At 41.9% G+C, this 288,358-nt stretch overlaps 5 protein-coding genes and 1 non-coding gene across 11 annotated transcripts; 1 reads left to right on the top strand and 5 right to left on the bottom strand.

The window, feature by feature from the left end:
* Positions 1–54,913: 54,913 nt before the first annotated feature.
* SWAP70 (switching B cell complex subunit SWAP70) lies at positions 54,914–99,012 on the bottom strand. The gene is made up of 12 exons (XM_048485641.1): positions 98,814–99,012; positions 91,838–91,978; positions 87,614–87,787; positions 85,266–85,493; positions 79,756–79,902; positions 77,527–77,635; positions 74,040–74,221; positions 69,518–69,625; positions 66,649–66,815; positions 65,187–65,385; positions 57,678–57,774; positions 54,914–56,709 (listed from the first exon to the last, which is right to left on the bottom strand). The coding sequence occupies exons 1-12, from the start codon at positions 98,910–98,912 to the stop codon at positions 56,597–56,599; spliced, it is 1,764 nt and encodes a 587-aa protein (XP_048341598.1). The 5' UTR covers positions 98,913–99,012; the 3' UTR covers positions 54,914–56,596.
* Positions 99,013–115,557: 16,545 nt separating this feature from the next.
* WEE1 (WEE1 G2 checkpoint kinase) lies at positions 115,558–150,786 on the bottom strand. Its single transcript, XM_048485227.1, has 11 exons — positions 150,031–150,786; positions 144,414–144,622; positions 126,989–127,055; positions 126,691–126,863; positions 125,606–125,727; positions 119,714–119,860; positions 119,225–119,320; positions 119,055–119,140; positions 118,772–118,942; positions 118,540–118,685; positions 115,558–116,738 (listed from the first exon to the last, which is right to left on the bottom strand). The coding sequence occupies exons 1-11, from the start codon at positions 150,568–150,570 to the stop codon at positions 116,591–116,593; spliced, it is 1,905 nt and encodes a 634-aa protein (XP_048341184.1). The 5' UTR covers positions 150,571–150,786; the 3' UTR covers positions 115,558–116,590.
* Positions 150,787–157,279: 6,493 nt separating this feature from the next.
* On the bottom strand, positions 157,280–203,781 carry ZNF143 (zinc finger protein 143). 4 transcript variants are annotated; one of them, XM_048485586.1, is made up of 16 exons: positions 203,665–203,781; positions 193,758–193,876; positions 191,699–191,791; positions 189,077–189,160; positions 188,538–188,624; positions 186,346–186,542; positions 182,859–182,933; positions 179,270–179,389; positions 175,600–175,675; positions 174,090–174,215; positions 169,755–169,934; positions 165,085–165,312; positions 163,608–163,756; positions 162,813–162,974; positions 159,540–159,686; positions 157,280–158,040 (listed from the first exon to the last, which is right to left on the bottom strand). In XM_048485586.1, the coding sequence occupies exons 2-16, from the start codon at positions 193,867–193,869 to the stop codon at positions 157,957–157,959; spliced, it is 1,920 nt and encodes a 639-aa protein (XP_048341543.1). In that variant the 5' UTR covers positions 193,870–193,876; positions 203,665–203,781; the 3' UTR covers positions 157,280–157,956. The 4 variants fall into 4 exon arrangements, with proteins under 4 accessions (XP_048341543.1, XP_048341544.1, XP_048341546.1 ...); XM_048485587.1 differs by having other exon boundaries at positions 188,538–188,618; XM_048485589.1 differs by lacking the exons at positions 189,077–189,160; positions 191,699–191,791; positions 193,758–193,876; positions 203,665–203,781 and adding an exon at positions 188,833–188,879 and having other exon boundaries at positions 188,538–188,618.
* A 6,151-nt stretch (positions 203,782–209,932) lies between these two features.
* IPO7 (importin 7) lies at positions 209,933–254,343 on the bottom strand. Of its 3 annotated transcripts, none has more exons than XM_048484037.1 (25): positions 254,071–254,343; positions 244,871–244,952; positions 242,020–242,173; positions 240,680–240,838; positions 238,617–238,773; positions 238,390–238,479; positions 237,465–237,559; positions 237,279–237,363; positions 236,114–236,248; positions 233,377–233,476; positions 231,495–231,571; positions 230,780–230,896; positions 229,015–229,104; positions 227,840–228,005; positions 226,241–226,401; positions 224,856–224,984; positions 221,991–222,057; positions 221,761–221,886; positions 221,496–221,593; positions 217,533–217,628; positions 215,624–215,844; positions 215,221–215,426; positions 214,484–214,690; positions 213,737–213,853; positions 209,933–211,867 (listed from the first exon to the last, which is right to left on the bottom strand). In XM_048484037.1, exons 1-25 carry the CDS (start codon positions 254,152–254,154, stop codon positions 211,770–211,772), a joined length of 3,117 nt encoding a protein of 1,038 aa, XP_048339994.1. In that variant the 5' UTR covers positions 254,155–254,343; the 3' UTR covers positions 209,933–211,769. The 3 variants fall into 3 exon arrangements, with proteins under 3 accessions (XP_048339994.1, XP_048339996.1, XP_048339997.1); XM_048484039.1 differs by having other exon boundaries at positions 214,484–214,687; XM_048484040.1 differs by having other exon boundaries at positions 244,875–244,952; positions 254,071–254,086.
* On the bottom strand, positions 228,126–228,307 carry LOC125427614. The gene has a single exon (XR_007243731.1). It is a non-coding gene; the product is annotated as a small nucleolar RNA SNORA23 (small nucleolar RNA).
* Positions 254,344–265,745: 11,402 nt separating the features above from the next.
* TMEM41B (transmembrane protein 41B) lies at positions 265,746–277,613 on the top strand. Its single transcript, XM_048484805.1, has 7 exons — positions 265,746–265,975; positions 269,710–269,827; positions 270,889–271,017; positions 272,877–272,970; positions 274,064–274,168; positions 275,004–275,142; positions 277,007–277,613. The coding sequence occupies exons 1-7, from the start codon at positions 265,861–265,863 to the stop codon at positions 277,174–277,176; spliced, it is 870 nt and encodes a 289-aa protein (XP_048340762.1). The 5' UTR covers positions 265,746–265,860; the 3' UTR covers positions 277,177–277,613.
* Positions 277,614–288,358: the final 10,745 nt, after the last annotated feature.

Raw genomic sequence — 288,358 nt, 5'->3', positions numbered from 1 at the left:
CAATTCATAGTATTAGATTGTTATACTGCTCCTCCCCTCTTGGGCTCAGGGTGGTTTCCAACATAATACACATAAATACAAAACAATTATAAACATCTACTATATAATAAAATACTTTAAAAACTGTTAATCCATATACTAAAACCAGATGGCAAAGTTTCCATTATATTGAGCCACTTAAAGAAGGAACAGACAAAACAACCTTCTTGCTTCAAAACAGAGGGTCGCTGGACGAGGGGCTGAAATCTTTCTCCCAAAATATCAGAACTTGGGAGAGCTCAGGACAAAAGAAAACACCACCCACAGTGGAACTTGCTGATACTGGATGCATGCTATGTAAGATGGCCTCAAAAGGAGGTTAGAAAGTTATTTATAGCCATAATGGCTCCCAACTGGGATATAATACATCTCTAAATGACTGTTATCAGGACACAGCAGGCAGTGATTTTGATCAGACTGCTGGCTATTATTCTACAGCAGCCACTCTATGAAAGCTACTGTAGCACAGTGGTTAGTGTTTTGGACTATGATCTGGAAGAACCAAGTTCAAATCTCCACTCTGCCATGGAAGGTCAGTAGGTAACCTTTGGTTCAATTACACATGTTCATTCTAACGTGCTTCACAGGGCTGTTGTGAGGGGAAAATGGAGGAGAGCAGAATGATGTAAGCTGCTTTGGGTCCCTATTGTGGCATAAGCAAGGTACATAAATGTAACTTAAGTTGTAGAAAAGATAAAAATTTGAGTGACTGGTGGGAAAGAGAAAAGAAAGCATGGAAAGGTTGCAAGGAGAAGAAAAGAATAGTATGGGGAGTAGGATATAGGGTTAAATGTGGTGCTCCCTCTGCCAAGCCTTTCAAGTTCCCTGCTGCACAACTGTGTTTAGCCCAGTGGCCAGCACCACACAGGCTTTTCCTAGGGAGTGGATACTGGGGGAGGTAATGAGGGAAAGTTGAAGACAGGTGGGCAGATAAAGGTAGGTTTGCTAGCAGACAGGAAGGAAAGAAGAAAGCAGGAAAAGAGGAGAGGCGGGGGGGAGTGGTCAGAGAAGGGAAAGCTTCTGCTTCTCAATATATTTAATTCTCAACATGCTTCATCTGTGCATATTTATATCCATAGACTGGGCCATGGTCAGACAGAACAGATTTTTTGACTAATCTGAGAAAAGCTCCAGTTTGCAGAAAAATCTGAAATGTAAAGTAAGAAAAGCAAAGATTGGGAGGTATAACCTCTCAATATATTAAATGTAGCACTGTAGGCTTTAGAAATGGATATACTTAAGTCAATCTTCAGGTCTTGGTTCCTGTCAGCAAACAGTTGGGGGAGGAGAAAGGGCCCTTTTCAGGGTTGTTTTGGCCATCGAAGGTTGACTCATCAAGCCCAGTCATGGCAGCAACCACAAGCCCTCTCACATACACTCAGCCTATCACCCGCACAGGGTTATTGTGAAGATAAAAATGGAGGAGAGAAGAAAGTGTTTTTGCCCTTTAGAGTAGAAAAATTTGCACACAGCACTTATAGCAGCAGGGCAGCCCTTCGCCGCAGCATTTCTATGGTGAACCCACTTGGTGTTGGATTGTAGATGGATGCCTAGATATTTGAAAGCTTTAACCTGTTCGACGGGAACTCCATGTATAGTCCGTCTGTGTATTTTGTATTTGTTGGAGAAAACCATGATTTTGGTTTTCATGGTGTTTATATTTAATCTATTATTTATGCAATAATCCGCACATTCTGATATTAAGCAATTAAGACCAGCTCTAGTTCTTGAGAGTAGGATTGCATCATCAGCATACAACAAGATGGGAATGGCAATATTGCCTACCAAGGGGCTGGAGGAGTTCAATGCTTTTAAAGCGGGATCCAAATAATTCAAGAACAGGTTAAATAGTGTAGGGGCAAGTATACAGCCTTGTTTTACACCGGTTGTAATTGTGGTATTGGGTGTAAGCTCACTTGCCAATAGGTTTTATGGTGTAGTAATCTTATCAGGATGAGTAATCTTTTTTCTATACCCAGGATTTCAAGTTTTTGCCATAGCCTATTCCTATCCACTGAATCGAATGCTCCCTTGAAATCAAGGAAGGCAATATACAGTTTGGAGTGACCTTTCCTTATATATTTATGGAATAATAGGTCAAGGAGTAAGCATACAATTTTCCCGCTACAGATAGCAGACTGATTGGCCTATAATTTGATGGTAAATTGGGGTCACCCTTTTTATAAATTGGTACAATAACAGCATTGATCCAGGTCCCTGGCATTTAACCTGTATCATTAATCTCAGTAAAGAGTTTGGCTAGTATAGGTGCCCACCAGCCAACAAACTCCTTGAATAAATCTGGAGGTAGCTGATCAGGGCCTGCAGACTTGTTGGGCTTCAGTTGTTTAATTATGTCCTTTATTTCTGCTTCTGTGACTGCAGGTCAATAAGGTTCATTGATCAAGTAGTCCATACCTGGAGGTGAAATGTCTGAAGAGACGCCCTTAAAATATTGGGTGAAATAATCAAACCATTGCCTTGGGCGCACTGTATTAGATAGGGGGGCACAACCATTTGTTCTTTTGGTTACTATCTGCCAAAATTTCCTGGTGTTCTTTTCACTTGCTGCATGTATAAGGGCGTTCCATTCAGATTGAACCGTCTTTAAATAATTTTGTTGGAAGCGATGAGTTAGTGCAGATTTTAAGTTGTAGTATTCTAAAGGAAGATTGGGACCATTAGTTGTAGTATAATTCAAATAAATAGTTCTTAATTGGATCTTAATTCTTCGGCAATGATGTAAGATGCGTCAGGTCCACTTTGTGGAGAAAGAGTATACAAGAAACAATAAATATAGTTGAAGGGGGGGCAGATAAAAGATAGGTTGGCTAGCAGATGTAAGAGATGAAGTTAAGAAAGGTAAAGACATGAAAGAGGAAATGGTGTGGGGAAGAGGATACAGGGGAAAGCGAGAACCCCCTGCAAGTCCTTGTGAGCTTCTTAGAAGTATCTGGTTGGCTAGCGCGTGAACAGAGTGTTGAACTTGCTGGTTCTTGGTCTGATCCAGCATGGCTTTTCTTATGTTCTTAACTTTCCCAGAAAACAACTGGGCCCAGTTTACCCTGCATCACACAAATGGGCCAGAGTTTTCCTGGGACAGGCTGCCAGTAGACAGAAAAGCTGTTATTTGGGAGTGTTGGTTGGTTGGAGGTAGATTGGTTGGTTGGTTGGAGGGTGGGAAGAAGAAAAAGAAGCAGGAAAAGGAGAGAGGCTGAGGGAGCTGCCAGAGAAGGGAAGGAAGAAATCCTGGGAGAGAGGAAAATGAGATGCCCCCCAAGTCCTTGCAGGTTCCCCACTTGTCTTTATATATTAATCTTGCACCCGAGTATGACAATAGACAAAGAGTTTTTAAAGAAATTAGTACATTCTGTTTTCTTCTTCCAAGTAGTGCTGCCAACTGGAATAAAACATCCTGTCTCTCTGTGGAAATGGGCAGTTGAAGTTTTTCATGCAATGGGGTAAATAACATTGTCTAGTAAATAATATCCTACTAAGCCTCTATTAAAGAGTTAGGAAGTTTTGTCCAGTGGTGTAGCACCCCCGGGGGGGGGACGCAACACCATGGGTGGAGCAGCAGCAGAGGCATGGCCGGGCTGTTGTGGGGGAGGGGAGGGGCGGGCAACATGGCACAGGGTGCGCGTGCATCCCAGGCACAACCTTTTTTTTCCTGTTGTTGAAATACCAGCAAAGCAACACTTGACTTTCTGTTTGACTATATAAACTGGGTAAAGACTTTTTGTCACTTATCTAGTTTTTGTTTATGAATTAATATTGAATTTTTAAAAAATATACAGATAAGACCAATATCTGTCCACCAAGTTCCAAAATGTTGTAAAGATTTCTTTCCAGGTAATACATCTTCCAGTTCTATGTTAATGGATCAAAAAAAATTTTAAAAATTGAATTGTTTGTACTGGGCAAAAACAGCTATAACGACTGTTCTCAAAAGATCACTTTTCTGTCTGAATTGGTTCTTTCATACAGCACAATTCTAAATGTATTTATTCAAATATTTCCAAATTGTACATCATAAACCTAGAGAAAGAATTGAGCCATGTGTCTGCACAGCACTAGGCATTTTGAGGCTGCAAAGTAAATATTAAGTAGCTGAATGATACATGGAGACTCAGGTTTTCCTCAGGACACTAAAGTCCAGTACACTGCTCCTTTCAGCTCCAAGGCTGAGAGATGCCGTCTGCGTTGATGTCACACAAAGTAGTTTGATGTTCCCCAGCCTAAGCTTTATTTAAGCAGTTAATCATAATAATTTTTTCCTCCTCTGTTTGTTTAGTCACAGGATGTTTAGGATTCTTGAGGAGGGGTTTTTTGGCCTATTTTGCAGCTGCTCTTATTGTTTGCCTGCATTTCTGTCTTGTCATAACTGTTGAGGCATTTCACAACAAACTGAAGATCAAACACTGCAATAGAGATTAAAACATGGCAAAACAACGAGAGACAAATCACAATAACCCAGACAGATTTCTGGGATTGGGAGTCCTCTCCTGACCTTTCTGTGCAACTGCATCGCCTATCTGTCTCAATAAAAACATGCATCAAAATGGACTTTCAGCATTGAGCTGGGTTGGAAATCTGCTTCATTACTAACTATGTAAAAACCGGGGATCTGGAGCAGAGGTGCAGCTAGGAAAAATTGAGCCCGGGCAAAATCTGAGTTTTGTCCCCCCCCCCCCCCCCCGGCATAGGCAACCGTCCTTCCCCACCACAACCAAATTATTTTTTTTGCACCAGGAGATTTCAAGAGGGCCGGGGAGGGGCTGGGAGAGCTTGCTGTGCCCATGAATCCTGTGGTTGATGGGGTGGGCTGGGCTGGGCTGGGCTGGGCTGGGCTGGGCTGGGAGAGCTGACACTGGATCCTGTGATCCATGGGCAGAGGAGACTGGAGCACCCCTCCCTCTCTGAGAAGGACCCTCTCAGAGAGAGGGGCACTCCAGCTTTGGCATTTGTTTGGGGTTTTTTGAGCCGAGAAAGGGTCCCTTTCTTGACTTTTTTTTTTGTAATCTATGCCGAGGCTGGAGTGCTGGAGGCATCTGCTAGGGGAGGGAAGGCTCCTGCAGGCCCGGCTGGCCTGTTTGGGTGGCGGGGGGAGGGAAGGCTGCTGCCGGGCCCCTGCAAGCCTGTCTGGCCTCTTTGGGTGTCGGGGAGGAAGAAGGCTCCTGCCGGGCCCAGGCTGTGCCCCCACCCCCACGCCACACATACCTGGCACAGGGTGGTCTCAGACAGACTGCAGGGCCGGGCCTCTTTACCTCCTTGTCCCAGCCCGGCACCGACAAACGCTGCTTCAGCTGACGGTGCCAGCTGGAGCAGTCTGTTGGGGCAGGGAAGGGCCTGGCCGAGCAGGGAAGAGGGAGGAGTTTGGGGGGATTTTGCACCTCCATGTGACTTAACAGGGGGCACCTGGGACAATTATCCCCAAATGTCCCCATTATCGCTTTGCCGCTGATCTGAAGGGCAGAAGTGGGAAGGGAGACCATTCTTCTCCTCACTGCTTCTCCGCTTCTCTGCACAGTCCTTACTCACCCCTTTTCTCATAGCCATGACAAGTACAGATTTGAAAAGCTGATCTAGAGAAACATGGTGGGGGGAAAGCATGGGCAGGGAGAAAGCATAAGTACCTCTCCTCTCCAGATTATTCCCTCCCCAACACTTTTCAGTAGTTCAGAAGGCAGGCCCAGGACTCTTAAATATGAACAGTTGTATGTTACCTTACAGGTAATATTTCAACTGCCTTGGACTGGCCACTTTCAACTACATGGCCAACATCAATGTTACTCTAACAGGTCCATCTGAAGCAGACTTATATCCTTTTAAACCCGCTGATTTCAATGGACTTAGAAGGGTGTAATTCTGCTTAGGATAGTGCTGTAAATGTGGTCCAGGCCAACTTTAAAAGCATCAGCAAGAAAACAACACTAACAAAGCGGGGCCAGGGAGAGGAGAGCACAGAGTACACCATGAGCCACATTCAGATCCCAGTGTCTGAAGCCTGATGTCTGATAAGCATAGGATCTTTGATTCAGCATGAAGGCACATTGTAGCGCAAAACGCAGGGGACAGTTACTAATGCAAGAGTCTCCAGTGAATGTGCCATGTATGTGAATATTAGCAATCACAGCTTGTTCCTAAAGTTCCTAATAGCCTTAATAGCCCTACTGTTATTCAAGCCACAGATGAGAACTAAAATGTTTGAGACATATTTTAGAGAGAGTGCATGTGGTTAGTCAGTTTAATCATGTTTTTCTTTTAAAAATGCAAGGATGTCTAAGAATTAATTTCATATCAGCATATTTAATGTCTAATAAGCATGCATTCTTAATTTTAAAAAGAACAAAGCATTTGAAGCAAGAGGCAGTTCTGACCCCTATGGCAACTCTACTATAGAGAATTTCACCTCTGGTGTACAGGGAAGAAGCTACCTTCTAATTATCATGCGACTTAACAGCTCTGGAAAATGAGCATAAATTAAACTGAAGAGTACAAAAGCTAAAGGTAACAATAAATTTAAACAGAAAAAAATAAATTATACAAACAAAGATTAGATCTTTTAAATTTCATTTCTCCTCACACAAGCCAAAGTTATGGAAATGCATTTGTATTTAATATGTACGTATATATATTTTAAACAATCAAGAAATAGTCAGCCTTCTATTCTAGATCATTCTTATACTTCGGCACCAAAGCCAATAAGAAAATGATATTGCCTTACTGTATAAAGCTTTCCTTGAATCAAAAGAAATCAATTCATTCTCCTCTCTCTCTCTCTCTCTCTCTCTCTCTCTCTCTCTCTCTCTCTCTCTCTCTTTCTCTTTCTCCATCAGGACGGACATGCACATGACAAAAGCCTGAAAGTGTCTCAACTTTGTGTATCATGCTGGTAATTCATACTGCATAAATATGTAGATTTTAAAAATGTGTACAAATTCATAAAGAAAAAGGCAGCTGTGGATTACTTCAGAAACTACAAAAGGTCAAAGTCATAAATCTTTTTGCAGTCATCAATAGGTGGCAGTGTTGCTTTTCTATTTGTAGATTACAGTTCGATGGTGGAGCAGGTATCATCATACAATTATTAATTGACTAAGGTGATATTTTTATATAACATAGAATCATAGAATCAAAGAGTTGGAAGAGACCTCAGGGGTCATCAAATCCAACCCCATGCCATGCAGGAACACACAATCAAAGCACTCCAAACATATGTTCAACAAGAATTTTTCCCATGTGATTTTTATCCGCCAACAAGTTCAATTTTAAAGTTACAATGGAGAATCCATGTTGAATCTGCTCTGTCTGCTCCTATATTCCAGTATTCCAATAATCCTACAATGATGACCTGCATTTAACAGGCTAGTAGATTTTGTTGTGTTCAGCTTGCCAAAGGAAGGTTTGGATGAAAACAAAATATTTTTACTAGAGAAGAAAAAATAAGTTGATTGGCTTTAGCAGTGGTTCTTGTGTATTTTTTATTTATTGCCTGTGGCAACTCACCATAACCTGAAAAAATCTTTTCAAAATGGGATAAATCAGGATGCATATAAATCATTACCTAAATATGGTTTGGAATCATATTTAAACAAAACTAATTCAAGATGCACTATGATTATATTTGAAACGTTTTATCTTTCCCACCGAAAAGCTTGGCCGTTTTCCACTGTCCAACTTCCTCCTCAGTGCCTGGTGTGCCACTTTTTTGGGTCCCTCATTCCACTCTTTTCCCACTTGCCCCTTCATTCTTGTCTTGGGGGGGGTTGTTGTTTTGGGTGAATCAGTGAAGCCTTGATTAAATGGATCTAGAGAGCATCAAAGCAATGAATCAACAAAGCATTGTTTTAACAAATAAGCAAAAGAAAAAATTAACATCACAGTGGTCATGAGATGTTTGGAAGAAGTGAGTGGACAACAGTTCTGGAAACTGTTCTTGAAACTTGAAACTGTTCTTGAAACTGTTCTGGAAATATTCTAAGTTACTTGCGCAGAAAAGATTACTGCTGTCTATGGTAGAACCTTTGCCATTGTTATTTTCCACCACTGCTCCTGCCCTTTAAGAATTCCTCTGCCCCCATTGCAGCTGAAACTGTGTGTTCTCTTCTGCTGAAGTGGCCAGTGGTTCTAAAAGCGGGTGGATGCATCTTAGTCTGGTGTTTCAACTAAGACTATTCCACCTTGAGTGACTCTGGTAGGAGTTTCGACTCTTGACAGAGTCTAATGCTCCTTATGGCATTTCTCTCAGCTTTGCTGGCACAAACTGCTCTCACTATGTTATGGTCTGCATTCAAGACATAAAACAACAAAAATACAAGAACAACAATTAAACATTCGTCAGGAAGGAGGGATCACTAAGGGAATGTCAAATGAAACAAAAGTCTCAACCTGCTGGCTGAAAATGGCAACAGAAAGGGATAGGCAAATGATCCCTCTAAGCCAGTGGTGGCGAACCTTTGGCACTCCAGATGTTATGGACTACAATTCCCATCAGCCTCTGCCAGCATGGCCAATTGGCCATGCTGGCAGGAACTGATGGGAATTGTAGTCCATAACATCTGGAGTGCCAAAGGTTCGCCACCACAGCTCTAAGCTAAGGCTTAGCTAAGGAGTTCCAGAGTTTTAGTGCCATGACCAAGAAATCCCTCTACCAGATTGCTACCCACCTAATCTCAGAAGGTGGAGGCACCCAAAGCAGGGCCTCTGAAGATTACCATAGTGAAAGTGGGAAAGTTCATAAGGGAGCAGGTGGTACTTCAGAAAAGTTTGTCCAAAATCATAGACAACATTTGAGTATCAAATGCATTAAAATAAATGCTAATTTTGTTTTAATGGGCATGAATTTAAAAATGAGCAACATGCATTAACATTCATATCTCTTCATTATTCTGGTGCTCAGCTGTCAGTTTATAAACTGTGGACATTAGAGGAAGGTAAGAAGAGGAAATAATTGTTTGAAATGGTGAATTTTTCCCATCTTCCCCAACTAAATGTGCTAAATGTCAAGATAGTGGCTGCTGCTGGACAAGACAGGCTGGACACCAACACTAGCATACAATCTCTTTCTCCATTCTCATTGATGATAATGTCATGCAGCCTTGAAAGTAGGCATTCATCAAGAGTGTCCAAGGAACACAGGGGAAGCAGAAAGTTACTCCGTCAGCTGACCTTGGCCAGTCTGGTTCGGGCTAGATGACAGAAGAAGCCCAGAAATGAGCACATTTTAGTGAGTCCTGGTGTCTAGCCTAGTTTATTTCTGTTGCTGTTTCTCAGATCATCATAAGGAGGAAAAACAAACCTATTTTTAAATACCCATGTGAATAAGTAAGGTAAGGCCTAGTGTATGCGTGCACATGTGCACGCAGGCTTTATCTTTCCAAACATTTGTCACTGTCTGCTACAGCAATATACAAGGTCGTGCCCTGTCTTCGTTTGCTCCTCTGTGAGGATCACTCATTATCCCACTTATCCTTCAAAAAAGAGGACTTGTACTATAAATCATTCAGCAGAGCTATGACATGATATTAGGAAAGCAGTAAATGCCAATCAAATGATGTTGCTAAGCACATGCATGCCGCCCTAAGCATGTTTACTCAAAACTCAACAGGAATTGCTCTCAACTATGATTTTAATTTCCAAGCCAAAGTAGGAGGAGATGTATCTCTCACACCTACATCCTAACATTTAGAATTACGGCACCAAAGTTCTTGTTCTATTCTGAAAATTTCTGAAAATTTTAATTTCCATTGGGGGGGGTGTGGAAAAATTGAAATGCATACAATATATGAGCTATCAAACCTGAGCTAATTTTATTAATTTATAAATATAGAATGCATAATTTAAAACTTACATAGCATACAAAATTGCAATGTTTGATATATTTATGGAATGAAAAGTTCTAAATGCTTTCAATTTTCATTTTTCAATAGTAACAGAAATATATAAGAAAAACAGTAAGAGAAAAACAGTAAGAACAATAGATAAGAAAGTGGATTTTTTCTTAAAAGTGTTCTAAACAATGGAGAGCCAATATGTTTATATCAACAATATTTTTTAAAATCTCAGTCATTTTCTAATGAGCAAGCTATATTAATTTAAAAGTTTATATATATATATAATTAGTTTCTGAATATATTTCTTTCAAAATATATATCATTATATCAAATTATCATCTTTTTACTCATTTTAATTGTTCATACAATTTCTTCCTCTTTTCTTTTTTTAAAACCCATTTTATTTTTTATTTATTCACAATTCAATTTATATCCCGTCCTTCCCCTCAGGGCTCAGGGCAGCAAACAACGAGCGACAAAACAACTAAACCAACAACAAATAATAAAACAACTGTAACAATAATGCAATAGCAGCCAGCAATAACTACATCAGATGGCGAAGATTGCAAAAACCCAACCCCTTCCGTACCCACAGGAGGCCAGAGGGTAACATGGGATCAGATACAGCAGTCAGGGCTGGCCAGATGGGAATGCCTGGTGGAATAGCTCCATCTTGCAGGCCCTGCAGAAATTTTGTAAATCCCGCAGGGCCCTGATCTTCCAACAGAGCTGATTCCACCAGGTAGAGACTATTTATTGCTACTTCCAATATATTAAATAGCATAGTCGGGGGGTGGGGGGGGTTGCAATAGCACTCTCTTCATTGTGTAATCTGTGAGGGGGGGAGCAAAGGCAAAGAGCCCTGTCACTGCTGCTTTGCGAGGCAAGATGTTTTAAAAGAAAAAGCAGCAGCACTCTCCTTGCTGGGTTGCGGGGGTGGGAGCAGTGGCATAGCTAGGAGGCACGGGAGAGCTGGAGTCTGAGTGCCACTTCCTATGGACACTATTTGAGGCAGCACCCTCCCCTTGCAACTGCACTCCAGTCCAGAACTCCCTGTGGCGTTTGGGGAAGGGGTGCAGTTGAATGCTGGCAAGCAGGACTTGCCCCACCCCCAGTCTCCCTGGTGGATAGCTTCTGGGCTCAGTCTGAGCCCTGCCTGGCTTGGATCCAGTTCTATGGTGCAGGCTGGCTGAGGCCAGGATCAAATGAGCCCTTGCCACTTCAACCACCACATGAAGATGGGGGTGGGGTGAGCTGTGCTCACTGGAGTTCAACTGTGCCCTTGCCCTGAACTTCACGGGGAGTTCTGGATCGGGACACAGTTGTGAGGGGTGTGGCATCCAGGGTGAGTCCCAGGTACTGTTTTAAGAAGCTACACCCCTGGGCAGGAGAGGAGGGTCCAAGGTTAAGAGCTTGTAGAGAGCCAGCAAAGGCATCCTTATTACTCAATTCCTGTGCTCCATTTACATGGTTCTCTTGAAATGATCCTGGACTGTGGGACAAAGTCAAGATGTACTTTATTGCCTTCTCAGCATCGTATTTAATAGAGCAGGGCTTCAGTGCAGTCACCCAGCTTCTTTCCAGGCAGAGAAACAGGCTGAAAATTACTGAATGTGGTGATATAAGAATTCTTCTTAGTGCCTGATGTTAAGAAACTGATATCCCTGCACCAAACACATCCATTCCATTAAAACTGTGGAGACGTAACGAGTGAGATGCAAACATACCTGTACATATCGCTAAAAACAGCTAATTAAATTGGTTTACTTTTACTAGGTCATGTTTTATTTATAAAATATGTGTGTGTTCAAATAGAAGTTGTTTTGAATTTGCAGTAGACCTAATACCAAGAAAGAGGTGTGTGTTCATATGAATGTCGAGGGACACTAGAGATGTGGCCTAGAAGCCAGGGGGGCGGCAGCCCAAAAATGTTTCAGAAACACTGGTTCTGAAGGGGAAGGGAGGGGAAGAGAATATCTGGGCCTTTAAGGCTGTTCATGGGTGGAGTTAAGAGAAGAAGCAAAAAGAGAAACAGGTTGAGAATTCAGCAAGCAGCTGCAAGGCAGGCACTTGGCTGCCTCCTCACTTGTAAACAGAGAAATGCGAGTAGAACCCTCTGCAAGCTCACTGTGCAGAAAACAGTCCCAGGTAAGCATTCTCTGCATAATCGGCCATACAGGTTTTTTTCTGAAGCTTTGATGCAGTTTCTGCCCCATCTGATCCTTTTTCTCCCCGCAGCATGGCAGGGCAATAAGCTAATTTTTACCCAACTGATGAATATATATGTTACAATGGTTTGAGGAAGAGATGAAAAGGTCAACCACAAGTCAGGTTAGAAGGACAATGGAGGGTGTGCTGTTGAGGAGCAATGAAAGCTGTGCATGCTCTCCTCATGAGGATAAAGTATCCTTCTAGGTGCAGAAATGCATCTTGGATTGAAGAGCTATATGTCTACGGTGTGCCCACCTTGTCTTTGAAAGCATTATACTTATTCAAAAAGAAAAAATATTTTAGGAGGTTTTTTCAGTACCCCTCCCCCTTCCAATTTTTAATTGAGAAAAATAAAAAAAATCAGAAAAAAACTTCGGGGGAAATTCTAGTTTACATCTCTTCACATCCTGAGTTCTAAGTAATTTGATGTGTTCATCATGTTTACCTGAGTACCTGATAAGCAAGTTTCCACTAGTAATCCCCATGGTTTCTGTTCCCCTTAGTCACTGATTTGCTGGGTTCCCTGTGAAATTTCATTACGGTATTTCTCTTTTCACTAGGGCTTTTTCCCCCAAAAAAGGTTTTAGGTTAGCATCAATAAAAGTGATTATAAGTATAGTATTGTAATTTACAGTATAGCATCATCACAATTTTACTAAATTAATTTAAATCTCACTTCAGAGTAGTTTACAGAGCAATTCTCAGCAAAGTTACACCCTTCTAAGTCTGTTGACTTCAAAAGATATAGAAGGAGGTGACACTGTTTAGGACTCCACCGTAATGAGAGGTTGCAATTTTATCATGCTATTTTACCAAGGATAAACATCTTTAAACAAAGTATTTAAGTATGCAGATATGATGAACACCTGAGAGTGAATAGAACCAGGTCAAGTGAGGCTTTTAAGTTTCCTCCTTTTCCTCCTGTTTTTCCAGTACCAATTCAATTTGATCATCAAGGTAGTAAATGGATAGAGGCAGAAGAGACAATGTATATCACTTTATGCAGACAGAAATTTATCAGACCAAGGAAGACCGACCTACACTTGGGATGGCTGAGGAGCACTTTAGGGGGCCTGTGGCACTGTCTGGGGTTGCCACTTGCTATGGTTGATGTGGCCCCAGTCAGGACCTGCCCTGAACCACTTTTGGTATCCCTGACATCCTAGGCAATTTGTGTGCCTAATGGACAAACCAGTGTTTCCTACATATGTTCGCTGCCACCTTAAAATTCATAGTTGGAATCATAAAACAGGATGGCTTAGTTAGAGTGACAGAATGGTCAGTGTGTGTGAGTGGTCCTGACATAACAGGTGATCCTTTACATAAACCAGTTTTTTTCTCTTAAACAGAGTTCATTTAGAGGTATAACAGTGTAATGGTTTCAGTAAAGTTCATAAGCTTAATGATTTCAGATAGGTACAGTTCTTCCTTCTCTAAAGTTCCTTAAATAGACTTAACAAAGACTTTTTTCACTTGCCTAGGTTATTAACTTCTACTTAAGAACACAATTTTCTCACACTCTCCATAGCACTCTCTTTCTACATATATGCTGAACTCAAACTCTCCACAAACCAGTCTACTCTACCCACTAGAGTAAAACTAACATCCAATCATAACATACTTCAATCACTCATTCAGCCCCACTTTTTCTTACTCTAGGTGCCTACATTTTAATCCACAGAAACATACACAATAATACCCCCCATTAAAACACAGAAATAACACACAAGTATTGACATAGAAACAATCAAGGCATGTTTTCCTACCTGAAGTCCCAGAGGTAATTAGTAAGGTAGGGGCAAGAAAAGTAGCTTGTACCATCTAATACTTGTTCCATCAGGCAAAACCAGATCCCAGAATATATAACACGCCTGGCCAATCCAGAGGCTTCATACTACCAACTGCAGGGACTGATACTGCAAACTCTTGTTGCCCTTTGTTCCTCAAAGGAAGTTTTGGGAACTCAGCCCACATAGTCTGAGGTACCAGATTTAGGCTTAGATTCCCAATTCAAGCCCCAAAATCCCTGTTATCTCCCATATAAGAACCTGCAATAAAGTAGTAGACTTGCACCATCAAATTAATCAGGCATTGTATTTGTCCTCTTGAGTTGAGATAGTAATGGAGAAACTTATTTTTTGTGTATGAAGTTGCTGTTCAAGATACAGAGCCAGAGCCAGAAAAATGTTAACAATTGTGTTGATGAGAATAAGAAAAGAGCAAAATGAACAAGCCTTAGGAGATGATACACAGTTTGCTTGAAATCCAGATCCTGGGAATTTCATCCCAAACAATTACTGGAAGATACATGTTGTTCATTACTAGTGATGTCACCTATTCATGGGGGCGTCAAAGGCTTTTCTGCACACGCATTTTCCTTGCATATGTGTTCGATTGCTTAGGGAGGGTTTCTGTTCCATGTAAATTTTACTCCCTCTACTGGTCAATTTGATATTAGATTGCTTTATGTCCAGCATATCTCCCTGCAGTATATGCCAGACATAAAGAATGGAATATCAAATTTACCACTATAGGAAGCAAAACACATGTAAAACAGAACACACACACAAAACAGGAACACATAAACAACAAAAATGAAACTGTGGAAAAGCCCTAAGTAACAGACACTTGTGACACAACATTCAGCAGGCATCCTCTTGGATGGCTTTCTAGTTGACAGATTTTCTATCAGACTACTGCTATTTGAATGCTGGAAAAATGCAATATCTGCATCATGGAAGTTTAAACTTCATAAGAAACATGAGGATCCTGCTCTACAGTTATGCAACTATTGCATATTAAAAGTCTTGAAAAGTTTTTCAAATATGATGCAAAAAGTTGAGGAAAATGACATTTTAGCAATTCCCTCTTCCTCACAACTTTCAGCTTCTGGGGTTCCATTAATTCCTTGGAGTTGCTAGGGGAACAAGATAGTATTTAATATCCTCACTAGGCCTGAACAAAAAAAAATCTGTAAAATTTGGATTTGGGTTTTTCATGGTTCCAATTTTTTCAGAAATCCCAAAACTCCAAATGTCTGATTTCAAATATCAAAATTTAAATACCAATTACATTGAGTGGTGCCTGAGGGACCGCCTCTCCCCATATTGCCCCGGTAGGCCCCTCCACTCCTCGGAGGAGGACCTACTCGTGATCCCTGACCCTTTTCAGCCCTGGCCCCTACCTGGTGGAACAGGCTCCCTAGGGAGATCAGGGCCCTGCGGGACTTACAGAGTTTCCACAGGGCCTGCAAGATGGACCTGTTCCGCCAGGCGTTTGGCCAGCCTGGTTAAAAACACATCTACCGTGTCATCTGGCCTCCTGTGGGCACAAGGGGGGGAGGGGGGTAGCCAGACGCCATCCACATTTTTAAATGGGTTCTGTTTTTATGTAATTGGAATTTAAATTATGTTTTAATGTATGTTTTAACCTGTTGTGAACCACCCTGAGCCCTCAGGGGGAGGGCGGTATATAAAACTAATAATAAATAAATAAATAAACCCCCAAAAATCCAGATCTCTTTAATCCTATGGGGAATATTTTGCATTTTTGAAGTTTTCCACCTGTAGGGGGCTTGTTTTTCAAGGTAGAGGCACCAAACTTTCAGAGTAGCTTTGAGAGACTCTCCTGATGAGACCGTCCAAGTTTGGTGAGATTTGGTCCAAGGGATGCACATCTCTCATTGGCCCTTTCTGCATGGGTGAGCAAGTGGAGGTGCACCGACATAGTTGAAGTCAGTGCACCCCCGGGGCCATTCGCATGCCCAGCAGCCCACAGGGCCACCTTCGCACGGGGCCCACCCAGTGGTGGGATTCAAATTATTTAACAACTAATTGTATACAAGCACCATTTTAACAACCGGTTCTGCCGAAGTTGTGCAAACCTGCTGAATCCCACCACTGGGCCCGCTGCTTTTTTCCTGCTCTTACTTCCTCTCAGCTGCCATCGCTGTGGAGAGGCCAGGGAACACGCCCCATGTTTTCCCTTTATAGGGAGAATTTACACTCAGAAGATTAATGGCAGAATTCACATCAAATATCTCAGTCTCAGCTCCTCCCTTCCTGCCTCCAGCCTGTAATCTTCTTCTTAAGTACAATTCCATGTATGACTTTCCCTTTGCATGTATGAAGAAGTGAGCTGTGACTCATGAAAGTTCATATTGAAATAAATATTGTTAGACTTCAAGGTGCCACTGGATGTTTGTTTTATTTTGCTATGAGAGACCAACTGGGTTATTCCTTTGCAATTTTTTCTGTTTACTGTCTGGGATTATCATAGTTGCTGCAAATAGATTCAGCATATTCAGAAGGGCCAATCCCACAAGCAGCGAGATATCACTGGCAGACCCAAAGGTATCAGGTGACAAATGCACGCATGCCATCAGATCTCAGGGCCTATTCAAGGCGCAGAGCCCAATACAGATGCCTCATCCAATTACCATCATTTTAGAACATCTGACCAGCTTAGGAAAAAGGAATTTATTCACTTGCTGAATGTGGTTTTAGATTCAATATACTGTTCATGTTGATCCTCTCAATGTTCTTTTTCCTTTTTGAAATGCCTGTATTGGAACAGCCCATTTTGAAAGTCAAAAAGAGTTGGAATTTGTTCTTGGATTCTTCAGAAGTAGCTGCTCAAGAGAGCAATTGTGAAGCATTCTCTCTTGTCAGGCACAGCATGCACAACGTCCAGAGTGCTCCCAAGGTCAGCAAAATTGTTCTCAGGTTGAAGTGGAAAGCTTTTGCATAGCAACTTATTGCATCACCACAGGGCTCATTCATCCAACTGCACATTCCAATATACGGGGCAGCTGCCAGGTGATACACATAGGGGCCTGGGAGTTTTAATGAGTCTTGCTTCATTTATCATAAACAATCCCATGACAACTTTTCACGAAGCCAAATTGTGCACATCTATATATTCCAGCTCATACTGGATTTGGGGCATGTCAGTAGGTCCTGTTTTGGAGAGGCAGTTTGACAGTCTGGCTTCAGTATTAAAAAGCAGTTGGCACTAAACTGCTGGATAGCTGCAAGAATATTTATATATCAGTTGGCCATACAGTAAGCTTTAGGAAGAGTAATAATGCTAGAAGACACTATGCAGACTGAAAGCTATGCCAAAAGCCATCTTTTGCTTCCCCTAATCCGATCAATAAGTTAATGATTCCAGCATGAATTTGCAATATTAAACTTCATTCCAGTTTATTATTCATGAACTCATCCAGTTCATTCCATACATGTTTTAACATTAATTTGAGTGTGTACCTGGGTCACTTTTAAGCAATGCTATTATTACCAGAAGACATTGTAGAGTGTGTGTCTTGTATCTTAATCACTTCACTAGCCAATATTTAGCCATTTGTTTCCAGAGGCGAATCTAGGCAAACTGGAGACCGGGGACAAAACCTGAGCTTGGCACCCCCCCACCCCTGCTCCGGCCCGGCATAGGTGGCCACCCTCCTTCATGACGACCAAACAATGATTTTTTGCACCAGCTCACAAAACACCCCCCACCGCCAACAAAACATACATGGCTCTCTCCCCACTACTTTCCTAATTGCGTCCTCACACCAACCCTGCCCCAGAAGGCAGTGCGGCAGCCTCCCAAAAATCGGGACAATTGAAATAACCCGCGGGACGCAAGACAAATTGTTTGAAGGTGGGACTGTCCCACCAAAAGCGGGACATCTGGCTAGCCTGAGAAACAGCTCCAAACCAGTGCAAGGGGAATTAACTTTTAAGCATGTAAATCTCTCACAAGTCACCCCCCATCTGAAGGTTTACCAAACAAACGTCAGAATCATCTTCAGTTCTGCTGCTGCTGGGCTTCCTGCCGGCGCCTGGCTGCCACGGAGAAGGCTTCTGAGTAATGCCACACTTAATTTAAGGTGAATAAGGCATGCTGGATCAGAGGGATGGGAGGCAGAGCTCCCCAGTCCTGCTCCTGGGAGCCCAGTGGGATTTCTCCCCCGCCCCCTGGACACTCCTGGCCACCATACGGAGTGGGCGGGGCTACGACAGGCACTGGGAGCAGTCGGCTGCTTCAGTGCCTGCTTGCTAGGGCTTGCTCAATCACTCGCTGTGTCAGAGGATGTTTTGGCGCCCCCCACGTGACCTCAATTGATGCGCCCGGGGACAAGGGGTACCCCATGTCCCTAGGCAAGTACGCCAGTGTTTGTTTCTCCATCTCACTGTTCATTATTAAACTAGTTATTTCCCCTTGCCTAGAAATACAGTCAGAAGGTGGGAAATAGCTTTTAAGTAAAATAGATTAAACCACATACTATCTCACATTGAGAATCAGACAAGTTGAGAAACAACGAGAAGCATCAGCATCAACCACCCACTACCATCCCAGGGTAGGGCCCCGATGGAGAGGATATGGGTTTGTGTACGCTGTCCTCCACCCAGTAGCATCCAGCAGCTTCTTGACATGAACAAAGCTGAAGTATGTATATGTGTCCCACAACCTCAACTTAGGAAGGACATGAGTAAATGTCACCTGTGCATCCTTAGTATGCTGAATATTCACAAAGCTGTCATTTTCAGTTCCAGAGTTAGGGTTCCCAGCTCCAAGTTGGGAAATACCTGGAGATTTGGGGGTGGAGTCTGAGGAGGGGAGGGTTTGGGGGGGGAGACTGCAATACTGTCCACTTTCCAAAGTGGCCATTTTCTCCAGAGATCGGTTGTAATAGTGGGAGATCTCCAGCCTGCACTTGGTTACTCCCCTACCAGTGGTTACTCAGTATTTGTTACTTATTTCATATGTGGATCTTCTACAGTACAGTGTCTCTCAAAGATCTGTGCTGCCCCATGCAAGTTAGTGTCAGGATGATGTTGGTGTGTGAACTGTCCTTTATTTTCTCCAGCCTGTCAGCCCTGGCTCTCTGCCTGGCCTGGGGATTTCTGCATTCATGTTATCTCTGCTTGACTGTGTGAAACTATGCCTTGATGATTTTCATGTGGCGGGAAGGAGGTTTGCTACTGTGTTAAAACTAATATCAAAGTTCTGAGGCTCTCAGAACTCGCATTGCCTGTATTCGACTATGACTGCCAGTACAATAAAGAACTGAGAACGGTTACTTTTGCCTGGACTTTGCTAGTTCGTTACAGTTAGTAACAAAAGAGCCAGCATCTATGTAGTGATGATAAGTAAAGAAGATGAAGCTTTGCCTTTAAGATGTGGAATTGTGGGAAGTGTAGTTTAAGGAACACGTGGGTAGCCTTTAACACAGGATTGGTTAATTGAGCCCACCTTTTTTCAGTTTATGACAGTTGAGGCAAAGAGAGCCTGTTCTGACAGAGAGTATGGACAAGGGTTCATTCTCTTTTTTCACAGAATAGAGCAGAATAAAAGTAGAGCAGCAAATTGGGCTATACATTCACCTCAAATAAGATAAGAAAGTTTGAGAACGGTATACGATGTAAGTTAATGTGAAATTACATGACTGTGGTTTGCAATTCTCAATAAACCTTGGATCAATGTAAAGGATGTGTGGTAACACTGCTTTGCTTTGCTTTGCTTAACTGTGACACTGACACCACAAGGAGAAGACACGGGACTGGTCTTCTTTGAATGGCTGTATACCCCCAATTGTGCCAACACCAAAACTGAGGAAGGAGTACATGAGTGTGGTGCCACCTGCCATGTACCAAGCATGTAAGAGGAATTCCATATTCCTCTGATCATATTCATCACCAGCATAATTCAAAACATGTATGTTCCAATTGTAGCCATGCATGTTTTGTGTTCGGTGAAGTTAATTATTTAAGTTATTGATTATCTGTATCTCCATGCATTGTTGAATAATATAGCTAATAAATATATTAAAAAAATAAGGTCTCAGTTACAAAAACAGCAGGTAATGGTGTGTCAAAAGCAGCATAATATACAGTAACAAGGTTGAAAAACTCATGGGGAAAATCCCACCTCCCCCTTGCCCCTGCTCACCTTCCAGCCCAGCTGCTGCAGCATTCTGCCACTGTCGCAAATGGACCTGGAGTGACTCCTGGATGCCACTGCCCTCAGCAGCCCTGCCAGCAGCTCCCAAGGTCTGCCTCCAGTGCAGGTGGGTCCAGAATAGCTCCCAGGTACAACCCCGAAGACAGGACTGCCAGCTGCCCCATGGTCTACTGCCCCCATATTTTATTTTGGGGAGAATTTTTTTTTTTAGTTTTGAGAGTTTTCTGCAAACTTGTGGAGTACCACAAATTTGAAGAAATATCTCTTTGGGGTACATATGCCCACTATCTTAGGTATCTGCTGATAGAGGGCACCCTTGGAAATTAGATATATAGATGGTATAGGAGTATGATAATGCCATAAAATAGAGCAGTACATTCTACAAAATGCTATATACAAAAGCAGTATAAAAGTTATCTAGCCTCAGAATATCTTTTTTTTTCTATTAACCATAATGCATACAAACTGTTATTTGTGAACTCTATGCATGCTATATCTTTAAAGATTATACTGCAAAACATACCCAGATACATATGCACAACATAAGTCCAAAATTTTTAATCAGCAAGAGTAATGCTAGCAGATTGAGTTCAACATATCAATAGCTTGGACAAATAAAATGTTTTCACTTGATGTCTGAAGGATATTGGGTTAGGGATATGCATATTTTTGTGTGGAAGGTGTTTCACAATTGAAACACTGCCACTGGAAAAATACTGCCTCTGATAACCATCACCTAACTTCAGAAGGGGGGAGCTGACAGAGCAGGACTGAGTGTGTCAATTTAATCAACAGGTAGGTCATTCGTACAAAAGTTGGCCCATCATGTACCCCACAGAAGCCACTGGAAGCTTTGCACACTAGAAGCAGAATACAATATAGCAGAGTAAAACATTGACAGGATACAGATCTGGAATGTTTTAATACCATTTTGTAGTTCTGCTGAAAAATAAGATCTCTTTTGAGACATTTTATAGAATATCTGTTAAGATGGCGCCCAGAGCACACCGGTAGTTTGGAGCTCCAGTAGTTAGTATATTTTTAGGACCTAGAAGGGGTTAGGAGTGTGTTTTTTCACTATTTTTGAGAACTTAGACAGTTCTGAGAACTTATTTTTGAGAACATTTCCAATCCAATTACCCAATAACTAACCAACACTAGCAAGACAATATCTAACCTAGCCTAGCAACTGACATAACTATAACCACACCAACAGCAAAACCACTATATTACTAAGCTATCCAATAATTAACTAATCTAGTGTACAAGACTAACAATGGGGAGACATTATACCAGTAGGGAACAGAACTAACTATCTACCAAACTAACTTACTCTAATTCCCCAACAAAATTTCCCTATAAAGTCTGAGCTTGGAACCTAACAGTTCAGTTCAATGGGGCAGCCAGGGCAAGTTCATACTCACAGTGCCCAGCTCTCACACAGCCAGAACTCCTACTACTGGTGCTAGCGTTCTTCTGTCGACCTATATGACAGAGTCTGTGTTTGCAGTGATGTCAGAAATGAAAATGATGGTGATGGTGACAGCAAGCAAGCAGGCACCAGTTCTCCTGTGCCAGGGTCTAAGATCAAACCAGTCCAACGGCCAGTCCAATGGCCACCAGAGGTGTTGATACAGTCACCATTGTTTGAAGTACCCGAATCGAGCCACCCAGACACTGCTCTGTAGAAAACGGGCAGAGACCTCTGCCACTGGTCTCCACCCCTCATCAGTCAAGGGACGCCATTCCTATCTCTCAAGAGCCCCTGCCACTGATTCTCGTCTCTCTCGATGCAACCCCCAATACCTGGGTTGCAGACACATCCAGAGGGGAATGATAGGGTACAGTCAGGTACATCCTTCTGCAGGCCTTCCACTGTCACCACTTGTATACACCTAGGAGCTGCAACAGGCTCTGGGATAGTCCTAGCCTCTGATGCCCCTGTTGTGTTAAAATGCTCAGTCAGCTGACGATAGGAGGCTCCTGCCACCAGACTCCCCATTGGGGGTCAGGGGGTCTCTGCCACCACCACCCTGATGAAGATCTCCTTCCGTAGCAGACAGCCCCCAGTTCTCGTTGGCTTCCGGTTGCCGTTGTTGCCTTGGTCTGGTTGCCATTGTCGCCTCACTGAGGTCGCCGAGGTCTCCACATGTCCAGGGGGCTCCTGCCACCAACTCCCTCCGGAGGGAAGTGAGGTGTCTTAGAAAATGACCAGCTGGCTTGGGACTACTCGGCTCCGCTTGCACCAACGTCGCGCACAAACCATCGGACCTGAACCACAGAAAACATCATCGTTGGACGGGCCCACATGCAGCTGCCAGTGCTGTCTGCCAGCTGCCCCAATTAACTGCACACAGAATTAGTACGATAATGGATAATGAATAAATTCAACATTACCATTCCTCAGATTTCTAAAAATTTAGAAGAATTAATTAAAATTAAATTAATGTAAAACCACCAGAGCCTCCACAACAGGCAGTTGCTTCCAGATGCCGTCTTATTTTGTTAATAATATCTTATTTTGTTATTAGTACCTTTCTCATCTGGACTGGGTTAATAATGGATCAGCTTACTCTGGGTCTGAGGTCATCTGATGAGTTTGCATAAACAGCGTTGTTCTCCTGAGCTGAGAGGTGCCTCTGAGATTCTTGGAATAATCAGGTGTAGGGGGTCAGTGGCAGAGGCCCCCCAGCAACACCCGACTGAGACCCCCCAGACAACAACCGGCTGGGTGGGCCAGAGTGGTGATGTTGGTTTGCAAGCAGCGCCAGCAGCCCACTAGCAATGAGAATGCCGAGGCAGGGTGCTTTCGTTTCGATGCCGGAGGCTCCCAGACAGTGAAAATACAATGTGCAATACAATGTGAAATACAATGGCATACAATGTGCAATACAACGGCATACAATGTGCAAGGGACTCTTACTTGGCAGCCAAGGCTTGGCGGCAGCAGTGGAAACCTGTGGCAGGGGTCTCCATACAACACTCAAGAGTCTCCATCTCGGCAGCTGAGGCTGGGCGTGCCCAGCAGATGCATAGCAGCGGTGGCGGCTCCCTGATGAAACACTGAAACTGACTGTCCACAGAGTTGGTGGACATTGTTCTTTAGTTAGTTCCTAGGGTTTTTATAATGGGAGGTTAGTATGGAATTTTTAGTTGGATTGTATTGAATTTTTCTCCCATTATGATATTAGTATTTGGGTTGTTTTAGGTAATGTTTAGTACATCAGGTAGTGAATTTGTTTTACCGTATTTTGCATACGGTATACGAGTGATGAGATGCTGTTTTAGATTAGTTATTAGTTTTAGTTTACTATATTGACACTGCATTGAATTACATAGATGTTTAGTTCTAGGTCATATTTTGTAATTTGCTTATAGAAAATCACCATCTGAGTTTATTCACATTGTTAATTATGATGTTATATCTACTGTTGTTGTTGTTTGATGTTATATATAATCTGTTATTATGTTATGCTGCTATATCGTTATTATGGTGTTATATTATGATATTATATTGCTATTATGAAATGTTATTATTTTGATTATATCCTGATTACTGATGTTTTGATATTTGAAATATTGTTTATTGTTGCTGTTGCTTGATATTGTGATTATTGCTGCTGTTATGTTTATTGATGTTGTATCATGTTGTTGTACACCAGCCTGAGCCTTTCGGGGGAGGGCAGTATATAAATTAAATTACCATTCCCAATTACCATTTTAGTCATGTGAAAAAACATATGGCATGGGATATACAAATCGAGACTGTCAAACACCACTTATGGTATTTGAGGAAGGGATTATACATAGAGAAAGATAGCACCATTGATCAGTAGGATACCCCATACCAATTGCCACAGTCAGTTTTCCCTTGATTTCTAAAATATATGTTCTCATCGAATTACTATTGAAGCAGTATTGAATGCTGTTGTTGCATCAGTTGATTTCTCTCCAAGGACTGTCCAGAAGAACTTACTCTTTCAACTCTTTTGTAATCAGCATTGTCAGTGCACACTGCTATGTTGGCTGGTAATGTAAAGGCTGAGATTGTTTTTAAAATGCTTGCAGTGAGAAACCTGGGAATGCAGAAACAATGAATTAAATTACCAATTGTTAAATAAGTTCAGTGGCATTTCTACATCAAATGTGACCTTATGAGGTTATTCCATGATTACTTTAATTATAACTGTTAGGTCTTGGTCTCAGAGAGCCAAACGTTTTGAGACCCATGGCTGTCAACACTATGGATTAGCATGTTGAAAGAAAAGCGATGCCATGGCTTGAAGTCATACTATTTCTCAGCCAGAACACCGCTTCCCTCATTTTATGTTGCTTTCTTGGAATCTCCTCAAGCTGTTTGTTTTGCATTATCCTGCACGATGTGCAGCATAAATGAAAGAACTTGTTTGTGACTATCTGAGTATTCCAAGAATCAGAACTATCAGTCATTCCAGTCATTTGTCCCTAAATGACTTTTATTTACCTTTCTTTTGCGTATAAGAATTAATGGATGCAAAGAAATTATTCACGTCACTTGGCATTTCACCTTTGCACACATTTTTTGGTATTGTTTAGATGCTACTTGCTACTTAATTATAATTTAGGCTTAATTATATAAAATCTAGAAGTTGAGCAGGGTGAATATTTGCTGGAAGTTAATTATTTTGCCTTGGGCCCTTATTTTCGATTAAGTACCTGACAATGATCTCAGCATTTTACTAAGCATACAACAATGCTGAAAAATAACTTAGTTGATTGTAACTATAGAATCAACACTAGTTGATTTCCTCCCAGCCACTGCCTGCGTTGCACTGGCGGCTGGGGCTTTGGACTTACACCATCTATTAAACCCAATGGAGGCTTTCCAGTAGTGGAAAGGCTTATTTGCATTTTTAGCCTCCCCATGCTGCTGGAAAGCCCCTTTGGGAGTGGAGGGCCACTGCGAGTAGCAGAGAGCTGGACTAGATGGACTTTGGTCTGATCCAGCTGGCTTGTTCTTATGTTCTTATGTTCTTATGAGGACCAGTATGGCCACAGTGGCATCTCCAGGCACCCCGCCATTTGGATGGGGCTGGCCGTCGCATATATAATACAAATATACATATTAAAAACAAAGTATTGGGAAATTTCCTAAGATCTGCTCATCCATGTTACAGATCAGAAATACTGAAGGCCAGTTTACATGCCTCCTAGGCCCATATGAGCCCAATTTGTCCAAGGGCCTCTATTAGTTGCCCTTCTGGAAAAAAACTTATGTTCATCTATCATAACATGTAAATTTCTTGATGAAGCAACCAGCAGCTCCCCAAGGAAAATAATAATAATAGGGGGGAATTCCAGCATCCTGTTGTCCCTACCCAAACTGGGCCCATGCAGGTTTGGGGGCCATAGAATTCTGGAACAAGACTTTAAAATGTAATTTGGCCCTGAGGCTATTTACTTCAAAAAGGTAATCCACAGCAGAGAACTCAAAATACAGGCAGAATAGCAGATCCTTCAAGAAAATGGGCCAAATCACAAGGCACATAATTCTATAACAAACTCAAAATATACATAGGCATATGCACATATGCAGTCTCTCAGCCTTCCTATGACCCGCTAGCTGACTTTTCTGTTGGCTGCTCTGGTAGAAGGCTTTGTCTTATATTCAGGGGTATACTGCCCTAGGGACATGGGGACATGGGGACATGTCCCTGGGTGCACACCTTTTGGTCATGTGAGGGGGCACCAGGCATCCCCCACATGACCAAACAGAGAGCGCCCCAGCCGCATGCCACCAAGCCCTGCCCCCCCTCCCCGCTGCCCGACTTTTGAAAGCCAGAGCTTTTGAAAGCCAACTTTTGAATGCACAGAGGCTGGGGGTGGGGCTCGGGCAGCCTGCACAGAGGTTGAAGCATGGCCCTGTCCTCCCCAAGCCCTGCCCCCCAGGCTCCATGCTTTCAAAAGCCAGGCCATATGGAGGCTGGGGGTGGGGCTAAGGGTGGGGCCATGCCCCCTAGCCCCTCCCCAGGTGGGGGGCACCTGGATTAGGAGTTGTCTCCGGGCACCATTTACCTCTGATACGCCTCTTCTTATATTCCAGCAACAGACTTTGGCACTTCTTATCAGTAGGGTAGGCAGCAAGCTTGGTCGCAGGACAGGCTGTCAGCCACACCATCCAGGATGGATTTGTTATCCAGGATGGAGATGCAGTCTCTCAATAATGTGGGGAATATTAGCTTAGAGCAGACTGCATATTAATGTTGTGAGAGGCTGGGTAAGGAATCTTTAATACCAGTGTATACAAAGATCAGCTCTTAGAAGAAAATCCACAGAGAAGGATATAATGCAAATTTGACAGTCTTTATTGTTGGGATAAGGAGTTTACAGTCACTTGGTTCAATGTAGCAAATGTGCACACAGAGTTCCTAAGTTATAGATAAGTTGGAAAATAGATTTGGAATAGAAAGGGGTATGTGATATATAGGTAATACGACCTGAAGAAGATCCAAGGTTCAGAGCCAAACAGTTCCAGGGGGCAACACCTTGGACACAGTGACAAAGACTGAAAGGGTCAATGGCATTGAGCAATTGACCCTTTGAGGAATAGGATATCTATAGGGTGAAGGACTATCTCTGGGTATGGAAGGACTACCTTTGGGGAATGTCAGGACAACCTCTGGGAGGTGTCTGGATGGATTGTTGAGAAACTATAGAGTGCATTGTAAGGCGGTCAGAATAAGTTAGTTACAGAAGGGAATATCTGGGTTAAAATAATCAGGGGAGGCAATGACATCAGGAGTCTTCTTGTTGCTGAAAATGAGTATCCAGTATTGTGTTGAGGACATATCCTTGCTTGCTGTTCAGCTAAAAATGTTGCTGATATAGCAAGCAGGCTGAGAGCGTGAAAATGGGAAAACAATTATTTTAGGTAGACCTGGCTATTGCCAGAGAATGGGCTTCCCATCTCTGCAATGCCAACATCACCCTTTTAGGCTGGCATGAGAGCAGAGTTACCTGTGAGTAAGCCCTTCCCCCCACATTATGCCAGGGCACTATTGTAACAGAGTGGGGTGGGGGGAGAAAGCAGTGGGGTACAGGGGCATACCACGGGGACATATGGGGGCTAATGTCCCCTAGCGATGACCATTTGGTCACATGCAGGCAGAAAATCACCCCCACACCCTTTCTCCTCCCCCCCCCATGGAGGTCAGTGAAACCGGGGAGGGCTGGAAGTCCAGCAGCACCGACAGGAAGGAGATGGGCAAGGGGTGCAGCCGCCAGATGCCTGCCTCCATCACCCGGCCCTTCCCTGGCCCCCTAGCCCCAAGAGAGGAGAGGTGAGTCTGCTGTCTTGGGGGCTGGGGGCAGCAGCAACAGTGATGAGAGCAGCCCCACCCCAAGCGCGGTTCTGCTGCAAGGGTCAGCCATAGGCAGTGTGTGCCTCCAGACATAGCCAGCCAAGCAAGAAGAAGCCTAGCCAGCCGTTTGAATGCCTGGCGTGCAGACAGTCAGAGATGGGCAGGCTCCCGGTCCAGCACCAGCAGGCCACGCAGCCATCTCTCTCACTGCCTCATCGCCAGGGGCCCAGCCAGAGAGTGAGGTAGGGGGTGTCAGACCAGCAGGTTTCTTGCCCCAAGAGGGTGGGAGGCAGGCGCTGGATCCCACCAACACCACCACCCTGCATGTGCTCTGAGCCAACCCTTCAGAGGAATTGCTTGTCCTGGGCTGTGGGCTGTTTGACCAAGGGGATGCCAGAAGCGTCTGGTTTCTCTGCTCCGGGGCTTGGCCCGAAGGGCTGATGATGGCTGTGGGGTCTGGCGGGAGCCACTGCATCAATGTCGCTCAGACCCAGTGGGAGAGGAGGCGTTGCTGGGCAGCCCAGGAGCTGGTGGGAAGCGAACAACAGTACCTGGAGCAACTGGAGCTGGTGGCCACCATGAGCAACTGGCCGCCGCCACTGTGCTAGGGCTAGGCCAGGGGGAGGCCCTTAGGTGGGAGGGCTTCGAGGGACGAGTTGCAGGTCTCCCACAGGACCTCCTGCTGGGACATTTGATTCCCCCAGCTTGCAGAGTAAGTGACACCTGGGAGCTACTGCTCTGCAAGTCCCCAGAAGCCCAGCCGGTGAAGCAATATGCTACCCCAAGCCTCCCCTTTCAACCTTCCTGTCACCTCAACCCACTCTGTTCCATCCTCCTCCACCCCAATCCTCACTTTGTCAGCCTTCCTATACCCCAAGCCACTCCCTCCCCCCTCCCCCTTCCTACCCCAAGGCACACCTCTCCCATCCTCAAGACACAGAGCTGGAACCAGGTAAGTGGCACGCCACCAGCAAGGGTGGGGTAGGGACTACTACAACCCCAGTAAAGCCCACTGCGTGGGGAGATTCTTCCTCTCCGACCCTTTGCTAGTGCCCATTGCATCTTCGCCACAATGGGCTTTGCTGCTAGTACAGTAATAATTCCAGAAAAGTAGGCTATTCCAGAATAGGTTTGTAAATAATTTTGGATGGATTGCGAGAGGTTTTTTTAATTGCAATCTTAGTTCTTTGCTTTAAGACTGGATTAAGAAATGAATGCTTGCAGTATATTATGGTAAATGTAGATATTCAACATATTTCCACCAAAGAAGGGAATATGGAAACGCAGCATTTTATAACTAGCTTGACGAGGCATTAGGGAATGCTCATCTTCAGATCTCTATACATTCTTGTAAAATTCACTTGGACCATTCTATGCTCCATCTTTTTGCCATGAGAATTGTTGCAGTGTTCCCCTACCTAATGTAAAAGAACATTCCTCAGACATAGTGTCATACCTTGTAGTTATGGTAAATAGTTTCTAAGAAAAACGTTTGTAGGTGAGGACTGAAGACATCCCAGACAATCTTTTCAAAGGTAAACCTTTTGGAGACTGTCATATTTCAGACACAGTGCTGAAAAGTGTGGAATTGAATTAATGAAATTGGATTCTGAACTTTATCTAAAGTTCATTTTGGGATGACTGCTAGACAGAAAAACTATCTTGGCTTTCTAGTAGTACAGCTGTGAGGAAAACTACACTATTCATCAGAATATAGTTTGTTCAAGAAAGCCATTCCAAGTCCTAATCAATTAAGATGAAGTCTTACTGGACAGTATTCAGACAGACTTTTCATGAAAACTAAACCCACAAGTCTCAGTGGACAAATGGCAAGATAAGCTTAGTTTACACTGGAATGTTGGCATTTATAATGTGAAGATTTCTTGACAAAGGATAGAATCTTTAGAACAACAAAAGAAACGTCTCCTTTTAGGCAGCAAGTGCACAGCAGCTAATTTAAGGCATAAAACCAGAATTGTATTAAGATGAGGTGCTCATCTTTAATATCTTTAATCGCTGTTTTTAATTGATATTTATGATAATTATGTTTTAATGATTTTATGTACACTGTTTGTGTTGTTCACCGCCCAGAGCCCTCTGGGGATGGGGCGGTATATCAAGTCGAAAAAATAAACAAACAAACAAACAAACAAACAGCAGTGTTATCTGTATTGTAGCAGCAGGTCAGCTACCAAGTGTTTCTGGGTTTGGTCAGTAAACTCACACCGTTTTAAAATGCAAAATAAAGCTTTGTGAAGAAAATTAGAAAAATGTTTAAAAATCAAAAACGAATACAGCTTGGCAATCACAGGATACACACACACACACACACACACACACACACACACACACACAAACCCCTATCTACTTAATGAAGGCCTTCACAGCATAGTTATTCCCTAGGGATTTTAGTGAATTTCTTTAGTGTTAGTGGATTTCTGCAGAAAGGGCCAGAATCTCTCATTAATCCTTGCAACAGAGATAGAAGGCAAGTCAGTATATAGCCAGTTCAGACAACAATTCAGTATAAAATGTATGAGAGGAGTAATGTAATGAGAGGCCTCCTTCAAGCTCCTTCAGGTACAGGGCAGAATAAAAATATATAGAAATAAATAAATGAATGAAGTCTCTGAGGACCACTATACATTCTGCAGAATTTGTACACAAAGGGTACCTAATTGTGCAGACACAGCTATATATCTAGGCTCTATTCTGAAAATGCAAACAATCCATAGAGTTTGGGTGCAGTAAAACTGGAATGCACAATCCTAATGGCCCACCTTCTCTGATTTGATTTTACACTAAATGGTTAGCCAAACCAGCTATGATTATTTCTAATGAGTGGAGGATACAGCTTGCTTAACATTTAGAGACATTTCAGCTCATACACTTGGCCACTATACCAACTTCAAGTTTTGCCATCTGTGGCGGAACAAGCTTGCTTTGACTGGCAGGCCCTATTCTGCTCCCAAGCCTCTCCCAGGGGTTGCCAACTTTTCCTGGGGAGGGCTAGCTTTCTCTCTGGGTAAACCGCTGCCACCACCTGACCGTTTGAGGAACTGCCCACTCGGGAAGGCCAGGATTCCCCAACTTCCTTTCCAACCATGAGGCCTTGCCTCAGTTTCCCTTGGTTCCCCTCTCTTGAGTTCCACAGGGCAGATTGGAGATACCGAAGGAAAAGCTGCTCGCCAGCCTTCCTTTCCCCTACTATTTAGATAGCGTATTCTAGACGGTGGTGCATTCGTAGTACAGAAAACTGTTTTCCACATCTAAGGTTTAAAGCAGTGGCGTAGTGGTTAAGAGCAGGTGTACTAGAATCTGGAGGAACCGGGTTTGATTCCCCGCTCTGCTGCCTGAACTGTGGAGGTTTATCTGGGGAATTCAGATTAGCCTGTACACTCCAACACACACCAGCTGGGTGACCTTGGGCTACCCTGTTTCCCCGAAAATAAGACATCCCCTGAAAATAAGACATAGTAGAGGTTTTGCTGAAGTGCTAAATATAAAGCATCCCCCGAAAGTAAGACGCAGCAAAGTTTTTGTTTGGAAGCATGTCCGTTGAACAGAACGCCAGAGCATGCAGCTGTGGAGCGGAAAAATAAAACATCCCCTGAAAATAAGACATAGCGCATCTTTGGGAGCAAAAATTAATATACGACACTGTCTTATTTTCCGGGAAACACGGTAGTTACAGTTCTTCTGAGCTCTTTCAGCCTCATCTACCTCACAGGGTGTTTGTTGTGAGGGGGAAGGGAAAGGAGTTTGTAAGCCCCTTTGAGTCTCCTATAGGAGAGAAAGGGGGATATAAATCCAACTCTTCTTTTTCAAAAGTATTTATTAAAAATAAAATGGTTACAAGTATATTTTAGCACTGCAGCAGATTGAGCAAAAGTTTCCAAAACAAAGGAGATGTAAATACAAATCCCCTGTCCCTCTCGCTAAACATACCCTAGCAGTTGTTGAGAATAGGGTAGGCCCTTAAAGCTTAGAAGGTTGCAATTCTCAAAGAGTTCTCATTACCTGGCAGGCTGAGTGAGCTCCCTGGATAAGCACATGGTTCAAAAATGGCTGCTCTCTGCACAGCCCCGGCAAGAGGTCTGCTCCCTTCAGTGACCCAGCAGAAAGAGAAAGAGAAGAGACCTCACCCCTCTCTTCCCAGAGTTTTATCAGATCCCAGATCCCACCCATTTTTGACCTGGTCAGGTTGGGTCAAGATATCTTTTCCCCCTAGGTCAGGTAGCTCTTCCTGATGTCCCCTTGGCATTGTTTAACTCCTCCAAATCTGTGATACCTGATGGGAGAAAGGGAGGAGGAAAAAGGGGGGAAGGAGCCATTTCTCCACAACATTGTTAGCCAAACCAGCTATGGTTATTTCTAATGAACACAGGAGACAGTTTGCTTAACATCTAGAAACTTTTCAGCTCATACACTTGGCCACTATACCAACTGCAAGTGTTTTGCCATCCATCCGACAACAATCTAAGCCTGAAGCAAAGATGTTCATGTTCAGTTTATTTCAATACATGCTCACCTCAGAAAACATTAATAAAAACAATAAAACCTGCTCTGCACAAAACCAACAAAAAGATTTAAATGTGCCATTATAATCCTACATTCAAAATTCCTGCACACATTTCAAAATTAAAGGGGTCAGTTATTCAAAGACTCAACCACCTCCTGTTGTACTGTGCATGTCATTATATAAAATTTTGTTACACTACGAGTGAAAAGAATTTTGAAAGAAGGAGGGAAGTGTAGAATTGTTGTGATCAACTGTCTCAATCTTTCCCTTTAACAGGGAAAAACCCTACAGCCTGGCAAGAAAACTCAGTAGGTACAGCTCAGAGGTGTAATATTCCCCTTCTCTTCAGGCAGGGCAATGAACAGGAAATGCTATGGAAATGTGATTCACCACAGCACATTCTATTTGTGCTGTCATGATAAATAACTTACGTTTGTTTGCTGAACCTACTAGAATTAAATTATAAACTTTGTTATGAAAAATCCCAAAGTTAAGGCATGACTGTTCTTTTTAATTCATTTTTAATAGTTCCCACCATTCCATGATTCTGTTCTTTTATTTTCACACGCTCTCAAAATTTCTGTACTTCACTTCAAAGCTTAATGTTTCCAGTCTCCTAAAATTCCTGAGCATTAAGAAACATGTAATATATTACATCGATTATTTACAAACACATAATATGGGTCATGTAAGGATGTTGATAGAATCATTCATGTATAAGGTTGCCAACGCTGGTTTGGGAAATTCTGGAAATGTGGGGGTAAAGACATGAGAAGGGGGGAGTTTGGGGAAGGGAAGGACCTCAATGGAGTCTAATGCCATATAGTTCACCCTCCCAAGCATCAAATTTCTCCAGGGAAACTGATCATTGTAGCCTGGAAATCTGTTGTAATTCTGGGATATCACCAGGTTCCACCCAGAAGTTAGCTACCATAGCCACAGATTCATTTGGTGGCCTTAGGCATGCCTCCATCTCTCAACTCACGTCCCCTTGCAGTATGGAGTAATAATACTAGCTTGTGGTTTTAAGCAGTTCTTTATTTGGAAAGAAGAATAAAGATATCAGTACCCATATATAAGGTTGCATTGATTTCTACCAAATAGAACTTGTGAGAGACCCAGGTAGAACTGCTGGTTCTCAGTACTGGTAAGTACCAGGGGATACCACCCACAGGGCGGGGGAGAACTGTCCCCAGGCACACCAGCAGGGGGAGCAAAATCACCCCAACCACCCTTCGCCCCCACGCTGATCCAGCTCAAAAGAGATGGGTCATGCAGGGGAGGTGCATAAAGACAGGCACCCATCCAAGCCGCCTCCTTTCACTCCCCAGGCCTTCAGGGCTGAGGTGCAGCTTGGACAGGCACCACGGCAGCAGGCTGCATCCTGGGCCATCTGCCATGGCACCCTGCCCTCCACCTCCCTGCAGACTGCCCCAAGCCCCTCCCTCGAGTGCGGGGGGCAGGAGTGGGTGGGAGGCACCTTGTCCTCAGGCACCATTTCCCCCCAATATGCCTCTGGTGAGTACCACCACAAAAAGTCCTGGTTTTAAGGATTTCAACAAGATAATGCATGCAAGGTTTTCTGAACCCTGGGAATTATGTACATACATACAAAAATGATATGCACTAAATAGATCAGAAACATGAATATCAGATGTGTGCTCCAGAATAAAGCTAAATGCCAGAATAAATCTAGTTAGCCTTAAGATGCCACTGGACTTTTGTTTAAAGCAATTGTTATGATTATTATAAAATAAGATTTTTTTTCAGGTTTTGCAGAAAACAGGAGAAAACTTTTTAATACAATTATTGTAGAAGCAATTTTAAATACTGGTCTGATGAAACAAGCACTGTGGACCTTAATTTTCTCAGAGAGGTGGGTATTTAATAGAATGTAAACAGGATAGAAAAAGGAATATTGCAATTGGCAGCAGAATTCAGATTTTTTTTCTTTAACCTACCAATTATTCAGATTTCACCTTACTAGTAAGAAGTCAACTGTAAAGTCTGCAAGGTAAAAACATAGCATACCCCATGGACAGAATGTGGAATTATAAATGCTGTTAGAGGATCTGGGTTTAAGAAGCTGTAGTTAGCTTTCTGTCAGCGCTGCCATTGGAAAGGCTCATTTTCTGAGATTTATCTTTATTTTGGAGAGTAAGGAGATGAAGGAGAAAATTTGGTGGTGAAGGGAGGTGGAAGAGAAATCGGATTCTTTTTCCTAAAGCTCACTGGCTGCAGTCCATTAAGAATTTACTTTTTTCGTTTATGCTACACATAGTCCTAGATGGATTCAATTTATCTTATGAATTTCACTGGGTCATGTAACTGTAGCAGTACTGAATTCCAAACATTTTAAAGGAAATTATTATTGACATTTTCTGTTGACCCTTGAGAGTGGGGAAACAAATCTAGTTCACCGAATAAGACTCAGCTGCTCATGTGGAGGAGCAGGTAATCCAACCTGATTCTCCAGATTAGAGTCCATCTGTTCACTGGTGTACCCTATAGAACAGGAAGGTTACTGAATGTATAGACCTCTGAAGTATACTGCTTAGGGATGCCAGTTTTAGGTTGAGATACCCCTGACGATTTGGGGGTGGAGCCTGGGGAGTTAATCCAGCAAAGCAGAATGCCATAGAGTGCCCCCTCCAAAGCAGCCATTTTCTTCAGGGGAACTGTTTTCTGTGGTCTGGAGTTGCAGGAGTTCCCCAGGCACTACCTGGAGGTTGGCAACCCTATCAATGTATTTCTGTCCATCTCCTAAATACAGTACAATTCTAAAACAAGTTACACTCCATTGGACTTGGAAGGGCGAAACTGTTTAAAGCTGCACTGCTAATTTCTAATATCCTATTGTAGACAATTTAATGCAACTATCTAAAGCCAGTTTTTATAAGTCATGAGAGGGCAGTGCAAGGCAGTATTTATTTGTTTACATTGGAAAGCTCTTGTTCCTTTTAATTTAAGAGGCCAATTGTGGTTCCAAGTTCTGGGAGATGTTTGTTAAAAAAAATTGGTTGTTCTTGCAAGATGTAGCAATTCTTCATGTCTTTATGCAGATTAGACAATACTTTCTCCCTATAGTAGTTCTACTCAGAATCAATTCAGCACAAATACTTGAAAGTCAAGCTGCTTAGTGCTACCAGCCATGAATAAACAATAATTGAACTGAGTTCATGAACTGGTTCTGATGGGTTTTCCGGGCTGTGTGGCTGTGGTCTGGTAGATCTTGTTCCTAACGTTTCGCCGGCATCTGTGGCTGGCATCTTCAGAGGTGTATCACAGAGGGAAGTGCATCCCTCTATGAAGGGTTTTCCTAGAATTACAACTGACAATGGGATAACTCCAACTCTGAAAACAAAGGCCCCTTCCGCACACGCAAAATAATGCGTTTTCAAACCACTTTCACAACTGTTTGCAAGTGGATTTTGCTATTCTGCACAGCTTCAAAGAGCACTGAAAGCAGTTTGAAAGTGCATTATTCTGCATGTGCGGAATGAGTCAAAGATAATGATGGACTGATTAAACATAGTTTAGGATAAGAACACACTTTTGGATTTAGAGGGCTGATTGTTTTCACCATTTCTTTTTATTCTTGCTCCGTCTAATGCTTGAACAGACCATGCATACTCTTTTCATTTTTGTTTATTAAATGTTTTTAATGTTAATTGTTTGAAGCCTAATCTTTGTAAACACAGGGCTTTTTCGCACACAAGGTTTGCTCTGGAATTAATGCAATCCGCATTGACATCCTGACCTTTTTGTTTCAGTTTTGTCGCTCGACATCATTCACACATCACTCAGTTGATATGGATCTTCTTCTTGCTCCAGAACCCCCTGTGGTTTGCATTGCCGTGGAATGCAATACAAACGGAAGTCCTGATTGGCTGCTGTGCCGTCCCTGGGCATGTTGTTTGTATGTGCTCACACTGTGATGTGGCAATGAGATGATGACACTCCACTCTTCCTATTGGCTACCCTGTCCTACTCGGCCAGGCCCTCCCCTCCCCTTCCCCTTTGACTTAACGTTTCTGGCGTCAGCCGAAGCTGAGCCCATCGCAGCCGCCGCTCTGCCCGCACTTCCATTGCCTCCTGCAGCTTCCATGGGCCCGCTCCCTCCTACAGCGGCCACCACGCCCAGGGCTCCTATGGTGCCCGCTGCTGCCCCAGCTGCCGCCGCTGCCAGGGCTCCATTTTCTCGTCCCCGCTGCTGTTGGCGCGCTTGTTCTTCTTGCCCTTGTCACTCTTCTGGTTCGGCATCGCCAAGGGAGGAGGAGGAAGAGTGGATCTCAGCAGGAAGCTGGTGGCGGCTGTTGCTACTTTCCCTGCTGCTGCTCCCACCAGCACCATGGTGGCTTAGTGCAGCCCCATTGTTAGGCGGCGGCAGAGCAGCGAGCAAGCTGGGCTCTGCCTCTCCCCCTCCAGCCCAGCCGCATACACCCCACCGCCGCCAGGCCGCGGGAAAGAGCGCCAGCCCAGGGAAGGAAAGGCGTGTCTCGCTTGTTTTGATTCCGCTTCTCACCCCACTAGCCCCAAAGTGTGGCTGACCGCTGATGCTGAAAAGACAGAAGAGTAAATCCCCCCCCCACTTTCCCCAAAGTGTGGCTGAGTTATTGAGCTCTGGAGCTCTCTGTTATTGTACACATTTTAGATTTCATCACCAGATAAGTTGATGAGCAGAGCAATCTTATGCATGACCGACCGCCATGAACTGGGGGAGGCAAGTGAGATGGAAAAAAAATTTAAAAATCTGCATCCGCATCAGCAATTGCCTGGCACCTTCTGATTGGCTGGGAGAAATTGCATCACCGCGGGGGCGTGATTCTTAAAAGTTGCTCATTCGCGTTGCGTTTTGCACATAGGCACTGGAATGTGGAGGGAATCCATTTTATCCCAGAAAGTTGCACAAGCATCGAGCGACAGGAAAAATCTGAGGTAAAGGCTCAAATGGGCGACAGATGGGGGGTCGGGACACATTTCGGCTTAAGTGTGTGCAAAAAATGTGTGAAACAGCAACGACCTCACATGTTAGATCTGCAACAAACAGTGTGTGCGAAAAAGCCCACATGTCACCTATTTAGTCCCACTTTCCAAAGAGCAATAAAGGGGAGGGGCAGCAGATAAGCTCACCATCCCATGAGCATGATAGCGTGAAAGAGCGAAAGTACAATAGATGGTCCCTGTGCTGGGTACTGTGAGTGAAGCAGGAGATATGGCAAGTCACAAAGCCTTTAAATGGCAGTGCACATTCAGAGCACTAGAGTATCTTCCAACAGAAGATACTCTTTCAGCTTTGTTGGTAGGAACAGTTATTACCCAGAGACAAACTGGTATACTCCAGAAGTAAGAGAAAGGGGACACACTGCCAGCTGGAAACATAGGATGGCTGCGGGGCTTTTCTAAGCTTCCAGTATCTAAATGAATGAAATTTGACAGTCTGTTCCTCCACACAGTCATCTGCTTTGAGCAAACAGTATTTGTATTCAGTACATTGAGGGAGCAGTCATTTATATGGAGCAAGATCCATTTGTAGAGCATGGCTTTTCCATTTTCCTCCCGCTGCAGCGTACTGAATTTTCATACATTCTATTCCTGGGCATCAAGAGACCCTTAGGACTCTAAGAACAACAAACATTTTTTTAGTTTGTAGCAGGAAGGGGGGGGGTGGTATTCATCAAAATCTGCCATCACCACCTTTATGAAGATGGAAGCGCCCTCAAGTCATTGCATTAATTAATTTATTGCATCCTTGGATACAAGCCCGTAACGCCTGCCAGCATTTCTGTCCTCATGTATTCAAGGAACTGAGCCAGCCTTCTCTTCTAGAAAATCTGCAATTAACTTGCAGAGCATCACATTTTTTTGTTTGCTGCAGTTCCATTTGGAAGGAGAATTATAGACTGAGGAAATCTAATTTCAAATTCCAAGAAGCTACATAAACCAAGGTATATACAGCAAAAGCTGCAAAAATGAACAAACCTGTTCAAAGAAGTCACATTTTTAGAAGTCACATGCTTATTTTTACCATGTTTTGATGTACAAACAGCATATGATAATGTTTTAAAAAGGCTTTCCTTTTATGTTGCAGCTTAGAACTCTGACAAGCTGCTCTAAGTATCTAGAATGTGTATCACGCCTGCCTGACATACCAGGCTGTTCGTAAACTTCTCCACTGCTGGTTTAAGGCGAAAGATTTTGTTCCAGGAAACTGAACAAGGGAAGAGTTTTTTCAGCTGGGAACTGGCTAACAAAGTGGCCAACGAGCTTCCAGTTGGCAGAAGCAGTTTATGGATTTGGACGCTACTGCTGTTACTTTGGGACCAATATTGTGGTTAATTTAAAATTGCAAGTCCTTGATTTGAACCCCTACAATACCCAACAGGATATGTAGAAGTAATCAGACTTTTGCAAAGTCACTATAAGTGTCTGGTGCTCTTTCCTCAAGAGGAAATTGACCATGGAAAAGCTTCATTGAGCTTTCTTTCTCACAGGGAAAGAGCAGTGCAAAAATAATTATGGGTGAAGTAGACCTTCACATCTTTAGAGAAAAGCCATTGCTTTCACATCCTGCATGTGAGCTCCCAAAGGCACCTGGTGGGCCACTGCGAGTAGCAGAATGCTGGACTAGATGGACTCTGGTCTGATCCAGCAGGCTAGTTCTTATGTTCTTATGTTCTTAACAGTCTCAGCCCTCCACACTGTGGGTCAAGCCCTCATGGCATTTTTAAGTCACTTTAAAGTGGCATTGGCATCCTTAGGTAGCCAGGAGAACAGTATCACATCTACTTTGGCCCTTAGATCACCTTGCTGTATTGTTTCTACTGGAGTTCCTAGTAGATTTCATCCAACATGAAAATTTTCAGATTCCAAAAGCTCAAGCTTATCTTCCACTTCCTTTTAACCTCATAACAGAATCCCTCCTGCCCAGTAAGGGGAAGGACGGCAAACAGTTCAGCAGTAAAACACCACCAGGAAGATTGAACAACTGGAGCATAACATTGGGAGTGCAATATAGGGAGACATTATGCAGCCCAGGAATTTGGAAATATAACATTATCCACTCTTCAGTTCTCCTTGTACACTCTGGATGAAGGAACTTTAATTATAGTCTGAGAAGCAGTGATAAACACTATATCTATGGTTAATTTTTTTAAATCTTGCACCTGCTTTGCAGATATTGAAGAACTTTGGAATTTATAAATCAAGAAAGAAAAATAGGAAAACCTGGGCATACTATGCATTCTTTTTATTAAAAACTGGAAAAATGTGAATAGATGTTCATTGTTATGGTAAAGTGCAGCTGGTAATGTTCTGATTAGATTGGATTCCATTACCATGCAGGTACGAAAATTCAGTTTCTGTTCTAGACAGGTTCGGCTTGGATCGGAGTCTAAACCTGTTCAGTCTCATATCTGCAAGTCACTTTTTGATCATCTCTTTTACACGCCAAGAAAGAAGCAATTTTGCCATCTTAAGCCCTGCATGACACATTTGATGAATACAGAGATGTATTCATTTGAGTACAATCAGTAAATTTAATTTGAGTACAATCAGTTAACTAGAGCTTTGTTGGGCCTTCCCTTCATAAACATTAATCTTTTTTTCAAATATCTTTAAAAGAGTGATATGTTTAATTCATGAGATTATCCTGCTGTAAATAAAGCCTGTTTTATTAATAATTACTTCACTGTCATGATTTAGATTTAAGCAGCTGCTCTTCATTAATTGTCTTGGACCCTAAATCCTGAAGCACTTGATTTGTGTGATGTAATGGCATAAAAAGTTGGCTCCCACCTAGCTATCCACCCATAAAGTCTAAATATGGAACATGGCAGATCTCAGCAGATTCCAGAGACAGGCTGTGCTTAAGACGTGCTCCAGTCTTAAGTCCCACTTGATTGTACCAAACAACAAAAACATGCACGGGGACGCAGGGGGCGGCAAGCACAAAAATAATAAATATGACTCAGATGCACATGTTAGCTATATAAGCATTTCATATTGGCTGTTGTTTCATGGCACCAACAGGAAGCCAAGGCAAATAAAAATTGTTTTGAGTAAATATTACATTCCTAGAGCATGAATAAGCAATCTCTTAAAGCCAGTGTATTGCTAATGGGAATAAGAAATCTGATTCAAAAGAAGAAAGAAATAGCCAAATCATCCCTCTCCTTGCAGACAAGTCTACAGCCAGAGCTGTTGGTTTCGACTCTTCCATGGGTGTGTTGATCCTGAGCAGCTTTGAGCAAGGAACAATAGGAATGGAAGAAAAATAGTGGTTACATTTCAAGTAGAATCTGCCTTTTGTTTTCCTGAATGGGACAGCAAGTAGTATTATGTAAGAAGGTCGAAATTTTTGTACCAGTCATGCAAACATCTGCACAATCTGTTGTGAATTCTCACAAGCAAACCTCTGCTCAACCACCACAGCATTCTTTGATAAGCTATGTTCAGCATTTTATACCAGCAGGCACAGGTCAATGAAATGGTTTCTCTAATCTGCATGCAATTGTTTCAAAATCTAACAGACATCTGCAACCAACATTTGCCCTGGTGAAGGGCTATGAACAATTCCCCATCCCCACCAAGGTGACTTAAAGAAAATCTATTCTCCCCATTGTATTGTCGAAGGCTTTCACGGCCAGATTCAACTGGTTGTGGTGGTTTTTCCGGGCTGTGTGGCCATGGTCTGGTGGATCTTGTTCCTAACATTTCGCCTGCATCTGTGACTGGCATCTTCAGAGGTGTATCACAGAGAGAAATCTGTGATACACCTCTGAAGATGCCAGCCGCAGATGCAGGCGAAACGTTAGGAACAAGATCCACCAGACCACAGCCACACAGCCCAGAAAACCCACCGCAACCAGTATTCTCCCTACAATTTCTCTTTTTTTGGCCTTATTTCTCCCCTCACACCCTTTTTAGCATCTCGGTTACAGTTTATTTTGACAGTCGTTCTCACATAGTGCAGGGCAAGTAGGTAGCCTCCATCATGCATCTGATAGAATTTTTGACCAAGGCACTCTGCAAGGATCTCTGATCACACACAGAAATACAGCATTGCACATACCTGTAACTATAGTTAACCAGGTTTCTGTGCCTGCACACAGTGGGACTGCACTTGTGCAGGCCAGCGTTGGAATGACTAAAAAGAATTTTGTTTAATTATCCCTTTAAGGAGCATTCACTCCCCCTACCCTACTCATCAAGGTGGGAACTTTCCTGCCTAAATGGTCACGTGTGGGGAGGGGGAGAAGTGCCTCTCCAGTTCTTCTATCACTACCATGGCTGGAGACACATCAACAGAGAGCATGCAGTGCAGTATTCTGTTAGTAGCCCATGGTAGGAGGGAGCGATATGTGCCTGCCCAGAAACCCACTCCATGAACTACAGTCACAGACTTCATGGGTATTCTGTGCACATTGAGAGAACAGCAATCACCTTGGAGGTGGACATGAGGCTGTCTATTTGAATAATCCCTGCAACATTGTTCTCCCCACAGCAGCATCCCAACATGCGTCAACACCATCTGAGTAATGTTTGATGAAGGTTATCAGGGAGGACCATGTGGCTGTTCTGCAGATCTCCAGAATACCAACATTGGAACGTCACATGGCCAGTGTGACCTGTGCCCTCGTAAAATGGGCCTGGAGGGTGAGAGGGTACAAGACTTTGGCAGTTTGGTATGCTGTAGTTATCGCCTTTGTAACCCATTTAGAGAGAGTCTGTGATGACACCTTATGCCCTTTGCAGGCACCAGAGAAGCAAATAAAAAGATTATTGTCTTTGAAGAAGTATGCTGTACGATTGATGCAGAACAACAATGCCCTATGTAAGTCCAAGGAATGAAATGCCCTCTCAGCTGGAGTCAAGGGAGACTGGGCAAAAAAAACAGGTAATGTGATGCCCTGACTCATATGAAAGGTGGAAATGACTTTAGAGGGGTGTTCAATGCTAGGCCGAAGCACCACTTCGCCAGTATGAAATTTTGTGAAGCCTGTATATCCAAACCCACATAGTCAATGTAATGACCACCAGGAAAGCCTTCTTATAGGACAGAAGGGCCAAATCACACTTTGCTATAGGCTCAAACGGTTTCTTCAAGAGCCATGTCAACACTAACATCAAGCTCCACGGGGGGGGGGGTGTAAGCTGTTTGATGGGGGGTGGAGGTTCTGGAGACCTTTGAGCAATCTCTTTGCAAAGGGGTGAGAAAAAATGGATGATGAGCCAACCCCAGCGTGGAATGCAAATATTGCTGACAAATGAATTTTAATAGATGCAGTCCAGAGTCATTTAGATAGAGTAGGTATTCAAAACCTGTCAATGTTCCCATCTCTGGAGCAATTTGCTTATTTTGTGCCAACGCCACAAACCTGTTTCACTTGTAGAAGAGTCCCTCGTGAACTGTTTCCATGAGGCCAGTAACACCTCCTTCATCCTTAGAGGCCATTTATTCAGTAAAGAATGAGCCAGGCTGTTGGCCAGAATGGGGAAAGTCATGGTGACACAGATATCCCACTTTCAGGAGGTTGTGGGCTGGTGGGAAGGTATAGGTTACCCTTTTCGATATTATTCGAAGAACAGGAAACCATGGACGTCTGCTCCAGAACAGGGCGACTAAAATGCATGTGTCTACTATCACTACTATCTTGCTCAGGAGAGCAAAGGGTGGGAACATGTACCGAAATGTTCCACATGAATTGGAAGGCATTCCCTAGTGATCCTCTGCCTACACACACTCAGGAACTGTAGTTCGGGCACTTGATATTCTATCTTGAAGTGAACAGATCTGCTTCTGGCTGGTCCCACAATCTGAATAGATCTGTTAGATAAGATGGATTTAGGGACCAGTCTTTCTGGAGAGCTATGTCTCTCCTTAGAGAGTTTGCCATTATGTTGTGCCAGCCCACAATGTGGATTGCTGACAGTGAAACATGGTGACAGTTAGCCCAGTGCCAAATTCATGATGCCTCTTTGTATAGATGCATTCAGACCCTTCCACCCTGCTTGTTTATGTAGTATTTGGTGGTTATATTGCCTGTCATAATCAGGATGCTCTTTCTGACCAACATATCTGCAGGTGAAACAAAATCACACCTTAATGCTCTTAACTGTAAAAGGCTGATATGACAGAACCTCTCAGAAGGTGGCCATAGCCGATGAGACTGAACTTCAAAAGGGAGGCATCTGGATATCGAATTCCATGACCCCCGTAGGGACCCCTTGCAATAAATTTTCCAGGGATTCCCATCAGGATAGAGATTTAATCACTGACTGAAGAATGGAGAGTCCCTTGTGGAGTTGGTCTAACTAAGAATAATGTGCCCACATGAATCAGTTCTGCAATGTGCCCACATGAATCAGCCCCACCTACCTCCCAGGGTGTTTGTTGTGAGGGGGGAAGGGCAAGGAGATTGTCAGCCCCTTTGAGTCTCCTGCAGGAGAGAAAGGGGGGATATAAATCCAAAAAAAATGGCTGCAGGAAGACCCTGGCATCAGCAACCCCTGAAGTGACTGATGCCCAGTAATTTTTGAATGAAGAGACTAAAAGCAGTTGACCTTAAACTTATGAGCCATGACCTGTGATGATGTAATGAAGCCGAAGGGATACTGTGAGGACCAAGCTCAGGCAAAACAAGCACAGCTCCATGGGGGACCAAGACTTGCTATGAAGACTAGCCAGATCAGTGGCAAGTGCTTGATGGTGAGAAACTCAGAAGCCTAACCATCAATGGCAACATATATTGACACCAAGTAGTGATTGGTTGTGAAGCCGTCCGACTTGGTGCAGACATTCTCAAGGACAACCAGGTGCGCTGGAAGGTGATCTGGACTAGGATCCTGGGAGACTCAGGTCTGAATTCCTAATTCTACCAGGGAAGCTTGCTGGGTGGCCTTGACCCAGTCCCATGCTCTCAACTTAACCTACCACATAGGGTGGTGGCGGTGGTTGTGAGAAAATGGAGGAATGATGTTCCAAACTGCTTCAAGTCCCAATAAAGGCAAGCTATAAATAAATTAATTAATGCATCATTTGTACAAACCTGAGAAAAAGTCACCACAAATTAGAGTAGACATTACTGAGCTTAGGTGGTGTCTAGAGATCTCCCATAACTCAAACAATCTCCAGGTAACAGAGATCAGTTGCCCTGGAGAAACTGGCTATTTTGGGGGTAGACTCTATGGCATTTTGTTGCTGTAACCACCATGCCATCATCATCATCATCATCATCATCATCATCATCATCATCATCATCATCTATTAGATTTCATAGACTGCCTCATCCCCAAAGGGCTCTAGGTGGTTCACAATACAATAAAGACCAATAAATTACTTAAAAAACAACTAAAAACATTTAAAGTTCAGTATGCAGCATCAGTTCCAATAATAACAGTATAACCCATATTGGTGGCACCCAGTCTTAAGGCCGGTCTTAAGGCTGGGAGGGGCTGGCAGCACCCAAAGATGAAACCAGTGTGGGCACTGCCAGAGATGACAAACCATGGCAGGGCCTCACAAGGGGGCAGCCAATCCACGGCCAGCCTCACCAAAAGCCAATGGGATTAGTTAACTCAGTAGCAAAGTTACAATGGGAGCTTAAGCCTCTCTGCATGAATGGGTGGGTGATTTTGACCAATTCGGCTTGAGGGCTTCCTGAACCTCAGCATGTCAGAATTCCAAATATGCGTGCAGGCTCAAAAAGGCTGGAAACCCCTGGCCTACTGTATTGCTATTGGAAAACAGATTATTGTATTTCCTGTGATGCCATTATCCCCAAAGGACTTGTGGACCAGAAATATTTCAGAAATGAGCTGAACAATAAATTTCCAAAAGCAAGGTAAGGGTGGGAAACCCCACATATTTTTATAAACTGATAGAAGAACTACGATTTTCTAGTAGGAAGAAAGATGAACTTGATGTCTAAGGGATGCAAGTGTCTGTTAGAAGATTTTTTGTTAGAGGGTTGTGACTATATAGAATGGAATTCTACACATTTTGCTGAATTCCCATGAGCATAATGGTCAATAAGGATTTCCTAGCCAGTAAACAGATGCCGTCAAGGGAAACGTGATGGAGGTCATGACCATACTTTATCTCTCTTTGAATCAAGGGAAGATGGATTTTCTGTATTTTAAAGACTGCCAACAAGCCATTTCTGATAGAAGAATTGAAAAGTAGTCTCTCCTTTTTTGTAATTCATTCTATGGCTGTAATATGAGAAAATGTTATCAAATAAAGTGTTAGAATAGCTGGCTAAACTCTCAGCAACCCTTTTGTTAGAGAACAATTGGTGAAAAATGACTGCTAGTATTGAATAATATATACACTTGAAAATATCTTTGTTTAAAAGTTTGCTGTATTTGGATTAAGGGGTGCACTACCTCTCCAAACTGAGTCTAACATAATGTATGGAAATATGGAGTTGCGAATACTTCTGAAACCATGGACTCAAGCTATACACGGAGGACTGTTTTAGACCGTGCAATGGCTGGAATTTTTCTTTTTACTTGTTGAGAGGTTATTTGTGTTGTCTGGTTATAATTTTTGCTGCAAAAACACTTACTTGTTTTAAAAAGCCATTTTAATAGAAAATGAGAGAACATTTTGCAAAACATTGCATATGAAGCCATTCTAACTGACGTGAGTACCAGACATAACAGTTAATGTGCTCCATCCCCCCCACTATCTGGTAATACCTGTCATCTTTCACATTTTAAGAAAAAGTAACTAGTAGCCAACATTAGTTTCCTTGACCACCCAGTCATGTGATGCTCTCCTTTCTCCGCCCCTACATTTTCTATAATTTTTCTGAATCCTGCTTGGTCAAAATTTCTACAGATTATTTTTAGTTGCTAAACACATTAAAAAGTTTTGTAAAGTACCATTTAAAAGTTTTAAAAATTAATTTTCAACAATAATAATACAAACAATACCATCAAGAAACAAAACATTGTTTACATGAAATTCTATGCCAATAAAGGCTTGCTAATAAAAGGTGGAAACTTGCTAACATTTTTCCACTATTACTGTTTATATGTATTAAAATTTTGATACATTCACAAGTTTAGGAAACTTTTTTTACGCTTCATTTTGATCATCTAACAGCATATATGGCAAAAGACCACAGTCACATACAAAGGAAATAATCTGTTACATTTGCTTTCCTTCAAAACTTTTAGTGGATGGCGTCTGCCATCTAGTGGCCAAAGACTGCATTCTATTATGAAGGCTGTGAGCCTAAGATACCAAGGTGAAATTTCCAAGGAAGTGTGTTTACAATGGGGCTAAAAAAACCAAAGACAGTTTAAATACAACAATAAATGTTCACCAGTTTCCCTTCAGTATCACTTCTGGATAGAAGTGAAGGCCTGAGGGGAAAAACCCCCAACAACATTCAGTGGAGGAGGTTTTTGTTTTTTTCCCACAAGACTTTTTCAATTTTTCTGATGGAAGATTTCTGCACCTGAGAAGAGCATGCATAGCTTTCATTGCTTCACAATAATTGCATGGTCTCTGTTCTTCTGATCTGATTTGTGGTTGACCTTTTCATCTCTTCCTCAAACCACTGTGACACAGATACCCATAAGTTGAGTAAAAATTAGCTCTTTATCCTACCTTGCTGGAGGAGATATACAAGGCAGAGAGCTCCTTGCTTGTGAATGCTCTAACACAATAATTTGCATGGAACATTCACCACAATCACTAGAAGCTATCCTGCACCATCAACCTGGCAAGACTGAAAAACTGGCAAACTAGAAGCAACGTCAGCACAAGGAAGGAACAATGGGCAGAGGTAGCAGATGGGTATTAAGACTGGTGGCCCAGGGCAGCAGAACTGTAGGAAGAATGATCTGTCATGATAGTTAAAGTGTCCATATCCTATCCAGCATGAGTCAGCATGAGACTGAGCTGACAAACCGGTTCTTACCTGTTCCAAGTGACCTTTAACATGATTGGTTGAGTCTTGTATAAAAGCACTTGTATGATACTGGTTCAGTGTTCCTTTGGGAAACAGGTGTTAGGCGAAGCACTTTGATTGTCTGCTGAATATTCTTCGTTGTATATAGTTACTTGTACATAGAGCAACTGAATGATAAAAGCCTTCTTATGAATGACAAAGCTGTGTGGAGTTTACTTCGTGAAGGTGGGAGTGTTGCTGTACAAGACCACTAGTTCTACTCTAAGTAGCCCCGCTCAAATTCTGCTATCATGATCCCCACCATGGCAGAATTTTCTCTTGCGGGGCTCTGAACTTGAAAGACCTCATCAAACTCAACTATAATCCATTAAAGATCTATCAGTTCCAAAAAGACAAAATTACCAACTAAAAAAAGCACATTTCTACAAAGCACTCGGATGTTTAGAAAAAAACTTTAGATAACACTTAGAAAACTCTTATTTATAACTAGCGGGCCCGGCCACACGTTGTTGTGACAATTGTCCTTCTCATCACAGTTCACAACCCACACAGATGTCCATGCAGGTCCAATGATCCCCAGCATAGCCTTTTGGGGTGGTCAAATAGAATCCCTCTTTCCCTTTTCAATGCACATTGTTATATGGTGCTGTCTTGTTTTTTTAGTATAAGGTAACCCTTTCCATTCCACAACGGAACTGTCCAGAGTGTGAATCCCACTGTCCATGAGGCTAGTTGACACGCACAGTCCTGGCTTGGGTAAGGCAGAACTGGGGCAAGCAGGCTATTCCAGTCAGGCAGCAGAGGCAGGGTGGTGAGGCGCTCAGATCGAGGCCAGCTCCCTGGGTTCTTAAAGGGCCACGTGCAAAAGAAGCGGAGCTGGTAGTGTTGGTTTGCCCCTACCCTGCAGATTTTCTTAGAAGAAAAAGGCAAACTCCAGCTCACTTTTAGTAAAAGAGAGCTGTGGCGAATGTGGGTGAGGAAGTGGGTAAGTGGTGGTTGGATGTGAGGGAGGGCAGATTGAGGTGTGCGCGGATGAGCTGGATGTGTATTGTGTGGTAGCAGTGGGTGAGGCACAGAGAGTGAAAGTTACCAGCATGTGAGGGGGGGGGACCCCACCTGACATCTCACATGGCAAAGTGTGTATGTGTTTCACTTCCACTCGTATTACCTAACAGTATTACCTATTTACTATTTTCACTGCTCATCTCTGCCCATCTGCGCGAACATTCTAAGCCCTCATACCAACCCCTCAGGCCACAGACGTGCTGCACGAACATTCTAAGGGTAACAGTTAAACACAGCCAGCTTCATGGCCTGGTGCGCCAGGAAAAAGACGTTTCACCTGGCTCAGGTATGGACTTTCGGCGATTTGAAGGTCCAATTACCTGCCCACAACAGGGAGGAACATCCTGTGAAAATTTGGGGGCGATCCGTCCAGCAGCTTCTGAGGGAGACCATCAGGGACAAACACACGTTTAGATTTTTATATATATAGATACAGCGAAAGAATCAAGCTTGATGAATGCTTAACCTGAAAACAGGTTAATCAACTTTGTTCACTTTGTTAGTTCTAACATCAGCAAGGCACACACACAAACACACAGCAGAAAAAATCACTGCAAAATAAAAAAAAATCTACAGTAGCTTAAATGTTCAGGGATGACATGACCAACAAAAACACTCCTTATAAAGAAAAAAATTACTAAACAATAGTACTTAATATAACTGCCTTCTTTAGTATGTACCTCTATAATGCAACAATTATATTACAGGATACATTAAACCCTAGGCAGGCCTTTAAATCCACGGCAGGCCTATGACTATATGTATCCTGTTGGTTTGGGGTCTTCTATCTCCTCTGCCAAGTGGCTGACTTGCCTGGTGAGCTCATCTAGTACACTCCTGTGTGCACAAAGTCCTCCTTCTTTACCATTCATATTGTAATTAACAATTTCAGATACATTCACTTTAATATGAAGTAGATCTCTTTTCTTTATAACTAACATAAATAGAGTAAACTCTATTTACAATTTGACATACACTACTGATGACTTTTCTGTTAAACTGTCAAACACCTAAAATACAGTAGGTGACTGGAGAACATCTAATTAAGGAAGGAGAGAGAAATGCTGAAATACCTGAAATATAATCAGAATGTGGTTATAAATAGTCCTACAGGTTTCAAGCAACCAAATAGATAATTGTATACATAGACATCACATGGATGGTCAATATAGAAAACAAGTAGATTACATACTTGGAAAGAGAAGATGGAGAAACTCTATTCTCTCTGCTAAAACAAGACCAGGAGCTGACAGTGGCACAGACCACGGACTGTTAATATTGAGACTAAAGCTGAAAAAACACACCAGAACATTCAGTGCTAGAATAAAATATAAGCAACATTCCTGAAGACTTTAAAGCCCATATAAAGAACAGATTTGCATTACTAAGTTCAAGAGAATGAAAACCAAAAGAACTATGGTTTGAAAGTAGAAATATTATTTAGGAAGAATATGCAAAGACTATTCCTGTAGCCAAAAGAAATAAAAAACCTTGATAGATGACAGAGGAACTTTTAAAATTGTTTAAGATAAATGAAAAGCAAAAGTAAAAGGTGAGAGAAACAGAATCAAAAGTCTAAATTCAGCATTACAGGGATTCACATGCAGAGACAAAGAGAACTATTATAATAACCAGTGTAAAGAAACAGAAGAGAACAACAACAAAAGAAAGAACAAGAGATTTGTTCCACAAAATCCAAGAAATCAAAGGGAAATTTAAAGCACAGTTATGCATGATGAAAAGTCAACATGGGAATACACTGATTGAACAGGATAAAGAAAAGGTGGGAACAAAATAAAGAAAATGTGAGAACTACAAAGAAGAAATGAAAGTATGACCTTCTTCCAAAAATAATCTTTTGAAGAAGAATCTGCATTTAGAAAGCTGATTGAGAGCAATTGGGAAAGTGAGAGCAATTGGGAGTAACAAATTACCAGGAGCAGATGGGATATCTATAGAGTTATTCCAAGCCACAGAAAGAATTCATCAAATTCTTGACAAAAATACACCCAAAAATATGGAAAATAAAACAATGACCAGACCAGTAATGGTCTATTTACATTCCATTCCTCAAAAAAGAAAAAAGATCCCAAGACTACAGCAACTATTGCCAGGAAAGGGATTGCCAGGAAAGGGATTTGGGCGTCTTAATTGATAGTTCCATGGGAATGTCAACTCAATGTATGGCAGCTGTGAAAAAGGCAAACTCTATGCTGGGGATAATCAGGAAAGGAATTGATAATAAAACTGCAAAGATTGTCATGCCCTTATATAAAGCCGTGGTGCGACCACACTTGGAGTACTGTGTTCAGTTCTGGTCACCACATCTCAAAAAGGATATTGAAGAGATAGAAAAAGTGCAGAGAAGGGCAACGAGGATGATTGAGGGACTGGAGCACCTTCCTTATGAGGAAAGGCTGCAGCGTTTGGGACTCTTTAGTTTGGAGAGGAGACGTCTGAGGGGGGATATGATTGAAGTCTTTAAAATTATGCATGGGGTAGAAAATGTTGACAGAGAGAAATTTTTCTCTCTTTCTCACAATACTAGAACCAGGGGCATTCATTGAAAATGCTGGGGGGAAGAATTAGGACTAATAAAAGGAAACACTTCTTCACGCAACGTGTGATTGGTGTTTGGAATATGCTGCCACAGAAGGTGGTGATGGCCACTAACCTGGATAGCTTTAAAAGGGGCTTGGACAGATTTATGGAGGAGAAGTCAATTTATGGCTACCAATCTTGATCCTCTTTGATCTGAGATTGCAAATGCCTTAACAGTCCAGGTGCTCGGGAGCAACAGCCGCAGAAGGCCATTGCTTTCACATCCTACATGTGAACTCCCAAAGGCACCTGGTGGGCCACTGCGAGTAGCAGAGAGCTGGACTAGATGGACTCTGGTCTGATCCAGCTGGCTTGTTCTTATGTTCTTATGTTCTTATATTGGACCATCGCATCAATTTCTCATGTGAATAAAGTGGTGCTCAAAATCTTACAACAAAGACCGACATATGGAATGAGAAATGCCTGATGTTCAAGCTGGATTCAGCAAAGGAACAGGCAGTAGAGATCATATTGCAAATTTACATTACTTACTGGAACATCTGAGAGAATTACAGAAGAAAATCAGCTTGGGTTTATATCACTATGTGGCTCATGAAAAGCTATGGCTGGTTTTAAAGGAAGTGGGTGTGCCACAGTGGGTGTGCCACAGAATCTGATTGTTTTGATGCACAACCTGGACAAGAGGCTATTGTTAAGACAGAATATAGAGAAACAATTGGCAATGATGTTAAGTAAGGATGTATTTTATCTCCCTATCTCTTCAATCTGTATGCAGAACATATAAGAAAAACTGGATTAGATTTAGATGAAGGTAGAATGAAAATTGAGGGGGGGATCATTAATAGTTTGAGATATGTTGAAGATACTACATTATTGGCAGAAAATAGCAAAGACTTGAAAGAACTACTGCTGAAAGTTAAATAAGAAAGTGCCTACAGAGGACTACAACTGAACATCAAGAAGACAAAAGTAATGACCACTGGAGAATTGCTTAACGTTAAGGCAGACAATAAGATAACTGAAATTGTTCAAGACTTTCTATTCCTTGACTCCATTTTCAATCAAGAGAGACTGCAAGCAATAAATCAGAAGGATATTGAAACTGAGAAGGGCAGCCATTAAGAAGCTAGAAAAGATTCTTCAGTTTAAGGAGACCAAGATTAAGTTAATTCATGCCATAGTATTCACTATTACTATGTATGGGTATGAAAGTTGGGCAATGATAGGATGTGATGTTGGAAGAGAGTGTTAATCATGGATCATCAAAAAGGAAAAATAATTATAGAAGTCTTGGTTATTTGTCTTGTTGTTCCAACAAGCCACATTCCAAGATAAAAGTTTTAAGGGCTGGAGGAAAAAATTACCAGACTTCTGGCATCAGTCCAGCTTCACAACCAGGTCAAAGGAACCATTCACATCACAGAATACACAGTAGTTGGCATCCTTATTTGTCATCTGTTTAGTCTGGCTCGGTGTGGCTGACAAAAAGCTAGTTGACAAATCACAGACAGGAGCTTGAGGAGTTAGCAGAACCTCTGCTGCTCCATTGTCAACTACCAGGGATTCTTCTGCTTCCCTAAGTTCTTGAGCCCAAGGTTTATGGCCGTGAGATCCTATGAGACTGCAGTGGGTTTCCCATAAAGCTCGGGGGTCCAATTCAAGTCCCCTGCATCTGGTGGGATAATCAATGTGGAAGGTTGAGGTCTTGTGGGTTGGAGACGATGGAGGATTTCTCAGGCAGGGTCATATTCAAGGTGTCAGGGAATACGTCCAAAGCTGAGGTGGAGTTCTTAGTAGGTATTACTTCGGGAGAAGGTGTCTGGACATTGGGCAGAGCCTGATCAGACAAGGGATTGTCTCTAGATATCAGAAGGACTTCTATGAGCTGGCCCACACTGCTCAGAATTTTTTCCTGTTCCTCATAAGATAACAGTAAAAAGGAGTTTTTCATATTATCTTCAAGAACCTCACAATCTCCAAGATAAATGATCTTGGGATCTTTATTAACATTTTTGGCACTCCTACAGTTATGGTGGACCCCCCGATCCCCCCCCACCCCCGGCCTCCATGCAGGCCAGCTTTTGAATGACAATTTTTGAAAGCTGGCCTGCATGGAGAAGTCTAATGATTCCAAAACAAAGGACTATGGACTTTTGAAAATATTTGGGACTGCTTTGTTGATGTCATAGCATTGACTTTGATAGTACTGAAAGCAATGTATAATTGTTTTCTCAGCTGGCACATAGTTTGTACGTACAGTTTATATGTGAAATGAAATTTGCATTGTTTGTTTGTGAAGTGGAATTTGTATTGTTTTTATTACTGCAGCACGCCTTATTTTTATAAACTGCATCATCTTTTGTGTAGCTGGATTATAGGGTTTTTTTCCGTTTAAGATACTACAGTTGCTAGCCTCTAAAACTCATGGTCTTGTTTACTTCCTCAAATCTAGCCTACCTCGTGATTTCTCATGAGGACTTCACTACAATGTAATCACAACATTCAGTCTGCAAATCTTTGAATCATGATTTTTCACCGCAGAGTGGACAGTTTTAGCAAAGATTTGTCTCATCTCCCACCAAATGGCTTATGGTGCATCTATACTAGGAGATAATAAAGTTGACTTAATAATACTGGTCTACCTGCCTAAAACAGTGTGTATGTGTGTGTATCCATGAACATGTAGATCAAACAGGAGGACACAACTAGACCTGAGCAAGAGTATATCACAACAGAAAAGTATTTCATTGCTGTATGAGATCCCAGAACCACACCTATGAACCTGTTTTATATGGAGTCATCTTCACACTGCAGGAGTTCCCCCAGGTCCCATGCCAAGGTCTTTCCCATTGCAGGTTCCTAGAATGCTTTCATTGAAAATGCCAGGAGTTTAATTTGGGACCTTATAAAATGTAAAGCAATATGCTCTGTCTGACCTACTATGAACAGACACAGATGCCATTGATAAACTAACTAGGAAAACAAAAAAAGAGATAAGCATTCTACTTCTTGAAGGTATTAATATACAAAAATGAAAGGTTGAATCTGCTAAAGTGAATTCTGATTTACAGAAGGTTATTCTGGCATAAGCAGTTACTTTAGGGTGGACTTGTTTTATTTTGCTGCTATGAACTAACACAGCTACTAATCTGGAATTAAGAGGAGGCATTGAGAAGCAATGCAAGAAACACTAGAACTGCCTCCTGAACTGCAGCTTTCAAGTTTTACATATTCCAAAGAAATGTAATGTAATTAAACATGCTCCAATGTTGCTAAACTAGGAGCTTTATCAGTAGAGTTCATTTGCACCTCATATGAGTGTGTGTTACATCCAATTTTACTACGGAAAAGGAAACCAATCAGTAAAAGCCGTATTAAAAAATTTTCAAGCAAAGTTGTTGCCTAAAATCCTCTACGGCATCCCAATTTGGATAAGCGATTTCCAACGCGATGTTGAACAAATCCAAGCATATATTCTGAGAAGGATTTGGGGAGTCCCGAATAGTGTCACCTATCCAACTTTATGTCTCGAAGTTGGCCTCCCATATGTGGAAACAGAAGCTTGGATTGCCACTATAAAGTATTGGCTGAAAATACATTTTAGATCACTTGCAGGTGATATAAACTCAAACCTTTTTAAAGACAACTTTCAATTCTACTGATTTAAAGCCATCGAGAACAAAATCAGAACCATAGGATTTGATTTGGACAATGTCGAGACTGATAGTGAACTGCATATTTTCAATCAGATCCGCGAAAGACTGAGGGATCTGGAACATCATTGTTTCTATCCAACAAAGGCGGCTGTATGCTCTCCTCGCTCCCTCAGAATACAACCAAGTTACAGAGCAAGAGCTAAATATCTCTCATCTCTGCTATCCATTAACCAACGTCGTGCATTCATGCTAGCACGCCTCAACATTTTTCCATCAGCGGAAACCTCAGGGAGATACCTCCAGATCCCTAAACACCAGAGACCATGCCATTGCGGTTGTGGATCTATAGAAACCATAACATATCCTTCTTGAATGCTGTCTTCACAGTAACCTGCGCATGATTTTAATTCATCCTTTGTTGCTTCCAAGACTTGAGTACTCCAAGTTCCAGACCACTTGTTTTCTGCTAAGTGACTGTAATCCATCGATCACCTTGGCAGTGGCTAAATTCTTGGAAAGCATTTTAAACACCCGTATTTAAATGTTTTAACAGTTTTCTCTTTTAAATGGAAACATACTAATAATTTATATGCCATTAAAGGTTAAAATTGAAATTGAGTGTGGGTTACATACAATTATTTGTGCAAGTTGATTTTATGTATCAACAGAATATGTGATATCTTATAACACAGGGAGGAAAAAACATGCCTACAATACATTTGTATTTGAAGAAGTCACCTTTGTACTTAATAACACTCTCCACTCACACTCAAAATGAGATGAGACAAGATCACAGACTATTTTTTATTGATTAATAGACACTCTAATAAAATAAAAACAGAACACACGAAAATGTGCATCACAGTCATGTGTTTATATTGGTCCAAAATACTGTGGTAGTTAACAAGAATATTAAACAAATTTAACCTACAGCTTAACACTACACATTGGACTGGTATGTTTGGACATAAAATATCTCATCTTTTTCCTTGTTATTTGCCACTGAAATAAAACAATGTAGTATTGATAGCTCAAGTCAGGTGAGAAATATGAGTATATGCATAACTTTAAAAAGAAAAGTTTAATAACTGCAAGATTGAGATGCTCATTTTTCTAGCCACTGATATTTTAACAAAAACTTTTAAATTAGTATTAAAAAATGGCATGGAAGATATGCTTGTAGTTGGTGCTATTTTCTGTATTTTTTTCTTATTTGAGAAGCCCAAAATTATGGGTTACAATTCAGCCAGAACAGCCCTTATTAATTTCGAGGCAACTTGCATGACGGTCTTGTACTTACCCTTGTGAAATGCTAGAAGAAAACCAACTGGCAGCAATGGCTTGATTCCATCTACAATTTCCAGAACTTCATGACAGTTTTTTAAGACTGTAAAGTTTTAGACCAGTGATATTAATGGCCAAATTTGGGAGGTGGCTGAATCCACCTGTGGAAGCAGCACAAGCCCACACCAGCAGATTTACCTTTCGAGGGGCACTTTCCCCAGCAGAGGGGCAAACACGTTAGCAGATGGATGCCACGGTCTTCCAGGATGCCTGGATGTGGTGCTGGGTGCCATGTCAGTGCTCCTGCACTGCCACCAAACCCAACAGCATAGCAGGGGCGTGCCCAAGGGTGGAGCCAAAGTTAGTCACCCTCTATCCCAAATTCGTGGCCAGTTATGGCAGAACTAGGGGCTTGGACTTATACCACTCTTTTGGTGGTGTAAATCTATTAAGCTCTATGAAGGGCTTTCCCTAGTGTGTATTGATTTTTATGCCTCCCTGCACCACCAAAAAGCCTTCTGGTGGTAGAGTGGCAGTGCAGCAGTGGTGATGTCCCAAGCCGCCTGGGGATCTGGATGGGGCTGTAAGGCTTAGCACTCAGAAATACTGCTCTATATCAAAATGTCATGAATCTAAAATAGTTGACATTTATCTGCAAAATATTTTAGTGAGTATTTAGCTAGATTATTCATACTGTAAGGGAGTCCTGTGTGCTAGGTTAGCAAGGAGCAGTTACTCAGCAAGTGACAGCAATATTTTATATATTTCTTATCACAGAGAGCTTTAAAGCAAATTGCTTGGTTAAAGTACTACAAGTTTCCAGTTAAACGGATCAGGTGGTAGGTGATATGAAAGACCCTGACCTGAGAGCCACAGCCAATCTGTGTAGATGATACTGACCTTGACGGGCCAATGGTGGGATTCAGTGAAAGGCAGCCCCATGCGTCGACATTTGGTGACTGAAACAGAAAATCCAAATTCGCCCATAGCTGCCACTATCAACACTTCAGTTTTCTGCCAGTCCAATTATTTGAATGTACAGATTACAAACATTATAACAGGAATATTACATTTAACTTATGTTTTGTAGTTGGATCCCGTCTTCTTGACAGAACCATTAAACTAATGTGCATTTAAAAAAAACTGGTTTAGATTACTTTGTCTTCCTCACAAAGTATTTCAGCCTTCTTCATTGGTCAGGAGAGCTCCTTTTCCCCTTCCAGCTCTTCTCTCTTTGCTCAAGTTCTGCTTCAGTGAAGGCTGCTGGGCCCCAGTTTGTGATCAAGTGAGGATTCTTGGAACCTAAAAGATATTGTAATTTAAATACATTTGTCCCAAACTACCTCTACTGTGACTAGCTGAAGCTGATGGATGGGATGAGCATCCCATTAAAAACAATGAGAGCCAATACAATAGCTGTATTTGGATGTACATCAGATTTACAGCCAAGGGTTTTTCAAGAGCACCCAGTGAGTCTTCACGGGAAGTGGGCTTTGAATCCAAGGCTTCAGGATCCATGTCAATCGTTAAAGAGCAGTGCAAAAATAAGCTCAGGAGTAAAGCTCTACTGCAGTCAAGCATAAAATATTAAAATGACTTCAACTATGTAATATTTATACAATGACTAATATATAAAAAGGTGGTCAATGTATGTGGCCTTATTAGCCACAAATCATCATTACCATGACATACAGGTCCAAGTCTTCTATGTGCAGACTATTCTCACAATAATTTTTAGTGTGCTTCTGTTCCATTACTAACTGGATGTTTGAAGTTAGAGGTAAACAGTTTTCCCACTAATCTCAGCTTTGTTTAAGAAATGCCCAAACATTCTCTGTACAGGCACAATATTTGCTGAAACATAGTGACAATTTCTTCAGCCATGGGCAGTGATCCAAAAAGAAATGGAGCAATTATCAAAGAATCATTAAACTTCCTTCCCTGCATTCCATTGCTCAGATTGGGGACTGACTGTGGAGTCTGTACTGAAACTTCCATCCTATGAAGTCATAATAACAACTTATGAGGAATCTGCCATGCAACAACTAAAATATCAACTGGTGCTGTTTGCAGTACAATCCCCTATCTATTAAGGGCTTATTTTAATACTGTTTACCAGACTGTAGTATTTCCCAATTCAATAACAGGAGGCATAAATCAGACTGACTCAGTAAGAATTTAGTCTTCTTGGAACCCTCAAAACATAACTGTAGATAAAAAACAGTGGCATCTGTATCAGTTCACAAATGGAGATGTTGCTTGCTTCCTACCTGGTTCAATTAATCGAATTAATCCCTCGTGATGAGCTACTTTATCTTTCCAGCTCTTGGTATTGTTTGCCGCCAACTCTAGCTTCTTTTTTACTCCCTAAAACAAGATTCAGAGACTTTAAAAGATGGAAACAAATTATAAAGAATTCTGTTAGGGCTAAGGGCAAAAAATCTGTCTTGCGAATCACGATCTCAAGAGCACTTTCATGTCAACTACAGTGGGGATAAAGGCCATGTTGATTTCTGGAACCATCACCTTGTAGCATCCAGTCCAGGTCAACATTTGACATGCTTTACAAATTGGATGGGATGAATTCTGTGCATGCTGCCAGATCGATGGAATAGTTTCACTGCAAGCTGGTCAACTGTGGAGTAAGCTGGTTACATTGGAATTACTCTAACAAGCCAGATTTATCTTTGCAGATGAACTTCCATCTGAATTTCCAAGTCTGAAGCAGATTCCACAAGGGCCAAAACAGTGATGTGAAAACAGTGTTAAAGGGTTTGAAACGGTGTAAAAAGGTTTAAGACCGCTTTCACACTGCTGTTTTTGGCCCACGCGGAATCCGCTTATTCTCAACCACTGGGTTATACTGGCTTTAATTCTAACTAATCTCTGTCTGCAGAATAAATTTGAAACAGTGAAAACAAGAACTGTAATTAGGAACAGACATGTATATTTATGTTTTGCAAAGGCCTCTACAAATAGTGGCCCTTTCTGCATAAATTTTTAAAATGTTTTGAGGCAGGAAATGAAATGTTTCCTCCATGGGGTTCTGCATTGTTTTTACCTCCAAAGGTTTTATTTCCAGCCTCAAAACATGGTAAATGAATCCCTTTTTAAAATGATTCTCTAGTGGAACTAGGTTTGGTGATTCCGAATCAGTCAAAAACCTGAAAAAAACAGCATTCGGGTTTGGGGGGGTTTATGCAGCCCTGAATACAAGCCACAACAAAGAAACTGAGCTGAATATGTAGAAAATCCAATAAGCCAAATATCTATTTGGCTTATCAGATTTCAGCCATTTAAAGTTTAAAGGGAGTCTTTCATAGTGGTTAGCTGCTTGGAGTTCATTTAAACCGACTTGAAAAAACCAGAGAATCCCTCCTAAGAACCTCCTTTCACCCTACTAGCCTTTGCTTGGTGTCTGTTTGGCGTTCTGATAAGATCTTGCGGGGGGAGGTGCTTAAAGCCCAGCAATGTTGCTGAAGTTTGCTGCAGTATTCTTCTCTCCTTCCCTGGCATCTGCTGCACTCTGTGTGCTGTTTCCAGGAAAATGAACGGGAGAGCTCTCTGGAGATCCACTCCCAGTTCCAGCCAATGAGTGTCATGCATTTCTGCATTTTTAGTGACAAGGGGGGGGGGAGCTAACTGTGGCCAATGAAGTGTGAGCACTGAACATAATTGCCAACACTGCTTCAAGGCCAATCTGGTAAAGTTTTTATTTCTTGGGATATTTTCAAACTCCTGGATTTTCGGTGCCTAACTGGCCCAACAATATAAAATTTACAGTGCTGGTAACTAACTAGTTCATTCTGTTCCAGACTGATCTAGAGTGATAGTTCAAGGGACTTCTTTCTATATGGTCTTTGGAGAACCTGCCTTTTGGGTTACCACCAGCCCTGCAGAGGAGACCTGCCTGGAGAAGATATCAAAGGGCATGACTGACCAAGTTTAATTTTTAAAAAATATTTGATTTTTTAACATTTTTCTTGCTGTTGTTTTACTTGTTTTAGCTTGTGATTGGTGGTGGGTTGGGGGCGAGGGCTGAGTGTTTAGGCCCAAAGTTTGATTGACCAAGTTTAATTTTTAAAAAATATTGCAGTTTTTAAAAAGTTTTATTGATGTTCTTTGTTCCTCATTGTGCTTTTTGGTGGGGGGGGGAGCGTTAAGGCCTTAGGCTAAGCCTACATATGCCTAGTTTGACCTATTTTTATTTAAAAGTTAGCTTAAGGTGGGGAACTGCTTGTTTTTCTTTGTTTTTGTTAAATCTCTTCCCATTGGGTGTTTTTGCAAGGTTTTTGCTTATGTTCTTATTTTGTTTTGCTGTTTAAAGATTTCTGATTAAGGTTTCCCACAGTTGTATTCCCTCCTTGGGCCTTTTTCCCTGGTATTTCTGCACTTGTTGGTTTTGTGGTGGTTCCTTGCAGATTTCTAATTAAGTCTTGCCAGTTAGTACAGATCTAATATTTGAATTTTGTTCCCAAAACTGTTTGGTGGTTTCCCCTCCTGCTAGTTCTGTGTTTACTGGTTTTTTGTTTAGTTTTCTGGCTGATGTTGTTGGGACTGGGTGAGCCTATGGTTCTCCCCACATTAGTTTATAGCTTTTTTGAGAGGGGTTGTTTCTCTGATGAGAAACATGGAGTAGCATTGTTGTGATCATACTTCTGGGTTGTCTATATACGAGCCACAGTTTTCCCAATTGTTAGATTAAATTAGAGGCTAGTTGTAAAGGGATTGATAGGGTTTGTTAGTGTCATTTAATGCAGTGCTGTAGGAGTTCAGTTTCCTTCTTAACAGGATATTAGCAGGTTCAAATAAGAGTGAAGGTTCTGGGTTTGCAAATAGTTAAATAGTGTAAAAGTAACCTTTTTGGATTCAGCCCCACTGGTGGGCTGTCTTAGACATTCGCTACTTAGGCCTCAGGGTTTTTAAAGCAGCTCCTTCCAGGTTCCTTTGGAATTTGGGGCAGCTTTGAGTACTTCCATGGTAAGACTTACTTAGACTACATTTTAGCTACTTTCCCCTGTTCTAACAGTTTTCCCCTCCATTTGAAACAGTGAGAGGTGGGGGAGGGGACTTGCTGTTGTTGTTGTTGTTGTTGTTGTTATTGTTGTTGTTGTTGTTGTTGTTGTTGTTTATTGGGTTTATAGACCGCCCTCCCCTGGAGGGCTCAGGGCGGTGAACAGTATATAAATAGAGCACAATATCAGGTTAAAATCCAGTAAGTATCAATTAATACAGGCTCTAATAAAAATAAACCCTACCCTATTAAAATGCAGCATTATTAAAATTAATGCCCAGTTAGGTCTGTGCTGGGGATTTAATGGGGAGAGAGGGCTCTGGTGGGGGTCTTGCTCTGGGTAGGAGCACCAGATTTGTCACAGGGCTGCTGGTGACTCTCCTCAGAGGAACCAACCAACTTTGCTAAAGTTTGGTTGGGTAGGCAATGCTGTGGGCACCCCAGTGAAGGAAAACTTGGTTGGGTCTCAACCCATTCAAACTTTAGCAAGGTTGGTTGGTTCCTGTGAAGAGAGTCACCAGCAACCCTGCTGCAAATCTGGTCCCCCTACCTGAAGCAAGATCCCCACCAGAGCCCCCAATAAAATCTTTAGCACAGTGCAATTTGAAGCACAACAGCAAGACCCATGTAAGTTTAGATAGTTACTGAAGAGCCTGCCAGATTCTTCAACCTTGACGTGGCTCCATTGTAGCCAATATGGAATTTCTGGGGGTGACTGTAGAGGGTCATTTTTAAGGTGGAGGCCCCAAACTTACAGGGTGGCTTTGGAAAATTCTCCTGATGAGAGCACACAATTTTGGGATTTTTTAATTCAGGGGGCAATGGGGGGGCTACCCCTTTGAGGACCCATAACACCGGTCCCCCTGAACCAAATTTCACTAAACCTGGGTGTTCTAACCAGGAGGGTCAAGCTGTCTTGAAAGTTTAGTGCCTCTACCTTAAAAACTGTCATCCCTGCAAACAAACCCAAAAATCCCACAATGGCTGCAATGGAGCCAAGTCAGTTCAATAGGAGAATCTGGGGAAACTCTGGGGATGTCTGTAGAGTTTACATTTTTCAAAATAGAGGCACCAAACTTACAGGGTGACTTCAGGGGCTCTGCTGATAAGAGCACCAAGGTTTGGTTCAGGATGTCCAATTTTATGAACCCCCAAAGTAGTAGCTCCCATCTCTCATTAAAAACCATTGGAAGCAATGGGAGATGGGGCACCCCTTTTTGGGTTCCATAAAATTGGACCCCCTGAACCAAACCTCACCAACCTTGGGTGGTCTCATCAGGAGAGTCTCCTGAAGCCACCCTGCAAGTTTGGTGCCATTATCTTGAAAAATGCACCCTCTACAGGTGGAAAATCAAAAAACACCCAAAAGTTCTCCCTAGGGTTAAACAAACCCAATTTTTTCAGGTTTCCTGAATCAGATATGTGGGGGGGGGGGGGGGGTTCCAATAATTTTAAACCCAAAAAAATCCAAATTCAAATTTTACCATTTTTTTCACTTTTTGCTCAAGCCTAGTTGAAACTTTGAAAACTTCTTCAGTTGCTGTGCAATCTATTTACTGTATTTCCCACGTTTCTCTGTGTCCCTTAATTTCCTCCTGTACGCCATTTTCTGAGCTCACTCAGTTCCCCCTCATCTGTTTATTTGTAGCATTTCACTGTTTGTTCCTTTATTGAGGGGGGAATCTTCACAGAATTGAGTATGCGAGTATAATAGATTGCAGCACGAAACTGAAGCACTAATGCATTGATTCAACACAGAACTCAAAAAAGGGGGGGAAATCACATTATGGCGGCCTGGAATCACTTCAAGGGGTGAGTGCAGACATACATCATCATTAAGATGGAGATTGAAAACATTTTACAAATGTTTTAGGGGATTTGTGTAGAAAGGGCCATTGACATACAGTTCAAAGTTCAATGAAACCTTTAATGGCATAAGTAAACTTAATCTCTTACAGTACTAGAACCAGTTAGGCTTGCAAGGCAATAATATCACATAAAAATTTGGCCACAGGTTCCAACTTGTCCTTGGACTCACCATTTAAGAGAAATACAATTCTTTTTTTCATCCAATAAGTTCTCAGTCCCTTCCACCAATGGGCATAGATATATATTTCTAGAGAAATTATATAGGGGGCAATATAACAGGACATGCAAAACCAATTCTTCACAGCGAGTTACACAACTACATATCCTTTTCTTATGTGGAATTCCTATGTGTCTCTCCTGTCTAAGGGTGGATAGTAAAACATCACATCTAGCCAAGGTCAGGGCCCTCCGCCATTTATTCTTAGTCAATCTGTACAGATACACAGTGATGGTTAATTTCGCAAATGGAATATTCAAATAGAGAGTTTGAACAAAAATTATTGGCCTCCTTCAGCAAGATCAAGAATTCCTCCTTTATAAATTTACATCTCTCAAAGAAACCAGAACCTTGATAACAGTCCCGGAAGTCTGGGGATCTCAGCAGAGACGTAGCTAGACCACAGTGAACCTGGTGCACACTCTGGTTTTTGCACCCGCCCCTTCCCCGCGCCGCCGCCCCCTTCCAGCAACCTGAAAAAAGCAGCATTCGGGTTTTGGTGGTTTTATTCGGCACTGAATACAAGCCACAACAAAGAAACTGAGCTGAATATGTAGAAAATCCAATAAGCCAAATATCTATTTGGCTTATCAGATTTCAGCCATTTAAAGTTTAAAGGGAGTCTTTCATAGTGGTTAGCCGCTTGGAGTTCATTTAAACCGACTTGAAAAAAGTTTTTCAAACCAGAGAATCCCTCCCAAGAACCTCCTTTCACCCTACTAGCCTTTGCTTGGTGTCTGTTCGGCTTTCTGATAAGGTCTTGCGGGGGGAGGTGCTGAAAGCCCAGCAATGTTGCTGAAGCTTGCTGTAGTATTCTTCTCTCCTTCCCTGGCATCTGCTGCACTCTGTGTGCTGTTTCCAGGAAAATGAACGGGAGAGCTCTCTGGAGATTCACTCCCAGTTCCAGCCAATGAGTGTCATGCATTTCTGCACCTTTAGTGACGAGAGGGGGGAGAAAGCTAACTGTGGCCAATGAAGTCCCGGAAGTCTGGGGATCTCAGCAGAGGCGTAGCTAGACCAGAGTGCGCCCTGTACACACTCTGGCTTTTGCGCCCCCTGCATCCCCCACGGTGCCCCCCCGTGCACCCCACCCCTCTTAATTTTAGGAAAGGAGCCAGTCGGAGAAGAAGGCCGGAAGCCTGCCTACGTTGTCTGGGCCTGGTGGGAACTACATTTCAGGCCCAAGCAATGCAGGCAGGCTTCCGGCCTGCTCCATTCCTAAAAGTAAGTGGGGTGGTGCGCTGCAGGGGGGGTGCCGCGGGGGGATTTTTCTGACCCCCACGTGACTAGAAATCGTGTACCCGGTGCGTCACGCACCCCCCCGCCCCCTGGTGGCTTCACCGCTGGATCTCAGAGAGTCCTCAGTGTGAGATCCCTAATTTTTTTGGGAAATGTCCTCAAATATATAGAGCATATCCTCGGATGACTCAACATCAAAGGCCCCTACTTTTCAGCTCCATCAGTTCGTGGGAGTACAACATACCTCCTAATTTAATTTCCAATGAAGTTGACCCAGTGGGTCTAGGCATGTACATGTTACTGACTCTGGGATCTCTTACCTGGGGAGAATCAAGGGTCTTGCCTAGACACAATGCTATATAGAGGGGTAGATGATCATTCAGATAGTGGTACTGTATCCTAAAATCCTTGATCCAAGTTAGACAATTGGAGGTTATAAGGGCATAATCTATTTCGCTGCTTCCTCTTTGGGAGACAAAGGTATATTGTCCTGAATGCTCAAATTTGCAGAGACCATTGAGAATCACCAAATTAAAGCAATTAATTTTTTCCCTGCGGAGTTAATTTTGCTGTTGTTAGATCTACATGGAGTTGAAAAATACAAAGGTAACGTTTCAATATCGAATCCTATAGATTTAAGAATATCCTGTTCATTCTTTCCAATTCCAGCATTAAAAACACCAGCAATTAAAATCTCTGTTCTCGGTTACAGGGATCCCAATTTCTCATAATAATTAATTAATCTATTGTCGAAGGGTTTCACGGAATCACTGGGGTATTGTGAGGTTTCCAGGCTGTATGGCTGTGTTCCTTCTAAGTAATGTATACTGCTATATACAGTCTTCCTGTCTGCACTTTGAATGTACTCTTGATTTTTGTATTTGTATTTCAAAAATGTCCGGCAATGCTCTAGAACCTATTTTTAAATGCCAAATAAAGGTTGTTGTTGTTGTTGTTGTTGTTGTTGTTGGCTGTGTTCCAGTAGCATTTTCTCCTGATGTTTCACCTGCATCTGTGGCTGGCATCTTCAGAGGATCCTCTGAAGATGTCAGCCACAGATGCAGACAAAACATCAGGAGAAAATGCTACTGGAACACAGCCATACAGCCCAGAAACCTCACAACACCCCAATTAATTAATCGATACCACTGCATTTGAATTGTCTCCATATCCTCACTGGGTGAAACATATACATTAATTATTATGAATTTAGAAGGAATTCCCTCAATCAAAATGGCCTGAGCCGATTTAGAACAGACAGGCAACTCCGTTAGCTGAATTTTCAGCTCATTTTTAACTAAAATAGCTTGATATCTTCCCATGGGAATCATACAGTTCAAACTGCCCCATTAACAGCTCTTATGTACCTTTAATTTAAACCTGTACAATGCAATAGATTCTGAAAACAAATTGATATATAGTAATCTTATACCATCTCACCTCATATTGTTCGAGAGCTTGTTTCCTTTCCAGTTCCAGTTGTTCTAACTGTTGCATAGCAACTTGAAGAGCATGTTCCTTGATCATTCTCTGGTTTTCCAGTTCCTGTTTCTCCGCTTCAGTCATCTGAATAGTCTGCTGCTGTTCTAAGTGCCATTTCTCCAATTCTGCTCTCTTGGCTGATTCCTCCTCCAACAGTCTAAAAAGAGTTTATCATTTGTGAGCTGCACACCTTACAAAGTATGTTGTTCATGCAATGGACTCATACAATTGAAACTGAGTCTCCAGTTTGACAAGTAGTCAAGAAACGGATAAAGTTCAGTGGGTAGGTTTTCTGCTTTCAGACTCAAAGCATAGATGGTACCAATATGCTGGACTTGTACCAGGGCCACAACAGGTAAGATGATGGGAGTTCCATAATTGGAATTTCTAGGTCCGTTTGTTTTTTGATGCAGTTATTAGGCACACAGGAGTTCAGTTCTGGGACTTCTGCACACATTATGGCATATTTGAAGCCAATCCCAATGTAGTTTTCCTGATAGAAAGCCACTATTTGCCTTACTGGAAACTCACAAATAGAAGGGGCAAATAATAGCTCCCTAGAGTCATTTCAAATAAGGAAAACAACAGATAAGAGTCAACTCCCCTCCATTGTGTTACCTCAATCACAACTAGGCCCCCTTCCACCTAGTAACTGCATAATAAAAATACCTGGAAGCTCTGACCACAGAACTCATCTGGTTTGGCCCTCAAAGTCCAGACTAACAATTTATTTGGGTCTTTTTTGCTTTCGCCTTTTTTATGTAGCGGGAATTACTTGCTTAACCCAACTGTTTCACTAAAAATGTTGCTTAGTGATTGGTAGACAACTGGCTGAATAGAATTTGCTACCCAGCTACTTATGCTGTAGAATATTAGAAAAAACTGACAAATATTCTGTTACAAGTACACAAAGATGTGTGGGGATGATATTCAGGTTGTTTGATGTTTTGCAATTCCACACCTCTTCAAACTTTCCATTCCATTAGATAAAGAAGACCTTTCACTCAGTACTTATTAACCTAAGATGGGCAGCCCAATCCAAGAAGGGGAAGTGATAGAGTGACAGCCAGGCAATCAGCTGCTCGGGAGCCAAGAGCGACTCTGTAGTGCTGAAGGGGGGTGTTCCTGGGCTGAAAGACCTTTGGAAACTGACTAACATCAGCTCACCCCGGCAACATTCCCCTCCATGCGGATATGGCTATTTGTGGTGGTGGCCAGTCACCACAGAAGCTAGTTTCCAGGTTTGGGTGCTGCAGCAATTGGCTGCGAAGGTAACTTCAGCATCAGTGTCTGTGCCAGTTTGCATGGCGCTAGTGGCATGGACGCCAGCATAACCTTTCCACCAATTCCAAATGCAGCTTCAGCCTCCTCCCCTTCAGATTGCCCAGTGAGTCCTATGGCCACACAGCTTTATACTGACCTGGCTTGAAGTCTCCTGACAGTCTCCTCATCTTGACGTGCTTGTTTCTCTTCCTCCAAAGCTTCTTGTAGCTGATTATACATTTGTTCAAGTTCCCGGACTCTCTGTAAATACTGTTCCAGCTCAGATGACTTCTGGGCAACTTGTTCCTCCATTTTCTGTCTTACCTAGAAATATGAAGTGAAAGTATGCTTCATCATCCTTCAGTTCCAATGATGGCATTCATCTTTTCATGAAAAAAAGAAAGTTCTTCCCTCTGTCAGTCAAGTCCTCTATCCAGACTGAACAAATGTCTGAACCTGACTTGTTGTCATATTTGCATGTGCAATTTATCCTGTTTTGCATGGAAGAAGTGAACCTCATTTTATCCAGATATCTGCATTCAGACGTCATGACAAACTGCATTTGGACTGAAGCCTTTAGAAATCAGGGAATCTTCCAATGGCCTCTAAGCATGAGAGGAAGAGGGAGATAGCACATCAGTAGAAGCCAAATCATGCCTGCAGAAGCAACAGTTTGCTAATGACACATCTGACAGGAGCCATGAGATTGCAACTTTTTTTTTGTCAATACCTACAAAATTGCTAAAGCCTGATGCTAACAGCAATTGGAGTCCCAGTGATTAATAAAACTTCAGATAACTGAAAAGCACATGCCTATTTTAAGTCATTTTAGTTCTAGAGTGGTATTAAGGGGGAAAAAACAAAATGTTAAAAATGGTGTTTCCTTCTAGCAGTAAGCACTAGTTTTTGTTAGACTGTAAATGTAACTCAGGTGTTTACCTTATGGACATTTAAGTAAAAGTCAGAGGATCAAGCAACTAAAAAGTATTTTAACATCAAATGTCATCACATTACCCCCTTTAATAGATTCAGGCTCATTCCGCACAGCATATTCATAATGAGTTGCAATCGGTATAAATGAGCTCGTTTCCTAAATGGAAAAAGAATTCATTTATAACGACTGCAACTCATTATAAATATGCTGTGTGGACTCCACATAAGAGTTGCTTCTGTTAAACTCCTATCTTCTCTCCTCCTATATTTCCTACACTTGCCTGTCCTCTTCAAACATCAGTTCTTTATATTGCTACTTCTATCTTCCAACAGTATGTCTTGTTCATCTGATGTTACTCTCCTTCTTGGTCCCTCCATTTTGCACAAGTTAACTGTGGCTCTATTCTACAGCATTGTTTGGAAGCAGTCGCTGGTTGGTTGAAGTAGAGCAGGTTAAAGTTGAATCCATCTAAGACAGAGATCCTTTGAGTGGATCATGGGGGGGATTGAGGATTTGTTAATCTCCAAGAAAGACAAATATACAGTCCAGCTAACACAATGGAAAAGCAAATTGGGTGGCCAATCACCCAAAAATTACACCAGAAACTGTATATATAATAGCAAGGTCTGTAATATGCTTATCAATACGTACAAATATCCATACAATTATATCTTCAAACCAACACCAGCATACAACATTGCATAAATGCAATTTGCAAATTGCAAAATAACTGGCACAACAACCTTGTGGAGTATAGAAATAGGCTATTTTATTTATTTATTTATTTATTTATTTATTTATTTATTTATTTATTTATTTATATGCACATTTATGCAATGTTGTATGCTGGTGTTGGTTTGAAGATATAATTGTATAGATATTTGTATGTATTGATAAGCATATTACAGACCTTGCTATTATATATACAGTTTCTAGTGTAATTTTTGGGTGATTGGCTGCCCAATTTGCTTTTCCATTGGGATTGAGGGTTTCCAGCTGCCCATGCTGGAAGGGGTCACTTTACCACCAACTCTCTTGGCGCAGAGCCTGGGGGTCCACCTGGACTCATCTCTCTCCATGGAGACCCAGGTGGCCCATGTTACCTAGGTAGCTTTCTTCCATCTGCACCCAGCTTGGCGGCTGGCCCCTTATCTCTCCCAAGATGACCTGGTCACTGTGATCCATGCAATGATTACCTCCAGGTTAGACTATTGTAACTCGCTTTACGTGGGCCTTCCCTTGCAGCTGATCCAGAAATTAAAGCTGGTCCAGCATGCAGCGGCACGTCTCCTCGCAGGTGGCTCTTATAGGGATCATATTTCCCCTGTTCTGCATCAGCTGCACTGGCTCCCTCTCAGTGGAGTTCCGGATCACCTTCAAGGTGCTGGTTAGGACCTTTAAGGCCCTTCGCGGCCTGGGGCCCTCATAACTCAGGGACCATCTTTCTCCATATGTCCTGCATAGGCCTCTGCAATCAGCAGAGGCAAATCTACTGGTGATCCCTGGCCCCTCTGTGGTGCAAGTGGCCTCCACCCAGGCCAGAGCCTTCTCCGCCCTGGCCCCTGCCTGGTGGAATACTCTTCCTCCAGCTATTAGGGCCCTGCGGGACCTTGAGCAGTTCCACAGGGCCTGCAAAACGGAGTTGTTCCACTGGGCCTTTGGGGTGGCCAGTCGCTGATTGCCTCCCATTCTTCCATCTGCCCACGCTATTTTTCCCAGTACTATCATCGGCTGCCTAATGCTGTGCCCCGTCCTCTCCCAAGGGGGGTGGTTTCTCAGCTGCCAATTAACGTTGCTGAGGTTTTATGTAATTCAAGTTGTTTAAATTGTTGGATTTTATTATGTTTTATTCATTGTACACCACCCAGAGCCCTTCAGGGGTGGGTGGTTTATTAAATTTAATAAATAAATACTGCCCCTTTCCGTGTCCTCTTTCTTAACACCTCCTGCCCCACTGCTCCTTATCACCAGAATAGCATTTTAAATCTGGTCCCCCCAGGGTACCTTCTGTAACCTAATATGATTTAGTGAAAGATTTGAATCTGCAGTCTGAGAGTCAATTGGCTGCTGTTTGTCCCTCAGAGACCTTTACCATTTTCTCTCTTTCCAGCTCAAGACTGAATCGATCCTGCAATTCCATTTGAGTCTTTAGACGCTTCTTCTCCTCTTCTGAAGCTCGAGCTGCTGCTTCTTCAAGTTGCTGTGCAAGGGGAGAAAGAGTATAGTCAATATATTCCATGAACTCATTTATATATACAGTTATAGAGCTGGGAGGCCCCCCTGAAATGTTTGGGTGGGCCTGGCCCAGGGGGGGGTCAGTGGCAGAGACCCCCAAACAATGATTAAATGACCGGACTCGAATGGAGACACAGACCTCTGGGAGTTGGCGGCAGCAACAACAACGGAGGTGAGAGGGCTGGGGCAGGGTGCTCTTGCTTAACGCCAGAGGCCCCCGGCGGGCAGTTATGTTATGATTACTGATGCTTCTGTTGTTATAATGCTATGTTTAAAATGCTATGTTCATTGTTGTTTAGAATATGTTATAATGTTATGTTTTTTGATGGTTGTTATTTAATGTTATGATCATTGATACAGTCATTTTGCAGCTGTTGTTCACCACCCTGAGCCCTTCAGGGGAGAGCGGTATACAAATTTAATAAACCAAACCATTTAAAAAGCTATTTGAAGATGGGCTGAAATAATTCTTAGGTACTAGGACTAGGACTTGTAAAGTTTGAAAAGACTGAAAGGTCATGTAGTCTAGCATTGTGCAAAATCCTCTATACTCCAACACTACTTGCAGATTTACCTATGTCAACTAGATTACAGTGCCTAACATACACTATTTATTAACAGCTGAAAAGCAGGACATATGATTAGTTTGTGGCATAATTCATGTGTTTAAAGAAAGTGAATAACAGTATAAGCACCATGTGCAGCCCACAAAACAAAAAAAAACAGGGCCATTGTCACAGTTTCATGCCACGGGGCTCACACATAGCATATATGGAAAAGTCACTGGTAAGCTTTAATTCTACTTCTCCTCTGATCATTCTACTTCTTAATTCTACTTCTCCTCTGATAATTTATCCCTAAAATGCTAAAACTAGAAATACAGGAGGTGGTATCTGTTGAACAACATTGCCCTATGAATACTAGTGCACCCCCCATCCCCATAATTCTCCCAGACTGCTGAATAATCTAGTATAGTTAGAGGGGCAGGAGGGGCAGAAAGAACTCATTATAGTTATCATGGAACTTACATGTACTAATGCTGAAATAGCATTTCTTAAGATTGCACAAAAATGTATAAATAAATAATTTTAACAACTCAATTGGCCATTTGAATTAAGGCCCAGAAATGCTCAATACTTAACTGTTTAAATTAAACTCTCCCAATTGTGAAAGCTCCCACCATTTTGTGGATCCTGATTGGGTGAAAAGGCAGCATAAAAATATTTTCAATAAATAAATAAAATCAATTAGGTAAACTTCTGTGGACCCAGTGGGGTGGCTGCCACAGGCTTTTGCTGCCAGCTGCTGCTGCATCCTATCCCCGCAACAACTGTCTGCGTGCTTACCCTGCAATGACCACTCCTCACACCACAGGAGGTGCAGAAGGGTCCAGTCAGTGATGGCTTTAGATATTTTGCTGCCTGAAACAGAGCACAAAAAAGCACCCCCACTTTGATTCCTATTCTCTATGGATGTTCACAGCCATGACAGTCATATCACACCTGGGGTTTTTTTGCGAGGCGGGGGGAGTACTCTTTCTCTTTATCCTTCTTTGCTTGCCTATTAACAAAGATATTAGTCATTGAACAGGGATAATTTATTTAAAAAGACAGCCAACCTTGGTAAATAGAAACCAGCATTTTGGATCATCTCCCCCAACAAATGAGAATGGTCAAAATTAAGTTGAAAGGAAGAAAGAAGGATTAAATATTTTGTTTGTTCTTACAATTTACTGGGGAAACACACTGCCACACGATATTGTGATGGCCACTAGTTTAAATGTCTTTTAAAAAATCAAATTAATGGAAAATAGATCCATAAATTGTCCTTGATTTAAAAAAAGTGCTAGTAACTATATTGGCCAATTTACTGTAATGGCAGGTTTACTATATTGAAACAGTTTACTGGTCATTCACTGGCTGACTGTAGTAGCATCTCACCTCACAGCTACCTGCCAAAAAAAAGCCTTTTAAAATTATCGCAGAGTGATATTATGAAGTGCTAAAGCAGTTCCTAGTATGTTCCCAGATGGCAAAAGAGACAATATAAAGGCATCCAACTCTGAACACAACTGTGCAGCCAGCACAAGCAGCATGCAAGGATCGATCCCAAGTTAGCAAGCACAGCACAGTGCAAGGAGAAACAGTTTACTGGACTTGTCATTCACTGGCTGACTGTAGTAGACTCTCACCTTACAGCTACCTGCCTCAAGCTGCAGACCTGTGGGGATGGAGAAGAAGAATTGTATATTGTATTCTGGATCCAACATCCTAATTATGCCATTGCTGGTAGAATGTTTTTTGGAACTTGTGAAATGCTACCACATTGCTTTGGATCTGTTCTCATAATCTGCATGCATATTAGCTACTGATAGTTTATGTTCCTTCTCAGAAACTTCATACCCTCTTGCCTGCCAATAGAAATCTTCACTTTTATGTATTTAATTGCTATCCTCTCCTCCTTCCAAGGAGCTCAAAGCAGTACATATCATTGTCCTCTACTTCAGTTTCTCCTTACAACAGCCCTGTGAGGTAGATAAGGTTAAGCGAGAAACAGTAACTGGTCACTCAGTGAGCTGCATAGCCAAAGAGGACTTTAGGTTTGCTGTGATCTCTGTCCTAACCACTATACCATCTGGCTCTCTTTTACTAAGAACCTGATTTAGATGTGGGATGGTGGGCAGAGAAATAGAGATTTGTTTGTTCCCTTCAGTTGCTACCTTTCGCCAGTGGAGTAAAGACTCTATTGTTTCATTTGCCATTCCCTCAGTGACCCCTTTTTCCTGCCCAATTAGTCATTCCGAAAAGCTCAGAGTAAGCACATAAAAGAAAATGATAGTAATGGGAATATATTTCCAGAGTTTTTAACTACATGAGTAGATCCTGTGGGGGTGGATGAGGGATGTGCTAACGTAGGGAATGGTCCACAGCTGGCAATGTAGAGTGGCTCTGTTGGGTAGTGGGGAGAGCTGTGACCACAGTCACAGTCACAACAGTTGTGGAATCAAGAGCATTAAGTCTTGACAGGGTCAGCAGCAAGTTCAAGTTTGGAGTGCCAGACTTTCATGCTCTTCATGGGTGAGGAGTCCCATATCTGGCCTGCACCTCCATTAACGAGCCCACTTGCAAAATAAGAGTGCCTTTGGATGTGACATCTCTCCATTCCCTAAAGTCTAAAAGTCAGAGCTCTTTCAGTGACAGCTCCAGCTCTCTGGAATGCTCTTTCAGATAGGGTGAGGAAGTCAGATCTTTCTTTATCATGTCATAAGGGGTGCAGGAGACTTCTAACCTAGCTTTTAATGGGACTGTTGAATGCCCCATGCTGAGTTGTTCCTGTGGGCTGATGTGGTTGCTGTGTTGAGTTTCACTGTGATTGTACTGAGCATCATATTGTTGGTTTGACTGTAAACTTGTAAGCGGCACTGAGCCTAACCTGGATAACCCAGAATAGCTTGATCTCATCAGATCTCAGAAACCAAGCAAGGTTGGCTCTGCTTAGTAGTCGTATAAGAGACCTCCGAGGAATACCAAAGTCATGACATGGAGGCCATGAGATGCTAAGAACCTGAGATCTTCTCCCAGATATGCAAAATCCACTTTGACTGAATTGTGTGCTTGGCAGCATCAAGGAAACATCCCAACAAGGTAAGCAATAGTCAGGTGAGTGAAACAGCTGCTCAACACTTTTGCATGGCAGATCTCCCCAGTCTGGGCTTCATTATAGCTGCAGAACAGCTTTATTCTGGGCTAGAGGTCTTATTTTTTAAAATGGATGTTTGTGTGTTTGTGAAAGAAAGGCATTATCCACCAGGAATGTCTCTTGTGAAAGGAGAACTGTGCAAGACCACTGATGATCTGTGGCAACACAGGAACGGAAAACCCACATTGTTTCAAAACAATTCACATTATCAGTACACAGGCTTATTATGGCATAATGCGAAGGATTATAAGACCTGTATTCATTCATTCATTCATTCATTCATTCATTCATTCATTCATTCATTCATTCATTTATGGCCACTCAGGGTCCCGAAGGTGGCCTACATGTCAAACATTAAAAACAACATTCAAAATACACACACACAAACATTTAAAACAATTAAAACAATTAAATAAAACTTAATATAAACAAATAAAAACACACATACAGGGAGAGAGGGGTAATACAAGTTAATGCAGGAATGCTAAGCAAATCAAAAAAGTCTTCACTCACTGGTGGAATAACAGAGAGAGACAAACATGCCTCTCTTGGGAAGGAATTCCAAAGGTCTGGCAGTTACATCAGAACAAGACTATACTTTACAAGAGTTGTGAAAAAGATATTATACCTCAAAGTACAATTTACACCAAACAATGATCTGGGCCATTTCTGGCACCTACCTTTCTGACAGTTTCCAGTTCTTTCTGTTTGTTTTCATTTGCCACTTGGAGTTCTCTCATTTGCCTCTCTAGTTCCTCTTGCTCAGCCTGCAGTTTCTGGCGCAATGCTTTCCGTTTCTGGCGAGCCTCTTTGTGAAGTGGAGGTTTACCTAATCTTAGCAGATTTACAGTTGTCTGAATGGCTGTTTGTTAGAAATAAGAAGACACCATAATAAGAACAAATGTAAAGAACAAGCCTACAATAATCTTTCTGACTACACAAACCTCTTTAACCATAATTGTTAAAACAGAATTTTATGCCTGGAAGGTGCCACTCTAATTCCTTGAAATGAGACGTAGTTCACTTGATTAAGGGGCTTTCCGCACTACAGAAGGGAGCTAAGGTCGACTCGGTTCCCTTCAGTGGGGGGCGATTCCAGGCTGTCCGCACAGCAACTTACTTGGCCCCCTGGAACCGAGCTAAGTGGGCGGGATCATCTTGGTGCCTGTTTCGCTCCTCGATCGTGATTGGAGCTTGTGTTACCATGGGAAACAGGAGCGTTCTTTTTTTTACAGTTTTTACAGTTTACAGTTACATGCCCGCCACGACTCTCCTGTTCTGCACATGCCACAAAAGCCGCGCCTGATTGGTTGAACGGATGAGGTGTCGTTTCGATGCATCAGCACTTCGAAGCTTCGAAGCGGTATCGACCTTGTTCCAGCAGAAAGGTGCAGTTCATAACTGCAACAGGGATGTCAGTGCAGAAAGCCCCCAAAACAGATTTTGTCGTTATTCCATGTCCGTTTTCTAGTCAGTGGTATTCAGAATAACATTATGTTGTTGTGAAGCCCAGACACATGGTCATACTACAGTAAAAGCCAACCTGCCAATAAAGGCTTTATAGTTACAGAACACATACACTTTGGCCTGGCCATGCATTACATTTAGAACAGATGGCTGTCTGCCTGCCACCTTCCTCCCACTCTCTTATTTGAAGACATTTTCTCTTCACGTACAGAACTGTGAGAAAAAACTCACACATAGATTAAAATCTGGTAGGATTAGAAATGCAGACAAAAGGATGGCAGGCTAAGGGAAATCATCCTGGGATAGCCCTGGTAGGTGTCCCAGGACAATGGAGAACTCCCCACGGCTCCTGTGTGAAATTTGGGTCAGTCCCGGCCCAGCCCTGAAAATGGTGTAAAACGGTTTAAAACGGTGTAAAAGGGTTTACACCGTTTTCACACCATTTTCACACCGCTGTTTTTGGACCATGCAGAATCTGCCTTAGTTTCTCTAACACTTACTTTTGACCAGTTTTGACAAGTTAAAATGAAAAACAGTAAACACACATGTGTCTGGCAGTCTACCAGTGCTATTTGACATCATTCCTCATTTTAGATCTGAAGCCTGTAATTGTCCAAATTTGAATGATAAAAGTCTGCCCTTGTTACTAAAAACATACTTTTCTGGTAAGCAAAAATACTCAACTACAAATGGATATAATTATAGTGAAGTAGTTTTTGTACCACGAAAGCTAGATGCTAGTTTATTTCCACACTTTACAGTTTTCACTGTGAATGAATGAGAGAGAATGCCAAAGTGAAATACTTGTCAGGTTGTAATTATTAATGTTTGCTACTTTTGTACTTTCTATTTATATTAAAAACTGACCTCTTATTGAATGATATAAGTGATGAATTAAGAGAAAATTGGCAGTATTGGTAATGCTCCACAGAGATGTCTCATACTTGCCAGACCACCAATGAACTTATTAAGTCTGCTGTTGAGCCATATGGCCAGAACAATTCATAAAAACTATTTTACAGTTGCAGAGCTCACTGCATAACAGAATGTTGTACAAAGATCAGTGTCATGGGCTGGCTATCAAGGAAATCTAAAATCCCATTAAAAAACCCTTCCACACCGCATCAGAAAAATGGCCCATCTATTCAGTTTTTGCACATAGGACAAGAAGGGTTAGTCATGGAGCATTGGCTTTGCATGCAGAAGATCCCAGGATCCATTCCCGGAAAAAAGGATAACGAACAGGTTATATGAAAACAACAGGTATACACATATGAATCTGTGGAAATACATAATGAACCTTTCCCCGAAATGCACAGCTGGATCCTCCATATTTTTTAGAAAATTAATTAAAAACATTTGGTTTCTAAACAAGACTTCTGTTTGAGCACTGTCTTTGAATTTAGGGTAGTTGTGGTTTGGAGGTTTGTTTCATCTCTCCTCGGTTGTGATGTGATTATGCTGGGGATGTTTGCGACCTTTTACTTTTATCTTGTCTCTTGCTGTTGTTATGGATGCTTTTGTATGATTTTATGTGAGCTTGACTTTATTGATTCCTATTATATTTTTTATTATAAGACTCTTCATGGACTTTGCACCAAAAGGTAGGATATATTAACAAGCAAATAATTTGATACTGAATTTTTGTGCTCCAGTCCAAATTGATTTGTAATTTAAAAAAATTAAGGACATGCTGAACATGAAGTTGCATTCTACAAGAAACCTAGATTATTAGTCACAGATGGAGCCTTCTAGTCATACATTTATTTTAAAACATTTGCCTAGTAATGATTTCCATGGGGAGGAAAGTCAGAGAAGAAACTGGTGCATACTATTGTAATTTACCAATTAACTCTCATTCATTTTGAGAAAATGACTATGTAGAAATAAAACCAAGATCATATTAAAAAGTATACATATAGACTTGAAACAGGGTTTTTTCTTTTAATTGTTATTGTTGATGATGATCTGAACATTATTGCTTCTAATATTTCAGAACTACCAAATGTTATTGCTTTTTTACAAACATGCATGTGATGGCATTCACATTATAGTTCCAAAGTATTACATATTTTAGGAATGGTCTTAACCATGCAATAATACTAATAAGGTTGCATTTATCCAGAGAAACAAAAATGTGTCCCTACTAGCACCAGCAGTAGGGAAGGTGGGACTAGATGAAAACAAGATCCACATATAACCATACTTCCTGTTTACTGATGTTCCTGCTCATTTCTCTTTGCTCCACGTAACATTTACAAAATATGTAGTTTGCCGGTGATCATAATGACACACAAACACACACGCACAGCTCAGAATCCCCCCACCCTTTCTGAGCAGTCATGCTGTAATGGCACAGCACAGCTGAGCTGCAGAAGCACCTTTTAAACAGGGTGGAGGCGAATGCAGCTGCAAGCTATCCCATGACATTCTGAAAGCAGAGCTTAGCTCCACACATGCCCTCTCCTAAAGGACACTCTACCCACATCCATTCTTCAGTTCCCCCTTTGAATGTGGTCAGAATGAATTTGTTTTTGATCTGGTTTAAAATAAAAAGCCACAGAAAGCCCACAAGTCATACTCTAAATGAGCACAAGCTTATGTGGATGTTCCCTTTAAACATGGAGGCTACCTCTCTCCATGCAGGAAAAAAAATCCCTGTGTGGAAGCAGCTTCATAGAGTGAAACTTATAACCTTACCTTGAATCCACTCCTGTTTTTTCTTCTTATCAGAAGCACTAATCTCAAAACATTTATCTAAACTTTTTATAAGGAAGAGACATTTCTTTCCATCCTTGTCAGGCAAGGCCTAAAAAAAAAAACCAGTTTCCTATTAGAAACATTTATTCACGTTTTCTCCAGAACATCCCTGTGATCTGGAGATCTGTTGTAGTTCTGGGAAAACTCCAGACCCTACCTGAAGGGTAGCAGCTTTAGTAATACTACTTGTTTATTGCTGAGATACTCAGAATCTTTGATTCATAAACTGAAAGGGATTATACATCTGCTCAAGACAACAGCATAACCAGAATGGAGTGACAAGGGCATCTGCACCAGGCACTACCTAGACCAGGGGTCGGCAACCTTTACCACCCAAAGAGCCATTTGGATCCGTTTTCCATGGCCCCGAAGATCTACTGAGCCGGTTTGGCCCCTCCACTCACCTTTCCTTCCAGCACTGGGAGGCGGTGCCACCGGACAGGGAAACCCCCTCTGCCCGACGGAGCAAGCAGCCAACTGCTCCATGGGGCAGAGGGGGGATGGCAGCTGCAGCCTGCCCGGTGCTGCCACCTCTCATGCTGTGGGAGGCATGGGCGCTGGTCAGGGAAACCCCCTCTGCCTGATAGAGCAGGCAGCCTGCTCTGTGGGGCAGAGCGGGGGATGGCATCTGGGGCCTGCCTGGTGCCGCTGCCTCTCGCGCTGCAGGAGGCAGGGGCGCCCGGCAGGGAAACCCCCTCTGCCCGCCTGCTCCATGGGGCAGACAGGGGAAGGTGGCTGCTGCCTGCCCAGTGCCACTGCCTCTTGCACTATGGGAGGCAGCGGCGCCGGGCAGGGAAACCCCCTCTGCTTGACCAAGCAGGCACCCGCCTGCTCCGTGGGACAGAGGGGAATGGTGGCTGCAGGGATGGCAGAGGGGGGATGGCAGCTGCTCTGGAGGGACGTGCCCACAGTACCCTTCAATCTCCAGGGGTTGGAGGGCAGCTTGGGCATGTCCCTCCAGCCCTTCAGAACAGTGCTGGAAGGAGAGGTGAGTGGAAGGGACTCAAAAAGAAGCGCCTTCACACACAGAGCCGCCTCTGGTTCAGCCCCTTCACTCACCTTTCCTTCCAACGCTGCTCTCCGACCTCCAGGCCACGTGGAGCCGCAGTATAAGGCTGAAAGAGCCGCATGCGGCTCTGGAGCCGCAGGTTGCAGACCCCTGACCTAGACAGAGATGAAAACTGGGTTCCAAAAGGCCATAATACATTTACAGGTATGTTTTCTTTTACTTTCGAATGGCTTCTTTTCGTTTGGAATACTTAATAAATGGTTTCAAATGACATATATGAACTTGATGGGAAATTTATTGAGGGCAATAATCAGAGTCATTGGCATTTTTGTACTTTTTTCACAATCAGCAGGCTAATATGGCAAAGTGCTGGGCAGGGAGGTAAAAAACGGAGGCAAGCAGACTCTAGCAACTTACTGCTTACTGAACAATAGAAATGAGGTTGGTAAGAACTTGGAATTTTAGCAGCAGTGCCTTTAAAGAGTTACACACTATTCTCAACTCACCTGTCTTATACACATATAAAATGAATGTAATCACTCAGAAAGAAAATATCATTGTGAATGTATGGGAGTAGGGGGAGCAGAAAGAAATTAGGAGCCTCCATTGAGCATAAAAAAATAACTAATTTTATCTTATGGATTCTCTCTAGATTAATATTTTCATCAATATAGCATGTAACAAACTTCTTTTTTTCTGTACAGGAAGCTTTCCCCCTCAGCAGTGATAACCATACCATTTCAGTGTTTTTGGTTCCTATTACTGTGAACTTATTGCAAAAGTGATTTTATAGAAATGTTATGCAATGCAAAAATCCAGCTTTTCATATACTGCTCACCCGTTCTATCTAAAGCATTTTTTTCAAGCACTGGAATAATAATGTGCACACAAGATATCATGGATGGAAAAAAATTCTCATTGCTTTATGCTATGAATTCCACTTGAATTATCAGAGCAGCCTGCATAAACAAGATCTACATCCTCACTGAATACATATGTGGCTTTATATTATAATATATGAACAGAATGTTCTCGATGAAGATTAAAAGTCAGGAGTAGTCCTATAGATTGAAACAAATGTTCTTTTAATGAGTTTTCCTGTTATCTGTCCTTTGGAAAAACATTTCAGTTATTGCTTCAGAGTTTTACTGTTGTTTTACCTCTACACTACAGCTGTCATCCAGTACAATGTCTCCTCTTTTGTCCTTTAAATCTTCACTCACATAGTATGAAATAACTTTGGGTTTTAGCACAAACCAACGCTCTGTCCAGTTTTTCCTTCTGTGGCCCTTTTTCCACATATAGCCCTGTGAAATATAAAATTATTCAATTGAAGGCCTTTCCATTTCCATTTATATTAACATTGGAATTCCTGGCTTACAGTTAGAAGGACAATTCCAAACACAGTTAATGGAAGTGTTTCAGTGCATTTCAATGAACAGGGTTCAGGCTCTTTGACATCTTTATGAGTGTTAAGAAATATAGATTTTTCTTCCCAAGGCGGGGAAGAAGTTTTACAATTACCTGGGCCTGTATATTGCAAGCAATTTGGAAATGATAAAATGACAAAACACTACTGAGAACAATAACCTTGTTGAAGAAAACAATATATATAATGAAAGTTAAAACTTATTATAATTATATTTATTAAATTTCTATGCTGCTCTCCTTCAGTTCATATCATTCTCAAAATAAAGCTACAAATCAATTAAGTTATACTTTCCTTAAGTTATTATAATCACATAATTCTACAGTCAACTAGCATCCACTGGAAAAAAAGTACAACAGCTCTGTGGGCATAATCTGCATAGGAACATCCAACACTCAACACTTCTCATTTTAAATTTTTGAAACAAACTGAAAGCACAATAGAAGATCACAAGGTGGAAGAGAAGACATGCAAAAGCGCATGCAAAAACTGGATGAACATTCTTTTGTTCCCGTAAGTTTCAAATTTGCTGTTGAGCAAAAGAATTGCATGTCTGGGCCAATTCACTTATTCTGGCGATCAACGGGTCACTGCAAGTAAACTCACACTTGACCCACTCAACTCACTTCTGTTTTCAGGTGTGTTTAAAGGCACACAGACCGAGGATATGTTATGATCTAGCCGTCCAACACTTCACTGGAAGAGGAAACAGACATCTATTATTCGAAAATCAATCAGTGCTTTATAAAGCAGTGGCTTTATTTTGCAGGAAGCTTGACTTCAATCTTCCAACTAAACATGTAGTTTATTGCAGCGTAAGAAGTCCTGAAAATGTTCACTGAAGAAAACTGCTTTTATTTAGGGAAGCATTTGATTAATTTATTTTTGATTAAGTAATTTTTCTATTTATCACCTGTCTCACATCTTGATTTTAAATTGTGTTTTAATGTATCTTTAGGTTTATTATTTTGTTTACACTGAATTCTGTAAAACAGAAAGATGACAAATAAATGTTTTAAATAAATAAACTGCTATTGAAAGGTAGGATAGAAATTGAGGAATTCTGCTTTAGGCACAGACTATCTCTTATCTTTAGGGAGTAGAATTTGGTTATCCACGGGATTCTGTCCAACACTGCAATTCTACAGAATACTAGGTGAGCCTCTCTCATGAGAATTAATCAAAGGGCATTTCATCTCGATGACACACCAACTAAAGTTCCCACTGGAAATGCCCACACATCATCTGATAATGAATGGTTAACTGTGCATCAAGGCTTAACAATTCTGATCACACTACAGTTAACCGCTGCTTAAACAAGCTCTCTCGCATGAGCACCTGAGCCTGAGAAGACTTTTGCTTCCTCTTTTATCTGCCACAGGGGTGAATATTAAAATCTGTTTCCTCCAGATGTAATTGAATGGCTGCAGACTTTAAGAAGCACTGCACACTGTAGAATTTATTTGTCACCCAGTAAGAGTCATAGGAAATTCTGCAGAACTTGCCGGTTGCCTAATTTTTTTAAATCATTCCATATATCAAAGGCAGTTAAAAGTAAACTTTTTATTGTGAAACAATAATCTGCAAAATAAAAGGGTTGGGGTTTTTCTGTACATATATGACCTAGGGATTACGACAGAAGAAACAGGGACAAATGGCAGGAAAGAAGAGTCTTTCAATTCATATTTAATTTCATGATTCTCTTTTAAAAGTACTACTCATTTGGCTAGACAGCCAGCAAAGGAACAAAATTGCTGTGACGTTTTCCCTTGCCCAAAGTAAGACTGGCAACCTAACAAGGGCTCACACAGGACTGCAATACCAAGTGATGATGCATGTGTGAAAGCCAGAGAGAGCAAACATTGTTTTCAGATAGTGATCTTGCATTATTCAACATAATTTCCAGCAAAATAACTATTTTTTTCCTCACAAACATTCTCATATTGCACAAAAAAGTACCAAATACTAAGTGATGAAAAAGAGACAGTTTCGGCAAATGAGTCCTCTGTCAGTAAATACTGCACATATCTGCAATCCAGAAGTAAAATCTATGGTAGCTAGATAGAAGACTCACTGTTTGAAATTAGCTCTCCAGCTTCTTGACCCACATTAGGACTGCCCATAATTTTCCCAATTCCAACATCACAGCAAACTGTAATGCAATGAGAAAATACAGAAAGGAACTGATACGCAACTAGAACGAAATTGTACCTTGACTTGGACTGGAATGCACCATGTACTGGATCACTACAGCAGTGAACTGCAGTGACACAGTAATGAACAAAAAGATCTCACAGGATGGGAAGGTTTTGGCTTCAACCTTCCATACTAGTCCAAGAGGACAATTTCAAAGTTGTAATTAATTGAGGTAGGAGAAAACAATCCCTAGGAAGAATATATACTAAGTGGGTGTGCTGTGATTATATATAAACATAAACTATATTGGCTGCCCTCTATTAACATTTTTCTTAATCAAGTATTTCAATTTAATTACTTCTGTTGAGATACTACACTGTTGAGATACTTACACAGCATGCAGCATACAAAATTAACATAGCATGCTTCAGTTTTGTTTACTAAGTATAAATCAAAATACAAATCCATTAGGACATCAGAAAGGTTTTTCAACTCATTTTTAAAAGAAAAACTGTATATCTGCAGGTTGCAGAATTATTCTTATCCGAACAGACAGATGGATGATGCATTCTTGGAACACATGACCAAATTTTCAGAAAGGAAAAATGTAGTAGTCATGGGAGATTTCAATTATCCTGATATTTGTTGGGAGTCAAACTCTTCCATGACAATCAGGTCCAACAAATTTCTCACTTGCCTTGCAGACAACTTCATGGTCCAAAAGGTGGAAGAAGCAACAAGGGGAACGGCTATTTCAGATCTGCTCCTATCCAATAATGATGACCTGATGAGTGGAGTGGAAGTGGTAGGTTCCTTAGGTGGCAGTGATCATGTTCTCCTGGAGTTTGCTATACAGTGGAAAGGGGATGCTAAGCATAGCCATACACGCATTCTAGATTTTAAGAAAGCAGATTTCAGTAAGCTTAGGAATCTATTGGGTGCGATCTCGAGATCAAAAACACTAAAAGAGAAGGGAGTGCATGATGGCTGGGAGTTTCTTAAAAGTGAGAACTTGAGGGCACAATTTCAAACAGTTCCAATGAGGAGGAAAAATAGGAGGTGTCTAAGGAACCCAGGGTGGCTGTCTAAAGAACTTCCAACTGAGCTAAGATTTTAAAAGGACATGTACAAGAAATGGAAAAGGGGGGAAATCACCAAAGAGGAATTCAAACAAATAACCAGGATGTGTAGAGAGAAAGTCAGAAAAGCTAAAGCTCATAATGAGCTGAGGCTTACCAGAGAGATTAAAAACAACAAAAAAGGCTTTTGGGGGTATGTTCGTAGCAAAAGGAAGAAAAATGATAGGATAGAGTCACTGCAAGGAGAAGATGGCAAAATGCTAACGAGATGGAGAAAAGGCAGAACTACTCAATACCTTCTTTGCCTCAGACTTTTCTCAAAAAGGAGATGGTGCTCATGAAAATGAAAACCATCCTGTCAGCCTGACATCAATACCAGGGAAGATTCTGGAGCAGATCATTAGACAGACTGTCTGCCAGCACTTAGAAGGGAATATTGTGATCACAAAAAGTCAGCATGGGTTTCTCAAAAACAAGTCATGCCAGACTAATCTTATCACTTTTTTGATAGAGTGACAAGCTTGATAAATGGAGGGAATGCTGTGTAGCATACCTTGATTTTAGTAAAACTTTTGACAAGGTGCCCCATAATATTCTTGCAAGTATGCTAGTGAAATGTGGACTAGACAATGCAACTGTTAGATGGATTTCTAATTGGTTGACTGACCAAACTCAAAAGGCGCTCATCAATGGCTCATCTTCCTCCTGGAGAGAAGTGACTAGTGGGGTTCCACAGGTTCTATCCTGGGCCCAGTGCTATTCAATATTTTTATCAACGACTTGGATGATGGAATAGAGGGCATGTTAATCACATTTGCAGATGATACCAAATTAGGAGGGGTAGCTAATACCCTACAGTAGGGGTAGATAATATCCTAGAGTCGGAATTCAAAATGACCTGGAAAGATTAGAGAGCTGGGTCAAAACAAACAAAATGAACTTCAACAGAGATAAATGTAAGATACTACACTTAGGCAGAAAAAAAATGAAATGCACAGATATAGGATGGGTGAAACCTGGCTTGACAACATTACATGTGAAAGGGATCTGGGAGTCTTAGTAGACCACAAACTGAACATGTCAGCAGTGTGATGCAGCAGCCAAGAAAGCCAATGTGATTTTGGCTGTATCAACAGGAGGATACTGTCAAGATCGAGGGATGTAATTGTGCCTCTCTATTCTGCATTGGTTAGACCTCACATAGAATAGTATGTACAGTTCTGGGCACCACAATTCAAGAAGGATATTGACAACCTGGACCGGGTGCAGAGGAGGGCAACCAAAATGGTAAAAGGTCTGGAATCCATGCCCTACAAGGAGAGACTTAGGGAGCTGGGTAAGGTGAAGAGAAGTTTAAGAGGTGACATGATAGCCATGTTTAGATATTTGAAGGGATGTCATGTTGGTGAGGGAGCAAGCTTGTTTTCTGCTGCTCCAGAGACTAGGACCAGGAGTAATAGGTTCAAGATGAAGGAAAGGAAATTCCACCTAAACATCAGGAAAAACATCCTGACAGTAAGGGCTGTTCAACAGTGGAATGCACGATGTCGAAGTGTGGTGGAGTAGCCTTCTTTGGAAGTTTTGATACTTACTGGGAGGAGTTGGTACTTATTGGGAGGAGTTATGAGTACCACTGGAGGTTTCTCATCCTTCCCCTAGCCTCTGCTGTGCACCTTCAGGGTCAGATGGGGCTGGGTCCACCCTAAGGCCTCCTTTACCTAGTCCCTCCTCTCTCCCCTCCCTATCTCTCCCTTCCTCCAGTCTCTAGTGGCCACCTGCTGCTCTGACTGATAGGCTCCAGCTCTGCCTCCTGCTCCCTGGCATTACTCTGCTGGCATCCCAGCTCCTGAAATTGTATAGTTTCACTGCCATTCCGGGGCTGGTCATGGTATATCTATGCTGTGCTGTTGCTGTGCAGTCCCCGGCTCCCTACCCTGATTGTACTCTCTGGGTAAACAAAACAGATAAGACACAGTTCAAAGCATAAATAACTACATTTACGTTAGTATTTTCAACAGTCATGTACCTGTTTCAATATATCTAATATAAGTTCATTGAAGACTTCATTAATTGCCATAGATACTGTTTGTCTATCCATCCCTTTACTAAACCGACCACTTCCAATGAGCTCAATCAATTCCCAGGCAGAAAGGCCTTCCCGACTGGCATCCAGGCTGATCTTGTAATTTTCAAACTGCTCTTGGTGCCACCCTGATCCCATAGCTTCTGCAAGCTTCTTAAGCAGGTATTCAATCTAAATGGAGAAAGATAACATGCACATTAGGGTCTAAATGGAGAAAGATAACATGCACCATCAGGTTCTTCATCTATTAGGATTCTTATAAAATATCCAAATATATTGTTGAAGGCTTTCACGGCTGGATTCAACTGGTTGTGGTGGGTTTTCCGGGCTGTGTGGCTGTGGTCTGGTAGATCTTGTTCCTAATGTTTCACCTGCATCTGTGGCTGGCATCTTCAGAGGTGTATCACAGAGAAAAGTCTGTTTCACACTGTGTCTAGTGAGAAGGGAAAGTTTAGTGCGGTATATTGTCCACGTCCCAGGGTGGGGAATCAATCAGTAAGTATTTGGGTGGAACTTGCTATGCAAAGGTGTGGTTGATAGTATTGTATTGCGGGTGGAGTTATCAGTCCATTTTTTAAGTACTGGGAGCCAAGCTTTGTTAATTTTCAGAGTCTCTTCTTTCTTGTTGAAGTTGTCTTGGTGTTTGTGAATTTCAATGGCCTCCCTGTGTAGTCTGACATAGTAACCTTCCGAATTGTCCAGAATTTCAGTGTTCTCAAATAAAATGTTATGTCCAGTTTTGTTTAACACATGTTCTGCAACTGCAGATTTTTCAGGATGGTTAAGCTGACAATGTCTTCTGTGCTCCTTAATACGAGTCTAAATGCTGAATTTTGCGGTTCCTCAGTAGACCTTTGGTTTGATTCAGCAAGCTGTTTATGCATTTATTTTTAAAGCAATGATGCATGTCCTAATCCTCATTTCTACAGAGGTATTTAAAAATACAATTCAGATATTCTACTTCTTCTTTAAGTATGCCACTAAATTATTAAAGGGCATGAGAAGAAACAACACAGCAGTTTTCTAGGGTTGAGGGGAAGGCATTCTGTGAATACCCTGAAATATTTTTCATTCAGGACTCAGTGTGTACTGAAAACAAATCCTTGGGCTAAGTCCTAATACAATATTGGCACAAACTTGAGTATGTAGTTGTGAAGGTTGACAGTAGTAGAGAGGGATTCTAAAAGGGTAGCCGTGTTAGTCTGTTGTGACAAAACCAAAAACAATCTTGTGCCACCATAAAAAATAATATCACCATCTGAGGACTCAGCTAACATGCCTCCTCTCATATGACTGACTTTTCCTATCTCCTCAATATTCCTTCCTGAATAAGCATCTTGTCAATGTTGTGAGTTGTTTTCCCTTTGGGGTGAGTAGAAATATTTAAACTATTTTTTTCAGTTCAGTACTTTTTTGAAAGAGACCAATGCCTCACTTTTTTCAGTGGGGCTTATTGCCAAGTCACGTGTGTCTAATCTGTATTTAACTGATAATGCAACTCACAGTATTGAGGCTAGGCCCCTTGGCTGGGGAGTCTTCCTAATTCTTTTTTGTTTTTGTTTGTTGTTTTTTGGCACTGCATCCCACTGCAATCTGCACAGCATAAACCATAACTTAAGTAAAATCTGTTCTTTAACAATCCTGTCCCCTTTTCTTTACAATTATTATTCTACAATTCATGGTATCAGGAAGCCAAATTATCTGTTTTGTTATGATAATGGGTTTCAATCAGAATCATATTGGAAGGCCCAGTTGGAATCTTTGCCTTGGGGCCAATGGTGGCTTTTGCTGCCCTAACTGAATTTGAAATATTTACACCTCTTACTGTGCAATCCTAAGAACACTTACCTGGAGGTAAACCTCTCTGAACAGAATCATGAGTATACCTGCTTTGAATTGCTCTCTTTATCCGGGAGATTCCTTCAAATGCACTTTTTCTTTTTGTATTATAGCTCAGTTGGTAAACTATTGTTTTAAACCACAATCCACCTTGAATTTATTAGTAGAAATGTAGTGTGAATAAATAACCTTTTTGAGTTGAAGCCAACAGCAGTTCCTGTTATCCAATTTCTAAAACATTAAGCCACACAAAGTTTAGCTAGAGATTGCTTAATGTACTAGTCACTGGATCACTGCCTTGTCAAAAAGCTGCAAGTGCCAGCACCACAGCCCCATGGCTCATGAGGATTACTTCCACAGCCAACTTTAAAAAAAAAGATAGGAAAAATAAAACAATTCTAGACAGACCTGGAAGAAGGATCTTTGGATGCTCAACTCCCCCAACAGCTTACCTCTTCAGGTAAAATAGCAAGTGGATATTTGTCCTCTGATAGGAAATTGAAGATGACCCACACTTTAAAAGCATCATCGTCATTGAGAAGCAAATTGCTCTTTGGGAGATTCTTCTTGGCACACAGAGTCCAACACATTTTATTAAATTCAACTTTATCAAAGTTTCCTTGAACCTACGAAAAGAAAATAATTTCAGCAGCTAAAAGATACATCATACAATATACTGGTAAAAGCAGAAAGAACCTATCTGCAGAAAGATTTCACACAAAACCTAAAGCTAAACAGCAAGTTAACAGGCCTTCCTAGAGAGAATGTTCCAAATTGTAGCTCCAGCATAGAAAAGGTCCTATACCTATGCCACTCTTCTTCCTGTCCTGCCATGAATAGTAATTGCTGTTTTGTGAGCACCTGAGTGACCTCACAACAATCTTTCGACTCTTAAAATGCAACCAGAACTTTCAGATTGCAAAAAGGAAGTAACAAACAATGCATGTTGTTTGTTTAGTATTGTCAGTTTAGCATTGCTCTGTGTTTAACACAATTGTCCTGAAGAGAGAAAGTACCTCCGAAAGTATCATGCACAGCCCTCCCTAATGTCCTTATTCCTGCAGGAGACTGGCCCTTTAAGGAAGTGTAAAAAGCAAGTTGTGCAAAGTTGCTGATATGGCCATGGAAGGGCTACATCCCACACTGGTATCCCGAGGTGTTTCCAGTGCCAGGCTGTATTCATTTCTGGAAAGTCTCTAACTTAGTCTTGTACATGATCCTTCAAACAATAATAAAAGTACGAGCTTTTAAAACATTTTTTAGTTAGGACACCTTATTTTTCATTAAGGGGATCAGCAATACAAAATCTGTGCTTCAATAAAGGAGACATTTGCAACTTCTTGCTTCCTTGGCCAAATTGCCAGCCTGGGCACGTTTTCACGCTCTCTCCGTTCAACAATGTAGACTTTGTGGTAGGGCAACTCACCCGCTCTCTCTATGCTAGATAAATAATTCATTTGCAATCAGGAGCACAAGAGGAACAATTTCAAAAGCTTGACCAGTTTGGTCGATGAGATTTACATAGGAAAAATGAAGCAGGTTAAGAGATTTCCTGTTGAGCCAACAGCTCATTGTTTTCTTGCACAGAATGTCATTATTACTCATAAGAAAACAACTGGTGCCCTTTTCACAAATTACTCCCAGTCTGAAAATAAAACAATGCACTGAACACAGCCAGGAAAAATTTATAATCTTCAACCAAAGCCAGCAGCGAGAAAGATATTTGTGAGATCTGGTAAAATGTTACTTGAATTTGCTACACAAATTGCCACTTTTCAGTGTTTGAAAGATACTGACCCTATCCACTCAATACAATGAAAAACAATTAAGACATAACCCACAAAAGGATTAATCCTAAAATTACTGGTATGGAAGCAGTCCCATTAACAAAAATCGTTTTCACCCAAGTGCCCAATGCACCAAGCAACTAACTTACAGAAAGAGATTTGTGCACACAGATCATGGGGGAGGAGCATACATAAGGTGCAATTCAGCCGATTTGCACCAGTTCGGCAGAACCAGTAGCTAACCGACTAGAATCCCACCACCCCAGGCTGGCTGCAGATCAAGCAGCATGGCGTGGCCTGCCAGGTTGGCCTGTGGGAGCTCCAGCAGGCCTCCCCCAAAGGCCACACCGCCGGCCCAGATGCATGCGGCCTGATCTGTGACCACCTGCTCAAAGGCTTGATCTGCAGCTGCCAGCGCACAGTTGCAGATTAGGCCCTTGAGCCGGTGGCCACAGATCATGCTGCACGCCAGCAGCCACAGATCAGACCTCTAAGCAGCCCGGCTGGAGCCCGCCCAGGCCTCCCAACCCGAGGTGCAAGAGCCCACAGCTGCCACCTTCCCTCGCCTCCCCCCCCTCCGCCCAACTTCGGAAATGGGGGGCACAGCAGCCAGGTAAGTGGGCGGTGAGGGAGTTCGTGGCAGGAGGGCGAACTGGTGGTTGAAGTTTTTAAATCCCACCACTGAGCATACATAGCTCAGTAAAGGAGAAAGTGCCTTCCAAAGGTCTCAGGTATATCCTTAACTTCTCTGGTTAATAAGAGAGCATTGTTAGCTAGGCTGGGAAATATTTTCATCTGAGACTTGAAAAGAAAAGTTGACAGGAACAGAGCATAGCTTGGTAGTGGAGTATATTACTTGTATACAGAATGTCCCAGGATTGCTCCCTGGCAAGCACTATTTTTTCACTAGAGGCTTTCAGGCAGCAGAGTAGAAAACACTGAAGTAAATGGATCAATAAGAAGGTGGCAACCCACAGAACCTCTGTCTTTGCTGGATTCAGTTTCAATCTGCTTGCTTTCAACCAACCAGCAACAGCCTCCAAACACTGCTGGAGAGCCTCGGGGGCTGAGTGCAGTTGGCCTGATATTGTAAGGACAAGCTGGGTGTCATCAGCATATTGATGACACCGCAGCCCAAAACTCCGTACCAATTCGGCCAGGGGGTGTATACAGATGTTAAAAAGCATCTGGGACACAACCACCCCCTGCGGCACCCCACATAACATGGGATGTCACCTGGAACTCTCCGCCCTCCCCAACATCATCCTAATGGTAGTAGCCGCCTTCCCCTGCTCCAAACGCCCGCCGCAGACATCCTCCGCTCGGCTGTGGTTCACAACAGATAACCACCAAGCCCTTTCAATCCCACTGCCCTGCCACAGGACAAAAGGTACGTCAACAGTCTCATTGCCCCTTATCACTTAAAAAACCCCAAAAAGGGTAGCAATAAACATTCTACTACCATTAGGTTCAGAAATCACTGGAGTTCTAGCTTAACGTTGTGCTCCAGGTGATTCACGACAGCTAGAAATCAGTTCAAGCAACATTGATAAAATTAAATGAACCATGCACACCTCATCTTCTAAAACCTTCTAAAGCTGCAGTCAAGTGTAATAATGTTACAAACAAGGAAGATCGCCTTTGTTGGGTTTTCCCCCTCATAAACCTTAGGTTATCTAAGAAAAATAACATTCAGTGTCAGTAAATGGTAACTAATCCACCTTAGTTATCAAGCTGTGTTGTGCATGTGGGGAAGATTTGTAGAAAGGTATTAATTTTCTTTTAAGTATCAAATTAGTAATTGCAGCTCTCTTCCATCAGACCACAAGATCAGAACAGCCTGCTGTGTCTTTTTTTCAATAGGCTTACAATATATTTACGGGCAAGATTCCAGCTAGAATTTTCACCTGTTCAAGGGAGAGGGTAATTTTCAACAGTCCCTTTCTCCTGTGGAACATGTCTGACCTCCCCTGAGACTGTTCCTGGAAATCCCCCATCCCCCAGAGCTACATTTCTGAGCACACTTCAGGATGCAGCAAGAGGAGGAGGCAAGGAATGCATGGTTCTGCAGGTGGAAATCCTTGCATCCATTTTAAGGACTCCTTTGCACACTGAAGAACAACATGTTAATGAATATCTTCTCGTACACCACCACCATGCCTGACCCATCAGTGAAGTCAAAATATGCATTCTATAATTCAGTTCAAGAAACAACTGTCTCTGCAACAAAGACAACAGCTTCAAAAGAAATAGCAGCCTAAACTTGGGCTGCATGCTCCATTCTTCCCCCTCCTCCCAACAGCCCTGGGTTGACCATTAAGCAAAATAAGCAAATGTTGAAGGCCTCAAGTAAAGAGAACCCCACTGAGTTTTTTTCTCCTTGTCTCTGCTAAGTATTGAAGCAGGTTTATTATATCAGATTAATTTTGAGGATGTGACCAAAGACTTTGCAATTAAAAAATCGAGGAGAAAACTTTTAGTAGTTTAAATAAAGTTATAAGTAAGCAACAGTAAACATTATTTTGCATCTTTGATTTTTGTAAATTCAAATGCTATGTATCTTCAAGGCAAGAAAGCAATGGAATAATAGATGTTTTGTTTCACACAAATAATGAGACATACATATTTGACAACAATTATAAAACAATAACTTAAATAATAACAATTAAAACATTCAAAAAAAACCTGATGGTAGTTTCAAGTCATTTACCCACCTAAATTCCAATTCTACCCGATCTTATAGGTCTTAATTTGGACAGGCCAAGGGGTACCATATTTTTTTCAGTGCTTAGGGCCTCTACAGGTCTCAACCTAGCCCTGCTTTCCAGACACAGCCTACAATTGCCATATCAGTTTAACTAACCACAGCATATATATGGAAATGTGTACCTTTTCCAAGATGAATCTGTTTAAATACGGCATATAGCCCTGATTGGAAACAGGCCCTTCATCATCATCCCTAAAATGCTCTTCCAAGGCTATTGGGTCATGCGGAACATTCAGTAAGGTACACAAGTTATGAGAAAGCACCTAAAAAATTGAGAGACAACAAGTCAATGAGAATGCAACATTTAGTAAAATCATGAATATATTATCCTAACCAATAAATGGCTAAGTGATGGAAATGTTGCGACAATGAACCTCCCACCAATGGGCGACATTCCACCACCTCCCCTGCCTGCCTTCCCATGATCCAACCCAGCCAGTGGAGCAGTGGCGCTGTGACCCAACCCAGCCCGGCCAAGTCCTCCCACCTCCCACCCCAAACACCTGCCCAGCCGAGCAGCACCACAGGTACCATTTAAAAAAAAATAGTTGGACCATTTTATTCCCCTCGATCCAGGATTTTCAAAGATCACTAAACTAGCAATCTAATTCTTTTGCACATTCCCAGGTTGGAGGCACTCCCACGCAAACACAACAGGCAGGAGACACTTTTTCCCCCTCCCTTCTACCCATTTACTTTAAGTTTTGTGCCATCCACTTTCAGGGAGAATCCACCTGTCTGCCATTCTACACAGGTCACCCAGCAGGGTTTTAGGCAGATTCTCTTGAAGGTCCGACAGGGTGCAAAGACCCCCAAGCACATTTTCTTCCTGGGGCAGCGAGTATGACCAATCTACAGTCACAGGTTCATTATTATCTTTTTTTTCTCTTGTGCATTGCACATCCCCAGCTACTCAGGTGCAGTTGGTCGTATTGTAGGATGATCAGCATGGCCGCGGGGTTCATTTCTATATGTTTGTGCAGCTACGCATTTCTATATGTTCTATATGTTTCATTTCTATATGTTTGTGCAGCTACGGGGAAGAATTAGGACTAATAAAAGGAAACACTTCTTCACGCAACGTGTGATTGGTGTTTGGAATATGCTGCCACAGGAGGTGGTGATGGCCACTAACCTGGATAGCTTTAAAAGGGGCTTGGACAGATTTATGGAGGAGAAGTCAATCTATGGCTACCAATCTTGATCCTCCTTGATCTCAGATTGCAAATGCCTTAGCAGACCAGGTGCTCAGGAGCAGCAGCAGCAGCAGGCCATTGCTTTCACATCCTGCATGTGAGCTCCCAAAGGCACCTGGTGGGCCACTGCGAGTAGCAGAATGCTGGACTAGATGGACTCTGGTCTGATGCAGCAGGCTAGTTCTTATGTTCTTATGTACGCATGTATTGCAGGAAAAAAATTTTTTAAAGAAACATCTCTGTGCAAAGGCACAAAAACAACCTGAATTGTTTCCATGGGCTCCAATCGCTGCCTGAATGGCATGCATGTGAACAGGAAAAAGGAAAATGGATTCCTTTATAACGACTGCAACCCATTATACATTTGCTGTGCAGAATCCACCACAGTTGATTTCAGAATTAACGAACTTGCCTTGACCTATGAGGGCTTTAGGGAAAGACTGACAAGTAAAATGGACAAAGTTCAGGTCAGATGCCAATTTACTGAAATGATGCCATTTATATCAAGGTTACCAAGAGCTAAAATCCAAGTCATACAAGCTTGCAGACTCCAACTAGTTTGCAAATTAAGGTATATTTTGCTAAACCTGAGCTACTATAATAAACACATCTGAAAGTGTCAACATTTCCTAGGAAATTAGGCAACGTGCAGGTGTGGAAAAGAATAAAAAATTAGGAAAGGAATTGATAACAAAACTGCAAAGATTGTCATGCCCTTATATAAAACAGTGGTACGACCGCACTTGGGAGTACTGTGTTCAGTTCTGGTCGCCACATCTCAAAAAGGATATCGAAGAGATAGAAAAAGTGCAGAGAAGGGCAACGAGGATGATTGAGGGATTGGAGCACCTTCCTTATGAGGAGAGGCTGCAGCGTTTAGGACTCTAGTTTGGAGAGGAGACGTCTGAGGGGGGATATGATTGAAGTCTATAAAATTATGCATGGGGTAGAAAATGTTGACAGAGAGAAATTCTTCTCTCTTTCTCACAATACTAGGACCAGGGGGCATACATTGAAAATGCTGGGGGGAAGAATACGGACTAATAAAAGGAAACATTTTTTCACGCAACGTGTGATTGGTGTTTGGAATATGCTGCCACAGGAGGTGGTGATGGCCACTAACCTGGATAGCTTCAAAAAAGACTTGGACAGATTTATGGAGGAGAAGTCAATCTATGGCTACCAATTTTGATCCTCCTTGATCTGAGATTGCAAATGCCTTAACAGACCAGGTGCTCAGGAGCAACAGCCGAAGAAGGCCATTGCTTTCACATCCTGCATGTGAGATCCCAAAGGCACCTGGTGGGCCACTGCGAGTAGCAGAGTGCTGGACTAGATGGACTCTGGTCTGATCCAGCTGGCTTGTTCTTATGTTCTTAATACAATGATCAAAATCGGCTTCTCAGCAATACTGGATATATTGAGTAGAAGAGAAAATTGTAGGAAGATAGCTGACAATGTGAAACAACTAAACTGCGTGTATTTTCTTCTGTCGCTGCAGGTATTTATATTCTGGGAGTGGCCAGGGAGTTGTTTCAGCAGGAGAGGGAATTGTAGGAAGATGGCTAGTATTGCCAGGCCTCCACCCACAACTTCCAGGGCATAGGGAAGTTAGGGTCTGACCCAAAACTAATGTTACTTCTAGATAATACTCTAGAAATACCCTCCAAAATGCTACAGTAAAACCCATAGAGATGTGAGGGAATTCCTAGAGGATAACCAAAAGTCACATCACTTCTGGGGCTGACATCACACTCCATTTTCTCCTGCTACAAACATCAGAAGTGGGAACACAAGCATGGCTGCAGGGGATTGCCAACTGGAAGTGTGTTCTTTGTAAGCTTAGAAGGTAACTGCTAGCTTTAAACAGCAGGGCTGGATGTTTGTCTTCTCTCCAGCTGCAGTTATTTATAGGTTGGACATGGTCAGGGGAAGAAGCCCTTCGGCACAAGAATAAGGGCTCCTTGTCCATGGATTATATCCCTTGGATTTGACCAGTCAGACTGACCTAGTGGACATCAGCCCAGGATGTCTTGTCTACCTTTGGGGGGGGGGGCTACTTTGATGAGCACTGATTTTTTAAAAAGTAATTAATCTAGGCATTAAAAGGCTTCTTGTAGTATGGAACTACTCTCAAACCCGAAGAAGCTTTTTACTAGTTGCTATCATTCTTCTAGCATTCACACAGTTCAGTATAAAAAGTATTTGTGGGCACATTTAACAAATCCAACTTTGTGTCAGAACCAGTCGTCTGCCTGCATGGTAAACTCAGCTAAAGTGTGCCAAGCTGCAAACTGCTTCAATAACTACTGAAACCAGAGCATTCTGACTTCCCAGTGAAACACCTCCCTCCAAAGACTACTCTCTGATCCCACAGGGAGGTCATCTCAATACATCAGTGTTCATCTCTCTAAAAGGACTTTCTGAGGCTTCACTGTATTGCAACAGGGGCACATGGACAAGGTGTAACCACAAAATTCCAACTGTGGGAAGCAAATAGCACAAAACCTTTATTTCATCCCCTCAGTTCTGTAATCTTTAGTCAAGGAATCTTATAAAACATAAAATTTCATTTTCAAGTATTTCATTCGCTCCAAGTGACACTTGAACTATTGTCATAATGACAAATCCCATATGAAAATGATGCATTGAAAGACCTATAGCCTAAAAAGAACTCTGCTTGCATATCAGATTCATCAACTTCCCAACACTGGCCAACTCCCTCCTCTTTGTCTGGAAAGCGTCACTGCATCAGCTTTAATAATCTTTTGTACAAACTACATGATTCATCTTTGCAGCTCTGGTTTTGACTTTAACATCTGCACAAAACTGAGGTATAATGTTTCTGCGGGTGCCTCCCTCCCCCAGTTTTTTCATTATGTTAAAATGTTGATCCCCTTGCTTATACAAGTTGCTAAGGTGGGATGCTGAAATGTAAGGGGAGCAGCAAGACTGTTTTTGAAAGTACCACCACTCAACACAAAGAGGTCAGAAAGAAGCTAAAGATTATTATGGCGCATCTGAACGTTTTCCATGTTACCTTCTACTGATAGTCCTCCAAGAAGGGGCACACTGATCTGTCACTGTTTCATTCCAAAAGTGGAATTCTCTCCCTCCCCCCACAAAAAAACCCCTTGCAACTCCTTAGAGAAAGTGGTCTCTCAACATGCCTAATCCTACCAGTATTTAGTATGCCTCATCTGTGAAGAAGTGTAGAAGATTTTGAAACCTTGACATACAACAGAAATGTTTAAAAAGAAAAAGAAATAAACATGTCTCTGCAGGGTAGGTATAAAGCCTATAATAAGCAAATTATAACCACATCCAGAAAAAGATACACTGTAATTTTGCTGCACTGAAATAAAAAGTAAGTGCAGTAGAAAAACAATACCTAACACAATATTTATTTTAAAGGTACTATTAAAAACTTAACTCCAGAGCTACCCAGTGTAACCTTCACCAAGAAACCCCTTAGCTCTCTGAAACTCCCTAAAAGTAAATAAACTGCAGGCTTTTTTCTTTAAGGGCTGTCACTGTTAAAAACAGGGGGAAGACTGGCACTACAGCAGCAAAAGTGCCTCCTACTCATCATGGCTTTGACCATTAAGCATGCAGAGAAAAGAGGAAGCTATTCCACAAGTCACACCATAATGCCCACATGTCTGTCTCTGCAAAAAGGCTAGATGCTTTTGGTGAAAGGACAAATTGTACACTGCACTGTTGATGAGACAGGAGGGAGAAAAAGATGGCAAAAATCATTTCAGAGAAACACAGGGCGCAGGAAGTGTAACTGCTCGGAATCACTCTTTGCTTCCACTGCAGAATCCTCAGCTTCTGTCATCCAAGTCTAAGTTTTTAAGTCAGGATTAAAGTTTGCCACCACAAATCATAGCAAGTTCTAGCAAGAAGCATGATCAAGTAAATCAAAAGAACAATGAGTAGGATGGGGAAACACAAGACTTTCACAAAGAAAAATCCCTAAGCCATCATGTTCTCTCTTGCCTATCTCCAGCAGAACTAGCAGCCATGCTCTTATTAAAAGGGATAATTCAGAAGTACTGCTTTGAACTATTAATGGAGCTCACAGTTCTGCCAACAACAGCACAGACTACAGTTGCCCAAGTGAGCAATATACAATGTTCCACTGTCTAAAGCATCTCACAGGTGTACAGTCCTATTCAGAAGTGTTTTTAAGGCCAAAAGAGTTTCAGGGAGCATGTCCTAATTTGCTAATCAAAGTGCCACAAACTGTGTGTAAGTTGTGTTCAGAACACTCCTCAGAGTATGTGCAAGAAAAAGAATGCAGTCCCTTGACTACTGCTCTTGTTTACGCTCCAGTACAAGAGCAATATAGAATCTCTGTCTCCCTTTGGCAGAATTTACACTCAGCTGGAATAGAGCCAGTTCTTTTATCAGAGTGCTTGAATGTTGTAGACCACTAGAGTAGAATGAAAGCGCTAGTCATGACAAACAATCAGGAGGTGGCACAACTCATGCGATTGTTTATGGTGCAAAAGATGAATTCTGCTTTCTTAGATATGAAATATAAAAATGGCAGAATTGTTGCAGGTAAATTTATGAATTAATTAGTTGCGTTATAATTGTGCACGCCACCTCAGCCATAGCCTAGGATAGCCCAGACTACATGTTGTACATCTACAGAATAGAAAGGAACCAACCCTCACAAGTAAGCAATTGATTCATCAACTTTGAAAAGACATGACAGCAGAATCCTATATCCAACTCTGGACTAGTTTTGACACTGCATTCTTGGAGGTGGCATGGAAAATGTGCATTGCATTGGGTGAGATGGGCACACAGCAAAAAAATAATAATAATCACATGACTGTGCCATTCCATAGAATTCACAGCCATTTGCAATCAACAAACCAGTTGGGTGCTTCATTAAAAAAAAGTATCAAAATAAATGTACACTCTTTTATCAATTATTTTAAAATCTTTAAGGACCCATCCAAACAGAGACTGAGACAGGGTAACTTTAACAGCCCCACTCAAAAATAATAAGTGAGCCAATTTTCCCTTAACAGTTTTTTCCCTTGGAGTTTGCTAACCTGAGAAACATAGGCTGTATAACTCATCAGCTCACACACAGTACTGTGAGCTGAGAAAAGAGGTATTATTTTACTGAGCCTGTGAATTTTGTTTGATGGACCTGCCTTCTTAGATCCATAGCACTTCTGTGCCTAAAGAACCTGCTGTTTGAAAACACAGAGCGCAATTCTAAACAGAGTTACTTCTAAGCGTACTGAAGTCAACAGTTTTCTAAGGGTGTAGCTCTGTTTAAGGGCTGCACGGTCAGCACAGAAATCCCCTTTCTCTGTTACTGTGTGACCAAGGAACTGCTACGGTCCATTCCCCAGAAGCCTCCTTGAAATAATAAAAAACCGATTCTCTGCGTCCGGGCCCGGGAAGCAGGAAACAGTCAAGATCTAGTTTCACAGAAAGTCATCAGGGGGCGCTTTATAAAATCACAGGGCAAAACCCGGCTCCTCCTCCCTTGAGTCCAAAGACAATCCAGACTTCCTCCCGCTTCTCGTTCAGGCAAAGAAAAACGGTATAAACTGGATTTCTCTGAGCTGGAGAGGACGGTGGGAAAAGTAGTCAGAGCTTCACTACAACTCTTGAAGACACAAAGCCCTCGGTCCGGGTCAGGCACGCTTGCTCCACGGGGAACTCTGCCTCCCGCATGCCCCTTCAATCCTTCCTCCTCTTGCTCCCAGGCGCGTTCTGGCTGGAAGAAGTTTCCGCGAGCGCTCCTCGAGAAAGGGGAAGTGCCTCCACCAGGAGGGAGAAAGAGGCTGCCATTCCGGGGGTGGGGGGCGAGAGGAGGGGGGAGTCCTTTTGCCGGGGGTCCCACCCGAGGGAGCGCTGCCGTACTTGCCTTGAGCTGGGATTTGGAAACTTTGCCACTCTTGTCCACGTCGAGGGCGGTGAAGGCGTGCCAGATGGGCTTGAGCAGCTCTTCCTTCAGGCTCCCCATGACCCGCCAGCGGCAGCTCCGACGCGCTCCCACCCGCCGCCTGGCGCTTCAACCTCAGCCTTCCCCGGAGGTGGCGGCGACAACTGCTGTGGTGACTAAGGCCACGGCCTCTCCAGGGCAGGCCACGCCCAGCAGCCAACCACTGCACTCCGGGGCCGGGCTCCCAGAGGAAGCTGCCGCCCCGCAGCCTCTAGGCTCCCAAATCCTTCTCCTGAACTATTCGGGGTGGCTCAGCCCGCGTTGAAAGGAACGGGTTATCAGCCTAAGGGTGGCATCTGAAGAGAAGGACTGGACGAAAATCTGGAGCGGTGATGCTAAGAAAGCAAGGACAGAGATAATCTCTCTTCCCATTCCTGAGCAAATAAGTTGTGTTGATTTCGGCGAGTTAAATCCTAATGACTGTGCTTAGAATTGTAGCCTGAATTTTGCTGAGGGCGTCAACATCTGGATAGGAACTCAATTTGCCTCTGCAGTCCAGACAGGGAGGTGGTCTTTTGTCTTTCCCATTTTAACAGCAAACTCAGCACATGATGGAGCTACCTTTGAGTCTCGACATTGGTCTGTCAAGATCGCTGTTGTCTACTCTGACATGCAGTGGCTCTCTGGGGGTCTCAGCAATTGAGGTTTTTCATATCACTTGATCCTATAAAATGGGGACTGAATCTGAGACTTTCTCATGCAAACTGGGTGAGCCAGGACCCTTCCACAGAGGTGCAGAAGCATCCCCTTGATAAGATCTTAAAGTCTGTACACTTAAAATGGCGCTACATCAAAATCATATAAGCAGCTTGCGCTGCTAAAACCTTTGGGCTGTACATAATGCTGTGGCTATAACGAACTGCCGGTTTTGATCAATGAAATAAATACTGGACTAAAGGTTGCTTTCACACATGCTGAATAATGCATTTTTAGTGTACTTAGCAGCTAGGTTTCACTGTGTGAAACAGCAAAATCCACTTGCAGACAATCATTAAAGGGCATTGAAGAGTGTTAAGTGAACTACTCAGCACATGTGAAAGCATACCACTGCCACTGGGAAATTGTCCACTGGGAAACAGCAACTTTCTCCAGGCGGCAGCAATACATTGTTTTGAGTGGTCCAAGGTTTATTTCAGCTTCAGACCCCCAGACCTTATTATTCCCCTGTAGATTTCAGCATTTTAACTTCTGTGTTTATTAATATGGGAGCAACAAAGCTTTGGACTAGCCCAAAGGCAGTATCAAATCTGGTACAAAGCTTACCGGTATTTTGAAGTACAAAGTCCTTAGTTCCTTGTCTGTGGTGACTGGAATGTGGAAGGGACAAAAACTGTTAGATTCTATATTCACACATGCATTGCACGTCAACGTCCATTACAGTGGATATGGCCAAAATCATCAGGTCCAAAATTTAGGCTAGGCATATGATATCGTCTGGTTGTGAGGCTGAGCAGCCTGGATTAATTTTCCCAATTTCTCCTCTGTAAGAAAAACTTTTCCCTGGGAAGAGACAATCATTGCTCCTAAATGGATAATGTTCTGGATCGGGATCAGGTGACTTAGAGGAATTTACTAAAAATTATGAAGATGGAGAGCCTTTTCTAGAGCCCGTTATGTACATTCCCTGGATGAAGATCCTATCAGAAGGTTGTTCAAGTAGGAATATGCATGGCACCTTAAGTTCAAAGAGATGCCATCAACACAATCACAACCTTGTAAACACCTGGGAAGAGGAGATCGCTATAGGACAAGTGACAAGGCTGGTAGTTCAAATGTTTGCAGGTAAAGAAATTGGAAGCAGGGTGTACAGGAACATGCAGGTGTGCTTTCCTAAAGTCAGTTTAGGTGGAAAAATTGCCTCGGTGGAGAGCCTCTAGACTGTATCTGAGAAGTTCCACTTGAAATTTGTGTTTGATGAGCATCTTGTTAAGAGATTTCAGATTCAGGATTTCTCTCCATTCAACCAGTTACATCAGCACCAGGAAAAGGATGGAATACACTCCTTTGAAAAGCTGATCCTGTGGCACTTGTTCTATGACTCCAATTTGTAAGAGATGTGCTATGGCCTGAAATATCAGGGAATGCTGCTGAGATTCCTGTATCTGTAGAAGGACTAAACCTGAAGGGCAGATGGTTTGCAACGTATATCTTGTAATCGTATTGAATAATTTCCCTGACCCATGTGTCCTGTGAAGATGGACTCCAAACACTGCTGAATAACTGAAGTCAACCACCTATTATATAGTGAGAGCTGGACTTTGTCGAACTGACGATTGTATGTTCTGGGCTGAACTGAAGATGCTGGTTGGGTCTTGTGCCTATCCCAATTATAGCCTGCTGTTTCTGTTGTCTCTATTGTTCCTTCTCCTGAAAGAGGAGCCAAAGAGACAAAAGGAACCGTGATCTTGTCAGGCCGAAGACTGACGGTTAGGAGGTGGTGGACATTTGCAAGGGGACTGAAAGGCTTCTCTGCAGGTGTCCGGTTATCAGGCTCCTGCTGTGTATGTCCTTGGAGCCAGAGGCTTTAATAGCTAGGGTGGAGGCTTCGTGAGACTTCTTCAATGCTGCTTCATTTTTTCTAAAGCATCTCAATCCTTAGACAACACAGCCCCAGAATGTAAAGCAGGCTCTAGTCTAGGGCATCAACAGAAGGAACTTTTAAATCCTCCATAACAGAATCAGGAGTCGGATTTGTTTTTTAACTTGCAGTAAGCAAGCGGTTGCCTTAACCAGGCACACAGCGTTCCACTTTCATAGACTCCTCAAAATGATCCAGGAAGAGGCAGACAGATGAAACAGATATCAGTTTCTTGCTCATCTAGATTGAAAGAGGCCAAGGGTTTAAATTGATCTACAGAATCCTGTTTATAGTTGAGAGCTTGAATGACTTTAAGTAAAAGTCTGGTAAACTTTTGCTTAGAATAATTTAGTGGAAGTTTCAGGGGTAGACATGTTCTTCCCTAAACATTCACCTTGTTTGTCAGAGGCTATCAGCTCAAGTTTTCATGACCAAGCATCACTCCTCATTTTGCTCTGTAGATGGTGGTGGCCTCATGCTTTTTGGGCTCATCGTGGTTGCCCTGAGAGATGGTGGATTCAAAAGCCCCATGAGAGTGGGCCCTTCCCTCAGACACTGCCCTGGGCTTTGGCAGGAATCAGAGGAATCACCAAATGATTAGACAGGGATTTCACCACTTTCTCTGTGCCTGAGAGAGGCTTTTCAATGTACAGGAAGTCTCCCGAGAAGGCAAGGTATCTGAATGAAAGGTGTGTTGGTAGCTATGACACCTATTTCCTTTTCCTTTGGAAACTGCCTGCTTCTAAGTAGAATATTGCCAAGGAACAAAGTCCTGAGACCAGCGGGTGCTGCTGCAGCACACCTCATTGCAGTCAGAAGGGCCTGCAGCCCATGGAGCCTCCTTTGGCCATGCTGGCCAGGAGAGGGAGGAGTCAGATTTTTCTGTAGATTTGGATTTTCCTCTTGATTTTCAGAATCTTGAATAACACCTGAGCTGACAGTGTTGCATGGATTTGACTATCCACATGAAGCCTGGTTGTTTGATACTGAGGCAACTGTATGAAAAACTATTAATCATGTGGAAGAAGAGAAAAAATAATTCTATTTGTCATAATAAGTTTTGTCAATGCCATTAAGTTCACTGCAGTGCAAACTAGTTAATATCAAAATCAAGAAAATTAAATAGCCTCAATTAGGTATTTTTCTATTTTCACCAGCAGATGTTGCTGTTGCCTTTTGAATGAATCTGTACCCAGTTTCCACTGAAAGATCTAAGTACAATGGTAAATTCATGCACCACTTTTTCCCTGGACCTTATTTGTAGTAGAATGTTCTGCAGAGTGCTAGTGCCTGCCTTGATTCCCCTCCCCATTTGAATGAAAATGAAAAATAAAAAAATCACCCTTACCACTTTCTAGGAGACTGAGGATTAGACCAGGGAGAGGGATACAAAGTTTTGTTTCATTTTTTCCCCACTTTCCCTCCATCACTATAGAGCTCTTACTTTCCTTTTTCTAGCATCTGCTATTTTGTGTCAGCTTCAGGAGCCTCCATGCGGCCACCGCCAGTTGCAGAATATTCCCAGAAGTCTCCTCTGCTTGCAGCTCATCCAATGGCCATTTCACTGAAAAAGTTGATGAATAAAGCTGGTTTTTCCTTGTGATCCTGTGCATGTGTCTTTTCCCTTTTTGTTTTGAGAAAAGTGCCTTAATAGCTATGACAACACCATCTAAGAATCGCAGCTGTTTGGAGGGAAGGTCTACCTTCCATTAAAAAGCAATTAATAGACCATCTACCCATTAATTTCAGGTACAGATAGACCAGTCCAGAGAGCAGGTCTACCCACAATGGAAAGTAACGGGTAGACCTGGCTGTACCCATTGCTTCTTAATGGGAGATATATATGCCCCGTGCATGGCTGCCGTTCTTAGATGGTGTTGCCATAGCTACAAAGACACCTTCCTCAAAACAAAAAAACGGGAAAAACAACAGTCAAAATATGGTACTTTCGCTTCTGCCACACCACAACCGACCGCACTTAGATCTTTTGATGGAAAAGGGTATAGAATACAAGATTTTAAAAACCTTTTAAAAAACCCAAACACTACAGAAGAAAATCAAAACCCAGGAAAAATTTGTAAGTACTAACCAAACAGATCCCACGTCCAAACACACAATGCCAGGTAGCTGAAGGTACTTTTGCCAGCCCAAGGCTGCAAATCAATCCAAAACGCTGGTGCCAGCAAAACCCAGGCGTACTGGTTCAGATACCTTCATTTTCCCCAAGGCAGGCCTCAGAAAAGTGAGAGGGGGTTCCATGTACACTGTGATCCTCCTCTGTCTGCAGATTAACTATGATAAATCCAAAAATTATATTTATAAAATACCCAAAGCAACAAATTACCGCCTGGAAAATTGGGGCATACCTGATATGTACACATATATAGTTCACAGTGTTTTAAGCCATATATAAGCATAAGCATAAGCATTTTATTGTCATTGTGCACGCACAACGAAATTTACAGCAGCATTCCTCGATGCACACAATTTCAGACTCATACATCATCATCCTCCACCCATCCCTACACAGCCCCAAATACATCAATATGAAGCAGCGGAGTTTAGCATAGCCACAGCTTAGAGTAGAAGCTGTCTCTAAACCTCTTTGTCCTAGTTCTGAGGGCCCTGTATCGTCTGCCAGATGGTAGCAGTTTAAAAAGAGAGTGCTGCTGGATGAGACGGGTCCACTCAACAGAATATTTTGGGCTTTATTTAGGCTTTCCCGGGCATTATAGATTTCTTCCAAGGAGGGGAGAGGGCAGCCGATAATCCCTTTGTGCAGTGGTGATCACCCTTTGGAGCCGCTTCTTCCTATCTCGGCCATACTGTGCAACTCGGAGGAACCATACACACAGATGCAGTAGGAATTTAGGACACTCTCTATAGCACAGCCGGGTAAAAGGACACCATTGTGGAGTTTTCCATCCAGTTGCTGCTCTTGTGTCCTTAAAAGTCTCAGATAGTACAGTCTTTGCTGGGCTTTCTCTTAACCATCATGACAGTCTGTACTCCCCAGGTCAAATCCTCTTTAATCATAACGCCCAGAAATTTAAAACTAGCCACCCGCCTCCACTTCTGATCTCCATTTATAGTCAAGGGGCTTTGAATTTCCTGAGCTATTCCTTCTATAGTCCACTAATGAGCTCCTTTTGTTCTTGTTAGTGTGTTAAGAACCAAGGTTATTTTCCCTGCACCATGAGAGCAAGTCGGGTCCACTTCATTCCGATAGGCAGACTCATCCCTCCAGAGATGAGCCCCCACCACCGTTGTGTCAAATCCAGCAAAATTTGATAATGGTGTTGGCCTATGATAGACAGGGAGTACAACTCTCATATGTATAAAGGGTGAACAGTAAAGGACTCAACTAACACACAGCCCTGTGTATGCGTTCCCATATTTAGAGTAAGAACTTCGAGGGAAACCCACGATTTCCCAGTCTAACCTTCTGGGAACGTCCAGACAAGAAGTCCCTAATCCACAAACAGATTGAATGTGAGAGTCCAAGGTCCACAAGTTTTGTTCCACCAGTCTTTGTGGCGAGATTGTATTAAATGCGGAACTAAAGTCCGCGAAAAGTTAGCATTCGCGACATAATTCCCCTGCTGTTCCAGACATGCGTCAAAGCTGTGTGGAGTGCTAATGGCAATGGCATCCATCCTCACAGATCTATTAGTCCGGATATCTGCGAATCTGATGTTTATCAAATGTATCTGGAAGGCAAGAACTAATATGCCTATGGACCAGTTTTTTCAAAACACTCTCATGATGATGGGGTGGAGTGCCACTTTGGTCTATAATCCTGAAGATTGTCAGCAGGGAAATCTCTTTGGTAGTGGAACAATGGTGGAAGCTTTCCAAACAAGATGGAATGGGTGGACTGGGATAAAGATCGCATTAAAAGCATCCCAGTAAAAAATAACCAGCCAGTTGGTTAGCCAGCATCTCCTTTAACTACCCGGACCGGGAATACCATCCGTCCAGCAGCCTTCCTCCTTTGGATTCACAGCCCTCAAAATCTTGCCTCACCTCATGTTTCCTCCACAGTGAGGTGTGAGCTGCAATCACCCTAGTGGCTGTGTGTCATCTCCCTCTCTGATAGACCTGTTTCAAAGCCGGGCAAAAGTGATTTAGCTCCTCTGCCAGAGAAGAAGAATCCCCATCTACAGGAGATGTCATTGGTTGGTTTATGATTGGTAATTTGTTGAATCCCCCCTGCCACACCTGCCTCTCATGTTGTTATTATTAAAATAATTCTCTCAATTTTTTTTTTCTCTCTTATAACTCATCTTGGCTTGTCGAATGCCTCTCTTGAGACCCTGGCTCTCGCCAAGACTATACTTTGCCTCATCACCAGATCTTTGAAAGCAATATTCCTGTCATGCAAAGAAGTCAGCTGAACCTCCCTTTGTCATCCAGGGTTTATGGTTGGAGTAAATCGGGATGTGCTTATCCCACAGTAAGAGTGTCTGTGCAGTAGGGTGATATAACTCCAGAACAGCAGTGAGTATAACTCCTCCAGATCTGGGTGGGTAGAAAACATCACCAATTTCAGTTGTCTCAAAACAATCTTGAAGAGTAGCTTTAGAGGCATCAACTCAGGCCAAGGATTTTACAGTCTCTTTTATTACAGGCAACACCACGGGCCTCCCCAAGTGGGAATATATGCTGGTGCCAGAAAACAGTGGATACAAAATGGTCTGACTGACCCTAAGTGTGGTAATTGTATCACCTTTGTAGGCATCCTTAATGTTGGTATACACTTTATCCAATGTATTGGATCCCTCTAGTGGGGCACCCTAACATGCTGGTAGAGCTTCTTAGGGAGCACCTCGTTTTTTAAATTAGTATGATTAAAGTCTCCTCCTCCTATAATGAGCACAGCATCAGGGATGCTTTTTTCTGCTGGTTTTCAAACAATGTTATACAGAGAGCCTCAAAGCTATGGCAGCATTAGCATTCAGGTGGAATGTATACCGCAATGATGATAACCACACTAAACTCCCGTGGCAGATATATGGGTCTGCATCTAATAGTCATCATAATTTCTTTCCAATTCCCTTGAGCAGTGACCCCTGTGATGCTTGCATTTCTAGTGCAACCAGCTCTTATTCACATAGAGGCTTAAACCCCCCTCCTTTCTTAAGCTTCCCAGAATCTCTTTATACTGCTTCTGTCCCTGTCAGGAAAGAAGTGAAACCAGAGTAGTTCAACCGTCGCGATCGGGAATTCCAGTGAGTGAAGCTTCAGGTTTCTGTAATTAATAAAACACAGCTGTTCCTTGCACTTAAACCTGCTCTTCACAGTCTGTAGCCCTTAATTCATCCATTTTGTTGATAAGAAGATCGCGTGCATTAGTAAGAAAAATGCTTGGAAGTGCAGACTTGAAACTACACCTTCCCCATCTTAGGTAAAAACACCCTAATGCCCGCACCCTCTCTCTCCTCCTTCTATCCCGCCTTCGTCTCAACTCTTCTACCAGGGAATTGTAATCCCAGGGTTCCCTCCTGGGTCCTAGCTGCCTCTGCCGGGTATATGTGTGAGAGACATATAGAAATCTCTCCAGTGAATAGCTATATTTTCCTACATTTCAGTCCAATTTGTATTAAGACTTGCCGACTATAAAAACTTCTTGCTCCACGTAGCATGTTTAAGAAGCACAAAAACACAGCACAAAAACACAAAACACAAAACATCCACACTACATCAAGGGAAAGCAACCAGCCGCCGCAGTTTCCCGCGCAGCCATCCCTTCCTGGGGACCGGGAAGCTAAAACCTAATTTCAAGAAAATATATATAGCAGCCTGCACAAAAGGGTGGAGCATGTTATATAAAATCATCTTAGCTAACATCCCTGCAGAGGCTTGGAATTGAAGTTGCTGAAAATCAGGTAAACACAAGGAATGTGAAGGGGTGCCAAGGAGCAGCCTGACACTAGCTCTAAGTTGAAAGGAACGGGGCCTCTCAGTAGAGATTAGCTAGCAAGATGTTCACAAAATAGATAAGAGTTAGCAGAAGACTTGATTGCTATAGAAACTGTGTGTACATGAGGTGTTTTTTTAGACTCCAAGTTACATTAAAAAAAAAAATATGAGATGGAAAGGTGTGGTAAGAGGTGGGATAAGATGACCAGGTCTGTACGTTTACTTGACTCAATCCAATGAGCAAGAAATGGGGAGGTATGTTTTTGTAACTATAAATTATGTTACACAAGCAACAGCCCTTTGAACTCCCTCCCTCCCTGTTGCTGGACAGAGGAGAGTTCCCTTCTTCTGCACCAGAATTGAAACAATAAACTCCTGAACACTGGAAGAAGCTTTGGTGGATGGTTATTTATGTGAGTAAACCAGGACAGAGTTTTAGCTCTTGAACACAGGGCTCTGGCCCTCATTACTCTAACAATTGGTGGCCGATGCAGACGGGAATTAATCTTGATCTAGCTCTGGTTTGGACAGTCTCTGTGAGCCCTTGCTCACCTTTTAGGCCCGGTCAGGGCACTGTTCATTCTGCAGCTCCAGCATTGGGATTCGAAGAGCTTCGACAACTTTTTAGGAGCTTTCACATTCTTCGAGGTGCTCAGGACTTTTAGCAGAGTATTCCTGAAATAGGGGAATATCCTGAGAGGTAACAGTTAAGAGCAAAAGGATTCCTACAGGGGATCTTCCCTGGAGTAGGTCCCTGAAAAACAGGGACAAGTTGGTGACAAGAGTTGGTGAGTAGTGGTTATTGAAATACACTAAGCACAGGAGGGAATAGGGAGGAGGAAATGACGTTTTCTCAGATGGTCAAAGACAGGGGCATGGCCCCTCAGACCCCCCCCCCTTAAGAAAACCCCCTTGGGGCAGGTAGAATAAAGGGAGGAAAGGGTACGCTCTTTCAGAGGTTCTAGATGGAGAGGTATAGTGGTAAAGATACCCCGGAGACCTACAGGTCCACCCCCCTGGCAATGAGGTTGAGGTCAGTGGGACCAAGATGACCTGTGTTTTAAAGTATGTTGGCTAGCCCAAGAGTATAAAAAAGATTTCATTGTATTTAAAGAAGTTTTCTTTTTGTGAGTTTAGCTAATTTCCTAGAGCTCTTTTTTATTTCCAAGAAAATATTGTTGATAAAAAAAGAATTCTAAAACAGGCTGTTTAAAAGGTAAAAAGGAAAAAGGAAAAAGAAAAAATGCTTTTTTAGAGCAAAGTATTTTCTTTTAAAACAGGAGAGGGAGGAAAATCCTGCCTCAGTGGTTCGATCATGTTTGTGTGTGTGAGAGAGAGAGGCTTTTTAGCAATGCAGGGGACTGAAAGAGCTGGGGGGACCTACAGCTGCCCCTCATACAAGAGAGATGTTAAAGTTTCTGTTTAGTTACAGAGACTAGAGGCATGGAGAAGCAAAGAGTTTTAAGTTAAAGAATGTAGAAAATGAGAGAAGGGAGAAGGAGGGAGAAGGGAGAGAAGGTTGCCACTTACTTAGAAACAACCTCCGTCTGCCTCGAGAAGGAAACTTTCAGGAGTATAAAATAAGCAGAAAGGAGGGGGGGAAACAGGAGAATGATGTTTAAAGATGAATTTATGATGGCAGGTGTTAAATAAGAAAAGTAAATTAAAAATAGTGGGATGGACATTTATAAAAAACATAAATTGTAAAAAAAGGATAACATGAGGTTGGTCCTCAATTCTCTTAATTACAGAGGGGCAAAATGGGAGAGGAGAGCTAAAATATTGCAACATTAATAGTAGGAGAGAAGCAGATGCGTTTTTTGAGGTAATTAAAGCATGTTTGGAGTAAGTTAAAGTAGCTGGGATGGGAAAAGGGGGCTGAGTTAGTCAGTTTCCTTAATTAAAATGACATGTTTCAGTAATGCACCAAAATATGAATGTTAGTAGTTTTAAGAAAGTTAAAAAAAAATGAACTTAGTGTTTTTAAAGATAATGTAGCTTTGTACCCAGTTTCCAAAGACCCCAAAAATTCCAGGCAGAAGTTTTAGTATCAAGAACCAGTTTTTAACAGCTGCAAGAGAAACCAGGGGAAACTGGGGCACATGTTTGCACTTTTTAAAATTTAAAATTTCAGATTTGAAGTGAAGAGTAGAGGCCTCCAGGGAACAAACTGCCAGTATTTCCTGACAGGCCAGTTGTCTGTTTCCAAATTGTTCAGGGGAGGGAAAAGAGGTGTATTGAATTACGTAAGATGAGATGGCAGGCTACATGCACAAGAGAAAAAAAGGAGAGATAAAGAATTAACCCTTTTCTAACTGTGAGATGCCAACTCCCACTTAGCAAAGGGGGAGAAAGGCAATGAAAATAATTAAGAGATTAGAGCACTTTCCTTATGAGGAAAGGCTGCAGTGTTTGGGATTCTTTAGTTTAGAGAAGAGACGTCGGGGGGGGGGGGATATGATTAAAGTTTATAAAATTATGCGTGGAGAAAATGTTGACAGAGAGAAATTTCTCTCTCTTTCTTATGGTACTAAAAGAAGGGGGGATTAGGATTAATAAAAAGAAACATTTATTTACGCAATGTGTGATTAGTGTTTAGAATATGCTGGCACAAAGGAGGTGGGGATGGCCACTAGCCTGGATAGCTTTAAAAGGGGTTTGGACTTAGATTTATGGAGGAGGGAAAGCCGAGACTATAAGCTATAATCTTGAGTCCTCCTTGATTTTAGAGTTAGCAAACTGCCCAGGAAATTTATAGTATACTCATTTTACTTAAAATATAGAGGCTATGTTACTGGAGACAAACCGATTTGAAGTATTTAAAAGCACAGACTTATTATTTATTTAAAGAGAAATGAGAATGTAAAATATCCATACAGATTCAAAATATTCACATGGGGTTATTCAAACCCAACTAGGAAATTATGGGAAGGAAAGGGTCTTTTGAATACAAGGGGAAATCTTTGGCAATACCTGAATACAGTTAGTGGAAAAAGTTCTAAAAGCTTTAGAACTCCCAGGCCAAGTATCAGTGCTACATGTCAAAAGGACATCAAACAGGTAGCTCTGAAATTTTGGCTGACCAAGTAGAAAGAAAAAAAAAATATTTGAGACACTTAATAGCACGAAGGAGGGTGACTGTTTTTAAATGGGTTTTCTAGAGTAATAAAGGGAAAAGGCACAATGAGTTTGCAGTAGTGAATGGGGAAACAAGTAAAATTTTAGAGGCAAGGAGACTGCCTAATACCTGGTCAGCCCAAATTCGCGAGCTTTATGCATTGAATCAAGCATTACAAAATTTAAAATACCAGGATGGAATGTTTGTGGGGTTTCATACTTTTTGAAAAAGAAGGGAAAAAGGATTCTAGGATAGAAGGGGAAAGGGAAGTTGCTCTAGAATCAGGGGTGTGGTTTATGGGAGATGATCATAAGTGGGTTGGTAGAGCAGTAGCCTGTTTGGTGCTGCATGGGGTAAGCCACAGGGGTATTAGTGTGTTAGAAAACAATAAATGTTTTTGATAAAGTTTTATAATGAGAGATAGGGTAGATAATTGTGTAAAAATTGTAAAATTTGTAAGGGGAGAAAGGGTTTGTGTTTTTGTAAAATGTATTAAATATATATATAGTTGTCGAAGGCTTTCACGGCCGGAATCACTTGGGTGCTGTGTGGTTTCCGGGCTGTATGGCCGTGTTCTAGCAGCATTCTCTCCTGACGTTTCGCCTGCATCTGTGGCTGGCATCTTCAGAGGATCCTCTGAAGATGCCAGCCACAGATGCAGGCTAAACGCCATCAGGAAAAATACTACCATTCTGGCTCCTTAACTCCAAACCACAGAGCACCCAAATATATATAGTTATTTAAAAGTAATATAGGGGGAAAGGTCAAGGGGTATGTAATTATAGGAAATATATATAAAGAAAAGTTTGGGAAAAGTAGAAATTGGAACATGAGTAAATATAGTCAAGCGAATTCTGGCCAAGTTAAAGAAAAGTCTGTCTTAAATAAAAATCCTTTTTTAGTTTATTTAGAGCTCAAACATAACCATGGGATTATATTTTTTTTGTTTTAAGAAGTGATGTGCAGCATTTTGTATGGAATGTCATTTTATCACATGAGGGTAATTTTTGAAATCAATGATTGTTATTATTAGGAATGTGCTGCTGGTCTGGCCTTTGTTTCTGTTTGTTTCGACTGAAGTGACTTGGAGTCAAAGTTCATAAGTTCTTGCCTGGAGACTGAGGCCTGTTGAAGCACTGAAAAAAAAAAGTCCTTAGAACCAAAGTGGGGCCAGGCCTTATTAGAAGTGCTATTGACGACAGAGTATCAGTAAGGACAAGGAAACGCGGATAGGTATTATATACGGGACAAAGCTTCATTGCCTCTTGAGCCTGAACTGCTGTTATGCATCCAGACCAGCTGTTTAAACTGACTTTGAGAAGAAAGCCAGACAACAAAACTGAACTTAAATTTTAATATTTAACTTCAGGACATTGACAGTTGAAAACTATAAGAAGACAATCCTGTTGGATACTAGAGAAGAAATTACAGAACTTTGCTTTTTAATTTAAAACCCCCTTTGACTTCCTTATGGACTTGATTTGAAAAATGAAGGACTTTTGTGTAGAAATGGGAGAGATAGGAGTTTTTAGATAGTGGGGAGGGTGCACTGGTGTTATCATTATTATGGAAAGGAGAGAAAAGAAGCTTCTAGCTTCTGAGACTAATAGAATTTCTAGGTGCTGATTGGGTAGAGATATCAGGACTAGAGGCCTACAGTACTCTAATTGGTGAAACAATATTGTAATTAATTCTTTTGATATAAGTGGTGTCATATAGTACATGCATTATATTAGTGGTGTGGGGGTTACCTTTTTCCGGTGTAGGCAGGATGTTACAATAATGAGTTCCATAAAGTAGTAAAGTTAATGTTATTAGTGGCAAATGTTTTAAAATATTAGGTATGCTCTAGAGAGCCTTTTTCTGCTTGAGAGATGGGTTGGGTGGCTTACTAACTGAATTTTTTATCTGTAGTTGAAAAATGTCTTGATGTTTATTTTAATGGTGACATAGTAATGGGTTATTATATGTATTTGTATGCAATGTTTATCACTTTTGGGCAGTTGTGCACATGCTACACATGACAAGGTTCAGTGGCTCTAGTTACAAAAAAAAAGCACACTTATTTTAGAAAAGCACCAAGTCAATGCAGAGAAAAATAATACAATTATGTAAATGCAAGTTTTAGTGGCTTAAAACAGTATGAAAAAGGAAAAGGATGGATTGATATGTACACATATATAGTTCACAGTGTTTTCAGCCATATATATATAGTAGCCTGCACAAAAGGGTGGAGCATGTTATATAAAATCATCTTAGCTAACATCCCTGCAGAGGCTTGGAATTGAAGTTGCTGAAAATCAGGTAAACACAAGGAATGTGAAGGGGTGCCAAGGAGCAGCCTGACACTAGCTCTAAGTTGAAAGGAACGGGGCCTCTCAGTAGAGATTAGCTAGCAAGATGTTCACAAAATAGATAAGAGTTAGCAGAAGACTTGATTGCTATAGAAACTGTGTACATGAGGTGTTTTAGACTCAAGTTACATTAAAAATATGAGATGGAAAGGTGTGGTAAGAGGTGGGATAAGATGACCAGGTCTTTACTTCTACTTTACTCATCCCAATGATCAAGCAACGGGGAGGTATGTTTTTGTAACTATAAATTATGTTACACAAGCAACAGCCCCTTTGAACCTCCTCCCTGTTGCTGACAGAGGAGAGTTCCCTCTTCTGCGCAGAATTGAACAATAAAACTCTTAACACTGAAGAAGCTTATGGATGGTTATTTGTGAGTAACCGGAGAGAGAGCTTTAGCTCTAAGGACAGGGCCCTGACCTGTCCCTAACATACCTAATGCAGGTGGTCAATGAATTTAGATATTTGGGGCTTGACTTTCAATCCAACTTTCCACGGTCTAAACATATTCAGTATGTGAAGCAAAAAACTGATTAATTTTGGTAGCAATAAAGATATTTTTCATCACCCAAAGCACAGTACATACCTGCACTCCTGAAAGTTTACAGAACCCTCATGATATCCTATATGCTTCACTAACTTAATTTTCACGCAGGTAAAACTATTTGACAAGCTTCAGACAATTTTTTTTTGTAAAATTCTCACTCTGCTTCCATGTATATCTTCTTCAGTTCCATGACTTGACATGGGCCTTCCAAATATTTCAACCTTGGTATGGAAGGCCATTATCAACAAGTTTAGACTGCTCAATGCTGTAGTCTTCCAAAATTTACTAAGTAGCAGCCCACAGGCCCTGCTGGTCTTTGTGGAACCCTCTAACAAAGAAGGAAAGCATGCTAATTATTAAGAAACTTCTGATAGAATTAGGATCCCTTGCTTAAAGACACTGGAAGAAAATGTTCTCCACCTTCTGCAAGAATCAAATACCAAGCCAAATTAGAACTCCCGGAGCACTTTTGTAGGCTGACAGTTCCCAAACTGAGATGGTTGTATATGATAGCATGATGCAACACATTGCTTATAGCTCAGATGAAAGGTTGTTTCCTTAAGATGCCTTCAGAAGTGTCTTTACAACTGTCTCTTAACCAGGCTGATCCTTTATTACACATTTTTACTGCCCAAAACATGCCACAGCCAGGGAGAAATTTCTTGCAAAATGGCTACTACCTCAGATAATCACAAATTAAAGTTATTTTTAAGTGGCTACAGCAAAAACTGCAGTTAACTTAGCTAAATTTAGCTTTGATGTTATTTCTGTTTCTTAAATTATTTTGGTGAATGGCCTATGGGCTATTAAACTTTAATAAACTAAAGTATTTAATTAACTTTACTGCATTTTCCCTTCTCAGCATAAGTACCGTGTTTCCCCGAAAATAAGATTTTTGCTCCCCAAGGTGCGCTATGTCTTATTTTCAGGGGATGTCTTATTTTTCCGCTCCATAGCTGCATGCTCTGGTGTTCTGTTCAAAGGGCATTCTTCCAAAGAAAAACTTTGCTATGTCTTACTTTCGGGGAATGCTTTATATTTAGCACTTCAGCAAAACCTCTACTACGTCTTATTCTCAGGGCATGTCTTATTTTCGGGGAAACAAGTTAAGGTTAATATTTTCTACCACAAGTGGCATATGAAACGACATTTTTCAAATATATATATTTTTTGGAAGACTGATCATCTTAACTAGAATTTTGTACCCAACTGGGAAGTTTAATTTTATGGAACACTTCACAAGCGGTAATTAGGGAAACAACTTTTACAGTAGAAATACAATAGGTTGTAACTGGTCTGCTGGAAAAAATTAAACCATGTTATATCATAGTGTTTCAAGCTTGTATAATTATTTAATTCCAAGTTTATAAACTACCAATTTTCCAAATGAGTCAGTGCAGTCTGAAAGCCCCCAAACAGCTGTTTAATAATTGAAACATCACGTCAAGTAGCATCATAACTAATTTACATTTGTGCTAACCTATTTTAATACCAGTGCCTCTTGTTCAGTTTGCAAGCAGGACTGCAGTTGTTCTTGTTGCAGGTAGGCTGCTTGTTAAGCTGGTAAAGATTTCTTATCCTTGTTATCAATAAACCATGCAGTACCATAATTTCCTTCATTGCCTTTTCTATATCATGGCTTAGTAGTGTGGTCATAACACTGGTGATTCATGCTTCAGCTGATTTCTCTTCTAGTTTGCAAACTGTGTTTTTACTTACATTAAACTTTGAGTCAAGGAATCAAACTAAAAGGCACTAAATCTATTTTTGTATCAGAAGTAAAACTGTTAAAGACTGACACATATGTAATACAAAATAAAGGGCACATGGTACAAAAATAAAAAACAACCTATAAAAGCTATACCTGTTGAATAAATACCTCTTGAATGAGTAGGCTATTAAACATAAACATACAGTTTAGTTTTTTATATGTTGTTTAAGACTGACACCCATCAGGAAGTTCCTTAAAGCCTGATTGGTTAAGCAGACTTCAGGTAGACCAAAAGGAATTATGAGTCTGAGAAAGAACATTTTTCCTGCGGAGGTAACCGCACAAGAATAAATTGGCTTAAAATCTTAAAAATTGGCAGTGACAATGCCAAATATCACTTTAATATGTAATACTAATTAAAAACAAAGTGAAACACTTTCAGAGGAAAAGTTTAATCCAAAAAGCTAGTAATAGGATCATGTTTATTTCAGCAATATCACAACAAAATGAAGGCCAATTATATTACTTCCACAACTAAAATTCAAATAAATTTGAGTTGGATTTTCTGGCATCTTAAACTGTAGCATTCAATACAGTACACACTAAGAACAGCTATGAACATTCGTTTTGAAAAACAGCAAAACACAAACAGTACAGTGACATTTATGTACAATTATGCAAAAATATTCAAACAGACAGTGAAATATTAACAGAGAAGGAAAGTCTGAACTCTGAGAACGTTATTAGAAAGATTTATAAAAGACATTTACACTAATAATGTAATTCAAATACAGAATGGTGCACTGACTGTACACAACACACTAGCTTCAGAGAGCGGTGCTGCTTTTGCCAATGCAGCTATAATATTGTTCACATAATTGTCTTTTTAAAACAAAACACATCTACTAACAATGATTGTTTTAATGCTACAGTTTTACAGCAAAAACTAAAAATAGCAGCAGTTTCACATGGCATGTTGCCACAGACTCATTTCCCTGTGGTCTAAGCAATGCCTAACAAAGTGCTCCCAGTTGAATACATGAGTAAAATTCACAATAAAAAAATTTACCTGATACCAGGTATGTTTGGTCTGCAGACCTTTAGGATTTTCCTACATTTATTCTCTCCATTCCAACTGAACAGTTTACATACAAGGTCCTTTGAGACAACTGGAAAAATGTCTTTCATCCCATTAAAATTAAAAAGCAGCGCACCACTCTAGTGGTTAACTTTGAATGGTTTAATATACTGTATCACTGAAAGGCTTACAAGTTAACCTCCGGGTTCTTTGGGAAATAGGAAAAACCCAGATATTTAACTGTATTTGGCAAAATTAAAATATGGGCTTCTTAATAAAAACTACTGACAGTGATTAAAAAGAACACTAGAAACAGAAACCCCTCTTTTGCCCCTAATTCAGCTCAGAAATGTTCTGTAGTCTTCCTTTAACAGTTTTATGAATTGTCAAGTCAATATATGGTAAGGCTAACTGAACGGTTCATTTTCTTTCCAGTAAGACGACTTGTTCTGTTCTGTGTCGTAGATCTAGTTGTCATTCGATCAAACTGCGCTCGTTCTTCAGCTGCTGCCTTTGCCATTTGTGCTTTCTTCAGCTCTCTAGAAAAAGTAAAAAACAAACAAATGCTATTTTTCCTCTCACATAATATCACTAAAGGGAAATATAGTCAAATAAGTCCAAAGATACTAATGAATTTAAGGTATAATTTGCTAAAGTAGAATTATACATTATTTATAGTTTTGAAATAGAGCTTTTTATTTATAGTTTTGAAATAGAGCTTTTTAACATTTTGTGTAAAATGTACTAGAAGTGAACACATTTCAAAAGAAAGCGTACTTTTGCTACCCTGCTTTTCTGCTCCCCAACCCCTTGCATTAAAATGCAGATTGTTCTTCCATGAAAACAATGTGATGAAATACCGCATATACTCGCGTATAAGTCGAGTTTTTCAGCCCTTTTTTAGGCTGAAAAAGCCTCCCTCAACTTGTATGCGGGTCATAATCTGAGAAATACGGTAATTAGGGGGAGCTAAAGAGCTCAGATTTTCCATATAAGGAAGAAGGCGCCATTTCCTCTAAGGAAGAATAGGCTTCATAACTGCTAACAGGCCTCAACTTTACAGAGTTCAGTTGTTATGAACTGTATTTACATATTTCAGGTATGAGAATGTTTGTATTAATTGTTGAGAAGGGGATACTGTGTTTATATTGATGGACTATTAGTTTGTATTTTGGTTTTGGACACAGCTAGAGAGAACCACAGGACTGAGACCCTGCTGGTCTGTTTTGCATAGCAGGCCAGAACTATTATTGTTTCTGTATTGGTTTGCCATATTTCATTGTTATACTGCACACTACTGTTTATGAAAGTTTATGAACAGTAAGTCTGGTGAATGTTAAGGGTCACAAGGTGGGATCACACTGTCAAAGACTTGAACTCCTTTAACTTGTCTGATAATATCCCTCTTAAAATCTGAGTTGGGTTACATTTGGACATACAGATGAGGAGGAAGAATCCAGTTTTGAAGGATTTTAACTCTTGGGTTTTAGCTTGGTTGCTGATTGAGCTAAGGTTTTTGTACTTTTAAAGTTACTGTTGATACCGGTTTTCCACTTACAGAGCTAGTTTACTGTTTTTCTTTGAAATAAATATTCAAAACCATTTAACCTACTGATGCCTCAATTAATGTTATTTTATTGGTATTTATTTTTGAAATTTACCAGAAGCTGCTGCATTTCCCACCCTCGACTTATACACGAGTCAATAACTTTTCCCAGTTTTTGTGGTAGAATTAGGTGCCTTGACTTATACGCGGGTTGACTTATATGTGAGTATATACGGTAAATGATAACATTGGGAAGAATGCTTTACACATCTGATAAAAAATGGGGTAACTGACATTGAAATACATAAATTTTATCTACCTTCAGCTCTATAAACATTATTTAATAGTAGCACGATACTGTCAAATAGAGTCTAAGAAATGTGTCCAAGGTGCCTATTCCACAGAGAGCCTAGAGCCTCATTTGTATATTCTCTGTACACTTTTTGATCTTGCATAATAGGGAACCTTCTTCCCAACTTACAGGCATCCAAACATCCCCTTCTGGGGAGGCATGAGCATCTCTGCGGCCAGATGCTTCCTCACATATACATATTTCTTAGAACTAGCCTTTGGTCAAATCTGAACATACGCGCACAACCCCTCCATAAAAGTTATAGCTTTGTTTCTATTGACAAGAGTAATCTACACTTTGTTATACCAGAAACCACTCAGAAGCTTATTTCAAATCCTCCAGTTCCACTCATTACAATACAGCTTGTGAATAAGGATGTTACAAAAGCTAAACACCTCCCAGACATTTGGAAATTAAAATTAACGGTATAACATTAGCTTACTTTTGCAACAATGAATTTTTGAACTTTTCAGCATTCAGTTCTATTCGCAGCTGCTCAGCACTCTTTCTGGCAGTAGATAGCAGTGCAGAATGCTTGACCAGACCAACTGCTGAGGGTCTTTTCTCTGGATCAGAATTTATCATAGCCTAAAAGAAGTGATGAGATAAAAATAATGGTTAACTAGCCTTCCCTGTCCAAACAGTCATTTATCATTGATAAAACTGCAACTTACTTTTAATAAGTCTAATAACTCTTGAGAAAGAACTTGTGGAATTCTAGGAAGTTTTCCTTGTCGAATTTCATGCCACTGATCCCCATTGGCTGGCAGTGGTTCAGCCCCAGCAGCACACACTACTGTTAGTGCAAGAGCAAATATATCCGCTTTTGGCAAGTGATTATAATTCTGCAAACAGGAAAAAAAAATACTATTTTGTACAAAATACCAGCAGTGCAAAGATCAAGAGAACTGTCCGATGAGTTACATATTTAGGCTCAATAAACAAAGCATAAAATACCTCTTGTAAAACTTCATTAGCAAGGAAACGACTATCCCCTTCTTCTACTTGTGGACTGGATATTCTAGTCACATGACCAAGATCACCTATATAAAATAATAAGGTAGAGAGAATGATTTTCTCTAAAAGAAAACAATGCTGAAGAGACACATAATTCCCCAATCTCTCACCTATTTTAAATACAACTTTGCTAGATGACCAGTCGTCATCATCACCTTCTTCTGGTATAGTAGCTGGAATTGATGTCCTAGATATGAAAATATTACCTGCCAAGGAATAAACACACTTAGAAATCTTGGTCAAAAAGTGATGTAGCTTCATGGCTACTAGAATTTATGTCCCTTCATTGGCTCCTTCATTTAACGAGCAAAAATACCAACAGCTTTAATGGAAAGAATCAACCGCCGATTCCGCATGGGCCAAAAACAGCGGCATGAAAATGGTGTAAAAGGGTTCAAAACATTGTAAAAGGGTTTACACCATTTTCACACCGTTGTTTTTGGCCCATACGGAATCCGCCAAAGACACAGTCAACACACCAACAAAATTCTCCCCCACTCCACCCCAAAAGAGCCCAAAGGTAAGTACAGCATTTGTTACCACATATTCAGCAATCTCAGAGTAAATACTTCAGAAATACCAAGCCACTGAATACTCACTGGGCTTTATATCCATGTGCACCAATGACATTGAATGGATATACTTTAAGCCACGAGCAACTTGTAGTAGCAGATCTTTCAGCTCCGGTTCACTAAAGTAGCGCATATTTCTATAGTTTTCAGTTATGGCATCTGCTAAACTGCCACCTACAAACCAAATTAAATTTTGTTAAAAGGAAGGTAAATTTCAACACAAACATAATACATGCTCCATTAATATCCTCATCAAAACTGTTACAGAAGATTCTACTTTGTAAATAGTTTGTTCAAACCCAAATTACGGATATTCAGAGTCTCAGGGGATTTAACTACAAGTCATTTTATATATGTAGAGTATTTGAGCAACCCCACAGAAGTAGTGCAGTTTACTGGCTGACAGCATGATTACCTCGGTAATGTTTACAACTGGAACACTGAACAGCTACAGAACAACACAATGTTACAAAGTTTTTAAAATGTTAGCTTTGACAGAATTCACTTTATTTTAAAGTCAAAATCACCAATTTTCATTTCTAACTTCTTTTTTATTACCAAAAAGTACTGGAAACGGGAATATCTGATAAGGCCACTAGGATCAATTAAAGTGAAATGTGAAACAAAAGGACCACCTGTTTGAAGTTAGCCTCTTCAATCACAAGAAGTAGTAATTTCTCCATTCTCTCATTTTTTTTCAGTTGGGAAACTGAAGACTTTATATCAGTCTGGGCTGCACAACTCGTGACCCAACTTCTCAGGGGGATCCCAGAGGTTATGTATGGTAGTTCAAAGTCTCAATCCCTATTTAATTTGTTGGTTTTGTGCACAAAAGTAACATGATTCATGATTAGTGGGCTGAATTCATTTGGCGGGCCACATATTGCTCAGGTTTGACCAAGAACTAAGGGGCAACTGTTCCTACAGTTTTGGGGAAAAAAACCCATATCAAGACTTCTTGATAAGAATTATATTTTTGTCCTACGATTTTCCCAAGGTATTCTAATTAGCAATAATCAAGATGGCGCCCATAGTGGACCACTAGCTGCAGGGTTCCAGCAAAGTAGAGTTTTAAGACTTAGGAGTGAAGAGTTTTATTACTACTACCTTCGTGAGTTACTGGGACTAGGTTGAGTGTAACAGACTGGGGTTGTTGGGCTTCTTACAATTCCCTGGCTTTGGTTGCTGATAATCTGCAGCAGCAGCTGTGCTCCCAGCTCAGCGGTCAACGAGCCTCCGTGCCATGGTCAGTTGAATGAGGAGGCCCCTCTAGGTGACAGTGGATGAGACTGCTCTCAGCAGTGACAAAACAAACTTGGAGGAGGGTGGCGGAGGCCCCCGGGCAATGACCATCTGAGAACGCCTGAATGGGTGTGCCCTGGGTGTGCCCTGGAAACAACAAGGGCTTCTGAACGATGGCGACGGATGAAATGGAGGCACCTTGCCAAAAGTGAGGAGTGCTGAGGGTGGGCATGCCCAACTGAAAATCGAGACCTTCATACGGCAGCGGCTGCATCCGGAGCCCCTGCAGCGGCAGCGGGAGCGGGAGCCAGCGGCAGAGGCCCCCGACTGGCACTCTACGGGAGGCCAATGAGTGACTGTAGCTGGGGGTGCCCAGGAGTGGTGGCAGTGGCGGGAAATTCAGCAGCAATGGCAGCAGCCTACTGGTAGTGTGAGTGCTGACAGGTCAGCAATGAGAGGGTTCACGACCGTTGTGTTGATGGTGAAGACCTTGGAATGGAGATCTGGAAGAGCATGGACACTAACTAGTATTTTTGGGCTATTTAATCATGGGTGGGGGGCACACTGGCCCAGGAGATATTGTCGGTGCAAACTGTGAGAGAGTCGGCAGTGGAAACCAGCTGATGTGGACACTATTCCTGGTGGTCCCTGGTCCATTCACATCCCGCTTACCCATGTTCCTGTGTGTTGTGCTGTTGTTTTTACATCTTTAGATTAGGTTTATTTATTCATTTTATTTATTCATTCCACTTTTATACCACCCTCCCCCAAAGGGCTCAGGGCGGTTAACAACATAATACATACAAGTGGATAATAGAATAAAATACTAAAATTTATACAAGGTTGAATAATTGGGGGGGGGATAGGGTTAGTTAGGTTACAATAGGTTGTGATAGGTTGTTTCCCTCCTGTTATGATATAGTTGTGGGTAGTGGCGGGAGTGGTGGCAGTGGAGGGAAATTGAGCAGCAATGGCAGCAGCCTACTGGTAGTGTGAGTGCTGACAGGTCAGCAGTGAGAGGGTTCGCGACTGTTGTGTTGATGGTGAAGACCTTGGAATGGAGATCTGACAGAGCATGGACACTAGCTAGTATTTTTGGGCTATTTAATCATGGGTGGGGGGCACACTGGCCCAGGAGATATTGTCGGTGCAAACTGTGAGAGAGTCGGCAGTGGAAACCAGCTGATGTGGACACTATTCCTGGTGGTCCCTGGTCCATTCACATCCCGCTTACCCATGTTCCTGTGTGTTGTGCTGTTGTTTTTACATCTTTAGATTAGGTTGAATGATTGGGGGGGGGGGGGATAGGGTTAGTTAGGTTACTATAGGTTGTGATAGGTTGTTTCCCTCATGATATAGTTGTGGGTAGTAGGGTTGTTATATTGATTAGTGCTAGTTCAGTATAGAGTAGACTTGTTTTCGGCTTAGTTTAGTAAATTGTTAGAGTTTAGTACTAGTGTTAGTTGATGTACTAGGTTTTATTGTATTTTATTGTGTTGTTACTGACTGATTAGCTGGTTAGTGAGTCTAGTCCTAGTCGGGTATGGCTTTTTTAGTTTTTACCCACAATGAGGCCTTGGGAGGGTCAGGGATCCCAGTAATTTTGGGGTGAGGAACATACAGCAGTAGGCCCAGGCCAAACAAGAGACACAGGGAGAGATGCGGATATGCTCACTCCCTGTCTGACCTGCAGTCTATCCTGGGGAACGCAGGTTATGTGGTAGGGGTTCCTCACTCTGCTCCGAGGTTGCTGTTGATGAACACAAGGTCTAGTAATAACAAATCTGCTACTCTCCGAGATTATCTCCGAGAGCAAGCTGTTGACCCTGCATGTATCATGGAAACCTGGGTGAGGGAGGGGGAGACACTTGCCCTCAATGACCTCACTCCAGGTGGTTCCATAATGGTCCATCAGCCTTGGACACAGGGCCAGGGGAGAGGCGTGGCAATGCTCATTCGAGATTCCATTTCCTTTAGAACTTCCCCTGTCCCGGCAATCATCAGAATGGAGTGTTTAGGCCTCCACTGGGACTCCCCTGAGAGGTTGGCTGTTCTGCTAGTGGACCGGTCACCTAGCGCACTGGCAGACAACCTGTCGTGACTCCTTGAGGTCGTCTCCGGGGAGGTGTTGCAGCACCCCAACCTGATTGTGTTGGGTGATTTCAATGTCCACGCCGATTCGGCCTCCTCTTCAGTAGCTGCTGATCTAATGTCATCCATGGCGACGCTAGGCCTCTCTCTTGTTAACATCATGGGTCCCACTCATCAGAGGCCACATTGTGGACCTGCTCTTCGTGGCAGGAGCGCATGTAGTTTTATCCTCTATGGATAGAGTACCATGGTCTGATCACTACATTTTAAAGATGCTGCTACCCCACTGTCTAGGCGATGGGTGTATTTGGGCCCACCCACAGAGACTAATTTATTTATTTATCATTAGATTTAGAAACCGCCCACCCCCGGAAGGTTCTGGGCGGTGTATAACAAAACACAAAATACAATAATACGTATAAATCAAACTCATAGCTTAAACTACATAAATATAGCAGCATTCCATTTCCAAAACAATACAAAATGGTAGATGATGGCACCCGATCCTAAGGCCAGGAGGGGACAGGCAGTGCTGAAAGATTTTCTATCAAGTGTGCCAAGAACATCATGGCATACAGCACAGGGCATCCGGGGGGGGGGGGGGGAAGCCCACGGCCAGCCTCCCCAAAGGCCCGGTGGAACAATATGGTTTTACAGGCCCTGCGGAATTCACCAAGGTCCCGCAGGGCCCGCACGTCAATGGAAGCATGTTCCACCAGGCAGGGTCCAGGGCTGTAAAAGCCCTGGCCTGGGTGGAGGCCAGCCGCATCATGGAAGGGCCGGGGATCGTCAGGAAATTGGCCTCTGCCAATCGCAGAGGCCTACCTGGGACATATGGGGTGAGACGGTCGCGAAGGTATGAGGGTCCCAGGCCGGGAAAGTGATCCAGAATTCCACTGGAAACCAGTATAAGCGATGCAAGACAGGGGTGATATGTTCTCGTAAAGAACCACCACCAACAGTCGCACCGCCGCATTCTGGACCAGTTTCAGTTTCCGGATCAGCCGCAAGGGAAGGCCCGCGTAGAGCGAGTTACAGTAGTCCAACCTGGAGGTGACCGTTGCATGGATCACAGTGGCCAGGTTGGCCTGGGAGAGACGGGGCCAGCCATCGGGCCTGCCGAAAATGAAAAAAGGCAACCTGGGTAACAGGGCCACCTGGCTTTCCATAGAAAGGGAAGAGTCCAGGCGGATCCCCAAGCTGCAGGCCAAGGGAGTAGGGGTTAGAGAAACCCCCTCCAATACCGGCAGCTGAAAATCCCCATGTCCCTCCCCACGGCCCAGCCAAAGGACCTCTGTCTTTGATGGATTAAGTTTTAACCTGCTCTGCTTCAACCAACCAGTGACCGCCTCCAAACAATGCTGTAGAGCTGCAGGGGCTGAGGTTGCCCCCCCTCCCCCATCATCAGAATGAGCTGGGTGTCATCAGCATATTGATGGCAGACCAGTCCAAAACTCCACACCAGCTGAGCGAGGGGTCGCAGGTAGATGTTAAACAAGAGCGGGGATAACAAGGTCCCCTGGGGCACACCGCAATCCAGCGGGCACCTTCTGGAGGCCTGGTCCCCGTGCCACATCTGCTGACCCCTGTCCCAGAGAAACAAGGCAATCCACTGAAGGGAGCAATTGATAATATTCAACAGGTGGAGTTGTAACTCCTCCCGACATGTTTTAATTAGCCAGGAGGGGCAGGGATCCAGAGGGTAGGTAGTAGGTCTAACAGCAGCTAGGACCCTGTCAACATTGGACTCAGCGAGCAGGGAAAACCGGTCCAAGTAAGGACCTGAAGACGGCCACGGAGCCTCCAGTTCACTAATGGAACCTGAGCAGTTCCAGGACATCCTGCGGGAAACCTCACCCACTGGCAACACTCTGGACGTGCTGGTAGAGAGCTGGAAAATGAGACTTTCCCACAGATCCCGATCCCGGCAGTGGACCAAAAGGTAATGAATGCCGCAATGACATCTAACTACATCAGCAGGGCCAAACCGTCTTGATCCAATTGAAGCTGGAGTTTGTCTGTGACAGCGACCAGTACCTCTCAGTCCCCTTGGCCAGCGCAGAAACTGGACTTAAGTTGTTTCCACAGGGCCTGTAAGACGGAGCTTTTGCGCCAGGCATATCAATCTAGCCAGCTGGACTGACATATTACTATCTTTGGCCTCCCGTTGGCGTGGAGCGGGGGGAGGGTTTTTGCCATCTGTGGTTCATTTTATTGGGTTTGATTGTTAAATTGTTTTATGGTTGTTTTACTATTTGCCACCCTGAGCTCTGTTGGGGAGGGCGGAATATAAATGGAAAAATAATTTTAAAAAAATAACCTTAGAGTGCTCTCTAATTATTATTTTGAGGTTACCAAGTAATGCAGTTCAAGTACCTGTATAATTTAAGAATACATTTTACATTGATACATAAAACTATGGCCTGCAAGCGTGTGCTGAATTAGCATGCGAAAGCCTCACTGAGCACTTAACACTGATATTTTTGGCTTTGCAGGAAATTACCTTTTTTATGCATATTATCATCTGCCCATAGTTACCTTTACTAGAATTTACAGCTATATAGATTCAGTAGGTATTTCACTTACCATTACAATATTCATTCTGTATCAGCATATGGTCATCTTCTGCCCAGGCTGAGAAGTATCTGACAACATGTGAATGCTGTCCCAAGACTGCATGTGCATAAACCTCTCTGAGAGCATTTTGCCTGCAATATTGAAACCAAATTTTAATTTATGTTTCAGTAAGGTGTTGTAAGAAGTTAGCATGCTCTGCCGGTATCATCATCAAAACTACAGAGGAGTTTTAAAAAATCAACAACTGAAAAAGATAAAGTGACTCATAAATAGGAGTTTTAAGCTATAACAGACATGAACTAAACTTTAGGGATAGAAATCTAGACCTTGCTTTCTGCCTGTAGAAAAGCCATTCCAATTTCCCACTCCCACTACAACTCTAATAACCCTTGGATAAAGTAATACGGAGAAGGGACTTAGAGCACATCAATGAGAAAGTTCCATTCTGCTCATACTACTTTCAGGATTAAATCCCCACTCTCCTTTAAATAATCACGGACACATGACACAGCTGTCCAACAAATTCCATGGGACAACTATCTATATTTGTACTGTCAAATCCTTTCACAGCCAAAATCAACTGGCTGTTGTGGGTTTTCCAGGCTGTGTGCCTGTGGTGTGGTAGTTTTTGCTCCTAAAGATTCACTCGCATCTATGGCTGGCATCTTCAGAGGCATGTCACAGTAACAGGTAATCATAGCATGCCTCTGAAGATGCCAGCTACAGATACGGGCAAAACATTAGGAGCAAAAACTATCACATCATGGCCACACAGCACGGAAAATCAACAACAACCACTATCTATAGTTGCTTTTTTAAAAGGAAGTTGTGAGCAGGCTTCTTATCAAATTGAATTAAGATAGTAGCACTGCAGAACCAACTACATCCTAAGTTTGCTCCAGACATAACCAGCAGGACGGAGATGTTGGTATGAATGTTGAATATATTTTTTCCTCAACCACATGAATGAATCCTGCCAAAAAAAAAAACACATTGGCATACTGGTACACAGCTAAATAGGTTTATCTTTTGCAATAGTTATATAAGAACTAGAATACAGAGGCAATGGACATTTAACCTTGACTAATACTTACTCATCAATTGAGCCAGCTAAGGGCTTCTTAGATCGTTTTATGGCATAAATACAGCCATCAAGTCTCTTCACGCATTTGAATACAGAACCAAATTCTCCAGACCCAATCTTCTCCAATTCATGAAATTCTGTTGCATATCGTGATTTCATGTTACTTTCTGTTATACTGATTCGCTAAAACAATAGAGACAAGAAATAAAATCTCCATATGCTTAAATGGAGATAATTATATCATCAACCACAATGAAACTTAAGCTTGCTTAGAATCAAACCACAGGCTGTAAAAGAGCATTTCTTACTTTGGCAGGTCTGACAGTTTCATCCTCAAGCTCTCCATCACTTGCTTCCATGTTCTCATCACATGAGCTGAAAACACATATATTTACAAAATGAGTAGGAATCCTATGAAATCCTAACTTCCCTTGATAAACTAAGAGGCATGCTTCCACTTTTCCAAAAATGAACTCATAATTATTTGCAGGAAAACAAAATGTTGAGGGGTAGTGGTTGCCAGCCATAAATGCAGGTGAAACATTAGGAGCAAAAACTACTGCACTGTGGCCCCACAGTATTGAATCACCACAGTGATTCCTTCAAATAGTTGTTTTTTTTCCCAAAAAGGAAGGTGCATGCAGGCTTCTTATGTGTATTATGTGTTTGCCTGCATGCAAAAATTGATCCCTGGTTGAGTAGGAAAGGCTTTGGCCCATGTTTCAGGTGCCAACCTAATTTGTCAATACCCTTTGAATATGTCAGGAGTACTGATAAACTTTCCCTGCACACCAAGTGTAAAAAGACATCCCTGCACAGGATATCCACCTGCCAGAGTAATAGCAATCAGCTTTCTGTTGTAATCTACACAAACTGCACTGTTTCATCAGGGTTTTTGTCTAGGATGACTGGAAAACCCCAGGAGCTCTCAGATGGAGTAATTACCCACAATTCTAGCATCTCTTTGATCTCATTCTCCACACACTCAGCCTGTTTTCCCAGAGCTCTTCAAAGTACAGAAGCAAATTGGGGGGGGGGGGGGGGGAGTCTGCCAGAACAGCATGCCTGGCTACTGCAGACTTTCCAAGATTATCAGAGAAAACTGGGGCAAAGTTAGCCACAACTTCTTGCACCTGAGTCCTCTCAGTAGGAAACCAGAGCAGAAAGATAACTGCTGAATTCCCCCTTTCCCATCACAGAGATCTTATTTATTTTTTTTAAAAGCCTGGCAGATTTCTTTCTGAATGAGCAACCCCATGTCTCCTGACAGTCCTTCCTCCACCTGCTTTTCTCCAATTAAAGCAACACAGCCTTCTCTCTTGCTTTCCTTGAGGTAACTTATGGATTCTGGTGAGTTCTACTTCAATGACAGCTCTGGAACAGGAGGGGGGCCCTGAATAGCCACATCTAATGGCACCTATAGGACACCTTTCCGACCAAATCATTATCCAAGTGAAATGGGAAGGGGGTATCTGATGGACAGCAACTCCCCAAAAGCCCTTCCAACCCTGATGAAACCAAGACTCTTGCCTTAGGCAACTCACACACGGGGCTCTCGAAAAGTTCCACAAAATATACTTGTTGGGCAGAATCTGCTATGAGTTGACCCTTCAGCAACCTCTACGCACAAACAGCAAAACGGACCCAAGCTTTCCCAGTCTCCCTTAGCATTTTTGTACAGTTTGCCTGAACAATTGTGGGAACAGCCCAAAACATATGAATGCTCAGGTACTGAACTCATTCTTCGGATATGGATCTAATTCCCCCAGTAAAGCCAACAATCTCCCTCCAAACTGAACATGTAAAACAAATTATCATGCTATTTCAGGATGAATAAGCTTTGGACTATAATCTTAAACAGAAAACTATTTGAATTATTTTAGATTCCCCCCCCCCAAAATACCTTTTATTTTTAAAGAAACGATTTAAATTTTAAAAAATGTGATTTGAAATTTTATTATTTTTTAAATCATTGATTTTTATTCACCCTGAGCACTGATCCTGCATAGCCCACTAGGAGAAAATATAAGTGATGGAAATCTAAATGAGTAAGTTAGACCTTGAAGAAACTAAGAAACATTTGCATGTACATGAATGTGAGATGCAGAGTGAAAAAGCCCAGCAGGGAGCTGGGGTGGGGGTTTGACGATTCCTTCTGCTTCCAACCAACCCAGGAAAGTGGGTTTCAAGCGACTGCCCCTTTCCCTGTTTCTTTTCTATTTACATTGTTCCATGCTGGTCTATTTATGAGCCATGCTGGCTTTTACTGTGGATTGTTTTATTGTGTTTTAAAGTGTATTGTATCTGTATGAACATGTCGATAGCTGCTCTGAGGAGAGCAGGAAACGAATCTAATAAAGAAATAATATATTGAAGGTGATGATTTGGAATTGTTTTTGGTGAACTTTGAAAATGATTGTGAGAAGGAGAACCTGTCCCATGCAATAAATTTATTTATAAATTAATTATATTAATCTATTCACGATATCATATTCTTCTAGAGGTTCGTGTAAGATTATTTTGGGCAGTTTTTCCTTTTTGAAAATATTATCACACATACTTGGATTTGTACTTCTCAAAACTGGATTTGTGCCTGCAGAGATAACATGCCTCTTCTTCACAATAAAAATATAATAAAATAAACATACAGAGTTGCGGGAAAGACCTTAGTTCAATTGTTCCTTTGCAAATCTATGTACACAAAATCAACCTCTGATCTCTGAAGAATGCTACGTTTCAAGAAGGTCAATGAATAGAAGACGGTTTGGAGTATCTGCACAAGGAGCTAAGTGTGAGGAGGGAAAGGCACGCAGTAAAACACTTTTGAACATAATATTCCACAAGTGTTGGGATCATTGGGTGTAGCCTGAGATTCATCATACCGTTCTCTCCCTGGAGGATAAAAGACAGCAGGCCATAAAAGGGATCAAGTTTGGGAATATTTTAATGAAGTTCCTCTACCTATGGGCAAGACAAGCATTAGTCTAAAAATTAAACCATTATCTGGTTGTAAATATTAAGATTATGCCAGTAAGAATGAGTCTTCATGTAGAAAACCAAGATTTAAACAGTCTTGCTGACTACTGATTTACATCTTAATTTAAGTCAATTTGATTTAAATCAAATCTAGCCTGTCAGCATCCACTGCTGCGCTTCCAGGACAGGTTACTCTTGGATTGATTTGGGATGCAGCCTCCACTTGGCCATCCATATCTGCTTCCAGTGTGGTGTAGTGGTTAGGAGCGGTGGACTGGAGAACCGGGGTTTGTTTCCGCACTCCTTCACATGAAGTCTGCTGCGTGACCTTGGGCTAGTCACAGTTCTCTCAGAACTCTCTCAGACTCACCTGTCTCACAAGGTATCTGCTGTGGGGAGGGGAAGGCCATTGTAAGCCCTCTGAGACTCCTTAAAGGCTGAGAAAGTGGAAATATAAAAACCAACTCTCCTCCTCCAATCTTGTAACTTTCTGCTCGGCTCCAAGCTTCTGTCAGCTCTGGCTGCAAACGCACACTGCCTGCAATCCATTGCTCTCTCTGTGCTCCAAGCAAAAGCTGTTAGGCTTCTCATGCCCCATCTGCTTTTCCATGTGGGACCAATGCAGTTTGCTTTGGCCCAAGCATTTCTGGGAGCAGCAGTGGCGTAGTGGTTAAGAGCAGGTGCATTCTAATCTGGAGGAACCAGGTTTGATTCCCTGCTCTGCCGCCTGAGCTGTGGAGGCTTATCTGGGGAATTCAGATTAGCCTGTGCACTCCCACACACGCCAGCTGGGTGATGTTGGGCTAGTCACAGCTTCTCGGAGCTCTCTCAGCCTCACCCACCTCACAGGGTGTTTGTTATACATATACATACATAAAACCTTTATTAGGCATAATACCAATATAACCCTTGGAGTACAGAACAAGGGAAGGAATTACAATGAGCCCTTGTGTATATCCATCTAAGCTTGGGCTCTTGGAGTATACCCAGATAGTCTGCCATCAGATTGGTTTTGAATTTGATGTTGAAAAAGAAGGGGGAACAGTTACTTCGCGCTTGGCCTTGTAGAACTTGTAGCTCCTGGTCAAGGAGTCGCCTTTTTAGTTGAAAAGAGTTCGGAAGGAGGTAGCATTTGTAAAGAGTCCCAGGAGAATCCCAGGGAAAGTATTTTAATTTCAACTGCCCGCCACCACTTAGATCCATGGAGCTGGGGGAGGATATGATTGATAAGGCTACCAGTGTCCGAATTAAAGCACAGGCGAACCCAGAACTTAAGGGTGGCCAGCCAAGCTTTCGTAACCAGAAGACGTTGTCCCGCTTCCAAACAGAGTGCAGCATAAGGAATGCAATGTGGCACTCCGAATATTTTGTATAAGAAGGCTGACTGAATCCTTTCAACTTTTTGGCTCCAAGCATTAATCCACAAGGGGATTCCATAGAGCAATTGAGGAATCGCTTTCATGTTAAAGACTCTAACTGCGGCAGGGATAAACCTATTGCCTTTTGTAAAGAAAAAGTTCTCCACACCCGCCACAGTAGCCCTACAAGCTGTCATGGCCAGGTCTCTGTGTTTATACCAACAGGCTTTATGATGGAAAACGATTCCTAAATATTTGCAGAACTTGACTTGTTCAACCAATGCACCATCTAACATCCATCTACTGGGTTTATAAGTGTTAGCAAGTACAACCACCTTAGATTTAGCAGGGTTGATGGATAAAGAATTCCGTGTACAATCACTGCATTTGGATAACAAGGAATTTAGGCCCCTCTTTGTTCTAGAGAGTAATAATGCATCGTCTGCAAATAGAAGTAGTGGTAGGGTCACATTACCAAAGCTGGGGCAAGGTGAGTTGACTGATTTTAGATCAGGGGACAGATCATTAATGAACAGATTGAATAACAAGGGGGTCTAAACGCAGCCTTGTTTAACACCTTTATAGGATTGGATTTTTGGCGTTAGTCTTCCCAAGGGGTCACATCTCACTTGGAGGGTGGTATTTGTATATAAAGCCTTGATAAGAGCAAGCAGCCTACCGTCGATACCCATTTCCGTAAGTTTTTCCCATAAGAGTTCTCTGTTCACTGAATCGAATGCCCCTTTGAGATCCAAGAAGGCAACATACAAAGGGGATTTACCCCTTGTAACATACTTGGCTATCATTGTATTCAGAAGAATGGCATGATCTAGTGTAGATTTCCCTTTGATAAACCCAATTTGTTCCGGTCCAATGATCTTATTCTCGTTGGCCCATAAGGTCAGTTTGTTCGATAAATATTTAGCATATAATTTACCTGCAATAGATAACAAACTAATGGGCCTATAATTAGAGGGAATGGTTGGGTCGCCCTTTTTATAAATAGGGACAAGGATGGCATTAGTCCAAGCATCAGGTATTTTAACTATGTTATTCACAGTAGTGAAAAGCAAAGCTAATATGGGCGCCCACCATTCAGCGAAGCATTTGTAAACCTCAGGTGGTAGGGCATCCGGGCCAGGAGCCTTCCTGGATTTGAGCTGTTCAATTAGGGTTGTGATCTCGTTTGCTGAGAAGGGGTCCCAGCAAGGTAAGGTTGCGAGAGTTTCGGACCGGGCTAAGTCTATGGAATCCTTATCTACGGTATAAAGGTCTTGGAAGTAACTATACCAGCATCGGGGATCTACCGTTACAGCTGGAGTAGTTGCACGTGTGTGGCTAGCAACTATGGCCCAGAATCCTTTATTATCCTTCATTTGGATAGAATGAAAAAGTTTGTCCCAGTTAGCCTTAGCAGTAGCCTCTCGTTTTTCCTGTAAAAGCTGGGTAAGGTTCCTTTTACAATCAAAGTAAATATTGGGGAGAAAATCAATTTCACCCCTCTTGAATTTACTAAACAACTGTCTAAGTTGTCTTTTTAAAGCACTAAGTTCTCGTAGTCTGTAACTATCAGAAGTTTTGGGCTTCCAATACTCAACAATGCAAGTTTGCTTTGAAAGAGCATCGGCGATGTTCTGCGTTAGTACTTCAAATAATGTAATAAGGTTTTCTGTAGGAAATACATTTAAAAATTCCGATCTAAAATCCTGAAACTGTCTGCTAAACAACAGACTTCCGGTATCTTCAAAGGAGTGATTTTTCCACACGATTTTAGGAATTGGAGTCAGGAATTGGTAGTTACCCTTATATACATGAAATCCCAGTTCCAGACACAATACCAAGAGCATATGATCACTCCATGGTTGGAATTCTACCGAAAAAAAATTAACATCTCTTAAGTTCAGGATACGGTATTAAAACATAATCAAGAACACTGTTACCCAAGGGGGAAACAAAGGTATAATCCCCTTTGTTGTCCAGCAAATTTAGACCGTTCAAGGGCACTAGATTAAATTGCAAGCACATCTCAGACAATTTTTTTCCAGCCGCATTGGTGTGATGGTCTCTTGAGCATCTTGGTAAGAAGAAATGATGGGGTAGCATATCTGGATCCAAGCTAGTTAGTAATTGATAACTGGAATCATCTTTGCCAATTCTGGCATTGAAGTCTCCAGCCACAAACCATTTGTCAGGTTGGTAAAGTTGAAGTAGCTTAGAGAGATAATTATGGAACTTTTGAACAATCTCTGCATTTCGAGCAGGAGAAAGGTTAGATGGAAAGTAAACATTAACTAACAGCACATTATATGAATCCCACTTTAAAAGGAGTGCTTGGGCCATCTGGTCACAGGGGCGTAAGTGCTTAACAGACACTCCAAGGTTCGTCGCAACTAAAAAGGCTAAACCCGCCCTGGGTCTTCCTTTTATGTGGGTTTTAAAAGCTGGTAAGGTATAAACACTGAACCCAGGAAGGGCAGGGGTGTTTGTTGTGAGGGGGGAAGTGTCACCGCCAGGAAAATAAACAAAATATTTTCCTGAAGTCAGGTTGCCCGGCTACACTGGCTCCATGCCCAGACGCGGAGACTTGTGTGGTTTAGAAGCCTCCATAAGGTTCACAGAGAACGCATATGTATGTTTGTGCCAATGTTATATGGTTTTCCTCTTGTTTGTGCCTGTCTAGGATGTAATAAATGCCCCTTTTAAGTTGAATTTAGGATAAGTTCTCCAGTTAGTTTGAGGTTTGTTATTGTTAGATTTAAGAAAGCCTTGCCCTTAAGTATAAGTGTATGTGTTTATCCCTTTAAGGTTTCCCTAACGTTTAAGCCTAGAAATGTTTAGAAATGTTATTTTTGAAATTTGTGTCTGATGGCCAAAGCAGTGGCCAGAAAGATTTGATATTAAGGGACAAGAACGGTGGCTCTGGAATGCAGCTTAGGCCAACGCCCAGCCGACTCTTTGATAAGGACAACGACCCTCTTTGGATTTACAAATCGAATCTGTGGCCAGTACCCAGCCGTTGGAAGACGTGCAGGGACCACCATTGGACAGTTTGAACTTCCCTTTGTTACAACAACGCGAGGCGGGAGCCTCGGGGGATAACAGCCATCTGATAGAGAGGATTAGCAAGGTGCGGTAGCAAGCCCACCTAGATTTTGTGAATGGACTGTTATCTGCTCTCCTTCAGCACCATTGTGAGATCTCGCAGGAAGACACCTGACAGCGAGATTTGTAAACTCTTTCAGAAGTTGTACATGTATCTTGTTTGCGTGTTGTTTGTTTTGATTGGTGTTTGGGCGAGGGACTTGCCCCCTCACCTCAAAGATCCCTAGATCCCTGCCCCTTCTGAAGTTTGGAAATAAAAGTTCTTGCACTGCGTTGCAAGGTGCAATTCCCTCCTGACCGAGCTGTGACCACCATCTGCAATAAAATCCTTTTTGCCTGAAGAACATCGGCTTCCTGCGCCTCATTAAGCTGCTGAGCTGAAATCACTTATTGTTACCTGGCAAACAGCAGTAACAAATTGGGGGCTCATCCGGGATCCCCAAAACCTACTTGGGGTGCAACGAGGCGCAGAAGCGAGAAGAACACGGAAGGAACGAGCCACCGCTTGAATTTGGAAAGTGAAGAACCTCGGAACGCAGGATGGACCACCCAAGGACAACGCTTAAACCTTGAAGACGGGTGAGATTCCCCTTACAGGAAAAGTTAGGTCTAGGGAAGCCAGGTTATTAGGGTTCAGGGAGCAATATGGGTGCTTCTGAAGCTAAGTTTCTGAAATCCCAGTCTTTGACTGAGGACAACCCTTTGGCATGTGTCCTTTTTAACTGGAGGAAATTTGGGAAAAAGCCCAAAGCCAGCAAGAAGCAATTCTGTGCCTGGTGTAAGAACGAATGGGTGAACTACAACTTGGCTGCTGGAGAGTGGCCAAAGGAGGGATCCTTTAAATGGGCCCTCCTCCAAGATCTGTATCAGACCCTGATCAATGTAGGGAAGAAACGTGAGGCAAAAGGCCTTAAATGAACCTTCATGGAAATTTACAAAAATCCGGAACAGTATAAGTGCTCTCCAGGCTCCGGTATTATGATTCTTAAAAATCCGCCTAAGATAGACAATGAGAAAGTCAGCAAAGAGAATTCCCTTGCGAAGGTGCCAGGAATCATTCCTTCGGCCCCTGAGGACATCCTAGATTCCCCTCCTGTAAGGCTACCGTGTCTCCCTACCCAATTGGGCTGACTGGATTCCCAGCCAGTCCGCTGTCTGCAGCTGCCAGTGAGGGAACAGGGCTCACCCCCTCGCCAACGCTCTCGCCAGCCTCTAGCACCCCCAGAACTTCCACGCCAGTGAGTGGAGACTTAGCACAGTCAGTCCAGCAGTTTGTGACCCAGGCAGTACAGCGGATTAGTTCCTCCCTTCTAGGCTCCCCCTTGCTGTCCCGGGAATCTCCCCGAGTTGCAGCAACGGATTCCCCCGCAGGCCCCTCTGGCACGCAACCCTCACGCCTACCTCGACCCCCCCAGCCAGAAGATAGGCATGTGTACCCTTCTAGGGTCCACAACCCACCAGATAGACTCCAAGTAGGCATAGACACCCCCGCAAAAGGAGCTGGTTTGTTTCCCCTCCACACCCAGATAGTGATGGGCGCAAATGGGCTCCAATCAGTTTATGTGCATGTTCCCTTTATGGCTTCTGACTTGTACAATTGGAAGCGGGAAGTTCGCTCTTACTCTGCCAACCCCCACGCGGTGAGCCAATTAGTGGAATCCATCTTCCAGACCCACTTGCCCTCTTATGCGGACATAGAGCAAATAATGAGAATGTTTTTAACAGTGGAAGAAAGGTCCCTAGTAATGAGAGCAGCCAGAGAAGAGGCAGAGAAACAGGTAGAACTCAGGAAGCAAGGGGCAAACCCGCCCACTAAAGAGCAGATTTTTCCATCCCAAGACCCTAACTGGGACCCCAATACAGATATGGGAAAGGAACGGTTAGTTCTCTATAGGCAGATTGTGTTGGTTGGTTTCAGAAAGGGAGCTCCCCACGGGAATGATCTGTCCAAATTGCATAGCCTCGAAAGCTAGGAGAAAAGCATGAATCCCCTGGCTGCTTTCATGGAGCCGTGATCCAGCCACCTCGAGTTGTTGGGCGGCACGGATATGGATCCTGATGAGGTTAAAAATCGGCCACTTCTCAATAGTGTGTTCATTGGGGGAAGCACACCTGATATTAGGAAGAAACTGAACAAGGTAGACAGTAATGTGACTGCAGACCCTGGAAAACTGCTTGAGGTGGCTACCACCATCTTTTATGAAAGGCCTGAAGCTGTGATAGGTGCCCTACAGGGGGGTCTGGAGGGGATTCTTAAGGGACCCATGGATGGGAGTGGAAATCCCCCCGCAGGACGGTATAGAGGTGGGATGCCACGTGGTCCCCCTCCAGCACCCCGCCAAAGCCCCATTGACGCCGATCAATGTTCCTATTGTCATGAAAGAGGCCAATGGCGGCGCTCTTGCCCCGCCCTTCAGGCTACCGCTCTGCCTTCGGCCCCAGCAAACGCCCAATGGCAGGGATATGCCCCCACCGAGGTGGCTGCCCCCAACTTCGCATTTGCCAAAAGCTTAGGTTTCACTCCCCAAGGCCAGCCTATGGAACAGCAGTTTGCCAATCCCCCTCCGCAGAACCCCGGCTACTCCCGCTAGGACAGCTCGGGTTCCCAGAGTCCCCTGCTTGCAACCAGCCCCCGAAAGGGATCTGGGATCCGGCGGGGACCCGACCACAAGGCAGAGGCCGGAATCCCTGGGCTTGGGTTATCTGCTGCTCCTTTCCTTCCGCCCCACCTTTGCCTACCCAATCAGCTGCCGACTGATGTGAATGAGTTGGTTGGGCTCCTTAGATGCCAGGACTTAGCGCTCCTGCAGCTCCAGGACGAGAGCTGTCGGCTCGAAGGGGATCTGGAAGCTTTTCGCCTCACCACCAGGAGTACCTGGGAAGGTGACGTGACTGCCCACTCCCCTTTCAGCCCTGCCTCTCCCCCATCTCCCCTTCGAGACAAGCGCAACACCACCCGCTCGAGAAAGGAGAGAGCCGAGGCTCCCAGTCTGCCCAGATCAGCTGTGTTGCCTCCACACTCTCCCCCCAGAAGTGTTAAGCTGCTGTTAGATCCCCCGCCCTCTCCTGGCCACCAGACTTGGCTCCTGGATCTGTCCGTGCGCCTAGCTCCCCGCTTGAGACCCAGAGGGGTCCATCCCAGCAGCATGCTAGCTCTGGGATGGCCTCCGGTACCCCACACTGTATCTGTCCGGTTTAGCACCAGGGTCCCGTGGATCTCGCTCCTGTAATCCCACGGCTGATAGCCCTGATCGTTGTTTTGGCTGATCCCAGTGCACCGGCCCGTGTTCAGCAGGCTGGACAGAGCTTTCAGCTCCCCAGCCCCCAGATGGCTTGTATGGTTAACCCTGTGCCAACTGTGATTGCTGGCTGCCTGGCCCCTGACCACCCCAAAGCTGTTTGTGCTCCCCAGCCAGTACCATGCCCCCTGACCCCCGAAAGTGCCTTGGTGCCCCGTGAGCCAGTGGCTGTCCCTGCAGTTCCCTCTGCCCCTGCGAGTGTTGTAGATGCTGCAGGTACCCTTTCTGTGCAATCAGGTGCCTTTTCTGTGCAGTCTCCTGATCCTGATGTGGTCTTGACCCTGATTGTGTTATTTGCTATGCTTGGGTTTGTGGTTTTCTACCTTTTGACTTTGCCTACCCGGTTCACCATTTTGTGTCTGAGCCATTGCATCCAGAAGGGGGAGAAGGCCCGGACCGCCATTTCAAGATGGGATGCAAAATCTCAGACACAAATTTCAAAAATCCACAAGATTAAGAAGGGTTTGAAGCCAAACCGGAAAGCCTTGCCCAGGAGACAGAGAAGAAGAATCAATACCCCTGTGTCCCCAAGGAATTCCAAAAGGGAAATACAAAATGGAAGGGGGGTATACGACCGCAATTGCAAAGGCGATGCTTCTGTACACTTGGAAATAGAGCAGAGAAACGAAGTCCCAACCAAAACAGGCATGGATTCTTTGTTTACAGGAATGGATTCTTGGTTGCACCAGTTCTCGCAGTTGAGTAACCACATGGATCGAATGGCGGCAGCCTTACATCCCCTGCTCTTTCAAAATGTCCGCTGCGCTACAGACTCCAAGAGGTGGCTCTGTGAGGGTGGATGATGCTTTGGTGTGTTGGGAACTGGAGATGGGCATGCGAGAAGGGATGGTTTCTCTATTTTTGACAGCCATAGGTGGGAGGACCTAATTGGCTCAGGTCCTCCCTAAAACTATAAATAATAATGAAATTAAAAGTATTGCCGGCGCAACCAAGGGAAGAAATCCCTGTACAGGAGGCGTCTGGCCGAAGGTGCCCCTTAAGGAGCGGTCTCAGGCCAGCGCCATCCTGAGCATGCCCAGCTCCAATTCAAACAGCCGAACAGCCCTGCTAGATCCGCCTCCCCAGTTAGGGTGAGGGCAACATTGTATCGCCACAAAACCTCCTCCCCGTTTTTTGCTTTGAAGTTTTATGTGTCTGCAGGTCCATGCTCATTTAAAGTGTGTTGTGTTTAGTGTAAATAACCCTTTCGAGATTTATGTCACAAAATTAGGTATGCACACCCACAGTTCCTGGAAACCTGCCTACCCACCAGGGAGGCTTGGATCGCTTTATCGCCGTCTATTGATCACGCAACTGAAGCCGGCTCCCCATGTTATTGTTTGCCCTTCCGCCCATACTGTCTCTTCTTCTTGTCCATATATCCCCAACGCTTTAACGGTCTGGTTCTTTTTCCAAGCACAATGTTACAGGAGCTACAGTCCAGGGCCAGAAAACGAGATTCTTGGAGCACTGGGTTCAGGTCCTAGTTTGGGGGTTAGAGGGCCCCGGGAATCCCAGATCTTAGGTTTTAGTACTGGACTCAGGTTTTGTTCGGGGTTAGAGTCCCCTGGAACTTCTGCCTGCATCAAGTTCGGTTCTGCTTTGGGGTTAGAGGCCCCAGAACCTCAGGTCTTGCTCTGAATAAAGAAACCTCCCTGTTTTTCGAAGAATCTCCAGTCTCCTGTGCTTTTTCCTCTTTGCTTTGCTGCCACCAGCTTGTTGTAATGGCTTGACACCCGGCCCCCATGTCCTCGCCTCTGGTTTTAAAACTGTATGTGACTTACATTGCTATTGTTTCTGGTCTGCACGAGGTAGTCCAGGAGCTCTACCCCCTTTCTGTCCTGATAGTTGTCAAGGGTGCTCTAGGCTCTGCTGTTGCCCAGATCCCAACTCAAAGAACCTGATGCGACCAGATTGACTGCCATGCAGAGAAAGATTCTCCTTGGAATGGCCGCAAGCCAATGATGGAAAGATGACTGCCCTGATGCCCTTGTCTGCAGCCAGGTCCCGCAGAGCTACCAGGAAGACCTTCTGAAGCTGCTGCCCTGCCTGTTTCCCCAGTGACTGAGCTTTGAGAAAAACCCAGAGAAGCCAGCGCGAAAGGGATCCTGTTTGTTCCACCCGGTGGAAAGAGTGAAGTCGCGGAAGAACGACGCCTCGCCCTAGGTGGAAAAGTATCAGAGGGGGGACGCTGCTGCTGTGGACGCTTGGACAGCACTCCACTGACAGATGGCTGACAGCTCCGCACCTGCGCGATGGACGCCAACTCGCTTGGATTACTCTGGCGCTTTGCCAGCATGAGCGCCCACTGTGACCAGATGCAGCCAGCAGACGACCGCCTCTGCACCCTGCCTTGCCAGCAGCAACCGCTTCCCTCCCGGGCTCCTGGTGGATTTACAATCGTTCTACTTACCCCGTTTTGCCGGATCCTCCGAGTTTTGCACATTCTCCCCGCCTCAGAGCACGCTACTGCCCCAACCTTGATCCCCAGTGGTCGAGCCTAATAAAAGCGCCTTGCCTACCTCCCTCCCCTTCTGGAAACCTGGCTGCCTGAAGCCACTCTGGCCCCAGTCGGCGAAATTATGTGATTTTACCTGCTGCTTTTGAAAATTGTTCATTCCATGCCTTTGACTTATATACCCACAGGAATTGGTCCTGGACATCCATGCCCTGGGCCCACCCAGGACATGATTAGCCCAGGAGAGGGGGACTGTTACCGCCAGGAAAATGAACAAAATATTTTCCTGAAGTCAGGTTGCCCGGCTACACTGGCTCCATGCCCAGACGCGGAGACTTGTGTGGTTTAGAAGCCTCCATAAGGTTCACAGAGAACGCATATGTATGTTTATGCCAATGTTATATGGTTTCCCTCTTGTTTGTGCCTGTCTAGGATGTAATAAATGCCCCTTTTAAGTTGAATTTAGGATAAGTTCTCCAGTTAGTTTGAGGTTTGTTATTGTTAGATTTAAGAAAGCCTTGCCCTTAAGTATAAGTGTATGTGTTTATCCCTTTAAGGTTTCCCTAACGTTTAAGCCTAGAAATGTTTAGAAATGTTATTTTTGAAATTTGTGTCTGATGGCCAAAGCAGTGGCCAGAAAGATTTGATATTAAGGGACAAGAACAGTGGCTCTGGAATGCAGCTTAGGCCAGCGCTTCCAGCTCTTAATTTCTTTGATAAGGACAACGACCCTCTTTGATTTACATACAAATCTAATCTGTGGCTAGCACCCAAAGGTCCCCAGCCATTGGAAGACGGGCAGGGACCACCATTGACAGTTTGAACTTCCCTTTAGAAATATACTAACAACGCCTGAAGGAGCCTCGGGGATAGCCAACAGCCATCTGGATAGAGAGTGATTAGCAGCTAAAAGTGCGGTAGCAAGCCCACCTAGATTTTGTAGGAATGGACTGTTATCTGCTCTCCTTCAGCACCATTGTGAGATCTCGCAGGAAGACACCTGACAGCGAGATTTGTAAACTCTTTCAGAAGTTGTACATGTATCTTGTTTGCGTGTTGTTTGTTTTGATTGGTGTTTGGGCGAGGGACTCGCCCCCTCACCTCACAGATCCCTGCCCCTTCTGAAGTTTGGAAATAAAAGTTCTTGCACTGCGTTGCAAGGCGCGATACCCTCCTGACCGAGCTGTGACCACCATCTGCAATAAAATCCTTTTTGCCTGAAGAACATCGGCTTCCTGCGCCTCATTAAGTTGGTGAGCTGAAATCACTTATTGTTACCTGGCAAACAGTGGTAACAGAAGGGCAAGGGATTGTAAACCCCTGTAAGTCTCCTATAGGAGAGAAGGGGGGGGATATAAATCCAAACTCTTCTTCTTCACAACTATAATTTAGTTCTCCATCCAAAGTCCCTAAAAACCAACTTTCTGCCCACCAGCGCCATTATCTTTTCCCCACACATGCATTATCATTTTATTAGCATAAAATAATACAAAAACAGAGTATAAAAAGTCACAGCATCCAAGGCTTCAGAAAATCGAATCAGAGCAAAACAGTGTTAGCAGGATTACAGGGTGAGTTGGCTAATCTGAAATCAACGGTATATCTCATTATGAGGCTCAGGGCTAGGAAGGCAGCTACAATAACTGTTTATTTCAAATTCCCTATTGGCTAGGAAGAAACAAGTTATTTTTGTTAGGATTGGTTTGCAAAATCATGGAAATCAGTAATTGTATTCAAAGGTCCACGTTAAGTGAACAGTTCAAAAGGTTATATAAAAGAGAATCTGGTATGTTGTTCCCACATGTACAAATTATTCTGTGGAAGCAGATTTTCCTAAACCTTCCCTCAGTAACCAAGGAAGGAAAAATGTTAAGATGAGCCAACATAAAAGCTCTTCATTGTTGCTGTGTTAATGGAATGGTGAAATATTTCGCCGTTGATCAGTAAGGGGTATGTATTCCCAGAGCTCTTGGAGAGCACACACTCGTAGTAGTAGGCAGCAGAGTTTAGCATTCATGATTTCCTAATGTCTTGTCAATATCCTGCAGAATTAAGTTCTACTTGCAGGATGCCGAGAACTCCGAGTTTGCTGATCTTTTAGGTTGTATTGATTTGGACCATTTCAAAATGGAAGTATCTTCTAGCCTGCAAAATTAGGCTCAGAGTCAGACCAGAAATGAAGTTTTAACCAATATTTAATCAATTGCACTCTGGCTTTAATTTCCAGAGGGAATATTCCTGACTCTAACCATAGTGCTGTGTAAGTAATGCAGTTTTGAACTATTTTGAGTATTTTGTGGAGAAATTATGCTTGAATTTGTTCCACTTTGATGTTAAATTCCTGAATCCAGATTGAGATCCAATATAAAAATGTGTGGAGTTATTTTGACTTTTCCAAGTTTGTGCTCTGAGCCAAATCCTTAAATCTATCCCAGAACTATACCACCATGTCACGAACTTTTGAATCCAGAAGTGTTGTTTCTTCCTCTTGGGCCACCAACTGAAGTTACAAAACCCAGCCTATCACATAACAGTTCCTTTTGAGTATCCTGGAAAGCTGCTTTTGAGCAAGTACAAACAGCAGAGCTTTACAATTACGTTAGCCCTCCTGCCATGCATGTGCATATTCCCAGTGTGTATGAGCAGGGGTAGGATCTGAATCTCAGTCTGCTTCCTTAAACAGGAAATAAACTTTATTGATCCAGATTAAGCTAGAGAACACACATGGAAAATGGCTGACACTTTAATAGCAATTAAAACTTTACTTGAGAAGAAATTATCATTGTAGGAATGCCAAATGAAACAAAAAAAAGTCTTCACCCGCTGATGGAAGACAGCAATTGAAAGGGACAAATCTTCCTGGAGAGAGTTCCAGAGCTTTGATACCATGACCAAGAAGGCCCTCCCCTGGGTTGACATTCGCTTGATCTCAGAAGGAAAGGACACCTGAAGCAAGGATTCCAAAGATGACCATATTGTTCAGGAAGGCTCATAAAGGAGTAGATGGTTCTTCAGGTATGTTTGTCCCAAACCACATAAGGCTTCAAAGGTCTGGACCAGTACCTTAAATTGTGCCTGGAAATAAACTGGAAGCCAGTGTAGATGGACAAAGACTGGAGTGATACAAAGTCATTTGGATCCACCCAGCAGTGGGGATGAACCATCTTAATAGATCTCCACCCCTGCAAGTCTTGGTATCTTTGTAAGTATAGACTCAAACAATTGGTGAATTTTCCATGACAAAAGAATAGCCATCAGTTGTTTCACCCTCAAATCACACTGCTCCTTCCCAGAAGAAAATAACAGATCAAGAGTATGGTCCTACAGAATGTGTAGGACCAATTATTATTACCTGAGACAAACCCATGGTTGTCACCAAAGCCATGAAATCCTCAACCACTCCTGAAAGACAGTTTCCCCTTGAATGCTAAAGTCTGCCAGGGTAACTAGCCTAGGGGGTCCTGAACACTCCCCTCCCAAGACCAGCTCCAATCCTGTTTCTCAGCCACAACACAGTCTCAAAAATGGTGGTACTGTGGATGCTAGGGGGAACAGAATTCTTAAAGACAGCAGCAGCATCTCCAAACCCACCAGACCTATACTAGTATGTAACTCAGTATCCCGGAGTGCATCCCTCTCAGAGGCGTAGCTAGGGAAAATGGAGCCCATGGCAAAATCTGAGTCCCCGCCCCGTATAGGTGGCCGCTCACCCCCAACAAAAGAATGATTTTTTTTGCACCAGGTCATCTCAAAGTCACCATCACATTATAGAACATGCCCCAACTCACAAATCTGAACACGCCCAGGGCTCCCTAGTTTAAACATTGAAAGTGATGCTGGGTTTTTTTTTGGGGGGGGGGGGAATCCACCCTGAAACAGCATCACTTTTAATGTTGTTTAGACTAGAAAGCCCAGATTCTCCCTTTAAATTCACTCCAAAAGGGGTGGATTTAAAGGGAGAATCTGGGGAAAATTTGAGGGTGACTGTCAGGGGAGCAATGTTTAAGTTAGCTGTACCAAAATTTCAGGCTATCTTCAGGAGACTCTCCTTCTGATACCACCCAGGTTTGGTGAAGTTTGGTTCAGGGGGTCCAAAGCTATGGCCCCTCAAAAGGGCATCCCCTTTGGGGGTCCATAATTTTGGACCCCTGAACCAAACCTGGCTGGTATCAGGAGTGTCACCTGATGATAGCCTGAAATTTTGGTGCCACTAGCCTAAAAACTGCACCCCCTGCTGGCCAACAAAGTAAAAACACTAAAAATATTTTTAAAAATACAAACCCAACCCCCCGCCCCCCCCCGGGTGATCAAATGGTGGGCGCCCGAGACATTTGTTCCCACATGTCCCCATGGAAGCTACACCCCTGATCCCTCCCCTAGCCAAGTTTTATTCATGTACTTGTTATAGTTACTAACTTTCTTCTGAATAACCATAGCAGTTTGTTCTTGAGATGAAAGTGAAGCTATATAATCTGTTTTTCTTTTCTATTAAAATTATTTGATATAAAACAATGTTGCAAGGGCCAGCTGTGATACTCACTCATTCCAATGTGTTCTTTTTCTCCTGCGACACTGTCCAACTGAAGACTGAAGGAAAAGGGAGTCTGGAGTGAAGGGATTAATGTTCACATGAGGTGCCTGTCGCATGTCCACATCTTGTTTGTCTAGTTTTCCAACATTCATAAAAAGAGAGCCACCCCGAAGTTTAGCTGAACTTGAGCCCATTCCTTGAGCTCTACAAAGAAGACTCTGAAAAACAGAGACCATTAGTGTGACAAACAGGTTACCACAACTGCTAAGTTAATGCATATTTCAGTCTAATGCATTAAGAAATATTCAAATCACACACCTGAACTTCCTCTCTGAAACACACACACATCACTATGGATATAATTTTTTCACAATCATTATGCAACCCACTTACTGATTATCCTGACAAAGTATTTTTAAATTACTCTTGTTATTTACTGATGCTTTTAAATAACACAACATGGTACAGGACAAATGAGATCAGCTATGCACCCATCCATATGTAAGAAGGTACCTTCAAACAGTGGCTCTGGTCAGCACCTTACCCAGCAGATACTGTTATAAATTCTGAAGAATATATTCTGCATTATTACCCACAATTAAAGCAGGTTTCAAGACAATTATAAATACATTCAACAACTAGATTTTAAATAGTTACAGATAATTTTTGTCAAAATTACAACTGCTAGCTTTGATCAATCAATGAGTGACTCTGACAAAGATTTGGACAGAATGTTTGAATGAATCTTAAATACAAGTTTTTCTCCTCCCTCTGGAATTCTAAAAAATGCATTTTCAGTAAATGTACAATGTCCTAATAAAATTTAAATAAATTAACTATCTGATCTAAGCAGGCTTACTCAGAACTAAGTTCCACTAATTTCTGTGGGACTAACTCTCTCGTTTTTATAACTGCACTCTAATTCAAACAGAAACCAAACAATTAAAAAAATGGGTGCATTAAGTACACAACAGAAGGATGGGGTTAGGGAGAATGTCTAATTCAGGGGTAGGGAACCTGCAGCTCGAGAGCCACATGCGGCTCTTTTGCCCTTGCACTGCAGCTCCACGAGCCGAGCTGCCGGCTTCATCCTTGCCTGCCCTGCAGGCAGCAGGGCGGGCGCACCAACTGCCCGCGGACTTCCCCTCTCACCCGCCCCATTGGGACGGGGCGGGCACTTTCCCGGCGGACAGCGAGGCCAAGTCGCTGGCTTAATCCTTGCCCGCCCTGCAAGCAGCAGGGCGGGCACACCAACTGCCCGCGGACGGCTGGGCCGCGCCGCAGGCTTCCCCTCTCGCCCACTCCGTTGGAGTGGGGCGGGCGCTTTCCTGGCGGACGGCAAGGCCAAGCCGCGGGCTTCATCCTTGCCCGCCCTGAAGGCAGCAGGGTGGGCGCATCCATGCGCTTTTCAGAATGAGTGGAGTAAAAGGTTAAAAAACCCAATATATACAGTGTTATCTTTATTTTAAATGTCAAAAATTATTTGCGGCTCCAAGTGTTTTCTTTTCCCGTGGAAAACAGGTCCAAATGGCTCTTGGAGTGTTAAAGGTTCCCTATCCCTGGTCTAGTTCCTAAAAGTGCAGGGACAATGTAGTACTTTAGTTATAAGATATTAATTGCTATATAGTTGAGGTAACACTTCTACAGTTACTATATGGATATTATAAATGCTGTTACCTCCCCGCCCCCCGGAAAACAGTTTTTGATTTGGGTATAGATTTATCGAATTAAATCAACTAATACAAATGTTATTCACTGCCAGAATTAGAAATGTGTCATCTGGATCTACTTTAAAAATGACTCTAGGCTATTTGCCTCCAAGCATTTCACATATTCATGCCACACACAAATACACAGACAGGTTATGATAGAGGCACAACAGCAGAAGAATATCAAACACGTTAGAGAACATTTTTGGAGGGAGCTCCACAAAGCACCTTCATAAGAAAAGTCCTATCCCCAATAGCCTCTTCCCAAGGTGCTTGCTCACCTCACACAGATCTCCAACAAAAAATATCAATAGTCATATAAATTAACATGGGAATGTGCTGTCCTTCATATAACTCTGTTCCTGACCTTTTAAGGCTTTACAGGTCAGAGCTAGCATGTTGAACTGTGCCCAGAAATAAACTAGTAGCCATTTAAGTACTTCAAGCATTGGTAGGCATCATCAATGTTGCTTGGTCAACTTAACACTCTCACAACTATATTCTACACAAGCTGAATTACCTGAACCACCTTCATAAGTAAACCAAGTAAAGTGCATTACAGTAATCTAATTTATAGTACAGAGCAAGAATACTTGTTGCCAGGTTAATTTCTAACCTTTGGGGTGAGTCATTCCCGTATACAAACTACACATACCTACTCCACATAGCTTACAACTAAAATAAAATGAACCCATTAAAACTAGCCCCTACTTCCCTCCCACAGCACCAGTGCAATAGAGAGCAGGAGCAGCCTAAAGTGATGTCAATAAAAACAATTCTCACACAGAAGCAGCCCAAAAAAACTACCAACAGCCGAATCCAGATGGGAGGGGGAAGAATGGATTGTGAGAGTGGCACAGGCTTGCACTAATGCATTTGCCTACCCCTCAGTTGTAAGTGGCACAAGTGGGGAGAGCAAAGAGGGCAGTAATCCCATGCCATAGAGAGACTTCTGCTCCCAGAGCCGCATTGGCATAAAAGAGGACAGATTAGGGGCATTGCCAGGGTGGAGCCAACTATAGTCTGCTTCCACCAGGCTTCTAGCCAGGGAACATCCCCAGTGCTTGCCTATAACTTGTGCCACAAAAGCATGAATGTAAGTCCGTTTTTTCAATGTAGTTTTCCGGATGGCACCCATTTTTTTCTCCCCGCTGCTTGCTGCACCACCTGGAGCTCCATTGGAAGTCCCAGCTGCCACAGAGCTCCCCTCCCCCACCATCTGGATTAGGCTGTAAGGCAGTGAGTAGCCTCAGCAAAAAATGACTGTTGTAACCTGGTGTACAAAAGGAAGAAAGATGGGTGCCAGGCAAGCCTCACAGAGGTGGACATCCCAAGGGTCACACCTGTCTCACCTCTATGGGAAAAGAGCATAGAGAGAGGGCCTTCAGAAGACAGCCTCAACTGGTAGACTGGAGGCTGAACAATACTAAAGGATGCAGCTCCTCAAGTGCTCTGATGCCAAGCCATTTGTACCCTTAAAAGCAAGAAAAAGCATTTGGATTTAAGCTTTCTCTTCTGTAAGGAGACACAAAAAGGGGCTTACAAACTCTTTTCCCTTCCTCTCCCTACAACAGACAACTTGTGGGGAAGGAGGGGCTGAGAGTTCTCAGACCACTGTGACTAGCCCAAGGTCACACAGAACAAATGTAGGAGTGGGGAAACAAATCAAGTTCAGAACCAGTATGATGAACTGCACCCAGAATCAGATGAGCAGTCAGTCAGATACGGTCTTTCAGCATAGGAAAAGAACCACTGACGCTCATGCCACCTCAACTAGCCTTTCTAGAAGGATAGCACATTCCAAAGCCACAAAAATCGAAAGGAACACACTCCCCTTTATCACCTTGAATGACTATATAGAACTGGTTGAGAACACTGTACGAAGCCTGAGGACATTCCACCTAAAATTCACAATCACCATTAAAAACCTACTGAGCGCCCTGAGCCACTTGTTAATTTCCTCCAGGAGCTTAGAAAGTATAGATTTATTACCCCATTTTATCCTCCCAATCATATGGGTGTGTGCAAAGCGGCTTCTAGTCACAACCAACTTATAGCATCCCAGTAGAGTTTTCAAAACAGGAGACGACCAGAAGCGGTTTGCCATTGCCGCCTTCTGCATATCAACTCTGGTATTCTTCAGTGGTCTCCCAACCAAGTGCTAACCAGGACCATCCCTATTTAGCTTCTGAGATCTGATGAGATAGGGTTAGCCTGGGTTATCTAAATCAGGGCTGATGCTTAATTGCTTGCCCGTCTTGTTCACTGCAAAGAAATGATCTGAAAAGCTGCCTGAAAATAATAACAATAATCTACTCACTTTATTGTACAGAGTTGTATTTTATTTGATTCAATTTAATATCCCACCCTCCCCAGGCAAAGCTGGGCTCACAGCAGCTAACTCACCTATTAAAATCATATTAAGACAAATGAATTACATAATCACAATTAAAACATTCTAACATAGAAATTTCCTTATGACACTGCCTACATAAAACTTATACTCACACCTAGGGGGTAGTGTAATCATAGGGGCCAACACAATGCAGTTTTAGTTGTAGACCTGGTGAAACATCAAGGAAGGGTACTAAACAACACTGCACATGTATGTACAGTTTACATATACTGTCAGGGTTCCAAAAGCTGAAACAAAGCCTACGTACTCCTTTGTTTGTGGGATATTTGCACATATTCAAAAAAATCTTGCATACATTGTTATGAAATACAAGTTTAAACAGCTGCCTTTTCTAAAACACCTGGTTTACCTGGTGGTTTTTAAGATTTTTTTCTTATTACTCTGTTTAACTTGCTGTTAGAAAAACAAATTGAAAGAGGAGTGTTCTTTAACTGCTCTTCTGAATGTAAACAATCCACATTCATTGATCAAACTGGAAAGGTCAGACAGGTCTAGAGTATTATTTCCTGTGGTGGAACAAATAAATGCAACAGCTGGCTGCACACTTTACAACATGGGTGAGACTTATTTAGCCACGACTTGGACTTATGTTACATAATCCTAACGGACAGAGCGTGGGGAAGACTTAAAAGATGCCAACTTTTTTGTAACAGGCAAGCGGAGTTCCTATGAAGTGGTATGATGACATTAGAAAAGGTTGCCCACACTCTAAGCAGCGATAAGATTTAATTCATTGGAAAGGGGCTCCGATTGAAAGGTTCTCCAGCTGACTTTGCCAAACCACAAGTAACCAGGACAGAAATATAATGAAAATTCAAGACATTCTAAGTTTCCTTAAAACACAAACCAGTTTCCTGCATCCCGTATGCTTGACATATATGCAAACATGCTTGACAGCACACACGTCCTATAAGCAGCACACATAAATTTCTTCCCAAACACACGATGGTTCACAGGGACTCTTCGTAGCTGGCCCAACGCTTTCCCCTCCTAGAGGTGCCTCTATCTCGTATTTTTCAAGAACATACACCGATCACGCGCTTTCATACGTGAGGGTGAACACAGGACGCAGCTCCATTTTCTCCCCAATAGTCGACACGTAAAAAGAAAAAACCTTGAGGAGGGGCGTGGCGCCTACTTCCTACAGCGCCGCCAGTTGCGGTATCTTTATCCAACAGCCTTCTTGGCCCAAAAGGTAAAAGCCGGCCCTCGCCAACTCCTCCGAAAGACCGGGCAGTTGTACGGTAGGAGGCTTGGCGGCCTTTGGGCCACCCTTCGCGAGTGTGTCCGTCCACAGAAACCACGGAGGAGGACGGGGCTCCCACGTGCTTGAACGAAAGAAACCCCGACAGGAGACTGGGGCGCCGCCACAGGATCACGCCCAACACAACCGGCGGGAGGGCGGCGGCGGCGACCCGGCCCACCCCGGTCAGCTCCCAGCCCTTCCGTCTTCCCCACCCGCGGCCCTTCGTAGGGCAGCCCGCGGGGGCTCCTCGCTCACCTTCGGCGTGTGCGGCGTGTCGAAGAGGCGCAGTTTGCGGAAGGTCTTGTGGGGCGGCGTGCCGGGGTAGTCGGGCCGTGGAGGCGACGCAGCCGGCTGAGGGGCGTACTGGCCCGGGGGGCCCTTCAGAGGCGGCGAGCCGGCCATGAAATAAGCGCCGGGGGATTTGACCGGGGACGAGGATCCGAAACCTTCCTCCTCCCAGGAGTCCCCCTCGTCGCCAGGCATCGCGGGCGGCGCCAGCTCCATCGCAACCCCCTCCGGTGTCCGCGGCGGAGGAGGCTCTCCTCGAGCCGGAGTGCGGCTGACCGAGAGGGGAGAGTCGGCCTCCTGGAAGGCCGAGTCCTCCCCGGTGCTGTTGCCGCTGCCGCCCTCTTCTTCCTCCTCCTCCTCCTCCTCGTCTTCCTCTTCACAGTCGCTCCCACCGCCCGAAAACAGCAGCTTCTGCCGGATGGTGGCCATGGCCCGCCGCGCTGAGAGCCGCCGCGCGCCGACCGCCGGTTGCTGCTGCTGCTGCTGCTGCCGGCTCAGGGAACTCATGACGGCGCCCCGAAAGACGGATCGTCACTATCTCTGACCTCCTCCACACCGGGTACACGCGACCCCGACTCCGGCGGCGAAACCCTTGCTCGCGCGTTCACGCGACTGCCCTGGCACGGCTCCGCGGTGGTCCTACTAGCCGCTGGCAAATGCGCGACCCACGCAGCCACCCTTGCCTGTTCAGACTCCGCGGCTTTCCCGCGACCGTTAGTCACGTGGCAGTCACGCCGACCAATCACACACGCCCCCTCCGTTTGAAAACACTGGGGACAGGAGGCGGGGTCTCCCACCCTGACGTCAGGCGGCTCTTTGGCGCGAATTCGGGGCTAAAAGGGGGCGTGGTTGAGCTGCCGTGGGTTTCCGTGCAGGGTGAATGTCCGGCGAGGGGTTGACCTCGGCTTTGCATAAGTAGTGGAAAAGGGTCGGCGAGGGAGTAACTCCCGTCAGCCAGGAGAGCACTGAGTAGACAGGCTGGCCTGGTTGTGGAGCTGCTACGCCTTATCAAGCGAGGTTCGAGTCAACAAAGGTGGCCGCTACGATTGACCGAAACTGGCTGGCTGTAAAGGTGAATCTTCTCATTCGCTGGCAGCCTGTAGCGAGACCCTCCGACAGCAGCTCCTTTCTTCTGGTTCAGTATTTGCCGTTGAAAATCGAACTTAGGACATTTTATTGAACTGAACGGGACTAGGCTCTGAGAGTGCATAGTAAGAATTACTCGCGAGTGTGAGTGATGTGCGGGTCTTGATGCTGCTGGAATGGACCTCTCTGCCAGCTTGGGAAAAGCGGAGCGCCATGTTTCTTTTATTTTTCCTTTGCGGTGATCGGCCTCTCTCTAGCTTTAGGCAAAAAGAAACCGGATTTTTGTGGCACCCTAAAAATTAATTGCTTTTTTTAAAAAGCTTATGTGGAGGGAATGTCGGACTGAAAAAAACTGCTGCAGGACTGCTGTTTGCTTCTGACTCTTAACAGAACCAACACAGTTAACTTCCTGGAATTGTTCTGTAGTCCGCAGTCCCTTTCATCACTTTGGCCTTAAATACAGCGCCTGGTTAAACGGACGGCCCTAACAAATACATCGGCCGAAACCGTAGGAGAATCGAGCCCATGCAAAGCTCCAGCGCCCCGACCTAGTAGCTAGCGACGAAAGGCACGCTGCCTTTTTAAATGCCACTACTCAAGGGAAGCTCGAAGCGGCAAGAAGAATCACTGGACTATCCATCCGGCCCAAGCAGAAATCGCCTACGGTCATAAACTGCCTGCGGAGAACCTGTCTCTCCTCAAGTCACACAATGGGAGGAGTTGAAAACAAAGTCAAAAGCTCAACTTGTGCTTAAAAAGAACACCGGCCTTGAGTCCATTGCCAGCATCTGGATATATTTATAAGAAGTCACCATGCGGAAGTGTTGCTTAAAAACACTTTCTGTAGAACTGGATAAAAATATTGGTGGCTAACTGAAAAATACAAGCTTCCCCCCAAAGCCAAAATTCTTCCCCGCCCCACTCCTAAAAGTAAATCTCAGTTTGACTCTTGTACTGAACACATATTGAGCTCCCTCAAAGCTCCATTGAACAGTGTTTTTGTTTAATTATTATGTAAATTGCTTTGACTTAGGGAAAAATGGCATGCAGATTTCTTAAGAAATAGTGACAATAAGAAACTGAATGTGTAGAATCCTTGGCTGATTACACCCTATTGTTTTGCTGTTATAACCTTAAGTACATTTACTGGGAAGAGTACTTGTGAAAGGTTAGTCTGTAGCAATAAAAACAAATCCTCTAAAAAAAAATTCCAGCATACATTTTCCTGATTTGGTGGGTTACTTGCATCAATCAGAGCTCTAACTCATGAAAGTTTATAAATTTTGTTCATATTGAGATTGCCACCAAGCCTCTGTTTTATTTTACCAGATCGTGATATTAAGTATTTGGGACACTGCTTATAATCCTATTCTATGACTTTTTAAAATGCTGTGTGGATTTACAAATCCGTTATCACTAAATTCAGCTTCTGTACCAGAAGACTGGAGAGTATCAAATGCTACACTGATTTTTAAAGGGGACCAGAGGAAACCTGGAAATTATGGACCAGTTGGCCTAATGTCTGTTCCAGATGAATTGGCTGAAATTGTAATCAAAGAAAAAAATACTAGGTACGTAGAGGAATAAAGCCTGCTGAGAAAAAAAATCAGCATGGATTCTGTAAGGGACTCCTGCCTCAGCAATCTTTTGGAATTCTTTGAAAAAGTGAACAAGCATGTAGATAACAGTGATCTGGTAGGCATTGTTTACTTGGACTATCCAAAGGATTTGGACAAAGTACCTCACTAAAGACTTCTGAGTAAACTTAGCAGCCATGAAATAAAAGGACCGGTTCTTTTATGAATTAAACATTGGCTAAATGTCAGGAAACAAAGAGTAGGAATACTTGGACAGTTTTCCCAATGGAGGAAGTAAGCAGTGGGGTCTCACAAGGTTGGGTATTGGGGCCAGTACTATTTAATTTGTTCATAAATGATCTGGAACTAGGGTTGAGTACTGTAGCAGGCATGTTTGCAGATGAATAAAATGATTCAAGAAGTTGGAAAGCAAGGGTGACTGAGAAGAGCTCCAGGAGGGTCTTTGCAAATTGGGTATGTGAACAACAGAGGGACAGATGAAGTTCAACGTTGGTAAATGTAAGGTTTGCACACTGTAACAAAAAATCGAGATTCAGATATAGCCTACGGAATTTGAATCTGCTGAAACTGAAGGGAAACTATCTTGGGGTCATGGTAGATAGCTCAATTAAAGTGTCAACCTTGTGTGCTGCAGGAGTAAAAAAAATCCAAAATATGTTGGGAATAATTAGGAAAGGATTTGAAAATAAAACATCCCATATTTTCAAGGTTAAAGGCAACAGCCTTCCCTTGCAGCATTTCTCCTGCAGTTGATGGGCAGAAGTGTATTGCCTCTGAACCTGGAGGCTTTGTTTAACTGACATGACTAATAGAGTCCTTCTCCATGAGCTTATCCAATTTCCTTTTAAAGCAACAAGTGTGGGTGATACTCAATGTGTTTTGTGCTGGTGAATTTCATTATTACGTGCTGTATTAAGAAGTCATTACCAATACCATCTTGACTTACTCCTGGTTAGTCAGTCTGCTGTTATGGCCCAAGGTCATTCATAAATGCAGCAAAACATGGTAATATTGTAATGGAAATGCAAAGTTAAAGTACCAAATAATCATATAGTCCACTGCAGAGTATAGTCACATATGGCCAAACATATTATTGAATGCTCAATTAGATTTATTAGTAATGTTGATAGGCTAATTTAGACTTAATGGACTGTGTTACCTTCATTATAAGGCTCAAATATGTTTTGTAGCTCCAGTTTTTTCTTTGGGTAGGTGGAAAACAAAAATGACTGTTTTGATAGCAAAGGTTGCCGACCTCTGGGTCTAACAGTGGCTACTACTGCCCATGGTGACTAAAGGGAACCTTCACATTCAGACTCATTAAATCTCTAAATAGAAGTGGCAGGAGGCAACATCAGGAGAAGGCCTTGGTCTCCAGGCACTCTTGTGGGACATCCAGAGGAACTGGTTGGCCAGAGTGTGAGACAGGGTGCTGGACTAAATGGACCACTGGTGTGGACGTGGACAAAATGGAGCAGGTGCAGAAGAGTGTGATAAGGATGATCAGGACCTGTAGATATGATACACTGCCCTTGCTGCTGTGGAGCTCGTGTCTTTTTTCAGGAAACACATGCTAGGAGGTTCTCTTTTGCTTTCCCTTGATAAACTCCCAAGATCAATGGGATGGTTAACATGGTTTCAAAGCACTAGATGCATGCTCCCAAGAAATCTGGATATCTTCTTATGAATCCTGATTTTGAATTTCACTTGCTATATCCACTTCAATGGGGCCAAGTCTATTTAAACAGTACATATTGACCTCTTTAATTTTATAACAAAAGGTTGTGCACTAACCACTTTCTAAGTAACAATACTACATTATGGATATTCCTAGTATTCATTTGTCTTTCATTCTTAATCTAGTGGAAGGAATGGGTAGTGGGTCTACTGCATCCTTAATTTTGTGGTCTCCTGTTTGGGCCATGAAGACAGATACCCCCAGCAATCTGTGGCAGTTAACTGTACCATTTGCCACCTTGTTTCCTGCTGAGCAATTCTGCAAGGTGTAAAGATGCTATAACCATCAAACCTGTACTTGTCCAGCCTCCAAAAGTCCATGATGAAATGTAAGCAAAGGTCTGGCAACCATGAGTTAAGGTTGAAAATCAGATGGATAATGAAGATGAGAGCATGTGAGGCTTATGTCAATTTGTACTGTGAACATAAAGCCTAATCTCTGCATGCAGTTTTAGAATTTGTCCTTTTTTATATAACACAAATAATTTAAGAAAGATTCAGAGAATGTCTAAGACATTTTCAGTGCAGTCCTAAGAAGAGCTACTTCACTCTAACCCCATTTAAACGAATGGGCTTAGACAGAAGTAACACTCCTTAGAATTGTACTGCTTGGAGCTTGAGGCCCAATAGTGGTGGTTACAATATATCATTAAACTAAATAATGTAACATTTTATCCCCTTAATAATATCCCAAATCTGGTGCTTGAGGCAGGTAACTGCATTCTGACCAATGTCAGGGCTAGGCCCCGAGCAAATATGGCAATAGTGGGTTAACAAATGCAATGATGTGAAAGAGCTGTTTCACAAGTAGCTGCTACATAATCATTTTAAAAGTAATGTTCCTGATACTTTTATAGATATGTTTATATATGATTACATTTAACCCTGTCCTTTCTTGAAGGAGTTCAGAACAGCCTACATGGTATTCATGGTGCCCCCGTCTCCCCTATTAATCTCAAAACACTTGTGTGAGGTTAGAAAGGCTGAGAGCGTGTGACTGACCCGAGGTCACCCAGCAGATTTCCACGGAATAGTGGGGATTTGAGGCTGGATCCCCCCCCCATTCTAATCCAACACTAGCCACTACACCATCCTGGCTCTTTGTATTTTTTGGACAACAAATTATCTTAGGCCATTTTGACCTTGGTATTCTTACTTATGTCTTTCTCAAGCCATGTTGGATTGATAACATTGTTACTGCTTACCCTTTTTCACTTAACCAAACAATCTTAACTAAAGCTGATTAGCAGAACAACATTGTGTAATCAACAACTGTGCTCCTTTGACTAGAGGGAGTGAGAACTATGTCCATAGAATCCTTGGTCTCTGGTTTAATAATTAGAAAGCAATGTTGAGGTGAACTCCCAATCCTGAAATTTTAATGGAATTAGAATTTTACTCTTGTCCTAAAAAGTTACAAGGAGAAAATTTTTGAAACAACAAATCTTAGCCAAAAAACACCAGCTAGCCCTGTATGCATTTTTTCCATTGCTGTTGGACTATTGGATTTTTAGGCCACACAATAATAATAATTGTAATGTAATACACAATATTGTTATGCTCTTACCACTTCCCTTAGTGAGTTGAAGGTCCAAGACAGTGCAACCCGTGTTTGAGGAAAGAGCACATTGGGATCTTATGGAATTTTTGTCAGATTCACTACCCTATGTCAAATCCCTAAAAAGAGAGCAAAATTATCCATTCCCAGGATGCCTCAGCCAATTCATAGCTCTATGCTTCCCTGCACTCGACCCAAACTCAGACTGAAGTTTTTCACTGGATACATAACAGTCGGTATTGTTTGACTAGTAGATTGTTAGATTAAATAATATGAAAGATTCTCTCTCATATCTGTATCATGACTTTACAGAATATTAATAGTCCAATCCAGAGCTGTCATGCCCACTGTTTTACCCGCCATTGGAAAGCCAAACAGTTTTTTAAAAAACCCTTACCTTTAACTCGCCTGTAAGGGGAAGTGGAGACACGCCATGAAAATGAAGGTGTATGTTCAAGCCCTGCTTTGCGGGGGCAAGGCGACTAAACCGGTGTGGAAGCTGACTAAGCTTGGGGAATCAGGGTAGCACCGGTGGAGAGTTGGGTGCCATAGCTGGGCATCCCAGGGCTCCAAAGCAACTGGGCAACAGCATAAATGCCCCTTCACTGGCGTAAGTACCCTGGAGAGAGCACTTCTGCCGCCATAAGCCCATGCTGCATCCAGAGGAGGAGTCACCTCCCTGCACAATTGGAGGGAGGTTGTATGGCTTTGTTTGACAATAGTAATATAGGGGATGGGGGAGTCTCAACCCTGGGTGCCACTTCTGGGGGGTGCATTTTGTAGTCAAGCCCTGCCCCCACAACTGTGCCTGCTCAGGAGTGCAGTTGAAGGCTGGCCTGAGTGAAGATTGTAAACAGGGCCAGTCGGGATTACCCCCCCCCCCCACACACACACACATCTCCATGTGGAGATAGGAGCAGCAAGGACCCATTTGAGCCCAGTAAGGCCAGGCTTGGATGCAGCACTAAGCTGTAGGCTTAGAGCTAGATCCAAGCCTGGACTCAGCCAAGCTCAGATTGAAGCCAGCTTCTCTTGATCCCTCTATACTGCTGGCTCTGGCCCACAAGCTCCACACAGAGGCAGGCAATGTGGTGACTATGGAGTCACCACATAAGTCAGCTGTGACTTGACAGTACACAAACACACACAGAAAAATTGGTCTTGTCTGTTATTAGCTCCAGTCTCTGGATTTAAGTATCCACAAATATGGCCATGATAAAATTAAGATCTACTGATATGCAACAAAACAGATATATTTTATTACATTTACTTCCTTTAATATTGAACAAGCAAAGCTCCTCTTTTGTACATAATTCAATTCAAACTTAATATATTTAGCACTTTCAGCATGTATTTACAATCAGTGAGATAATAGGCAAAAACTAAACAAGATGCATCTTCAACTTGTGTATTAAACACAATTCAAAATGTACTATTTACAAAGGTCTCAGAATTCAAAACTCTTGTGTAAATTAGGAACCAATAAAAAGTGTTCTCTTTGCAAAAGGTTTTTGAAATGATGATTTTTGTTATGGTTTAAACATCTGAAATCTTCAGTAAAGTCTTCATTCAGTTTGGTGTGGCTTCAAATTAATTCCAGTAGTTCTAAAGCAGATGCAGCTTGTCTGTAGTCTGGTCTGGAATCTGATGTAATTATACACAAAGGAAATCTAAACAGGAAATCTTAATTCCATATTCCTGAATAGAGAATCAATCCGATAGGTGGTATTCATCTATTTCCCAATGTTCGTGTACACAAACATCACAGACATGAAACGTTCTTCACTCTTGCATAAAATGTGTGCACAATATTAGTCAGCAAGAATATGTTAAACTTTTTATGGATGTCAGTTGGCCACACATTTGTTGATTGAAAATAAAATATAATTAATTCCACAGTTCTTTTAGGAAGAGTTAATCATCAATTCCTGGTGTTTCACCTTGTTGTATTCTAGAAGCTATTCTAATGGCTTCTTCCAAAGACTGCTGTTCTCCAAGCTGAAACAAATTTTAAAAAATTGCAATATATGTTGAAATATATTTTGAGGGTTTTACTTTGAAGCAGATATTGTAAATTACATTTTGCACTATATTTAATTAACTGGCTCAGATGTACAAGAGAGAAAAGTATGTATCAGTCATATTTTTATGTATGCAGCTGTAATAGCAAGTGAGCAGCATAAACTATTTTTCCCTTTGAATAGCAAGCTGTGTTTTAAATGAGTGTTGAATCCCCATCAGTCTCAAAAGCAGTTTGCCATAAAACTTGGAGCATTAACTACAGCCTGAGAAATATACAATCAAAGCTCCCTCTGGTATGCTGTAGAAGTTGCACAATTTTTGGATCCTGGATTTCATCATTATATTTTGTCTTCTTATTAATAGCAATCTTTAAGCAATCTGATAGTGCTGACTAAGGCCCATTAAGCACCAATGTGTTTCCCCATTCAAGCAGCCTTTTGCTTCAGATCAGATTTTTAATTATGCAACAGCCTCCATATATGATGCAGGTTAGATTTTCTGTCACACAATTGCTCTGAAGTTGAGCGCACTTTTTAAAGGGAAATGTTGCAGTAAAGTAAAGAAACTTGTGCCTACAGGAATTTTTAAGCCCTCAACCTTCTTATAAATCAGCTGTATCCCTACAACCCTTTGTTAAAGCTTCTGACACTCACATTAGTGAGACAACTGATTTTATTAAAAAGATTGAGGGTTTAAAAATTCCTGCAGGCACAAATCTTCTTACTTTAGATGTCACAGCACTTTACACCAACATTCCTCATGAGGAAGCCAGACAGGTGGTAGAATATTATTTAGATAAAATGGAGGATTTATCACCCCCATTTTATTTTTTTGATCAAACTGTTGGACCTGTTGGAGGACAATTTTTTTTAGGTTTGATGACATTTAAAAGGCATTTTGTTGGAAACTATACACATTGTTGATTTACTACAACTTTTTTGGTAAATTAAGAAGATATTGTTTACAGTCTTTGTGACTTGGAAGCTGGGGTTACAGTTTTTTTCTTTGTTGGGTGGAGGCAGATCTTGGTGGGCTTGTGGGGTCAGTTCTGGATTGGTGATTAGGTCTGCTGCAGGCTCCTCATGGTCAGCCTCTGGAACAGGTGGGCCCTAGGGCATCTTCCAGGCAGGAGTCTCCTGGAGTTCCCTGCTCTACCCGAGACTATGTTTCTGGCTCCTCGGGCTCTTTCTTTGAGCCATGTCAGCGGGGGTCCTGACAGTAGCCAAATGCATTTAGTGTCCTGACACACAGGGATATGATGCTCAGATGACTTTAACTAATTTATCCAATTCTAAGACTGCATTAGAACAGGCCATTGCAGTTGCTCTGCAAGTGCAAAAGCACAGCACTACAGACCATATCATGTATGTTTATACAAATAACTACACTCAAAAAGATATACATGTTTATATTGCAAATCAAGCACACATAACTGAGAGTAGAAGCACACATTTAAACATTATTTTTCTACTTACCTGAACTGCAATTTGTGTTCCATTGGATGTAGCCAGCAATGTAACAGGTCTAGATTCTGCTGTAACTAAATGATGCCCATGTTGCTGATGTCCAATTTCAGGTGAAGCACTATGGAAGGCTGCTAAATCCTGAGCCACAATGGCAACCTTCATAAGAAACACATAAAGCTACATATTGAAAATCTAAACATTTAAAAATGTTTCATGCACAAATCATTACTAATATTCTACAGAGAGCCAATGGGTTTTACCCAGGGAGTAAGCCAACTTCACCTTGCAAAAATGGTGTGCATCTGGCATATTTGTCAACCAACAACCCCTTCTCAGACAGAAGGGGACATCCAGACTGACCCTGGGCTCCTTTTACCTGCTTGACAGCTGTTTATGATATCCCAAATGTAGAAGGAGACAACGGCCTTTTGCCAATTCTAGTAGTTCCAGCTTTTGGACTAATATAAGCTTGGTTACCTAGTAAACCCCCCCCCCCTCCCAAGAGCATTACACTCAGCTGGGGACAATTTTCTGGTGGTCTCTGACCCAAAAAGCATCTGGCTCTGGCGGAATCCTCTGCCAGGCCCGGCAGAATCTAGCTCAATTCTGCAGGATCTATAAGACAGAGGTGGATTTCGCACAGCACAAATATAACATCTTTAGAAGAACTTCATGTAACTCTGTTCCCCAAAATGAGTCCAGCCTGTTATATTTCTTTCAACCCAGGTTTTTCAAAAATCACTAAACTAGTGGTCTTTTCTCACTAACCCAATTTGAAGATGATTCTTGCCTGCTGAGTGAACACCAGTAGGCAGGAAACACTTTATTTCTCCTGTCCAGACCTCTTACCTTTGTTTCTGCTGCTTGCTCCTGCTATTTTGTGGGCTGCAAGAAATTCTCCACGGAGGTTTCCTCTGCTTGCAGCTCATCTGTTTGCTATTTCATTGTAAAAAGTAGATGAATAAAGTTTGTTTAGCCTAGCAATCCAGTGTATGGGTTGTTTTTCCTTTTTATTTTGAGCGGGCTATCTGCGAAGCTACAATGACATGATCAGAGAAGCTGCAATATGTGCATAGTTGTGTTGCTGCAGCTTTGCAGACAGCCCCCTCAAAACAAATAAATAAAAAAGAAAAACGACACACACACGGGATGGCTAGGCTAAACAAACTTTATTCATCTACTTTTTACAGTGAAATAGAAAACAGATGAGCTGCAAGCAGAGAAAACCTTTGTCGGAAACTTCTCAGAGAATCTCCAGCAGTACACAAAATGGTGGGCACTTCTGTGAAACTGACAAGAGTTACATGCAGTAGGAAGAAAATAGATCTGTTTTGGCTGGCGACACTTGTGTTCTCCTGTGCTGTGGGAACACAAAATCGCAAAACGGATCTTTTTGTAATGTCCTAAAGATGTTATATTTATGCTTTGCAGAATCCCTCAGAGATGTTCCACCAGTCCTAAGGCTGTTTCCATCTTTACTGTCCTCCCACCCCACCCCACCTATATCATCTTTACCTACTGTTATTCCCCATTTCTTCCCTTGCCTTGGTTATTCCTTGTTGTTTTTTCCTTTTCCTCCCGCCTCCTTTGACTAACTAACAGGTGCTATCTGGAATTTTTAATAGAATTGAGTGTTCAAAAGATAATTTTAAGCATAATTTTTATGTAATATGTTTTTAACTGCTGAATTTTGCTGTCAGTTGCCTTGAGCCTGACCTTGTCTGGAAAGGATGGGATAGAAATCAATCAATTAAAAATGACTATCTTTATTATGAGAAAAAGGCATGGGGAGTGCATCTCCATTGATATTCTGGATTAACTGGGAACTTTTTATAACTGTCAACCAAAATATCCTTCTGTATTGGCTAGTCAAAATAGGTCATGTTCCTATCTGGTTGACTAGTATCAGAAAGTGGCATGGAGGAGGAGAGCTGTTTGGATCTCTGAAATCTGTGCTATGGGGTTCCATAGTGATTTATCTAACTATAGCAACATGAAGTCAAGAGATCTGAAAAAGGTGTCATTAATATACTGATGATATCCAGCTCTACTGCTCTTTTCAGATGAACTGGGTAAATATGTGGATGTTCTGAACGGTTTCTTTGGGAGGCTATAAAGAGCTAGATAAGGGCAAATAGTTTGAGACTTAATCCAGATATGATTAAAGTATTGTTGGTTAATCATGTAGATAATCAGGTCAAATCAGCATGTACTGGATGGGGATTTACTCCCTTTGAAAGAGAAGGTTCTATCATGTGGGCTTTAACTAGGTGAAATGGTAGCATACAAATGTTTTAAACAAATAGATAAAATAAAGGTTCACAGCTTGGGGGTACCATTAGACCCATATCTGTAAATGGAGTTCCAGGTTTCCTCTGTGGCTGGTTTCCTCTGTGGCTGATGTGCTGTGGCTTTTCCTCAAAGGGTGATCTGGCCACAGTTAGCCATGGTGTGAGGTCAGGAGGCCGTCTCTGAACCCTATTCAGAAGCTTCAAACAGTGCTGTGGTGATAAGAAACTGACAAACTGGCCAACGACAAAATCTCACTAAATTCAAAAGTTACACCAGAACACTAGAAGCTAATTTCCTTCTGGGCACAATATTCTAATTATTTTAAGGCCTTTAATAGTTCAGAGGAAACAAAAGGGAGTATATGAGTTCTTAGCAACCCAAAGCGGGGGGGGGGGGGACTATTAAAAGATCAGGTGATTATAATTAGCTGTTTGCAAACTCAAATGTGCATTCTTTTGCTTTTTTATTATTGTTTGATGTCTGTAAGCCACACAAAAGCTTTGAGATAATACTGTAAATTTTCTTGTAATAGTGGAAGGAGGAGGGGGAGGAAGAGGACGACTTTTTATTTATATCCTGCCTTTCTCTCCTGTAATGAATCTCAAGGCATCTTACAAACTCCTTTTCCCTTCCTTTCTCCACAAGAGAGTTCTGAAGAACTGCAACTAGCCCAAGGTCACCCAGCAGGCTTCATGTGTGGGAGAGGGGAAACAAATCTAGTTCACCAGATGAGAGTCCTAATGTGGAGGAGTGGGGAATCAAACCCAGTTCTCCAAATTAGAGTCTACCTATTTTTAACCACTATACTGCACTGGCTCTAGTTCTGTAGAATGGCATCATGCATAGAGCTTCATGATGTAAATTATTACACAGCTAAGAGGGCATATTCTAGTTACTACATCTGTAGCTCTCTAAGGCTTTAACATTATGCAGGCTGCAAAATTATCTTAAATATTTTGTGAGATATTTGTGAGACTGTAGTTTTTTTACCTGTTGTCCTTCAGTGCCCTCTGCTGTAACCATTGCCACAGAATGTGTCCCTGCAGAAGAAATAACTGCATCATGGGCAGGGACTGTGATGGTTGTGCCATCTTGAGTTACCATAGTGATTGTATTTCCAATAGCCTGCATGTCAGCCTGAGATATATTAACCTGAAATAGAACATAAATTGTTAATTAATCTAACAAGAGCTACATTTGTGCCCTAAATTTTAATCACACTAACTTGGATTCACAAAGCATTTCTGTCAATGGAATGATTTCAACTTATGGAATGCAACATTCCTGTCTCACCCTGCACCCCAGGAACAGCAGGAGAGGGAAAGTTAAAAACAAACAAACTGTGCTCCATGAATGAAAGTCGCTGTAAAAGGATATTGAAGAACAAAATAAGAGTCAAAACTTGACAGTAGCTTTACTAAAATCTCTATATTAGGCTGGTTTCATAACTGAGAACCTTATCGTAAATGTTTTCCTTACTAAAGTTGTTCATATGTATTATTTTAGATTGTTATCAGATATTATCCTAATAGTAGCAGTAAGCAGATTGCAGAAATAAATTTTGGAACCACCAGGCATATGTAACATCTGTCTGAAGAACAATGTCAATAACTATTAATTAGATTTTGCCAAGCCAGAACTGGTAATTATTTCAGATATTATAAAGCTAAACTTCATGGATTCCAATATTTGCATGGGTAAACAAATGGGATAACTAAATGTAAACACTATTTCAAATTTTGAAACCCATTTTGCAGATTCAGCTTTGAATTGCACAGTACTTACATGCTGAGTTCCATCTTGGGAAATAAGAGCCACTTGCTGACTGAGCCCTGTTTGAGTCACTGTAGCAACCTGTGCAGAAACAACATCATCTCCTTCTACGCCTGTTACATATGTTATCTGTGATCCTTTGAGAACATCTTCACCTTGACCTATTTGATCAAAGGAAGAAGAACTTAGTTTACTTGTAGGCTAAAATATACCAAAAATAAGGAGAAAATATACTAAAAATAAGGGAGGATGAGAGGTAGCCTGGAGGTCATACTTCAGCGCTGACAGGCAGGAGAACGATGGTGTTGGGGCACAGAGAGTTAGGTTGCAGAGAAGGGATCCTAGATATCTGCATGCTGTCACCTCTTCTACTCTGCCCCCCACATCCTTGAGAGAGTAGTGGCACATGTTGTCCAGCCCACCAGCCCGGTGATGCTGCTTCTGAATGCCAGGTCAGTCCAAAATAAATCTTACCTCATCCAGGACTTGTTTTGGGATAAGGGGGCCAACCTGGTGTGCATCATGGAGACTTAGATGGGTGAACCGGGGTTCCGGCATTTAAGCAGCTCTGCCTCCTGGGTTACTGTGCGCAGCACCAGCCGAGGCTGGTGGGGGACTGGCCGTGGTCCATAGGAATTCCATCACCCTCACCAGATGGCCCATCCATTCTGTTTTTGGTGCATGGTTAGAAAGATACGTTTGGGTTGCTGCTGGTATACCACTCCCCTGCTGCCTCTCTGTCTGAGCTGGCAGAGGAAGTCTTGGAAGCTCCCAGAGCAGTGATTCTGGGAGGGCTTCAACCTCCACATCAAGAATGCCTTTGATGGTCTAGTTCAGTGGTGGCAAAGCTTTGGCACTCCAGATGTTGTGGACTACAATTCCCATCAGCCCCTGTCAGCATGGCCAATTGGCCATGCTGGCAGGGGCTGATGGGAATTGTAGTCCACAACATCTGGAGTGCCAAAGCTTTGCCACCACGGGTCTAGTTTAAGCTTCACATGCCGCTCCTCCACTGTAGGGGTGGGAGACCCATCAAAATGGTCGGCCCTTGAAGAAGGATGGAATCCCGAGGATTACTGCAAGTTCTGGGGGATTTTCCTGGTGACATGATCAGCGCTCCTGTTGAGGCCCTGGTCTCACTTTAGAATGATGAGATTAAGAGGGCCATCAACACAATCTCTCCTGAGCACCCTTAGGAAAAAATATTGTCAAGATGGAGACATGGTTGAGATTTACAAATTTAATCACTCTATGGCGATCTATCTATCTATATCCAAATGGTCTGCTTTGATAGTCTCTAGATTCTGCATTCACTGTCAGACAGTGCAAATAAAATAACTTTTAACTAATCAATGATCCTGTGGATGATATTTTCACTCTATTGTTTTAGCTATCATAGTTAAAATATATTAATATATCAGCAAGATATAACTGGTGAGGTTGCTCATATGGTAGAAAATTAAGTAGATAGTAAACATAAAGTACAAACCTGGAGGTGGCTCAAAAAACGCTTCCTGCTCTTCTTCTATTGGCTCTGTATCATTGTGCGCTGTCCGCTTATGCATTGCAAGTGTCGAAATTTGTTTATATGTTTTCCCACAGTGATTACAGTTATATGGTTTGGAATGTGTATGTACAACATGGTGTTTATATAAGCTGGAATATTCTGTAAAGCGTTTATCACAACCAGGGACTGTACATACATAAGGCTTCTCCCCTAGACAGAAAAAAACAGGCAGTGAGGAAAACTGAATATGACATGCTAGCAAATTAAATAGCTGAAACATACCAATATACTTTTATTACTATTGATTATTATTACCATTATTATTACTGTACAGAGCTGTAGGACGTTCTGAATCATAGTGCAATTCAGTTTGGCATGTTTTTCCAAGTCAGTCTTGGTGATTATTTTTGTTTTTAGAATATTTATTATTTATTTATTATGTGATTTATAAACCGCCTCACCCCCAAAGGGCTCGAGGCGGCTCACAGGATAGCTGCACATACAACGACAATCAGCAAAACATATCAACACAAGAGTGCAGCTCAATTCATCAACACTTAAAACTTAAAACTATAAAACCCAGTACAGTTTCGATTACATATTGGTTAAAATATCAAAATATCAAAATATCAGAATATCAAATATCAAAGCGCCCGATCCACAGGCCAACAAAGGGAGGGGTAGGTCAGCCCAAGATGGAAACCAGGGCCCGACTAGATGGTAAACGCAGCTTCAGTGGGGGGTGATAAAACCGCGGCCAGCCCCCCCCAAAGGCCCGGTGGAATAGCTCAGTCTTACAGGCCCCTGCGAACTCACCAAGGTCCCGCGAGGGCCCGGACAGCTGGAGGTAGAGCATTCCACCAGGCCAGGGCCGTGAAAGGCCCTGGCCCGGTCGTGAGCCAGCCAGCGACCATCGCAGGGCCAGGATCTCCAGTAGCTCTGTCGCCGCCAACGAAAGTGGCCTATTTGGGACATAGGGGTGATGCGGTCCTGTAGGTATGAGGGCCCCATGCCGCCAGAAGGCCTTAAAGCGTTGTCATCACCAACACCTTTGAAGACGCATCCGAACTCCACTGGAAGCCAGTGCAGGCAACGCAGCACAGGGGTGATGTGATCTGAATAACCACCACCTGTCAGAAGCCGGGCTGCCGATTCTGGACCAGCTTCAACTTCCGGATCAGTCGCATGGGAAGGCCCGCGTCCAGAGCGAAGTTACAGTAATCCAGCCTCGAGGTGACCGTCGCATGGATCACAGTGGCCAAGTCGGACTGGGAGAGATAGGAGCCAGCCGCGCCTGATGGAGGTGAAAACGCAACCTGGTGACATGGGCCACCTGGCCCTCCATCGATAGTGAAGAGTCCAGGCGGACCCCCAGGCTGCAGGCCAAAGATACCGGGCCAACTCAACCCCTCCAAGACCGGGCGTCCGGAATTCCCCTGGTCTCTCCCCCCGGCCCAGCCAAAGGACCTCCGTCTTTGTTGGATTAAGTTTTAACCTGCTCTGCCTCAACCAACCAGCTACCGACTCCAAACAGTGCTGAAGAGCTACAGGGGCAGAGGCCGCCCTATCAACAGAATGAGCTGGATGTCATCCACATATTGGTGACAACCCAGCCCAAACTCCCGGGCACCAGCTGAGCGAGGGGTCGCATGTAGATGTTAAATAAGAGCGGGGAAAGCAAGGTTCTGGGGACCCCACAACTAAGTGGGGCCCTATGGGAGGCCTCCTCCCCGCACCATACCTGCTGACCCTGACCCTGGAGAAACGAGGCAATCCACTGAAGGACAGTGCCCCGTACTCCAGAGGTGGCCAGGCGGTGGATCAAAAGGTCGTGATCGACCATATCAAACGCTGCTGTAAGATCTAATAAAATCAGCAGCGCCGATCCGCCTCGGTCTAGCTGCATGCGGAGTGTATCTGTGACGGCGACGAGGACGGTCTCCGTCCCATGTCCAGCACGGAAACCGGACTGGAAGGGATTGAGCGCCGATGTGTCCTCCAGGAAACCCTGAAGCTGCTCCAACACCACTCTCTCCATTACCTTCCCCAGAAACGAAAGATTCGAGACGGGGCGGTAATTGGCCAGATCACCAGGATCTAAGGATGGTCTTTTCAAGAGTGGGCGGACCACTGCCTCCTTCAACCCACCCGGAAACACTCCTTGCTCAAGGGAGCAGTTAACTATTTTCAACAGGTGGGGTCGTAACTCCTCCCGGCAAGCTTTTATTAGCCAGGAGGGGCACGGATCCAGAGGACAGGTAGTAGGTCTAACAGCAGCTAGGACCCTGTCAACATCGGACTCGCGGAGCAGGGAAAACCGGTCCAAACTTGGACCTGAAGACGGCGAAGGAGCCTCGAGTTCTCTTACTGTATCAAATGTGGCTGGAAGGTCCCGGCAGAGTGACATGACTTTATCTACAAAAAAGCTCTGAAATGCCTCACAGCCAATAGCCAATTGAGAATTTGTGGATCCCTCCACCAAAGAGGTGAGGGTCCGAACGGTCCGAAATAATTGTGCCGGGCGAGAGCTAGCAGATGCGAGGGAGGATGAAAAATAAGCCCTCTTCACCCTCCTTATCGCCAACTCATAGGCCTTCATAAACGTCCTATAGGTTGTTCGTGCCGCTCCGTCGCGAGACTTCCTCCACGCTCGCTCTAGCCGTCTGAGTTCCCGCTTCATCTGGCGCAGCTCCTCAGTATACCAAGGAGCCTGCCGTGAGCGGGGGCGCAGAGGGCGCTTGGGAGCAATTTCCTCGATGGCATCGGAGAGTCTGGAATTCCAGTCCACCACCTGCTCATCGAGGGTACCAGAGGGCTCAGGGTCCCGCAGGGCATTCAGGAACCCGATCGGTTCCATAAGTCTCCGCGGGCGGACAAAAATAAGTCCGTCGCCTAGACGGGGTTGGCGCGGCCGATCCATCCGGACCTTCAGGGCAAAATGGTCGGACCATGGCACTCTGCTAACAGAGGATACCGCCATATCCACTCCTGCCCCAAAGACCAGGTCCAAAGTGTGACCGGCTTCATGGGTGGCGCCGGTGTTTAATAGGGAGAGTCCCAGCGTCGCCATGGATGACACCAGGTCCACTGCCGCTGAACATGAGGCGGCGTCCACATGGACGTTGAAGTCCCCCAAGACAATGAGTCGAGGGAAGCACAACGCCCACTCAGCCACCGCCTCCAGCAGCCGTGGCAGGCCGTCGCCAGGTGCGCTAGGCGACCGGTACACCAGGAAGACGGCCAACCACTCCTCTGACAACCACTCCAAGCCAGCACATTCGAACCCAGGAATTTGAGGGGCAGGGACTGGCACCAATGAGTCCTCCCTCAAAGGCCAAAACAGGTCTAGGTGGGCTCTCCCCTGCCTTTTATTGACAGAATCAAGCCCTAGAAAGCTGTGGTTGCCTAGCAACAGCCACTGAGGGACTCTGTTACTTAAAGCCACATGCACTACATTGATCATTTTTTTGGTTTTTTAAATTTCCCAATGTTTAGATTTCACAAATTTTTTTGCAAACCTTTGAAACATACGTCTTGTCCACTCACCACTCCAATCACCTGATTTAACCATCTAAAGATTTGGCCAACTTGGCTATTAGAATATAAGATATATAAGATACCCAATTAAGATAAAAAGAAGCAGAAGTCAAAGTGCAATATATTCAGCTTCCAAAGACAATATAAACCAATCAAAACATCCTTCCCCTGCCAGGTGACAACCTAAATTCCTGTTATGATGGAACCTAGAGAAGAGCCCACTTTACAGAGCACAGTGAATGAGGAAGTCAGAGAGGAATACATGCTGGACTGGTGTACTGTGGTCCCATTTACTTTATTAAGCCAAAGCTCACACAGTAAAGAAACAGTGTCCCAGCATCACTTTCTAGGACCTATTCTATAGGAAAGAATTAAGCCATCACAAAACAGTGCCATTCAGACCTAATCGTTCCAGGCAATACAGAATAATGCCATGATCAATGGTATTTAAGCCAGCAACAGACCCAGAAAACCAACAAAAATGCATTCGGGAACTATGCTGCAGTTTGTTCATAATTTGAAAATTCATAGTAACCAATCCTCCAATCAATCACTGACAGAATTTTCATCATCACTATAAAATATTTTAGCATATTCAAATACATATATCATCTCTTCACAGCATGGTTCACATTCTCAGACGTGTGAACTACAGTTCTCAGTAGATTCTCAGTTGCATGAGATGGGTGCCCAATTTTAAAACTACATTATTTCCCTAATTCAGCTTAACACAACATATGTTTGACCTCTCTGCCCATTACGTCAAAGCTGGAAAAAATATTCTTGAGCTCCAGAAATGTTGAAGAATGTGACTTAGAACTAGAATGGGTGAGTTTATTCGTTCTACACATAATTCCACATTCATACATGCACTCATATGATTGTTTAGGATTTAAGTTTTTCACTTCACAATTTAATACAACACAAATGCAATTTCTCCATTGGAAGTATAGCGCTATCCCAAAAACTTCTAGATTAAGTGAGAAGGCCCACCACCACCATTGACTTCAGTTTTGTTCAGAGCTATTTTACGTAATATCTCCCAAACAAACCAGGAAGAAGACAGACAAAGCAGATGAGTATAAGCAAAATTCTATAAAACATAACTCAAATACCTGTATGTATTCTCACATGGTTCTTATAATTAGTTGCACTGGCAAAGGCTCTCCCACATCCTGGCTCAGTACAATAATAGGGTCTTTCCCCTGTATGTGTCCTGATGTGAACCTTTCTAATATTAGATGTTGTGAATGACCTCCCACATCCTTCAAAGGGGCATTTGAATGGTCTTTCTCCTAGGAAATGTAAAAAGGTAGTTAATCAGTACACATTTTAAGAAGTGGTACTTATATCAGTTGGCTTACATTTGACAATTCTGCCATTAACTTTGCAAATTTCTTCAACTTCTTTTTATCCTGAAGATATTAGCCTTCTGCTAATATTAGATGAACAGCCTTTTCTAATGCACAGCTAGTGGCACTATTTAAAGTAAGTCACAAAACTGATTATAGCTGCAATCTTAAACACCCTTGGTAAGAAATAAGTCCACTTGAACTTGCTGGAACAGAACATACATAGGAGAAGGCTGTCTGTATATTTACTGCAAGTGAACATCTTTGTTTTGGTTCATAGGCACCTACCCACCAGAACATTTCGCATAGAGGGATTTTGCTTCCATTTACCCTTCAGCAACCTAATCTTGAAAATAATGCCTTTTTTAAAAAAAAGTGCTATTTAAACTCAGGAAACTTCAAATGTGGCTTGAACACCTTGAGCTGCTTGATTAGAAAATGCAGACCAAGTAATCTGAATGTATGCATAGCCTGTTTCTTGAATGTCTGTTATTTCTGTCAATGCACTGTGACTAAAGTGAGAAATCTGAAGAAGCAGCAGGCAGGATTCAGCTTAAATGAGGAACTGGCTTGATCACCCTTTTCTCTTGCATCAGTGGAAAAGCTAGTAGAATCCAACCCAATGTATTCAGTAGTTGTAATGTCTCTTTCGTGTCCATCAGATGCGTTTTTATTTATAATTACACATAATTACGGTATATAGCTCATTGTGTTATAAAAAAAGGTAATTCCCCAAAACAATCATTCTACTAAAATTGAATGGCTCACTTTTAAAAGCAGAGAATAACAAACTTTCATGCAAGCATGTTTCTGTTAAGCAATGCATTAAATATTAGCAGACTTTGGTGCTTCTACTGCTTCAGCATACTTCTTAAATCAAGGAACAATTTTTAAAGAAAAGGACCACAGCCTAGCAAACTACTTTAACAAGCAACCCGACATAGAGGTCTTAGAAAAGAGTAACTCTGCTTAGGACTGCACTGTAAGTTAGTGCACACCTAAAGGTACTTTTGACTTCTTTTCTTGAATCATTAAACCCTCTTACCCCTGCCCCCTGTTTGTGAATGCCCCTCACCCAGGTTCGAACATGGTGTATCATGCAGCACAAGGAACTACTGATTGAGAAAGAGAAGTCAATAGCAAAGGGACACTGAGCTAGCTGCGCAGTTCTTCAGACTGTGGCCATGGAAATTAGTTCTTCATCTCAAAATGGCATGCATGTGTCCCTGGCTTAATTTACACACCACTGTCTTAAACACAGCTACATGGATCAATAGTTGAAGCCCTACAATGAATGTTATATTGCTGGCGTACCCTGATGCTGCTGTGCTGCATTTTCTCATTTGCTTTGCTAAGAACTGTCGAGTTTCTGTATACTGTCATGCCACAGAGAGAAGCCTAAGAGGGATAGGTGAAAGCAGAATTTTTATAATTCAACGTGTTACTAAGGTATTTATTAGACAACTCATTATTATGAAAAGCCTTAAAATAGATCTCTCAGATAGGAAACTATTATCTTATCAGTAGGGGAAACTGCAAATCACTCATTAGCAAAGTTGTCAGTTTTCTGCCCAAAAGACATATGAGTTTTTAAGTATACATACTACAGTGGAATGTTGCTATAGTTTCTGTGATCTTTATTTGATCATATTACTCGCAGAAAATAATTGAATTGTACTTGGATCCACCCAGTAACAGCTTTTCCTCAAAGCCAGGCTTTAGTTCAAACATAAGGAAAGGAATGTCTGCAAGAATGTTACACAACCTGTTTGTAACCCTGCCCTTCATGCTTTTATCTTCTCTTTTTTAAGAAAGCAAATAGCTGGAACCAGGATATTTTGGAAGTTAGACAGTAGAAACAGATCCTGGAAAAGCACAGGAAAAGTTCCTCATTACCAGAAATTTTTCGACCTGCCAAAGAGATTCCGCTACTTCAAATGTCTACTAGTTTTCAACCAAAGTAATGCACTACATAGAATTAGTATAAAATATGTCCATGAATCTGCTTGTTTGCAGGCAATTTAAAAAGGAGTAGTGGGTTCCTTGAATCTTCTCACTCCTATCACTTAAAAAAACCCACCTCAATTCCTTCTGTCAGTCCACTTTTTCTTAGTGTACTTCAAATCCAGAAACTCAGTTGGGGAAATAATGGTAGATTTTGCGGGGCGGGGGGCACATTCTAGCGCACAGACTGCATTACTGTCACAAAACATTACCTCACTTTTTAGGTGGAGTTATATAAAGTTTTATAAGTAAACATCAAATTATAATGTATTATCACAACCAAAACGCTTTCAGACAAACAATTATACAGTTGCACTCATCAAGAAGCTGGAACTAATGGCAGCTTCCAATAAGTACACTATTACTGCGACATAATTAATGCATGAAGGTACATTTAGTATTTGTACAGGTGGATAGTGGATGTTCTTGGAATGCGTTTATATTTACAGACAAATTACAATCACTCGTATTAATTAGTCAGATGTTATTTGATAACCTCCTTTCACTTTTCTAATAACACCATAAGGCAAATACCTCAAGAGAGAGAGAGAGAGGGCGAAGTCAAGCATATCATGGTCATACCTCCATTATGGCTATGCTATGAAACACATGTCGGTCTACAAAGCATACAAATGTGCACTGCTTCAAGTGCTACTATCTAAAAATGCTGCTGTTACTGCAAGACAAAGCAAAAGGAGGAGTTCCCCAACATCACCCTCTTGTGTTGCAATGCTGAAAGGCACACTATAGTTACATCTACACAGTATGAGCCAATGTTGTAATGCCTCCTTCTCTAGTTGAGGCCCTTTGAGAGAACTCCAAACGCTTACTGCTTCTAGTACTTTCCCATTTAGTACAAGTCTATTGAGAGTGAGTTTAAATTAGAAGAATGGCAGTATCACTATATCTATGCTGTTCCTCCTCTCCATGGATTCAGTAGTGTATGGAGATGGCATCTGTGTTTCCAGGCTGCTGAAGCCAGCTAGTGGTGCTGCAAAGCCCACCTGCATCTGAGACCCCTCACTATATGAAATGATGGGGAATGAAAACATCATGTGCTGTTGTTACTCAGTTCAGCTAAGGAGACAAGGGAGAAGATAAACAAAGCATAAAGAGACTTGGACACAGTGGTAGAGCGGGACTTGGGCTGCTGCAAGAAAAAAGGGAATAATATGGGGTGCAGAGACTTGTAGATAGGACAATAGATGAAGATGGGTAAAAGAGTGTTCTAAGATGCACAGTGAGGAGAAAAAAAGAGAATGCATACTGCATAACGGAAGAGAAAAGGAGGCAGGATTAACAGAAACACATAGCAGAACTGGGAGAGAAGAGATAATGCATTATACATATGCAGATAATGTATTAAGGAGAATCCTGCATTAAAATAGTTACAAAATGTTTTTCTTTGGTTAACACATAATGCAATAAAAATACAGAGATGCCAGTCAGAACAATTTGGGTTCTCATCACTGCTCTAGCCTCCCCTGCTGTCCCACCCAATGACAAAAAGAAAACTTTAGGACGATGATCTGAAGTGCATTGCCTAAAACATTCCTGCAACCAACAATGATGATCACCCATATCATCCTGACAGTAGAGTGATGAAAGGTAACAGAGGTATAGGAAAAGCACTGTATCTTACACAGCCAGATCTAAAACCACCTGCTTCATGCACATGAAAGGTACTGAACAGAAAGTTGATAAAAGTTACTCAGATCACATAAGCATGGGAAGCTCCATGACTGACCATTTGATATTGTTCTTTGGTATCTGACAGCATGCCTTGGTATCATGTATTAGAACTAAAAAGATGGCATGATCTGTCACTATGGAGAGAAACAGTATCTTGCATAACTGGAATTAAAATGTTATTAACTTGATTATGATTTGCAGTTTGAAAAAAGTATTGTGTAAAAGCAATTCAGGCTTCAAAAATAAATTCTGCAGCAGTGAAGAAATTTGGGAGAAAATGCTTAAAACAAAAATGGAAACCATCATGTGGTCAACTAGATCCTTTCAAACATCACTTTGTTTGTACAAAATGTATTACCATAAAATATAATATGCACTGGATGCAATAAGTATGTTGTGTACCTGTGTGTGTCCTGATATGTTTCTGTAGATCTCCCGAAGTCTTAAATGACTTTGTGCAGTTTTCTTCTGAACACCGATATGGCTTCTCTCCAGTGTGGGTTCGGACGTGGCTTTTTAGCCCATAACCTTGAAATACATTTTAAGAGCACTTTAAGTTTAGGAACATCAATAAAGTTTGCCAGGATATGTATCCTTTATCCCATTTGTATCAGGTTTTCTATTGATCTGTTTAATCAATATATTTTACACTGGGCAAGTAGAGAGTTGTCCTTGGGATTTATACATCTTTCTTTCTCTGACTTTTGTCTCACCAAATAGACATGTTTGGGTAACAATGCAAGCAAACTTCTGTTTAGTTCATATGATCAGACCATTGGTTCCCATGTACCTTCTTTTATTAGTAATATCTGTATCATGCCCCACCCACTCTGAGGACCTCAAAGCACCATACACAAGAAGATCTGGTTTGTTTCAGAGATACCAATTATAGGGGTTTTTAAAACATTGGTAGATGTACATGTCTGTATGGAAGACAAGATAAATCCTGATAATGTGTGAAGATCATACATTCATAATGGTTTGTACAGATGTATACATTATTTTAAAGCAGGTATACATCCATGTAAGTAAAGAGAAGCATCATGTGTGAAGCAACTCAGACTCAATTCAGACTATTTGCTCAGCCCAGACTTATTTGCAGTACTCATTCTTGTACCAGTAAGAAGACAGACAGAAAAGGGAAGGATAAGCAGCATACAATCTATGCCATGGTAAAGTCTCAAAAAGACTGAAAGGATGGGGAAAAAAGTATTTGAGGAGGGAAATTTCATCACTGGTCTAGAGAAAAACACTGCTCTTCTAGATCAAATTTGCAACTTTGGGAGTAATCCTAAGCAGGTGCACTCATAAGTAAGTCCCATTTTGTTCAATGGAACTTAGTCCCATGAAGTATTCTTAGGTTTGTGGCCTTTTGTCTCTCCAGGTCCTTAATATTCCCTTTTAGTTTTTCTATTGAGACCTTTAATCACAGCTAATCTCTCCTGCCAGCCAAATCTAATCAGCTGAAGAAGAGAGAAATCCACAGCACAATAAACTATGGTCTATACAGAAGGTAAATCATTCCCTGAGAGTCTAATGGCTTTGTTTCTCTAGTAACCCTCCTGTTCTTGTTTGGATGGTCTTTTGTTTTGAATAACAATTTTCCTTATAAACTGCAACCATAACATGTGACAGCATAATCAAATGTTGTATGTAGTCTCCTGGCACAGATCTTTATTCAAGGACAAATCGATATCATTTGTATAAATCTCAAGTACCTTTTGTCCACAAGTAGGGTGAGACACATAGATGGGACAGGACAATGCAACGGAGAAAAAGTGCTGCAATATGTCACATTTTCTTAGATTTTTCCTATTATTTTTATTTATTAATGTAAACATGGTCAGTAAAGAGGCAGTCCAGAAGAACTTTTGAAACAACAAAAATGCATTAAGAAACTCCATGGTCTTACCTGTTGCAAATGCTTTGCCGCAACCTAGGTGTTCACACTGATAGGGCCGATCTCCTGTGTGTGACCTTTCATGTACCTATTAAGAGATATCTATTGTTTTTATGCGGAAACATGTATTCTCTAACATAATGTAATGTTCCACTATTCCTTGAACCAACACGAGGGCACACAAGGCAACGTGTCAAGGTTTCCAAAGAACCATAACATACGTGCGTAAATAGAATACAAGTACCTTATAGATAGAGGAGTGGGAAAGGAGAGCAGGAATCAGTTTGGCTGTGCCTGAAACTGGGAATGAAACCTACAACTTGCTTCCTCTATAGACAGACAACATGAAAAACACACTGCATAGCATCAGGATTACAACAACTTGTGTTTGTCTCATTATGGTAATGGAATCTTGGAACAGAAATGTTTACCTTGGGATAATTATTTTAGCCAAGGAATGGCTGTGGTGAGGATTCAAAAGATCTGAAAAAATGGGGCCAGTTCTTGCTATCGTTTCAGAAGGGTTGGAGATATTTCCCAGAACTTTAAAAAGGAAATCTGAAGTTTCTTGTCACCTTTTGTGAGTTGACAACATTACATCTCAGTTGCCATTTTGGGCAGGTTAGGTAACCCCTCAAAACCTGGAGGCATAGGCCTTATGTTGTGGTTTGTGGAACCTGCATAAGGGTTCAGTGCCCCTTGTCTTGTGGCAGGTGAATTGTCCAGGGCTTGGCAGGGAACTGAACTGGTCTGCTGATTCCCCAAAACACAACACAAGACAGAGGCCTTGGAACAGCTACCAGCAGAAAGATGGAGGGTGGGGGGACCAGGATGTAATGGATCCATCATAGGAGAGAAAAGTGGAGCTGAAACCAGCAGGAGGGGCTGCAAGGACCATGGCATGGAGGGGGATACAATTCCCCTGCCAGGGTAAGTTCTTGAAGTACTACTTTTTTATTGGCTAATGTGGGTATGAGTTGAAGTTATTCACTAGATATATGTACTCTGAAAATATTTAATTAATGTCCCAATTGAACTATAAGTATGCTATTCTAGTTGACTGATATGAAAGTCAAGATACTAATGATAAAATGTCATTAATATGTGAATTATAATTCCTTATCCCAATCCCCTGGTAATACAGTAGAGCAGGGACGTAGGTACAGATTTTTTAAGGGGGGGGTTCAGGGGGTGGGGGCCTGCCCTCACTCTATTCCCCATAGGAGTACCCCTAAGCCCCGCTCGCCTCAGAAGCTATCCGAGGCATGGCGCCCCTGCCCCGCCATATAGTCACTCCCTGGCCTTCCATAGCAAAATGGGGATTTCAACCTGGGTTTCCCACACCCTGTTCTGAGACTGTAACCACTCCATTACATTAGACTCTTCCTGTTACTGTTTCTCCAAGACATAATTTGCCTGCAGCCATTAATTTGCTAACCTGCTGAACGCACCGGAATTTGCCATGTCTCAAAAACTCAGACTTTGCATATTGAAGGGTTGGCCTCTCCTTCCCACATGCACGAAAAGCAGACTCAACAGGTCTGCATCGAAGGGGCTGTTTGTGTCCCTTTGGGGGCCAAAATCGCAAGCCAGCGCCCAAGCCAGAGTCTCATGTGGTGCAAAGAGAGAGCAAAGGAGTTCCAACATGCTGCGAAAGGAACAGGGAAGTCTCCCCCAACACTCCCACGGTGTGAGTGGCTGCATTGCGCCCCTCAGCTCCCCCTTTGCTCTTTCTCCGAACTCAAGCGGAGCTGTGGAATTTGCTTCACCGCATCAAGTGAGGGAGGGAGCGAGACCTCGCCAAGGACTGTCCAAGCCCCGGAAATCCTGTTGCCCGGCGAGCCTTTCCTGGCACTGGCAGCAGCTGCGCGCTTCTGCCCTGAGGGCAGCTTACCTTGTGAACCAGCCCGAGCCTCCCCCAGCTCTGCTGCTGCAGGAGCCTGATGTGCTGCCCAGCCCTGCAAACTTCCCAACAGGGCAGTGGCGCCTCTGGGCACGCTTGGCGGATCCCTCCTGCTTCGGAGTCTTGCAGCCCATGTAGCTTCACACTCTGCTTGAGCAGATATAAAGACCTGGGCGGGACGTCTCTCCTTTCACCCCAACAGAGGTGAACTTCTTTCAAACAGCGTCCTCGTTTTTGTACAGTGGGGACAAAAGGCCCCACCATGGGAGCAGTGGGATTTACTGCCCCCCCCCACCCCCGCCCGGTCTTTACAAGCCAAATAATAAACAGAAATACCCCAGGTGCCACCTGGCTCTCCTCACGCTTTCAGCCATGGGTGGGGTGGGGTGGGGTGGGGGAGGAGCTTCGGACATGTAATGGGGGGTTGAACTCAAGAAACCCCCCCTTACCCACAGGTGCTCCCTGGCTCTCCTTGTGCTTTCAGCCGGGGGTGGGATGGGGCGGAGATTCGGACATATAATGGGGGGGTTGAACCCGAGAACCCCCCCCTTACCTACGTGCTTGCAGTAGAGGTTATGAATAACTGTCTGGCTACTGTGGTAAACTGGTTAAGAGTGAACAAACTGAAACTAAACCCTGGAAAGCCAAAGGTAGGAAAGGCAGAGATCTTGAAGGACATTGTGCTCCCCGCTTTTGATGGAGTTCAGCTGACAGTTCCTGACTCAGTTAAAAGCCTTGGGGTTATATTGGACCCAACTTTATTACTGGAGAAGCAAGTTAACACAATTGCTAAAAATACTTTTTTCCAACTCAGCCGCCCTAGCCCAAAAGATGATCCCGTATCTTGATACGACTGATCTGCACACCACAATAACAATGAGACTTGGCTACTACAATACGCTGTACATTGGTGTTCCCTCAAAAACAATTTTGAAACTCCAGCTGGTGCAGAATGCCACAGTTCTGCCATTATCAGAAGCTAGGTAAAGCACATATATTACTCCCATTCTGCAGGCACTTCACTAGCTGTCCATCATTTACTAAGTTCAATTTAAGGCATTAGCTATCATATATAAAACCCTTCAAGGCCTTGGACCCTTATATCTGGAAGAATGCTCCACCATGACAGCTTTGCTGATTGAAACAGGGTCTTTTGCAAGTGCCAGCCTGTAAATGGGCAAAATCAACAACTGTCCATGCACATGTCTTCTCTGCTGTGGCCCCCATCTTGTGGAATGGTCTGCTTAAAGAGGTCAGGAAGGTTCCCGTTCTCATGGCTTTCCACAAATTATGCAAAACAGAATTTTTCAAGGGGGCTTTCCTACACAGGCAATAGACTGGCACTGTACTATATCATTCACAAAGTTACTTAAAAATTATTGGGGATTGTGGTCTATACTATTTTATATAACTCGTTGAAACTAGGATCTCATAATAAGATTTTGCATTATTTAATGTGACAGGTTAATATGCTTTGCTTTAGTTCTGTTTTAGACATCTGGTTGGTTCTACAACCCTAATCCTATTGCATTGTTTACTGAATGTCCCATCTGTTGACTGTATGGACTCACTCTGTGTAATCTACCTTGAGTGTAAGTGAGAAAAGTAGCCTCTAAATAATGTAAATAAAAATATAAACCTTGAAGGAAGTGGGTCACACAAAATGCTACATACAACTTGTGTTAAATTTGCCATCTGTCTGATTTTTCCATACATTTCCAGTACTTTTTGCCCAATATCTTATTGCCAAGAACAACTAGATTTTTATTCAGTGATTACCTTCAGATGATGAGCAGTGGTGTACAATTTTCCACAGCCATCATAGTCACACCGAAAAGCCTTGTCTCCGCTTGGCTGTGATTTAGCTGTCACTCTTGTGCTATGGCTTTGCAAGACAATCTAAAAGAAAAGGAGCATCAAGTTAGAGAAGATCAGCTGGCTTAGCAAAAACAAAGGGTCACATTTAGACAAAATTTTCCACCATCAAAAGTGATGGGATAATCTCCACCAATTCCTTCTCATAACTGCTGAGCTGAAAAGGAGAGACAGTACAGGGGCTTTTAGGGGAGGGAAAGAGGTTATTGTGAGGGGGAATGAAATGAGGCCTCCTCTGACTTGTCCTCCTTGTTAAACACGCTAACACATAAACATTTAGTTTAAACAGAATTAGAGAATAAGATTCAGCTGGCATCACAGGTTACTCTGAAGAGCAATCACTGGTCAATGTAAGAAGTCTATCTATTTAATACCAGATCATATTCAAAGTGTTGGTGTTAACCTTTAAGGTTGTGAGTGGTCTTGACCTGCATACCTAAGAGACCACCTCTCCCCATATTGCCCCACTAGAACCCTCAGTTCATTAGATGGAAATTTATTGGAGACCCCTGGCCCGAAGGATGTCTGGCTTGCTTCCACAAGGGCCAGGGCCTTTTCAGCCTGGCCCCTACTTGGTGGAATAAGGTCCCTGGTGAGATCAGGGCCCTGCAAGACTTGAATTAGTTCAACAGGGCCTGTAAGACAGAGCTTTTCCACCAGGCATTTCCATCTAGCCAGTCGGCCTGACCATTAATATAATTGGTCTCTCATGGGTGCAGTAAAAAATGGGAGGGATTGTTTACCATCTATGGTTGGTTTTGCCATTTTTAATTACTGTATTGTTGATTTTTATTTGTGCTGGATTTTGTGTTGTTGCCACTCTGAGCCCTTTGGGGAGGGTGGGATATAAATAAAAAATAAATATAACAAGAACAATAATTGTTCTGAATTATATGGAGAATGTGCTTTGGCTTGATTGCAAAAGTTTTCCTGCAAAAGCTCTTCTAGGAATTGTTAGAATGGACTACAATTTCCTAGATACTCAATTTTAATGTAACTTTGACAACAAAACTTCATACATTTAGTTTAAATAGAATGAGGAGATGAGTCATAAGGGAGGATGCTTCTGGCAGGACAAGATAAGACCACTGGATGACTAGGCTGAAGGGCAAGGCTTGTATCAGATTGTACATATTGAGCATGTTTAATAGGCTAATGCATATTAACTTCTCCTCCTGCTCTGACGACAAACTGTATTATAATGAACATACAGGAAGAATATGGGAGGGGGCCATATATTAAGGAGTAATATATAAATAGGCGGACCGGAAAGTTGTGACTCTAAGTACCCTTAGCCAATGGGGGAACAGAGAAGGTGTGGTGAATTTGGGAGAAGAATAAACATGCTGTGGATATACTGTTTTGGTGGAGTCTGCCCATGTGGGGACTAGAATTTTGTTTAGAATAGAATAAGTTTGGAACTAGAATTGTGCTTTATAAATCATAAATATTATGAAAATATTTTCTGTATAATGTCTAACATTGCAACTTGAACAATGAACACAGCAAAATATCCAAAAACAAGAAATCTGTTCAGTAATATTTGGCAAGTATATTCTTTCCTATGAGCATATGGCTATGCTAACGTTGAAAAGGATTAGGCTATCTGAGATGCATTTCTGCAGTGTTCCTTTTGTTCTTTGAAATACTACTGAAGGTGGGATTTAGAATACTCTTTTGTATTTGTCTGTGGGTGAAACTCTGCCTTAAGCAAAAGGCTGAAATTACTATTACTAAGCAATGCAACATCTGTTTTTCTTATATTACTTTAATGAACATAAGGCTTGATGAGTACTTTAATTAAAATAATAAAATAGAGGTAAAATCTTAGGTCTTCTTAAAACCTGCAGAACATCTATTCATTAATAAAGCATTGCATCAAGATAGCTAACAAGATCTCAAGCAACTAGATTACATCATTTGGAAGTTCTATTCTATGACATAAATATAATGGGGTAGTTAAGCTCTACACCTCCATTCTTCAGGTACAAGGGTCTTTGTGCTGGCAGAAGAGGCTCTGTTGATACAAGAGGGGCATTTTAGTTCCTTCCTACATTCCCAAGACGACTGCACATGGAGCATTTTGCAGATCCCCAAACTCTAAGCACTAATTTTTCAGCACTCAAAGGCTGAGAAAAAGCTTTAAACACATTCTTCACTTGCATAACTATAGGATCCAACCCAATATTTATGAATTCTCTCCAAACTTGTTGGCTTGAATGGCTTACATCAGGTCCTGGCAGGTAAAAGTGATCTCTCCCCACAACCGGCATTGAGGCTCAATATAAAACCCAAACCTTGTGCCTCAGCCTCCCCCAAAATATCCCAAAATCCTAACCCGCTCTTCTCACAAGATTAGCTAAGTAAACCCTTTCTGACAAACTATCATTATACTTTATGCAAAGCATTTTAGACCAACTGTCTAATGAAAGGATAATAAAGTGTTAAGGCAGATATACCATAGACAAGTATCTGGAGAAATACACTCTAAGGTGGATTCCACATGGGCCAAAAACAGCGGTGTGAAAATGGTGTAAAATGTTTTAAAACGGTGTAAAAGGGTTTACACTGCTTTCACACTGCTGTTTTTGGCCCATGCGGAATCCACCTACGTTTCTCTCTAAAGTTTTTTTAAAGTCATAGGTGTTTTTTTTCACAATATGAGGTAGATAGAGGAATTTCTGCTTCTTAAGGCAGCTAAAATTATTTAAGGTCAAATTTTTGCTCAAATGGAAGCCAATGTGTAAAACATACATATTTTTAAAAATATGGCTTGAGTACAATGATGTTTTGAAAAGGAGGGAAATCCATTAACATACATAATCTGAACGGTAGGGTGAATCTACTTGACAGCCAGGTGTCAGATCTAGCCAGTTTGGTCTGTATCTCACCTAACAATGGCCGTTTCTGCAAGACCACGCTGGGTGTCGGGTCGGCGTACATGATGCCAACCCAACCCCCCCGGGACCGTTCACACGAAGTGTGACTACCGGGAAGATGGTGCCGCGCTGTGCCGTCGCCCGATCGACTTACCTTCCCTGCAACCATCTGGCGCGCCGCCGAGGCCAGGGGACACGCCTCCCAGCCCTGCGCAACCGCTCCGGAGTCGCAGGGCAGGGGGGCGTGTCCCCAGGCCTTGCCCACGCGCCAGACGGTCACAGGGAAGGTAGGTCGATTGGGAAAGGGGGGAGGGATGGCACCTTCCAGCTGCTGCCGTTTGCATGGCAGTGGTTGAAAGCCACTGTTTCCCAAAAACCTCGCTCAGGGAGCGAGGTTGGGAAACAGCGGCTTCGCACCGCTGGGGAGGAGCGAGGGCGGTGCGGCTGCAAAGCAGCTGCGCCCCCCTTGTGAACAGCTCCCTGGGGACGGCGTTTTTGCCATCCCCAGGGTGCTGTATTTGGCCTGTGCAGAAAGGGGCAGTAAGAAAAAGCATTAATAATGATTAAAGACAGTATGAACTACAGCATCACTTACACTATATGATGTTGCATACCTGCATTTTTTTATCTTGTTCACTGTCGCCTATCAGCCCAGTGCTGCTAACATTGTCACTTCCATCAATAGACACCTAAACATTAGAAAGAACCAGAAATGTATATTAAAATATTTTTTAATGTTTCATTCCAACTGAATTAGGACCAAATGCAACGATAATTTTATGTTTGGACTCTATACAAAAGTAGTATATGATATACTCATAGGATAAACCATACTCCCTCAGACCTCAGAAGAGTAATAAAACTGAATCACTCTAAATATATTCATTGGTTAGTTGTTCTTGCTTGACTCTCCTATCTGAAAAAGAGAGTACATACGTTCTGTCACTTCGGTCAGCTATTAATTCAATATAAACTTGTTTTTACAGATTTTGAAATTTGTGAAAACAAACATTGAACTGAGAGAATCAGCTTGATCTTTTACAACTACGGCATGGGTAACTATGCCATGAATAGATTTGCAAGTTAACATGCTTACCAGAACACCTACAGGTGCCTTCTATACCACCAATTCACATATTCCAGCAAAATTACAAATAGGCTCTTTGGAAGCCATTCCTCAAAAAATATTCCAAATTATTTTAACAATGTGATCTGTAATGCCTGGCTTTTTATCCAGACAGATGATGTCTTCACCAATGTCTGTCCTGATAAAAACCTGGCTCTTCCAGGTCTCCCTTTATCTCAAGGATGAGTAAATTCCACAGTCTTTCACAGAACAATTCATTAACAGGTGCTAACATTAACTTGTGGTGTGTTTAGCAACTACCTTAATTGTTAAGTGCATTACAAGAAGACTTAAGAATACAAGAAGAGCCCTGCTGCATCAGACTAAAAGTCCATATAGTCCAATATCCTGTTTCCTGGTGGTGATAGAAAATGCTGTCAAGTCACAGTTGATTTATAGGGACCCCATAGGGTTTTCAAGGCAAGTGATGTTCAGAGGTGGAATGCCATTAGGCTGAGAGAGCTGTGAGAGGACTGTGATTGGCCAAGGTCACCCAGCAGGCTTCAAGTGGAGAAGGAGGCAATGGAATCTGGATCTCTAGATTAGAGTCTGCCGCTCTTAGCCACTACATCACTCAGGCTCTCTGTCTGCTACTGTAGCCAAATATTTAGCTTTGACATATAGTCTAGGCATGAAGACAATAGTCTTTGCCAAGCGCTGACCTGCAACAACTGGTGCTCAAAGGTACACTGCTCCCAAGCAAGGAGATTTTAATGTACCATCATGTGAGCAGCTGATCCTTCATGAATTGGTTGTGTATATGCTTTCCATGGGACATAATGCTTTCACTCGTTAATTAAGAAAATCAGGAGTAGGCTGCAGGGATATGTACTTCACTACTCAAGCCTCTCCACTCTCACATATGAACTCTTGATAGCCTTAGTTAAGGGCTATGCCTACATCAACTTAACCAAGGTTAACATTAAACATTTTCCCTCTTAATCAGACTGACCCATTAGCTTCAAACTGTTTATGACAGAAACCTGGCCAGCACTCATGATTACAGGTAGTAGAGATGTAACCTTAATTGGAATATTGGGCAAAGTAGGGGAAGAAGAAATTCATAGGCAATAGCCATAGCTGTTAGAAAATAAACAAACTATTAGTAAGTTACCAACTTTTTAACGATGGTAAAAAAATAGAAATATTATCTCTGTTCCAGTCCAATATATAACTAACTGGCTGAGAAGTCAGGATTACAAATCAGCTCGGTTTATCTTCCAATTAGTACAAAACAAGCTTATAAGAAATTGTGCGGGAGAAACAGCTTACATGAAAAAATACACTATTTAATTAATTAATTATTATTAAAACCAAAAAGCAGTTTTGTGACACTTAAAGACCTCCAAAGGGTTTCAGGTAGCATGGCAAGAAAGGAAAAAAACAGAAATTCTTGGCTGCCTGAAAAACCCATGCAGCTCAATGGTCTGACCCACTCTTTCTGGAGACGTAAATTGCCACCAGGCTCAAAGTGCATTCCCGAGCTGAAAGTCCCTGGAAACCTGACCCATGCCAGCGCAGGCTCCTGCAGCGGAGGAGCACCAGTGCAGCAGATTTCTTGTTTGGGCACTAAGGAGCTGTGCACTACCCCTCTGCCAGTGTCTATGCCCCTCCCACTGGAGCATTTGATCCCTGCACTAGCGTTAGGGGCACCTGCATTGGTATGCCCTCATAAGAACATAAGAAAGAGCCTGCTGGATCAGACCAGACTAAACACAGAGTTTAGTCCAGTACTCTGCTACTCACAGTGGTCCACCTGATGCCTTTGGAAGTTCACATACAGGATGTGAAAGCAATGGCCTTCTGCTGCTGCTGCTCCCAAGCACCTGGTCTGCTAAGGCATTTGTGATCTCAGATCAAGGAGGATCAAGATTAGTAGCCATAGATCGACTTCTCCTCCATAAATCTGTCCAAGTCCCTTTTAAAGCTATCCAGATTAGTGGCCATCACCACCTCCTGTGGCAGCATATTCCAAACACCAATCACGCATTGCGTGAAAAAATGTTTCCTTTTATTAGTCCTAATTCTTTCCCCCAGCATTTTCAATGTATGCCCCCTGGTTTTAGTATTGTGAGAAAGAGAGAAAAAATTCTCTCTGTCAACATTTTCTATCCCATGCATAATTTTATAGACTTCAATCATATCCCCCTCTCAGACGTCTCCTCTCCAAACTAAAGAGTTCCAAACGCTGCAGCCTGTCTTCATAAGGAAGGTGCTCCAGCCCCTCAACCATCCTCGTTGCCCTTCTATGCACTTTTTCTATCTCTTCTCTATCATTTTTGATATCTTCATACTGCATCCATAATACTTTCAATCCCTGCTATGGATTGCCCTCTAAGGCTTTCAAGTGATACAAAATCTCTTTTTGTTTTTGCTGTAGCAGACCAATATAGATACATCACCAGTCATCATTCTGCCATTGTAAGCAGCCCTGAGCCCTTTGAGGGTGGGGCGGGGTATAAAAATAACAAAAATAAAATAAAATAAAATAATTTTATGAGAAAAGATAAACCAAAAATAAGTTCAGATCTCACACAAAGAATTTTTCATTTTCCATGCATGCTTTCTATTTTTTAAAAAAACTTCTAAGCTGTACTAATTTTCTGTAATTAAATATGCATGACTGGTAATGCTCGCTTCTTTTTGTTTTGTCATGAATACAATATAATATTTGGCATTCAATACGTTACATTATCTATCTAGGTTTTAAGGCTTTTATTCTTCTCCAGTTATCAAGTAAAGTTCTGTCTCCCACCTAATCTTCTCTTTAATGACCTCTTCATAGTGCCCCCTCTTTGAATATAGATAGCCTGGCTTTCAACACCAATTTTTGTTTGTTTTGCAACAAAATAATTTTCTCCTTATCCCACTTATCTCGGAACAATTTTCAAACTGATAAAACATACTTTGATCCTAAGGTTCTTTCATCACATAATGAAAATACCATACAAAATTCAGATGTGTCCCAAACATACCTTTGCTGCATATTGTTCCAAAGCAGTGATTGTATCTGGATCAATGGTAGCATCTCCTGTGTGAAGACCTGCCACTGTGCCATCAGCCTGAATAGCTAAGATGGTATCCGACTGTGGTACCTGCACTGTATGATGAATGTAAGCGGTGGTTCCATCTTCCAGCTGCACTGCCTGTAGTGCACTCTGATCATAACTGTCTGAGAAATTATATCAAAACAATATTAAGATATAGAAAAAAGCTGTGAATATTTCTTTTAAAAACTGTGAATATCTTTAACAGATTAGACACAATTAAGCAATTTCCTGCTGGAGAATAACCTCCTTTTATTTTCCAGCATAATGTTTGGATTTTGATATAGGTGCCTATTTCTTAGCCAGATAATGTCTTGGCCAGATAATGTTTGCAAGACACTTTGAGGACATACTTGTAACCAGAAACGATGTGATGCAACTTTACAAATTATAATAAACATCAAAATACTCGTTGCACCCAAGACTGCTGTCAATGTCAATTAAATATCACGGTTCAACCCGTTCTTGATTTAACAGTGATTTATATTCATATATCATTATAGCCAATCATATATCAAATTACATTAGCACATTATTGTGTCACAAACTTATTGTATTACAAACTTATTTCCCACCCAAAATCCGGGCTTTTTTGAGTTCAGAGATCCAACTTCTCATTAATTACTTTTTTCTTTTTTCTGTTTAGGAGACGCCTGGGTTCCGTACTCCAATCCTGCGCCAAGGCATCCTCCGCAAGAGAATCTATTGTACATCCAAGAATCACATCCAAACGGAATGTGCTCACTGAGGTGCAAAAATCATCTCCTTTACATGCATTTCAAAAACTAGTAAAGATGCATCTATTTTCCCTGGCCTTCGGCTGAAGAGATGATTTTCCCCTTCTAATAATATGAATTTTTAAATAAGTTTTATGAATTTTAAATGGGTTTTTATTAATTTTAAATAGGTTTTATTAATTTTGATAGGTTTTAATAGGTTTTATGGGTTTTTAATAAGTTCTATTGTTACACTGTTATATATTGTATTTGTTTTTGGGGCTATCCATATTTTATTATTTTTATGTTGTAACCCACCCTGAGACCTTCGGGTATAGGGTAGGCTAAAAATACACATAAATAAATAAATGCTGTCCACTGGCTAAAGTATAAAATAACTCAATAATTCCTTCATCTTTTACTTACAACAAAAAGGAATGCCTCGTACACTTTACGTTTCCTGGTAATACCCTCAACATTTTTATAAAAACTCATTAGCTTTTATGAAAACTCAAATCCTGGAAAAGTGGGAATATGTTCTTAATCAAAGTAATCTAAGATAATAATGAAAATATAAAATCTTGCACAGTATCCCAAATAGTGTTTCAAACATACTGTATATATTTTGTTAGCTTTATCAATACTGTAGATATTTGTAATGGAGAGCAAGCAGCAGTTCATTAGCGGCAAGGGATGCTCTCTGCCCATGCCCTGAGGCACTGCCTCTTACTTCTGTTTGCTGGTGCCGAACTGCACCTTGAGGCATTTCAACACATTTGAGAGGAAGCCCTTTGGCAAAGCACCACCCTGGGCCCTACAGCTTAAAATGGTGGCTTGCGGCAAAGTTATTACCACTCTGCTCGCCCAAAATGGGTATCAGACTTGCCCCGCAATGGTGCCGTGCCACAATTGCATAAAGGATCACTGATTCATTTTGGCACCCTGCCATGTCAGGCTAGTGGCATCAACCAGATGACTAATGTTTTTCAAAAAGCACAGACACACTCAAATTCTGGAAAAGTGGGAATATGTTCTTAATCAAATAATCTATGATAATAATGAAAATGTAAAATCTTGCACAGCATCCTAAATAGTGTTTCAAACATAACTATATATTTTGTTAGCTTTATCAGTACTGCAGATATCATTCTTATTAACCCCAAAGTAGACAGCCCCTTTTACATGCATATATAGTCAGGAATACCTCCAGCCAGATATTTTACTCTCGACTGGGGGCCTTAACTTGTAACTTTCTAAATATGAAAAATAATTTTAGGTTGATATGTCTTTGTTAGCAGCAAGGTCTGGTGAGGATGGGTGGGGAGCAGCCAAGGTAAGAGAGACAGAGAGTGGCTGCCCTAGTTGGTGCCAGTGCAAAGCCTGCCAGGGTCGAATGTAATGTACCTTTTGAAGTGTGATGAATGAAAGCTGTTGTTCCATCTTCAAGCTGAACTGCCTGTCCATCTTCTAGACGAAGACTATCTCCTGTGCCAGGAAAGGAAAAACAACGATTTCAACTACATAGTGCATTTATTAATTATGAGATTTGATTTTATTAACATGCTAAGAAACAGATTCACTTTTTAAAACCTTCAAATTATACATTTTTTTAACAAAATTATTAATAATGAACTCATCATTTTTTATCCATGTCCACAGCTTAAAAGTAGTTTTTAGGCATTTGTTGTAAAATACTTACTACTTTTAGACATGGGAACATGTTGGACATAGGCTGCTGAACCATCTTCCAGTAGATTTCAACTACATAGTGCATTTATTAATTATGAGATTTGATTTTATTAACATGCTAAGAAACAGATTCACTTTTTAAAACCTTCAAATTATAATTTTTTTTTACAAAATTATTAATAATGAACTCATCATTTTGTATCCATGTCCACAGCTTAAAAGTAGTTTTTAGGCATTTGTTGTAAAATACTTACTACTTTTAGACATGGGAACATGTTGGACATAGGCTGCTGAACCATCTTCCAGTTGAATCACCTGGCCATCCATTAATTTGCCATCTGGAATATATGTTTTAAATTTATGATGTTATCCAAATGAAGAAAGAATGATTAGAGTGCAGAAGCAAGTTTTCATGTACATATCCAAACAATATCCATGCAAACCAATGTACACTGCTTGGGTAGTTCCTCTTTCTGGATCTCCAGATTCAGCCCCTGGAGTGTGTAACCATGCACACAACATAAAGAAGATGGTTTGTACTATTAGTTCTGACAGTGCAAATCACCTATTGTGGGAATGAGGAGACCAAATTCATGTCCCTCTTCACCTGCCCCCTTCCCCATGAAACTGTCATAATTGGCAGCACTGATCATCTGATCTAGAGGAGATTCTTGTGGCCAGCAGCATGTGTAGAGCTTGTCAATACATGTAAAAGAACCTTGAACACAGTTCAGAAAGTAAGATGACCTTGAATTGTTTAGTTTTACATTGAAACAGCAATGAGGGAAAACTAGACAAGATATGGGAGACAAGTGTATGTTTTCCTACCTTTTAAAATAAAATTTGAAGTGCATCCATGGGGGACTATGAATGTGATCAGAGGAGCAAGAGGGAAAGGAGCCCTGAACAATATTTCTGATCAAATTCCGGAGTCCCCAGCAACTTTTCTCTCAGCCCTTTTCCCTACAGGAGAACAAGTTACTCCCTCTCTACCAATCTGATCAGAAAAACAGTGTGCAGGGAAAAGACTCTGTCCTCTCCCTATAGCTGATCATATCAAATTCATAGTCCTCCCCAGCTACGTTTACCTCCCTAGTAAAATAAAATAAGTCAGGACAACTGCACCTCTGCCCCACATTTTGGCTAATTTTTTCTGGCTTGGATCCAATGTAACTGGGTTTTAAGTGGATTTTCTGTGAGCCAACCTGAGCCCACCACGGGGATGTGCAGTACATAAATTAAACAGATAAAAATAAAATAAATGTCACATTTTTAACAATAAACTGTCCTTTTTAATGAAGTATTTCAGATAAGATTATTTTAACAAATGCTGAATACAAGGCAGTGTTATTTAAAGGTCTTTGAAAAACGTGACTTTAAACACAGAAGAAATATGCGTTTGGTATCATAAAATTAGCAGCAGCTGAATCAGTTCAAGTTGCTGTACGTACCACAACAGCTACACTAACATCCTATATATGGCTAAGCAGGGAAAAGCCACTCTGTAACCCCCTCTTGACTCATTTTTATCCCAGTACAAGGCATGCCTTGCTAGTATCAAGACAGCTATGGTAATCTGAACAGCTCTTCATCTGTACAAACAAGCACCACCATACAAATGGCAAACAACTGTTCATATATGTGCATTCTCTCTTGTGACCCCCACCTATGGATAAGCCTGCCAGAAGAGGTCATAAAGACCCTGGGAAAAATAAATGCTCAAAATGGCATGTTTATAAAGGATCAGGGCTGCATTATAACAGAATGAATCAGGAGAAAGTGTCAATAGAGAGAATGGGACTGTGGACTATACCACTAATACATATTATCTGTTGCTGTATGTTTTTATACTGTGCTCACTGCATTGCATTTCTGCTTACTTAATACTACTTCTTGCACTTTTTAACATGCCCTTTTACACTATTTATTAGATGTCTTCTCATAATGTTGGCTGCATTAACTTACATTATGTAATATGCCTTGAGCCTCGGTGAGAAAGGTGAACTATATATAACATAAATAAATAAGCAAAATATTCTTTTTCACAACCCTTGTGATTCTGTACTATGAGTTTTCTGCCCCATTTTTCCTGCATTGAAACAGTAGTACTGGATTGGCACTCATGCACTGTATAGAAACATTCCCTAAATACAGCAGACACATTGACTATTGCTACCTTGTGTCATGGAATGATAGTGATCCCAACCTTGGAGTAAATATTGGACCCGTGTGTGTGCCCACAGAGGGCCAGTCAATTGCCTATCAGGGTGGCCATATTCTGGCCATGGTAGAAACTCCATGGCTATGATGAGAACCCACACCTCAGTGAAACATCACCAACAAAGATGCTACCCATCTGACTGACAGGAATGAGTCCTCACCTACCAGATGAGAAAGCAGTTATGGAATTAAAATAGGGAAGGATGAGTCTGGCTTTCACAGGAAACCTTCCACTGAGAGCTGGAGAGCTATGGATGGACCACCACCCCCTTTAGGCTAGACTTTAAAATTGAGAGAGCAGCTGAGGAGAAAAAGCTGGTAGCAGAGAACCAATCCAGAGTAAAGGAAAAGGGTGAATTCCCTCCCTTCTCCAGAGCTGCTAGTCATTATCCTTTTACCCACCTTTAGCACACACATATGGACACACAGCTAATACCAGTTTATGCATGAAGAAGTTGTCCAGAACTTCTGTGATGGTGAACACAGATATATGGCTAATAATTGTGTATTAAGTACAATTAAAAGGGTGTGCCATTGCCCACCAATAAACACAACAGAACTAGACTTCATAACAAATTACCAACTTGTGAGTTCATTAGATTTTCAATTTAATCAAAAGTATTTTCTCTTGCAGTGATTTTAAATTCTTAATATACCTTTAGAATTATGCTGTATATAGGCAGTGGAACCATCAGAAAGTGTAACTGCTTGTAAGCTTACTCCTTCCATGTTGTCCAAGTTATCTCCATCTAAGAAAAATAATTTATCATTATTTGGGTTTTCTGACACATAGTAAACATCTAATACATATAATGCTGAGAGCAGCAGTTAAAGGAAAGTGCCTGGATCTAGAGCAGTGGTGGCGAACCTATGGCACAGGTGCCAGAGGTGGCACTCAGAGCCCTCTCTGTGGGCACGCGCAAACAGAGTTGCCCCCTCCCACACATCTAGGCTGGCCTGGGCTGCTGGGCTCGATGATTAGCATTAAACCTAAGACCTAGCTTTGGGGAAGAAGTGTAGGTAACCCTGTTAAGCGCTGTTAAACCCCACTGATTTTCATGCGAAGAACTAAAGCGCGATCCTTTACCTGGGAGTAAGCTCAGTTGCTGGCAATGGGGCTTGTTTCTGAGTAAACACTCCTAGGGTCGTGATTCACCCGTTGGAAGAGTTGCACGATTGCTTCAAAGCAAAGCCAGCGACTACCACCAAGCTTACTCCTGAGTAATGCACGCCTCTGAGCCAACTGTTTTTTCTAAACTAAAACCTCAGTATTCAGGTTAAATTGCCGTGTTGGCACTTTACGATAAATAAGTGGGTTCTGGGTTGCAATTTGGGCACTTGGTCTCGAAAAGGTTCGCCATCACTGATCTAGAGAATACACACACACATGACACAACTCCTTCCTGTAGCAGCCCTCTGAGACCTCTAAAATACCGTTGCTCACAATTGCAGAAATTGCACGTTCAATAAACAACTCAAGGCTTAGAGTAAAAAAGGGGATGAGGAAAAATAACTCTCCCCTTCCTCTCCTGATAGCAAGCTTCCACTAGTGCAAGACATTCTGTTGGCACAGGAGTAGTACCATGCTGATTTCCCCTCCTCACAGCAGCCCCTGGGGTCAAGTGGCTTTTGACACATCTCAGGCCTGCTATCTCCAGCAGTGGCGTACCTGCAATGGAGACATGGGGAGTCAAATGTCCCTGGGCGCCCTCTTGTGTGGGGCGCAAGAAATGCAGGTCCATTTGTTGTTTGTTTGTTTTTTTTAGTGTTGTTTTACATTTTTGGCCTGCAGGGAATGCAGTTTTTAGGCTAGCAGCACCAAAATTTCAGGGATTTTTCAGGAGCCTCTCCTGATGATACCACCCAAGTTAGGTGAGGTTTGGTTTAGGGGGTCCAAAGTTATGTACTCCCAAAGGGGGTGCCCCATTCCCCATTGTTTTCAATGGGAGCTAATAGTGGCACTGGTTTTATGCCTAATAAAGGTTTTGGATTTGGTTTTGGGAGCTAATAGGAGATGGGGACTACACCTTTGAGGGTCCATAACTTTGGACCTCCTGAACCAAACTTCACCAAACCTGGGTGGTATCATCAGGAGGGTCTCCTGAAGATACTCTGAAATTTTGGTGATGCTATCTTAATAATTGCACCCCTGACAGCAGGCACCCCCCAAATTTCCCCAGATTCTCCTTTAAATCCACCCCCTTCAGCATGTATTTAAAGGGAGAATCTGAGGTCCCCAGTTTAAACATTGAAAATGATGCTGTTTCAGGGTGGGGGATAATCCACCCCAAAATCCACTGGGTACCCCAGATTCTCCCTTTAAGGTGGATTTAAAAGGAGGATCTGGGCTCCCTAATTTAAACTCCATTGAAACTGATGCTGTTTGGGGATGGATTCCAGCATCACAGCAGCTGCTGGGGGGAGGGCTGGGGGGAACAAAACTCAGATTTTGCACCAGGCTCCATTTTCCCTAGGTGTGCCTCTGTTCCAGCATCAATATTTTGGAGGTCTCAGCAGACTATTAGAAGCAGTGGAAAAGAAGCATGTCTGTGCAGCTCCTTATAGGTGTGCTTTTTAGACTGAGGAAAAAGGAAAACAAATATAAACTTCTATGGTACATTTCAAACAGCCTTGTGCTGCAGTGTTCAGTTCATTAAGGCAGAATCCTTAGAATGCCAAAATAAAGATAACTATAATATTAACTGCACTGCTTACCTTGTACTGCTACAGCTTCTGTCAAACACAGAGTAACATGCTGAGCCTCCATCCCTCCTCCAGAAAATTCAGTCATTCCCTGAGAATCTCGATTTATCTGGGCTAATAACATGGTCTACCTAAAACGAAAGAGAAGCTTAAAAAATCATACCAGTAACCTATCCAGAAATAATAAGTTTTTAGAATAGTATTCTTCTACATGTAATTCAACACTGGATACATGTTGGTGCTGCCAGGAATCAAAAGAAGACTTCTTACATATATGCTAGTTTTGTTCATCAGCAATACACTTTTAGAAAGTAATACTGGAACTAATGACAACCATCCATAACTTACCGAAGGACCCTAAAGTAGTTATTTGAAGTTATCTGAAGAATAGAGGAAATCCTAGAAATCATTCTGAACTTCATTACGGCTGCCAGAATATACATTCTCTCCTCTAGTAAGACAATAAGCTTGTACACCAGATTGATTTAAAAGGACCTGAGGCACTGTAATGATATTTAAATTAATGTATTGCAGGAGGCTGGATGTTAAGTCCAACTCTAATTAATGTACTGAAAAGTGGGTGCTTTTTGTAATGTATTAGAATAGTAACTTACAAGACAACATACAGCAATATTAGTTGGATCCAACCAACTTTTCCACTGGTGAAAAAGGAAGGATGGAGACTCCTTTGACCACCAACAGGCTATATTTGAAATCATGGACCCTGCATGGATAAAAGTCATGTGGGACAGAGGCTGCCATAATGAGCAGAATTGAGTGAGTTTGGACAAAATAATTAGCAGGATCTATTCCTCTGTTTTTCTCAAGGTTATAGATGAATCAAGTAATTCTATTTAGGTTTTCTTGTATTTACAATTTGATTTGATTGTAACAAATCAGTTATAGAAATTATGATGTCTGTACTATTTTTTAAGAACAATTTTCCCCCTATTGGACTACCAAAAAGATTTCTTCTCTAAAGTTTGATTTTGTTTATGTGATTGTATATAGTAGAGTGGATCCACAAGAGTGTTTCCATAGATAGATGGATACCTGGCCATGGACCATGACTTTCTTTCCCTCCCCCACTATAGCCCCAAATGCTCCCTGAAATGCTGCTCCTGAGGAAAATAATCTGGTGGATCTCAGCCAATTTATTTTATTTTTGTAAAAAAAAAGAGAGATAAAATTAGTGTTTCTCATGGGAAGAAATGGGTTGGATTCAGTGATACATGGACTGTAGACCTTTCTCACATTTACTTCCCCCAGTAGAAAATGTTTCAAACCTGAGAAAGTTGATTTTCAGGATTGTGATACTCATGTGGACTAACAGCCATGCAGGTTGGGGGGCTCTGCTGAGAAGGAGTGAAATATCACTCTGTCAGCACAATTCCTCTGACAAAAGAAGCTGGAGGGTTGATTTGACTCCACCTAAATCTGTGTGGCTGTTATACTCTCTTCCACAGAAAGATGATAATTCGGGTGCAGTGGTTGAGCAAGTTGTATGCTTCCGCATTAGAATATGAGAATTATCATTCATTTTTACCTGCCTTTGATAAAACCATTATTTTGTGCATTGTTGAACATGGAAAGCTTTAAACCAGTTTTGAAGGTTCATACTCTAATAATAATCAATAAAGCAGAGTGAGACAAATCCTGGGATTGGCAATCAAGTATAAAATGTAAAGCAGTTATTCCCAAATTGTGTGCCAGAGTATAGCACAGTGACTTGAGAGAAGCACAAGTATACTGTGACAACTAAATAAATAAAGGGGTTCTCTGAGTTTCTAGGCATGGTGCCTCTTACAAGTTAGCCTCTTCTAGAAGTAATTGTGGTCTGGTCTCCACTAGTAGTAGTTTTAGTATGTCAATTACATCTGACATAGAAATGAACAAGCACTTCCTGTTCTCAAAGGCGGTAATCTGCTCTACCTCAATCCCTGCTCTGAATGTGCCTACACTGTACTTTTCAAAAGTAATCTGCCTCAGCTACCCAAAATTTAGGAAATGCTGTCTAAAGGGTAAAAGAATTTCTTCCTTGATACCTCAATTAAATCAGCAAGGGTTATTTATTTATTATTTGATTTATAAGCTGCTTTTCCTCATCAACAGCTCAGGGTGGTTTACATGTTTTTACAGTTGTGTTCGCATTCATGTCCATCATCTATGTAATTTGAAAGTTCTAGTTTATGCATGTGTTTTAATTATACATATTGATACCAGACAGGCATTTGCTGTAATATTTGCATTTTGCGCAATAAATCCCTCATGTTCTATTCTTATTGGACAACTATAACCAGAAAGAGATTTTTCATCACAATCTCTCTCCAATCTCTCTCCTTACCTGTAAGAGAAAGATACAAGCATAGAACGACAAAAATCTGAGCCTAGATCCCTTTCACCGCAGGAGTCTATATTTAAACTGAATTAAGTTCTCAGCAGTGATGAAAAGCAAAACCTGGCCCTTGCCAGGACCAAAAGACATCGGATAGAAGCATCTTCTGTTAGGATGCTGTTTCTTACCTTAGACCTCAGAGGGAGATTTGACTAGAGACAGAGGGGTCAAAAGCACTGGGTATCCTTTCTGTACAGCTCTGACAATATCCTTTTGATGTATAGATTGTTAATCTAAGGGAAACTTCCTTCCTTCCTGCTTTCTCATCTCCTCCACATACATTCTTTTCCATCTTGCCACCATGATAGTAGGATGCAGGCAGAGGCATATCTAGGGGAAATGGAGCACACGGCAAAAATCTGAGTTTGTCGCCGCTGCCCCGGCTCCATTTCCCTAGATACGCCGCTGGCTCTCCCTCCTCCATGCCCTTTTCTGTCTTCATGCACACCCCAGCCATTTCCTCACTCCTGCCTTTTATGCCCTTCCCCCTTATCTCACCCCAGCCCTGGCGCTATAGCAGTACCCTGGCCACCTCCACGTGGTTCAGGGCTCTCTCTGGCTCTCCTCTCAGAGCTGCAGCCGGTTGGGCTGGGGCACGTTGTTGCAGGCCCTGCTCCAGCCAGGTGTGGGGCTGCCTGCAAGAGGAGCCAACAGCCTCTGAGCTGCCTGGCTCAGCCTGACCTCCATTGAGCCCACTGGCCTTGCCTTGGTGCAGGCTTTGGGGCTTGCCTGGCCCGCCAGCAAGGCTGTTGGGCCAGCCAAAGCAGGCTGCTCCCCACTCCAGACCTGTTTCCCAGAGACAGAGTCCAGGCATGGCCATATCGTCCACCCCCAGACACAGTCCAAAGCTGCCATTTTTACCCAGGAGCCTGGAGGGCAGCGTGGAGGGCTCGCAGGGCGTCGTCATAGATGGGCACTCAGAAAGTCAAGTCAGCCGGCAGGTGCAACCCAGACTTGTGGGCCTTGGGGGGCGATTTTCCGCCTCCATGTGACCAAATGGTGGCTGCCTGGAGACATATATATCCCTCCATTTTAGTTAGACTAGATTAGGAAACTATATTTACTCTGTCCTATCCAAAATTTGAGTTCCTACAATAAATGAAGGATATGCATTTGAATAGATAAAAGAGGCTCCATGTATTTTTGTTCTTCGCACATACAGAGATCAGATGGCTTTTTCTGCACAAAATAGTCTTTGTGCGTTTTGCTAACTTCAGATTTTGTATGCAAAATCTAATACCCCCTACCTTCCAGGAAGAACATCATGGCAAAAAAAAAATCAGCCTAGACACAATCAGAGACTATATTATATTATAGTTTTAACATTGTTTATTGTAAGCTGCCCTGAGTCCACTGGGGAAAGGGTGACATAAAAGTTGAATAAATCAGTCAGTCATCAGCCAAAAAGAAGGTGCTGCATTACTCCAATGCAGGGGTCCCCAAACTTTTTAAACAGGGGGCCAGTTCACTGTCCCTCAGACTGTTGGAGGGCCGGACTAAAAAAAACTATGAACAAATTCCTATGCACAAATGATTGTAAAATGTTTGATTTCACCTTTCAGCCTTTCTGTCATGGTCTATTTTTAGAACAGTAACCAAAGTATGTCAAGTACAGGGTGGGCTCCAAATATTGTTGGGGAGGCTGTGGAATACCTTCCCCTGTAAAAAAAAAAAAAAGCAGAACTTTCCCAATGAAACATTCCATCTAACCCAGGATCAGGTATCTTCCTGGGTTCTTTCCTCCCTAGCAGCCAGCGAGCGATTCACCAGCCTGGCTGATGCCAATGGGAGTGAGGTGGAACAGAAAGCCTGAGAGCAACACATGGAGTAGCTGAGAGGGAAGGGCAGAGCAGGCGTTGCCACATGTAAGGTTTCCAACTCTGGGTCAGAAAATTCATGGAGATTTGGGGGTGCCATCATGTAACTGCAATCAACAGCCGTTGGGGCCGGTTCCTCCTCTCCCTCGAGCCCCCACTGCACATGAATGGAGCCATCGCCGCCATGCCTGGCGGGCCGGATAAAGGTGCTGTGGCCTTCAGGGGGCCACATTTGGCCCCCGGGCCGTAGTTTGGGGACCCCTGCTCCAATGACAAGTAACTAAAGTCACAAAAGGAAAAATATTCTGGTCTCTTGAATTGGCCAGAGAACCAAATGCCACCTGGGCACTTGCACTTCCATTAAAGTAACCAAAAAAGATCAGATCTTATCTCACATATTTTACGAAATTGTGAGGTTTATCATCGGAAACCACCACTGCTCAACTCCTGCCTGGAATGCCCAATGGATGGGATTGCCATGAATTGGTTGCAATTCAATTACTCGGTTAGAGCCCTGAGCCTTATTTTCTAAGACGAAGCTATCTAACTGTGCAGAGTTAAATCCTATGGATGGTTAAGTCCTCATGGATGATTATGTCCTAAGGGTTTTTTTGCCATTCACTGAAAAAGAAACAAAATCTAGGAAAATAACTGTGGACCAGGTCTGATTGATGGCTACAGACGTCTTGTGTCCTTGAACCTTGTAGTGTTGCAAGGAGAAGTATTAGAGGACTCTTGTGAAGGGTATTTGAATATTGCCTTTTGAAAGCATTAAAATTTACTTCATGTAAATAAGACATGCTGAGTGGACTGTAGCAACAATTTGATGTACTGGAGTGACTTTCCCTATTGAAAAACAGATGCATTTTCAATAGTGCCATATTGTTATTTATGGTCATATTTATGGTTATTTATTATCATAGGTGATACTTCATGTATGTTGTAACACACTTGGTCTGTCTGTTAATGAGTCTGTATATTTGTATTACACAGGTGCACTATATCACATTATATGTATTAGCATTTGATATCAATTGGCCATTGGAGAAGGGGCGTAATGCCCATTGGGCAAGGTGGGCAGCTGCCCAGGGCATCATCTTGTGGGGGGCATCAAAATGCAGGGTTTGTTTTGGGGTATTTTTAGTGGTTTTCCATTTTTGGCCTGCAGGGGGGCGGCTTTTAGGCTAGTGGCACCAGAATTTCAGTGTATCATCAGGAGACTGTCCTTATGCTACCCCCCAAGTTTGGTGCAGTTTGGTTCAGGGGGGCCAAAGTTATGGACTCCCAAAGGGGGTGCCCCATCCCTCATTGTTTCCAATGGGAGCTAATAGGAGATGGGAGCTACAGTTTTGAGGGTCCATAACATTGGCCCCCCTGAACCAAAACGCACCAAACCTGTGGGGTATCATCAGGGCAGCCTCCTGATGAGACCCTGAAAGTTTTGAGACTGTGCCTTCAGAAATGTCCCCCCACCCCACCCCCAGCCTGCAACCCTCATTGACAGCAATGCAGAAAACTCAATGCAGAACAAAGATTCTTGGGCAAATTTCTGGGATGTTCCTGCAGGGGGTGCATTTTTTGACATATCAGCACCAAAATTTCAGGGTATCATCTGGAGACTGTCATGATGGCACCCCCCAGGTTTGGTGCAGTTTGGTTCAGGGGGTCCAAAGTTATGGACACTCAAAAGGGTAGCCCCATCTCCTTAGCAAAGAATGGGGGATGGGGACCCACTTTGACCCTAAACCAAACTGCACCAAACTTGGGGGGTCCCATCAGGACAGTTTCCAGATGATACCCTGAAATTTTGGTGCCGATACATCCAAAAATGCGCCCCCTGCAGGAACATCCCAGAAATTTGCCCAAGAATCTTTGTTCTGCATTGAGTTTTCTGTATTGCTGTCAATGGGGGTTGCAGGCTGGGGGGGGGGGGCACATTTCTGAAGGCAGTATCAAAACTTTCAGGGTCTCATTAGGAGACTGCCCTGATGATACCCCCCAGGTTTGGTGCAGTTTGGTTCAGAGGGGCCAAAGTTATGGACCCCCAAGACTGTAGCCCCCATCTCCTATTAGCTCCTATTAGAAACAATGGGGGATGGGGCACCCCCTTTGGGAGTCCATAACTTTGGACTCCTTGAACCAAACTGCACCAAACCTGGGGGGTATAATCAGGGCAGTCTCCTGATGATACGCTGAAATTTTGGTGCTGATATGTCTAAAAATGCACCTCCTGCAGGCACCAATGTCCTGGTGCAAAAAATGTTTGGTCTTGGTAGAGTGGCCGCCCCCTGGTGGGGGGGGGGGGGGTTCCAACTCACGTTTTGCCCAGGGCTACAGTTTGCCTCATTATGCCCCTGCATTGGAGAGTGTTTTTTGTTGTTTGTTCTTCTGACTCTATCAAGTGGATCACCAAAAATTGTTAATATGAGGATTACCACATTTTCCTTATGCTCTTTGCCTTACAAAGACCTGTGTGTTTTGATTAGAGGTGGGGGAAATATAATTTTTGATGATATATTTTCAAAGGAACCGTGGCCACTTTTCTTGATCCTATGGTACATCTTTTTTAGATTCAACAGTATGTGATCCAGTCAAGCCTGCAATACTTCCAGCATTCCCTTTTAACTTTCTATAAACTTCAGACTAGGGAGCTCCTCCGCTATGCCCTGAAACATCATCTCTTCTGACACACATACTTTTTGTGGATACTCAATATTCAGTCTGATGAAGAGTTCTGGGATTTCAAACACTTGCTCAGTTGTGTGGTATTCTGATTAGTTTCAATTTTTAAAAAGTATTATATAACTGCTGTTACTTTGAGTGCTTCTTTGAAATGAATTAAAATTCTGTAACTTTTAGTGACATGACCCAAAAGGCCCATTCTTGGGATGTCATGCATCTAGCCTCAGACAGGGTTCCCACAGCAAAGCCTCTGAAGATGATCTCAGCTTTTGGGTAGGCTCAAATGGATGTAGTAGGATATGTTGACTACAAGCCTTATAAGGTTTTAAACGTAAATACTAGAAACTTGTATTTGACCCCGAAGCAAAGTGGGAACCAGTGATAAGTACAACAAGACTGGAGTGACAGGTTATTACAGCCCATTGCATCCAAAATTATGGCTGCAGTGTTCTGCACCAATTGTGGCTTCAGGACACAATTCAAGGGCAGTGTCATGTGAAGACTGACTTAACTAAGTTTTCTTTGCATAAAATAAAGACTGTGATTTTCCCACTCCTTCCAACTAACTGCACTATACCAACCATGGGTATTCATAAACCTCTTCATTTTAATTCCTTCTATATAAATATGCTTAGGATTGCAACATTATGTTGAGATATAATTGTATTTAAGAGAAATATTTACAGGGGAAAGGCAATCAAATGCATTAAAAGTCCACTTCAAAAAGAGTTTTTTTCTAAAACAGAACCTTTAAATTTGTAATGCATGCGTGACATATTTTACATTGGTGGTTCCCAACCTTCTTTCACTCTCATCCCCCTTGGCAACCCATTTCCCTAAAATTGTACCTCCATATTGATACTCATTGCGTAATTTTTTGTGTACCCCCAAACGCTCTGGAGCACACCCCTAGGGGTACATGTACCCAGATTGGGAACCACTGTAAATATGAAGACTTCAAATATAGCTATGTTATTATTGTGCCACTAAATCACAGCTGACTTATGGCAAAGCAGTAATGTTTTTAAGGAAACAGACACCTGGAGGTGGTTTGCCACTGGCTGCCTCCATGTCAGGACTCTTGATATTCTTTGAGGGTCTTCCATCGAAATACCAGCCAGAGTCAGGTCTGAGAGTGTGTGACTGGCCCAAGGTCACTCAGCATGCTTCCATGGAGCAAGTGGGCATTTGAAAGTGGTTTCCCCAGGTTCTAGTCTGGTATCTTAACCACTACACCACACTGATTCTCCAGCTATGTTACTAAGTATCATAAATATTGTCTGGTCACTGTGAATGGATCCGGTGTACAGTGGATGCTTGACGGGAGTTATGACCTTGACAAAAGGTCATTACAGTGGAACCTCAGTAATTGTCGCCTTTGGTTTTCGCTGGTTTCGGTTTTTGCCAGTCGCCCCCGGCTGTTTTTTGGCCTCGGTTGTGTAAATTTGCTACACCGTTTGCGTAGCACATGCACAAATGGCATAGCTTCGGTTTTCACTGGTTTCGGGTTTTGCCGAGTGTTGCCGGACAGATTACCGGCAAAAACAGAGGTTGCACTGTATTAAGATTCTTTAATGGCAATAAATGAGTTTTGTCATTGTTTAGGAGCTGGTCTCCAGATAGAGAGCTCTCTTATTCAAGGTCTCATCAGAGTTTTAAAAAGATTTTATATCTGTCATCTGAATGCATGTGACAGCATGCGTGTATGAGAAGAAAGCATTTTCAGTTACAACAGAGACCATTTTAGCACTCAAAATTAATCCCTGGAATAAATAAGCAGCGTTGACAGCAGCAAATTAACATGGAAAACAGTTAATGAAGAAAGTTTAAGACATTCACAGCAGTGAAATAAATAAGTTGGTCCCCAAAGGTAAACAAATGTATTTGCATAAATAATTAAAATTGGTTTAATCAAGTAAATGGTTGTCCATAATTAACCAGCAGACCCTCATTAAAAGTATTCACAAAACATTGAAGAGCAGTGCTAAAACAAGCATTCCTTCTTTTCTCATAGGGAAATGCTTTTCCTAAGTTGGTGCCTACTGCCATACATTTATTTATCTAAAATAAAACACTATTTTCTTCAGACCCAATGTGCTTAAATGTGTACACCTGCATATTAATCAGAAACATTATCTACTTTAATTCTTTAGATTGTTGATACTCTCAGTAATAATCAAGTAGGCTCCTAATCTTATGCGTTAAATTTGGAGTAATCCTCTGAACTGTCTTCAAATAAAACTACATGGGATGGGGGGAGGGGGTTGCCCTTATCCTTGATGATCAAACAGAACCTCCATGTTCAAAAGCAGTGTGCCACTGAGCATCAGCTGCAGGGTACTCGAATTGGCAGCTGTGACAAGCAGTATGGCAGACTAGAGACTTCCCCCTTCCCTCGACCTAAAGTGTAGTTTAAACCTCTGGCCAGTATGGCCACTGCCCGGCCTTGCCTCAGGCGGCCAGTCCCGAGCGTGTGCTCGGCGCCGCCAATTGCGGGCCGAGGGCAGCACTCCGAATCGGCAGCCCCGGCGGGCCTGAACCGACCACCAGAAGAGCGAAAGCAGCCGGAGCTTCCTCTCAGGGCTGCGGTAAAAAGAGCCCCTTGCAGTGACGCAGGCACTGAGGAGCCACCGACCGAAGCTCCCCTCCAAACAGCCTGCTAGGTCCGCCTGGCTTTCCCCACTTGTTAAATTATTATTATTTTATGTGGTGGCTGCCTCTCTCCGAAGACGACCGCATCGTACAAGAGAAGAGCGGGGACCGCCGAGGCCTAGAAGGCGGGAATATGGAGGAGGGGGGGGGGGTATGGAGCAAGCGGCGGCGGCTACGACGACGCCTCGTCTTTATTATTAATGTGATCGGTAGCGCAGCCACAGCTCCCCCCCCCCTTTTCTTTTGCTTCTCTCTTCTCCGACGGTGCCACAGAGGGACTAGGCCAGGCCGCGCCCGCCACTGAGGCGTCCCAGCCGGAGATGGCGGCGGTTAGAATAATGCACACTGGGTAAAAACACATTTATATACGAACCTCGCCGAGAAATTTTCCAACAATTCCTCCGTCCGACCACCATGCACCAGGACAGGAAACGGCCGTCTAAACGCCCGCCCGCCCATGCCAGAGCCGCCCACAGTTGCGCGGGCCGGCCCCGCAACCAGCACCTGTATAAGTTTCAATTGGACAGCCCGGGACACTATAAACCGCCCATCCTGACCATTGGACAGCACTAGTCGCGACTTTATTGTCTATTGGTCCTGGCCCAATGATCCCGCCTTCACGCCATATCAAGTCTGTTCTATGCTGGGTTCAGGGCCTTTACAGCCGCCATTTTGTGTCACGTTGAATGAGCCGCTTGTGCGTCAGTGAAGGAAAGAGGGATAGTCGCCATTTTCCATTTTTGATTAACGGACGAGTAGCTGTTCATGTAAGGAGCATAGTGGCGCCCTTGGAACTATATCGGGTGGCTGTAAGGGAAGATCCAGGGTAAAGCAGGTTTTGTGGGGCAGGGAACGAATGCTATTGTGGCTTCGATGCGTTAATTTGCAGTTATTCGAGTAGATCCACTATGACGTAGAAGATTCTGTTAAACTTTTTCCCCAAAGAAGCCAAAATAATCAGGTTTACCAGCACACCTACCTTCACATGCAAGGTTTTATTTATGTTATTTATAGCCTGCCTTTCTCACTTGAACTCAAGGTGGATTTCACTGGGAGTCAGTGTAAGCAACCGGGTAGGACATAGCTGTGTACAGTTCTGGTCAGTATACCTTAAAAAGGATATTGCAGAGTTGGAAAAAGTACAGAAGAAATCAACCAGGATGATTAGGGGATTGGAACACCTTACCTATGGCGAAAGGCATAAGAGTTTGGGAATGTTCAGTTTGGAAAAAATATAACTAAGGGGAGACATGATACAGGTTTATAAAATTATGCATGGGATGGAGGGAGTTGACAAAGAACTTTTTCTCCTCCAAAACACTGAAATTCAAGGGCATCTTATGAAGCTTATGGGCAGTAATTTAAGGAAAGACAAAGGGAATATTTATTTACATACAGAGAGATTAAAATATGGAATTTATTGCTAGAGAATGTAGTGACGGCCACAGGCATAGACAGCTTTAAAAGGGAACTAAATAATTTGATGGATGATGAGTCTATCAGGCTACTAGCCATGGTTAGTAAAATGAACCTTTATTCAGAGGCATTCAGCCTCTGGATCACAGTGCCAGGAGGCAACATCCAGAACACCTTGGCCCCTGTTGGACCTCCAGAGGAACTGGTTGATCACTGCGAGTCAGGATGCTGGACTAGATAGACCACTGGTCTGATCCAGTAGAGTTCTTCTTATGTTCTTATGACATTTAGTGAACAATGCAATAAGAATTTGGGTAGTACTACCAGCCAAGGGTCCAAAAACAGAACTGAAGCAAAGCATAAGTATTAACATTAAATGATTGGGAATATTACACAGCAGGAGCCCAGTTTAACAAGCTATACACAATAGTACAGATCACAGTCCCTAATAATTTATCCAAGTAATTTTGTGAAATGTTTAATACAGTGTGAGTCTATTATCCTTGTAAAAAAAGCCCTCTTGAATAATTGAAGTGCCTACAAGTTGGAAGTAATGTGTGCTGTCTAACTACCTCCTGATAATTGCCAATACCAACTGGAGTTTCCAATTGATTTTAATTCACTATGTATTAATTCGGACCTCCAGAAAGGCATAATCCATTGGGGAACGGCATATTACATACATATGTATATTACATATACATGGAAATAAGAACAGACACATGGTAAGGTAAAGTGCTATTTACAAGGGAAGAGGGAAGCAAAATAGTTTTGCCATTGCCTTCCTCTGCATAGCTGCCCCATCTTCTTTGGTGGTCTGCTGTGCAAGTACTGACCATACTTTGCTTCTGAACTCTGCTGAGATAAGGCTACTTTGGGCTATGAAGGCTGCTAGAAAAGTACAGTAGAAGTGTTAGGTCTCAAACCCTTAAGCCAATACTCTGAAGTATTGATCAGTAGTGTTTATTAAATAGGCATTGGAGCACCACACTGGTAAAGTCAGTTCTGACAAAGCTGGCATTCACACTCCCCTTTATCTCCCATAGAGAACCCCCCTCCCATTTTCCCAAGAGTTTGTGAAACAGTATTTGGAGCTAAGGCACCCCGAGGTCAGCTGCAGATAGCGAGAGAAAGCCACCTGGTTTCCCTTCTGAGATAATTGATGTAAAACAGTTCCCATGGGACATGAGTATCAGGAAGCCTAGTTTACAAGCATGTGATGCCATAAAGTAAAGATTAAGGAAAGAATTCACAGATGGCAGTAGATACATATAGCAGGTTGGTTACATATATCTTTCTAGCCGCAGCAATTTGTTACTTCAAGCAGTTGCCCGATTCCTGGAATGCATCTCAATCTCCTAGATGGCATCCCCCTTACAAGATATATTGGGTAGCTCCAACTTTTTTGACTCTGTGGGCAATTTGGAAATCCTAGCACACAGTGTTACATGCAATCACAAAATTGTTGCCACAGGAGGCAGAGCCAACCAATATCGAGGAGTGAGGTTATACATAATTCAAATAACTTTTCAACCGCAGAAACTCTGTTTAACAGGATGTCTTTTAAAATGAACACATTGTTTCCAAATATTTACTTCCATATGCACAGATTACCTTCAGTCATACAGTGAAGATCCTTGTGCTGTGGTGGCTACTTTCTAAAAATCTGCAGTGTCATAAAGATCTCTGAGGTTCAATCAAAAGCCATGCTGGACAAAAGGCCCCTCCCACTTTTAAACTATTCTTGGTGGGCACCATGGTGTGGAGCTAGCTGAAAGGAAATCTAAATCCACAGCAACCCTCAAAGAGCATTGTGGCATAAGCATTTATAAGTCACTGGTCATTTGCTGCATAGCTGAGTAAGCAGGCTCTGTGTTAAAAGTAATACATCATACTAGAGGTCTTTTTATAACTATAGGATGGGCAAACGTGATTTCTTCTCGTGCTGCTACAGTATAGTTGAAGAACATGGAATGTGCACTAGTTCCTCCCACCTTCATGTGTGTTAAGTGCTGTCAAGTTGCTTCTGCCTTTGGTACTCTTATGAATGTATGACCACAGGAACATCGTATCATTAACAGTCTTGCTCAGGTCTTGCAAAAACTTAAGGGTCGTGGCTTCTTTGATTGATTCAGTCCTCTCACCTATGAATTCCTACCTTCATGTCTAAAACCAAATCTATAAAAACTATTCATATTCCTACTTTAAAAGAAGTGGCTAGCAACCTCTGGAATCTTTGGGAATGATTTTCCCCCATTTCCCCCCAGTTGTACTTTAACATTTTCCCCCAGTTGTACTTTAAAGAACTTCCTAATGAACCATTTAAAGGATAATCTTCTAAACTTTAGCTAATAGTTAACTTCAGATTTTTTTAACATTAAAATTATAAGTATTTTAGTTAAAATGTTCATATAATATGCTTGGGAACAGACTTTAACTGGAAATACTGAAACCACTGGAATGGGTTTTTGTCTAAATACTGTATATTTCCTCAAATGTACACTTATGAGCTTAAATATCAAGGTGAAATTTACAATGGAATTTTTACATATTAAGCTTCAGCATACACCCATGTTTGTCCGGATTTTACATCATCCACTTGAGCATTTCAAACAACAAAAGTTCAATCATGCCTTCTTTAATATAGCCAGTGATACTGCTAGGGTTTTTTTTTAAAATATCCCTTAAGAAGCCCATTAATGATTTGCTTTTTAAAATATAAAGTAAGGTTAGGCATAAAAAAGTGTCCATACTAGCCCGCAGTCTTGCGAAAGTACATTTTTTATTTTATTAATTTTCATATTTCACCAAATGAAAATTGCAAGAAGTTCTGTAAGTATAAGCAATTGACATGGACAAGTGAGGCTCTACAAGAAATTTGCAGGGTGGACGCATTCACCTACCTTTGTTTCCTTCCCTTTTCCTCCTTGATTCTGTTCACGCCTTTTTCTACCTTCATCCCAATCCTTTCCTTACCCCTCTCACCCTTTCTGTCAGTCTTCCTCCTCCTCACCCTTTCTCTAGCAATCCTCTTATCCCTCTCCGTCCTCCCCCCACCCTTTGTATGTCAATCTCTATCCTCCTGCGCTTCTCAATGTCAGTGTCTTTCCTCCACCCCTTCTCAATCTGCCCCTCTTTGTCTTGCCCCAGATAATCTCCGCTCTCCTTTCTTCCTCCCTCCTTCATACAGTCCTTCCTCCTTTCTCTTGCCTCCCTTAGACAATTCCTCTTCACTCCCCTCAATCTTCCCTTTTTCCATAATTTAAGAGCACAACTGGTTATGGTGACAGAAGTGTGTCCCATCTTCCCCCCACACCAATAATTGCTGAGTCTGACTGCTCCAGGTCCCCCCCCCCCCTTTTGAGCCTGGTGCCAGTGGAGCCTACTGGTACATCAAGGCCAGAATGGCTCCCAGTATCTACCACCACCATTGGCCTGGAGCAGCTTCCAGCATCCGCAGTAGTAGTTCCTGGCATCTGCCACTACTATAGCAGGACCTGGAGCAGCTCTGTGAATCCACTACCACCAGCTTTGCCACAGCATGCACAGACAACACAACTGTATTGGGGGGAGGGCAGTATAAAGCCTCCTATATGTATGCATCGGGGGGGGTGGGGGGAGATGGCATCATTATTGTTTATAGATATTTGCCTTAAAGCAACTTCCCAAACTCAAAACTAGTTATGATTTTAAATAAGAACTGACATTAATCATGTAATTGAATTGCTGATAAATGTTCAAGAAAACATCCAAATTCCCTAGAATTGTCAAGAAAACAATTTAGAGGATTTCATTAAACCCATGTGCTTCACACATATTTAGGTCACAACTAATGAGTTGTCATATGTGATAAAAATAGAGCTGCCTATAATCCTTCATTTTGCCATAATGAACACCTAGGCCATATACACGTGTAATGAGGGTTCAATCTCATTCAGCAACTAATTGCATCAGTAAAACATGGATGCCTTAGAAAATAAAAATAGTATCCAGTATGATAGTTCTGGGAGCAATGTTGCTTAGAGGCTTAGAAATGGGCGTACCTATTCATGAGACCTTTTTTCATTGGGGACAAGCAGCAGTTTTCCTTCAGGCCAGATCAGCTAGTGATCCTGGGGGTTCTGGTCTTGGCAGAGCAGAAGTCACTAGGGGAATGGGGAGGAGGCACTTGTGATTTTCCTACATTGTGCAGGGGATTAGACCAGATGACCCTTGAGGTCCCTTTCCAGCTCTGTGTTTCTATTCAGATAGGTCAGCAGATTGACTTGATCTTAATATCCTTCAAATACAATAGATCCCCATAATTCTCTTTCTTGGATTACCATGAATGCTGAAATCCATGAATACTGAAGGTAGACTCCAGAGGCAGACTGGGAAACCAAAAAAGTCCTCAGGTCATCCCCTAGCTTGCTTGTAGTAATGAAAGTCATAGCAGTGGTCACCTTGCCTGCCTGGTCTGGTACATCACAATGCTGCTAATGGACAAACCATATAAATCACCTGATTAGGGGGCAAGGTGAGTGCTGCATGACTCAGTCAATGCACACACTTCCACTCCCATTGGACAGCAGTTCTGAGAAGCTGCCAATACTGTAGAGATAGCAAGTGTGCTCATTGCTCTTTTTCTCCCAACAAGTGGAGTGGGCATGCACTAAAGACCATAAACCTGTTCCACATAGAGATTGGTAAAATTGTAACTTCATCCGCCATGTCCTCTTGCCCCTTCACTCATTGTCTAGTCGAGACTAGGCTGTGACGAGTGGGGAGTGTGTAGCATGTGGAGGGGGGCGGATGAAATAGCAGATGAAGTTACAATTGTATTTGGGTCTTTATGTGGAACAGGGTATAGCTGCATCATGATTGGACTACAAAGTGAGTTAGTGAAACCACAAGTTGCAAATGGCAAAGCTTTACTGTACCGATGAAATTAATCACATATGCAACATGGATCAGTATGAACTAAAACAGATTTAGGCACACTAATTGAGCGACTTTCACTTATTTGCACTAAATGTTAGTTTGATGTTACAGCATCACCTGTAAATCTGGTAATACTTGCAGTCAATATGTCAATAAAGGTTCCATATTGTTGTAATACTTGCAGTACAACAGGACATGAAATCAAAACCTTCAGAAAAAACAGCAGCAAGCCCTACTTGAGAATCCAAGTTTACCGTGCTACCTATTCAGAGGCTAAATTGAAGAGGCTGGATGGAAGATGCAGCTTAGATGTCAAGGGTTTATTTCCAACCAAAAGCATATTTAGGGGGAAATCAAGAACAAGATTATTGAAAAGAGACAGGCTGCCAGCTGGCTGGAGTCCAGTCAGAGGTAGATGCTAAACCTTACATTCTGAGCACTCCCAAAAGCTGATACAAAAAAATACACATCACACAAACTTGGGTGTTTTTTTTTGAAGACTGCATTTTGAATATCATAATATATATGTTCATTTCAGTTTCATTTTTTTTACAGATATAAATTCAGTTTGTTTTTCAACCTGCCTTTGAAGTTTTGGAGGCTTACATTTAAATTAAGGTAGCTTGTTCAATATCAGTTGTAACAGCAGATGACACTGAATATAAAAACAGCCAGGATAAAGAAAATGTTTTACTTAAAAGATTTGACACTGGTGATCTCAAGGCAAGATCAAAAAATTCAGTGTTATTTGATGGATTTATTTTGTAGAAATAAAGATGGGGCCCTAAACCAGCCCAGTCATATCATTTTGATGTTGGCTTCTTCATTGAGTGGTTTTAATAGTGGTCCCAGTAGGGAGGGTTTTTTTAAACCTTTCTAGTTAAAATACTAGCTACTATTCCACCTGTAGGCAAAGTCATAAATGAGAATGGTGGCTTCAGAAATGAGAGATTGGTAACCCATCTGGATCAGGCAAACGAAAGCATGTCCACTATTTTGCGACGGGGGTGGGGAAGGGAATAATGGAGATGTTAAAGCCTCTATCCATATGCTGAAAAAAAAACATGGTAAGATTTCTCATATTCCCACATATGGGAAGAAACGTAAGATATCCAACCCATGCCAGCCAAATTATGTCTTTTTTAAAATAGATTGCATATGTAGATCTTTCACTACCACACTTCAAAATACACTTCTGTAAGAGAAGAACTTCATGTCAGATTTCACATTTTGCTGAGAAAATTAACTCCATTCTCAGCATTAAACATGAAGGGGTCTGTATCCAAATTTCCACTTGTACAATGACAGCTTTAAGAAAAACGAAGGACACAGAGGGTGTTGCCATTTTTTCTTTTTAGCAGCAATGAAATACTACTAACCCCTTTTTACATAACCAAATTCAAGTCACAACCAACGGTGACTGCACCACAAAGTCACCAGGTACAAAACTGCTAGTTTGCTTTAAATTAATAACTTGAAATTTTCTCCAGAACATCCCTTTTTATAAACAAACATTTTACTATTTTTGTACATAGGCTAGCAGGCTTGTTTCAATATGAAAATGCTAAATCATTTACAGATTTACCAGTTATGCAGTGCTATAAGTGTCCAATATTCTACATATGAACAATCTTGATAAATGGAAATGATGAAGTGTTAAGTAAGGCTATCCAATTACCTTTATGTACATTAAAAGAACAAATTCCCAGCACAGTGAAGGGGATGGGAAGAAAATTGGGCAAATACTCATAGTCCCACAGGTGAAAAAAAATAAATTGGCCTTCTAGCTTGTGTACCGTAAATGAACCTTTTCAACAGTCCTGCAGCCAATGCTTTATTTTTTCTTCATAGAAAGAAAGCTGTCTTCATGACATTCCCTCTTGATTTGTGATTTCCACAGCATGTCATTTGAAGCTCAAGTGTCAAGTTCTTCCTATCTTCATAAATCCTTCTTTCCAGTATTAGGTTGCATGATCAAGTCCCACTTCTGGGTTGTTGGTGGTTCTTTTTTTAAAAAAATGTTCAATCTATCAATTCATTTAGAGTGAGCTGTAGATAACATGAACCAGTTCTGGAACCACTATTGGGAGGAACACAAGCTCTTCACTACAATCACACAGGAGCAGAAAAAGTAGTGATAATTCAATTCATTCCTGGGGCTGGACCACCAAAATTGAATGAACTTGGCACAACTGGAGCACTAAATTTGTATCCACCATGCTTTTCAATCATTTTGGATTCTGAAAGAGGAGCAAGGAGGAGAGAAATTATCTTCAGTTATTTACAAAGCATGTTGAGTCTACAACTATCATGTTTTTTGTGCATATCCTTAGTGTCTGCTAAGGAGTCTATTTTTTTAAAATACTGTATGCTTAAGAGATACTAGAAGCCACTCAACTCGTAGAAATTCTTTGAGTATGATTTTAAAAGCTTATGTTATTAAAATTCTATGATTAAAGCAAAATCTATTTTGTATCTATACTGGGACCAAACCCCTGCCTGGGATTACCAAGAAAGGACACTAATGAACTGAAATCAGCCTTGGTATCAGTAGAAAATGGCATACCAATTGTAAAAAAAAACACGTCAAGGGGACCCAGGAAATTACAGGCCACTGAGTTTAACATTTGAGCCAAGTAGAAACTATTATTAAAAACAGAATTATTAAGCACATAGAAAACAAAGCCTGCTGAACAGAAATCAACATGATTTGTGCAAAAAGTAGTCCTGTTTTATCAACCTTTTTGAGCTCTTTTGAGAAGGTTAAAAAGCATGTGGATAAGGTCGATCCAGTAGATAGAATACATTTGGAATTCGAAAAAGCTTTTTACTAGATACCTCAGCAAAGTCTCTTGGGTAAGCTTAGCAGTTTTAGAATAAGAGTATAGATTAAAAATTGGGTAACAGGAAGAGAGCAGGAATAAGCAGAAGGTTCTTGAAGTGGAGGGAGTGAGCAGTGGTGTCCCACAGGACTGGTACTGGGATCAGTGCTATTTAATTTGTTCATAAATGACCTGGAATTGGCTGGGGGTGGACCAAGTTTGCAGAAGATACCAAATTATTCAGGATGTTGAAAACCAAGGCAGATAGTGATGAGCTGAAAATGACATGGTCAGTGGAGCTCAATGTAGGCAAGTGCAAAGTGATATACACTGAAACACAAAAATTCTAACTTTAAACATATGCTCATGGAGTTTGAACTGGAAAAGGAAACAGATCATGGAGTTTATTTACACCCTGCCTTTCTGCCCCCATAAGGTTCTAAATAAACAGCTGAATTAAAATACTGGCTCAGAGCACAGTAGCAGTTTTTTTTAAAAAAATCCTTCAAACTGGGAATCAGGAAAGGAACTGTAAATAAAACAGCCAATATCATAATGCCCCTTTTGTTTGTATGGCGAGGCCTCATTTGGAGAACTGTATGCACATATGATATTGCAGAACTGGAAAAAGTATAGAAGAGACAGTCAAAAGGATTAAGGGTTGGAGAACCTTTTCCATGAGGAAGGCTGAATACCTAAGCTTAGAGAAAAGACCAGGGAGGGGATATAAGTGGCTATAGAAAACTTTCCCTACCCCATAATACTAGCATTTGGGGACACCTATTGAGGTTGATGGGCAATAGATTACACACACCTCCTTTACTCAACAAGTAATTAATTGCAGAATTCACTGCCAGTGGATGCAATGATGGTCATGAACATGGATGAATTTAAGAGTGCTAAATTCATGGAGGATAGATCGATGAACAGCTTCTAGCCATGGTGACTAAAGAAAACTGTCAGATGCAGAGGAAGAAACTGGCAGTGCTAGGAGGAAATATCAGGAAAAGACCGTGACACCTATGCTCTGTTGGTTGGCCCCTGCCTGAAGCAGAAACAGGTCCAATCTAGCAATCTTCTTATGTTCCTTTGTAGCCAACTGCCCAATACTTAATGAACAGTTGTAAAGCAGTAATTCCCAACCTGGGGTATGGGATATGTGAAAAAAATCACATAAAGAGTTTGTTAATATGGGGATATAATTTTAGGGAAATGGGTTGCCAGGGGTTACACAAGTGAAAAAAGGCTGGGAACCACTGATGTAAAGCCTACCGGAGAAACACATACCGTGGGCTGCTCTTCGCTGATCTGCTAAAGTTGCTATGTCTTGTAACTGTTTTCTTTGTTCTTCATTAAGACCACGTGTCAAAGCTTGGTACCAAACAGGATTACGATTCTGAATTGCTATTCAAAAAGACATGCAGATATATGAAAAACAACAGGCAAGCTAAAAACAGTTCACTATCACTTTTTAAGAGCCATTTTTACTATTACTGAATTTTAATTACAAGCAACACTATTATTCCCCCATTTAATCAAGGCTATGCAGAATTTGTAAAGCCTTGTAGATATACTTGATTCCAGTTTTTTTAATGGTCATAGCTACATTTGTCCATTTTAGACAATATAGAAATCTGGAGAAAGAAAGTTCAGAAATAAGAGACAGGGATATCTTATCCTGCATAACATCCTGTGCACACTGCCACAACCACCACATGGCTTCAAGTCCTCTTTACTGCCATTTTTGAAGCCCAAACATTTTTCCTGCTGGCTCAGTTCCACAAATGTGAGAAGGGAAACAATTTCAAGTGGTGTCATAAACTATGCACAATGTTATAAAGTGCCTGCTTTAGTTTTTAATTGCACTTCTCTTCCTAAATCGCCTGATCATCAATGCACTCCAGCTCTAATTTTCTATCTTCCAAGACATACAAGTTCCTGACAGTTTATGAGCCAGGTGTTCTTCACCATTTTTTGACATTCAAAAACATGAATACGATTTTCTGTTGCACAGTGTATTACGTTTGCCCTTACTCTGAAAAATTGCTTTAAATATCTGGTATTCATCAACCGGGTTATCTTCATCATCGATAATTGTTGAATATCCCTCCAGGGCAGTCTCTTCAGCATCATCTTCTTCCCAGTCCTCATCATCGCCATCTTCCCCAGCCTGCTTTGCCAGAATTTCTAAATATTCTTGTCCATCTTCATCAATATCATCTTCATCACTCCCAAGCTCTTCTGAAAGAAGATGCAGAATCAGAAAGGATGTTGAGGGATATTGTTCTTTTCTCCATTTCTATTTGCAATGGCTGCATCTACAAGTCTCTGCTTTTATCCCAGTGTTGAGCTCTAATTTGACTTAGCAAAGTACTTGGCCCTCACCAATGTACTCAATACAAAATGAGGCATTTACACTACACAGCTTGCAAATGAGAAATGAATACCCACAGAGAAACACAGAAGCGAAAAGACAAGAAACTGATTAGGTGAACTATGTTTCAAGAACATAATGAAATGTTTTACGATTGCTTGATTTAATTTCAAAAGCAAAGAGAAATAAGGTTTAGATACAGGAACGAAACAGCAAAGACTCTGACACAAGGAAAGAGAATTCTGCTATATGAAATGAGACAGCAAGGAAACAAAACAAACAAGAATCCAGGAAAGAAACGTATTTCACACAACAATGCCAGTATCTCGTTCACAGCAAATGTGGCACCATCAACATAACAAGAAATTTGCTGCCTAACAGATAGTCTATTCATTACCTCCTTCCTCATCATCTTCAGCTTCCTCATCATCATCAGAATCATTTTCATGCTCTGCATGGCAAGCATATGCTCTTTTCAAGCCATTAAATAAAAGGATGAAAGCTGGTAAGATCTGCCCCGAAACCTGATTTAAAACCTGTGGTATTTGTTCCAGATCAATGAGAGCACACAAGCCAAGCACACACATTTTTCTGTCATGAAGTCTGAAATACAGAAATGGTCTTATTAGGTTATTTACAATTTTCAGAAAAATAAGGCAAATTATTTATTAACCAAATGGGCAATAGCATTTCTGAGAGAAGTGGAAAGGTATATAAGAGATCCACAGTGCTATCCCTTGCTTGTGTGCAGATAAGTTCAGTGGGTCATGACAATAATCTCCAAGAGACAAGCAACTCACCCCAAGAAGCAGTCTACATCATTAAGCCACTGTGTAATAAAGTGATTTGTGACAGGTTCCACATTATTGGGGAAGCGAAGATTTTCCAAAGTACTCAGAAGCAGGTGAGGATTGTAATACAGAGCCGCTATGGCAACCTGGAGGCACATTGTTCTCAGTTCACTTGTTTTTACTTCTCTGGTCAACCTTTCTAAAGCAGCTTCCACAAACAGGGGTATACACTGGAGAAGGGAAAAAAATAATGTTGCCAACATTTTAAAAAGTAGCAATATCATTCAAGAGTTCACACTTCATATTTAGGCTGCCACTTTGTAACTCAGAACTAAACACATATTTTCCCCTAATACAACAGGAAACAGAAGAAGTAGATCTTCATTTGCTTCCTCACTAGTCCAGCTCATCAACGAGAAATCCATGTATGCCACAGAGCAAGTAAAAATGGTTGATCAATCAGGGAGGAAAATGGCTAAGAACATTTGCAGCTTTTGTTTTTGGGGAAATTAGGGTAGAGCAGTGGTGGCGAACCTATTGGCCAATTGGCCATGTTGGCAAGGGCTGATGGGAATTGTAGTCCATGAACATCTGGAGTGCCATAGGTTCACCACCATGGGGTAGAGATATGCTTCTGCGTTCATGTTACCAGGTATTAAAGCTATGCAGAATAATCAGTAAGGGACTAATAAAGTTAATGAAGATTAGCAGATGAAGTGTACAATACTGCAATCTGTAAGTGGCAGCTTACTAAGAACCATCCACATCTATGAGAATTCACAATGTATTACCATCACCAGTTACACCCCAAATGTCCAGTTCCTTTAAGCCTTTAAGGAAAGGAAATCACCTTTTGATCCCAGCTCCATGAATTATTTCAAATATTTTATTTCTGATGCAGTTTTCTAGTTGAAGTTATTTAGCCAATGCTGAAAGTGTCCCTTTAGGAACCTCTGCTGTATTAATAAACCTGAAATTTCTCTTTCCCAGTAAGCCAGAAAACCCATAAACGCATGAAAAGAACAGACAAAGAGTCCAGGATCACTGAATTTGTGAACTGTCACATCTCTAATTGCTTATTAATAACTGTGACAGATATTTTTATTCATTTTTTCTAACAACATTCACTCCAGAGATGTATGAAGTTTCTAATGTTGTTTTTCTGTCCCACAGGAATACAAGGTATCGTCCAAAAACCTTTATTTGTATGTTAGAATGTGGCACACAAGAGGCTTAATCAATTATAAACACAAAACTTTTATTTTTCTTATTTGGGGATATGGTAAAGTCAGGTCGTCAGGGAGGTTTCAGGAATAACCTTGACAGGAAAACACAAAAAGGAATGAGGAAGGTATTTATAAACAAAAGTTTGGATTCAGATTGTATTCAGATTGTAGCAGGTGTATTTCACAGACAGATTTTTTTACTTTACAATTAGATTGAGATAGAAAACATTTTTGCTTAAACGGACCCAAGCCAGCTTTCCTGAGACAATATTTCAATTTTGATGGAAGCAGGAACAAAACATACAGGCTCCCAGTTTTCGTTCTTAAAACTGATTAGTATCCATCCCCTTTTCTTTGGAGTTATTTCCCTGAGGTAAGGACACTCGATTCACTTTCCTCAAACAGGATCTTCCTTGATCCTACACAACTATGTTTCTTTCACTCCAGCTACCAGCTGCTAACTTTCCACTTCTAATTGTCACCTTCCAATTGTCAGTTCCCAACAGCCTCTCTCAACTGCCAACTATAGAATTCTGTTTGAGCCCCTGTTAATCAAGGGTTCCATGACTGAGACAACACTTCAGTTTCCAGCTGTCGATCACAATTGCACATAAGAGACAATGGACACTCCTCCTTACTTCCAAAATTTGTAATTTTTACAGTTTTCTTAACTAAATATCCGTGCTACTTACCTGATCAATGCCACGACCTTTACACTGTAGAATGATCACCTCTAACAATTTTGCCGCATGACATTCTGCATCTTCTCCTGCCACACCTGTAAGAACCTAAGAAACATCACAATCCCTGTTAATTTCAATACTGAATATTTAGCAGTTTTAAAAAACTGTGGCAGGACTGTATCTTCCCTACTTGATCCTGATTTACCTTTCACAAAAGTTATTGAATAAAGTTAAGCAAAGGATCTCTAAAGTTTCACATACAAGTATGTGTGTGTGTTCATAGACTCAAGAAGGTATATAAAAATTGAATCCACTTTAAAATACCTCACGTATTTTTATTATTTAAGTATGATTAAGAAAATACCCAGATCAAGTACCAGTTGTTGGCAGAAATAACATGGAAAACACTGACTTCCATGTCCTGCTTTCAGGGATACCTGGGTAGATCACTGGGGAAAACAGGACACTACAGTGCAGTGGCGTAGTGGTTAAGAGCAGGTGCATTCTAATCTGGAGGAACCGGGTTTGATTCCCCGCTCTGCCACCTGAGCTGTGGAGGCTTATCTGGGGAATTCAGATTAGCCTGTGGACTCCCACACATGCCATCTTGGTGACCTTGGGCTAGTCACAGCTTTTTGGAGCTCTCTCAGCCACACGTACCTCACAGGGTGTTTGTTGTGAGGGGGGAAGGGCAAGGAGATTGTAAGCCCCTTTGAGTCTCCTACAGGAGAGAAAGAGGGGATATAAATCCAAACTCTTCTTCTACATGGACCATTGGTCTAATTTCCTGTCCTTCTACAATATTTATTCAACTCTCCAATAGTTTATTGGTGTGACAAGTCTCGACATGAAGTGGAGATTCTGATTATCGTTCAAAAGTATACCTGTCTCATTTAGCAGTAATCAAAACATTAATAATACAAACAAGGGTACTTAAATCACAGGGAAATCATCCGGTTTTCCAAGTGTTTCAGAATTTGATGAATAATAAGCTTACCTTTGGACTCCACTAAACCAGTATTATAATCTCAAGTTTCTCCATTGAGCAAGACGACATCTGGGTTTTGCTAGATCACCAATCAGGGAGGCAGGAAATTCTGTAATTTTTTTCCCAGGTTCCTCTCTGTGCAGTGAATCTGCCCTCCTCTCTCCAGTTTGCTTCCTGCCTTTAGGAAGTGCAGTCGCAGTGGTTTTAGCTGCCACTCTTCTTCGTGTTTTTTTGCCTATATACCTATTCTATTCTTTGTGAGTTCTCTGTCTTCCCACCCCCACCCCCACCCCCTTGTGTGACCCTGCACCTTTGAGGGAGAAGTGAATCTATTTGCCTTTTTTTGTGCAAATTTTGCTGTAAGATCAGTAGTCCAGGTCTACCAGTGGGGGGTTTCCTCCCGGCTACCGCTCTGCTCAGCAACCTCCTTTTGCAAGCAAGCAGTGGACAGCAGGGCTACTTACAATGCCCCAAAAGGAGGAGACTCTGCTATCCTTGTAGGATAGCCGTCTGAAGAAGGCTCCGATGGGGCAGACAGTCCTCTACAAAGCGCTTGATCTGCTTCCTTGGCCAGGGAGGCGCACTATGCGGCAAGCCTCAGGAAAACCGGCTCTTTGCTCAGGAAAACCAGCTCTTCACGCCAAAAGAGGCATGCAAAATGGCCGCTGGAGGCCGCGGATCCACACGGCATAGCCCACTGCACCCTGGTATCCTGGGTCAGGGCTCTACTGATATTGAAACGGAGCAAGATGAATGAACCAGGTCTCCGGTGTCTCTGGATGCAGGCGGTAAGCTTTTTTGAGGGAAGTTAAATCAGAGATTTTGGACTTTAAGGGGGCATTCCAGCAAGAAAAGGCAGTAATACAGGAGAAAATGTTGGCTCTTTGCAGATCCCAAGTTGGTTACAACCCACCTAGTCCTTCCCAGAGCTCTGCAACCCCCCACTCCAACCCAAGTGGTTGGAGAAAACAAAAGAGGTAACCCTGCCTGGAAAACTAAGGCAGTGCTCAAAAGACCTAGGTTGAGTCCCAAATTTAGATCTGCTGATTCTTCAAATTCAGAGCCGCCCAGCAGGGAAGAAGGGGAGTTGTTGTTGGACCAAGAGGACATGGAAGAGATCCGGGTTACCGAGCAGTCCTCTCGCTTTAAATTTGAGGATCATCAGTACTTGCTGTCCAAATCAGTTGTGCTGTCCAATCAGTTGCTGGGTGAGGTTCAGAGCAGGGAGGAACCTTCCAAACGTAAATCTAAATCCCTGCGCAAGGGAGATGAGGATTTTTTCCCTTCCAATTCAAAGTGGGCTTTTCCTTTTCCTGAATACTTTGAAACGCAGCTGACTAATGAGTGGGAGAAACCAGCAACCAATAGGCGATGCCCCCAATTTTCTGCTTAAGCTGTATGCATTACCATCATATGCTAATAATATTTGACAAGTGCTTATTCTAGATGGACCAGTGGCAGTGCTGCAATCCACAGGCCTGGTATACAAAGATGGCAGAGGTCAGATTAAAGACCTGCAGGATAAAAAGGCAGAGCAGCTCTGCAGAAGGGTCCATGAAGCAATGGCTATGACAATCAGGGCTTCTGCCATGGCTTCCATCATCTCTGTTACCCAAAGGTGAGACCAAATTCATAGAGGGGGTGAACAGGATGCTTAAGACAGCCAGCTTCACAGCTGATGCCACCTTGGACTCGATGACATTTTCTGCATATGCCATAGCATCTGCAGTGGCCACAACACATAATTAGAGAGGACTTCGACCCCACCCTTTAAGTAATTGTGATACTGCTGGGGGAGGTCATCCAGATGTCCTCTTGCTCAATGGAGAAACAACATTGGTCTTACCCATAAAGGGAACTTCTCCATTGAGTAATTGAGGACATCTCCCCCCCCCCTCCCCCGTCCGGGACTGGTTGTTCATCCTCTCCTGATAAGAGACTTTTTTCCTCTGACAAGGTGTAGATTCGCTGTTTTCATGTCCTACCAAGTGATTTCTCTCTGTGTTTTGGGCCTGTTTCTCCTATGTTACTTTTCAGTGTTCCGTTAATCTGCTTGTTGTTTATGCTCCTGGTTGTTTTTTTATGGGAGCTGGGTTGTTCTTCAAGCAAGAGTTTTTTTCAGAAGTATGTCAACGGGCACTGCTTTTCAGAGGAACCAGAACTGGAGAGAAGAGGGTAGATCCACAGCACAGTGAGGAACCTGGGGAAAAATGTACAAAACTTCCTGTCTCCCTGATTGGTGATCTAGCAAAACCAAGATGTCCTCAATCACAGCAGAGAAGTCCCCTTCATGGTAAGACCAATGTCATTTCTCTTTGACCACAGGTTCTACATGAGCATTACTATCTAAATGCAGAATGCAAATGGACCAGACACAACCAGACACATATCAGCAACTATGCAAACAGCCACAATTACTGCAATGAGGGACACAGCTAGATTCAAGTTCAGTCTACTGGCTTGTTATCTGGCTGGAGCCACTATACTTTCATCAGCTATCTTCACACAGTGAAATGCACACAATTTCATGTAACTGATTTTGAGCTGGATCCCATGAAAGATTTCTGCTGACTGAAAGGGTAATTTTTATCAATCTTCTGTCCCAGTGCAGATCTCTAGCTCCCCTTTCATGCTGTTGCTAGGAGTCCCCCGTCCTCCAAAACAGCATTTTACAGAGCATTCAGGGTTGCAGCAAAGGGGGGTGGGTCATGTAACCATGTGGGGTGGGAGGTATGGAAATGTTCAGTGGGAACCAAGCCTTTATTTAAGATTATTTTATCCTGCCACCAAATTAGAGACCCCAAGGCAATAAAATACTTAGGACAAACCCAACACACACCAATCTAGATTTGAGTTACTGGTTCTTGCTTTCTCATGAACATAACTTGATAAAAGAGCACACATTTGTCTTCCTTAGGTTTATACAGTGGAAGATTTCTACAGATTTAACCTTTTTAAAAAACAAGAATTAAGGATCTACCTACCTTTTTACACATACTGTAGATTATTTCTAGATATTTGGTATCAGACAGGAGTGTATCTGTATCAACAGTTACATAATTATGCAACAATGGCATCATATCTGTGTTTAAAAAAGCAAAAGTAATTGTTACATGTCATTTCACTTCATGTAAACCAAAGATGTTAATTTTTACATTCCAAATGTAGGTTTGCATTCAGCACTTTACTTCTGCAATGCTGTGTTTCTGTGCATTCGATTGAACTAATGTAACAGTTAGCCAAGCTCACCTGTGAAGTAATCAAAACCATCCTGCTGAAATACTTCGAAGACAAGAGGCAAAAGCTGCCACATCTGTGCTGATACCTGCTGACAGGTCAGACTGTGAGCCAAGGAGAATATTTCTTCATAGAATTCTAGAACAGAAGCATGTAATTAAAGTTGGCTGGCTCACATTAACAGCACTTTGTTAAATTTAAGTTCCTCATGCAAGTTTAAAATATCTGAAACAATCTCTTACCTAAAACATGCTGTTGTAAAACTGTGCCAATTACTTGCAAGCAAATACCTTCCAACTGCTGGGTAATCTGAAAAGATTAAATGAAAATTACGACAGGTATCAAATGCTTGTTTTATAGACAATCTCTATTTTTAAAATACTCAGGACAAAAGTCAAAGAATCTGCATAGCTCAAATGTTTGTATATACCTACTTATCTGCTCCATGTATAAACTGAAGTAAACTGAAGTCTTCAGAAAGTGGAGTTAAGAGGATTATAAAATACTGGTGTGGGAGGGAAGAGACACAAGCCAAGAGACAACATTCTCTTTTCCCTTGTATCTTTGTTCAGCTTGGGCAGGAAGCTATAAAGAACTGAAGTAGCTTGAATTTGAAATTAATACTTAGAATATGATTGCCCTGATCCACCAGAACAAAATTAATTTGCAGCAAAATAAATTCTACTTAAACAATGACAAGGACATTCTTGCAAGTATTTATCACATGACAGGATTACTTTATAAACTTCAAAAAAGAGAGGATAGCTTTATGGTCAAATATATAGTTTAACAAATGCTTGAGTATGAATGGCTGTTGGTATGCTTATCATCAAACATTTGTTTTCATGACAGCGAAATGTCTTCAACAAAAATCTGTCCCTTATTTTGCTGAATACATTTGCTAGGTAAGGCTGAAAGCACCAATCATTACTGTGAAATCCCTAGGCTCTATCAAAATAGATGCACAGAAATCTGATTGGACATCATTACCCAAACAACCTTGGCCTTTGTGTGCATGTTTTTTCTATTTGATAAAAATAAAAAGTCTGTGTGCCTGAAAAAAATCCTTTAAACGTATAGGAAATATTTGTTTTAAATTAGCCTTTAATCCCAACTAGCTTTCATCTCAGTCATACCTGTTAAGGTTTGCATTCAATAGAAGTAGAGATCTGGCAGCGATAAATACCTTTCTTACTGCAAGCTAGTCACACAATTCCCTTTTGGATCTAGGCCTTTCTTCCACAGTTGCTTAAGGGCAATAAATGGTTTATGGGGAGGAGGCATTATGTTTACTTGTAAGTAGTTTATGAGTGAACTACTCTTATATGTAACCACATGTCAAGTGTTAAAAGCATGAACATTTTGCCAAACTCCTATTCAACTGTCTACCAGTAGTGAACTTCAAATCAACCTGTAAAAAAACTTGCAATGTACTGCATTGGGGGTATATTTCTAATGCAAGTATCTAGTGTTTTAAAAGTCCCACGGGGGGGAGGGGGGGGGGTTAGTGTCAGAGGTTTGACCACAGTACAAATCCAGAATCTGAAAATGCACATTGGTATGAGGCACAGTGTTTCTTTTCTGTGGATTCATCCCTCCCTTTTCTATACTGAGTAACCAATAACTTACACCCATAACTTTACAAATAAAAGCTGTGTTTTGTAACCTGAGATATTAAGACAGCTAACAGCATTCATGATTTTAAAAAAATCTAGAATTAATGTCTAACTTTTTTGTAGCTTGGGATAATTTTCTGTCCCACAAATCTTTCTCTTTCTGTGGTGAAGTAAATATTCTCCAGGCTGTCAGGAAGAGAAGTATGTTCCCAAAGCACTCAAAAATGGTTCCTTGGATAATAATCTTGTAGATAGAAAAACTACCCTGATGGCAAAAAACATGGTTTTTTGGGATGATTTTTCACCCCAGGTGCTTTTAGGTTTATAGAAAGTAAACTGTAAGTGGTAACAGGCTCTAATTTGGGAACATTGTATACTACTATAAAGAGGACTATTTCTATAGATGTTAGTAAATTGTATATACTCCTCTGCCACAGAACTGAACATGCCAGACCTTCTTTGTTGTAGAATGCTCCACCTGAATCCTAGTGCCTACCTAGCCCTGCTCCCCCACTCGTTTGAAAATTTGATTAAAGTGGTTCAGTGAACTATACCTGCTCTTGTTTCAAAGTGCCATGTTCAATAACCCACAAAATAATAGTTTGACAAAGGCAGTGCATAAAAATGAATGATTGTCTCATATTAATTCGAGACTATCTTCTAATGTGGAAGCATACAATTTTCTCAACCACTGCACCTCAACTGACCATACTAGCATCTTTATCTGATACAGAGTACACAGCCACTTTTCTCTGAATTCTGCAAAAAAAAGTACAGTTACTCACCCCAGGGTAGTTTCAAAGTTTTAACTTAAAAGCAAAATTAATTTTACTATGTAATAGTTAACTTAAAAAATATTTAAATGTTAAAAGCAGTTATGAAGCTAGAAAGACAACAGGACTGCAGGAACTATCCAATATTGTTCACTGAGCACTGCATGTATGATTGACCAACTAATGAACAAGAGATGTGGGGATGTGTTTAATGCAAAAAGCTGCTGGGTCTCATTGACCAAATTTGTTATGGTAGGGTTAAGGTGGCTGACCTGGAGAAGTCCAGAGAGGCAATGAGGTATACAAACGAACTTTCAGAAACGCAGTAGAGCAGTCTCATTTATGTTCTGATTGCTCCTCTGCCTTAAAGGAGAATAAGGATCTCAGCTCACTATATGAAGGAGGGAATTTTTCTCAGATGTTAAAAATGATATCCTCTCACACTGAAAATAAAGTTTTCTAGAAGGGGATCTCTTGATAGGAAGTGTTTCAATAATCAGCAATGCAAGAGAGGTCAGATTATTTTTAGGCACTTTTTAAAACCAGGGTATGGTATACAGTCAAATTATTATTAGGGTTGACAATGAAACAGCAAGCTACCTTGAAGAATAATTTATTTGCTGAATAAACTTAATACTACTTATGCTGCTTGCAAGTGGGCTTCCTATATAGAGTTTCTTTTAATTAAATACTTACTGCTAACAAAAAGATTTTTTACCTCTTTGTGATCTTCAACTACACTGAGAAGTGTATCAATAGTATTCAAGATGCCCATTGCTGTTACTGCTTTATCATCACTACCTTCTTCATCTGGTCCTGTCTGAATCACTTGGTTAAATGTCATTGCCTACATGAAGGAAGAATAAAGTGTGTTACACTCAATAAAGGCCAAAGAAAACTGACCCAGTGCAAATGAACATTACAGATTTTGGGATAGGGAGATTTTCAAAAGATATAACCAAGACAAGAAGTTAAGGCTTTTTTTCCTAATCAGCCATGGACTTTGCAGATAGTCTAGGACAAAGGTGTACTACACCACAATTCCCTGCCTGAAGAAGATGCAATCAGTCAACTAACATCATTGGGGTGCTATAAGGATTAGAAGAAAAAGAGTTTGGATTTATAACCTGCCTTTCTCCCCTGTAATGAGTCTCACAGTAGCTTACAAAGTCCTTCCCTTCCTCTCTCCACAATAGAAATTTTGTGAGGTAGGTGGGACTAAGACTGTTCTCAGAGATCTGGGTCACAAATCCAATTCACCAGGTAACAGTCCACCGCTCATTCGGAGGAGCTGGGAATCTAGTCCAGTTCTCCAGATTCGAGTCCACCTGCTTTTAACCACTACACAGCCCAAAATTTGAATCCTAAAAATGCTGAAATTATAATAAATTTACATTTCATTTAAGAAAGTTCTAGTTAAACCAAGTCATTACTATAAAAAGCATTCACCCCCACAGCACATTTTTAAACAAAGGAAAATATAACTGAATGCCAGGGTTATAACTATGAAGAAGAAGAATTTGATTTATATTCCCCCTTTCTCTTCTGTAAGGAGACTCAAAGGGGCTGACAATCTCCTTTCCCTCCCCCCCCCCCCAACAAACACCCTGTAAGGTAGGTGGGGATGAGAGAGTTCAGAAGAACTGTGACTAGCCCAAGGTCACCCAGCTGGCATACGTTGGCATATGAATTCCCCAGATAAGCTTCCACAGCTCAAGCGGCAGAGTGGGGAATCAAACCCGGTTCCTCCAGATTAGAGTACATCTACACTTAACCACTACACCACTGCATATTGGAATACCTCTCAAGTCAAAGTCGATTTAAATCCTATTTCAACCATACTGCATATGATATAAAAAACGAAAGGTTTCAACTTTGAAACTATTGTGACAGAACAATATTAAGTGTTATCAGGCATCTTATTAGCTCAAGAGATGTTTGCATATTCTGGTCACTGCTGCATTCATAACAGATAGAATACTGGGTACAGCTTAATCATTAATGTACCCCCAACATCCCAATTAAATATGACTTCAACCAGTCATTAGAATATTGAGACCAGACACAGGCAATAAGAAAGTTAACATTTTGAGGTAAACTTACCAAATGCTGGGTCATTTCTACTGCTATAGGAGTAACCTCTTCGCTATATTCACAAATCATTTTTTGAATTACATTGGTAAGATCATCGTTCTCAGTCTCTCTAATGATATGAAGAAGAGCCTGCATGACAGGTCTAATGAATGGAGTAATATATTCTTTAGCTGGAAAGCAAGACAAAAATACTTATTTGTTAATCATAGGAAAAAAGTACATTAAGTTTTGACATATTTTTAAAACCACATTTTTAAAAAGGATGTTTCAAGAAAAATTCAGTTAATCCTAAATCTTAGTATTAATTTACTTTGAATGTATTCCATCATATTTTTAACATATACACACTGGAATCTTTATTATATCATTGTATCACCACTACCCCTCCCTTTTTGTTTGGGAAGGATATAGTCACCCTTAACACCTCCTCTAGTCCCTGGAGCATCTACTGACCAGCAACAAGATGCTCCATACTCCAAGAATAGCATCAAAAAGCCTTCTTGAGACCAGAGTATATACTTAATAGTTTTCCAGCTTGCCCTTTCTGCCTGTCTCTTCCTCCCTGCAAAACTAAAGGGTATGCATTTAAGACAGTCAACCTTTCCCATTTTGAATTAAAAAGAGCACTGCTCTTAAACACACCATTTTCTGAACCACTGAGTAGCAACAAAGAGTATGGAGAATTGTCAGGCATGGATAAATATCCAATATTTGGATTGCAAATCTCAAGTATGAGTTCTACAATAGCCATTGTTGTTCTTACAAAACCCTGTTTTCTCAGTAGGTCTTATATGTTGAGTTGGATACTGCACAATACTTGCACTTGCACTGGAGCTTTTGCAAAGCAGAAATGCTAGCAAGACTGTGGTAGCATCCTGAGCTGAGTTAGACCAAGATTACCGGTGCAGTGCCTATGGGCACTATAGTGTCCACCAACACCTTTCCTGGTGCCCATCAAATGTTTTTAGACAATGAATGAAGCCAGGTCTCTTACCCAGCAGTGCTTCCAATTGGCTATGTGGATTAAAACATTTTTTCAGTGGCAGCTCGACTACAGTATTGTTTTATCCTCTCTTATCCTTCTTTCTCAATGCCTTTTTAAATACCACCACTCTCCCCTGTATTTGGGCTTCCTCTATATATGTAAAACTAACTCCTGAGGCAGCAAAATTGTTGTTTGCTCTGCTGCAGCTGTTTTAGAGTTGTGCCCACCACCCCGTGTCAAAATTCCAAACGACCCCACAGCCTGAAAAAGGCTGGGGAACCCTGATTTACCCCCTCTGTATTAGTGACGTAGCAACCACAGGGACATGTGGTTGTAAATTTCGTTGTGCGTGCACAATGACAATAAAATGCTTATGCTTATGCTTATGTGGGGGTCATATGTTTTGGGCAGAGATCATTTTGGGTCACATGGTCGCAAGCCGAGAACCCCTCGGCCCCGCCTCACCAGGGTGCCCGGGACTGCCGCTGCCTCAGGTATGTGGGGCATGGGGGCGAGTAGCTACCACAGGATGCAGGGGAGTCCCATTCCCCCCCACCCTACACCTCTACTCTATATTTCACGAGCTCTCGGGTCCCTTGGTAGTTCAGTGCAGGTTGAAGTACCTCTCTCTTGATTACTGATCAAAACCTGCAGTGCTATGGCAGCTTCCACCTTCACAGGCATTTCTCTGTCATCAATCAGGCATCTTCTTGTCAGCTCAAGAGCTGTCTGCAGATTCTGGTCACTCTTAAACTTAACTTCACAGAAATAATGCAGAACCCAACAAGCCTAGAAAGACAGCAAGGAATTTTAGGGATTACTCATCCCACACAACAGTCAGAGCAGCAATCAAAACATCCGTATTTGAATTGCACTGAAACATTACATTTTCATCTCCCTTTCCCAGAAATTTGTTTGAGAGTTTGGAGGCTGGTCAGTGGTAAACTTGTCTTTCAACAGCACTGGACCAGTACTATGATCTCAAGTTGCTCTTTGGCCCCAGGTTGTTATGTGAGCAATACAGTCCATATGCAGAACACAGATAGACTATATTACTAGACACAGATTAGGAACTATGCACACATGACTGCAGCCATTTATTTCACCTTAATGAGAAGATGCCAGATGTATGTCCAGCTGCATGATGGTCACTTCAATAAAATCATTATATGGAGATTCTAACTATGAAAAAACATTTTTCACCTCTTATACTGGTCCCCTGCTAAACTGCACTGACCGACAGATTCCTTGCCAATATTTAACCTAAATTCACCTTCCTATACTTGAAAATCCATTAGTTTTTCTCCATCCTCAGAAACAGAAATGTTCTTCCTTTCTTTTAGATGATGATATCTAAAGACACTTCCATTTCACTGTGTTACAGAAAAATTGTTAATATCATTGACATTTAAAAAACACAAACTAAAAAGAAAAGTTACAATACTGACAGTGTCGAGACATTGTACTGTATAAAATGTTGGCCTTAACCCAGCCCCAAGACACTTTTATCCAGGTCCCGAGGAAACAAACAAATGAGAACCTACAAGAAGGAAAGGTCATTGGCCACCACTGGTTCATCTTATGCATGTTATTACCCTTCTACTACAAGATTATCTGGTTTCACCATACATACCGTCAAAACAACCACTTGCCAGTTATAGCCTATTCAGCACTACTTCACACAGTCTTCCCACAAAGACAGCAGTCTATATATAGCCCACTTCTCAGAAACAAAGCTCAACAGAGGTGGTAGCCCTGGAAAAGTGATGTGGAGGCAGAGAAACAACTTTGTTCTTACCCGTGCTCTCATGTAGCCTAGTTCACTGCTGAAAAGAGGGAACACGTGATTCTGCAACATATATTCCATCTGATCCTTGTATATCTTTTTCTGTTGGAACATAAAGACCATGACAGGTCAGACTTTTCTTACCATGTAAAACTTGCTAGTCAAAAATTAATTTTCCATTCCCCAACCCTATTAATACTTAATTCCATTAATTTTCAAATGGGATTGTGCTAGTTCAACTGAAGTCAACAAGTAGCTCATGGCCAAAACTATGATTCTCAGATTCAGAAATCTGATGGACAAACAGAGAAGAGCTTGGAGACCCTATTTGAGTAGAAAGGCAGAACAGAAATGTTTGAAATAAATAAATTATAAACCAGACTTAAAATTTTATATTCACTCTGTCAAAGGAAAACCTTAAGTGACAAAGAAGAAATATGTACCAGTAGCTAGGTGAATTCTAATATTTACTACCAACTCTTAAAATTAATATTTTATCAATTGAGAACAACGTTTGATCAGGTGCTAGACAACATACACCAAAGCTATGCAAAGGCCACAAATTCAAGACAAGGAACACACTGCATTTAACACATTACTCCTAAATAGTGGTAATCAGCCTTGCCCCAATCTTGATAGGATCTCACCTAAATTTTTATTCTTGGAAGATTGTGGGGTGGCAGAGAAACAGCAAATTTGCCTGCCTAGTCATAAGGCTATAGTGTTTCTACTCAATCTTTGTCAGAGATGGGAAGTAAATCTTCCAGGTGGTCAGAAATTTCAGCTTGGCCACCAATTATTTATGGTTACTACTGAGCTTCTCCTTTTCCACCTCTCTGGCATGCCGAGGACTTGGACCCTTCAACATGAGGATTTGGAGAGACTCAGAAGCAGCTTCTCACTGCTTTCAGCTTCTAAAACACCTGGTGCCAAATGGAGAACAGACTCCTTCCTAGAGCCCATGAATGGATCTTATCTCATTTTACACTGGTATTGGACAAGTTAAAAGTAGTTTAAGTCTCTCATATTACTTCTCATACAGTGTGATGTAAGAGGCAGACCTCACCCCTTTTCTGGGCTCTCTCTCAATGGCAGAGGAGAGGCAGGGGGGAAATCAGTAAGTTGCCTGGCACATATTCTCTCCCTGCCCCTATTTCCCCCTTTTCCCAGTCCCCCCCACCCCCATTTTCTTTTACTTTCCCTTGCCCTTTCCCCTTTTTTTGAATGATATGTGGGTCTGGTTTACAGGGGGGTTTAAGAATGTCCCACCCCCCCCCCCACCCCCAGGTTGACTTGAATGTTGCCAAGATGTGCTCAGATTTTATTGTTGCTAGTTTTAATGTTTATTACATGGATTGTTGGAAATTGCCATGAACCATATGGGGAAGGCAACCTAAAAGTCTAATGCAATAAAAAAATTTAAAATGCAGTTGCTACTAGCAAATGCATTTGTGGATCCTAGCTTATTACCAAGGGCACATGCCATTATGCAGTCCTTAAGTGATGGCAACATTTCAACAGTAGAAGGTAACAGAGAATTTTAACATCCTGGACAGGTGGGAATTCTGCCAAAGCCTGGCCAATTGGTAACACCTCCAGACAATTTGGCAAGTCAAGTAATGGGACACTTGAAATTGTGCAGTAAAACAGATCTTGTCATGGGAGTAGATTCAGCTGTAGTCACTGTCATTATGGGCGTGGACATAATTTTATTAGTGTTTGGGACAGAGAAGAAAAAGGTAAAAGCAATCAAAAGATCTAATACAAGAATGCTTACTTTCAAGAGTATTTCTGCCAAAGAACCAATCATATGCAGAGCACCATCTTTTTTACGAGGATCAGCATTTGGTTCTGTGAGGATCTGGTAACAAAAGCCCATAGTCTTTTGCAGAACCTAGCAGGAGATTAAGAGAGAATGTTTATCTTTCATACACCATCCACAATATTAGAAAGTATACAAGCAGACACTTAATTCTCCCTAATTGTAAAATATTAGACTGTATCTACCACATTAGAGAGACACTGTAGTACAGTGGTTAGAGTGTTGGACTGGAATTTAGCACATCCAGGTTTGAATCACCACTCTGCCAAGGAAACTTGCTGGATGACCTCAGGTAAGTCATAAATACTCAGCCTAATCTACCTTACAGGGTGGTTATGAAGATGAAATGGAAAAGAGGTGAATTATGTAAGTTGCTCTGGATTCCTATTGGGGTGATGTGGGGTATAAATGAGATAAATAACTGTGTTGAGTACACTAAAATAATGGACATTAAACTGAATGCCAACAAGTAGAATTAAGCAATGCTATAGGAAACTACAAGCTGTTACCTATGTATTAACTTGGCAGTGTATAGCATCCAGAGACTGGTCTTTATATTCTTAATTAAAGTTAAACAAAATATAGAGAGAACTAATCCTATACATGCCATTGCACAGAGAACAGGAAGAACTACTATGACTTCTAGATCAAAAGTATTTATAAAAAATACCTCTTTTCTTTTACCACAAGCAGTAAACAACAATGTCTGAGCAGCAGTCGTGGGAGAAATGAAGTCTTCAAACACATCTGCCAAACACATTAAAAAAGGCTAAGTGTTTGTCTTTTGAAAACAAAGGCAAAAGAAATAAATTCACACTTCATAACCAGTTCAACCTTTCTTCCCCAAGTATTTCCAATCTGTTCTTACATAATGAACTTTTAAAAACATACTACCGATTTCTGTGAGGAAGGCAGACTATAAATACAGTACAACAATTGCAACATATCCAACTTGTTTATTCATTTAGGAATGTTACTGATAATTAGGGGAACCAAGAAAAAAGCATATTCAACTTTTTTCCAGAATATTCAAAAATATGTGTCACTTTGCGCAGTAATACCAAATCCAATAATGCATAATTTTACCAGAATACTGTATTCCATGTGATTACTATCTTAAAAGATCTGTGAGGCAGTCAAAAATTAATTCTTAGTATCATGCTGAAAGAAAGTTTGCCATCTCTAACTAAATTTTTTTCTAGGGAACTTCAGAGGAAAATAAACCAACAGAGAAAAAAATAACTGTCCTATTGCAGGTAGGAGAAACCTGCATACTGAATATTATACAACTTTACAAAACAGGCAGCCCGATCCAGGGGATAAGGGCAAACAGGTTCTTGGAGCGCGTTTGCCCACCCCGCCAGGGTAAAACAGTATGCTGGAAGAGTCTGCAATTCACAGAACTGTACGCTGGCGTGACTGGGGGTGATCTAGGGACATTCCCAGAAGTGAAGCCAACTTTAACCAGCTTCTACCAGGCTTTCGAACAGGGAATACCCCCAGGCCTCAGACTTACACCACTCAAAAGGGTGGCGCAAGTCCGTTTAGCCCTATGGAGGGCTTTCAGGCAGCCAGGGAGTTTCTGGAGATTGCTGCCTTCCTACACTGCCTGGAAGTCCTCTGGAGGTGGTACAATAGCCATCCTTGGCCGCTGGAGCCTTCTGGATTGGGCTGTAATTTCTATGTCTACTCTTTTGCAGCACTACTTCCTGAAAAAAGTGGAATTATTATGTTGTTGGCCCGCCAGAGGAGTTGTTTGGCCACCATAGGAGACAGGATGCTAGACTAGAGGGACCATTGGTCTTATCCACCAGTGCTGTTCTTATGTTCTTACTTTTAAGTAAATGTAACAGATGATCCTTCATACAGTCCAACCCTGCTTTGCTGAACAAAACATAGGGTTAAACTCTGGGTTTCCATCACTGCACACCTCTATGAGAACTGCTCCTTCAGCATTGTGGGGAACTTCAGAGGCATAGCACAAAATGGTTTTTCAGTGCAGGAAAAGAACAGAAATCATTGTCTGTTCCTTATGCACAATCCCGTGACTTTTGTGACTATAGCTAAGAATGGATGCAAAGGGGGAATTCCTTAATTTTAAAGGCAAAGTGCATGGATCGGTTTTGTGCTGCTTACGTTGCACAGGATCTCTAAAACACTGGTATGAAATCTGCAACACTGACAGAAGGGACAGAATTATACTGCCCATATAATGGCTCAGATCCAGTGATATGCAAGTGGAAACCAGATTTAATGCAGTTGTAATGAAGTTCTGCTTGCATAAGATCATGTTCAACACCTTAACCCCCCTATATATTACAGTACCCAGAAACTTCTTGCACAAAATTTTGAACATGTGGGGATTCAATATGTTTGACTGAGCACATGGGACTGTCTTTTTTGTGAGTTTCTGCCTTCGTAAGAGCTCAAGCGAAAGTGGAAATTTTGCATTGGTTATAGCCCAACCTATATTAAATTTCTTTTCATTCAAGTATCTGATTAGAAAACAAATGCTTTCTGCACATATGCATTTAATAATGCAAACTACTTACCAAACTTCATACGTATATATTCATAAGGGTCTTCCTGCCATAACTCTTCATCAGCATCTGTGTAGCACATCAATGGGAAGATAACATCCTGGATAATTCCCTACAATTAATAAGAAAACAGTTTAGATTTTATTGTGTATCTTTGGAACAATAATATCATGAAAAATAAAATACAGTCTGTCATATAGGAAGCCAGGTGAACTGTGTTCTAGATTAACTAATTCAATTTATGCATATTTCACCTTATAGAGAAATATATGAAATGTAGAAAATTGGCAAAAAAGCATATAAATATCCCAAATGAAGCCAACTCAAAGTTAGGGATATCCTTAAGTACTTCCTTTCAGATAAAGAACTTGCCCTATGGCTTTATTGTGTCCTGAATTATGGATTATTTTGTCCAGAGCTGAGGCATTATCTAATACTAAACTTAAAATCTTCTAAGGTAAAACAGAAACATAGCCCATCAAAATCTTTACAGGATCATGCCACAAATATGGAAAACAATGGCCCACAGATTGGAAATGGCCGAATTACATTCCAATTCCACAAAAGGAGATATTGTATTAATTTATCACATGAGTAGAGAGATGCTCAAAATCGTACAAAGCCTGTTGTCATATGTAATGAGAAATGCCACATGTTCAAGCAAGATTCAGAAAAGGAAGAGGCACTAGGGATCATACTGCAAGTTTATGCTGGTTAAATATGAGAGAATTTTAGAAGAAATATGTTTCATAGATTACAGCAAAGCTTTTGAACATGTGGATTGTGAAAAGCTATAGCTGGCTTTAAAGAAAACAAGTGTGCCACAGAATCTGATTGTTTTGAGGTTCAACCTGTACTCCGAATAAGAGGCTGCTGTTAGGCTGGAATATGGAGAAACAGAATGATTTCTGACTGGTCAAAGGAGTCAGAAAAGAATATCTGTTATCTTCCTATCTCTTTAATCTACCTGGAGAGCATAAAAAAGATGGATTAAATTTAGATGGAGTAAAAATTTGGGGTAGAAACATTAACAATTTGAGATACACAGATGATAACACATTGTGGCAGAAAAAAGTGAAGCCATGACTACTGCTGAAGGTTAAAGCAAAAAGTGCCAAAGGACTAAAGCTGAACATCAAGAAGACAAAAGTAATGACTACTGAGCATTTCTCATTACTATAAATGCCTTTTTGGACAACAAAGAAAGCTGACAAGAAGTAATTCCTTTGAATCTACTTTTTCCAGAAGGTCAAATCAAGGCTGCACTCTACTTAGAAGCTAAAACAACTAAACTGAGCTATCATGCTTGGGTTACATTTTAAGTAGAGAGATGCTAGAAAAGACAATAATGCTAGGAAATGTTGAAAACAGTAAAAAAAAAAAGAGGAAGACTCAACTTGAAATGGGCTGACTCTATAAAGGAAGCCACAGTCCTCCATTTGCAAGACCTGAACAAGCGTGTTAACAATAGAACATTTGGGAGGTCATTAATTCATAAGGTTGCCATGAGTTGGAGGTGACTTGACTGTACTTAATGCACACAGGATAAGACCTCACACACTGTGCAGGTCACACTCCTGATCTGGTGCTTTGTTATGGGCAGAAAAAAGCTGATGGGGTATTGAGGACATCTCTTTGTCATGGATGTATCACTACTTTCTGGGGATTAAAATTTACAGGGTATCAAACGTCTGCAGGAATGGACGATCGATTAAGATGATCCACACCTGCAGCCTAATGGATGCAATGTTTTCAGACAGCATTTGGGGATTTTCCTGTTAATACAATTGGTGAGCCTGCTGATGTCTTGGTTGACCTCTGGAATGGGGAAATGACCCAGGCAACTTACAACTGCGCCCAGGCGCTATATCTCACGTCAAAGAGCCCTTGGTTTACTGAAGGACTGCAGATTTACAGCCTACTGTGAGCTGACACCAATATGCAGATGTCACTCAGCTCTATTCTAAACCACCAGTAGATTCCATGAAGACTACAGAACCATGGGCAGGCACCTGGAGGCAGGTTTGAAATGGATAAGGGCTAACAAGATGGAACTTAATCCTGACAAAATGGAGGAATTACTGGTGAAGGGAAGGTCTGACTTGGGAACCGGGTTATCTCCTGTAATGGATACAGTTGCACTCTCTTTAAAGAAGCAGGTTTGTAGCTTGGGGTGCTCTCAGACTCAGAAGTGCTATTTAGATAAACAGGTGGTATCAATGGAGAGGATGCTTTTCAGTTGCTTCAGCTTCCAGGACAGAAAGAATCTTGCTATTGTGGTACATGCCCTGCTAATATCTAGATTCGATTACACAATGCACTCTACATGGGGTTACCCTTGAAGACTGCCCCAAAGCTAACTTTAGAATGATGCAGCCAGAATGTTGACTGGAGTGGGTTGTAGGCACCATATCATTCAGTCTTTCTACCTATGCTGGCTTCCAATTTGCTTCTGGGCTCAAGGCAAGGTGCTAATACTGATCTTTAAAGGCCTGTACAACCTGGGACCAACATGCCTTCCCACATATGAATGTAGCCATTCATTTCAATCATCCTTGGAGACCCTACTTTTATTATCTGCACAATCTGAGACTAAAAAGGTGGTGACCCAAGAAAAGGTAATCTCCATCATGCCAGCAACACTTTGGACAATAAATAGACGTTTGTTCCTATTCAAAATATGTTGCAACAGGACTACACTAAAGTATGATTCAGTTATGTACCACTCACAGAGAAACAAAATACTTACTTGAATATGGGGTTTCAGATTCTTCCAAGTGACTGCATGTGACACACCTTGATTGATGTAGTTCAATGTCTGCTGCAAAACTCTAGGAGCCATGTACTGCTTTTCCTTATATTGATATAATACTTTCAGTAAAACCTAAGAAAATCAACCTTAATTAGAAGATTCAAAAGATCTGAGCACCTTGTCAATCATGCCAGATGCTAACTCGAATTTGGGGCCTAGGTGGAAGATGGAAAAGTACCTAATATCAGGACATCAGGATTGGTGGCAGCTGTGTTACACTCACTCTGATAAGAACACTTTCCCACATAGTTTGCAAATGGTATTGAAAAACAATTTAGAGGTTGCCAGCGAAGAGGTGCAGGGTGCGGTTGCCAGGAATTTCCCTTCCAGTAACTTAAAATTGCTAAAGTATCTACATATCTACTTTCCACCTGTGTCCCATGTCTGTGGACACTGTAATCCACACACAGGGGGCACACTCAGCCCAACAGGTTTTTCTGAATACTTGCAGAACCCCCAGGGGTCTGCAGAAAAATCCAAGAAGTTCAAAATAAATTCACGGGAAGGGAAGTAGGTTAAATCCCACCAGTGGTGGTTGCAGTGGCTGGCACAGGGATCAATGCTGGGTTTGGCTATCTCAACCAGGCTCCACAGAGATCCATGGTGGAACCCTCCACAGCAAAGTTAGGACTACAGTGGAGCCTGCCCATGGCAGCATGAGAGTTCAGGAGCCCATCTGTGGCAGCCCACCTGTTCCGTATCACTGTAAAGTAAGCAAGGGGTAAGATTTCCCCGTCCCCTATGAGTTTTGCAGGCCTCCCCCTTGTTGAGCTGGTAAGAAAGCAGGGCTGCAGGAGAGGAGGTCTGGAGCCGTGACTGAGAGAGGGGAGATGGGATCCCCCCTGCAGATTTCTGCAGAGCCTCTTTGTTCACCCTATTATTAAAAGACCTGATTGGTAACCCAAAAATAGCTCATGCTGAATACCAACTACGAAGAATTGAGCAACACTTAAAGAGGCAGTTTTACTCTTTAAAAAGACTACAACTTCCATATCATATCTGCATGTTCTGTACACAAATTCAGTCACTTTTAATATTTGGACAATGCAGAAAGAATAATATACACTTCTCAAACAAGCATGTGATGTTAAGAATATATTACCTGCTGAACACCAACAGCAAACGCTTTCAAGAAAACTTCTGCAAATTCGTTGTACTCCTTGGAAACATTGCCAGGGCTCCCATACCTATTAATAGTAGAAAGAAGTCTAAGAAAATGCTGCAACATTTTATGCATACCACGAAGTTAAATTTTTACAATTAAAGGGATCTTGAGAAAAGTGATTACCTTTCAAAAAGCCTAGCCAAGATGTGCAATGCCCACTTCTTACACTTCCACCAAGGTAATTCAGGTCTATCATCTTCATCAACTTGAAGGGTTTCCTTTCAGAAACAATAGTACATTTACAAAATGTAAGTACCTAACAATATTTATTTTCATCTCTTGATTAGTACAATTGTCTGCTACCTCTCCAAAGAGAACTCCTCAAAGTGGCAGATAAAAATAAAAAGTATTTTTTTTAACATTCCAACATCAAATTCACTATATCAACAAGAAAAGATGACTTATTTCAGCCAACATAAAATATGTATTATGTACCATTTTATGGCAACCCTATGAATTAACCTTCAGTAAGTCCTGTTATTAACAGTCCTTCCCAGGTATAACATTGCAGAAACAGTAGAAGAACAAAACAAATTCAAAGGCAAGGCTGAAACAGTCATAAAATAAGACCCAACAAACACAATGAAAAATATAAAGGCCCTAAAATACACTTCAATACTTGAATAAAAGAACTAAAAGGTGGGAAAGCACAGATAGAAGCTTGACTGTTGCTTGACAGTCAAGATATCCTATCCTTCCTTATAGGTACTGAGGGCAGTGTACACAATGAGTGTGAGTGAGTGAATCTGTGTGTGCGTGCGTGCGTGCGTCCGTGTGTTCCCATATCTTTACAACATACCTTTACAACAACCCAGTGAAAAGGTTAGACTGTGAAAATGGCTGTTCAAGGTTAAGGAATATAAAGGTTTGGTTGAAGCCAGATTGCCTCCATTTTAGTTCAGCGCTTTAAGCACTATACCACACTTGCTGATCTGCCAATTACAGTTCCAACGTTAAATCTCACTGAGAATATTAAATTGTTAAATTTAGGGGAAATGAACACCCAACTGTTATGTAGAAGACATGCCCAAAAGTAACAAGTACTTACAGCTGGAACATCTCGGTCTACAACTGTCTTCAGAATTTCTATCCACTCTGCTAAGTTTTGTTGATTGATCAACTCAAGGGGTAAGGTGTACTATTAAAAATACAAGTTAATCTGGTTTTAAAATCAAAACATTACGCACACATTTTAATTTCAGACTTGGAATGATTCTGCACAGGGCAGCATCATTAATGCATCCTACCTCTTTAAGAAGAGAAATGGATTCCCACCTGAACAAGAGCATAGAAGATTTTGAAGATCTGTTTCTGAATGAGGACAGACTGATCAGAGGGATCAGAGAGAAGCTGGATAAAACGATCCTTCAGAACAGGCAAAAAGTGTTGCATTGCTGCTATCAAAGGTGTTCGCTCTTCTGGTTTCTTATACCTTTAACAAAAAGAACAGGCTTTAGAAAGATTGTAAATGAAACTACAATTCAAAAGATAGATAAGAAGGTTCAAGAAGAAATACTTATCCGAGAAAGCACTAAACCTCTCACTACCTTTGTGCTGATTCTCTGGAGATAATGCAACTAATGTATTTATCTAATGTATACTTGTGTATAATTGTATAATGTATACTTGTGTATAATGTATCTAATGTATAATTGTGATACGCCAGGGGAAAAAAGATAACTACCGGCACTTTTGCTCCATAGCAAAAAATGCAGTTTTAACAAATCCTCCAAAAACCTGGCTCTTTAAACAATATATCATTTAAATAGCATGAAGTTGATGCAAATTAGAATCAGAACTTGCTTGATGGCAGGAGACAGTCTGGCTGTCTGAATTCAATGCATCTAAAGTGATACCTTTACCTATCCTAGGAATCTAAAATATATCCAGTCCCAGTGAGTGTAGCGTTTATGAAAACAGAATGGGTACAGGAAAATAATTCAGAAGTACATGGTCCTGCAGTGTTCTTGAAAGAAACACTCATAACATGAAAAATAAGAGGGGTTCTTGTTATTTTCTTGGCTTCCAGAATTGAGTTAACACTACAGTGAACAACAGAAGGGTTACAGAGATAATTTTTAGGCAGGAAAAAACTGTCCTGGAAATTAGGGTGAGATATGATGAAGCAAGATCTAAGACCATGGGTCTCCCGACTTGTTTGAGAATGCAGGCACCTTTGCACAAAGTCAACCATAGAATGCAAGGGAGTGAGGTTATACATAACTGTACCATAACTACTCAACATTTCAGGTAGAAGTTCTGCTTAAGAGAAGACCTTTTAAAATGAACATATTTGTTAAAACTATTCTCTTCAAAGATCCTTGTGCTGCAGTGGCCATTGCAGCCAATGCAATTTTTAAAAAGTCAGCACAGCCAATCAGACTTCCACTGGGCAATCAAAAGTTCTAGTGAGCAAAACCCCATTTGCCCCACCCCCTTTATGCAAACTCTTGATGGGCCCCAGAAAAATATGTCAATGGGCACCATGTCACCCAAAGGCACCACTTTGGAAATCATTACCTAAAACTTTTTCGAACTCTGAGTGGTCCTTGATCCTCTTCACAGTAGAAAAAGGACAACTTTAAAAAGGAGTGCAATATTTCTAATGTAAATTGCAGCAGTGGCGTAAGAGGTTAAGAGCTTGTGTATCTAATCTGGAGGAACCGGGTTTGATTCCCAGCTCTGCCGCCTGAGCTGTGGAGGCTTATCTGGGGAATTCAGATTAGCCTGTACACTCCCAGACATGCCAGCTGGGTGACCTTGGGCTAGTCACAGTTCTTCTGAGCTCTCTCAGCCCCACCTACCTCACAGGGTGTTTGTTGTGAGGGGGCAAGGGCAAGGAGATTGTAAGCCCCTTTGAGTCTCCTGCAGGAGAGAAAGGGAGGATATAAATCCAAACTCTTCTTCTTCTTCATTATTCACTCTATGGCCCACTCTTCCTCCAATTCAGAGCAACATACAGAAGACTCCTAAACAGATTTTTCTCAGAACAATATGTGTCTAGCTTCAGCAGCACAACCATCTTTGACATCCAGGCCACCAATTATGTACTTAAAAAACCCCTACACAACTAAGTTTCTAAAGCTGGAAAAAGAATGGTAGAAGTTAGAACAGTGGATGCAGAGACCTGGGCAGCAGTTGTGAATTCCACACATTTTGAAATAATGCAATTGCACACATCTTGATAGGAGCTTTTTCTGCACTCACAAACTCCCATGCAATCATCATGGCATGAGTGACTCACCCAGACTATTGTTTAGAAACTAGCTGCATAAGATACTAGTGTAGTACATCCCTGCTTGGCTTTTCTATGAGTATACTGCAAGAAGGGAACTTACTCATAGTTCTTTACAAGCTGATAAAGACAAAGAAGAATTCCAAGCCAACAAGCACTATTATCAGACTGAAGATAAAAACCAATTTTCTCCACGACTGCAGTCCAACGATTGGGATAATCATGCTTGATAATATGATGAATGCAAGTTGTAAGTTGTACTCTGGAAGACAAAACGTGTGTGTTACATGTTTTGCTATTTCTTCCATGTGTTGAGAAGCAGTATTTGAAATAAAGGAGGGGGTTGCAACAATTAAGAAAATTTCAAGTATTTGTTTATACAAGAAGGTTAGCATTTGAATTTTGACAGAGCTACCTCTTTCTCCTTAGCATCACAAAAATTGCAATCCACACAATACTTTGTGAGCTTTTTACAGTTCATCCCCACCATCTCTTCCATCATGTTCTCTACGCTAGTTCCTCTCAGACCTCAGATTTGGAGGCTAGTAGGATGCTGGCTTCCTCCCTGGAGAAGCACTCAACCTCACTGCCTGGCATTGTGCTACCTCTTTCCTCTTTGTCCTGACTGTGAGGCCCTCCATTGACTTCTCCCTCCTGGGTTTGTTCCACATCCTTTACCTGCAAAGTGCCACTCAGCCAATCTTCCCCATTAACTCAATTGTCCCTGAACCTGGGCCCAGCCTGGCCTTTCTTGTTTCCTCAGGTCTGAGTCAGGTGGCACTCTTTAATCAGCTGCTGCCCACCTCCAAGTGATTATCTAGGGCAGCTGTCTTAAGCAAGCAGCCTGTTCCTTAGCACCAGGAGAAGGCTCCCCTTAGTTGCTGCCCTGGCAGATCTTCTCCATTTCTCCTTCCCTCTGACAGCCATGCACCAAGTAAATATCTTGGCTCTGGAGTCTTGGTTGAGCTCAGATGCAAGCCATTCTTTTATTACGATTAACCAAAACACTGTGTAAGTTTTCAAATTCACCAGAATACATTCACCATCAAGCCAAATGTTACCAAAAAGGAGAGAGGGTAGTTGTCTCTGGACATGATCTTAAGCCCTGGTCCTGTGAGTGTCCTGTGCAAAATGCTGAGTAGAAAGGCAGATTTTAAATGGTGCTGGCGCCACGGTGCACCCTTGATTTTTGGGAGCAAGAAGTAACAAATGGATTCCTTACAATGGAAACACCAATAGTCCAAAATGCTCTACAATGCCAAGCAAGATACACAAATCCCTTGAGGTCTGAGAGCAATCACTTGTCATTTTCTCCAGCTACACAGATCTTATGCTTTCAATTATACAAATCATGTTAAATTCTAATGGCAATGAAAACCTAACCTAATGAGTTCTTCCTAATGGAAAGAATACATTTAGCGACTGTAATTCAAACAAGCATACCGGATTAGCTCAGGAGAGTGAATAATGGCTTCTACAATATTCTCACGAATACAGTGTCTATCTTCTTCAGGTATTGAGTAAGGTGGAATGTCCCCTGGTGCAGTATCACGATCAGGCCAATACTGAGTTATCATATTCTTCAAGTAGATAACACCTATCAAGAGAATTTCTTAACATTAACATAGACAAAAGATATGTATACATGATAAATGTAATTACTGATCAGATTCTTTACATGAATAGCAAACAATGGCACACTAATGAAACTTCTCAATTTATTCCTGGAAAACTGTCACACTCCGTCATTTTCATAGAAGATACTATTTCAAACACCAACTGTTCTGCTCCCTTTTTGTGAAGGTTTTTTTCCTAGTACAGGGGTAGGGAACCTGCGGTTCGAGAGCCGCATGCGGCTCTTCTGCCCTTGCACTGCGGCTCCACGAGCCGAGCCGCTGGCCCCATCCTTACCCGCCCTGCAGGCAGCAGGGCAGGTGCACCAACTGCCCAAGGCCGGCTGGGCTGCGCCGCGGGCTTCCCCTCTCGCCCGCCCCGTTGGAGCGGGGTGGGCACTTTCCTGGCAGCCGGCAAGGCCGAGCCGCCGGCTTCCCCTCTTGCCCGCCCCGTTTGAATGGGGCGGGCGCTTTCCCAGTGGTCGGCGAGGCTGAGCTGCTGGCGCCATCCTTGCCCACCCTGCAGGCAGCAGGGCGGACGCATCCATGTGCTTCTCAGAATAAGCTGAGTAAAAGGTTAAAAAAAGCCCAATATATACAGTGTTATCTTTATTTTAAATGTCAAAAATTATTTGCAGCTCCAAGTGTTTTCTTTTCCCATGGAAAACGGGTCCAAATGGCTCTTTGAGTGTTAAAGGTTCCCTACCCCTGTCCTAGTAATTTCACATTGTTGATTTTGACGCTTCAGAAATCCACCCCACATGGTGAAATACAAATGCGATGGATAATATTGCCAAGACCAGTATGTGTCCGTTTTGTTGATATCACTCCTTGTTTTGGCTAGCACTTGCCCCAAATGTCTTCCCAGATCCAGAATGATCTGCCAGACTTAACAGAAATCTCTGAATTGGCAGAAGTTATGTGAGACGCCTTGAGATAATGGTTGGATCATCAAGAAAGAGTCTTTGGCATAGATACTTCCAGAATAATTTAGAAGACTCAGAACCAACTCCATATTGGCCCCTACCTGGTGGAACAGGCTCCCTAAGGAGACCAGGGCCATGCGGGACCTTCAAAGTTTCCACAGGGCCTGTAAAAAGGGACCTGTTCCGCCAGGCTTGTCATCCAGGCTCGCCGTGGATGGGGTTGGGGGGAGAGAACTGTCGCCATATTGATTGTTTTAACTTACAGACTGAATTACTGTTTTATGTTTTATTTTATATATTACATTATGATGTACACCGCCCTGAGCCTACTGGGGAGGGCAGTCTAAAAATATAATAAATAAATATATATATAGAGAGAGAGGCATATGTATGTTCCATTGTATACTTTGACCAAATCAAGGAATCTCAGCTAGGCAGTAGCTGACTTCACTATCTTCAGACAGCCTAAATTCCTTTGTTGTCATTCCAACAGGCCAACAGCAACTTTTTCCTATTCACAACCTCTCCTCTCTTTCTCCAGTTGGAGAATCAATAAGCCTTGCAATCCACCATATTCTTTCCTACACCAATTAGAAGCACCAAGTTTGATTTCCTCCAACTCCTCTCCATCACCAGGCAAGCCCATGAAAATCAGTGCTTGTTTTCTGATACCTATAACTCTGTTTCCCATCTATGCACCCTTGGTTCTGACATACTGATCAGACTAAGTCTCACCTTCTTTTTGGTATATTGCCTGGAATTATTGCTGAATTGCCCACTTTGACCCACTGCCCAGGACTCTTCTTTGGACCGTCCTCCGAGCCACAGCTATTGTTGAGTGTCTTAAAAACCATCAAAATTGCATCCCTAATTATTTTCTCCACTTATTCCTTGAACCCATTCTCTTATTTTCTGAAGTATACATTGCTCTGTCAGGGCATTATCATGTGAATGCCAGAAATGGGTACCAGAACTGACTGTGGAAGTTTCTGAAGAAATGCATATCGCTCTGACTATATTCCTGTAACCAGATGCTCCTCAAAAAAGTCTCTTTAAAATACCAAATGATTCATCTTAATTCTCTTCTCTGAGCCTACTTTGGAGTTCTGACTTTTATTTTCAATCCTAATCCAAAATCTCAAGGCATTCAGTAATCAGGGGTCCACTAACCCTATGAAAGGGAAGTTCACTTCCATGAGCACCACTTTACTTCAGTCTATACAGCATTTCCTTCTGCACTGACTTTAGAGTAGTGGGGTGAAAAAATAGCAACAGATATTCCATTCCATAATCAGAACTCTGTTGATGGTACTGTGGATCCAACAAATATGTCTTCATATGTGACAAGATACCAAATCTGTTGGTATTCCACCAGCTGGACCAGTAACAAACACTTCTCAGAAATCATAGCGTGAAAAGTCGGGTGTCTTCCATAATCTCATTTCTAGCTGGCACATTATTTCTGATGCCATTCCTTGTTTTGTCAGGAAATTCTGATTATTAACTTAGAATTATCATGTAATTATAAACATAACTAAAGACAATTTTTGTACACAAAAATCAAAATAACTCACACTACTGTAAAATTATTCTGCTCCATTTTTGAGACCACACTAGTTCTATTCATAAGGGATTTGCTACATACATTTCTTTTTTTTTAAGCTCCAGCTTCTGCTGCATGCTTTGTTCAATTACATAATATTAAATAAAAAGCTATATGTAAATATATTCTCAGAGAACAAACACCAACATTACCTGCCTGTCTCACTGGTAAATCAAGTTGCTCCGACATAGTGATTTGGAGAAGAGTAGAAACGAAGTTCACCAATTTGTGAGCCTGTGAACAGAAGGACACAAAATTACCAGGTGTTATGCAAGCTCTTGTGGGGATATGCATGGATGTGATTGATTCACCAAAAATAATTTACCCCAAATATGGCTGCTATTATGAGAATCCTATCTGATGAAGATTGATTGAAAACGGCTAGAAACGCGCATTCCGTTCATCCTGTGCAGACGGGTTTGCGAGATTCTCTAATAGTGAATAGACTTGTATACCTGCTTTCAATTGAAGATTGTTTCGACAGAATTCAAGCACTGTATGGACTTGCAGTTCATGACAGAGGCTATCACTTTAAGAATTGTTAAGAGTTCTGTGAGAAAAGACTGCACACATAGTGCTGTCAAAAATTTTATTATTGCACTTTGTTATTGCACTTTATGCACTTGTATATCATGCACGTTTATGCACATAAAAGCGGTTGATGCAACGCTTTTTTTTTACTGTGGTTTGAACATTGCATCAGGGAGGCTTTGACACCTCTGAAGATGCCAGCCACAGATGCAGGCGAAACATTAGGAACAATATCCACCAGACCACGGCCACATAGCCCAGAAAACCCACCAGAACCAGTTGAATCCAGCCGTGAAAGCCTTCGACAATAATTTAATTATTTATCTATGTATTTCTAATAGTAAAACCAAATCAAATTTTTGACATAACTGTAAAACTACTCTGAAGTTATTTTTCCTTTTAAAAATTTAACCATCTGGCTGCAAATGTTAAGGATATACCAACAAGAATGAGTCTTTATGTTAAAAAAACATGATTTAAATCAAGTCTTACTCACTATACTCTCTCCCACCAAAAGATAAAAATGCAGTTCTGAATTGTTCAGCAGAAGTAAAAGTAACTTGCTTCTGCTGTAGAAAAAAAGTAGCAGTATTAAAATGGCCACCGTTGATAAAACCACCTGTGTCTCCAGAATCTGTTGGGCTAGGGCTATTCACAGTGGTTTTACTGCATTTTGCTCAATGGCCCCTGAGGATTATTTCCCACTAATCTTCTTTTAAAATTCAGACCCCGGTTTTTCCCAAAGTGGCAGGTAAAAACACCTGTATCTCTGGTATCCCTTGGGTTATGACAGAGGTTTTATTTGCATTCTGTTGGGGTTACCTAGGGATTCTTCTCCACCCATTGGTTTTTCAAAACTCAAACCTTCCAATTTTGTCATTTTTTCCTTGTCACAAGACACCTACCACCTTCTTTCAGTACAAAGAAGGTCCAAGAAGTACCTGCAAATTAATTCAACACTGAGGTTCTATCTTTTTGTGAGACAAGGTATAGTGATTTAAATCGTGATTTAAATCAAATCCAGTCTGGTAGAAAGTGCTGTCACAGTGCCATTGCCTGGCTTCATATGGGTTGAGAGTTCTGAATGAACTGTGACCGGTCCAAGATTACCCAGCAGGTTTCATGTGGAGGAGTCTGCTGATCTTAACCACTATGCCACACTGGCTCTTACAACATAATTATGATGTTATAATTTTATGCTGTCATTAATACTATCTAGAACAGCAACCAAAGACAGACAAAAGCAAAATGCAATACATCATGGATAAAAGGCAGATCACAGTTTGCCAATACTAAACATTAATGAAGGCATGGGCATAGCTGGGCAACTACAAGACAAAGCAAATTATGCCAAGTGAATCTGCCGTAGAAAAAGCACACATGAATGCAGAAGTCTTTTCAGAGCCAGGGCCCAACTGTCAACATATCCTTCATCATGGGACCCACCTTTGTTTCCCCTCTTTACTCTTCTTTTTCCTTTACTATTTCCTTTTACTATTTCCTTTTTCCTTTACTATTAAGTTGATTTCTACCTCATCCTTCAAATGCACCCCAGGGTGGGTTACATTTGATGTTCATCACCTTTTTATCTCGTGTAAACTAACCAGCACGTTCATTTCAGCTGCTGAAGTGCCCAGAATTTTAAATTTAAGCATATTTATGCATAGCTCCTTCTTCTTTGTACTCTTGTGTATTCTTCATCAATCAATAAGAAATGGGGAAACTGTAGAAATGCTTGTTTTTCTGGGGTGTTATAAGGTGGCAACCTATTGGTGTATAACAGTTCACAAACTGAAGACCGATTATGGGATCCATCTTCCTTGTGAAAATCTTCTGTTCACGTCATACCTACTCTATTCAGGGGTGGCCAACCTATGGCACCCCAGATGTTCATGGACTACAATTCCCATCAGCCCCTGCCAGCATGGCCAATTGGCCATGCTGGCAGGACTGATGGGAATTGTAGTCCATGAACATCTGGGGTGCCATAGGTTGGCCACCCCTGCTATACATCAATTACATTAATTTAAATTAGCATGTTGTGACAGACTGCAGAGAAAAGTGTTTTAATAAGTGCAGGTCTGTCAGGAGCCATTATTGTTTACACTCAGAGTGAGGCATAGAGGCCTGATTGGCTGTGGCATCCTGCACTTCAACTGGCCAAATAGCTAGATGATGCAGAGGGGTAGGAGGCTAATTCCTGAGTGAACCATCTGAGAAGCGTCGAGGCTGAAGTTTCTAAAGTAAAGATTTTAGCTATTTTGGCTTTTGCTGTGACAAAGCACTGCCTCTCTGAGAAAAGCAGGGGCAGTCAGTGTGAGATTCTGTCTTGCCCTAATGTGGTGATAGCCCTGTGTGTGCTGTTTTTAAGCATATAATACACAGACTGGAGTGTACTGTTGGTTGGGCTATTGAGGGGCTCAAGCTGAAGAGTCAGGGATATCTCTAGAAATAACCAGTTAGGGATAAGAAGAATCCTAAATACCAATTAGCTGGGGTATTGGGTTTTGCTTTTGTTTTCCTTTGAAGAGAGCATTTGATGTTTATTTTGAGCTAGGTGAGGGTGCAGACATTAATGTACCAAGCCTAAGAGGACCCTGTGTGTGTGTAAAGTAATCAATTAGAGTCACATTTTATATAAGGAACTTTACCATCTAAGTAACTATATCATATGAAGAACATCTAAACTTACTGAAACTGAACCAGACTTATTTGAGCCTATTCCCGAAAACAAATACTGCTTCTCTGCCAAAGATTTCTGTTGCAAATATATATTTCCACTGCCTTACGGATTCCTTTCTCTGAGTTATTAATCTCCTATTTCCATCTCTTCTCTTGTTAAAGAAATCTTTTAATCTGTTTAAGTTTTACATCTCTGCCTCAGTACTATTATTTTGGTGTGCCTTATAAGAGGTGTTTGCCAAGGAAATTTTTTAAATAATGGGCTTCCTTCATTTTCTGGGAGTATAAATAGGGCTAGTGGAAAGTGCTTCTTGTCACCATTCCTGAAGCACCTCAGTCTCTGAGGTGAAAAAAGGCAGGAAAAATCTGACAAGGTGGATCAGAGAGTGGTTTCCCTGCCTTGGTGATATTGGGTATCTACGCATGTCATATCCAAGAAATATACTGTAATAATTTCAGAAGGAAAGAGAAACATGTATCACACATTATTTTAAAAAGTTTATAAGAAGCATTAATTAAACAAATTCTGGAGGAAAGAGGCACTCTTCTAAAGCTTTGGCATCAGGAAGAAGATGGGACTTTCATACTGTATCTAATAGACTAACAGGTGCATACTGCAGTCTGTTTTTCTTCATTGACATTAAAAGACGTAACATACAGCTTTTTGATTCTGCATTACATACTAGATTAGGAGTCCCCATCGTGGTGGCAGTGGGCACTATGGTATCCATCAACATATCTGCTGGTACTGACCAAGTATTTTAGAAATACTTCTGAATATATCTCCCTCCCAGCTGGCAGACTGCCAAAATATAGACCAGAAAAGAACAATATGTCACCAACCAGAAAGGGGAAGGAACAGAAGTGACTGGTGTCTATGTAAAGACTTGGTAAACTACAGAGCCCTTCAGGGGTGGTTGGTATAACAAGTGGAACTAATAAATAAATAAATAAAAAATACAGTAAGCTGTGGAAGCAGTCACACCTACTGGGTGAAAATGGCAAATACACGCAAGGGGTCAATCATGGAATTAACAGAGATGTTAAACAATTTGAAAATGATAACCACCAATCTACAGAGTCTTGAATCAGAAGTGAACTCCTGGAAAGACAGTGTTAATAAGAATTTACCAACAATGATGTCAGAGTTCATTAAAGGAATGTAGGAAATGAAAATTGATTTTTAAAAGATTGTACAATTGGAAGAACATCTGAAAAAAACTAATGAGGAAGTTTTTTCATTAAAGTTTTTTCATTAAAGAAAGAACTCTATGGCTGAGGAAGGTTCCAAAGGACAAAGGTCCATTAAAAGAAAATTTGATAAAGATTTCCTCAGCCAACTATATAAAAGTGAATAAAGAAGACTTGGTGCCAAGGATTGAAAAAATGTAGAGTCTCCAAAGACAAAAGGATTGTGTGGAGAAAATGTCATCTATTTCTCCTCCAAGGAAATGATAGAGTGAACAGGAAACCAACAATCAAGATAGAATATACAGACATCTGTAATGAGAGAGACAACTTTAAAAGTTCTACAGAAAAGAAAATCATATGCTTTTTGGTGGACATCTTAAAGTAATGCCAGATAAGATTCTCTTGGCTCAAGTGGGAAGGTGTGTTCTTTGTGTACAAGAAACAGCAGATAATAACTTCTGTAATAGTTGCTAAAGAGATCTTCAAGATGAAAAGTGTTTTCTGAAAATGGACAGTCAGTCTAAATAAAGTTTGTCTTTGAATAAGATCTCATGTCAAGTCCTTTAAAGTTTAATTGAATTTTTAAAGGATAATCAAAGATGTGATAGAAATATAAAATACAGAGGATGAGAAGAGAGATAGGGAGAAATTAAAGGGGTTTAGAAGTAATGTTAAATGTAGTCCTAAATGTTAGGATAATAAGTTAGGAAGATTAACTGTGTTCTTTATATAATGTGGATACTGCTTACTTTAATGATTTAAGAAAGGTTGAGATAAAAAAGATTTGATGTTGGACTTGAGATTTTCATTTTTGTAAACAAGTTAAAAAGAATCTGAATAATTTTGACAGCAGTGTTTGGGTGGGAAGTATAAACTAATTGTTTGTAGGTATAAGTTCTTACATTTGCTATTTTGTCTTTTTTCTGGTTGTACTTTAGGGTGGCTGGAGCACCACTTTTTTCTTTTTTTGTTTCCTTTGTATTAGTTTGTGTAATTGTTAAGATGTAAAAAAATTAATAAAAACTATTATTAAAAAAAGAAAGTATGTGGAGCTTTTGCCTTCTGATTAGCCATTGGAGGTGTGATTGGCCATTCAGAATTTTCAAAACACTGTTTTCACATCAGCTGCCAGCACAGCAGAAGGTAAACCTCAGCAGCCATTTTGTGGCTGGCTCCACCTCCTATGGCAGTCATTTTGTGGATGCATCCATCACACTGTATTGGAATTTGAAAGGGGTTCCCAGACTCAAAAAGGCTGGGAACCCATATGCTAGGCCATAGCTATGACTTCTATGTTAGAAATGTAGTCTCATCATCTGTTCTCACCACTAGTCCACATATGCTGTACGGTCAGCAACTGAAAACATTTCACAGAAATATTTCCTGTCAAAGATCACTCAAGAACTATGTTGAACTATTTAATTGTTAACTGCATACACAAACTGAAAAGAGAAAATCTGCTACCACCTCTCAAGATTAACGCACATTGTTCATCTACATTTATCAACTCAGACAGAAGACTACCATGTTCACTCTGGGATAGTCCAATTTTAGGCTAATGCAATAGACAAATTCATAAGATAAATTCTGAAATCACGTTAAATAAGCTCTATAATAGAATACTCTAAAATACTTTTTGTAGGTTGGAAGAACCGAGAAGCAATTTAATTAAACTACATCTTTTCACTAGCATTCAGTTTCAACAAACAAAACAAGTTTCACAAACATGGCTATATAACAGTTTCACAGATATGCTGTTTTGTACTAAAACTGTAGATAACAGATGGGAATAATACAGTGATGCTATACAAAATGCCCAGAAAAAGGATATCAACTGTTATCATTTTCACTTTTAATAGTTCTGCTATAAACATGTTTGACAGGCAAAAATGAGCTACAGGTTTCGAAAGATATGTAACATCTTACACCATGTATCTGTAGAATGCCTTAAATACTATGAATATATGCAATTGTTAACCTGGCCCCCTTCTGTAAATACTTAAATCAACAGATTTACAGCCACGTTGACAGAAAGTAGATTTTTCTCCCAACTTGGGGGACCCCCCAGGTTTGCAGAAACATTTAAAATCATTAAGGCAGGGTTCTAAAAAAAATCTCAAAAGAGAGGTCTTTTGTTTATGCTTGTGCAGGATAACATTGCTGACTCCTCAGCAGCAACTCTGTGGGCTGGAGAGGCAACAATAATGTGCGACTGAGGAACACCTACCAGTAGCCTCCTCATTGCTACTGAGGTAGAACTTCAGGCGCGGGGGGAGAACAGGTTTCCAGTGGCAGAACTGTGGTCAAGAGAAGGAGGTATGACTGTCATTGGTGGCATTGCCACAGCTGCCAGGCCCACCATTTACTACCTTTTCAGTGTCAAAGCAAAGGAACTGCACCTGTGTCCAGGTCTGCCATCACTACCTCTCCAGCAGCAGCACTGCAAGAGCAGAGAGAGAAAGAATGGAGGAAGAAAATTTGGGGCAATGGGATGAGAAGGGGTGAAAGATGCACCATTAGAAGGAAAAAGGAGTGGTGGTTTGGCTTGGCACCACTTCTCTCTGGTTTCCCTTCTCATGGCTGAATGGAAAGACGATGGTAACTGGAGATGACAGACAGTCAACACCAGGGATGTCTGGGATGGAAGGAGACCCTCCCTCCCACTGAAAACTGATCATGGGGTAACTGAGCATCAGCAATGTTTGAGCTGGGAGACAGCCTCCAGCCTTGTTTAACTTCTCTTACAGGCTTCTAAAGTATTTTAAAACTTGGGTTATTTATAATTACACCATCACTCCATGATCTGCTAACAAATCCGACCTCCAGCCTGGATTTGGCAACCGGGATATTCCCCTTCCAATTATGTCACTTATTGCATTTTCTGAGTTCCAAAGTTGTTGTGAGCTCTACTGACTCACTTATATGTTGATGACTCACTATTCTACTTTCCTGTTTCCAGACACCACAAACACCAAGTAATAACCTATTTTATATGAAAGTACCCTAATTCATTCCAACTCAGATGATATAGCAAACCCAAGTATCTAAACACACAATGCAGGCTCTTTTCCCTCTGACAGTACAAAATGCTAACCCAAACTTTACAGCCCTTCATATGAAACTAACACACAATGTTGAATTACTTATTCATCCAAAATCCAGTATTGTATCCTGTGCTGGGCTGCAGCCCTCCAACTCTGGCACCCAAGATCTTCTTTGGCAAGAGTTGTCAGGGATTAAGCCTGGAACTTTCTTTGTATAAATTACATACCCTAACACTGAGCCATGGCCTAAGTGTGTTACCAATACCATTGTGTCAGCCTAAATAAAGCTATAAGTGATCATTCAAAAAGAACACAAAGAGAGCTCGGCCAGTTTTTATTGTATTAGGTAAAAAGTATGTTCCTAGATGGATGTAAATTTAACAGCACAACTGGTATAAATTAATGGGTCAAACAGGTCTCAATTACAATTTATTTCCTCAAAGAAGTTTGAAATGTCACTCTCCTATCTAATATTTAAAACAGAGCTCTCACAGTTGGCTTATTATTCCTCAACTGCAGTGCCTGTATAAACACATAGGTAAGACAAACAATAAATAAGTGAAATGCACTGCATACATGTTTGCATTTTGAGGAAGTCACATAAACCAGGGAGTGACCCTTCATCTGTCATTGTATTTTCCATTGCACCACAGCTTTCAGGATACAATTGCATGGTATCTGCCTCAAAACAGCAAACTTTTCAATGTAAGGATTCTAGATGAACTTCCTATAATTCTAAATAAAAATACTGTAGCTTTAAGCACTCAAAACGTTTAATTATATGGTGACAGTCTTCTATTAAAACTTTTCACTCTGAGAAGCAGACCATCCCTCGATAAGACAACATAATATTTAAACGCAGACTTCAGGGATGCCTTGCTTTTATTCATAAGAGATCATCTCTCCAAAGCCCGCTGAGGAATGTTTAAGTTTTAAAAGGAAATAGAACATAAAGGAAAACAAACTACGGTATAAGCAGCTTCTAGAGTCACAAAGTTCTGCAACCAGCCATTCCCTAGCAGACTGTAGTAAAACTTCGTGCTGCGATTATGAACTTTGAAACTAAAAAATGAGTTACAATAAGTCCTCAGATCCACAAATCTCTCCTCATCTCTTCCAGCAGCTCCTTTTACTTTAGCTAGCTAATCTAAAAACTTGTGCCCATATAAGGACTAACAACATCCTAGCCTACCGCTTTGGGATATTTTAGCCATCCGTTTTTCGAAAAGGGCAGTTTTAGACTCCCCCCGTATCATTCACAAGCGTCCCTGTCCTTAAAACATGACCGAACTCGGCGGTGGGATGGCAAAACCACTTCAGCCCCTGCTCCGCCTGCCTGCCGCCCTTCCTCTCATGTGGCTGAAGCTGAACACAATGCTCGAGGGAGCGGGAAGGAGGGCTGACAGGGGTATCAGCCATTGTCAAGGCCTTCTCTTCCGCCCCCTCCACCCCTACCTAGCGAGGCCTCCCTTGCACGCCGCCGCCGCCTCCTACTTCCCTCTTCCTGCCCACGTTTCCCTTTCCAGAGGGAAACTCCACGCGGCCGGAGGCTCCCTGCCGGCCCCCAGCCCTGTCCCTAAGCGGGCGCCTGTCTGTAAACCGAGAGTCCCACTTCCTGCCACCTGCCCTCGCCTCTCCAAAGCGCTTTGCAAGCCTGGAGGTGACCTCCCTCGTTCCCTTCATGCTGGTCCCTTCCTTCGCCTCCGCTCCCCTCCCAGCACACGTGTCCTCCCCCCAGCCCCACATGGCTGCCCCCGGCCCCCCACAACCAAGCGCTGTCTCCTCGACCCCCTTAGTAGGCTCGGGGCCGGATATCGCCACCAGCGGCCGCCCTTGTCATGGGGGCTGTACCGGGTGCCGAGCCGCCGGGCCGGGCCGGGCCGCGCAGCCGCCTTCGCCCTCACCTCGTTGAGCTGCCTCTCGGCTGCCTCCCGCAGCGCCGGATCCATTGTGCCCCGCAGGGCCTCGATGATGGTGTTGGGGTCCATGGCCGGGGGTCAGGGCCGCGGCAGTCTGGCTTAGGCGACGCGGGCAAGAGCAGAGGCAGCAGCGCCGCTCGATGCGCACATGGACCCGCCGTCCCACAGCGGCAGCCAGCGGCGCGAAAGAGGGAGAGAGGCGCCAAGGCCCCGTATAGAGCTACTCTTCGCTGCCGCCGCCGCCGCCGCTGGGAGGCCGACGCCTTCCGCTCTACTCTGGCCTCCGCTGAAAGGCATCACGGGAATTGTAGTCCATCTCAAGGGAGGGCGCGCAGAGCATGGCCTCGGATGCCTGTTCTCAGGCTCCTTAGTGATTCAAGTGGCGCTTCTTGTGTTGCTTATTGGGTGTTGGTTAGTGTTAACGTTAAAACTGCAACTAGGTTCTGGAAAGAGAACAACACCTGTTTAGAGAGCGAGAAGAAAAGCGTATGTCACAATGTTAATCTCTCTGTGTCTGTCTGTGACTTTCATTTACTCTTTACACTAAGGCTGCATGTGTAAAATAGGCAGGGAGTGGCAGAAAATGGGGCAGCTATCTTTAAATACTTACTTCCCTTCCGCCTGCCCAAAGGTCCACTGCTATAACCTCACAGTCAGCATCAGCACATGGTCCTGACTTCTGGCCTCATGCAAAGAAATACTGTAATTAAAACAGGAAAGAAACATTCATCGCTGGACTGTGCAGCAAATAATACAGAGTCTGTAATGTTGAACAGTTTCATGGCTAGAATCAACAGGCTGTTCCTGGTTTTCTGGGCTGTGTGGCAGTGGTCTGGTAGTTTTTGCTCCCAATGTTTCACCTGCATCGCCTCAGCCTCACCACCCCCACCACATAATCACTTCACACTATGCTACAGAGAGAAACCATAAGATGCCTCTGAAGATGCCAGACATAGATGCAGCAAAAATTAGGAGCAAAAATTACCAGACCATGATCACACAACCTGGAAAACCCGCAATAGCCATTGCAGAGAGTTCCTGTAGTTTGCCACCAAAACTGTGAGACAACTTAGTAAAGTCAGTGGTAGGATTCAAATAATTTAACAACCGGTTCCGAAAGGACTCAGTGGTGGGGTTGCACCCATTCTCTGAACTAGACAAAAAATTTAGCTACCAGTTCTACCGAAAAGGTGCAAATAGGCTGAATCCCACCATTGCGTAAAGTGCTATAGTTTGACCACCTTCAGATTTGAGATTAAAATCTCTGGGTCTGTAAAATCCATAAGAAAATTACCCATTGTACATAAGTTAATATGTAGTTGATTTCAATGGCATTTTCACTAGCAAAATGTCTATTAAATGGTTGGACTGTGTACACAAATATGTTAAAACATGACAATGGGGCTGCCAGTTTCATCTTCTCTTTATAGTTGGTGTCATCTACCCTTTGACACCTTCCTTCCTTCTTGCAGTCCCTTTAAACTCTTGTCAAAACTTCCTTTCACCCAACTTTTTCCCCTTTCAGTGTAACTCAGCTGTAACCCATTTATATAGCCATTAGTAAGATGATATTCAATGGTAGGAATATATATAATTTGGCCTAGAGGTGAGTGAGTCCTTGGAAAATTTGTCCTTGCTTCCCAAACTGTCACCTATTAGAGCTTCTAGACCAGTGGTGTGCAAAAATTTCTGGGCTACTGCCCCTGGTTGCATAAACTCATCCCCAATGCCACCTACCCCATAACAGCATTATTCAGAAAAGTAGTTTTCGTGACACACTAAGAAAGCTGTTCCTCTTGGCAGAAGAGGTTATAACTTACAACAATGGCAGAAAGGCAACAGCTGGGTATTAGGGGGAAAATTGCAGTAAGAGTGGTCCAGCAGCAGTTAGGGAGGTGGTGAGTTCCCCCTCACCGGCAGTCTTCCTTCCCCAAGCTTTATTCAGGCTCAGGGCGGCTAACACACGTTAAATAATTAGATAAAACACTTAGCATAAACAACAATTAAAAACATATCATAAAGAAACCCCCAATGGTGGTTTAAATCCAAATCATTTGCCAATGTAAGTCCCAACTACCCAATCTCATAATTTTTGTTTGAGTATATGAGGAGTGTACATGTTGGGGCCAATAGATTTCATATGATTTTATCTCGGCTTCAATTGTATGCCCAACAGAATAGTTTGGTTTTGTAAACTCTGTGGATTTTTGCAATGTATCGCAGAGCTCTAATATCTATGGATAGTGCATTCCTCCTTGTGGGAGCCAGGGGCGTAAAACCCTGGGCTTTGATGGAAGCTAGCCGTATATCCTTGGAGCCAGGGATCACCAGAAGACTGCTCTCAGAGGACCAAAGGGTCTTCTGTAGGCAGTACAGGGAAATGCGGTCCCACAAGTATGATGGTCCCAGACTGCTCAAGGCCTTAAGGTTAGTCCAAAACCTTGAAAACAATCTGGAATTCAATCAGCAACCAATGCAGGTAGTAGAGAACCGGTTTATGTGTTCTCTGACCAGCGTACCAGTGAGGATGCTTGCCGCCACATTTTGGACTAACTGCAGTTTCTGGAGCGTAGAGCAAGTTACAATAATCTAGTCTGGAGGTGACCATCGCATGGATCACCATGGCAAGGTCAGTGCGAGGCAGATAAGGGGCCAACTGCTCAGCCTGGAGAAGATGGAAAAAAGCCAATTTGACTGTATTTGTGACCTGGGCCTCCATAGATAGAGAGGAATCCAGGATCACACCCAGGCTTTGGGCAGAAGAGGCATATGTTAAGCCTCACCACCCAACACTGGCGGCAGCTGAAATCCCCACTCTGGTATGCCCCAACCCAGCCACAGGACCTTTGTTTTTGATGGATTTAGTTTTAGCTCTTCAAGCAGTGGCTGGTCAAACACTTGTCAGGGATGTTTTAGGCTGATCCTGCATTGGTCTTGGGGTTGGACTAGATGGCCTTCCAACTCTGTGACTTCATTATTCCATAATTGCAGTAAAATTCAAAACAGTAACATTGAATTGCACATTTATTCAAAATCTAATTAAAAGCTTTTTAGTTTAATTTATTCAACAAAACTGATGAACTTGTTCCAAGGATACCAGTTTTTCAAAATCTGACAGTCATCTGACTATCTTTTTGGCAGATTTCATACATTTCCTGTGGAACAAGGTTTTGCCCCTGCAGCTATAACCAAGTTGAAGATGTTGAGCATTATGTATTATATTGTTCTCTTTATGGAAATATAAGAACTGCTGTGTCAGTTTGTTATTAAATGTTCACATTCCGATGAGTACTTTAAATATTTATTGACTTGTCCCTTATGTAACTTTTCAAAGGGCTTCTTTAATGTTTTTGTCTGTTAAAATTAGGAGTTTATATCTTCTACTTAATAAGAATTTTTATCTAAATTGTAGTTTTAAGTTTTCGCTGTTGAATACTGGGTGTATTTAAACTGGTGATAGGATGGGATTTATAGTTTATACTTGGATTTTGATGCATTTTATGTACTTACAGTATATTCTTGTATGTGTCTATATCTAATGTTTATGTTATGTCCTATGCCTAGAACATTACATTCAGTTCACTTATAGAAAAGTCATTTAGGTAGAATCTTAAGATATCACTTTTAGTAACAACTGTTCAGTAAATGTTTATTGCAATGGATAGGATTAATGAAGTGATATCAGTTTTCCAATGTCTGCTTTAAAGTCACTTAGCAGGAGTCTTAAATCACCATATTCAGTAAGCATTGTCCCCTGCCACCTCCGTTCCTGGCAGTATTGGTGGCTGCTTACTTCTTCTTGTCCACACTCATTTTTAATCCATAACTTTTTGTCTTATTAAATGTGGCAGGGAATGTTTTCTGTTACGGTGAAGAGTATTACTAGATATGCAAATAGGTCAGAGAAGAGGTTATTGACTGATTTAATAGCTACTGTCATCACAGAAGCATTAATGGCTTCCTAAGGCTGAAAAAGCCATATTATTCTGGCACTGTCCATACCTTCCCTTAGGTGCAATACAAATTTTACCTTGCTAACCTAAGCTCTTAAGACAAATTAATATCATACAGAACCAACACATGTTAACACCTGCAATTGCCCACTGCTTAGAAAAGTGGGACACATCCAATAGTATGTTTACACAAGTGCATCTGAAGGGATTTACAATTATTCCTTTTAGCAATAGGCCTGATAGACCACTGCCTTGTCAGTAGTGGAACAAACCAAGGTCACCAACAGACAAGGTAGAAGATTCACCATACAAACAACCCTTTATGGTACTGAAGAAGTGGAGGACAGAAACATGTGAAAAGCCAACCAGAATTGCTTGTGCTCAACACCAACTTCTAGAAACATGTAGCCTGTGGAACCCATTGAGCTGGTCTTGCATCCAACCATGCAGAAAAATATTGGTTGGTAAAGAAAGAATACCTCAACTCAACCCCAAATCCAAAGGCACATCCATTGCTTTACTATGAAATATATGAAACGTTGAGGAGAGTGGAACATCGTTTAAAATTAAACAGAAACTGACAAAGATGCAATTGACCTACTAAAGCCCCTAATCGTTCACCATATCTCAGAATGGGAATTTAGATGTCTGGGCACAACTCCCAGCTTGTATTCAATCCCATACCATGAGGCCCCAGAGCTGGGATACTTACCTGGTCCACAGAGGGAGGAAAAGGCAGGGAATTGGCTGTTTGCACAAGGCAGACATGAGAATTTACAATAGTCAGCCTGCAATAATCAAAGGGGACACCTGGACCAGAGAAACAGGTGAAACAAGGCCAAACCTAGGTGGAAGGGCTATTGGGTAAATAGGGATGGATGGATGATTGGCTCCTCAAGGACAAAGGAGGTGGGAGTAAGACCAAGGAGGGAAATAAAATACAGATTTCAGAGTCAGCCCAGAGTGGGAGGCAGAATGCTGGTACAAGTGTGGCGCTATATGTTGTGGTCAGCCCGCATCTTGTCTTCCCCAATTCTGAGGCCTGAGGAACCGCAGTATTGAAGATATGCCTGCAGAAAGAGGGTGAGCAATTTCACAGAAGATTCTGCTCAATTAGAGTTAAGAAATTTTATTTTATATTATTTATCAATTTTATACATTCGGGTGAAAATATGGGTTCCAACATACATTACTATTTGGGGTCTGTTCTCCTGACCTTCTCATATGTCCCCACCAAGCCATCACCCCCACATGTACCCAGCCAAGACAGGCATTCCCCTTCCAACATCAAACACCCTACTGGGAGGAAAAGAGGAACAGTAGCAGACTGGTGGGGGATCCCACATCCATAGAGGTACTTGCTGGCTACAGATGCCCCACCTACCAAGATACAACCTGAACTGACTAAAAAGCAGGTAGAAGGCCAGTGGGGAAGCATGGGATGAGTGGCATGGCTTTCCCACTCAGATCAGCTAATTACTCATCCAGAGCTGAGAGGCAGAAGTGGGTACAAGGAGGAGGTGGCCAATACCCACAGGGGAAGAGCCCCTCTCCAGGTCTGTAAGTCATTCCTGGTGAAGATGACAGGTTCTACTCAGTTGAGAGAGGCTGAAGGTCAAAGCAGGGATCAGTAGTGCAGCACCCATGGGTTGAGGGGTGTGTGACACCCCGGGTGGAGCCGTGGAGGGAGCATGGAGGGGATGGGCAGCACTGCCGGAGGGGGTGCATGTGCTCCTGGCGCAGTTTCCCCTCGCTCTGCCCCTGACAGGAATTGGGGGAGGGAAGGGGAAAAGGAAAGAGGAAAAGCTGGCGGGAAAGGGGTGAGAGGGAGGTCTTGAAGAATGGGATGGACGACAGAACAAGAAAGAGAGAACAGAGAGTAAGAGGAAGCCAGCAGGTGGGCTGCAGTCCACAATTCACTCCCTAGTTTTTGGGTACCAGCCAGGCAGGATAAATGTACTCTGAGAGATGGTTGAGGGAGGGGCACCCAGTTCAGTCAAGGGGATGTTCCACAATTACACAAGAGTTCCTGTTTTCTAACATGTGTGTTTTATTTAACTTTCCCTAACAGAGTTGCTAACCCTCAGGGGGTCCTGGAGATAACCTGAATTACAACTTATCTCTAGACTACAGTAAGTCCCCTGGAGGGGCTGCTTTAGAGGGTGAACTCTGGCAATATACACTGCTGGGTATTTTCTCCCCTCTTCAGGTCTCACATAATCTCCAAGTATTTCCCAATACCTTAATTTAATCAAATGTACAAGATGAACTTTACAGAAGGCCTTTTGTATCTTCTAGTCCATCATTCAGAGATGGATCCTCATTTTTCTGTTCTAGTTCATATGAATTATGCCACTTCACTGTAGTTGAAACGGGTGCAATTCTAAACAAGAATTTGTCAGTTATTTCTGCTAAAATTAATTTAATATGTTTATGAGTTCATCCTTAAAGTTAAAAAAAAGTTAAATAGAGTTCTAGATTGTTCCCGCTACCTCAGCTTCCAGCTATTGCTCTGAGAAGCTGCAGAGCAATGTCCTTTCACAATCCTTGCACTTTGGATAGCTCAGCCTGATCATCTGATGTAACTGGTGAAGAGGCTGGTCTTCTGCAAGTGATGAGTCAATGCTAACACGCCTTCTGGCAATGCAAATGAAGTTAGAACAGTCAATAATAATGCAAGGAGGAAGGAACTGATGGGGAAAGATGACATGATAAGGAAGAAAATAGAAAGACAAGGCATGAAGGGCATTTTAAAGTACAGGAAAACTATGTAACAGGGAGCACTGTGAGTGATTTGCTGGGAATGCTGCTTACCTCCTGTATGTAAATCTTGAACACTGTAGCATCAGCAGATCATTTAGTTAAGTAGCTATCTTGGTGACTTTTTAAAGACAGCCAGTCAACCAAGCATCCAACCTTATTCAATCTACTGGAAAATCATATCTTTTCTCATTTTACAAAATCCACTTTGTGCTATATCTCCTCAGATAAACTGTACAAGTTGCTTAGAACATTTCTACAATGTTTTTGATCCTTCCCTTTACTTTAATGTTTTTCTGCACTCACCTCCTCCAAACATTTCATGGCCACTTTGCTAATCCATTTAATTGTTGCTTTGTTGATAGGGCCACATTTTTTTAAAAAAAGCAAGTGCATGAGGCAGTTATGGAGCTGAAGACTCCCTTTCAGTGGGTGAGCTCGAAGCCTGAAGGGGCCAGTTTTCTGAGGCTGACAGTGTGAAGAATAAAAAGGTGTGGTGACCATTTGATCTCCAGGCCCAGTGACACTGTTACTGATTGGGCTGATAAGCATTACCTGTCTCCCACTCTTGCTGTGGATGAACCAATAGACTAGACAACCAGACCCAGGCCTACAGAGCTGGATCTACCCATGAGCAAAGAGCTGGCTCACAGCTACTAGATCTTTTAAAAACATTTTAAGTATGGCTGCACTGTGAGAGAAGCTAGCTCAGAAACACTTCAGCAAAAGCAATCATGGTAAAATTCCCCAGATAAGCCTCCACAGCTCAAGCAGCAGAGCGGGGAATCAAACCTGGTTCCTCCAGATTAGAATGCACCTGCTCTTAACCACTACGCCACTGCTGCTCCTATTATGTTGAGTCCTATTGTGTAAAAAGAAGACTCCATCCTTAATAAACAATGCTGATTTTGTAACAGAGTATGTATGGGTTCATATGTTGCTGATGACCAGGGGCGAATCTAGGCAAACTGGAGCCCGGGGACAAAATCTAAGTTTGGTGCCCCCCCACCCCCACCCCAGGTATGGACGACCACCCTCTCCCACAATTACCAAACAATGATTTTTTGCACCAGCTCACAAAACACCTCCCACCACCAGGAAAACATACATGGCTTTCTCCCCACCAACTCTCTTTCCTAATTGTGTCCTCACACCACCCCTATGAGGTAGGTTGTTAGCCTGAGAAACAGCTCCAAGCCAGTGCAAGTGGGAATTAACTTTTAAGCATGTAAATCTCTCACAAGTCACCCCCCATCTGAAGGTTTACCAAGCAAACGTCAGCATCATCTCTCAGAAATCACCTCCTACCCCCAGCAAAACAGGCATGGCTCTCTCCCCACCACTTTCCTAATTGTGTCCTCACACCAACCCTGTGAGGTAGGCTGCTAGCCTGAGAAACAGCTCCAAGCCAGTGCATGGGGAATTAACTTTTGAGCATGTAAATCTCTCACAAGTCACCCCCCCCCCCCGCATCTGAAGGTTTACCAAGCAAACGTCAGCATCATCTTCAGTTCTGCTGCTGCTTCTGGGCTCCCTGCTCAGCTTGCCTTTTCCTGTGCCTGCCCCGGGGAGAAGGCTTCTGAGAAATGCCACACTTAATTTAAGGCAAATAAGGCATGGTGGGTTAGAGGGAGGGGAGGCGGAGCTCCCCAGTCTTGCTCCTGGGAGCCCAGTGGGACTTCTCCCCTGCCCCCTGGACACTCCAGGCCACCGTACAGAGTGGGTGGGGCTACGACAGGCACTGGGAGCAGTCAGCTGCTTCAGTGCCTGCTTTCTAGGGCTTGCTCAATCCCTCGTTCTGTAGGAGGATGTTTTGGCGCCCCCACGTGACCTCAATCGATGCGCCCGGGGGACAAGGGGTACCCCATGTCCCTAGGCAGGAACGCCAGTGCTGATGACCCCACAAGGTTCTAACCTGACATTTATATGTTTTTGAGCATATGTCATAATTGCCCTTTTAAAATCATGTTAGTATGTTTCATACATCTCTTAGGATTTTGCTTTTCTGCTGAGCAATTTACCCTGTACAGCTATGTAGTATTTATTTTTTAACTTTGATTTTTTACTTTTATTTTTAATGCTACTAGGCATTAGTTCCTTGCAATAGCTTCCCTGTATATTTGTTTAAGCTGATCGATTAATTAATATAATCAACTCTGCAAATGTACAGCTTACAGGCAAAATAGGGCTGTATTCTCAAGACTCTGCTCATGGGCCAGCGGCTTTCCTACCACTGCTTTCTCACTGTAGCCCCCTGAAAGCTACTCATGATTAGGACAGGGCATGAAGGGATCCTTGCAGGCCTGATCAACAGGTTGGTCAACAGCAACAGAGGTTGATCAACAGGGACTCCCCTTGTATGTGTAAAAGTGTTTTCCACTTGCACAAAAAACTGCTTGGAGTCCTGACATTGATTTCAGTTTTAAAAGAGTCTGCTCTGGAATAATCCAACTATTCATTCACACGCTCTCATCAACCATTGTGTGTGGGTGCGAACTGGACCTAAAGGGAGAAGTGTGGCAGACCGAACCTAGTCATGTTTACTCAAGAAGCAAGTCTCACTGAGTCCAATGGGAGTTGTCTCCTAGTAATTATGTTCAGAATTGCAGTTTAAAATCACCTGTTCTGGCTTTTGACAGCTGCATATTACACTGGTATGGTGGTTCTGTTCTAGCTATTTTCTACTGCTTAGAAAATGAGTGTGTTCTTGTTTAAATCTCAAAAGCTGACACATGAAATTTAATTGTTTTATCATACTTGTTCTTCCTCTTCTCTTTGATACTTAAAGGCAAGTGTACAAGTCTTTTATGTCAAATGCATTTTTGTCTCTTTTCTATAGATATGTTCCTCATACTATTATAAAAATATAGAAGACAAAACAGTGGATGTCTTTGAAGGGACTGCTGTGTTCAGTTTGATGCTAAAGAGACATTTGATCAACTGCAGTTTTTTGTATTTTTAGCTGGATGCATTTTAACATAGAAAGCCATAGGTACAACTTGACAACAGGAACATTGAAAATCAGCATGCTCTTTCAGCATTTCACACAGGAAGGCCATAAGATGATAAACTAGGATCTTCCTACCCCTTAAGCATCTTTTTGCAAAAACAGTCTGATGAAAAATTCTGGAGAACATGAACACTGATTGTGAATTAATTCCCTGGACCTAATAAAATACATAACATTGCTTTTATTTTTGGACATACTCATTTACCAGGCCATTGGCTCTTGAGATGGATTTGAAGTCACTTTAGATTAAAAGAAATGGAAGAGATGGAGATATTCCTCTCTTTACCCATTTTTTTTGGCTCTGTACATCTATAGTTGGGGGAATGGAGAAGAGGAGATACATTTGATTTCCCAAATGTGGAAAGTGAGATGAAGCTGCTGTTGTGGAGCCTACTTCAACCAAACAAATGCTCCCATATTTTCAAGCCAGTGTACCTCATAAACCAGTATTTATTGTGGTTGCTGAGATGCTGTTAGAGATTTGTACTGAATATCCCGTATGTAAGTGTTGTTGTTAGAGGGTTGATCTAAGATTGGTGGCACCAGTGTTCAAATCCCTACTTAGCCATGAAGTACACTATGTGATATGGATGCCAGTCTCCACACATGATACCTGGGGATCTCCTGGAATTACAGCTCATATCCAGACTGCAGAGTTCAGTTCCCCCAGAAAAAATGGATGCTTTAGAGGACAGACTCTATGGTATTGTATCCAGATGAGGTCCCTGTCTGTCCCGCTCCTCAACTTTATCCCCAAATCCCCAGGAGTTTCCCAACCTGGATTTGGTAACCCAGCCCTGCAGTCTGGTGACCTGGCAACCCTACCATGTGACCTTAGGCTAGTCACACAATTGGCTTAAGCTGTGAGGAAAAGAGAAAGAGTGTAGAACTATTTTTGACCATACACACATTAAATATTTACTCAATTTGTGGGCTTTTCCATATTCTTTTTCTTGAAATTTCTGGGTTTTTTTTATTAAGTTTAGAAAGGTGTTTTGCTCCCTCTAGTGGTCAATCGATTTCACACCTGATTTCACCAAGAGGAGAAAAAATTTCCATTTAAATCAGCCATTTAATTTTCTGTTACCTGGAAAAGACCACTAGAGGGCGTAAAAAGCAGAACTTAAAAACACACAAGCCCAAGAAACACCAACTTCCAGATGAAGAAAAAGAGAATGCGAGAAAACCTTGGGGCAGCTAAGGAGTTTATGACGTCTATTCTTTCCTCTCATAGATTCCTCTTTCTTTGAGCGAATTGTTGAAGGCTTTCACAGCCGGAATCACTAGGATGTTGTGGTTTTTCCGGGTTGTATGGCTGTGTTCTAGTAGTATGTGTTACATACAAATACTAAAATTGGGGAATTCCACTTAACACATGCAAATTACACTTGCCAACTGCACCTTTAACACTTTTAACAAATACAAATGGTTATTTCTCCAATCATGGGCATTTCACAAGTATATATACTCCACTTGCTTTACTGCCATCAGATCCTCTGAAGATGCCAGCCACAGATGTAGGTAAAACGTCAGGAGAAAATACTACTGGAACACGGCCATACAACCCGGAAAAACCACAACATCCTAGAGATTTAAATTGTTAGGAGTGAAAAAACTTTCTTGTTTAAAGCCCCTGTTTGTGAATACATAATTAGATACATGGATGTGTATATTCAGTTGCAAGTGCAATCAAAACTTTGTAAAAAGAACTTCAACCTGTATTATGAAAACCTCAAATGCGCACGGGATAAATACAGTAAATATCCGGGTCTTTCTTTCTTTCTTTCTTTCTTTCTTTCTTTCTTTCTTTCTTTCTTTCTCCGTATTTACAAGACAAGACTTGTAAGCTTATCGTTCCTCAGGAGTAAATGAGTTGCGAGCGAGGATTACGAAAGCGCCGCTATGCGGGCGACATTGAATCTGCGCCTGCGCCTTTGGGAGAGAGAAGGCGGCCGTGGATCTCGCTGCCTCTCGCGGTCCTTGACGCCGGCAAAGGTTGATTAGGGCCTGTGTGTTGCCGGCCGGCCGGCTCCGTCTGTTCGTGCGGGGTCCATGGCGCAGCCTGCCGCAACACTACGAGGCCCTGCGAGGCAGTTGGAGACGGAGGTGCTGGCAGCGAAGGAAGCGGAAGCTGCGATGGAGCGGCAGCATCAGAAGCTCCTTGCAGGTGGGAGACGGCCGCGGCGAGAGGACCCTGAGCGCGTGCCCGAGGGACTCAGGGGTGCGGCCCGGGTAGGGACGGAGCTGGCCGCGTTGAGTTGGGAGGGCTGGGGTTGGGTGAGGGTCAGAGATCGGCTTGGAGAGAGTCGGGCGGAGTGGAAAGTATCATAGGGAAGGAGACTGCGTCAGAGCGAAACGTGCATGCTTGGAAGTAATGCTTGCATCACATTCCTCTGCAAGTTTATGACATGAGCCCTGCTGGGTCAGGTGGTTTTTTTTTTGCCGTGTAAATGTGTGACTTGGCCGGATTCAACTCTACCTAAAAGGCACACTCTGTCTTAGAAGTCTTTTCGTCACTGGTGGCAAGTTTTCAGGCCCTCTGCTTATGCTCAAAGGGACTCCCTGTACACATTTCAAGCTTAGCTCTACTGTTGAAAGCACGTTCTGGACTTGAAGCCTACCTCAAGACCTACATAGGAGGTTAGACCATGACAGTATATAGATGGCAGTTTGTAGACCAATGTGTGTTGAACTTCAAAATAAATTCAAGTCTCCTTTTGCTAATCTTGGTGATCATTATGTTTGCTAAACTGAGTCTTTGTGAGAACTCTCTTCTTACGCAAGCAGTTCTTTAAGCATTTTAAATAATTTTTAAATATATGCCCCCCCCATTTATCCCCAAAGGGGACCAAAAGCAACTTACATCATTCTCTTCTCCATTGTATCTTCACAATCCAATCCCTGTGAGATTGGTTGGGCTGAGAGTGTGTGGCTGCTGACCCAAGGTCACTCAACAGACTTCAATTTCAGACTGGGAACTTGAACCTGCATCTCTCCCAGATACGGTACTAGTCCTATACTGACCACTACACCATACTGGTTCTGTGACAAATAATGTGCACTTATGGATGAGTGAAGTACAATGTTCAGTCATTGGGACCAGCAAGGTCATTTGGAGTAACCAACCCTATGTTTAATGCAAAGGATGCTTCACTGCTTGTTGGGAGCTGCCTGCTGCTGGTCAAATGTTGTCAAATCACTCTATTGAACTGGCCCAGGTGAAATAATTCTGACTGACCTTTGTGGGAAGTACTCCCAAGTAAATTCCATCTTTCTGATTGTCCCATAAACTCAAGAAATTAATCAACTGCATTTTTCTGAGGAATCTTATATGAATGGACTTGATGGATTATATTACCATTTTTTCAGACTTCTGTAAGTAATGAGTTGAATTCTTAACGAAAACAGAAAAACAAACTGGTCTAATGCAACTATGATAAACAGTTTTCTAGTAATTGATGTCTGCAGGTGGATCTCTGTAGTAAATGTTTAGAGCTGCAAATATATAGTCTTTAGTGTGAAAATAACTTGTATGTAATTGATACAAATATGATTAATGTTCAGAGATATGAGGGATGCTTGGTAGTGATGACTTTAATAAAAAATTTAGCTGATGGCATTTTTTGTAACTGCTACAGAAAAATGGTAAATGAAGTCTGGAGTGGTTATTTAAAACTTGATCTTTAAAGAACACTTTTCAGGTTTGAGGGCATCATTTGCACTCTTTAAATTTCTTCCTGTCTCCGGGGGAGGACGGTATATAAATTAAATATCCAATCCAATATATGGCTATCATTAACGTTCTGAATAATTCATAGTAAATGCTGTATTTTTTTTCTTAGAAGGAAGCTGTAGTACTTTTTGTGGGCAGAATGAGTATAATAAAGATACTTTGACACCCATAGTCAAGAAAGAACAGAATTCCTGGGGTTGGAGTGGAGAGCATTCCAAGAAAGATTGTCAAGAAAGATATGCTTGGTCTGAACTCTTAGGGCAGCTGTATTCCATATCAACCTGTTAAAAACTCTGAAAATCATGATCATGCCAAGAATTATGTTATGCCTGTGCTGTAAGCATTTCTATGTCAGAGTTAGGGTAGGTGCATGGAGGACATGTTGGATCCTCCTCTACCATAACATTTCTTGGCTTTGGCTCATTCAAGCAATTTCCCTTCAGTGAGATTACTTGGCTCAAAAATGTCTGAGATGCTGAATTTTTCACAATCGCCTTAAATTAAGATCTGCTTGATGTATTTTTGTGATAAAACCACTGAACCTAGCTTGTGTTCTACACATCTCTATTATATCAAAACTTTTTCTATGTTAGAACAGAAATGAAAGTATCTTTTCAAATTTGCAGTTGTAACTATCTTTGATTACAGATAGACTTCTACTGTGATTGAGGTGACAAAGTTCAACTGACAGTTCAGTCATCGTTCTTTGTTCATAATGTGGAGTTGTCCAAATGGTGTTTAGGATTTGTTTCAAAATGAATCTTGATGAGCTTACTGCTTGTGTGTGAAATGCTATAATGGTTTCAAAACTGAATACATTGGAAACTTTAACACTTTGTTTACCTGCTAGAGAACGCTGTTGAAAATGGTAAATAACAGTGGAATGAATTAGCTTAAGAGCATTAACAATGTTGTTAAAAATCACTTTGATGTATTTAGGTTGCATGCAGCAAGTTACAGGTACACTGCTTATTTTGAAGTTTTTTTGATTTCACATTCATTAGTTATCCACAGTTATGGCTTCCCCGCCCATAGCCCTTACTGCAGCTCCCTTGGCTCCCCATCCCACACCAGTCTTAGGCTGCTCCTCCCAGGATTTCTAAGAACTCTGGCCTGGGTGGAACTGCTAGTTTGTGATACTTTTCAATGGGGGCGGTGGGGTGGGGAAGGAACACAAGTGGTGGACTATTTTCAAGAGCAGAAGGATGCTTTCACTTCTGCCGCACCACGAATGACTGCACTTAGATATTTCTGTGGGACAGAGTATAGCTAAATGGATTTTGGGCATCATTTCTACTAAGGAAAATCACAACACTAACAATTTATTTTCCCCCTGAAACTTCAGACCAATAATGATGTTAGCATACATGTTCGCATTCTGGATAGGCAATTTTTGTTTACCACTTTATTTTTTCCTGAGCAGCTAGTAGAATAAAAGCAGTTCCCTTTTGCCTATAAAGCCTTCCACAATCTAGGTGTAATGTAAACTTGGTTTATAATTTCTCCCTGTGGCAGTTGAAAGGTAGTAATGTTAAGAGAAAGTAAAGTTAGCAGCTGTGAAGTTGGTATTCCTTTTGCTAGACAACAAGAAAAAAATCACACTTTGAATTTATGTTTGACAACGGCTCTAATTTGAAGGCAAATTGCTAAATCCATTCCATATCTTCTGTGACACCTGACAGCACTTAAAAACAACTATCTGGATGTTTCATCATCTCTCAGATGTTTCTGCCAGCTTATGACCATATAATATCACAAGAGGGAATATGCTTTGCTCATTGTGCAATCATGGCACTAGCAGTTGCAGTAAACACTCTAGGATTATTGTTGTTCTCCAGTGGGTAAAATGGATGGGTGAACTAACAAATTTGCTATGTCATACAACTACTTGGCTGATTAAAATAGCCACTGCATCTTGGTAATTACCAGCAGTTTCTAATAATCCATCAATCCGGGGGAGGGCGGTTTAAAAATGGAATGAAATAAATAAATAAATAAATGGTGGCAACAGCAATTATTTACACTTTTATTTTACTAGCTTGCTTATCACTTCTTCTAAAGAGATGGAGGAGGGCTCCTGTGAAGCTGAAGAAGTAGATTTGACTGAGCTTGACTTAGTTTGTCAGGTTGATGCATTCATCTTTCAATTACATTTTGTTTTATTTCAGGAAAGGCCCATGCAGAAGGTGGCTCTGCACGAATGTCACTACTCATCTTGGTGTCTATCTTCTTATCAGCTGCCTCTGTTATGTTTTTGGTATATAAAAACTTTCCACAGCTTAGTGAGTAAGTATATGACAAATGGTTTGGAGTTTATGTTTTGGGTCTCCATAGAATAAGAATGTTTGAGGATCCTGGTCTTTGCTTCTCTAGGTCAGAGGAAATATAACATCCCAAGTAGGCAAGTGTCAGATCAGAGGTCAAACTAACCATCTGTTAGTATTTGGTAGAATTGAACTTCCCAACTCTGCTGGGAACAACTTCTGCAGAGACTTCTTTTCAAACTTTTGCCATCAGGCAAACTCTAGCAAATATCAGTTGTACTGAGTATGTTGGCCCTGCAAATATAAACCAAGTTGAAATTAATACAACTGCTTCAATTGTCAGAGGTTTGCCACCCAAAAATTGTATTTTTGTAAAAGTGCTGAGCTTTTTTTTGTTGGAGAACTTTGTCCTCTTTCCCTCTCTATAGAACTAGAGGTTTCTGGAGTTCCTTGAGAAGGAGCACTTATGGTTCAACAGACATGAAATTGGTTTGCATTTTTGTAGCACAGCCATATCTATGAACTCTGTACCTATTAAGAGTTGCTTTTATGTTGAGTGTGATACTTTGTCCTCATTCTGAATGATGATTTTGATTAATATTGGAAGGGTGAGGAGAAAAGGTAGAAATTTTGATCACCTAAAACTGAATTTCTGCTGGAGTGACTCTAAACCTGAAAGATGTACAAAGCTGAGTTCTGATGAACTTACTATACTATATGCTATAGTTACACATAGTGGAAGGAGCATGACTGTGCAAATGTAAAATGCACTGAAAGTGCGTTCAGCATACACATACCATCTCATAATAACTTCTTGATTCAGGTCTTCGTGCATGAGATTTTCTATGTGTAGGCAGTGTGCTGATAGAACACTCATGCATTGATTCTCTTGCACCAAGGGATGGTGCAAATATTATGAGCAGGGCATATTGACCTGTTTCCTATCACAGCCGATAAGCTTGTTTGAACTACCCCTCAGTTTTAGGATCATGGTGCAGTATGTATCTTCATTAGTTTTTTCGCTTGGGGAAAGTATTATTTGCATGTTTTAGTAACATCTTTCTTCCTTTGTTTCATGTGTAGGGAGGAGAGAGAATGTATAAAGGTTCCCAGAGATATGGATGATGCTAAAGCATTAGGAAAAGTGCTCTCTAAATACAAGGATACCTTCTACGTACAAGTATTAGTAGCCTATTTTACTACCTATGTTTTGTATCCTTCTTTTTGATGGAAAATGTACATCATGTCATTAAATGTGGTACGAAATACTTTTTCTAATCATTTTTATTCCTGCATGTTGATAGTAGGCTTCCTGGTTGCCAAATTAAAGGAAATACTTATCAAATACATCTGCTTTGTACTAAGTGTATTGTACTATTTGTCTATTCTGGACTAAGTGTATTGTACTATTTGTCTATTCTGGAATCAGCTCCCCAAGTTGTCAGCTGGCAGGACACATGTGATTTAAAGCAGTTCTTAGTCAAAATTAAGTCTTCTCACAGGAAAGTCCTGTCTTGCTAACTTCATTTAAACATAATAAAATCTTCCTCTGTCAACACAATTAATAGACATTCTGTATATTTATGGCTAAATGCCATAGGGCTGAATAATTGAGCTAATTCTGTAAGTGATCAGGGATTAAGAAGAAAACTTGATTTAGTTTAATGCTGTATTTCTAAGCGATTAAAACACTGCACACATGAAGTCTATAGAAATGAGGATTCAGGAGAGACTTCACTGTTTCACATACAAGATTCTCTTTTGAGAGAAAATTCTCAACACATAGTCAAGCAGCTTTATTTTTATGTGTGTTCTCCCTTGTGGAAAAATATGGTAATTTGTTATGGCTGTTAAAACACTTTGATAGAAAAGAGCTATTGACTTAATGATGTATTGATAACATAACAGTTCTTGGGGCATATTGTGATTAGTCCACGTGAGCAGTTTTTAGAAATTAAAATCAGGACTGGTGAATATACCCATTCAGTTTCAACTTATGCTACCAGACTTGCTTCCTTGAAACAATATTCATAGAACTTAACCAAGAAAGAGAGAGATAGCGAGATGAGATTCAGCATTAATTAACAAGTGTGAAACCAAATTGGTGGTGTTAATTAAGAGAGCAGAGTATCACACTCTTAATTTTACATTTTCCAAATTGGATGTTGTAAGTTGGCAGTTTTCTCAACATTCATAGTGTGTTGTTTTAAAAAAAAACATTAAAGCATGCTCACATAGCCAACTGTACAATCTACTGAGGGTGTTGGGGAACACAATTAAGCCACTGCTCCTCCTGAATGGACACAGGAGCAATCTGTGTTTACCATTGAGGATATACGAAATCTGTGGCTACAGCCAGTTGTAGCTCTGAGAAATGTACCAGTATGGTACAAGTGTTTGCAAACTTCTTGATTGTGTGTGTATATACATTCTTAGGTATAGCCTCAAAAGGATTGGAGAATGTCTTTCAAAGAGATAGCCGGGTGTCATTTGTCTAAACAAGACAGGCAACACTCTAGATAGAAAGGTTCCACTCACATATTGCAAACAAAACAGAGCTTGTTCCCTGTGGTGGGAACTTGCTGCATTTCTAGGCTTGTACATTCACTCCCTCTTGTGAGATCAGAAAACTTCAACTACCTCCAATTAGTTGTGATGCTTCATGACTAAGGCTCCTTCCGCACTTGCTGAATAATGCACTTTCAATCCACTTTGAAGCTGGATTTTACTGTGCGGAACAGCAAAATCCACTTTCAAACAAGTGTCAAAGTGGACTGAATGTGCATTATTCTGCATGTGTGGAAGGGGCCTAATTGGTCTAAAGACTTCCCTCTTCTATCTGGATATTCAGCATGAGGGGGTAGTGCAGAAACCTGACAGTTTACCAGATTTTGCCCATCAAGCACAACTGAACTGCTTATGAAGTCTAAATTGTGCTCAAATCTCAGTTGCGTGTGATGGTAATACTTTTGAGATTACAAACTTTTTTTAATGCAAATTGTGTGCTGGGAAAATACTTTGAATTTTTTGTTAATGCTGAATAATTTAATCCTTAACTAAAAATAATCTAGCCTGCAAACTTTTGCTATTCCTGGGTCAATATTTCTGAGTATCCTCTCAGGATTTCTCTACCCATTCCCCCTAGCTCTGTTTCTTGTCTGTCTGGTAAGTATTGTAGCTGGGAATGTATTTTCTCCTTATCCAAATGTTTATCTAGGTATTTGACCTGGTACGCAGAAACAATGGTGACTAATTACAAAGTTAAAAGTCTGACTGGTAACAGTTTTTAAATCGATGTACAAAGGAATTCTGTATTTAATAGGTGTTTGGCGGATAGCAATCCTAGGTCTGTTTTCACTGAAAAGGTGACAAGTATAAATAACTGACATGTTAAAACAGAGCTAGTTTCCTTCCTAAGTGGGATCCTAATATTGAAACAAAGGAATGGAACATATAGTAGAAACACAATGTTTACCAGTGGAGGCAGTGCCCTCCCAGGGCATTTGAGGTTTTCTCTTGACATAAGTGGAGGGGGCTGCTAAATTGGAAGGCCAGATTTTCAGGCAGGAAGTACTTTTTGAAGTGCTGAACTATTTAATAATCTAATGTATGTTGCTGACACTTTGCAAAGATACCTTTTTCTGAATTGTAGTGATCAATTAATATGGCAGAAAAATTTCCCTGCAGGCAGGTTAAGTGGCACTGTTTTGGGAGGTAGTATCATTTTAGATTGTATAGATCTTCCCTTTATTGCAGTGTATTAAAATTAAGTATTGTTACACTCAGGATGGTTACAGGAGGTTATGAAGAACATAAGAACCCCCATGCTAGATCAGACCAGTGGTCCATCTAGTTTAGCATCCAGTCTCGCACAGTGACGAAATAGTTCCTCTGGAGCTCCACCATCAGGGCATGAAAGCTGAGACCTTCCCCTGATGTCCCCTGGCACTGGTATTCAGAGGTTAACTGCCTCTGAATGTGGAAGTTCTTTTTAGTAACCATGGTTAGTTGCAACTGACAGACCTAACCTCCATGAAGCTGGCTAATGCCCTTTTAAAGCCATCTATGTCTGTGGCCATCATGTAATTAATTTTAGTTCTTTGAAGAAGTCAGTCAGTTTATTTATTGTTGTTTGGATTTGAGGGTTAGAAGTATACCATTCATTGGGGTATCTTCAGATGATATTAGTCCATCAAGGCCAGTTTTCATGTGCAGATGGTAGTTGCAATCAACATTTTTTTTTGTTATTCCTTTGCAGTGCTCAGGCCTTGGGGCTTCTTTCTGTTATATGCTGTCCTATTTAGTTGGGAGACCAGTTGTGTATAGATATCTGACAGAAAAAGCGGTAAACTGGGCAAAACAGGTAAGGCTACTTGAAGTGAACATTTTTTCCTACTCTACTCGCATTATTTATTCTTTACATGTTTATGCTGTCTGGCTACCCAATCAGGGTCTACAAAGCAGTGAACATAAAAAAATTGAAACATTTGAACAATCAAAATACATTTAATGATAAAATAATTAAATTAAAACTCACCAGCGGATTTAATTAAATTAAAACACCAACAAGATGGCCAGTAACCATTATTGGGGTTGTGCCAGATGAATCAAAGTCTTCAGTTGCTTGTGAAAGATACCAGTAGGAGGAATCTCCTCAGGGAGGGAATTCCAAAATGCTCAATGTAAACAAAAGCATTTGGGAATGATATTGTAATTATAAATGGTTCGTTTTTGTGCTCCTAATCAAAAGGGTTTAATAGGTTACTACCAAAAGTAGTAGTTGTATAATATGCTACATTTAGAATAATAGGAGTCAGCTTGGTATTACAAATTGAAGATAATATTTATGCTTCAAAAATATCAGATATCAATATTAGCAGTTCACATATAGGTAAAGTAGAACGTTTCTACCAATTAAGGATTGCACATGTGTTGGGGTCACATGACTTTTCAGCAGCCATTTGTAGAATTCTGTAAAAAATGAAACCTCACATACTCCTCAACCAGCCTCACTTGATTCTTCATATATCTTTTCTTATTTTGCACCAACCATGATAACCATAATGATAAATGTGTATCTTTATTTAATCTGCCAGATGTTTGCATTCTAATTTTCAAGTGGTGTCAATGTGGTAAGAGTTAGACAAGTACATTTCTAGAATAGGATTTTTTTAATTCAGGATTTTTATTTCCTATAGGTTGAACGACACAGAGAACACCTCATTAACTACATAATCTTTTTGAGAATAACGCCTTTCCTTCCTAATTGGTTTATCAATATTACCTCTCCTGTAATAAATGTACCATTGAAAGTATTCTTCATTGGTACTTTTCTAGGTAAGAATTTGGATTAATTGTCAAGGCTTCCAGGAATGTAGTCCAGTTTTACATTTTGTATGATTCCTTAGTACATAGCCCCATCTGTTTGATTATTGCAGAAAAGTGTAGTAACATTGATGTTCTCTTTTTGTGTGTGTTCTTAATTGGTTTGTTTTGTGTCTGTGTGTGATTCTGTGTAATGTATGAGTATATTCCATTCATTTATGGGTGTTTGCCAACCTCCAAGAACACAGTCCCATGATGTATATCTTCTGATTCCTTGTTAATACTTTTACCTATCCTGCCAAATTTTCTGACATCAAAGGGTTAATTGGACTGAACTATTGGTATATCATCTAAGTTGGAAAGATGTAACTGTGCTTAGGATAGCAGTGTTATTTTCTTCCTTGTCCATGTTGCAGTGAGTTGGAACTAGGCGTGTGCATTCAGATGTCACCCAACTGAAAATACACCTGAAATTATCTTTTTCAGGTTGACTTGAGGATATCCAAAATGACGTAAAACATTTCAAAATTTCTGGTTGTAATGACAATTTATTTACTAGAATTTCTGGAGTTTTTTGCGAGGGACGGAATGGGGAAGGAAAGAGAAAAAGCTGGTCCTGGAAAGGACCTGCTTGGTAGTGCCTGTAAATTTTAATGGGACATCATTTCCTATGAGACCAGGTCTATTCTCACAGAAAATAATGGTTGTTTAAAATGTAAAAGAACAAGATTCCATCAAGTAGCTGATCCTGAACCAGAATTTACTGAAAGAAACTCCAGAATTGGTAAAGGCATCCCCCCTCTCCCCCCCCCCCCAAATGTAGACAGTGGAGCAGTTTCCCTTCTGGAAATCTGGCTCTGAAATAGGATTTTTAAAAGTGTATACCTCCTGCTTGAAACATTAAAAATGGTGAAGTTTCCCACAGCTTTTTCTCCTATTTTCTAACTGTAGTGTATTAAAAGAATCAAATTCTTCAGGACCAGAGGAAAGGGGGAAAAAACAGTTTGGGGTGTCTTCCTTGCCTTATAGCTCGCATTTGTAGTTAATGACAACAGAAAAAAAATCCAGTATTTGGAAGGAGCTGCTGCCTGAAGAACATTTTACACTTTAAATACTAATGTTGATATTGCTGGTTAAGAAAGAGATTCATGGTCAGTGCTGTTCAAGTATTATCTTTGGGATCACATACTTTTTGAATAGAAAAGGAAGTTGGTAAGGGATTAATAGCTTGATAGAAGGCCGCTGATGGGGCACGCCTCTGAATGGGAAGTGTTTGCTAACCAAGCCTAGCTATTGAAATAATGCATATTTTAGTAGATATACATTGTTAATATGAGAATAATGGATACCAAAACTGGTGAGGTTCTCTTAGTGAAGAGTTGAAAGGCTGTCATTCTGGCTGCATTTTGGGTAGTGGACATTCTGACTATAATCTTAATCTCGCTTGCTGGGTTTAACTAAAAGAAGTCACATCTGAGTAAGTATGCTTAGGACCACATGTCTGCTATGAAAATGGACTCCCATCCTTAAATTTTAGCAGATGATAAGATTGCCTGTGCTTTCATTAGGGGTAAAAACTATGCATGAATTAACTAATCTGTTCTTCTGTTGAATCTTCTTTTTGTTATGACACAGATTCTAAATTTGTGCTAGTTATTGTTAGGCTGTCATCCCATGTGAGCAACTTTAGTGTGACTTTCTTAGAATATATATGACATGTTTTCAAAGCATGGAAAAATGAGGTAGGGGGCGAGGAAGACAACAGATATGTAAATCTTTTATTCTGGATGGCCTTCAGATTTCATAATGTTTTAAAGAGACAGTTTGCGTTGAAGTTTGTCATTGTTTCTGATCTGTTTTCATAATTCTCTTCCAGGTGTTGCACCACCATCTTTTGTAGCAATTAAAGCTGGCACAACACTTTACCAACTTACAACAGCAGGTGAAGCCGTTTCTTGGAACTCTGTTTTTGTTCTCATGATTTTAGCTATTCTGTCTATTTTGCCAGCTGTCTTCCAGAAGAAACTTAAAGAAAAGTTTGAATGAGGATCAACTTGGATCTTCTTTCCCATATTTCATCTCAGGATCAGCACTATTTATATGATCACTTTTATATTGGATTTTTGGCAATTAAAAAGGGGGACAACTGTAACAGAAACATCTTTCTGAACTTCTTGCTCAGTTTTCTTTGTGGGGCCCAAAGGTGAAGTAATTGCAGTTGGAATAAAATGAAAGTGACTATCGCCTTTTTAAAAACATGAAAAGTATTGTTTTAACTGATCTGTAGTATTTAATTTGAATGGTGCATACATACAAATACACATGCTTTGTCTGACAATTGTAGATGACTTGATGACTTAATGTGAATAATTCATTCCTGTTCCCCCTCTCTGTTTTTTCCATTGTTTATAAGTCCCGAAGAATAATGGACTGCCCATTGGAATAATGGATTTCTTGAGTAATGAAGAGCAGTGACTATTTGAGCAGTGATGAAAATGTTCCTTTCTTTTTGCCTGTTTATTTTACATTAACCGTGGAAATCCCAAAATATATCAGGCAATATTCCTTTTATAAGTTTGGGGGACACGTTAAAATTCTGGAATTAGAAAGATTACCAGTATTTCAGATATATGGCAGCTATTTCCAAAATTGCTAAAATTTTGTTTTACTATTTAGCTGTCAAATATAACCATGGTAATTAGCATACTTTTGGGTGCTGTGTGGTTTCCGGGCTGTATGGCCGTGTTCTAGCAGCATTCTCTCCTGACGTTTCGCCTGCATCTGTGGCTGGCATCTTCAGAGGATCATCTTCAGAGGATCTTCATCATTCAGAGATCCTCTGAAGATGCCACAGATGCAGGCGAAACATCAGGAGAGAATGCTGCTAGAACACGGCCATACAGCCCGGAAACCACACAGCACCCAAGTGATTCCGGCCGTGAAAGCCTTCGACAATACATAGCATACTTTTGCAAGTGCCCACTGAATTAGGAAAAAAGACTGCTGCTTCATCATCAGCAATGGGTAACTGCTGCAAATATTTCATTAAGTGGATTAAGTATACATAACTTTTTAGATTTTAAATGAGGTAACATGACCATGCAGAACTTGAAATCATCACCTCTTATCCAAAGAGCAATGGGTGTCCCAGTTGTGCATACCATGTTTGAACCAGCACTTGTCCTCATTAATTTTCATGAGCCTGCAGATGAAATTAATGAGAAGGTCCTAATCATGTGGCAAGTCAACTTCTACACTGTAGAGAAAGCATACATCTATGCATGGGAAATTCTGTATAAATTGTATATTTTGTACATAGTTCTTGCAACCCGGAAGACACGAACCTGTATTGATGGAAAGCTAGCCGATCAACTGTAAAGCTAAAATTCATTTCCCAAATGAAACAACTTAATCATGGTTTCTTTTCAAATATTACTGAAATGTACCGATTCCATTTTTCTGAATTGTTATGACTATGGCCAGAGGGTAGTTTGGTTTCTGCTGTAGGGCTCCATTGTACTGTTCCAGTTCCTAATGGCTTCATTACGGTTCATAAAGGTACATTCCTGTCACTAGAAGTAACTACTTTGTACAGCCATTTCAGAAAGAAAATGCAAGCAGTATACCTGTCTCTTGATATTTTAAACAGTTTTCCAAAGTAAATCCAGTTTACATGCCCATTCCCTATCTCTCTCTGAGCTAAAGCCAGTTGCAAAGCTGTCAAGTTGCCATGACTGGGAGGGGGGAATTCTCTGCAAGTGCTTTTGCTTCTGCAGGTGCCTAATTATCTGCTAGTTCTGTTCTTGAGGTTTGCAGCTGGGAAGAGCCTCGAGGCTGGACACGACTAACTCTGTTGTTCCCATGTGGGGGTGGGGATTGTGCTATCCATATTATCAACTGTTCTGGTGCGCTTTTGCCAGAACTGTCTTTCTACTGTTTCTGACCTGCCTTCAATAAAATCCTTTGAACCTCACAAGCCTTGTATTGCCTGAGCAGAGGATTGACAAAAGCATAGCGCACAGATAGATGTATACCAATAATATTGGCTTGGCTGAAGAAGTATAGTCAGGGATTACTGGATTGTACCTGTTGACTGTGTCTTGGCTCTTTATACATGTCTGGGCATCCCTTTTCTCCCTGAAAGGCATTTCCCTACTACTTGGCTTATAAACAATTTAAGGTGTAGAACATTCATTGGCTTTTAATAAATGTCCTGTGTGACTCTTTTGCAGAAAACCTTTAATGCCAGGCTATAGAATTCTTCAGATTTCTGCACTGCCAGTTCAAGAGCAACTAAGGATAATTAACAGTACTGTAATGAATTCAGACTAAAATCCCCAGGATTCTTAGAAAATATTCTGGGATATAAGAACATAAGAACATAAGAACTAGCCTGCTGGATCAGACCAGAGTCCATCTAGTCCAGCATTCTGCTACTCGCAGTGGCCCACCAGGTGCCTTTGGGAGCTCACATGCAGGATGTGAAAGCAATGGCCTTCTGCTGCTGCTGCTCCTGAGCTAAGGCATTTGCAATCTGCTAAGGCATTTGCAATCGGAGATCAAGGAGGATCAAGATTGGTAGCCATAGATTGACTTCTCCTCCATAAATTTGTCCAATCCCTTTTTAAAGCTATCCAGGTTAGTGGCCATCACCACCTCCTGTGGCAGCATATTCCAAACACCAATCACACGCTATGCTAGTTAGCAGCCTTTATTAGTCCTAATTCTTCCCCCCAGCATTTTCAATGAATGCCCCTGGTTCTAGTATTGTGAGAAAGAGAGAAAAATTTCTCTGTCAACATTATTTTCACCCCATGCATAATTTTATAGACTTCAATCATATCCCCTCAGATCGCCTTCCTCTCCAAACTAAAGAGTCCCAAATCGCTGCAGCCTTCCTCATAAGGAAGGTGCTCCAACTCCTTCAATCATCCTCGTTGCCTCCCTCTCTTCTGCACTTTTTCTATCTTCGATATCCTTTTTGAGATGTGGACACCAGAACTGAACACAGTACTCAAGTGCGGTCGCATCCACTGTTTTATATAAGGGGCATTGACAATCTTTGCAGTTTTATTCTCAATTCCTTTCCTAATTATCCCAGCATAGAGTTTGCATCTTTTTTCACCGCATGTTATGCATTGAGTTACACCCCCATGAACTATCAACTAAGACCAAATCCCTTCCTGGTCTGTGACTGATAGCACTGGACCCCTGTAGCGTGGTATGTGAAGTTTGATTTTTTGCCTCTACTGCACTGTTTCACATTTCAAGCACATTGAACTGCATTTGCCATTTCTGAGCCCACCTCACCCACTTATCAAGGTCCGCTTGGAGCTCTTTCGCAATCCTTTGTGGTTCTTACCACCCTACATAATTTGGTATCATCTGCAAACTTTTGGCCACCACACTACCCACCCCTCTACTTCCAGGTCATTTATGAATAAGTTAAAGAGCACTGGTCCCAAAACGGATCCTTGGGACACCACCTCCCTACATCTCTCCATGAGAACTTCCCATTTATACTCAATCTCCTTCTGTTCCTCAACCAGTTTTAATCCATAGGGAGAACTTCCCCTCTTATTCCTTCATTGCTGAGTTTTCTCAACAGTCTCTGGTGAGGAACTTTGTCAAAAGCCTTTTGGAAATCCAAGTAGACAATGTCCACTGGTTCCCCCTTATCCACATGTCTGTTTACACCCTCAAAGAACTCTAGTAAGTTTGTAAGACAGGACTTGCCTCTACAAAAGCCATGCTGACTCTTCCTCAGCAGGTCTTGCTTTTCTACATGTTTAATAATTTTATCTTTAATGATAGATTCTACTAATTTACCAGGAACAGATGTCAAACTGACTGGCCTGTAATTTCCCGGGTCCCCCCTAGACCCTTTCTTAAAGATTGGTGTGACATTGGCCATCTTCCAGTCTTCAGGGATGGAGCCTGATTTCAGGGATAAGTTGCATATTTTGCATATAGATTGCAAAAGTAACAGTTATGGAGTATAGAAGTGGTTGAGCACCCTTCTTTGTATAAAAAACCACTAGGCACAATGCTCAAAGAGTGAGTCACAACAAGACTTGTGAAAATTAGGCAAAGGGAACTAAGGATGGAAATAGAGGTGACTTCAGGCTTGTGTGATTTGCTGCACTTTCTCTTTAAAAATTTACAACTATGCATTCCCCAAATTTGGGTTGGGATGTTGGTGGCAAAGGGAGCTTAACCCATCCGAAACCTGCTGTTTGGCTTTCATATAGTTTACTCAAATATATTTAGAGAAATGAATGGGTTGGGAAAGGTTTACCCTTCCGTCTGCCTACTCGAAGTCCTCGTTCGTGTTGGGTTTCCATCATTCAGATTTGTTGACATTTAGAGAGATGTGAGAATCTTCAATGTCTTGCCTTCCAATTTCTGACCTTCTGTTGTGACCAAATTTTGTTTTCTTGTGCCTATTGTTCGGTACAGGATTACTGCTGCTGGGAATTATGTGGTTGAAGCTGCATAGAACATAACAATTCTTAACTGAATTGGATGATAAATTTATTAGCAAATTTTCCAGTAGTTAGACTTTTGAGGAAGTGTCTGTATCTTTGTAAAGTGGCTTTCATCCCGAAAACTGCTTCTTTTCAATAGAGCATTTGAAAAACTAGTACATTGAAGTGTTTGGAAGTACTAGTATCTTCTGCAGCTTTCTTTACCTGTAAAAGTATGGGTTGAGTCATTTTATACCAGTATTATGTCTAAATGCACAGGAACTGTATGCACGTACTTTTTGTCCTCTCTGTTTTATTTGTGTTGCTTTAACTGCCAAAACTATTTTTGCATTTGTTTAATGAATCAGTGTGGTAGCATAATGCTTGGTTTCCTAACTAGCCATACCATTATACCACTAAAATGAATCAGTTCTATCTTTTATATAGTGCTGAATTTTGTTACCCTAAACAGAAGAACTTGAAATCCATGAGTGCAATTCTGTGTGGAGTTACTTCACTGTAAGTCAACTGAAATCAGTTGGCTTGGAACATAGTATCTCTTCATATGACTGAACTGGAGATCCACTTTCTGTAATTGGTTCAGTCTCCTTACCGATTGAAGCCATTTTAGCATCAGTTTTTCATTTTGTCTTCAACTTGACTGAGGTTGAGTAGGTGTTTTGGAACCTTGTGTACTACAGTACAGCCTTAAACGTTATAGCTGTGTTTTATTCCTTTTCAGTAGTGTGATGGTGAAATAGTTTGTGATGCAGTTGGCTTAATGTTCTAAAGTAGCTCTTTATTCTGTGTGGAACTCTGATGTCTTAACCTTTTTGTAGAACCTTGACTGGCTCACAACCCATCATTCTTCATCTTAAGGAAGAAGTAATGATTTAAGGATTGGTATGTCAGCATGTACAAATCTGTTGGTTATATTTTAAGTACTTCAAGTTCTGGAAAGCAGTGGCAATACATGAACAAATTAAATGAGTTTAAAATATTAGTGGCAGAGCATTGACTTTTAAGGGTATTGATTTTCTTCTGTTCAGACGTAGATGGTAACTACAACTTTCCTGGCCCTTCAGCATTTTCGGACGAGCCTGCACTGTCAACACTTTCTTGTCAGGATGGACAACATGATTGCTAAGGCTCATCTCAACAATCAGGGAGGTTCAAGATCATCCTGCCTCCATTAGGAGGCTGTCAAAATATTGTCTTGGGCAGAGAACTATCTTCTGTCCCTGTCGGCGGAGCGTATCCAAGGGTGCCTCAACGTCGAGGCAGACTGGCTCAGCCGTAGACAAATCATGAAAGCTGAATTGAAACTCCACCCTTCCATCTTCAACCAGATTGTTCAAGAATTCGGGATGCCAATGGTTGACCTGTTTGCCATGGTGACCAATGCCCAGCTGCCACAGTTCATCTCCAGGTATTACCATCCTTGGGCGTACGCAACGGATGCTCTGATGACCCCAAGGGTTACTGTACGTGTTCCCCCCGACCCAGATTATCCCAAAGCTCCTGAGAAAAATCTTGTTGGAGGATGCAAGTGTCATTCTGGCACCATGGTGGCCAAGACGACCATGATTTTCTGAAATTCTCAGTTGCGCCACCTCCAACACTACCAACCCCACTAGACATGTTATCACAGGGTCTGATGCTCCACTCCAAACCTCAGTGGTTCTGTTTGACCACTTGGTATTTGGGCAGAAAGCATTAAAGAAAAAAAGTTACTCTAACAGCCTAACTTCCACCATCTTCACCTCTCGCAGAACCTCTACGAACAACATTTATGATTCATCCTGGAAAACCTTCGTTAGATGGTCCAGGAAGGCAGGAGTCAACCCAGTGAAACCTTCAGTGGTGCAGGTTGTTCAGTTTCTGCAAGAGGGGTTCAAGAAGGGACTCAGTAGCACAACACTCAAACAGCAAGTGGCGGCGCTCTCCACCATCTGGCCCAAGCTGCAAGGACATCCACCATCCAGACACCCTAATGTTGTCCACTTCCTTAAGGGCATTATCCAAAAACAACCTTCAATAGCGCACTGTTTTTCATCGTGGAGGCTAAAAACGGTCCTGTCGGCTCTTATCAAGGCCCCCGAGCCCATACAACAGATCCACCTCAGATGGCTGTGGATGAAGATCATCTTTCTGATCGCCATTACATCAGCAAGGAGAGTCTCCGAGCTTCGGGCCTTGTCCCTCATCTCAAATTTGTATATTTTCCACAAAGACAGGGTGGTCATGCATCCAGACCCTACCTTCATCCTGAAGGTCGGTTCCAGTTTCCATCTAAAACAAGAAAATTGTTACACCTACCTTCTTTCCATTGCCGTCACACCCAAAAGAAGTCCTATGGAATAATCTGGACATTTGACGGGCTCTGAAGGCTTTCATAGTTTGAACTGAATCCATCAGGAGGACCAAAAGCTTCTTCATTAACATCTCTGTGCCAAATCTGGTGGCCCAAATGTCCAAGGCATCCATTAGTAACAGTCTAAAAACTTGCATTACCAAAGCTTATAAAGCATCCAATCTCCTGGTTCCCACAAGAATCACAGCTCACTCCACACGTAGTGCAGTCACAAACGCAGTCTTTAGAAGGCTAATCCCAGTGGAGAACATATGCCAAGCAGCCACATGGTCCTTGAGCACATCATTTATTAGGCATTATAGGCGTAACTCACTAGCAGCTACGGAGACCGCTTTCAGTAAAAGGGTGTTGGAACACATCTTCGGAGACTGATCAGATCCCACCCGTTCTCTGGGGACACTGCTTGGGGAGGTTCCATACAAGATGCCCTCAGTCGCCTCCAGGAGAACGGTCCATTGGTCACTTACCATGAAGGGGTCTTCTTCTGGTGGGCAATGAGGGCATCTTGACCCTCCCTGTTCTTGTTCAGTTTCCAACCTTTGTCTTCAATCCTGCCCTTCCTGGATATAGTTCCTTGATCCAGGTGGACCACCTGCATTATACTTAGACTTAACAAACTTCAACATTAGTTGAGTTTTCCATGTTAATGTTACACTTGGTTCTTTATCGATGTTATTTGTTACTTCCTGTGTTCGAGTTCAATATCAGAGACTACTTACTGCTTGGTCAGTCGATTACTGGAGCACAAGATGGGCACCCAAGCCTTCTACAGGAAGAGGCAAGTTTAAGTTCCTGCATCCCTGAGAATGGGTTGGGAAATCACCCATACAAGATGCCCTTGTCGCCCGCCAGGAGAAGGCCCCTTCACGATAAGTAACCAATGGACTATTTCAGGCTCTTGCACGTAACAGCTTTCCCAGAGATTAACTTTATCACCTTGTAAATATAAGTGATCTATTTCTCCAAATGCAGAGTGCTGTAATCACTTAGGAAAAATGTTGTTAATTTTTTACTTATGACATGATTCTCTGAAACACAAGCACTAATTTGATCATATTCCATTTGGAGATATGGGGAAAACATTTACTCGGAACATTCTAGCATGATTTTCTAGTTGTGTTTGAGTGAAGGGGAGATGCAGCCTCTGAGTGGAATGAACAAGGTACTTTCTTGAGTTTTGAATGGAACAGGTGTAGCCATACAGAAGAAATTACTAGCAACATCATAGGTGCTGTGCAAGTTTGTGTGAAGCATTTACATTAAGAATATGCATTCAGACTTTTAAGTGTTCAGAATACACAATTTGATTTCTATGTGCAAGGACTCCTGGGAGGAACAATTTGAAAGTCCAAGTCTACCCCTTCTGCATCTCCTGCTTCACAAAGCTAATTTTTCATTCTCCCCATTTTTTTTGCTATAATTGACATGCAGAGGTTCTCAACATTCTATCCCTTCTGGAGCCTTTTCAATCCTCCTCAGATTGTTCTGTAAGTTTTTCTTTTTGTTACTAAATAAAATCATTTTTTCCTTCTTGCTGGAAGTGTCTGTCTTTAGGTGGTGGTGTTGAGTGGACTCGTGTCATCTGCATGGGGAATAGCTAGTTTACTGTTTGGTTTTTGGAGCGTGGAGAAAATTGACTCAGTGAAATCAAGGAAGTCTTCAAATCCCACACAGATGGTGCTTTTGGTGATAGGTCTACTTTGAGTTTAGGGAGGGAGATGAGTATACATAATGAATTGCTATCATTTGGTTTTCCAGTGGTGTGCTTGCCAGCCATAGTGATGTTTACCTCCCCAGCATATAGGTGAAGTTGCAGCTGTGATGGGAATAGATACAAATGTTACATTCTTCCCCATTCTAGGCATTGTTTTCCTAACAGTACCAGGCATTGCAATCAAGTGTGGAAGAAGTCATGCTTGTTCCCAAACTGGGTGAAGTGTGACAGATTTGTGATGGGACTGGAGGTCTCTTGGTGTCTTTTATTTTCCTTAAAAGCAGTAATAGGGTGGGATCTGATTTAGCTTTAAAAGGGGCTTGGACAGATTTATGGAGGAGAAGTCTATTTATGGCTACCAATCTTGATCCTCCTTGATCTGAGATTGCAAATGCCTTAACAGACCAGGTGATCGGGAGCAACAGCCGCAGAAGGCCATTGCGTTCACATCCTACATGTGAGCTCCCAAAGGCACCTGGTGGGCCACTGCGAGTAGCAGAGAGCTGGACTAGATGGACTTTGGTCTGATCCAGCTGGCTTGTTCTTATGTTCTTATGTTCTTATGAATATTACGGCTGGGGGCATAAATCCTTTCCACATGTGCCTCAGCAAGTCATCTACTTCCTTTGTTGGCCCCACCCCACTTATATTAGTTTGTTTCATCAAAAATCTTATTCAAACTGTAAAAACCACTTTAAATAAACTAAAGGGCTTAATGAAGGAAATTTTACACTCTCCTTTGGAGGACCAATGTCCTATCCCAAGTTACTATTTAAATGTCCCTGTTTCAAAAATGTTCTGTACCTTGTTTTTCTCACCAGTGAATATTATAAATGTACTCTACCATTTTTAAAAATTATATATTACACACCGCATTCACAATGTGAATATTACTAGGCTTTTCTTGTTGCTGTTGCATAAATTGCAGGATATTGTTCTATAGAAATGTGTTAAAACATGTATGATGGACTTCAGTAACCTTCAGAATGCAAATCATTGCAGTGATCTGCAGAGAATGTGAAGCAATAGAATGGTTAGCAAGGAGAAAGAATTGTTCTTGTATTCAAGCCCTGGTTTCTTTGTGTATTCTAAATAAGATGTGTTAAACAGGACAAATGAGTGTATGTGTAATATACAGATGTGTCATGTATACTTGCAGAAATAGCCCTTATACCTACTGGCATTAGATTAGATCACAGTGGACATTTTTTTACCATTGGGCATTTGACCCAGTTTCACATTTTGCTACACTAAGAGGCAGTCCAAAATATAGTTGATTTCAATTTCTCTTTTCTATTTTTCCTTCCCCTTTTTGAGGGGGAACTAGATTATTTTCATTGAGGCTTTCAGATAGCATTCACAGTGTTTAGAAGATATATGTGACTTTTCTATTTATTTTAAAGCTGCAGTTACACAACCCCCTTCTGCCTTGAGAACTTGGAAGAAATGAGGCAGCCTTCAACTAAGTTCCTTCTGTCTACATGAATTGGCCTCAATGGCCCATTGATAAAACGGACTATTGTGTGCTTGGGGCACCAGAGGAGTGGAACCCAAGTAATGCATGCTCCTTGAGAACTTGGGAAGAAATGGGTTGTAGCTAACTAAGTTCCTTCTGTCTACATGAATTGGCCTCAATGGCCCATTGATAAAACGGACTATTGTAATAGCAGGGCACCAGAGAATTAGGACCCAGTAATGCTTGCCTCCATTTCGTGTTAGCTATGTTTGATTGTATTCTTTTGGTAATTACTATGGTAACTACTGCTGCCAAGCACTGCATGTACCATTTCTCTGATTCTGGTACTTTGGAAAACTTGGAGTAACGTTGGACATTCCTGCATCTATTCAGTCAGATTTAACACTCATCAAGCTTTGCAGAAGTTTGAGTTCTGTAGCTACAGAGTAGTAATTACAGTACTAGGAGTAAGCTAGCAACAAAGAGCTTTTGCAAATGGAGGTTAAAACTTAGCTACCTACATTCAAGCGCTTATCATATTTACCTTGAATCCAGAGATGTTCCAGTTGACTTTCGTTTCATTAAGGCAAAAAAAATTTTGTGTTCCTTGATAATTTAGTCCTAAATCTTTCCAGTCAATAGCAAACATATTTTTGTTTATATTTTATTTTTTTATTCTTTGTGAGAAATTGTTTCTTTTTGTATGAAATAATCATTTAGGTAGTACCATATATACTCATGTATAAGTCGAATTTTTCAGCACATTTTAATGCTGAAAAAGCTCTCCTCGACTTATATGCGGGTCATTAAAAATTTTTGTGTGTTTTTACTTTGCCGGCCAGCAGGGGGCGCAGTTTTTATGCTAGCGGCACCAAAATGTCAGGGTACCCTCAGAAGACACTCCTGATGATACCAGCCAAGTTTGGTAATGTTTGGTTCAGGGGGTCCAAAGTTATGGACCCCCAAATGAGGTGCCCACATTCCCCATTGTTTTCAATGGGAGCTATTAGTAGATGGGGCTACCCTTTTGAGGGTCCATAACTTTGGACCCTCTGAACCAAACTTTCCTGAAACCACAAGCTGGTCTCATCAGGAGAATCTCTTTATGATATAGCCAGGTGTGGTGAAGGTTGGGTCAGGGGATCCAAAGTTATTGACCCCCCAAGGGGATGCCCCATCCCCCATTGTTTACAATGGAAGCCCAATAGTAGATTTTC

This window comes from Sphaerodactylus townsendi, linkage group LG02 (assembly GCF_021028975.2).
Source record: "Sphaerodactylus townsendi isolate TG3544 linkage group LG02, MPM_Stown_v2.3, whole genome shotgun sequence".
Taxonomy (NCBI): Eukaryota; Metazoa; Chordata; class Lepidosauria; order Squamata; family Sphaerodactylidae; genus Sphaerodactylus; species Sphaerodactylus townsendi.
This window is presented reverse-complemented; position numbering and strand designations above follow the sequence as displayed.

Bases quoted from the DNA above. Each gene is read 5' to 3' on its own strand.
- WEE1 (XM_048485227.1), bottom strand. From the start codon at position 150,570: ATGAGTTCCCTGAGCCGGCAGCAGCAGCAGCAGCAGCAACCGGCGGTC. The intron at 126,864-126,988 runs GTAAGAAATGCT...CTATTGTTTTAG, and splicing joins AAACTGTCAGACCTGCCAAA to CGAATCAGTATAACAGAAAG. The intron at 118,943-119,054 runs GTATTTTATGCT...TCCTGTTTGCAG, and splicing joins CTAATGAAGTTTTACAAGAG to AATTATAATCACTTGCCAAA.
- ZNF143 (XM_048485586.1), bottom strand. From the start codon at position 193,869: ATGTTATTAGCCCAGATAAATCGAGATTCTCAGGGAATGACTGAATTT. The intron at 189,161-191,698 runs GTATATTAAGAA...CATATATTCCAG, and splicing joins TATACAGCATAATTCTAAAG to ATGGCAAATTAATGGATGGC. The intron at 188,625-189,076 runs GTAAGTATTTTA...TTTCCTTTCCTG, and splicing joins TGTTCCCATGTCTAAAAGTA to GCACAGGAGATAGTCTTCGT.
- IPO7 (XM_048484037.1), bottom strand. From the start codon at position 254,154: ATGGACCCCAACACCATCATCGAGGCCCTGCGGGGCACAATGGATCCG. The intron at 242,174-244,870 runs GTAATGTTGGTG...TTCTCTTGATAG, and splicing joins TTTACCAGTGAGACAGGCAG to GTGTTATCTACTTGAAGAAT. The intron at 226,402-227,839 runs GTACTTCAACCT...CTTGCTTTCCAG, and splicing joins GATCAGTAATCAAGAGAGAG to CTAAAGAATATATTACTCCA.
- SWAP70 (XM_048485641.1), bottom strand. From the start codon at position 98,912: ATGGGGAGCCTGAAGGAAGAGCTGCTCAAGCCCATCTGGCACGCCTTC. The intron at 85,494-87,613 runs GTAAGCTGTTGG...TTCTCCATTTAG, and splicing joins TTGCTATTTTACCTGAAGAG to ATTGAATACCTGCTTAAGAA. The intron at 74,222-77,526 runs GTAAGGTTATAA...TCTAACAAACAG, and splicing joins AAAACAGGAGTGGATTCAAG to CCATTCAGACAACTGTAAAT.
- TMEM41B (XM_048484805.1), top strand. From the start codon at position 265,861: ATGGCGCAGCCTGCCGCAACACTACGAGGCCCTGCGAGGCAGTTGGAG. The intron at 272,971-274,063 runs GTAAGTATTGTA...ATTCCTTTGCAG, and splicing joins CTCTGTTTCTTGTCTGTCTG to TGCTCAGGCCTTGGGGCTTC. The intron at 275,143-277,006 runs GTAAGAATTTGG...ATTCTCTTCCAG, and splicing joins CTTCATTGGTACTTTTCTAG to GTGTTGCACCACCATCTTTT.